This window comes from Cupressus sempervirens, chromosome 9, assembly GCF_028749045.1.
Source record: "Cupressus sempervirens isolate cs-2001-9-10 chromosome 9, ASM2874904v1, whole genome shotgun sequence".
NCBI classification, from domain to species: domain Eukaryota; kingdom Viridiplantae; phylum Streptophyta; class Pinopsida; order Cupressales; family Cupressaceae; genus Cupressus; species Cupressus sempervirens.
In genome coordinates this window covers 358,867,715-359,156,072 of record NC_143126.1, presented here as the reverse complement: position 1 = coordinate 359,156,072, position 288,358 = coordinate 358,867,715, and the positions used below count along the sequence as shown (strand labels likewise).

Here is a 288,358-nt window from a genome sequence, read left to right as displayed (position 1 = left end):
ACATAGTAGTTAGTGCCAATACAAAAAACTATGTTAAAACTGTATTACTCAGCATCTGAAGCCTCGATGCTCAACACTAACTGTAACTTCAATGTTGTCACTCAGCATCTAAGTGACTCAGCACTCACTATTTCTTCAGCATGCACTAACTTATATTTTATGCTCGACATATGTTATTTATTTGATATGAACTAAGTAGATGACTTAAGTTTATAAACACTCATTAGTCAAAACTAATCTGAGATCAATAGGGTACCAAAGGAATTACCTCCAATTAACACTAATTTTTGTGTTAACGAGTGGATATATCACATAGCCCCATCATCATTACATGGTTTGGGCCTATTTTTCATGGATGGCATAAAGCTCAGTTATAAAAAAGTCTTTGAATTGATGGAGTATGTAGGACCTTGTTATAACTATAATAATTGGATGCAGGTAGTTCAATAAATAAATAAATATGCATAGGTATGCATTGTCAAAAAATTATCTACAATGGAAAGAAAATGATCAAAGTAAAAGGCCTTCTACGTACATTGATGGAACATTGCAAGTTTTATAAATAGTACATGTCCTAGGTCAAATAATAAGTGACCCAATTGCATTTTTGAGGTGTGTGAGAGAAATCATGTTTTTGTATGTGTGATAAAATCAATAAGTGCAGGAGAAGAGCTATTAATAGATTATAATTTGAATTGCATAGATTTAAAGAAAGTTACTATCATGTAGCTTGTAAGTACTATATATATAATATTTAAACTAATTACTCCCAATTAATGACTCCAATTTTTAGTATACCATTTTATCAAGTTTTTTTGCTAAGTTAACTATTTCTTTCATTATTTTGATGTTTTTATATATATTCTTTGTCATAGGATGACATGGTTAATCCATTAGATGGCAAAGGTAGGGATGTTGCTCTCACCCCTTCTTCAGTGAAAGTAAACCTTTTGTATAAAAATTGGTGTGATTGTCATTTTACAAAATTTCATATTGTTATGTTCTTTTCCTTAAGGTTTTGGAGTTTTTTTGATTGTTTTACTGATGGTTTTGTCATAATTGTATGCTTAGGGACCAATTACACAAGGGAAATTACTCGTCGATATAGCTGCCATAGTATTATGAGATGATGACATCGCATATATTGCTAACATTGTAAGAATGTGTAAAAAGAGCCTAAAAACCATCAATCTATAAATTCTTGTACTTGTGATGGATCCAAATCCAACTCAAGGGAAAGATGCAACAAGAAATGAATTACATCAGAGAGCACATTGTCTGGAAGTAAGAAACAATGAATCTTTAGCTAGGACAATATTTCAATAAAGATTTATGTTTTATACTAATTTATAGATCATGAACCAAAATATGTATGTGTTCTTAAAGAATTTTTTGACATGTCACCAAGTTGTTGGAGTTGACAAGGGTACTAGTGTAGTTCCTATAGGTATGTGATTTCAATTTTCAACCATTAGAACGAAAATCATCAAAATCACTATATACCATGCTTATCTATTGTAGTTCATTAATAATCAAAACTCCACCACTATTTTCTAAATGATTATTATTGACAGTTTGATAAGAAAGGTGAAGTCTATTACTATTTTTCATGTTTTTGCAATCTATATTTAAAAAAGACAATAAATTCTATATATGATTTTTTTTAAGTTTCAAGGACTTCTATACACCTCCTTCAATAAGGCTAGCTAGCACTCTGAGATTGTTGACTATAGGATCAAAAACAAGGAACATGCAAACGTCCATGCCTACTACAACTAGAATTGGTAAATCCTTGTTTTGCAATATTTTGTTTTGTTTTACATATGATTTGACTTGTATTTTATTGTTCATTTGATCATAGTATTTCATTGATTAACTTTGTGCAATGATAGCTACACCTTCTCATAATGATACATAATGATACAATAGATGCTAGTACTAGTGATAATTTATCATCATTTCCTAGACCAACCTATGTTACTTCTACTAGATTGTTGGAGGCATCATTGTTGAGCTTCCAAGTACTTTAAAATTATAATTATTTAGAGTGTAATTGTAGTTTACTTATTCATAACCCATTTTTGACTAATGATCCCATGGTGATTTTGCAGGAAATAATGGTTTTTATGAAACTTTTTATGATTTAACATTGTAGATATTTGGGCCCACATTACATAAAAGGTACATATCTTCATATGATTGGTAGAATATTTTTTTGTTAATCCATTTGTTGTAATATATTCAAGGTACATAGCTTGAACTGATTTTTTTATGTAACCTTTTTTTTGTTAAAAGGTGTAGCTCATAAAATCTCTGAAGGATCTCTTTGGTCAAAACATTTTTAATAGACCTCAAATTCTTCAAAAAGTCAGGAAGCATCTAAAGACTGTGAGAGACCAATATAGAAGGGCTCTAAAGCTCAACCCAAAGTACAAGCATCCTCCTATGACTCTAGAGATGAAGTGGAATGAAATCATTAAAAGAATTAAACCACCACCTGAAAAAATAGGTATGTGGTAGTATTAATATAATTATGCACAAATTAGTGATCATTAAATTTATATAATATAACATATTTCTAACATATTTCAAAATTTACATATATAGGTTGTAGGACACATCAAAGGCTACACAAGCTAGAAATGATAAGGTTGGCCAACACCATCTTGGCTCTGGTGGATATATGAAACTTCATGCACAACTTGTAAGTAGCAGTAAATGAAATTTTGTCTCAATTTTTTAAATATAAAATTAAAAATAAGCAATACATTCAATATTGATGATATTATGTAAAAAATGTAGGGCTTTGAATTTAATATAGCACCCACAGAAGAGGATGAACAAATTGGCTTCAAGAAAGGCTATAAAGCAATGGTTTCCCACCACTGCATAGATTCTAGTGGCCAAGGAGGTGTAGAAGAGTCTGGTGCTTTGGTTCATACATAGGTAAATAGGCCTAATGAATAATAACTCAAATTGAGAACTTCATGAGAAATAATCTATTTGATGTTAATTTTGAACAATGATAACAATGCACATACTGTAGCCTTCTACTCTCAACACAGATCCTACACATTACAAAGGCCCTGATGTACATCACAGTGATAGAGGTATATATTAAATTTTTATCAATAATTAATTATTTAATTATTAATAAAATTTAACATATTAAATTGTAATTGGTGTAACCTTTATGTGAAATTTTTTTGATTATGTAGAACATCTTGGTGATTGAGTGGAGCATGATGTTAGTGTCAAGCATGTTGAGGTTGGGGCTAAACAAAATGTGATAGTAGATGATATGGCACTATCAGATAAAGAAAAACCCTTGTTATGTTCTTTAGATTAATGGAATACTTATAACATTTTAAATATATTTTGAATTAAACCCATTTATTGGTTATTGAAGGGGCGCATCAACTTTGTGCTCAAAAAAAGAAGAGGAAGCATCATGTCATAAGATCAGAACCACAAGAGTTAGAGGAGAATGTTGAAGATAGTCATGATATTCCTATTAGCATTTATCTTCAACAAAAATCAAATATAAAACAAAAGAAGAATTGATTGTTAAAAACCTTGTTTAATGATGAATGTGTTGATGATTTTTTTGTGAATTTTGCTTATTAATAAGTTTTATGTCATGTTATTGAAAATTTATATGTGAGTATAATGATCAATGTGTTCATGAATTATTGATGAATGTTATATTTACTAATGAATTTTATGTCATGTTAATGAATGTTATGTGATTATAATGATTCAATTTTATATTTCTTAAATGAATGAATGAAAGAATTACTTACTTAGATGTTAATAGGGAATTTAGAGTGATTATTGGGGGCGGAGGCCAAATGAGCTTCCAACTTCATGTAGTTGGCCTTATTAAGTAGAGAATATTAAAGGATTTTCAAAACTAAGTGAAGCTCAAACTAAACCTATCAAAACTAAATACCAATATATGGTCCCATCATCGAGCGACTGGAGAACTTCACCATAGTCACTAACGACTATCATTTATTCTATGTTGATGTAGATGTGTCTATTTTTCATAATTTTTTTGGATGGAGAAGAGGTGTAGAATTGTTATTAAAAAATGTAACCTTGATATATAAGTGATTTGTTTAGATATGTATTTGTGTGAAGGATTTGGGTTCCAATCAAAATATAAGTATAGATTTGGATGGTTCAACATGAAGCTTAGGCTTGTGCCAAAGGACTCTGTAGGTGTGTTCATTTCTTAATATGTAAGTTATTAGTATTTCACTTTGGAAAAAGTTTCAAAATAATTGCTTTCATTTTTCTATGTAATTTGTAGCATATTATTTTCCATGTTATCATGTTCTATGTAATTTGTAGCATAACTTTTTATCATGTTATATGTAGTCACCCAAAAATGGTCATCTAGACTATGAGCCTCCTTTCTATCATTTTTGTATTATTTATCTAATACTTATCCTTAATCAAATCTCCAAAAATCCATTTATTTGATTTTTTCCTATAGTTTGGCCACTTTACCCTAAGTTCATATTTAATTAAAAGAACATGTCCCCCTTTTAATTAAATAAAATTCCCCACTCATCTCTTATCCTAAGTTGTGCATACAAAAGCATTTCCTTTATTCAAAAATAAAATAAAATACATTTTTGTCCCACGTGGGGGACAAAAGTCAACTCTTCATCATGATTGGTGGAAATTCTTGTGCACATGGATTAGTCCCACTTTAAAACTCTACCCTTGATCACATGCATCTTGCCTCATGATCTCTATCATTCATTTCTCTTTAAAAGGGAGAGCTCTCTCCTCACTTCACAACTCCACTCTTTTACCAATGTTATGTTGCAGGATTGAAAATATCATACTTTTGGAGCTCCTCTTATTCTATCTTCTATTCTTCATGCTTCTCATTCATTCTAGTGTCTCTCCATGCTTATAGCTTAAATCATCTAGTCTAAATAGGGGGTGTAATACTTGTTTTCTAGTTTAGCTTGCATTCTACTTTATCTCATTTAGCCTTTATTTGCATTATATTAATTCTATATTCTTGGATTTTGGAAGTCTTGTCTCTACTCTTTGAATCTTCCATTCCATGGTGCACCTTGCAAGGGTTTTCATATCTAGGTTCACTTGAGAGCCACCATCTCAAAGATCTGCATGTCATAGATGAAGTTATAAGCCACCTCTTGAGATGCTCTCATTCATAGGTATTCTCAAGAATAATGGTTTATAGAAGTGTGTCCACATTTTTCACACATATTATCATGTTCTATGTAATTTGTAGCATAACTTTTTATCATGTTATCATGTTATCATGTTAGGCACTATTTTGAGTGGGAAAAATGATTTGACCCAAATAACTATGTCGTAACCAAATGTTATAGTATTTTTTCAATGCATATATAAGATATATTGAATGTTTGATTTTATATTCTCATGTATCTATAACTTTTATGTGTGTTTCTCCATTGTTTATACATTTGTAAATCTATTGGCTTCGTCTCGAGGCAGGCATAGGAGACATTCTATGATTGAGTATTTGATCTTTATATTCTATGGGATTTTGGATCTTTATGTGTCCAATGAATTGTGTTGTCAAGCTTTGGACTTTCTAACACTACTACAAAGGGATTGAAGGATGCATGTCTAAAGTTTTTACTATATCAACTTCACATATATACTTGATTGATATATTTTTCAGTAGTTATTTCTTGTGCATTCTCATCTTGGTCATGCACTTACCATAAATGATGGATTCTATGTGTTACTTTATTATGTGTTTTAAACCCAAATATGTGTTACTTACAATTTATTAATCTTCTGATTATGTGTTTTATATCCAATTATGTGACATGCAACATTTTACACTTATATTTTTTTGGTGTAGTAATGATAATATAGGTTAAATCTCTAACATTATTACCAAATTATTGTTCTAAGCACAAAGGGGGTTAAAGAATTTCATTAAAAAAAGATGTTAAGGGGTGTCAAATTTCTTCTAAGAGATAAAGTAAGCTAGGAAAGTATGAATGTAGTGTCCTTTTGTATTTTATCTTTGGTAAATTATATATATTTTAAAGTTTTATTGGTTTTCTATTTTAGGTAGAGTGTGATTCAGATTTGCACTCTTTGACATGTCAAAAAACTAAGAGGCAACACAAATGCATAGAAAGTACTATTCTTCATCTTTTGATGTCTTCAAACAAACAAAAGATAGGAAGCACATGAAGATAAGGTCAAAGAAAAAATCCAAATGGGATTCTTCATCATCATTTGAGAGTGATTTCTCAAAAGAAGACAAAAAAATATAGGAAGAAAAGGTTAGAAAAAAGGCCAAATCGGACACTACATCATCATCTAAGAATGATCTCTCTGAGGAGAAACAAAGACAAAGGAAACACAAAATAAACATTCTTCAAGGCAAAGGAGGCAACAAAATGAAGTAACCTTGCCAAGATTTGATTGCCTAACATTTCACTTCAATTTTTTCCTTTATAGCATCATATCCACTATTTATTTGTATAGTTTTTTGTAATCATAGCTTCACAACTTCTTTTTTGATACTGTGTTGAAGTTTTCTCTAACTTTTATTAGCTCGATTATATGTATTTTTTCAATTTTTTGTGATCATGTTGTAGAGAATAAAGAAAAAGAAGGGTCTATGTGGGAAGATATAGAATTAGCTAGAAAAGAGATGGGATTGGACTTGATGGTCAAACCTTTAGAAATATTTGCCACACATCAACCACCCAATGAACTGTCTCTAGAACTCCAGGAAGAAGAGGTTTCCCTTCTACTATTATATGCACTTCATTTCTATATAGAACTTAAAAAGGTTTAAGTTTTTTATCATTATGATATGAAATTTAGTTATGTAATTTTAGTTGGGTATGTAAATTGAGACATGATTTTCACAAGTTTAATCCAACACACACAATTTTTCTATCATAATATATTTATTTTCTATATGGATAATTATTATATTAATCAAAAAAAAATTAAAAAATTAGTGGCCTAGTAAAGGTAATAAGAAGTATCTAAGATTAGATTATCCCAATATCTACTAGTGCACACTCTATGAAGTCATTGTGTCTTGATTATTGGTGATCCATATATTCTTATTATCACCAATGGAGTTGCACATACCATCACAATTCACATTCAAAATTGGTCTAAAAGAATTTGAACAAAATGATTATATATTCTTGATGGTCACCTGAATCACAGTCCTTATGTAGTTGCATGCCACTACATATTCAAAATGTGCTTATTCCAAGACAAATATCCTCAACTTCAATGCCTCTAGTTGTTGTACACATGGTGTATCAATTTTTTTATTTCTTGAATGCTTGTTCCACCTGACATTAAAAAGTGGCTTGATATCATCTCTTGGTCCAGTATTTCTTCCTTCATGCATGAATCATTATTATGGATCATAGAGTGTGATTATAAATATTAATACAAATCACTTCATATAGTGGAATCCAAAAATCAAGGTCATTAATTATTATGGATTGGGGAAATCTTATGTCTATGATGACTTAGATTGTTGACATTTCAATGAACACAATACAAAATTCTGGCAAAGTAGAAACTTCCTTACCCATTTTGACTTGCAACCTTACCCTGGACATTACTCCACAAAACTTATTTACACTTTTAGATTTTGACATAGTTTCCTCTATGACCATTTTCTTGATATAATACTTTTTTGGATTTCTCTAATGAATACAATCTCTCTAGCAATAGTTTTTTGGGGGGATACAAATACTTAGGGTTAGGCTCCTTAGAATAGAATAAGTTGTTTTAACTAATAGAAAACAATTGTTATGAGGCCCTCAAAATATAAAGAACATACTATAATTCACCAAGGAAACCAGTTCGCTTAGTCTTCACCACCTTCTATCCCTTGAAAGTAGTTCTCATGATAGTTATTTTCCCATTGCTAATAAGATCTCACTGACAAGTGAAGAAGAATCCATTCCCTACTTTCTAATTTCATTCTTCTTCCTTTAGTTTAATAGTGTTACAACTCTTAGTGTGAGATAGTGATTCACTATCAAATTGATAAGTATTACAATATATCTGTGATTTTTAATAACAAATTCTACAATGAAATAATTTGCACAAGAGAAGAATAAAATATGAAGTGCATTATAAATACTTGTTAACACTTGATAAGGTGTCACTTTTAGGGTATAAACCAATAAATATCTCCAATATGAACGCAATTCACTATTTGATAACAACAAACTAACCTAAGGCTCGTATATAGTCTCTACATATGCTTTGGATGTCACTTGGGATGACATATTGTCTAATCAGTGTAGGTTTTTGTGGATGCATTACATGAAGATGATTCCTCTATAGCCAGTGCTTTATATCCATCTATTCCAAGGATACTTCTTACAAAATTAATAGAATTTAATGTGCAAGTTCATACTAACATGATGGTTCAATGCAAATATGGACAAACTAGATCACCATAGGAGTTTAACTTACATGACATATTGTGATCATGCAATTTGATTGAAGGTTGTGTGTGATGTAGAAACCAAGTTCATTTGTCAGATTACAATTTGTTTCATAGTTCATTAACATTGGTAGACATTGCTCAAATAAACCCTACAGTTTTTTTATTCCATGGCAATTGAATGTAATCTATTTTCTGCCATAATCTGGATAATAAAGCAAGCTTTTTCTATTGATTTAGATCTTTGTACTTGTTGGCTTTCTTGGTTTTCTTAAAATCTTGTGTCATACTTCCATTTGTTTAGTTTCTTTGTGACTATCATAGAGAAAGAAAAGGTTCATCCAATCTCAAAATGCCTCACATCTATTTGGCAAGAATTGAAATACATATTTTTGGGAAATTTAGTTGTTATTGTCATTACCCTATTTTTCAACCAAGTCATTAAAATCAATTCCTTCAAGTGAGATTACAAATCTAATCATCAAAATGTTGCAAGAACTGATCAAAAGGGTTTCTATTCTCACATGCATAATGTGGAAATGGAATTGTGGGGATGAAATGTTCAATCCAATTCATAATAGTTCTACAGACAAGAGTTATATATTTGTTGCTAAAACAATTTGTGTCTAGTTATGTCCTATCTTGAAGAGTCTCAAGGAACTTGAAAATAAAGTTCTTATATTTAATACAAAATTTGTTTTTGATGAAAATTTTGATGAGCTATTCATATGGGTGCAAGAAAGCCATGTTGCATTGTGGAAGTCAACTAGCAGCCTTGTTGTTGATAAATTTTGTAGCCTAAATATTGGATCATGTTCCAAATAAGGAATCAATTTCTCGAGTATTTACATTTTATTTATTACCTAAAAATTTAATGTTTTAAGCCTATTATTTGGTTCTTATTCTATTACCAGTTCCCATTAATACAGGCACAATCCAGCTATGATCCATTATCAATTTCTTTTTTAAATATAGGCATTTGTCAAAATATTGACGTTGCACAATAGATATTTTGATGAGGACTATCATTGATGGCTTGACATCCTTGTCGAAAAACCACCTCATTTCGTCAAATTTTGACATAATAGGCCAACTATTTTGATGAGGATAACCATCAATGTCTTGGCACCCACATCAAAACAAGATCCTAATTTCATCATACTTTCAATGAAATTTTGTAGGATCTTACTACTTTGAATGTAACCTTTAAGTTTTTTTTTGACAAATTTATTCATCAATAAATAGATGACACATAGGTTCATTGAAATTTTGATGATAAATTAGCAATGCTCACTTGTGTCAAAAGTTTGACAACTTCTTGTTAAAATTTTGATGAACTACTACCATCAAAAAATGGGTCTAGATATACTAGTGACTTTAAACCCTTAAAAGGAAATCAAAGTAAAACCAAAGCTTTCTTGAATGTATGTGCTCAAAATCAATCTTTTTAGATCTTGAAAGAAGGTGCATAAAAGGACCTTAAATGTATGAAGGGAGATCTTGAATGTGCAATATAAGATCTATCATAAACTCCTTCAATTTCTTGAACACATTAATCCTTGATCTTCAATGGAGGAAGCTTGAATGGATGCTTGAAGAACACTTGAGAACTTCAGTGCTTAAGAATTCAAATGCTAGAGTGCTTGGAGACATTAATAATGGATGAGAATTGGAGAAAATGGAAGGATTTATATCAATCTTATAATTAACTAACTCCCACAAGTGCACAAACCTAGATGTTAAAACCCAAACATCCTAGAACGTGGGACCCAAAGAGGGGAGCCAAAATAAGGCTTCATTAGGGTGAACTGTTCCCTTGATTGGCCTATTAGGAGTGAACTATGCTATTGATTGGTCAGGGAATTTTTTTTCCCTTGATGATCAGATACACAAACCCCTGGGGTTGTCTCAGGGCTCCAAAATAGGTCTTGGAATCCTAAAATCAAGTCTAAATTCTATGGAAATCTCATTTTGGTGTAAGGAGAAGATTTCAAGTGGATATATGAATGAAGGAAAGGACTTAGGAGAAATATATCCTACCTCAAGTTTAATGCTATGAAATAGGAGTTTTAAAGAGGATCTATTAGGTTTTACCCCAATTCCACTTAGGAGAAAGGATGGAAAAGGGAAAAGGAAATGAAAGAAAGAAGGTTATTGGAGATCTTGCATTAAATAGGTGTTAAAAATTCATTAAATTGGAGTGCTTCCAATTTAAGAAGTACATTCCATACAATGTAGTCACTAATTTTTGTAGTTGACTATCTATCCAAAAAATAAGGGATACTCCATCTTATTCATCAAACAAGAAAAGAGAAGGAAAATAAAATCATATGACTAATGGAATTGCAATGCATACTATCACACTTGAGAGGCATCGTCCAAAGACACATTCATGATGCAGAAGAACTAATTGCAAAAGCACCGATTAGTATACTAGACATAATTGAAGATCTCTTGGCTAATATAAGAAGTGAGACCATCACACTTGCTAATCTGAAGGCATCATGGGAAGCCCATCTTAATTTATAGTACCTAGAGTTAGTACAGGGATGTATTCAACAACCTATAGCACCCTTTTTTATTTATGACAAAAGGGGCAGATGAATGCAAGGAACGGGAGGAATAGAAGGGAGAGATGAAAGGACAAAGAATACAATGAACAAAAGAGAGATATGAAAGTACAAGGGGGAATATGAAGTGAAGAGGAGAAAGGGGAAGATAAAATGAAGAGATAAAAGAAAAAAGGAGAGAAAAATAATGTATTAACATAGGGACAAAGAACAAAAAAGGAAAAGAAGAAGGTTAAATAAAAGAAACACAACATGAGCAAGAAATACACCTTAAGGGGGAGATGAAAAAGAAGTGATTTGTGTGACTTTGACCAAGCCCATACATTGAAGAAATGCTCACTGTTGGTACAAAAAAATTAATATATACATATTGAGATATAAAGTAAGTGTCATGAGATGATGGTATAGAAAGGTTTTTTCATCAATGCGAAAGGGGGAGATTGTTGATCCCAAAAGTCTCATTAGGATAAAGATTGTGATATGTTGTTGTCATTGATTGGAAACCAGTCAAAGAAGAGAGTGAAATGTTACAAGGTAAAATTCCACAAATAGAAGAATGAACTAGTATGTATATGCACATTTGTGTTGATACAATCTATGCCACCACTGATAGAAAGACAATGAAGATAGTTGATGATTGATCATCTATGAGGTAAGTCACTATGGATGTGACACAAAAAGAGAATAATCAAGATGGATGTGATAAGAGAAAAGAGTGAAATAAAAAAAAAAGGATAAGGGCTACATATAGGCTCATAGATAGCTTGGGAAGGCTATTCATCTAGACCCTAGGAGTAGAGGTCACAAGGTTTCTTTGAAAAATTAGGATATGGAATTTAAATTTTGAAATTGACTTATGGGTATTTGTGCTCTAAAACTATAGAGTTCATATAGACACTCAAACATAATTATTAGATTGCTAGGGATTTGAAAAGAAGATTGCTTAAAGAGTAAGAGTGTACAATTGTTTGAAGGGAAAGCTAGCAAAAGAACACAATTTCAAAGAGAAGTAATACAATAGATAGGTTTACCAAAACAAAGAGGCATAAGGTGAGATTGAGAGAGCTCAATAAATATGAATAGGAAATAGGAACATCAGAAGCATCTTCAAGGATACACAATGAAGATGTATAAGGCAAGACAAGGTTATGCTTATATCACACATTTATATTTCTTTCTAATCATTTCATCTATTTGTATCTCTTAATAGGGAAAGCTTCATTAATAAGCTTTTGTAAATCCTCTGACAAGGTTTCTCTCATAAAAATACTTGTAAATCCTCTAACCAGGTAGCTTTCATAGGCTCTTGTAATCCTAATAGGTTATGCACATTCCTAACATGATGTGTTTCTGGAAGAAATAGTTGTAACTCTTAACTAGGAAACCTTTTACATGCATTATAAGGGATAGAATTGTTGGAAGTCTATTGGGAAAGAGAGATACTAAGAGGGTGGGTGAACCAAGATATATAAAACTTTTTTCTTCTTTAAAAAAATAAAATACATTCATGTTTAACCCATCTCATATCAGCATCATGAATCATATAACCATAAACTAAAATATATCTAGCTATTTATCACATCCATAAACATGAAATTAGATGTAAACACATCACACAAAAGATTAGCTCACCCATAAGCCCTCTAAGGTGAAGGTAAAACTAGGGTGGGGATGACACCCACAAATCTCTACTACTATAGCAATAAAGTGTGACTATTAAGGCTACAATATTTGATCACTTCTGGTGATCTACCCAATGAGGGGTCTACCCTACTAAGAGCTTACAAGACTTATTTAATCTAACTTGATTAAAGGATTTAAATTTATAACTAAGTGAGCACTTTGTTAGGAGATTTATGTAGGCCTATTAGGACCACTCTATTAAGATATTTACCCTAGTTCACTTGCTAGAATGTATCAGTATCTAATCCTTTGGTTAGTAATATTATGCTTGATTATGGATGTCCTCTCTTCAATTCTAATATGATCTCCTATCTAATAAACTCTATTATGTCCTTCATTACTAGGTTGCTCTACCTAATCTTTGCTTCTAACCATTAAAAATAGCCTCTTTTGCACATGCATTTATCTCTTCAATTCACTCCTCCATCTCTTGATTTAGGGTTTAAACCCTCAAATAACCAATTGGAGAAAGTTCTAGATCATGATCAATGATCTAGATTTCTCCCTTTTTTTCTTAATCCTTCTATTTGTTTAATTGGCTGAGAACCTTGCATAGGGATTAATGATCTCTGACAAAATGTGTAAATAACTCCTTGGCTATCTCAAAAATCATTAAATCATGAAGTTAGCCAAAATGGTTTACATAAGCGTTTGTGCCATTCCAAACACATATACCAAAACTAGTTTAATTGGCACATGAATACTCTAATGCTTGGTCATGACTAAGACTCATGTTGTCACACAACTTTTGAATGCTTGACACTAATAATGTAACTATTGTTTGCATCCATCATCTAAAAATAAACTATCTACTTGTAATCGAACATGATGTCCAAATATGAAAATGATGTTCACATCTAACTGAAAACTACCAAATGTTGTCAGTACTATGTCCAAAAATTGTTAGAATTCATCAGAATCTCTTTAAAGTAAGTCAAAACATGTCAAATATATCCTTTACTCACCTACACATTTGCAAAATTTTGCGTAACTACCAATAAGTCTATCAATTTGTACATCATTGTGTGGTAGGTACTTCCTCACATAGGAGGCTAGGAATCCTTGCACAAGAAACTACTAAAACACTACCAACTAGTTAAAAACTTGTCAAAACATTGTTTAAATTGTCAGTCTGTCACTTCCTCACATGGTTCACCATGAAACTTTGTGCGAATAAATAACAAGAAATTTTTTGATTTATATCCTTGCATGGATCCCTATACTTCCTCGCATGATTCTCCATGGATCCTTGCACGAGCTTCTCTTATTAAACTATCAAAATTAGTCTATCAGAGGTGTTTACTCACCTAGTTCACAATAGTTTCTTTCTTGAAAGTCATTTCCTTGCATGAGTCTACATAGAATTGTACAAAAATAGTGAGCTATTATGAGTTCCCTTGTCAAAACTTGATCCAAATCTGATCTGTGTCTAAAAACATTAAGTCATTCCTTTGTCTATAATAGTCTAAAACTCAAAAATTTGCTTAGTTGCTCACTTGATCCACACACAAACTAGTCTCCTTACTTGGTTGTCATATTTGCTTTCTTGTGTTTGTTTTATCTTGTGTCACGATAGTTGAAAACTCTTGGATGTTCTAGCCACTTCTCTAACTATTCATACTGAGATATACAACACACTTCTTAAATCTTACTTACTCTAAGACAATATTCTAGTGTGAGCCTTGTTTAAACTTTTTCATAAGTCATTGTCTATGACTATTGCAACTAGGAGTGGAAATGTGTTTCCTCCCCATAGACCAAGATGAGGTAGAGATAGAGGTAGAAATCATGGTAGAGGTCTTTCCCAATACATATAGTTTGAGTATAGTGAGGGGTCCTTGCGATCTCTTTCACATGTTGATCCACCTAGTGCTCGAAGAGTCTTTTCCATAAACTTGCAACAAGCTAGGGATCCATTATATCAAGAACATCCAGACATTGACAAGACACCTACATCTTTAAATAGAATAGCTTAAATTTTGTTCAAAACACCTATACAACTTAAACATACTAAAACCTTCTACACTCTTAGAATGGTTTCTAAAGATCAAGAAATAGGTGTGTAATGCCATGCCAAGGGATCCAAAGAATTAACCTAGAATTTCACTAAGTTTGGTAGCATTTTTTTTTTTTAAAATATGAAAATAAATACCACATATAACTTATGCACCATAACAGAAGCAATAGAAATGTTCATCTAAAAGTAATCATAACATACACAACTGGTTACATTCTTTAAAGATCCCTTAACATTGAATTACATCTAAATCAACTAACATTATTGAATTCCATCAAATATAACAACCGCATGAAATAATATTGATAAGTCCAATGTTCATATATTACATTTCCAAATGCTCAATCATCCACTATACATGTCATAGGGTATGAAAAGCCTAAAAGAATATACATATGTGAAATAAGATACATCATCCTATTCTAATCCATGATACGTCAAAGAAAAGATAATCACATGATACACATGATACATCATCATAGAAGACATATACATCCATCATAAAAATCAAACATAATAAACTAAGTGCACGGTTCCTCCCAACCGTTAATAGCATCATTAGACCATCGTGGGCCCCAGCCATCCCTCCATGCGTAACATTCCAAAATCATCAAAGAGATCATCAGTATTAACATAGTAGGAATGTCACTCCTAACATATACTATATCATATCCAAAAAGTAATCTAACATGCAAATAAAAGCATAAGATAACATCATCTAAGATATGCTTAATCATCAATGAAAGGATACATATCCACCATCATGAAGGATGCATCAGCCACGATGTCTCAATAAATCTCAAATGATAAGAGTGAAAAAACACTACCACCCGACCATGTGGTACCTAAGTGGTCCACTCCCACCGTCCTGAGGAGATAATCTCAAGTCCCAAATAGGCTATCCAAAATCACATAGCACAAAACTCTATAAATCTAGGAATCCTAAAAGTATACTAACTCAAAAGTTCCAAACACAAAATCGACATCTAATCCCAGAGGTACACAAAGACATGTAGGAACCTACTATGCAAGTGGGAAAGTGTCATTGCATTTATCACGTACAAGTTACCCTAGCAGTTAGCTAAACTCCACAGGTCCATACTGATCTCATGTGGCCACTAATATCCTCTCATACTGACGAGGCATACTATGGAATGCAAGGTTGCAACCATGCGTTCTCTCTACTCCCATCCTAGTCTATACAAGCACTCAAGGCATGGGCGAGAACCGAAACACTTATCTTTTTAGGTTCATTTAGTTAGTATTAGGTGTGAATGTTTTCACTTATTAATCCAACTTTCAATGAGTTACCCTAACATATACTATATCATATCAAAAAATTAATCTAACATGCAAATAAAAGCATAAGATAACATCATCTAACATATGCTTAATCATCAATGAAAGGATACATATCCACCATCATGAAGGACGCATCAGCCACGATGTCTCAATAAATTTCAAATGATAAGAGTGAAAAAACAATACCACCTGACCGCGTGGTACCTAAGTGGTCCACTCCCACTGTCCTGAGGAGATAATCTCAAGTCCCAAATAGGCTATCCATAATCACATAGCACAAAACTCTATAAATCTAGGAATCCTAAAAGTATACTAACTCAAAAGTTCCAAACACAAAATCAACATCTAATCCCAGAGGCACACAAAGACATGTAGGAACCTACTATGCAAGTGGGAAAGTGTCATTGCATTTATCACGTACAAGTTACCCTAGCAGTTAGCTAAACTCCACAGGTCCATACTGATCTCATGCGGCCACTAATATCCTCTCATATTGACGAGGCATACTATGGAATGCAAGGTTGCAACCATGCGTTCTCTCTACTCCCATCCTAGTCTATACAAGCACTCAAGGCATGGGCGAGAATCAAAATACTTATCTTTTTAGGTTCATTTAGTTAGTATTAGGTGTGAATGTTTTCACTTATTAATCCAACTTACAATGAGTTACCCTGGCAGCCTCTTAGGGCCCCGGCCCCCATTACAAGCCACTTCCTAACACTACATGCAGATAACCTACCCTAAGCTCATGGAATCATAAATCTCAAAATCACAAAGGATAATCCATAAAATCATCAAATATGCATAAAAGCATCAAATCTCCATAAGCAAGCATCCATAGAAAAACATGATCACAACAGCTCTCTATTGGCAACTGAAGTATCACTGATAATCAAAAGTATCCAATGGTTCTCAGTAACCAAAATATATCTCAATCATACTGATCAAAGACTCCAAAATGGTTGAGTCAAAACATGTCACAACATGACATCATCAAGAATAAATCCACATTTCAGTCCCATCTTGGTGACTAGAAAATAAATCAAGGATAATTGATCGATGAACCAAAAATGGTTAAGTCAAGTGTCTCATACATAAGAATCTCAACAATAACAATCATTAATTACAAACATTACATAGAGCATTCCATCACATAACCATGGTTGGGTTTATAAAGATCGAGATTAAAACATCATCATGACATCACAATCACATCACCCCCAAGCCTCTGGTAGACATCCTATAACTGGTCAACACTAGTCAACCCAAAACCCAAAACAATAGCATAAAGAATACACAATGCAAACACATGTTTTGGTTTTGCTAAATTTACATACTTGAATTTAAATGTAGAGGTCTCAATTTAGGTTTCCAAGTTTGGAGAATGAATGGAGGAACATTTTGTACGTTTTTCTAACACATGTATTATTTTGGATGAATAAAAGTTTTCCTTAAAATCCATCTTCCAATTATAATCTTTGTTTGAAAACGTCCCCCACCAAACTATCAATTAACTTTCATATACTTTATTTAATAATTTAAAATAATTAATTAAATTTTAATAGTTAATTTACAATATTATAAACTTATTCATCCTTATAAAAGATGAAACTTTAATACAAATCATTTATCAAATAATAATAATAATAATTCATTAATAACATTTTACATACTTACATGTGTACATATATATATATATACATATATAAATATTTAACTATTGTATTTTTAATAAAATGAAATATAAAATTGAATTATACAAATTCGATTGATGACATATAATATGGAAAGAAGCATTATATAAAACATGTGCTTCACATATAACAAATAGCGGCGACCATACTTAGTGTTTAAAACACCATCGCCACACATAAGCAGTGCGGCCTGCAGCGCAAACACACTGCCAAGCGCAGGTGACGTGCGCATGGGTCTGCGCATGAAGGACAGTCGGGTTGGTACGTCCACCCGACCCATGATCTAATATATATAACGTTTGTTTTTATAGCATTTTTTTTCAAAATGAAAATAAAAATTGCAATGCGATTTGACGAGTCTCCACTGCGGTAATTCACTCGATTTTTCCATTTAAATAAATATATATATATGCATACATATGTATATATATATATGTATACATATGTATATATATATATATATGTATACATATGTATGTATATATATGTATATATATGTATATATATGTGTGTATATATATATATATATATAAATTTACAAAATTTAAATATGAAAATGCAAATCTAGTATCATATATATATATATATATATATATTTTTTTTTTTTACAGAATATATATATATATATATACAATTTTATGAGTTTCCTATAAAATATTTTCTCTTTATTTTCTCAGTAACTTTCTAATGAATTTGACTACAATTCAACCCTAGCCCCGTGTTCTTTCAGATTTATGCAAATAAGATTCTCAAATATACTTTAACTACTCATATTGAGAATGCATATAATTTAAAATAGGAAAAATTCTCAGAAGACATATGGAAGACACGAAGAAGATAGGGAATGCAAGATGTGGAAATAGCATAAGTAAAATCACAAGAATCTACCCGAACTCTGATGCTAATTTGCTCTTCCTCAGAAAACCCGCAGAGCAAGCTCCTCCCTTCTTCAGAATTCCCAAGTCCTCCAATGCTCCAAATGCTCTCCAAATGCTATGTCTAAGCTTCTATGAATGCCTAAATATAAAGAACTCTCAGGAAACATCTAGAATGCTTCTAGAAACAACTAGAAGGTGTCACCAACTAAGCATGTGTCTTTTCCAACCTTCTAGATGAATCATAAGGTTGTAGACACCATGTGCTTAATTGATGCACTAACCTCCATGTTGTTGACATATGAGAAATGAAAAGGTGCATTAACTCCTAGGCAAGCTTATAACTCCAATTTACTTTTTATATAATTTCTATTTAAATTTTTATAACTTTCATTTTAATTTTTATAACTTTTATTATTATTATTTATTTATTATTTGTATTATTATTAATTATTATTATTAATTTTAATTTCTAATTTTTTATTTATTTAATCCTTTTTCCTCAATTAATTCACATTTAATTAATTATAAACAAAATATCAAATATCATGATATTTTATATTAATTTTCTCAATTAATTAATTTATTAATTAAATCTATTTATTAAGAATTAATTAATAGAACATTCACCATAGACTTCCAAGATAAAATATGAAAACCCATCATAGAGCAATTCACACAAAATTAGTCTAAAAGGTTAAAAGTCATGAAATATGTCATCTGACACATTCGGTGGGTAAAATATCCAGATACTTGTCCTACCTCACTAGGACAATTGGTTTAAGGGTTTGGGATTTGGACTTGAGAATTTATCTCCCTTCTCTTATCATTGAGACAGTATAATAGGGTATGCTCATCCTGGCAATTTAGGGAAGTCGATACCCGGTACCTGCAACCTACAGAAAAATCATGCATGTACATACAATATATATAATGCTAAGCTACACAAGCAATGGCAAGAAGTGGTGCATCATGTAGATCCCGACTAAGCAAGTGACTATGACTCCCTTCCTTAACCATATAAAAAATGCCATACAATATGAAAACACACACACCATACACATGCAAGTATGGGGTAAGTATCCATAATAAAGCACATGAGATAATAAACCATCTAACTAATCATCAACAATAACTGAAAGCAATGTAATGATCATCATGCATACATGAAATGTAAATTCTAAATGATCTCATCATATACCAACTGAATCCATAACATAATGTCTGATAGTCCCAAAATAATAGCACTAATCCATCAACATAAAACTAGTCTATCATAGTCTGATAATAACAAAAACAATGTCCAGAAAAGATGTGAACGAGGGCAGGCACTACATCCACCCCCCCTTGGATTAGGCTTACTCCAGGAAGCCTACGAATAGGTAGGGATATAACTCCCGTAGTCTAGCTGCATCCTCCCAAGTAGCTGAAGAATCATCAGTAGGGTCCCATTGGACCCTTACCTGCTCGATGGTTCAACCCTTGAGGGTCAACTCCCACTGCTCCAGAATATGAACCGGCTCCAAAGCCAGCTGCCCATCCTCTACCTGCAACGCATTTCAATCAAGAACATGTACAATATTAGGAATATACTGCTGAAGCACTGAAACATGGAAAACATCATGAATGCGAGCTAAGCTGGGTGGTAGAGAAAGATGATAAGCAACCGGGCCAATCCTCTCTAGAATCTTGAATGGTCCCACAAAGCGAGGTGCTAGCTTAGAACCCTTTCCATATCAGATTGAACTCTTTCATGGATGCATTCTCAAGAAAACCTTATCACCCAAAGCAAATTGCTTATCAGTCCTATGAGCATCAACATACTTCTTCTGCCTATCCTGTGTCATAGTCAAGTGCTCACGGATCCACACTACCTGTTGCTCCATATCATGAAGCATCTCAGGACCCAATAGGGTGCGATCCTCAAGGTTATCCCAACTCAATGGTGTACGAAAAGGATGTCCATATAATGCCTAAAATGGTGCCATGCCAATAGAACTATGATACTCGTTGTTGTAAGCAAACTCCACTAGGTAGAGATAGTCCTCCCAATGTGCCTGCCTATCCATCACATACATTTGTAACATATCCTCCAAAACTTGATTCACCCTCTCTGTCTGACCATCAGTCTCTGGATGATATGTCAAACTAAAGTTTAATTGTGCTCCAAGCTCATGCTGCTGCGATGTCCAGAATGCGGATGTGAATACAGGATCCCTATCAGAAATAATCTTTCTAGGAATACCATGTAATCTCACAATGTCACACATGAAGACATTAGCTACAGAAGCTGTTGTGTAGGAAGACCTGATCGGTGAGAAATGTGCCACCTTAGTCAATTGATCAACGGTGACCATGATAACATCATGATGTCGAACAGTCATAGGTAATCCTATTATGAAGTCTATGGAGATGATATGCCACTTCCAAGAAGGAATGAGATTTGGCTACAAAAGTCCAGCCAGGTGTTGGTGTTCTGCCTTAACTCTCTGACACTCAAGGAACCTAGCCACAAAATCAGAAATATCTCGCTTCATCCCTGACCAAAAGAACAAATGTCTCAAATCAGCATGTAGCTTCTTGACACCTGGATGTGCTAAGTAAGGTGTACGATGGGCTTCTGCTAGAATCAAAGTGAGAAGCTCATCCAGTAATGGCACATAAATCCTCCCTAAATGTCTCAAAAGACCATCTAATTCTCGAACGTAACCTACAAACTTATCTTCCAAAGGTCTTCCTGAATCCATCTCTCTGCACACTTCCTGATACCAAGAATCTGTAGGAAGTGCCTGAAGAATTTGACTCCTCAAATCCACACTAAGAGTCATAGATGATACCACATGTCTCCTGTGACTCAAAGCATCTGCCACCACATTCTCCTTACTCTAAATGTACTTAACCTCAAAATCATACTCACAAAAAAATTCCATCCATCATCTCTGGTGAGCATTCAAATTAGGCTGGGTGAAAATGTACTGAAGACTACGATGATCGCTATGTAGCTCGAATCTATCCCCCAAAAAGAAATGTCTCCACCTTGTCAAAGCATGAACTACTGCTGCTAACTCAAGATCATGTGTAGGATAATTTAGCTCATGATCCTTGAGCTTGCGTGATTCATACGCAATCACCCGTTCATTCTGCATCAACACTGCCCCAATCCCTTCAAGAGAAGCATTTGTACACACCATGAAATCACCCTCTAGATCAGGTACGACTAAAATTGATGCACTGGTCAAAAGCCCCTTGAGCTTCTAAAAAGCTTTCTCACATTTCTCTATCCATATGAACTTCTTTCCTTTCCTCTAAAGAGAAGTGATAGGATGTGCTATCCTAGAGAAGTTCTAGACAAATCTGCGATAATAAATAGCTAGGCCCATGAAACTACGAATCTCTGACACATTATTTGGTGTAGGCCAATCTATTATCACCTAAATCTTTGTAGGATCCACTAAAATACCATCACCTAAAATGACATGCCCTAAATACTGAATCTTCGATTTGAAGAATTCGCACTTAGTTGCATTGGCATAAAGCTGGTTGTCCCTCAAACACTACAATACCAACTGCAGGTGTTCCTCATGCTCCTTCTAAGTCTTAGAATATATCAATATGTCATCAAGAAACACAAGTACAAACTTGTCCAGATAAGATCGGAACACTCCATTCATCAAACTCATGAAAATATATTGAGCATTAGTCAAGCCAAAAGGTACCATTGTGAACTCATAATGCCCATAGCGCATTCGAAAAGCAGTCTTGTGAATATCAGCCTCCTTGATGTGAAGCTGGTGGTATCTTGACTTAAGGTCAATCTTGGAGAATACTGTAACTCCCTTGATTTGATCAAATAAGTCATCAATCCTAGGCAGAGGATACCTGTTCTTAATAGTCACCTTATTCAATTGTTTGTAGTCAATAGAAAGGTGCAAAGAACCGTCTTTCTTCTTCACAAAGAGCACTGGAGCTCCCCATGGTGATACACTAGGTTAAATGCTCCCTTTGGCTAGAAGTTCCTCAAGCTAAAGGCGTAGCTCACCCAATTCCTATGTAGTCATGTGGTAAGGAGATTTAGAGATAGGCTCCGCTCCAAGAATCAGATCAATACTAAAATTAATGTCCCTCTTTGGAGGCATGCCTGGAACCTCACTTGGAAAGACATCTGCGTACTCTATAAAATCGGATGATCTAAAGTCTTTCTCATAGGATCTTCCTCATCAAGATCATTTACCATAATAGAAAATATCTAACATCCCTTACGAAAACTCTACTTCATTTGCATAGCAGTAATCATTCGCAGAGATATAGGCCTTGGTATCCCAACTATCTTCACTTCATTCCCTTGGTCATCTTGGCACATAATAGTCTTCTTCCTGCAATCTATACTGGCTCTATGAGATCCAAGCTAGTCCATGCCTAAAACCACATCATAGGAACCAAGGGGTATGACTCGAAGATCCACTGTAGTATCAAAGCTTCCTAAGCTAAGCCCACACTTATGAACTATAGAGTCTATGGAGACCTTAATGCCTGAGGCTAGTTCCACTTGCCAACCATGATCTTGCTTCACCACATCTAGCTTACACTTAGAAACTATAGATGGTGAAATAAATGAATTTGTAGCTCCTGACTCAAACAATATTGAAAGAGATATACCTCAAATAGCACCTGTAGTCTCAACCACTATTCCTGGATGATCTGCCTGATGGTGATCTACTACTACAAATACTCTATGGGCTCTACATGCATCACCCACTATAGGCTCTGAAACTATAGGCCTAGGTCCTGAAAACTGAGGTGCTCGCTATGGACATTGAGCTGCATAATGTCCAATTTGACCACATGAAAAACATTCTGTATTTTTGCCAGATCCTCTACCCATAGGTGGTACATTTGATTGCTGATGACTGTTCATGCTAACAAAAGACTGGCTACTCTGAGCTGGCTGATTGGGCTGATTTTGTTTATTGCGTTGAGCATTGCAGTTGTTCTTGGAATTAGAGCCTTTGCCACCACTTTGAGCCTGAGAATTTGATCCCTTCTATTGCTGTGTCTGTTGAGACTGCTACTAATACTGTTTCCCCTTAGAGAAAGAAGACTTCTTTTTACTACCTTAATTATAGTTGCCTTTAGATCTTGATACTGTTGGCACTCCTACAAAACTCCTTGACCAAGGTTGACCCTTTACTCAACAAGGATAGCTCGATGTACTGCATCCTTGAGGGTTTTTGGCTCAAATACCTTGACACCCCCAATTATACAATTGTTCAAACCCCTAATAAAGTTTTGTGTCAACTGAGCTGAATTTTCACTGAATCTTGAAAAAGACATGAGCTCATAAAACTTACGCTCATACTCGGTTACTAACATAGTGTACAGTCTGAGATTATGAAACTCATCTACCCTTTGTTGTTTCCATTCCTCTGGTAGGAATCATTCATGGAAACTTTCCAAGAATAGTTCCCATGTAACACTACTTATATCGATTCCCAGCTTCTTCTCCTCAATTGTCCACCAAGTGGCCTCAAAATTCTCTAAATTAGTGATCAAAAATCTTGCCTTAACATTGCTGTCGAAATCTTGCATGGCAAAAATCCTATCGAGGGAAATAAGCCACTGCTTGGCCACATAACCAGAACCTTGCCCATTGAAAGGCTTGACCTTGGATCTTGAAAGATCCTTCATCTGAGTGGACACAATGGATCTCTGATGATCCTTCAGAGGACTTGTAGATCTGGGTCTATGCTCTTGTTCTATCTGGTGTGCTTTGGGTTGTTCTAGAATAGGAGGTAGATGTTCTAGAATAGTCTGCATCATCTGTCTCAAACCAACCTCTTCAGACTCAGCTTGATCCTCTCTATGGCTCTCTTCCTACTGCATACTAGTGTGCTCTTCCTTGCTCTCTTCATGAGCCGATCCCTCATGGGTAGACTCATGGACACTGATAGCTCTGCCATGACCATGGCCTCTAACAGAAGACCTAGTCCCAGATACCATCCTACAATAGTACAAGGTACTATTACAATCACATGTTGCAATAGACTAAGTTCAGTTCTATGTTTAGGTTTAAGTAAGATTTTCCAATTTTGAAACTAAGTGTTGAAGTATGAAAAATATACAAGTAACAGTTCAAGTTCTGTTTCGGTTCACCTAGTTTTAAGTTGAAGAGATACACTTTATAGTTCAAAGTTCCAGTTTGTTCCAAAATACCCAGAGCTCCCAATGTAGAAACTTGGGCTCTGATACCAAATGTAATGCCCCGCCAAGGGATCCAAAGAATTAACCTAGAATTTCACTAAGTTTGGTAGCATTTTTTTTTTTTTAATATGAAAATAAATACCACATATAACTTATGCACCATAACGGAAGCAATAGATGTACACTAGAAATGTGTCACACTCTAAATCATTCTATCCAAATGATTCCATGAGTTGGAATGTTTGGATGTCGGCTTAGAGCTCCCTATCCACAGAGTGCAAGATAGTGTATTTCAAGTTCAAGGGCTCTCAGCTGAGCCTTAGGAATACTCTTCTTGCTAGTAAACCATGCAATGGGAGGTTCCAAAGACAAGATGCAAGAATGCAAATGTCCCAAGGAGTTCCTCAAGGATGCAATGCAAAAAAAGATTAAGCTAGAATGAATATGAAAAGTGCAGCTATTCTAAGCATGGATGAGAGTGTTACAATCCAAATATTAAGCTATGTGAGATAGATTATTGCAAAATAGAAACTAAACTAACATGCAACATGAATCTAAGCTAAAATTCTATGGTATGAGAGAATGTAGACAAGAAATAGAAGTTCTCCACAAAGCTCCAAAGAAATCTGTTAGAAAACCTGCAGCATAACAATATTCAAAATGAGGATGGATTAAGGGGGAAAGCTCTCTCCCTTTTAAATTTGTACGGACGGTAGAGATCAAGATGAAGATGGTGGATGATCAATGGTGGAATTCAAAAAGAGGAGTGATCCATGTGCACACACAAGTCAACCAATAGAATATAAGTTGACTTGTCACATAAGACAAAAGTCACAAAGCCTTTTCTTTTAATTGCAAAATAGAAAAAAGACTTTATGTGTGCACTTTAAGTGGGTTAGAAGAATAGGGTCTTTTATTTAATTAAAAGAGGACATGTTCTTTTAATCAAATAATGAACTTAGGATAGAATAGTCAAACTATAGGTTATATCAAATAAATTGATTATTAGCAATTTGGTCTAGGTAAATGATTAAATTAATTTAGCCAAAATGCTGAGAAGCGGGCTAATAGTCTAGATGACCATTTTTAGGTGATTACATTTGCCCCTCTTTAACTAATGCGTGATCAATCTAGGAACACATTATGTCAAAGAAAATAGAAAGCCAAGTAGGTGGTGATAGATATAGATATCTGATTTTAAAGAACAAAATGTAGAAAAAGATAGCAAGTCCTAAATGTACAGCCTGATAGTGGTAGTACTGAACACTAGGAATAGAACAATGTTAGAATTCAAGAAGAATGTTAACACCCAAAAAAGCAGATAGAGTGAGAGCAAGTGAGAAGATCAAACAAATGCTCCTAAGAAGTGATAGGGTATTTTTGCCTCCTCGGGATCGAAATTGAAATGAGGTAAGGGGATGCAAAAATTGGCTAGACATGAGAAAATTAGAATATAGAAATGTCCAAGATGATAGATAGATGATTAGAACCAAAGAATGACTATAAAAAAATGATAAAATGCCCCAGTTTGACTAGAGTTGACGTTGAAGGATATAGCATAAAAATTAGGTCAAAACGAGTAGAAAGGTGATTTTAGACATGAAACAATGAATTGAAGTAGATATGAAGTATGAAAATGATGAAGACATGAAGAAATGAAGATGCCCCAGTGATGATTCAGAGATTAGACCTCAAAAGGTTAGCTAACTGCTCAGAAGAAAGTAGAATTTTAAAAGACAATTTTGACCATCAAGATGAACTCGAATTTGGATTTCGATCTCGAAAATGAATCTAGGACGTTGAAATTATTTAAGAGGTCAAAACTTTATATAATGTGATGATAAGATAGAAAAGATATGAAGCGATAGATTAAGAAGGTGAAAAGACATGAACAAGAAGAAAGTAAAGAAATATATGAAAGGAGTTAGCCGATATTTCTATGAAAAGATGAAGAGAGAGCTCTCCCCATATGCAAGAATGCAAGACTAAGCTAGAAAATGAACCTAAAATGCAAGCTAATAGCCAAAGTGGTTTACCAGCAAGAAGTGCATAACATTTAGACTCTTAATTTCATCATTGAGCATTTATTAGGGACATCATGAGATCATACAACCATCACTAGTATAACTATGAGGATATGAATATGATCGATATCAGATAGGTATGTCGAAATCCAATCTAAGCATCAGAGACATGTAAGTCAAGATAACTATGTGATTAGATTCCCTAAGTTTAATTTAGCAAGATTACACCTGTATCAAGGCATAAGCGCTAGGATAAACCCCAAGTACGGTCTTCCAAAATAGTCAAGGATGATACATTTATAAGTCAAAGTGTTGAATAGGACAAGCATGAATGCTTACAACACTATAGACAAACAAAGTATACCCACAAGTAGAAATCAAGAAAACATGCCCCATGCCCCCAGTCTTCTAGTCAATGACATCCTTGAAAGACTATTAGGGATGGAACATATAGTAAATAAATCGTCATAGACAGCACACAAAGTAGATAAAGATCAGCATAGCTTAGTTGTTTAAGTGTTAAAGTGTGTGTGTGTGTAAGTCACTTGGCCATTTCTTCAAGACTTGATTCTGATAGCGAGAAATATTGCGACATCGGAGACCGTAGGTAAACTATCTAAAAAGTGTTGAAAAACACTTGATGTCAAGGTGGGGGAAGTGTTGAGAAATACTATTTTGTGAGTTGTTAAAGAAACCCAAATGCACAAGAATACCTCAAAAAGGCTAAGTAGTTATGCCCCCGAGATGAGGACAAGAAACAATTCCAAGCAAGGAAATGTGTAGCAAAGTAGGTGATTGAGACTGATAGACATAGGTGCAAGGATTTCAAGTAGTACTTGTTTCCAGGTTTTCACCACTTGACAGATTTTTTATTTTTTTTCAGGGCTTTTTTCAATTTTTTTGTATTTTTGTATTTTTTTGGTGATACATCAAAGTGCCTATTGCCAGGTTTTCACTAAGATGATCTTTTTTCAGGACATTTTCTAATTTTTAAGATTTTTTGGATTTTTTTTCCAGATCATATATGATTTTTTTTGGAATTTTTCAAAAGGTTTTAGATATCACTAGTTCTCAAGGAAGATCACATCATTTTCTTCCAATGTCTAGCAAGCTATAGGATATGATGGAGCAACGAGCCAATGGATAAGCAAAGATGGATAAGAAAGGAGTATGAAGCAAGTAAAAGTGATCCTCAAGGACTAACTCCTTAGGAGTACCCAAGCTAGGGAAAGAGGTGAAATAGTCATATGAAGCATATTTTGGATAAGCAATGGAAGAAATGAGCAAGATAGCATGTAGGATAAGAAGTGAAGCCAACAAGTGAGATAGCATGAAGCATGTAGTCCAAAAGAGTAGACATGTCAACAAACCTATGAGAACCATGTTTCATTTATTATGACAAGACCAAGGGGTCAACTAGATAGGATAGCGATGGGGTAGAGTAATAAGAATGAAGCTAGATGGAGGCTACGAGGGAATGGAAGAGCACAATAGAAAATCTCATGGATAAGATAGCCAATATGCAAAGATAGCTCAACATTGTCAAGATCAAAGAGAGAAGAGGGGATAGATGGATGATGGAAGAATTATGCATGATGCCTATTTGCTAGGTTTTCATCATGGTACTTATCCAAGGTGCCACAAGAAGTACTTTTCACCATAGGATAAATTTATTTCTGTTTACTTTTGCTACCAAAGTGCCACAAGAAGTGGTTTTCACCAAGGCACATTTTCATTTTTTTTCATTTATTTTTTTTTAAATTTTTTTTTGAATTTTTAGAAAGAGCTCAAGTTGTTTGTAGATAGTGCTCCTATAGAAAAGATAAGTCATGATAAGCTGAGACAATAGACTGGTATGCTCAAAGATGTTGATAGGGTGATGAAAGGGAAATGGTAGTAGGAAGAATATATGGAGGATAAGAGTTCATGTATAGAAAGGAGGTATAAGCTTTAGAGGATTTCACGTGGGTAGCTAAAATATTTGACAAGATCAAAATTGACACACCTCTGGAAGGGTATTGGAATGATGGAGGAATCATGGATGAAATAGCTTGAGATTTAGATGTATGAGGTGGTAGAAAAGATTTGGAAAAAAGTGGAGTGGAAGGCTTTGGAATATTTTTAGGAAGATTTTTAGAAGAAGATGGAATGGAAACCTTTGGAAGATTGAATGTCAACTTTGAAGTATTTTCAATGTTCAAGTCTTTTAAAAGAGACTTGGGAATCCATATGGCTTTAGATTTTCCTTTGAATAATTCAAAACACATTTCTTCAATAATGGGTTTAGGAACCCATATTTTCTTTGATTTAGCTTTTTTAATAGTGGACCTTTGCGATCTCTTTTGTGCATTCTCCTTCTTAGCATTCACATGTCAATTAGATGGGACATAGTGATCTTTCTTTTTCAATGGATTCTTATGTTTATTCTCACTTCCAAAGGACTTGGGATTTGTGGATGAATAAGGCTGATATGACTGGTTTAGATGGATAGTGTAATCACCTAAAAATGGTCATCAAGACTATTAGCCCCCTTTTCAACATTTTGGCTAAATTAATTTAATCATTTACCTAGACCAAATTGCTAATAATCAATTTAATTGATTATAACCTATAGTTTAACTATGCTATCATAAGTTCATTGTTTGATTAAAAGAACATGTCTCTTTTTTATTAAATAAAAGACCCCATTCTTCTAACCCACTTAAAGTGCACACATAAAGTCCTTTTTCTATTTTGCAATTAAAAGAAAAGGCTTTGTGACTTTTTTCTTATATGACAAGTCAACTTATATTCTATTGGTTGACTTGTGTGTGCACATGGATCACTCCTCTTTTTGAATTCCACCGTTGATCATCCACCATCTTCATCTTGATCTCTACCATCCATACATCTTTAAAAGGGAGAGAGCTTTCCCCCTCAATCCACCTTTTGAATATTGTTATGCTGCAGGTTTTCTAATAGGTTTCTTTGGAGCTTTGTGGAGAACTTCTATTTCTTGTCTATATTCTCTCATAACATAGCATTTTAGCTTAGATTTATTTTGCATGTTAGTTTAGCTTCTATTTTGCAATAATCTATCTCACATAGCTTAATATTTGGATTGTAACACTCTCATACATGTTTTAGCATAGCTACACTTTGCATTATCATCTTAGCTTAGTTTCCATACCTGCATTGCATTCTTGAGGGATTCCTTGAAGATATTTGCACTCTTGCTCTTGTCTCAAAGAACTTCCCGTTGCACGATTTACTAGGAAGAAGTACATTTCTAAAGCTTGGTTGAGAGCCTTCATGTTTGAATACTAGCTTCTTTCACTCCGTGGATAGGGAGCTATAAGCTGGCATTCGAACATTCCAACTCATGGAATCGTTTGGATAGAATGGTTTAGAGTGTGACACAATTCGAGTATACATTTTTGGTACCCACCGTGGGACATGAATCAAGTTTCTAGCTCCATTTGCTTTCATTTCTTATCTTTTATTTTTTTATAGCAGCATATTGGATCTAATCAAGTGCTTTTGTAGAATTATCACTTTGGTTTTAAGGCCAACTCATAAGTAGATTGGTTTGAAGGTCAAAAATCTAGTTGGTTTAACGATTTGATCATATCTTTTAAACCACTTGGAGTTTGGTTCTGAAAATTTTTTTATAGGTTAAGTATGTTTTCAAGATGTCTCAGTCCAACTTTTAGAGCATTTTGACATGATTTTTTGGAGTTATGATTTTTTCTTTATTTTTCATAAAAAGCCATTTTTGATCGCAAATCAGTGCATTTTTTGAAAAAATTTATAGTTTTAGAAAGATTTGTGAATTCTAAGAGGTGTACTCTCTTTGTGTTTTGACTTTTGAGGTCGTATTAGGGATCAAAAACTTGATTTGATAAATCTAACTTATTTTGACAAAATCAATCTCTAGGGAGCAAATGAAGAGATTTTTTTTAATTTCTTACATTTTTGGAAAGCTCTCTGATTTTTAGTTGGGGTCTCTTCTTTTCATTTTTATTTTTGGATCCGAAATCATAGCAAACAAGTCCAATCTTGTTGACTAGGTCAAAATCAAAGAGTAAAAATGAGAGCATTTGTGATTAACTTGCACTTTCTTTGCATGCACTTGGTTGGAAGATAAATTGGATTTTTGAGGCAACTCACCACTTTATATTGCAAATTTTTATGTTATTTCACACTAAATTTTGGTGCTAACAAGTTGTGATTACAGGTTGCCATCCTTATGAAAAAAATCGAAACATTGCATAAAAAGAACGCATGTCAAAGCTTCAAATGCGCAAGGGCTACTAACATTGTTTGTAGGGCTGCCCAAAGCATAAAAACCCAAAAAAAATTGTTTTTTTGTTTTCATGTGTAGCATTGACTAATTGTTCATTTTCCATAAGCACATAAAACTTATGATTGGAGTCTTTTGGTAATAGGAGAGTATGCTCTTCACCCTTGTGGTGAATCAGAAATCTTGACTTGCCATTTGGTTTCAAAAGCAAGGGGTAACTAAATCTTCTTGGCGTATTTAGGAGAAAATGATTCAAATAGGAGAGTATGCTCTTCACCCTTATGGTGAACCAAAAATCTTGACTTCCAAAAGTTGATCCACTTTGTGTAGTTAGAATCCTTTAGAGGGCCTGCTCTCGGACAACCTGAGAGGAACAACCCAAGTGGGGACAAGCCGATTACTTGGCTCTTCCAACCCACTATAAACTCAAGGCTACCAAGGACACAAAACTTTGGTAGATGTAGTGTTTGTCTTCGCCTAGTGTGATCGCTTATGGGATTTCGACCATAGGGAGATCACTAGGCAAGAATGCTTAAGGTACTCTTGTGATCGCGAGATCGGTTACTCATCGCAAGGTGAGGTGTCCCATAATTGGGAGCAAGAGGAACACTATGAACGAAAGCCCGATCTAAACACCCTAAGTTAGTAACTACCTTTTTTAGCTGCTCAACTTCTTGGTGCAAGGATCAATCCTAGTGGACTACCCGAATCACCCCAAGATTTTACACTCACCATCTGTCTTCCCTTGGTTATGCTTATGGCATTTCCATGACAAAGCCAATATCTCTTGTGGGAAACCACTTGGTGTGAGGCAAAGGAGCATCAAGCGTGGGCCAAGTTGTTGAGTAATGAACCATGTCCTTTAGGTAGATATTGCTTGATGTGTTCTCGAATGTGGTATACCTGTGAAAATCTTTTGAACATACACATGACGATAATTCTAGGGAATTCTTTTTAAGACCTCACATATGCTTGTATCATGCAAGGTTGCTTTGTCCCTTGCTTGATTGTTTGAAGACTACTCCATGTGTCACTATCTTGCTTGGAAAGAAATTTCTTTTGAACATCAAACTTGCTATGCTATCAACTATTGTCAAACTTTGTCAACCAAGTCAAAACATCAAATGCAAACATTTTCTTGTGTTTCTTGCTAAGGGGAGTCTCATCATTTGATTTTTATTTTCTATGTCTCTAGTTCTTGAACATGCTTAAAGTGACTCTTTGGTCTTGGTGCTCTTGGTCTTTTTATCTTCATGGTCTATGTTCACTTGCTAGTTATCTTTTTGCTGAAATGGTTGCCTTGATTTCTTGACTACACTCTTGGGTTGGAGAGTTGTTCACTTGTCACCCCGCTTGCTCTATCTATTTGGCTATTTGAGCATCTTTCCTAGCTATTGACTTGAGTCATTCATGTCATAAGTTTCTTGGAAATATTGTTTGACAAGTCACTTTAATCTCTCTCTACTGTCTTGGCAAGTGAACACTCTACCACCTATAGTTTCAACATCAAGTTATCCTCTAGGCTCTTTTATGCTTGGTTTTGCATCTAAAACTATGATATCTAAAACCTTGTGCTACCAAACTTCAACAAAATCTAGATGATCATGATATCCTCCATGTCACTAAAGAGTTTCAAGATCCATATGCACAATACAAAGAACTAGAAGAGACAAATGATCTTTCTTACCTTCATCTCTCTAAGCGCATGACAGAAATGAAGTCTAAACTTGAGAAAAGGTTAGAAGAGAAGATTGCATCATTACATGAATCTTCATTAAGGTCTTTACATGCATGTGAGTCACCTTCTTTGAGGTCATCCTCTTCTTCTAGGTCTACATGCTCTACTTTAAGACATCAAATGTCTTCTTCTTCTAGATCTAAAGACCTCTTTAGAGAACAAGCAAGTGATACCTCCTTTGAGCCTATGCTAAAATTTTATGATGAACCTATCTTTGACCAAGATAATAATGAAGACATGGATGCATTCTATTCACTTGAGAAACAACCAAAGGACTGTAGACATACTTTTGAGAGAAATTTTACTCCCTTGGAAGATTCTTATGATGACACTTTGCAAAAACTTCTTGGCAATAAGATCATCATGTTACCTAAGTCTAGCTCATATGGAAACCCATTCTTGGATATCTATGGAAGGTTTGAAGACTTTAGCTTTGGTGGATGAGGACCAAGGATAGACTTAGGAGATGCAAATGGATAGTGAAAAGGAATATCAACATCTTTAAATTGAGCAACATAGTCAAAGCCATCAATAGACTCATGAGTAGCTTTGATAGGAACAACATTTTTAATAGGAGCACTTGAAGCTTGAGCACAATTTTGAAGTGGATATGGAGAAGTAGAACACGAGGGGATGCTTTGATCTTGACAAGTAGCCTTGGATAGCATATGAAGAGAACTTTTCTCATAATTTTCAGTAAGCTCAAGGGAGATAATGGAAGTGGTATCTTCATCAAACTTAGGAGGTGGAAAAGTTATAGGATATGGAGGGGAAAAATCTTGAAAGAGATGAAAGGGTGCTTGATCTTGATCTGTCTTGACATTTATAGCTTTTTCTTTTTGAGAGTCCTCTTGACATGGAGCCACTTCTAAGGACAAGGGAGAATGAAGAGTGAATGGAGTAGTGCTTGGATTAGGTATAGTAGTGCACGAAGGTTGAGGATGTTTAGGATTAGTAGCATGGAAAAGGTTTGCAGCCAAGTGAAGGTTAGCTTGAGTTTCTTTTAGAGATAGCCCTTGAGGATACATGTAGCCAATGTGGAAAGAATTAGGTTCTTTATTTGATGGAGGCATGTTGGAAAGATTTGAAGTGTTGGGAGATGCACGAGTGTTGGAAGAAGTGGAAGATGTAATAGAGCTGCTACTAGATATAGGTTCATTAATGTAATCTTGCTCATGAAAAGTATCCTCATCACATGAATCATTAGAGGTATCAATAATTCCATTATCAATAAGATCTTGGATTTTAAGTTTTAGCTCAATTCAATCTAAAGTAGCATGGTCATTAGATCGATGATAGGCACAATAGGTATCCAAGAATGGATTTCCATAGGAGCTAGACTTAGGCAACATGATGAGCTTGGTGCCAAGAAGTGTTCTCAAAATGGCATCATAAGAATTCCCCAAGGGAGTAAAATTTCTCTCAAAAGTATGTCTACAGTCTTTTGGTTGTTTCTCAAGTGAATAGAATGCATCCATGTCTTCATTATTATCTTGGTCAAAGATAGGTCCATCATAAAATTTTGGCATAGCCTCAAAGGAGGTATCACTTGCTTGTTCTCTAAAGAGGTCTTTAGATCTAGAAGATGAAGACATTTGATGTCTTGAAGTAGAGTATGTAGACCTAGAAGAAGAAGATGAACTCAAAGAAGGTCATTTATGTCATGCACTTAGAGAGATGAAGGCAAGAAAGATCATTTGTCTCTTCTAGTTCTTTGTATTGTGCATATAGATCTTGAAACTCTTTAGTGACATGGAGGATATCATGATCATCTAGATTCGATTGAAGTTTGGTAGCACAAGGTTTAGATCCCATAGTTTTAGATGCAAAGCCAAGCATAAAATAGTCTAGAAGATAACTTGATGTTGAAACTATAGGAGGTAGAGTGTTCACTTGCCAAGATAGTAGAGAGAGATTAAAGTGACTTGTCAAACAATATGTCCAAGAAACTTACGACATGAATGACTCAAGTCAATAGCTAGGCAAGATGCCCAAATAGCCAAATAGATAGAGCAAGCAAGGTGACAAGTGAACAACTCTCCAACCCAAGAGTGTAGTCAAGAAATCAAGGAAACCATTTCAGTAAAAGGATAACTAGAAAGCAAACATAAACCATGAAGACCAAAAGACCAAGAGCACTAAGACCAAAAATTCACTTTAAGCATGTCCAAGAACTAGAGACATAGCAAATCAAAGTCAAATGATGAGACTCCCCTTAGGAAGCAACACAAGAAAAATGTTAAGACTTGATGCTTTGACTTTGTTGACAAAGTTTGACAATAGTTGATAGCATAGCAAGTTTGATGTTCAAAAGCAATTTCTTTCCAAGCAAGATAGTGATACATGGAGTAGTCTTCAAAAAATCAAGCAAGGGACAAAGCAACCTTGCATGATACAAGCATATCTAAGGTCTCAAAAGAATTCTCTAGAATTATTGTCATGTGTATGTTCAAAATATTTTCATAGGTATACCACATTCGAGAACACATCAAGCAATATCTACCTAAAGGACATGGGGTGATTCGGGTAGTCCACTAGGATCGATCCTTGCACCAAGAAGTTGAGCGGCTAAAAAAGGTGGTTACTAACTTAGGGTGTTTAGATAAGGCTTCTATTCATAGTGTTCCTCTTGCTCTCAATTATAGGACACCTCACCTTGCGATGAGTAATCGATCTCACGACCACAAGAGTACCTTAAGCATTCTTGCCTAGTGATCTCCCTATGGTCGAAATCTCATAAGCGATCACACTAGGCAAAGACAAACACTATGTCAACCAAGGTTTTGTGTCCTTGATAGCCTTGAGTTTATAGTGGGTTGGAAGAGCCAGGTAATTTGCTTGTCCCCACTTGGGTCGTTCCTCTCAGGTTGTCCGAGCAGGCCCTCTAAAGGATTCTAAACTACACAAAGAGTGGATCAACTTTTGGAAGTCAAGATTTCTGATTCACCACAAGGGTGAAGAGCATACTCTCCTATTCCAATAATTTTCTCCAAAACATGCCAAGAAGATTTAGTTTCCTCTTACTCTTGAAACCAAATGGTAAGTCAAGATTTTTGATTCATCACAAGGGTGAAGAGCATACTCTCCTATCACCAAAATATCCCAATTATAAGTTTTAATGTGCCTAAAAATAAACAAATAGTATGTGTTGCGCATGTAAAAGTAAAGAACAAGAAAAATTGGTTTTTTATGCATTGGGCAACCCTACAAACAATCATTAGTAGCCCTTGTGCATTTGAAGCTTTGACATGCGTTCTTTTTATGCAATGTTTCAATTTTTTTCATAAGGATGGCAACCTGCAATCACAACTTGTTAGCACCACAAGTTAGTGTAAAATAACATAAAATACTACAATAAAAAGTGGTTAGTTGACTCAAAAATCCAATTTATCTTCCAACCAAGTGCATGCAAAGAAAGTGCAAGTTAATCACAAATGCTCTCATTTTTACTCTTTGATTTTGACCTAGTCAACAAGATTGGACTTGTTTGCTATTATTTTGAATCCAAAAAAAAAAATTCAAAGAATATACCCCTACTAAAAATCAGAGAGCTTTCCAAAAAGGCAAGAAATTCAAAAAAATCTCTTTATTTGTGCCCTACAGATCCATTTTGTCAAAACAGGCCAAATTTATCAAATCGAGTTTTTGATCCTTAATACAACCTCAAAAATCAAAACATAAAGAAATTACCCCCCTTAGAATTCAAAAACCTTTTTGAAAATATAATTTTTTCTGAAAATGCATTGATTTGCGATCAAAAATGTCTTTTTATGAAAAATAAAGAAAAAATCATAACTCACGCAAATCACATCAAAATTCTTTGACAATCAGTCTGCAACATACTGGACACATACTAAACTTGGAAAAAAAAATTCAGAACCAAATTCCAAGTGGTTTAAAAGATATGATCAAATCTTTAAACCAACTAAATTTTTGGCCTTCAAACCAATCTACTTATGGGTTGGCCTTAAAACCAAACTGATAATTCTAAAAAAGAACTTGATTAGATCCAATATGCTGCTATAAAAAATTAGAGATAAGACATGAAAGCAAATGGAGCTAAAAACTTGATTCATGCCCCACGGTGGGTGCCAAAAATGTACACTCAAAAGTGTCCCACTCTAAACCCTTCTATCCAAACGATTCCATGAGTTGGAATGTTTGGATGCCGGCTTAGAGCTCCCTATCCATGGAGTGCAAGAGAGTGTATTTCAAGTTCAAGGGCTCTCAGCTGAGCCTTAGGAATACTCTTCTTGCTAGTAAACCATGCAATGGGAGGTTCCAAAGACAAGATGCAAGAATGCAAATGTCCCAAGGAGTTCCTCAAGGATGTAATGCAACTAAAGATTAAGCTAGAATGAATATGAAAAGTGCAACTATTCTAAGCATGGATGAGAGTGTTACAATCCAAATATTAAGCTATGTGAGATAGATTATTGCAAAATAGAAACTAAACTAACATGCAACATGAATCTAAGCTAAAATGCTATGGTATGAGAGAATGTAGACAAGAAATAGAATTTCTCCACAAAGCTCTAAAGAAACCTGTTAGAAAATTTGCAGCATAACAATATTCAAAATGAGGATGGATTGAGGGGGAAGCTCTCTCCCTTTTAAAGTTGTACGGATGGTAGAGATCAAGATGAAGATGTTGGACGATCAATGGTGGAATTCAAAAAGAGGAGTGATCCATGTGCACACACAAGTCAACCAATAGAATATAAGTTGACTTGTCACATAAGAAAAAAGTCACAAAGCCTTTTCTTTTAATTGCAAAATAGAAAAAGGACTTTATATGTGCACTTTAAGTGGGTTAGAAGAATGGGATCTTTTATTTAATTAAAAGGGGACATGTTCTTTTAATCAAATAATGAACTTAGGATAGAATAGTAAAACTATAGGTTATATCAAATAAATTGATTATTAGCAATTTGGTCTAAGTAAATGATTAAATTATTTTAGCCAAAACGCTGAGAAGGGGGCTAATAGTCTAGATCATAAATCACATAGCAAAAAACTCTATAAGTCCAGGAATCCTAAAAGTATACTAGCTCAAAGGTTCCAAACACAAAATCGACATCTAATCCCAGAGGCACACAAAGACATGTAGGAACCTACTATGCAAGCGAGAAAGTGTCATCGCATTTATCACGTACAAGTTACCATAGCAGTTAGCTAAACTCCACGGGTCCATACTGATCTCATGTGGCCACTAGTATCCTATCATACTGACAAGGCATACTATGTGTAAGGAAACTTGGCAACAAAGAATATAACTATTTCCACATAACCCATAATAGATCTAAAATAAACACAGAATTAAAATCCACATGCAAGAGAATAGACAACATACCCACAAAATTGTGACACAAGATATACCCTGAGAAACCCTCATTGAGGGAAAAACCCAGCCTCCAAAAGCATCCATCATCATGTATTATTCAGCAAAAAATACCATTTCCATACAACCATGGAAGTCTTCATGGCCATAGCCACAACCGAGCAAACTATGTGAACAAGCATGAATCCACACATCCCATGCCATGCTTTCAACCTTCACAAATGCTCCCTTGGCTAACCTGTCAAGCCTTGTCCCACTCGACTCTTGCCTTTTGTTTTCTCCTTGTCACTCTCTTTCTTTCTCACCAACAACTACCCTTGTGGCTGCTTATATAGTAGCAAGTCCCACAAAACCACTAAGTGGTATTACATAAACCATGTGCTAAAACCATGTGCTACCTAACCCACTGACCCCACATTTAATATTGGGCATTTAATTCTTTTCCCCAATATTAAATAATTACATGAAATATTTTCACAATGTTACAATACAACTCATCAAGAATATTCCATGGGAATCTTTACATGTTGCACGTCCATCTAGGTACAACATTACATAATAAAATAATAAAATAAAATAACAATATTATGCAATGTGTGCAACACCTATTATCTCAACAATCTCCCACTTGTTGTATACATTGCATAGGGTCAATTCGTAGCCACATAAATGAACAAGGGAACAATCCCTCCTAGCACATCCACCATCATGGATCAAAATAAACCAAGTGCTCCATCCTGGTACCCGCAACAAAATCAAAGTATCCAGCATCTCGAACATGAATGATCTCACCTCCTATTATGCCACTCTCACTGGACATACATAGAAGCCATCCAAAGAGAAAACCACCCAACCTGTCACATTAGAAGATCATAAAATCCTGTACCAACTAAAATTTCAAGCACAAATAACCTGGTCCAAAGGTAATCACATGTATCCGTAGTTGTCAAAATATTCATAACTGAAATAGCACCCACAGCAAAGTGCCAAACCCATCCAACTATCCATACCTCAAAGGTATAACAAGTGAATCTTATATCACCGACATATCCAATCTATAACCTGCAATCACAAGCCTCAAGAGCAATACCTGCCACATATATACCAAGAAGCTCCCACTACAAAAGATAATGTCAAATCTATAACCAATCCACTCAACACATCTCAAAGAAGTGAATCCATGTAGTATCAAGGACATCCACAATACATAATCCAATATCCTACAAGAATAACTCTCATAACAAGTCTCCAATGCTCTCCCAAGTTCACCACAACCAACAGAGGAAAGAGATAAAGGAATAACCATGTCATCTCTCACATGACATACATGAGCACAAACTAGTAATCACAATCTCCAACCAATATCAAATCCAATGTAGGCAAAAATTGAACATCCAGGAAGATAACCAAGACCAGAGAAACCATGCAAATCATAACCTGTATCATGTCCTTCTACACACACCTCTAGATGTAAACTGTGCAAGTATGATCTCCTCCATAAAACCCCAACAAGAAGCCTCAACAACACCCAAACCATATAACTAATCATGGATGTAAGCCTCTCACAAGAAGATCAAACTCAATAAAACCATTCCTAAACCAAGGAATAACCATTCCTAATCCAAGGAATATGCCCAAATATAAAACCATCTCCCAAACTCAACCAGCATAACAACATATGCACATGGAGATAACCAATGCTAAATCATCTCTCAAATGAACCCTCCAGAACTAACTCATGTACCATAGCTCAAGATCCATATCCATGAAAGATAAGCATAAATATAATGCAACTGAGAGAGACAATGGGCTATACCTCTCAAGTAGCAAACTGCCGAGTAGACCAAGAGTGGGGAATGAGAATGCTCATCAAGATACCCAAGTCTCCAACCAAGACTCATCTAAGAACAATCTCCTCTCAAGTCCATATCAGGTGACTGCCCCTCGGACTTCCTGTTGAAACCATCAACCATCTCAACAAATACTTCTCTAATCCAAGAGAAATCAGTGTCACCACCGTCTCTAAGTATCCACGAGCACCTGTAACCAATCAATCCATGCCAACTCCAAATGCAACATAGCAATATCATGAAGTATCCAGCTTATGATTAGTGTACTCAATACCAAGAAACTAAACCAAGATCAATGTCAAAGTTCCAACCATGGCCTCAGGAACATAAACATGAAAACATGATCTAACCATCTCAACCAAAGAGATAACATGCTCCACATGAACATACCATAACATGTCACAACTCTAAACGCGTATCAAGAGTATACCATGACATAATAATGAAACCATCCTCATACCAAGGATAACATGCCAAATAAAAGCATAAACCACACCTTTGCCAAGAACCCTGTGAGTCCTCAAGATGAAACCATCTCCACACACCATGAAGAAAATCATCTCCACATACTAGGAAGAACCATCTCCACATACCATGAAGATAATCAAGAACTTCATGAGTCCTCAAGATCTAACCATCTTCAAACACCATGAAGATAACAAGTGCACCATGCAAATGTCAAAGACGCTTCTACAGCAACAGGATCTAAGACAAACCTCCAACATCTGCAAACACTCAATAAATATATCAATGCCAACAACTCCCACTCAACCGTGGTACCAAGTCACCTATGGCATCATAAAATTCATCCTCTCCAAACCAAGAAGATATAAACCAAACCAGGAACTAATCCTACACTGTCACCCCATCACTGTCACAAGCTCCCACTAAACCATGTATCCAAGCTATCCATGACATAATGATGAAAAACCATCCTCTAACCATGAGAATCAACCAAGGCATCAAACCATCAAAGAACTCAAAGTGCACATCATGAGCTCCTCAAAAGAAACTAAATAACCATGATCCTCAACCAAGAAGATATACCACCATAACTGAATCAGAAAATCCAAGCTAATGAACATCAAGGATATACCTATATAACCAATCATGTCATGCCAAAAATCCATGACACCATGGTCACATCCATGAACCGAGCATCTAGCTCTCAAAGTGTCCAACCTGTCAACATAAAATAGTCAACCACAATCCTCCACCATGACTGTACCTGGTAACAACATCTCATCCCTTCTATATGAAGATAAAATCATGTGACTTAGGGCATAGACAACCCAAATCCAAGCCACCAATCTGAATATGCATCAATAATGAAAGATCAATGAGCAAAGACAACCCATAACCAAGCTATAAATGCAACCTGTAAGTATAGACCGCTTACAACACTGCACAACTTGTAGACCCAACAAGTCATCATGCATATCCAAATCAAACACTGATAACTATATCATCATGAGACCAATCTGAAATATGAATTGAGTATACAATGACATCAAATCTTAAATCTCCAATGCCATAAACTCACAATGTTACCATAGTCAAAATATATCAATAAACTATTCAGATCAATATATCAACAAATAAATCATGCCAAACCTATACCAAATCTGAACCAATGTGTAGAGCTCTCCAAGAGCTTTTCGTTGACTACTCGAAGTCCAAAATCCGACTCCGTATGCCCAAGTTATGCCCTAATCCCTGCTCAAAATAAATAACATCTAACTTTAGGGCTCTTAAAACCTGAAAAAATCTCAAAATCATAGAACCAAACCTACATCATGTTGTAGTGCTCTGAATTAGCTTTCCAACGCTTATAAGAACTCTGAAATCCGATATTCTGAGAGAAAGTTATGGCCATTTTACTAAGACAGTCTTTTTACCATTTTCAGTACGATTTTTCATTTTTAATTTTTATTCAGTGACGAAAATTCCGACGGGATTAAATTTGACGGCCATCATGGGCTGAAACCAAAAAACTCTTTCATTTCCTCTGAACATGGCCAAACTAGGGCATATTATATATCAAATTTTATGGAAATGTCAACCCAGATCCAATGGTGAGGTTTGTTTTTACCCAAAAGGTCATTTTTGCATGCTACCCCCCAAAACCCTCATTTAAATGAAACATCCGAAAAAATCTTTTGTCCAACAATTTCACATGCCCAAATCTTTTAACATCCCATCATAACAGCAAATCCAAACCCTCAGATCTGCAATAAAACATTCATATATCTTGCCCTTTCTTTTATCCTCTCATGCATTCCCATGGATTCAATCTAGGGTTACAATGATAAAACCATAGCTCTGATACCACTTGTAAGGAAACTTGGCAACAAAGAATATAACTATTTCCACATAACCCATAATAGATCTTAAATAAACACAAAATTAAAATCCACATGCAAGAGAATAGACAACATACCCACAAAATTGTGACACAAGATATACCCTGGGAAACCCTCATTGAGGGAAAAACCCAGCCTCCAAAAGCATCCATCATCATGTATTATTCAGCAAAAAATACCATTGCCATACAACCATGGAAGCCTTCATGGCCATAGCCACAACCGAGCAAACTATGTGAACAAGCATGAATCCACACATCCCATGCCATGCTTTCAACCTTCACAAATGCTCCCTTGGCTAACCTGTCAAGCCTTGTCCCGCTCGACTCTTGCCTTTTGTTTTCTCCTTGTCACTCTCTTTCTTTCTCACCAACAACTACCCTTGTGGCTGCTTATATAGTAGCAAGTCTCACAAAACCACTAAGTGGTATTACATAAACCATGTGCTAAAACCATGTGCTACCTAACCCACTGACCCCACATTTAATATTGGGCATTTAATTCTTTTTCCCAATATTAAATAATTATATGAAATATTTTCACAATGTTACAATACAACTCATCAAGAATATTCCATGGAAATCTTTACATATTGCACGTCCATCTAGGTACAACATTACATAATAAAATAATAAAATAAAATAACAATATTATGCAATGTGTGCAACACCCATTATCTCAACACTATGGAATGCAAGGTCGCAACCATGTGTTCTCTCTACTCCCATCCTAGTCTATACAAGCACTCAAGGCATGGGCGAGAATCAAAACACTTATCTTTTTAGGTTCATTTAGTTAGTATTAGGTGTGAATGTTTTCACTTATTAATCCAACTTACAATGAGTTACCCTGGTAGCCTCTTAGGGCCCCAGCCCCCATTGCAAGCCATTTTTTGACACTACATGCAGATAACCTACCCTAAGCTCATGGAATCATAAATCTCAAAATCACAAAAGATAATCCATAAAATCATCAAATATGCATAAAAGCATCAAATCTCCATGAGCAAGCATCCATAGAAAATCATGATCACAACAGCTCTTTATTGGCAACTGAAGTATCATTGATAATCAAAAGTATCCAATGGTTCTCAGTAACCAAAATATATCTCAATCATACTGATCGAAGACTCCAAAATGTTTGAGTCAAAACATGTCACAACATGACATCATCAAGAATAAATCCACATTTCAGTCCCATCATGGCGACCAAAAAATAAACCAAGGATAACTGATCGATGAACCAAAAATGGTTAAGTCAAGTGTCTCATACATAAGAATCTCAACTATAACAATCAGTAATTACAAACACTACATAGAGCATTCCATCACATAACCATGGTTGGGTTTATAAAGATCGAGATTAAAACATCATCATGACATCACAATCACATCACCCCCAAGCCTCTGGTAGACGTCCTATAACTGGTCAACACTAGTCAACCCAAAACCCAAAACAATAGCATAAAGAATACACAATGCAAACACATGTTTTGGTTTTGCTAAATTTACATACTTGAATTTAAATGTAGAGGTCTTAGTTTATATTTCCAAGTTTGGAGAATGAATGGAGAAACATTTTGTACGTTTTCCTAACACATGTATTGTTTTGGATGAATAAAAATTTTCCTTAAAATCCATCTTCCAATTATAATCTTTGTTTGAAAACATCCCCCACCAAACTATCAATTAACTTTCATATACTTTATTTAATAATTTAAAACAATTAATTAAATTTTAATAGTTAATTTACAATATTATAAACTAATTCATCCTTATAAAGATGAAACTTTAATACAAATCATTTATCAAATAATAATAATAATTCATTAATAATATTTTACATACTTACATATGTACATATATATATATATATATATATATATATATATATATATATATTTAACTATTGTATTTTTAATAAAATGAAATATAAAATTGAATTATACAAATTTGATTAATGACATATAATATGGAAAGAAGCATTATATAAAACATGTGCTTCACATATAACAAACAGCGGTGACCATACTTAGTGTTTAAAACACCGTCGCCACACATAAGTCGTGCGGCCTGCAGTGCCGACACACTGCCAAGCGCAGGTGTCGTGCGCATGGGTCTGCACACGAAGGACAATCAGGTTGGTACATCTGCTCGACCCATGATCTAATACATATAACGTTTATTTTTATAGCATTTTTTTTCAAATCGCAATGCGATTTGATGAGTCTCCATTGCGGTAATTCACTCAATTTTTCCATTTAAATAGATATATATATATATATATATATATATATATATATATATATATATATGTGTGTGTGTGTGTGTGTGTGTGTGTGTGTGTATGTATACATATGTATATATATAAATTTATATATGTATATATATATATGTGTGTGTATATATATATGTGTATATATATATAAATTTGCAAAATTTAAATATGAAAATGCAGATCTGGTATCATATATATATATATATATATATATTTTCCACAAAATATATATATATATATATGATTTTATGAGTTTCCTATAAAATATTTTCTCTTTATTTTCTCAATAACTTTCTAATGAATTTGACTACAATTCAACCCTAGCCCCGTGTTCTTTTAGATTTATGCAAATAAGATTATCAAATATACTTTAACTACTCATATTGAGAATGCATATAATTTAAAATAGGAAAAATTTTCAGAAGACATATGGAAGACACGAAGAAGACAGGGAATGCAAGATGCGGAAATAGCATAAGTAAAATCACAAGAATCTACCCGAACTCTGATGCTAATTTGCTCTTCTTCAGAAAACCCGCAGAGCAAGCTCCTCCCTTCTTCAGAATTTTTGAGTCCTCCAATGCTCCAAATTCTCTCCAAAAACTATGTCTAAGCTTCTAAGAATGCCTGAATATAAAGAACTCTTAGGAAACATCTACAATGCTTCTAGAAACAGCTAGAAGGTGTCACCAACTAAGCATGTGTCTTTTCCAACCTTCTAGATGAATCATAAGGTTGTAGACACCATGTGCTTAATTGATGCACTAACCTCCATGTTGTTGACATATGAGAAATGAAAAGGTGCATTAACTCCTAGGCAAGCTTATAACTCCAATTTACTTTTTATATAATTTCTATTTAAGTTTTTATAATTTTCATTTTAATTTTTATAACTTTTATTATTATTATTTATTTGTTACTTTTATTATTAATAATTATTATTGTTAATTTTAATTTCTAATTTTTTTTAATTTAATCCTTTTTCCTCAGTTAATTCACATTTAATTAATTATAAACAAAATATCAAATATCATGATATTTTATATTAATTTTCTCAAGTAATTAATTTATTAATTAAATCTATTTATTAAGACTTAATTAATGGAACATTCACCATAGACCTCTAAGATAAAATATGAAAACCCATCATAGAGCAATTCGCACAAAATCAGTCTAAGGGGTTAAAAGTCACGAAATATGTCATCTGACACATTCAGTGGGTAAAATATCCAGATACTTGTCCTACCTCACTAGGACAATTTGTTTAAGGGTTTGGGATTTGGACTTGAGAATTTATCTCCCTTCTCTTATCATTGAGATAGTATAATAGAGTACGCTCATCTTGGAAATTTAGGGAAGTCGATACCTAGTACCTACAACCTGCAGAAAAACCATGCATGTACATACAATATATATAATGCTAAGCTAAACAGACAATGGTAGGAAGTGGTGCATCGTGTAGATTCTGACTAAGCAGGTGACTACGACTCCCTTCCTTAACCATGTCAAAAATGCCATACAATATGAAAACACGCACACCATACACATGCAAGTATGGGGTAAGTATCCATAATAAAGCACATGAGATAATAAACCATCTAACTAATCATCAACAATAACTGAAAGCAATGTAATGATCATCATGCATACATGAAATGTAAAGTCTAAATGATCTCATCATATACCAACTGAATCCATAACATAATGTCTGATAGTCCCAAAACAATACCACTAATCCATCAACATAAAACTAGTCTATCATAGTCTGATAATAACAACAACAATGTCCAGAAAAGATGTGAACGAGGGCATGCACTACAAGGTGAAAATAGTAGGATAACAAACAGAGAGGGATTCCAAAGAAATGAAAGGATGAAAGATCCTTACACCTATACCAATATGGGGAAATTAAAGAGATACCCATAGAAGGCATAGAGAAAAGATAAAAGCTTCGAGAAAATGATGGAAATCTTACTCCATGATGAGAAAGAGAAATATTTATTCAAACTCACTCAAGAAGGAACAAAACTACATCAATAGTTCAATGTTGAAACAATTTTCACACAAGAAGAGAAAACTTAAACCTCCAAGTTACAAAAATAACTTAAGGCCATACAAGAGAAATTGGCCCAAATGTTGCAAGACAAAGATAAACTAGCTAAACAATTCATGTTAGACTCTATCTGTCCATTTCCTTTTGACAAGGACTTGTACATGCTTTCTTTTCCTAGAGAAGTTGAGTTACCCAAATATGAAAAATATTTAGGAACATCCAATCCCCAAGATCACTTAAGGGAGTTCAGTGCTTTTTCTATAGAATTCATGCACAATCAAATGTATCTTATGCATTTGTTCCCATGAAGTTTGGGTGGTCAAGCCACGGAATGGTTTTAAAGATTACCTACTAGTATTAAAATATGTGATGTGATTGCTAATATATTTATTCAGTAGTGCTCGCATAATATACAACATCTAGTCAACATATGAGATTTGTGTAACCTTAAACAAAGAGTTGGAGAACATTTCTTAATGTTTCTCTAACAATGATGATAATTATATACCAAATGCTTGCATAAAATTCCTGAAACTAAAAAACATGATATCTTCATGGATAATCTTTTACCTAATTTTGGGTGCATAATACAACTTCAAGGTCCACATACCTTTGAAGAGATGATTACACAAGCCATCTAAATAGAGGAATTCATGGTAAAGAAAGGTGAATTAACCCTTCAAAAAAACATCAAGCAAGGGTCTACCTCTAGCAAAGATAAATCCAAGTATGTGAATAAAAACCGTGAGGTAGTACATGATGGAGTGGTAGAAAATATCACTCCCAAAACTTCTAAGGTAGCTTTTAATCTCATGGATAATATCAACGCATCTAAAACTACTGACAAATCTACTCTGAATAACAAAACCTTGTTTTACTCGACCCAAACGTGAATACACACCTCTGGGTGAACCTCTATATGTGATCTATAAAACCTTTCTTCAAAATCAGATTATTACTCCACTGAATAATTCTCGTCCTTATGATCCACAACCACAACCTACATGGTGGATTGAGAATACATATTGTGAATACCATCAAAACAAGGGTCACAAAACAAATAATTGTATTAATCTATATCATAAGGTTAAGGACGTAATTGATTATGGTGAAATAGTTGTGGGTGGAAATAACAAGAATTCATATCACAAATCTTTTAAGGAACCATTTCCATATTATGACAAGGGAGAAAACTCCAAATAGAAAGCCAATAATAAGGTCAACTATACATACACCAATGATGATAATGTGATCAATGTGGTTGAATCTTTGGACTTTGAACATTGTGATGTTATCACAATTAAAGGAAAACAGGACAATATTAAACATAAGGCTCCATTAGTTTTAAGAGGTGCTACATCTATTACATTTGATCATGAATAGTCACAATCTTATGCCAATGTTATTACATGTTCTCATGCTAAGATAGTACTTAAAGGCCATGCGCCTTCTGCTCCCAAGGTAGATCAACATAAAGATAAACCTATTGCTACTCCATCCAACAAAAATATGAAAAATGCAACATCTTCCACAGTTACCAACTATAGTATCCTTGACCAATTACAATGAATGAATGCTCAAATAACAATCTTCAAACTACTTAAAATCTTGCCCGCTTATAGGCATATTCTTGACAAATCCCTCAATGAGGCAAGTGTACCTCAAGATATTGATCTTGATGGGTTTCAATCTATGGTAGGTCACTTGACCTCACCTCATTATTTATCCTTTTATGAAGAGGATGATAACTCATTGATTCATCCTAATAATCAATTGTTGCATATTGAAGTCTTGATACATCAAAAATGTGTTCATCATGTACTTATAGACAACGGAGCTATTCTAAATTTTTTTTTTGCTACTTTGCTAAAAAAAATTGGTTATTCTAAAGAGTCTATTGGTCCTTGTTGCAAAATAACCATCAAGGCATATGATGAAGTAGAATCCCTAGGTCTTATTGTGTTGCCTCTTCTAGTTGGTCTAGTAGAAAGGGATGTTACTTGTCAATTCCTTGATATTCCATTAGCATACAACATATTGTTAGGCAAACCATAGATTCATGAAATGCAACTAGTGCCTTCAACATATATTCAATGCATCAAGTTTCCATTCCAAGGATCTGAAGTTACTATACTTGCTAATATTAGTTACACCTATAACATGCTCAAATATGTTGAGAGATTTGTCCCTACTAATAGAGAGTCTAGAGATCATCATGTCAACAAATTAAAAGAAATGGAAAAGACACTCAAGTTAATAGAAATTGAAATGGGCAAATATCACATTGAACCAATTTTGTCTTTGACATCTCTTCCTGAATCTCCCCATCATTATGGAAGACCATCTGAAGTGAAGAGACATTTTGTGATATAACCTCAAACTAAATTCAATGGTTCCTTTGTGAAGGATACTATACCTCTAGAGGATGAAGATGAAAATGGATCTATAGTTGCATGGTTATACAAAGAATAAGTCTCAGTTGATCCCATAGACCAGTCTTCTTAGATAACTCCAGAAAAGTATGGACTAGATCTTAAAATAAAAATGCCTTGGCTACAAAGGCAATGGTCCTATTAGATGTAACAACAACATCTTGATTGATCTAATCAAAGAAATATCTAGAAGGCCTCAAGATACAACAACCTTAGGATTCAAGAAAGTTTACTTTCATCTTGGGATCAATAAATTTGTACCAAAATCTTATAGTTCTTCTAAATATGAGTCACAAACTAAATTAGATAATCAGGTAGAAAGCTTTGATGATGAGGATACCTTTCCTTATCCCATTTTTTGAGACCTTTCCATATTCTTTATAGAACCAGATGACTTTATACCATTTGTCAATACTATAAAAGCTGACAATGATTCCTTTAACAATACTACTGATACTTCCCAAACTCAATAGGAGCAAGGTGAGTCTAGTCATACTATAGCTATTGAACAACTTCGTAAAAACCAAGATGACAAAGAAAGTGGAGAATGGGTCCCCGTAACTATTGGGGAATTCTATAATTTGACTCCATGTAGTATAGATTCTTGAGAGTATGAATTTGATTCTCCCTCAAAGGAAACTTTAGACAAGGATGTAGATCAAGTTAATACATATGAATATCAGCTTGAAATAGGGGAGCAATCTAGGGTTGGTTAGATGAGTCTCATCCTACTAGTGTCGATGAGTCTTCAATTAATGTCATTAGAACTCAAAGGAATTTGAACATACCTTTAGATGAAATCGCTTTAGGTCTCGAATTACTTATCCAAGCATTTGATGACTATATTATGAATACCATCAAATATGCCACTTCTCTCTCACTCACTTATCCTAAGCTAATAGACTGGAATTCTAATACTACATCTAGTGAAGTCCCTATATTCTAGAATGACTATGCTCTTGCATGCTATCTACACACTGTTTAACCAAAAACATCCTCCACCAGTAGATAAAGTATCAATATAACTAAAGCTAATATGAAATATCTCAGTCATAAAATTAAAAGAAAAATAAATAGATGTCCTGATGGTGAAAACCACATTGTGGTAGTATCAAAAACCAAAATAGTAAAAAAAAGACGTACCCAAAAGTGAAAACCTCTCTGAGGTACCTAAGGATGAGATATTTGATGCACTTCCAAGTCATTATTAGGGGAGATCATCAACATTGAATCCATCAACTTGAGAACTATGAAACATCCTCATATAATACACCTTGCACAATCTTTATCTACGGAAGAAAAAGAGGAAATTGTTGCATTCTTCCAAGAAAAGAATATTAATTTTGCATGGACCTACTCAAATATGCCAGGCTTACATCCTGATCTCATAATGCATCATTTATCTATTGCACCAGGCATGAAAATTATCAAACAAAAGCTCAAGAAGATGCATCCTCATGTGGCACTACTTGTTAAAGATGAACTAGAAAAGCTCTTAAAAGATGGTTTCGTATGATGAATGGATCTCAAACATAGTTCCAGTCTCCAAACATGACAAGTCTATTCAAGTTTGTATAGATTTTTGACATTTAAACAAAGCATGTCCAAAGGATGACTTTCCACTACCCAATATTGATATGATATTGGATATGACAACAGAATATGACATGTACTCACTAATGGATATTTTTTGGGTTACAATCAAATTCAAATTGCACCTAAAGATTAGGAGAAAATTACTTTCACTTGTGCATGGGGTACTTTTTGCTAGAATGTGATATCACCTGGTCTAAAAAATGTTGGTGCCACATATCAAAAGTTACAACAATCTTTCATGACATGATGCATAAAATAATGGAGGACTCTATGGATGACACCTTGGTCAAGAGTACACAACACACAACACTCATCTTCAAGATTTGGTACCAATCCTAGATCATATGGAGAAATTTAGTCACAGGTTAAACCCTAAGAAATGTGCATTTGGTGTCACATCAAAGAAGTTACTTGGCTATATTGTATTTGCAAAGGAATCAAGGTAGATCCAAAAAAGGTTCAAGCAATAATGGAAATGCCTCTGCCTTGTAACATTAGTTAAATGAGGGGGTTACAAGGAAGACTTCAATCCATCTGCAAATTTATCTCACAATTGGTAAACAAGTCACAAACTTTTACTAAGACTTTGCATAAAGGTGTGAAATATGATTGGAATAAAGATTTTGACCACAGCCTAACATAGATAAAATAGTATCTTTCCAATCCAGTGATCTTGATGCCTCATAATTATGGGAAGCCTCTCATTTTTTTATATCTCTGCAATAGAGTCATCTCTTGGCATCTTGCTAGCTCAAGAAGAAAATGACAATACGGAGCGAGCTATCTACTATCTCATTTATACATTGATCTCTTATGAGATGAAATATAGCATTATTGAAAAAGCTTGCTTGGCAGTAGTTTTATTATTCCCAAAATTTGAGACATTACATGCTTGCTCACACTACATGACTAGTTGCAATGATCCATTGAAGTATTTTCTTAGCAAGGAAACTCTAACAAGAAGGTTAGCTAAATAGGTCATGATACTGAGTGACTTTGATATTGAATATGTCAAAAGAAAGGCTATGAAAGGATAAGAAATTGTTGATCAATTAGCAAAAGAACCAATGCAAGGTCTTCTACCATTGAATAGTGAATTCCCTGATGAATCAATTTTATTGCTAAAATATCAAACATGGGTGATGTTCTTTGATGAGTCCTTCACACAACAAGGATCTAGTATTGGACTCTTATTTATAACACCACAAAAATATTATTTTCCTAAGGCATACAAGATTATATTTCCTTATATGAATAATATTGTAGAATATGAAGCCTTAATCAATGGCATGAAAACTGCAATTGAACAGAGGGTGGATGAATTAAATATCTTTGGTGATTCACAACAAGTAATAAATCAAGTCAATGATGTTTATCAAACAAAGGATGAGAATGTAACACCTTACCAAAGAATGGTTGATGATTTAAAAAATTACTTTTCACATGTCACTTTTCATAAAATTCCTTGGGCAAATAATAAGGTGATCGATGAAATAGCTACTCTTGTTGCAATGCTATAAATGCCTGAAAATGATTTTCATTAGTTCAAACTTTTAACCCATAAAATATTCACCACACATCCATCTCACATATTCAATAAGTAAATTGAAATATCATGTACAACTTGTATATCTAAAGCATGTAAAAAAGTAATCATTCACACATATATGACACCAAATATGATTACCCAGAAACCCTCCAATGAGAAGGTAAAACTGGGGTGGGGATGACACCCACAAATCTTCACTACTATAATAATAAAGTGTATCCAATGAAGGTGACAATGTTTGATCATGAAACATGATCTACCCTGTGAAAGGTCTACCCTGTTAAAGGCTTACAAAAACTGTTAGATCTTACCTTGTTAAGGGATTTTAACACCCTATTAAAAGTGTGCCTTGTTAAAGGACTTCTACTCACAATAAGGTAAGCACCTTGTTAGAGGATTTCAATATAGCCTATTAAGACTACTATGTTAAGATATTTAACTGATTCACCTATTAGAACATCTCAGCATTAATCCTACAATCAACACTTTGTTGCTTGATGGCAGATCACATCTAAACTTGTGTATTCTTGATGCTTCTTGATCATATGTCTTTCTAGTATTCATTATTTCCTTCATTTGTTCTCCTTTAACTGATTCTACAATGCAATTTTAGATCATAATACCTTGGTCACCATGAATATCCTAGTTTGTGTATGCAAAACTCTCCTTTGATCATTCATTCATTCACTTTCATGCTCATAGAAAGTTTAGGGTTTTTCCTCCTTAAGAAGACCTAGGTGACTTAGGGTTAGGTATGAATCAATGGCTATGATTCACCCATTTTGCCACTTAAACCTTCCCTTTATCTAATTGGATGCATGTAATTCATAGGGATTCCAACTTAAGATTTTTCCTTATCACCATAGTATTGTAATTCAATCTATAAGTTGGCTCAAAAATAGTTTACATAGTAGTTTGTGCCAATACAAACAACTGTAACAAAATGGTGTTACTCAGCATCTGAAGTCTGTAATGCTTGGCATATACTTATTTCAATACTGTGACTCGACATCTGAATGACTCATCATGCACTACTTGCTCAGCTCCTAAATCACTTAGCATATACTATTTGCTTAGCACATGAGTGACTCAGCACTCATTATTGACTCGACATGCTCTAACTTATACATGTTGTGCTTAACATATACTACTTGTTCTACATGAACTAAGTAAATGACTTAAGTATGTAGAAACTCACTTATCAAAACCAATCTGAGATCAACAATCTCCCCCTTTGACATGAGAGTCAAAAACACTTGGTCATGTATTAATACTTTTATTCTTACAAGCATAACATAACTCTTATTTGGCTTCTGTACAAAATTTCAAAATATCAAAATTTTACAACAACTTATACCTCAAAATCTTATAACTCACCTTGAGTTGTCTGATCTAATTCTGCACTCAAAATCTTACTCCTGCTGAGTAGATGTGCCTCAACTGATACTCTTTCACTTGCTTGTTGTTATGTGCTTTCTCCCCCTTTCTCTTGCTCCCCTTAGCTTAGCTCTTTCTCCCCTATACCTGAGCTCTTTCTCCCCCTTTTTGAAACTGATATTAATGGGTTATACACTAATAGTGTGTTTGTCTAAGAAAGATTTATGGACCTCAAGAATAATCATAAGAGTGGCATCCCAATTGTCACAAGCTACCTCCAAAGACTTAATTTGGATGGATAGCTTGGAAGAAAGGTGAACTAGGCCATCTAATGTATAAAGATTGGGGTCTTCTTTATAAGAGTTTTTGCATAGCCTAACTCCTTATGAAAAATCTCCATCTGAGGAGTCAATGTGGTTTGGATTCTTATTAGTTTGGCCCTTATGTTGGCTTCATCTACAAATAGTGTTGCTAACTGACTCGAGGTTTGCAATAGGTTCCTAAAATGGGTCTCACTTTGAGCTAGAGTCATGGGAAATTTTGGACCTCAAGAATTCACTTGACTTTCCAAGCTCAGGATGTGACTCCTTGTCTCTTGTGTGAAGAGTGTAGGATTACATAGTTTGGTGTATAGAGAGAAAATGTTCTCAAGTACCTTCTTCACACTACTATCTTAGCTACCAATGCAACTTTTTTACTTGCTATATCACTAGATATCTTCTTATTTACTTTATGTTGAAACTTTTTCTCAGACCATTCTAATAATTTTACATTAGTATCAAGGTCTGCATCACTTACCTTTTCCACTAAGTTAATTGTTTAATAAGTGTCTTTGTTTCATCTAGAGTAGGTAGATTTAATGCATCCAAGAAGATGTCTTTAATATCAATCAAAGCTTGCTTTTTCCTATGCTCCCTTATGAGAAGTTCTTGATGTTTTTTTCTAGCCAAGGCTTCTTGAAGTATACCGATCTACTCAATTGTTATTGTTGCAAGATTAAATTGAGGCAATACAATTTCTTCATCTAAGCTTACATCTCCATATGTTATTACCTCTTATGCCTTTGATGAACTTGGACTCAACACCAAGAATTGTAAAGGTGTTGCATCTGTGCTCAGCCTTTGAAGAGTGTGACTAGAAGGAGTGCCAGATGTTGGTAAAGTTACCAGTGCTTGAATTGTTGCTTGCTCCTTTGGCTTGGGTGTCAATTCAGTCTTTTTAGGCTTGTCCTTCTCTGCCTCATTGCTTTGACACCTTGAACTTGTTCTGGAGGTGCAAATGAATCTATCTGACCTGTTTGACTCTATGTCTCCACCTTATCTTCTCCAATTGTCTCAACTTTTTATGTTGCATCCTTGGTTATAGTTTCTGAGATTGGAGTGGCACTTGTGTGTGTATTAACACTAGTGACTTGAGGAGTGATGGTAGGTGGTTCTTATGTTTTCACCTCCTCCCTTGTAGTTTTAGTCACTGATTTTTGAAGTTCATCTACACTCACCAATACAAGGTTGTCACACAATTTAGCCTGTAGTGTAGATTGATCAAGTATCTTTTACTAAGGAGATTGATGTTTTGAGTAGTGAGATAAGAAGCATCCTTTAATATGATAGCTTCAATATTTACACTTTTTATTTATGGAGGGATGGTAGTTGGCATTTGTGTATCTTGTACACTTTGTTCCTATTGTTGCTCTTTCTTAGTTGTTTCCCAGTCAATTACATTCATTTCAGTACCTCCCTCAACTATGCCTTCATTATTATTATCATCTTCATCATCTTTAACCTCAATAGGCTCTTGCTCTCCTACTTTGACTGTAGCTAGCCCATATGTAATTTTCCACATCTATGTAATCTTCTTTACAACATCTTCAATGTTGTTCTATAGTATGTTGAATGCTCTATATTTAGGGACAAGTATAATAGCATATTTCTTTATGGCATTAGCTATCTATGCCTTGCTAAGTTTAGGCATAACTTGAGCAAGGGCAGTTTCTCTATAAAAAAATTCTAAGTTCAAACAATAATGCCATTTTTTCTCAACTCTTTCATTTAGGCTTTTAGGTATAGAGTTGGCAATCTCTAGAGGGGCTTTCTTAAAATTGGCCATCATGGCATATATTGCCTCCTCCGCTTGATTCTTTTCAACTTTTCTAAGATTTTCAAAATCAATGTGAGAAAATCCTAATAAATCTACATTATTTCTAACATTCTCACATAGGTTGTCTAGATCTAAAGATGGATTATGACTCACCAATTGGAATTGGCTATTGTCATCAAATTCAATTCATTCCTCATCAATTTCAACCTAAACAATATATTTTATTCTTGGTCTTTTTTGTGTTCCTCCTTCTTGCTCTATATGCTTGGCTTTCTCTTTAGCCTTTTGTGTAATGACACATGTGCTAGCCCTTGTGGTAGGTGTTGTAGGTTTTGGCTAGCTTGGTTTAACAACCTTCTTAGGTCTTGTCACTATTTGTGCCTTAGCCTTTTTTTTTTCTTTTGATCAGTAGGAATTGGTGCTTCCTTGGCTTCTTCTTCCTCGGCATGTTCTCTAATCTTTGTTTCTTCCTTTTGTTGATCTTCATCCTTTCCTTGTGTCAATGCAAGTGGTGCTTGAATCTAAGTGTCTTCTTCCTCTTCGTCCTCTTCATTTTCATCTTCCTGCTTGGCACCTTCACCTAATTTTGCTTTCAATTTATTTACCATTTTCTCCTCCTTTTTTATGACAAAGGCAATTTTTAACTCCATAGTAATCTTAGATTTGGCCATCTCATAGTTACCAAATTCTTTGGCATATTTTTCTACTTCTTCTACAAGTAATGTTGTTATTGTTGTAGAGGCCTCATCAACATTAATTTCATAGCCTAATGGCCTCAACCATCTTACTCTTGGAATTATTGCTTGGAAAAATGTGTAATCAACATCAACTAGGAAACAAACATCATCATAATGCTTCTCCACTAACGATATTGGAATCCTTAATCTCTTCTTCATGGATTTCTTGAAGTCCTCAAAATAAGTGGTTACTGACTCAAACTTTTCACTTAATTTTTCAATGAACTCTCCTATTTGAACTGTAACAAACCGATTAGTCTTCCATTCAACAGTACCAAATGTAGGAAATGTGTTATAAACATAAAAGAAGATACATATTAAAATAGATCCAAATTTACACAAAGCACTTTTTTTTTTCCTTATTGCTCCTAGGTTTGTAATCAATTGTTGTAATTGTAGCTAGGCAATATCATATGTATGATCTTTCTTCATAATCTTGTAACCCATATCTACTACAATGCAAGGTACACTATTTGATCTGCTTGATTGATAAAATTAATGTGCATTACCCTTACTACAAAATCTATTAGAGGATCTATGATGGTGTGTATGGTCATTCCTCTTTTGTTCCACAAAGCCCCAGTGTTCTTTTCAATGACTTCTTTTGACTCACTTCTCATAGTCTTTGGCCAATCTAGGGTTGCATACCCTATTACCCTATGGATTATTCTCTTTGAGATTTTGATTGGTCCATTATCTAAGCACACTAAACTATTATGAATTCTACTCAAAACAATCCTAATCCATTCAATTTTGAAAACATTAGGGAAATCTACGGCACGAGTTAACCCTTTATTTTCTACAATCTTGAATTCTTCTCTTAATATGTCATTTTCACATGGTTTTCCATATGCTTCTCTAATTTCCATGTCACCAATACTACCAATCTTATAATTATAAAATTTTCTAACATCCTATATCATTAAACTTTTAGTGGTATCATAGATAGCACACAGAGGGATCTTGTTTGTATGTTATGTCTGGAATGGCCTTGAAAATAGGTTGTTTTACCTTGTTGCTAACCAACTAAACATTTAAGACCTCTTTTCCCTATACACCTTTTTCTTTTGAAGAACTAGACACCATTTTACAAAACTAGGGTTTACAAAATTAAAAATAATGTAGCTCGGCACATGATAAATACCTTGCAAAATCTGATGAAAAGATGTCGAATAGTTGTTCAAATCTCTTACAAATGCTTTAAATGAAATTCTAGATCACCTTTAGCTCTTCTTGTTCTCTCTTTATTTCAAATGATGTTAAATGAGAAGAAATTGATCAAATACCCCTTTTGAAATGTTGCAAATTATTAATGTTAAGTGCTTACACAGCTGTAAGCTTAGCATCAACTAATTTCTAGCTCACTCAACATCCACTAGTCTTTTCATTTGTTTGGAAAACATTACTAACTCGGCAACAACTAGCCATGCATTAGCTTAGCATCCTCTAGCATTTCACTTGACAATCATTTGAAACTTTTCATGCTTGACAGTAACATGAAAAACTTAAAGATTTTTCTTTGATTCCTAATAACACCTTACATCTTTATTCATGCTTATGTAATATTTCTAAAAATAAATCCTTTAGAACCGATGTATGATATAACTTTTGAATATCAATCCCACATGCCTCTTGATTGCTTAGTTTGATGAGATGTGATCACCTAACCCATTGGGTAAAGTGATCCCTTCTCCACTTAATATGTTGCAATCCTCCTTTTTCTTCAATGTCTTGTTCATTCCATTTCTGACATTTTCAATATCTGCCTAGCCTTTGCCTTTATTGAACTCACAACTTGGTGCCTTTGACCTTGTTGGACAATATCGGCTGATGTGACCAGTCTTCAAATAGCTAAACCATGTGGTCTGACTCAACTACCTTTTGTAGTCACTCTTGAAGTGTGTTCTTATACAATTCTCAAGAATATGTCCATAATCTTGATAGTAGTGACAACTATACCTTGTATTATAGTCCCAATTATAAAAGTTCCCATTGTTCTTTTCCTTTGTTTTCCTATTTAATGACCACATGGGTTTGGATTTGCATTCAAAAGTTCTATGTCCATACTTTTGACAGCTATAACAATGTCCTTCAAATCTTTGAGTGTGCATGGTCTTGGTTCTACATTTATGTACCTAATGTCCTTATTTGTTTCACTTATGATAGTGACCCATGCTCTTTTTCTTAACATTTTGATTCATAGTATTGCTCCTGCACATATTGGTAGTATGTCCTTTCTTACCACAATTATGACAAGTAGGTTTGGAATTTTTACCTTTGTTGCTCCTTTCTTTAGCACTTTTGGATGATTCTCCTTCCTCAGTACTTATGTATCCCAGTCCAGATGTATCATTGTTGGATCTAGGGGATCTCATCAATTGTTCAAAGTACTTGATGGCTTCACTAGATTTATTAAAACTTTCAACAAACTCTTTTTCCCTTTTTAGGTCATTATTCAACAGTTCATTTTGTAACTTCAATATTGCTATCTCAATGTCCTTGACATTCAATTCATAATTGGCATTCATCATTTGACTCAAAGTATCCAATTGCATGTTAGCAATCCTAGTTATCTCTGATGATTTATCTTCTAGTCTGTTGGTCAAAAATCTTTTGTCATCTTCAATCATGGCTTTTTCTTCCATAGCTTTCTTTTTTTGTTTAGTCACCTCACAAAGTAGTATGGCTTGTGATTCTTGCTCTAACTTGAGATTTCTGATTTCTTTAGCTTGGGCTCTTTTATTTTCCATTAGATCTACAATTGTTGCATCAAATTCATTTGAGTCTCCATTCGTAAATAGCTTTCTCTATATTGTGTGTCATTCTCCTCAATAGTAATTTCCTTCCTTCTCTTCAGTGATTTCTTTAGATCTTCTCTTGTATCATTCAACTGATGTAAAATGAGTTGTATTTCAATTCCTTGATTCTCAATGATCTTTCCCAACTTGTAGACTTCCATTTCCAAGATCTTTCCTCAAAGCTACAAAGCTTCTCTTTTAGATAACTAGGCTCTGATACTAATTGTTGGAATTACAATAGGAAAGGTAAACTTCTGAGGGGGGGGTGAATCAGTAGTTCAAACTTTTAACAATAAAATATTCACCACACATCAATATATTCAATAAGTAAACTAAAATATCATGTAAAACATGTATATCTAAAGCATGTAAACAAGTAATTATTCACACATACATGACACCATATATGATTGCCCAGAAACCCTCCAATGAGAAGGTAAAACTGGGGTGGGGATGACACCCACAAATCTTCACTACTGCAATAATAAAGTGTATCAAATGAAGGTTACAATGTTTGATCATGAAACATGATCTACCCTATGAAAGGTTTGCCTTGTTAAAGGCTTACAAAGGCTGTTAGCTCTTACCTTGTTAAAGGATTTCAACACACTGTTAAAAGTGTGCCTTGTTAAATGACTTCTACTCACAATAAAGTAAGCACCTTGTTAGAGGATTTCAATATAGCCTGTTAGGACTACTCTGTTAAGAGATTTTATCTAATTCACCTGTTAGAATATCTCATCATTGGTCCTACAGTTAGCACTTTGTTGCTTGATGACATATCACCTCTAAACTGATGTATTATTGATCCTTCTTGATCAGATGACTCTTTGCTATTCATTATTTCCTTCCGTTGTTCTCCTTTAACTGATTTTGCAATGCAATTTTAGATCATAACATCTTGGTCACCATGAATGTCCTAGTTTGTGCATGCAAAAATCTCCTTTGATCATTCATTCATTCCCTTTCACGCTCATAGAAAGTTTAGGGTTTTTCCTCCTTAAGAAGACCTAGGTGACTTAGGGTTAGGTATGAATCAACGGTTGTGATTCACCCATTTTATCACTCAAACCTTCCATTTTCCTAATTGAATGCATGTAATTCATAGGAATTCCAGCTTAAGATTCATCCTTATCACCAAAATATTGTAATTCAAACTATAATTTGGCTCAAAAATGGTTTACATAGTAGTTTGTGCTAATACACACAACTATGACAAAACTATGTTACTCGACATCTGAAGTCTCTAATGCTCAGCATATACTAATTTCAATACTATGACTCAACATCTAAATGACTCAGTATGCACTGCTTGCTTGGCTTCTGAATCACTCAGCATACACTGTCTTCTCAACACATGAGTGACTTGGCACTCACTATTGACTCAGCATGCTCTAACTTATACATGTTGTGCTCGACATATACTATTTGTTCAACATAAACTAAGTAAATGACTTAAGTGTGTAGATACTCACTTGTAAAAACTAATCTGAGATCAACAATTCTTGGTAAAGATGTTACCCTATCCTACTTATGATTCACCTAAATCCTGGATGATCTATTCTGTAATAAGACATGATTCATCCTACTACCATCATATCTATTCTTACCTACATGACCAAATAGTTCTAAATAATCTAACTCAGAATGAAAAATGTCACCTAATCTGCAGTGCATCCCAGTATGTCACCATTGCCAATGACTTTTTTAAGAGAGGTCTTGATGGTACACTCCTTAGGTGTCTAGAACTTGATGAATCAAAATGTGCATTACTCAATGTACACAAATTCATTTGCAAATCTCACTCTTATGGCTTGACACTAGCTCGTAAACTTATTAGAGCTAGTTACTATTGGCTAGATATGGAAAAAGAAGCAATTAAATATTACAAGTCCTACAAACAGTGCCAACTCCATGGAAATCTTATTCATGCTCTAGCCATGGAGCTTATTCCTTTCATCATGCTTTGGCCATTTCAACAATGGGCCTTTGATCTAGTGGCTCAAATTCATCTGTCTTCTTGAAATGGACACAAGTTCATTATCACAACTACATACTACTTCACAAAATGGGTAGAAGAAGTTCCTCTTTCTAAGGCTAATGAAATTTTTTTTGGCTTTTTTCATTCTTAACTACATCATCTTTAGGTATGGTGTACCATCCTCCATTATTACTTATAATGGCAGCTAGTTTAAAAATCAAGATCACAAAGAGCTGTGTTCAAAATTTAAAATCATGAAACATTGGTCTTCCATCTATTATCCCTAAGGTAATGGACAAGTGGAAGCATCCAATAAGGCTATCCTTAAGATCTTACATCGCACAGTCAACAAATCTGAAAGGGATTGGCACATTCATACCAATCTAGCTCTATGGGCATATAGAACAAGTATCAGAACTCCTATAGGAATAATGGAACAGTTCCCTTTCCTTTAGTAGATGGAATAGATGTTGTGCTTCCTACTGAGGTTGAGATTCCTACTTTTTGAATCTCTCTAAAAGGCCTCATCACTGATGATGATTATAGAATATCTCAACTTCAAGAGTTAGAATTTCTAGAAGAACATCAACAAGTGGTATTTGATCATCTATGAGCTTATCAAAAGTGAATGTCTAAAACTTACAACAAGAAAGTCAAACCATGTGACTTCCAAATGGGTGACCTCGTCATGAGGGAAAACCCTAAGAATCAACAACATCGATATAGAAAGGGAAGTTTGAACCTAACTAGCTTGACCTAACTAACTTGGTCAACTCTCAACAACTAAAGGAGACTCACTCAAAGAGCCAATCGATACCCTTCATCTGAAATGGTTCTACAACTGACATGCTTTTGAAGCTCTGTATACATACTTAAAAGTCCTAAAAAAATCTATTATCTTGGTGAAAACCTAGCAATAGGTGCCTTGGTAATAGCAAAAAATTTAAGAATTTTAAAAATTTTAAAAATAAATAAAAATTGAAAAAACAAGAAATATTCCATTGATGAAAACCTAGCAAATAGGCATTGTGGTAGCAAAAATAGAATCTCTACCAAGAAGGTGAAAACCTAGTAAACAGATGCCTCTTGTTTCCAATACTACATCTTGCAATGCATCTTCTAGCTTTTGTACATTTCTTTCCTACTTTAGTTTACTACTTTTGCTCATTCATACATGGATTTAATCTAGTCATAGACTCCAGGGCAACACCCTATGGTTTTGAAAATGATCTCATTCACGTTAGTCACCAGTTATTCTAGTTGTGTTTGTCTATTGTTGCTTACTTTACCATTGAGATTCCTCTCGACAAAGATCTCTTTCACATCAGTTACCAATTTTTCTAGTTTTGTTTGGCTACTATCACTTTGTTTATTATTGATATTCCTCTCAAAGAAGATCTCTCTCACATCAGTCACCAGTTGTTCTAGTTGTGCCTATCTATTCTTGCTTAGTTTCCAACTAAGATTCTTCTCAATGAAGATTTCCTTTTGATGTCAGTCACTAGTTGTCCTAACTCAGTCTATCTATTTTTGTCCTCCTCCTGAAGATATTTATTACACATATGTTTTGAACATCAACCAATGACACTAACACTAAAATGGAAACATTGACACTATTTGAGCTATGTTGAGCTTTTCTTTGTTTGTTTTTCTTTCACTTTATCATCTTTATGCTTGTTGGTTTAGTTCTAATGATTTGAAGCATGCATGTAAAAGGGGTGTCCACTATAAGAGCCTCTATCTAATGTTGGATGGTCATGTGTACCTCGTCTCATTTTATATGGACACTTTAATGAGGCTAATTCTACTCCTTGACTATTTGAGTGAATTCTCTATGATATAGTATAATACTAATACTTGTCCTATTAAGTGAATGCATGGGTCACTGCAGGTATACTTATCATACTTTTGTCTTAGGTTACAAACACAAGGGTCATTGCATACATAATACTTACTGATTACTTAGCATGAGAAGGATCTCTTGTGTGTCTGGTGTTTTTTCACACAAGAAATTTTTTGGTCATCCTAGTGTTCATGCTCTGGTGCTTATGTTCACTTGCTACATTAAAAGGGACAAATTTTATGGTCATTCTAGCTTATGGTTCCTTGATGCTTATATTTAATCTTGAAAAAACTAAGATAATGTCATATTCATATTCTCATGATTACAATGTCAGTGTGAATTGTATGACATTCGTGGGTCTAACTATATGCTCTGTGATGATACATTATCTTATGGGTTCAGTAACCAGTCTTAGGGATTGCATCTAGCATAGGGTTGCATTTCAAACTCAAATTGCGTTAAGGACATAGATTTGGTTACTTCTTTCCTTGTCTCTTTTGACTTGAGAGGCCGTTGGTTTCTTCCAAGTATCATATTTCTTCTACACTACACAAGCGTTTAGATCCTTGATTGCTTCTTCTGACTTTCACAAAGCACTTGTCATGAGTAACAAATATGAAACATGCATGAGATGTTGGTTCATATACATTTTCATTATCATATCATTCATCTACATATTATCATGTCATGTTATTACCTTACATTATATTTCATTCATCATATTTGCATACTAAACATCTATCTCATCTACACTACATATTCATATATCAAATCATTTTCCATTTATCACAATCATATAGCTATATATCTCATGTTTGAACAACTATAAGAGAAAAAGAGTGACACATGCAATGATACTAAAACAAAAAGAGCTCATAAATATATATATATATATATATATATATATATATATATATATATATATATATATATATATATATATATATATATCCAATGGAGTCAAAATGTACATCAATACAAAAATATGTGCTACTTGGGCACTATAGATCTAAAAAATGATACAAGACCGATGTTGAACATCATACAATACATGATTAAAACTAAGATGAGAGTAAGCTAACTATATCCCTCTCCTTCATCCCTAGGTGGAAGAGGAGGAGGAGGTACATCTACTCTCACTGGGAGGCGTGCACCCTCTGATGCTCTCACATACTCTAAAAATTGAGGCATCTACTCTGCAACCTCAACAACTACTCCGACATAAGCCACATAGTAGTATGCTACTCTATCTGTCTATGTCTGGGCCTTATCCTGCTACTGCTCTAGTTGCCCTCATAGATCTCTTGATCCTTCTCTGATAAGTGTGTATCTCAAACTACAAGTTGGATATATAGCTCTCCAAGATGTCATTGTGATGTTAGAACTTTGTCCTGAGATCTCCTAAGGGTGTCCTAGGTCTATGCAAGGATATCTCTGCCACGTGGCTCAAGAGCAGGTCAATCTTGCATCTCCTCATTGTTAGAAATACTTTAGAATAACTAAGAGGGGGGGGGGGGGGGGGTGGGTGAATCAGTTATTCAAGGTCCAAATGTCCCATTCAAACTTTTCAACAAGTAAAGTGTGCCCATCAAACTATTCATTCATCCAAGCTTAAACATTCTTATTCAGCAAGTTACTATAAATCAACATGCAAGCATAACACATAAAAAGTTCAACACATAACACAATAATTTACGTGGAAACCCAATTTGGGAAAAACCACCAGTAATAGGCTACTCAATTATCATTCTTCTAAAGTGATGCCCTGTTAATGGCTACAACATACTGTTAAATGTGACCTAGTTAAAGGATTTAACAACCCTGTTAGAAGTGGGCTTGGTTAGAGGACTTTAGAACATTCACTTGGAACGCCACCCTATTAAAGGATTTACAAATGGCTATTAAACCAACCTAAGTCCATAGGATTTTCTTTTACCCTAATTGATAGAATTGCTAGAGAGTAACAATAAGGGGTTTTGATCTGATTACAGAATACAACTTAACTTGCAAATTTTAGATCACTTTTCAACTCATAACATTGCCTGGCTTTCAGTCTCTACAATTCTGATAGCCCACCCTCCTTTCAAGCTTAGTCTCCTTGAGTCTCCATGCTCAATGTACCAGTCCAATCATCTCTTTTTGACCACTTGTTGAAGCAAAGTCTCTGTTCTCTGTTCTTCATTCTCCTAGATGTCTTTTCCTTGGCACCCTTCAACCACTTCATAATTTTGCACTCCAACAACTCTTGCTTCTTGGTCTGTGACACCTTAAATAGAAGTTTTGAATTTCCTTTCTCACTTGATTCTTCCCTCCTTTAATTTTAATTCGTATGGACTAGGTAGGATTCATTGAATCTAACTCATATTTTGTTTCTTCTAGAAACATCATGAAGAATCCTCTAGAATTCACTCAAAAATGGTTTACATAGAATTAAATACCACTAGCTCATCGTCCTTATCCTCCAACTGGTTCACAAAATTCAAGGTAACAACTTTGTCAGCTCAGATCTAGCGAATCTTTGACATTTCTAATAATGCAGCAGCTTGGCACATATTATGTTACTCGGCATCAATTACGTTTTACTGATGCTTGGCACCTGAAGTTTACTCGGCACCTGCTAAGATTTTTCTAACACTCGACTGCTTCTATATCAGTTGGCACTTGAACTTCACTTGGCACACACTAGATTTTGCATTTGCTCGGCTCCAATGAAAAATTTGCTTGGCTTAAACTAGCTTACTCGGCACCCACTAATGAACTTAGTTTAAGTTTTGTAGTCAACCTTATTACAACTTTTTCCTCTGATGTTTCTAAGTGTGGCCAACTTCTATATCTTCAAGTATGTTATCAATACATCATTTAACCATTGTCTTAACCGATCCTTGCATTTCATTACAAAACCATAACTCAACTTTTCCCTTAGGTACTCTAATTACATCTTGTTGATCAAATCCTCTTCATCAATCAACTAAGTGCCAGTACTTGGATCCTATAAGCAAATGACATTCCTAGAAATAGCAGGTTTGACATCAAAGACAAAATAATGATTGAAAACATTCTTTTAACAACAATCTCTTCAATCAATCTTCTTCATCAATGATCTTTTCAATCAGATTTCCAACAATCTTCCTCTTTGGCATTGATGGTAAACCAAACTGATCAACCATCAAACTAAACTTTTCAACCATGTTATCAAAGTGCTAACTAGGTTAGAACAATAAGTCAAATGCCAAAAGGAATTGTGCTACCATCAGTTATCTCATCTCCTTCTCTTGATCTGCTATCCTAATTGCTTTACTTCTACTTCTCCCTCTTAGCTGTTGTATCCTTTCTTACATTCTCTCCCTTTGTATTTATTGCTCATCTTCTACTATTTCTTTCTCTGTCCATATTTTTTGATCAGTTACTTCATCTTCTCCTTCAACTTTTGATCAGTTGATCAGTTTTTGATATTTCTCCCTCAATCTTCATTCTTTATATGCTCCCTTTATGTTGTTGATCAGTTTATTTATCTTCTCCCTCTTTGACAAAAATGCCAAAGACATATTAACATCTTAGCATCTTATCATACAAGTGTAGCATTTACAGGTTCATTCAATTTCCCCCTCTATCACCTTGCTTGTGACTAATTTGAAACTTTAGCACTTTAATTAATTCAAGAATAATCCTAAAGTAGGTATCCTCTACATCAATGTGTAATATTTCACCAGTCAATTCCTCTAATGCAAGCTAGTCTTTGCTTATTTAAGTTGCCTTGGTTAGGGGTATCACCCCTGACTTACCTCTAAGATACTTAAAAGCATCTTTAGGTAGTGCTTTTGTGAACATGTTAGCAATTTGTTCCTTTGAGCTAACATACTCCATCTTCACTTGTTTGTCTTCCACCAATTCTCTTACATAGTAATACTTGATTGCAATGTGCTTGGTTTTGGCATGCATTACAGGTCTCTTTAATATGTTGATGGCACTTGTATTATCACAATAAAGTATCACAGGCTCATTTACCTCTTCTTTCATAACTTGCAACAGATGTTTTATCCATACAATATTGGTGCAATTGATAGCAACTACAACATATTCAGCTTTTGTTGTTGACTATGAGGTACAACTTTGTTTTTTACTGGTCCATGTAATCAATCTTCTTCCCAAGAAAAGTGCTCCTCTACTGATTCTTTTTTTGTCATCAATATTACCTCCCCAATCAGCATTAGTGTAGGCTCTTAGTTCAAACTTTTCAATCATCTTGTAGTACAGACCAAAGTCATCAATTTCTTTTAGGTACCTCATTATTCTCTTTATTACCATTAGATGATTTTCCCTTGGATTTGTAGAAAATCTTGCCACTATTCCAACTACTAATGCAATGTTTGGTCTACTATATACAACATATTGCAACTTTCCAATCATTGATCTATACATTGTCTGGTTCACTGAAGCTAACTCATCATTCTTGGATAACTTATGTCCTATTACCATTGGTGTGCTGGCTAGTTTTGAGTCTTCTAATCCAAATGTCTTGAGTATTTCCTTGATATATTTTGATTGGGTCACAAATATGCCATGCTTCAATTGATGTACTTGCAATCCAACAAAGAACTTGATTTCTCCAAACATTGACATTTCAAACTCATGTTTCATCTGATCAGCAAAATCTTTGCATAGAGCATCTTTTCCTCCAAATATTATACCAACAACAAAGATTTTAGATATCAAAATGTCTTTACCTTTTTCTGCTTTGATATATAGGCTATTGTTGTCATCTGTTCTCTCAAATCCTATCTTCACAAGATATTTGTGCAGTCTCTCATACCATGCTCTAGGTGCTTGCTTCAAACCATAAAGTGCCTTATGCAGTTTGCAAACCATATCATTGTTGTTTTTATCAACAAATCCCTCTAGTTGTTCTATTTAGATTTCCTCTTCTAGTATACCATTCAAAAAGGTAGACTTCGCATCCATTTGGTAGACTTTGAAACTTTTGTAAGCAGCATATGCAAGCAGTGTTCTTACTCATTCCATTCTTACAACAAGGGCAAATGTTTTCCCATAATCCAATCCTTCTTCTTGTACATAGCCTTTGCAAACTAATCTGGCTTTGTTTCTAGATATTTCACCATTCTCATCAAGTTTGTTCCTAAACACCCATTTGGTACCAATTACATTCTTATCAGTTGGTCTAGGAACTAGGGTCTAGGTTTTGTTCTTCTCAATCTGGTCTATCTCCTCTTACATAGCTTTATACCAATCATCATCTTGTAGTGCATCTTTTACTATCTTAAGCTCAACCTTGCTCAGCAGACATGATTCATTCCTTAGTCTATTCCTTGTCACTAGTCTAGCATCCTTGTCACCAATGATTTGATTTACAGGGTGATGTCTTCTTGCATACTTGGATAATCTTGGTTATGTCCTTCTTTCCATGTTTGATCCTTCAACTTCAGAGTTATTTTGCTCTTCTTCATCTGGTACTTCATCATTTCTTTCATGTATAATATTTTCAGAGTCAGAATGTGCATTTTTTTCATTCTACAACTCAACTTCTAAATGTAGCTCAACATTCACTGGTTGTGACTTGGCTGATACTAAGATTTGTTGTTGATTCCCAACTTGATTGGCAACATTGTTTTTAACAGTCATTCCTTCATAGAAGTATACAAAATATCTATAATCTTCTAGTTTCCTAGATTCATCAACTTGGACTTCTCCATGCTCATCAAAATATGCATTTGCATTCTCCACTATCTTGTTAGTGATAGTATTCAAACACTTATATGCCTTGCTTCTAGTGGAGTATCCAAGGAATATGCCTTCATCACTTTTTGCAACAAACTTTTCATTTCTAGTATCTTTAAGAATATAGCATTTACAACCAAAGACTTTGAAATGTTTTACATTAGGTGAGTGACCATACCATAGTTCAAAAGGTGTCGCACTTGTTCCTTTCTTTACTTGGACTCAATTTAGGGTGTAAACAACAGTACTTATAGCTTTCTCCAGTACTTTGGAGCAACATTTTTCTCCATCATCAAGGTTCTAGCAAAGTCTATTACTAACCTATTCCTTCTTTTAGCAATGTCATTCTGAGGTGGAGTTCTTGGTGCTAATGTTTTCCTTTTGATACCTTTGTCATTGTAGAATATCTCAAATTCCTTTGATGTAAACTCTCCTCCTCTATATGATCTTAGGCATTTCAGACTCTTCCTATTTCCTTCTCAACTTTGGCCAAATACCACTTGAATATTTCAAATGCATCAAATTTTTGCTTTAAGAACATAGCAGTCATCATCCTTGAATAGTCATCTACAAATAGCATTATGTATTTGTCTCCTAGGTAGCTTTGCACTTCTATTGGACCACATAAGTCTGTATGGACTAACTCTGGTACTTCTTTGGAAGTGTAGGTTTTTCTCTTGAAACTAGACTTAGTCATCTTTCCTAGTTGACATTGTTTGCACATTGTTTTTTCTAGTTTCTTCAGTTTAGGCAAACCTCTGACTTTCTTCTTTTTGCTGATGCTAATCAGATTGTCAAAGTTAACATGACACAATCTTTTATGCCATAACCACACATCATCAAGTCTAAACAAGACAAGTTGCATCTTCCATATCTAGGTAAAATAGATTACTTCTTTTTTGTTCACCTTTTCCTATTAGATTTCCATCAGTGTCATAGATCTTGGTAGTTTTGTTTCCAAATTCTACTTTGCAACCTACATTGCCTAACTGTGATACACTCAACAAATTATAGTTCAGTCCTTCAACATAGTATGCATTATCACATGAAATTATCTCAATAATTTTAATTGAACCTTTTCCTTTGATTTGACACGGAGGATCATTTCCAAATCTAACACTACTTCCATCATATTGAGTAAAGGTAATATACTTACTTTTGTCTCATGTCATGTGATGTGAGCAACCACTATCTATGATCTGCTTGTCATTTTTGTTCACGCAAGTCACTAGTGCTATTGTTTCATCTTCATCTGATTCATCCTTCATGGCCACATAGACTACTTCATCATCATTCTCATCAGAATCTTCTTCAACAATGTAGTATCTTTTGCCTTTGTCCTTGTAATCACTGCTATCATCTTCTCTTTTATTCTTGTACTTGTTTCCTTCTTTGTAGTTTTTCTTCTATGTACACCTTGCAGCAATATGACCTACTTCATTGTAATTGAAACAAATGATAGAGAGCTTACCTTTGAATTTACCTTTGCCTCTGTGGAATCTTCTAGCCAGTAGTGCTTCCAACTATTCCACATCTTCCTCATCTGTGTTGTTGTCACTAGATGTATGTTTTCATTTTCTTCTCTTCTTCTTTGATGTCACTTCCTCAATGTCTTTTAATGTTAGCTTAGCCTTGAAAGTAGATTCAATGTTCTCAAGTCTATAGTTGTCAAAGTTGGATAAGTCAAATGCAGTAAGTCTTCTCATTATTCCTTCAAAGGTTAATGTGTTTCCTTGTACACACCTTAGTTCTTGGATGGTTGAAACTCTAATAGCATAGATAGGAAGCAGGGTCCTTAAGTATTTGCTATTAATAGTCTCTTCTTCCAATTGACCACCTAGACTTCTTATTGCACTTACCACTTCTTTCATTCTAGCAGCATATTGAGTAGCATTTTCATCTTCTTCCATTTTCATGTCATCAAACTTTCCTCTGAAGCTTTCTCTCTTTACTCTCTGGACATTCTAATCTCCTCCATAGATATCTGACAAGGCTTTCCACATCTTTTATGTAGTGTCACAACCTTTGATGTCATCAAATTCAACATAACTGAGTGCAGAGGCAATCTCCAACATTGCCTGATTGTGCTTCTTCCTTTTGTTCAAATCATTTGTAGAGAGGGGTCTAATTGGGTCTACATGTTATGTTCAAATTAAGGTTTTTGCATAATCACCTATTGATCCAAGGTGCAATTTCATTAGGCGCTGCCATGCAACAAATTTATCTTTGTTGAGCTTGGGAACTTCTCTCTTGGACATCTTGATTTTCTTGCTTCTAGTACCTTGAAACTAAATCAAAAAATGGCTCTAATACCAATTGTTAGAAATGCTTAAGAGTAACTAAGAGGGGGGGTGAATCAGTTATTCAAGGTCCAAATGTCCTATTCAAACTTTTCAACAAGTATAGTGTGCCCATCAAACTATTCATTCATCCAAGCTTGAACATTCCTATTCAGCAAGTTACTATAAATCAACATGCAAGCATAACACATAAAAAGTTCAACTCATAGCATAGTGATTTACATGGAAACCTAATTTGGGAAAAACTACCAGTAACATGCTACTCAATTCTCACTCTTCTAAATTGATGCCCTATGAAAGGCTTGCCTTGTTAAAGGCTACAACACACTGTTAAATGTGACCTAGCTAAAGGATTTAACCACCCTGTTAAAAGTGGGCCTAGTTAAAGGATTTAGAACATTCACTTGGAATGCCACCCTATTAAAGGATCTACAAATGGAAATTAAACCAACTTAAGTCCATAGGATTTTCTTTTACCCTAACTAATATAATTTCTAGAGAGTAACAATAAGGGGTTTTGACTTGATTATAGAATACAACTTAACTTGCAGATTTCAGATCACTTCTCAACTCATAACATTGCTTGGTTTTCAGTCTCTACCATTCTAATAGCTTGCCCTCCTTTCAAGCTTAGTCTCCTTGAGTCTCCATATTCAATGTACTAGTGCAATCATCTCTTTCTGACTACTTTTCGAAGTAGAGTCTCTGTGCTCTGTTCATCCTTCACCTAGATGTCTTTTCCTTAACACCCTTCAACCACTTCACAATTTGGCACTCCACCAGCTCTTGCTTCTTGGTCTATGACTCCTTAAATAGAAGTTTGGAATTTCCTTTCCCACTCAATTCTTCCTTGCTTTAATTTCAATTTGTCTGGATTAGGTAGGATTTATTGAATCTAACTCATATTTTGTTTCTTCTAGAAACATCATGAAGAATCCTTTGGAATTCACTCAAAAATGGTTTACATAGAATTATGTGCCACTAGCTCATTGTCCTTATCCTCCAACTGGTTCACAAAATTCAAGGTAACAACTTTGTCAGCTTAGATATGGAAAATCTTTGACATTTCTAATAATGTAGCAACTCGGTAGTATTGAAATTCTGGTGCTCAACACATACTGTGTTACTCGACATCAACTACATTTTACTAATGCTTGGCACCTAAAGCTTACTCAGCACCTACTAAGATTTTTCTAACACTCAACTTCTTCTATATCACTTGGCACTTGAACTTCACTCGGCACACACTAGATTTTGCATTTTCTCGGCTCCAACTAAAAATTTGCTCAGCTTAAACTAGCTTGCTCGGCACCCACTGATGAACTTAATCTAAGCTTTGCAGTCAACCTTATTACAACTTATTCCTCCAATGTTTATAAGTGTGGCCAGCATCTATATCTTCAAGTATGTTATCAATACATCATTTAACCATTGTCTTAACTAATCATTGCATTTCATTACAAAACCATAACTCAACCTTTCCCTTAGGTACTCTTGTTACATCTTGTTGATCAAATCCTTTTCATCAATCAACTAAGTGATAGTACTTGGATCTTATAAGCAAATGACATTCCTACAAATAGCAAATTTGACCTCCATGACAAAATAATTATTGAAAACATTCTTTTAACAACAATCTCCCTCTTTCAATCAATCTTCGTCATCAATGATCTTTTCAATTAGATTTCCAACACTCATCACCCACATTGTGCTCTGCCTATTGACAAGGTTGATCCTCCACCTGTTGCCTATGTGCATCACCACCAATAGCATCCAAGGTACCCATCTTGCCTTGAGCTCGTCTTTGCCCTTATCCACTACCACTGACACCTAGATCCACTCTGATCTAACATGGAGGAATTATGACTTGTGTTGTCTATTGTGTTGGAACCTATTCATGTGGTTGTTGTGGTGCTTACATTGACTACACCGACATTGCCATCCCTATCAAATTTGTAAACCAAGGGAAGGGATAAATCACACAATGCTCTCGATACTTTGGAGTCATCCCTCAATCTGTGACTACTGTCATGTAATCCACATGAGTGATCATGATGGTGCATGCATCAATCATAGACCTCCAAGGGTATAATCTCATTGACCACCCCTTCTTCACCTCCTTTGTGAAGTAGGTGTAGGTGTAGTACTCCTATGAGAAATCTTGTGGTTGGCTATACTACTAGCACACATGCATCAAAGGAAATCTCTCAATCACTTGGATTGAGTGACCAATTAGTGGCCAAGAAGAAAACATATAACTGAGTTGTACTTAGGCATCATCCCATGCCTCTGTCTCTCTCCAAGGTCACCATACTACTGCTATCATATCATCCAGTTGAGTTCTCCACTACTCGGTCTTACCTAGAGCAATCTGGGTCATCTGCCTTTGGTATCTACAAATATAAGGCTCATGTGGCTACCTCATATCCTCAAAAATTGGTGTTGTCATAGGTAAGTTCTCCCATGCCCATACTTAAAGAACATAGATGCCTATCACCATGCTCTTCACCTCTCTATAGGCAATCTCGTGCATCTAATGAAACAATTGAGCTAGCATGCATTGCCCCCACCCAAAATGTGTTGGCTGCTCCAACATCCACTATAGCATCTGACCCCATTCACACTCTAGACCATTTTGACCTCTATCAAGCATCAAGTAACAACCAAGGAATGTACCAAGTACCATTGCCAACCTCTGTGTAGGCCCATAAACCTATACCAACTCCTCCCATGGGATAGCTTTGCCCATAATGATATCATCTTGGAAGATGGCCCTCGGTGCTAATGTCCTAGGTCGCAGTTGTCTATCATACTCAATACATGGCCCATGGAAGGGAATCTGCAAAATCTCAAGTAGATGTCCTTAGGACTGATCATCATCTCTCTAAGGGGAAAATGAAACATGTTCATCTCCTAATGGAAATTCTCTACTAACGCACTCAGCAATCCATGACTCACCCACAAATCATGGATATTACAAAGATGTGAGAGACCCAGGGTATCCATGTGTGTAAGCTCTATAGCATCTAGCTACCTAATCAACACCCCAATGGCTAGATAATGTGATTTGAACCCAAAATCTAGGAAGCCAACTTGCAAACAAGAAACCATCATACCACAATTAGTATCCGACCTCTGTATAAACATGTTACTACTATTGCAATCAAAACATCATGAATGCATGCTACAATGACTAATAATGACACAAAATGGATGAAAAAATGACATTTTGAACACAAATTGATATAAAACTACTCACAATCTTGTGCGAGACCTTACAATCTCGCGAACGAGACCCACATCCTTGCACAAAGAAACTCTATAGCCCACATAAGGAAACAACCTTATGTGAGTAAAAAACATGTTACCCATGCACACGAGACCAAATTTAGGGTTCCTCGCATGAGAGATAAGTATCTTCCATGCAGGGAAACCCCACATCTTGCATGAGAAAGTGCCCTAATGGTACTCTTTGAGTGAGAAATTCTAGAGGCTCACACAAGATATCAAATTCTCACATGAGGAACTTGACAACAACAACTTGAATTTCATTTTTTTTAAAAGAAAAAATTCAATCAACACATGTCAAAGTTGAAAGGTACTAGAGGTTTCTTGACTACTCACTGGAGGTTTGTAATCCACTAGCTAGTTATATTGCCTAGATTGATCAAATTGGTGTGAGTGCATGGGGACCACAATTTTTTGCCTCAAAGCTCCTTCTCCACAAAACACAAAATACACAAATGATTTGAAAATGACCCTTTGGGCCCTTATATAGGTTTTGACCTAATTTTTCAAATAGTTCCCATGGCCATGAAAATCACCCCGTTGGCTAATTTGATTGTTCTAAACTCATTTTCGAGATCAAATTCAAAATATGACATAATTAAATAGCTCAAAATCACAATTTAAAATTTTGGGACCAACATGATTGAACACTTGTGCAATTCATCTTACTGATACTTTGTGAATCTTGGAATATCATCTATTCACCATTGGTTTGACTTATCCACATTTACATAAAAAGTCAACTCTAGTCAACTCTAGTCAACTTTGGTCAACCAAACCTTCAAATCACTATGATTTACCTTTAATTTTGGGGTGTCATATTTCAACTTTTCTCCTGAGGGGAAGATGATGGTTACATCATTGAACATCATTGAATCTTTCAAATATGGCTTCAAATTTGAACATAATGTCCTATTCGCTAGGGGCATCTAATCACTCAAGGCATCTTTGTTCCCCCTATCTGCAATCATATGATATCCAACTGATCAATCTTATAATAGTCCTTGTCATAGTTTAATGGATAGGTATCTAGGTGTTCTACTTAGACCCTTGAGGATTAAGCCTCGTTCTAGGGATAATTCTATGACTCATGATTAGATCTTTTTATCTTTTTTATGGACCAGTATTTCTAAAATTTTCTTTCAATCACTATTTAATGGATAGGTATCAGGGCATTCTAACCCTGACTCCTGAGGATCAAGCCTCGTTCTGGGGATAATCCTATGAATTGTGATTAATCTTGTCATGTCTAATGGACAAGTATCGGGGCATTCTAACCCTAACTATTGAGAATTGAATCTCATTCTAGGAACAATTCTATGAATTTTGACATCTTTGTTCTATAAAACCAATATCTAGGTGTTTCATCTAGACTCCAGAGGGTTAAACTTCATTCTGGAGATAACCCTAAAAATATCATCAATTGGCTTGTGCGTTATCAATCTTGGAATCAATCTCAACTCATGGTCTATGCTTTAGACTTCTAATTTCTTTGAATCAACATGTTGCTCACACATTTATTCAAAGAGGGGCAAATGTAATACCCCTGAATTGGTACATTGGTATTCTAAACCAATTTTGGTGCATCAATATTTCAACATTTATTTGTTGATTAAATGAAGTCCTATTGTACTAGGCATTTCTAATTATGATCATCTCTACTTGACCTAAGTATCAAATATAAAAAATCACTAATCTATATTAATCACATACTTTATTTTATTCCTAAATATTGATTGAGATTAGCTAAATTGATCTCTTGTTTAATTAATTTGATTATAAGTCATAAGTACTTTAATTAAATTAAATCCACCCTCTTTAGCTAATACAAATAAACAAGGAATTAAAATACATTATATATATATATATATATATATATATATATATATATATATATATATATATATATATATATATATATATATCATAAGTATTGAAACTAATTATTTATTTAATTAGAATATTCTATTATGATGTCATGTTTGAATGGATCAATATTCTTTCCTAATTTATCTCATATGAAAAAGGAATTAAATGTATTGATTAAATCAAATATGCTCATCATAATTGTTGAAACTAATTATTTAATTAACTAAGAGAATAATTATGAGCACATATTTGAATGGATCAAGGTTAGCTCCTATTTCCTCTCATTCAAATCCATAAAAAAATGGGGGACTCAAACTCACATCTAATCTGGACTGTACACTCAGTTTAATCTTGATCGTTGATTGGGTCCAAGATTTTATAAAAAGAGATCCCTAACCTCTCATTTAAGGGGATGCACATGAAGAGTATTGAATTGGTGTTGGATTGATCACTCGAGTTCTTTGTATTCGAATTTCCTTTGCTTATATACTCATCATTTAGACTAAAATGCATTCATTTATTTTAACTTACTATTTATTTCTCTTAGATTAATTTGAAATTCATTTAGATTAATCCATATCTTTGCATTTGAAAACATACAAAAATATAGATTAGATTTCATTTGCATACATAAATCCTTCGTACTAGTTTGGTCTAGTTACTAAGCTCTCAATTATGAGAGTGAATAGTAAAACTCCATCCAGTTAGAAGGCAACAAATTACCTTGTGCAAACATACCGAATGGACAATCCCATGTTCATTTCAAGATGTTTCTGACAAATAATGATCATGTTGAGGTGTGTGTGGATTTAGAGGCCCGTAATTAGCACTCACACATAGCTGAATCCATCAAACCAAGAAAGAAATAGAACCAACATAATTCCCTATAATGTTGAGAGGTAAGACATGAACACTAAAACTAAATACAATATCTCCTACAAAAAGAAGAACTAGGAACATCGAGAGCGCAAAAGAAGTACAAACACCTATAATGGCACGTGTCATCAATACATCATGAGGCTAATACCATGGAAGGAACACTCACTTGACAAAGGAAGATGAAAAATATGGCCAACATGAAACCCCCCAAGGAACTTTATAATGTAGTGCAATACAACAAAACACAAAGATGTGCAAGATCTTGAAATGCAAGAGTGACACATTATCTTAGTGTATTTGCAAAATACTAAAAAATGATGTCAACAAAGATTAAAAGAGACATGAGGATGATACAAAAGATAATATAACCCATGATAAATCATCTGAAGCAACAAAATCAATCCCCAAACCTAAAACAACCAAGATATCCACCAAAATGCAAATAAATTTAAAAAGTTAATGGGATGTGTTGATGGGGAGTTTCTTTACTCTAGAGCTTTCCTACTCTACCAAGGCTACTCCTATCCTACTTAGGGTTCCTATTACAACCCAACCTAGAGGACTCTCTCCTAATCCCCTCTCTCCAAGAAACTCACCAATCAACTTAGGTTTCACTCCTCACTCCACAACCCTAACAATGCATCTTTTGTCCTAGTGATCCAAAACTCCACCAAATGAATTCAAAGGGTAAAAATAAATTTTATACCATCTTTCTATGGTTCTTGATGCTTTTCACTTCATTATGTATCCTTTTGTTGGATCTAGCATACCCACAACACCAATTTGCCCAATTTGTTCGTGTAGCCCTAAAAGTCCCTATTAGCCCTCCTCAAAACAAGAAATTTGAAATAACTTCCAAAATCCCTTAACAAGGCCTGTTTATTCCTTCTAAAACTTTGATTTCTAATTACCTAAGCTTGAATATTTCCCAAGCCTTAGGCCTCAACGATGTTTATACAGTATAGCTACAAAAAAATCCTTGTTTTAAGGGTTTCAAGGGCAATGATGGTGAAACTCCAAAATATTCATCCAAACTTCTCTAGATTTTGGACTCCTAACATCCTAATCCATTTCCTATGCAAGATCTACACATGCCAATCCTCTGTTCTCACCAAAACTCAATTACAAGCCTCCATTGTGCTTGGCCAAGCCTTTCTTGCTTGCCTAGGGATCACTTGTAAAAATATCTACTTGACTTCCACACACCCCAAAATTACTATTTACATAATATATAGGGGCCATTACTTTATTTCCAAAGGCCATAGTGTTTTCATCATGGAAACTCGAGCTATAGCCATTTGAATGTTGGTTACTCAAAACTAGACAACAGGATCACAAGAATTAGCTAATTTTGTAAACCTTATAAAATGAATTCTCAAGATCAAAACAAGCATACATAGAGTTAATACATGAATCCAAGACACTAATCCATTCAAAAAAATAAGTCATTTAGTCATATTTCTCTCTCCAATCCTCTAAACTCCATTTTTTGTCAAACAAAACTCTCCTTCACACATGTGTTGTCCATAAAAATGTATTTCCAACCCCTAGAAATGAGTTGGAAGGTGTTTTTATAGGCTCTCCTAACTAGCTTTTCCTTTGGTTTGAGCCATAACTACCCATGTTGCCTCTTTTCCCAAACTATGCAAAAATTGATATTGCAATTTGTGAAAATTGTAAAGTTGTCAATAAGCAATTTTTACAACTTTTGCAATTTTGCAATCTAAGCATCCAAAATTGACTAGTTTGATTTTCACTTTCCTAAAATGAACCTAGGACATATAGGGACCTCCTTCAAACACTTCTTGCCCCATTTTAGGTATTTTTCAAGTTTTGCCTCATAAAGCCACTTTGAGCAATTTTTAGGCTTATCAACACCTAATTGCTTACAACTTGACTCAACCTAGAATCTCACCTAACCACTCATCTAAACCTATCTTGGGAATTTAAATTTAGTCCTTATTTAATAAATGGTTGATTAGACCATTTAGAAACCAAAATTTTAGTTAGGGTTTTACCTTACCCCTAGATGCTCCTGCACCATGTGTTTGGAACAAAATCTAGAAAATAGAATGTCTCAACATATGTCTCCCGAAGTGAAAAATAGAACCTTTGAATTTGACTTCATAAAATAGAAAACAAACAACATCAAAAGTACAAATAAACTACACCATCGCGATGGGCTCAAAATCTATTTTTTGACAATATCTTGTTTGCGAAAAATGGAGTCCAAATGAAAACTTACAATGAAAATACCATAGGTAGGTCAAAAAAGAGCTAGAAGGGTGAAATAAAAAATCACCACCTCGAGATCCATGTCAAAATTCCTCAGGAATTGTGCCCATTAGCACCAGAAATTACCTTAGGAAGCATGTCAGTTTATACCAAAAATTATCTTTGGAAGCGTGTAGGTTCCATACCATAAGTGCCTCATGAAGCATGTCAATTTCATACCAAAATTACCTTGGGAAGAGTCTCAATTATGTATCAAAAGCCATATTGATTTATGTGGCAAAAAATATCAATTTTTTTTTAGAAAACCCCAATTTCTGTGCAAAAAAATCTTGATTTTCATGGCAAAAAACCTCAATTTCTATACCAAAACTCTCAATTTTTGTGTCAAAAAATCTCAGTATTCAAGCCAAAAAATATTGATATTCATGTTGAAAAATCATAAAAGTGTGCCTTGGGAAATGTGCCCAATCTAGGAGCAATATTTTTTGCCTAAGATTCCAATTGTGTCTAAATAGGATAAATTTCATATGAAAATAGGGGTTTTTGGGTGCTCTAAGCTCAACGATGATGTCTGCTTGGGCTCAAAGTGACTTGAAAAATAGTGACCCTCTAGATCAAAAAATAATTCTAAAAAACCAAAACCCTCTCAAAAAATATTGATCTAAAAGCCAAGCCAAAACTCTCATAAATAGAATAGTGGCATGAAGATTTAGAGCTCTGATACCATGTTGTAGTTGATGAAAGATCAACCCCACAACTACCAATAATCACCTACATGCAAACACTTGTCATAGAAAGAGAGAAGCAAAAGCTATGGAGGGTGGAATTCCCAGATCCATAGATGAGACATTCTTAATGAGAAAATAAAGAGATTTCTATTATCAAAAGTGAATGAATGTTTAATTACAAAGAGAGATCGTCCTTATAAAGGTAATCAAAACCCTAACAAGTAACTAACCTAGGTTGCATGATAATAATTAATAAAATAATTAATTATTATATGCCCAAAGTTTAGCTTAAGTAAAATTGAGATAATAAGTGACCTAATAACTAAATCAATAAGAATTTTTGTTATTTCTCTAACAAATAATGCCACCTATTAATACCCTTTTCCCTCTTTTCTCCATTTTTTAATTTATTTATTATTTTTCTTCTAATTTTTCTCACTTTCTCTCTCCTCCACAATTTTTATTTTTAATTTTAATTCTCTAATTCTTTTTTTCTTAATTGTTTTCTCTTAATTTTTTTTATGTCCCCTTTATTTTCTGATGAAAGATGCTCCTGCATCACACTTTCACTAGAATTTATGTAATCAAGTAGTCCTTCAGTGTCTTCTTCTTGATATTAAGTGTCATTCTATTGGATAGCCAATTCCTTTCTTCTCTTTAAGGATTCCTTCAACTCCTCTCTTGCTGCTTCAAACTATTGCAGTATGATCTGTACATCAAGCTTTTGATTATCAATGATCTTTCTCAACTTGTAAGCCTCCATCTCCAAGATCTTAACTCTCAAGTGGTTAGACTTATTCTAAAACAACAAAGATTTAATACCAATTGTTGTAACTCTATTGAGAAAGCGAGATGTTGAGAGGGGTGTGAATTGGGATCTATAAAACTTTTGTCTTCTTTAAAAAAATCAAATGCATTCACCTTTAACTTATCTCATCATCATGAATCATATAACCATAAATTAAAATAGATCTAACTATTCATCACATCCATAAACATGAAAATAAATGTAAACACATAACAAAAAAGGTTTGGTTACCTAGAAACCCTCCAAGGTGAAGGTAAAATTGAGGTGGGGGTGACACCCACAAATCTTCACTACTGCAACAATAAAGTGTGCATGTTAAGGCTACAATGTTTGATCACTTTTGGTGATCTAGCAAGTGAAGGGTTTGCCCTACTAAGAGCTTACAAGACTTATTTAGTCTACCTTGATTAAAGGATTTAAACTTACAACTAAGTGAGCACTCTGTTAGGAGATATACATAGGCCTATTAGAACCACTCTGTTAAGAGATTTACCCTATTTCACTTACAAGAATGTATCATTACTTGATCCTTTAGTTAGAACTCTAATGTTTGGTTACATATATCCTCTCTTCAATTTTGATTTGATAAACTTTTTTATTTCCTTCACTGCTAGGTTTCACTATCTGATCTTTGCTTCTAACTATCAAACATAGCTTTCTGCACATACACTTCTTTCTTCAATTCTCTAACTTTGTTTAGCTCCTACATTCATTTACTTCTTTGGCATAAACTATCACTTGGTACATATTGGTGTGCTCAGCAACCTAAGACTTCCTCAGCTTAGAATGCAATGTGAACAAGTCTAAATACATCATTTGACCTTTATTGGGTGGCTTGGTAGTAGTGATGATCGACCAAATCTGGCTATGAAATTCCTAAGTGTTTGACACTGATAGTCAACATGACTTGGAGATCAACAAGCAGGTATATTATCATCACTATAGTTTTCATCCTCTCATCGAGGGTTTCCATGTATAAATATTTATGTTATTTGATGAATTCTTTTATATTACTACATTTATCATAAGTGGTTGTTATTTAGTTTGGTGAGAATGACAAACAAAAAAATAGATTTGATTATTCATATTGATTCACCCTCCCCCACTCTCAGTATCGGTTGGCACCAACACATATCACCCATCAATGTACTACTCTATTTGTCCACACACAAACTTATTAGTTTGATTAGTCATTTTTTTGTTTGAATTTTCATGTATTTTCTTATATGCAAATGGAATGAAAGTAGCCTAATATTGATTAGAACATGTCACATGATGAGTTAATTTTATAATGAATTATTTGGAGAAATTGCCATGATCTCTACACAATATTTTGTTTTTTTTTTTTTAAATCATATTTTGCATTTCCTTTTATGGTAATGGATGTACACTCGAAAGTGTGTCACACTCTAAACCATTCTATCCAAACGATTCCATGAGTTGGAATGCTTGGATGCCAGCTTAGAGCTCCCTATCCATGGAGTGCAAGAGAGTATATTTCAAGAATAAGAAAGCTCTCAGATGAGCCTTAGAGATACTCTTCTTGCTAGTAAACCATGCAATGGGAGGTTCCAAAGACAAGATGCAAGAATGCAAATGTCCCAAGGAGTTCCTCAAGAATGCAATGCAACTAAAGATTAAACTATAATGAATATGAAAAGTGCAGCTATTCTAAGCATGGATGAGAGTGTTATAATACCATTATTAAGCTATGTGAGATTAAGCTACATGTAAAAATGAAAGCTAAGCTAAGCTAGAATGCCATGGATGAGAGAATGTAGACAAGAAAGAGAAGTTCTCCACAAAGCTCCAAAGAAACCTGTTAGAAAATCTGCAGCATAACAATATTCAAAAATGAGGATGGATTGAGGGGGAAAGCTCTCTCCCTTTTAAAGATGTATGGATGGTAGAGATCAAGATGAAGATGGTGGATGATCAACGATGGAATTCAAAAAGAGGAGTGATCCATGTGCACACACAAGTCAACCAATAGAATATAAGTTGACTTGTCATATAAGACAAAAGTCACAAAGCCTTTTATTTTAATTGCAAAATAGAAAAAGGACTTTATGTGTGCACTTTAAGTGGGTTAGAAGAATGGGGTCTTTTATTTAATTAAAAGGGGACATGTTCTTTTAATCAAATAATGAACTTAGGATAGCATAGTCAAACTATAGGTTATAATCAAATAAATTGATTATTAGCAATTTGGCTTAGGTAAGTGATTAAATTAATTTAGCCAAAATGTTGAAAAGGGGGCTAATAGTCTAGATGACCATTTTTAGGTGATTACATTTGCCCCTCTTTGACTAATGCATGATCGATCTGGGAACACATTATGTCAAAGAAAATAGAAAGCCAAGTAGGCGGTGATAGATATAGATATCTGATTTCAAAGAATGAAATGCAGAAAAAGATAGCAAATCCTAAATGTACAGCCTGATAATGGTAGTACTGAACACTAGGAAAAGATGATGTCAGAATTCAAGAAGAATGCTAACACTTAGCAAAGTAGATAGATTGAGAACAAGTGATAAGGTCAAACAAATGCTCCTAAGAAATAGATAGTTGTAGCAATCAGTGATAGAGTATTTCTGCTCCCTCGGGATCGAAATTGAAATGAGGTAAGGGGATGCAAAAATTGGCTAGACATGAGAAAATTAGAATATAGCAATGTCCAAGATGACAAATAGATGATTAGAACCCAAGAATGACTATAAAGAAACTGATAAAATGCCCCAGTTTGACTAGAGTTGACCTTGAAGGATATAGCATAAAAATTAGGTCAAAACGAGTAGAAAAGTAATTTTAGACATGAAATAGTGAATTGAAGTAGATATGAAGTATGGAAATGATGAAGACATGAAGAAATGAAGATGCCTCAATGATGATTCAGAGATTAGACCTCAAAAGGTTAGCTAATTGCTCAGAAGAAAGTAGAATTTTAAAAGACAATTTTGACCATCAAGATGAACTCGAATTTGGATTTCGATCCCGAAAATGAATCTAGGACATCAAAATTATTTAAGAGTTCAAAACTTTATATAATGTGATGACAAGATAGAAAAGAGATGAAGCGAAAGATTAAGAAGGTGACAAGACATGAACAAGAAGAAAGTAAAGAAATATATGAAAGGAGTTAGCTGATATGTCCACAAAAAGATGAAGAGAGAGCTCTCCCCATATGCAAGAATATAAGATTAAGCAAGAAAATGAACCTAAAATGCAAGCTAATATGCAAAGTGGTTTACCAGCAAGAAGCGCATAACATTTAGACTCTTAATTTCATCATTGAGCATTTATTAGGGACATCGTCAGATCATACAACCATCACTAGTATAACTATGAGGATATGAATATGATCGATATTAGATAGGTATGTGGAAATCCAATCTAAGCATCAGAGACATGTAAGTCAAGATAACTACATGATTAGATTCCCTAAGTTTAATTTAGCAAGATTACACCTGTATCGAGGCATAAGCGCTAGGATAAACCCCAAGTGCGGTCTTCCAAAACAATCAAGGATGATACATTTGTAAGTCAAAATGTTGAATAGGTCAAGCATAAATGCTTCAAACACTATAGACAAACAAAGTATACCCACAAGCAAAAATCAAGAAAACATGCCCCGTGCCCCCAGTCTTCTAGTCAATGACATCCTTGAAAGACTATTAGAGATGGAACATATAGTAAAGAAATCATCATAGACATCACACAAAGTAGATAAAGATTAGCATAGCTCAGTCGTTTAAGTGTTAAAGTGCGTGTGTGTAAGTCACTTGGCCATTTCTTCAAGACTTGATTCTGATAGTGAGAAATATCGCAACATCGGAGACCGTAGGTAAACTATCTAAAAAGTGTTGAAAAACACTTGATGTCAAGGTGGGGGAAGTGTTGAGAAACACTATTTTGTGAGTTGTCAAAGAAACCCTAATGCACAAGAATACCTCAATAGGCTAAGCAGTTGTGCCCCCAAGACGAGGACAAGAAACAATTCCAAGCTAGGAAATGTGTAGCAAAAATAGGTGATTGAGACTGATAGATAGAGGTGCAAGGGTTTCAAGTAGTGCCTGTTTCTAGGTTTTCACCACTTGACAGATTTTTTTTTAGGACTTTTTTCAATTTTTTTGTATTTTTCAATTTTTGATTTTTTTGGTGATACATCAAAGTGCCTATTGCTAGGTTTTCACTAAGAAGATATTTTTTTCAGGACATTTTCTAATTTTTAGTATTTTTTCAGCATCATATATGATTTTTTTTGGAATTTTTTAGAAGGTTTTAGATATCACTAGTTCTCAAGCAAGATCACATCATTTTCTCCCAATGTCTAGCAAGGTATAGGATATGATGGAGCAAAAAGTTGGTCGATAGACAAAGATGGATAAAAAAGGAGTATGAAGCAAGTGAAAGTGATCCTCAAGGACGCACTCCTCAAGAGTACCCAAGCTAGGGAAAGAGGTGAAATAGTCATATGAAACATATTTTGGATAAGAAATGGAAGTAATGAGAAAGATAGCATGTAAGATAAGCAATGAAGCCAACAAGTGAGATAGCATGAAGTGTGTAGTCCAAAAGAGTAGCCATGTCAAGAGACCTATGAGAACCATATTTCATTTATTATGATCAAGACCAAGGGGTCAACTAGATAGTATAGAAAAGGGATAGAGCAATAAGAATAAAGCTCAAGATAGAGGCTATGAGTGAATGGGAGAGCACAATAGAAAATCTGGTGGATAAGATAGCCAATATGCAAAGATAGCTCAACATTGTCAAGATCAAAGAGAGAAGAGGGGATAGATGGATGATGGAAGAATTACGCATGATGCCTGTTTGCCAGGTTTTCATCATGGTACTTATCTAAGGTGCCACAAGAAGTAGTTTTCACCATAGGATGGATTTATTTCTCTTTACTTTTGCTACCAAGGTGCCACAAGAAGTGGTTTTCACCAAGGCACATTTTCTTTTTCTTTTTCATATTTTTTTTTAAAAAAAAAAAATTGAATTTTTAGAAAGAGCTCAAGCTATTTGAATGTAGATAATGCTCCTATAGAAAAGATAAGTCACGATAAGCCAAGACCATAGAAAGGTATGCTCAAAGATGTTGATAGGGTGATGAAAGAGAAATGGTAGTAGGAAGAGTATATGGAGGATAAGAGTTCATGTATAGAAAGTAAGTGTAAGCTTTAGAGGATTCCATGAGGGTAGTTGAAATATTGTACAAGATCAATCATTGACACACACCTTGAAGGGTATTGGAATGATGGAGGAATCATGGATGAAGTAGCTTGAGGTTTAGATGTATGAGGTGGTAGAAGAGATTTGGAAAAAAAATGGAGTGGAAGGCTTTGGAATATTTTTAGGAAGATTTTTGGAAGAAGGTGGAATGGAAGCCTTTGGAAGCTTGAATGTCAACTTTGAAGTATTTTCAATATTCAAGTCTTTTAAAAGAGACTTGGGAATCCACATAGCTTTAGATTTTCCTTTGGATACTTCAAAACACATTTCTTCAATAATGGGTTTAGGAACCCATATTTTCTTTGATTTAGCTTTTTTAATAGTAGACCTTTGTAGTCTCTTTTGTGCATTTTCCTTCTTAGCATTCACATGTCGATTAGATGGGACATAGTGATCTTCATTTTTCAATGGATTCTTATGTTTGTTCTCACTTCCAAAGGAATTGGGATTTGTGGATGAATAAGGATGATATGACTGGTTTAGATGGATAGATGGGTGAAAAGTCATCAAGGATGAGTGTCTTTGTTGATCTTGAGGTATTATAGGAGAGCTAGGGAATGAGCTAGGAGTGAATGTAGGAGATGAAGGAACATAAGGTCCCAATATGGATGGAAGGTTTGAATGCTTTAGCTTAGATGGATAAGGACCAAGGATAGATTTAGAAGATGCAAATGGATAGTGGGAAGGGATATCAACATCTTTAGAATGAGCAACATGGTCAAAGCCATCAATAGACTCATGAGTACCTTTGATAAGAACAACATTTTTAATAGTAGCACTTGAAGCTTGAGCACAATTTTGAAGTGGATGTGGAGAAGTAGAACATGAGGGGATGCTTTGATCTTGACAAGTAGCTTTGGATAGCATATGAAGAGAACTTTTCTCATAATTTTTAGTAAGGTCAAGGGAGATAATGGAAGTGGTATCTTCATCATACTTAGGAGGTGGAAAAGATATAGGATATGGAGGGGGAAAATCTTGAAAGAGATGAAAGGGTGCTTGATCTTGATCTTTCTTGACATTTATAGCTTTTTCATTTTGAGAGCCCTCTTGACATGAAGCCACTTCTAAGGACAAGGGAGAATGAAGAGTGAATGGAGTAGTGCTTGGATTAGGCATAGTAGTGTATGAAGGTTGAGGATGTTTATGATTAGTAGCACGGAAAAGGTTTGTAGCCAAGTGAAGGTTAGCTTGAGTTTCTTTTAGAGGTAGCCCTTGACAATACATGTAGTCAATGTGGAAAGCATTAGGTTCTTGATTTGATGGAGGCATATTGGAAAGCTTTGATGTGTTGGGAGATGCATGAGTGTTGGAAGAAGTTGAAGATGTAATGGAGCCACTACAAGACATAGGTTCATCAACATAATCTTGCTCAAGAGAAGTATCCTCAACACATGAGTCACTAGAGGTTCCAATAATTCCATTATCAATAAGATCTTGGATTTTATGTTTTAGCTCAATGCAATCTAAAGTACTATGCTCATTATGTTGATGATAAGCACAATAGATATCCAAGAATGGGTTTCCATATGAGCTAGACTTAGGTAACATGATGATCTTATTGCCAAGAAGTTTTTGCAAAGTGTCATCATAAGAATCTTCCAAGGGAGCAAAAGTTCTATCAAAAATATGTCTAGGATCTTCTTGTTGTTTCTCAAGTGAATAGCATGCATTCATGTCTTCATCATTATCTTCATCAAAGATATGTCCATCATGAAATTTTGGCATAGCCTCAAGTGCTTGTTCTCTACAAAGGTCTTTAGATCTAGAAGATGAAGACATTTGATGTCTTGAAGTAGAGCATGTAGACCTAAAAGAAGAGGATGACCTCAAAGAAGGTGACTCACATGCATGTAAAGACCTTAAGGAAGATTCATTTAATGATGCAATCTTCTCCTCTAACCTTTTCTCAAGTTTAGACTTCATTTCCATCATGCGCTTAGAGAGACGAAGGTAAGAAAGATCATTTGTCTCTTCTAGTTCTTTGTATTGTGCATATAGATCTTGAAACTCTTTAGTGACATGGAGGATATCATGATCATCTAGATTTGGCCAAGGTTTGATAGCACAAGGTTTAGATCCCATAGTTTTAGATGCAAAGCCAAGCATAAAAGAGCCTAGAAGATAACTTGATGTTGAAACTATAGGAGGTAGAGTGTTCACTTGCCAAGATAGTAGAGAGAGATTAAAGTGACTTGTCAAACAATATGTCCAAGAAACTTACGACATGAATGACTCAAGTCAATAGCTAGGCAAGATGCCCAAGTAGCCAAATAGATAGAGCAAGCAGGGTGACAAGTGAATAACTCTCCAACCCAAGAGTGTAGTCAAGAAATCAAGGAAACCATTTTAGCAAAAAGATAACTAGCAAGCATGCATAGACCATGAAGACAAAAAGACCAAGAGCACCAAGACCAAAGAGTCAATTTAAGCATGTTCAAGAACTAGAGACATAGAAAATAAAAATCAAATGATGAGACTCCCCTTAGCAAGCAACACAAGAAAAATGTTAAGACTTGATGCTTTGACTTGGTTGACAAAGTTTGACAATAATTGATAGCATAGCAAGTTTGATGTTCAAAAGCAATTTCTTTCCAAGCAAGATAGTGACACATGGAGTAGTCTTCAAACAATCAAGCAAGGGACAAAGCAACCTTGCATGATACAAGCATATGTGAGGTCTTAAAAGAAATCCTTAGAATTATCATCATGTGTATGTTCAAAAGATTTTCACAAGTATACCACATTTGAGAACACATCAAGCAATATCTACCTAAAGGACATGGTTCATTACTCAACAACTTGGCCCACGCTTGATGCTCTTTTGCCTCACACCAAGTGGTTTCCCACAAGAGATATTGGCTTTTTCATAGAAATGCCATAAGCATAACCAAGGGAACACAGATGGTGAGTGTAAAATCTTGGGGTGATCCGGGTAGTCCACTAGGATCGATCCTTGCACCAAGAAGTTGAGCAGCTAAAAAGGGTAGTTACTAACTTAGGGTGTTTAGATAGGGCTTCCGTTCATAGTGTTCCTCTTGCTCCCAATTACGGGACACCTCACCTTGCGATGAGTAACCAATCTCGCAACCACAAGAGTACCTTAAGCATTCTTGCCTAGTGATCTCCCTATGGTCGAAATCCCATAAGCGATCACACTAGGTGAAGACAAACACTATGTCTACCAAAGTTTTGTGTCCTTGGTAGTCTTGAGTTTATAGTGGGTTGGAAGAGCCGGGTAATCTGCTTGTCCCCACTTGGGTCGTTCCTCTCAGGTTGTCCGAGAGCAGGCCCTCTAAAAGATTCTAAACTACACAAAGAGTGGATCAACTTTTGAAAGTCAAGATTTTTGATTCACCACAAGGGTGAAGAGCATACTCTCCTATTCCAATTATTTTCTCCAAAACACACCAAGAAGATTTAGTTGCCTCTTACTCTTGAAACCAAATGGTAAGTCAAGATTTCTGATTCACCACAAGGGTGAAGAGCATACTCTCCTATCACCAAAAGATCCCAATTGTAAGTTTTAATGTGCCTAAAAATAAACAACTAGTATGTGTCACACATGTAAAAGTAAAGAACATGCAAAATTGGGTTTTTATGCATTGGGCAGCCCTGCAAACAATCGTTAGTAGCCCTTGTGCATTTGAAGCTTTGACATGCGTTCTTTTTATGCAATGTTTTAATTTTTTTCATAAGGATGGCAACCTGTAATCACAACTTGTTAGCACCAAAAATTAGTGTGAAATAACATAAAAATCTACAATAAAAATTGGTTATTTGCCTCAAAATTCCAATTTATCTTCCAACCAAGTGCATGCAAAGAAAGTGCAAGTTAATCACAAATGCTCTCATTTTTACTCTTTGATTTTGACCTAGTCAACAAGATTGGACTTGTTTGCTATGATTTTGGATCCAAAAATAGAAATGAAAAGAAGAGACCCATACTAAAAATCAAAGATCTTTCCAAAAATGCAAGAAATTCAAAAAAATATCTTCATTTGCTCTCTAGAGATTGATTTTGTCAAAATAGGCTAGATTTATCAAATCAAATTTTTGATCCTTAATACGACCTCAAAATTCAAAACACAAAGAAAGAACCCCCATTAGAATTAAAAACCCTTTCTGAAAATGTAAGTTTTTTAAAAAAATTCACTGATTTGTGATCAAAAATGAATTTTTATGAAAAACAAAGAAAAACTCATAACTCCCGAAAATCATGTCAAAATGCTCTAAAAATCGGACTGAGACATTTTGAGCATATACCCAACTTGAAAAAAAAATTTCAAAACCAAATTCCAAGCGGTTTAAAAGATATGATCAAATCTTTAAACCAACTAAATTTTTGGCCTTCAAACCAATCTACTTATAGGTTGGTCTTAAAACCAAAGTGATAATTCTACAAAAGCACTTGATTAGATCTAATATGCTGCTGTAAAAAATCAAAGATGAAAAATAAAAGCAAATGGAGCTAAAAAAATTGATTCAAGCCCCACGGTGGGTGCCAAAAATGTACACTCGAAAGTGTGTCACACTCTAAACCATTCTATCCAAACGATTTCATGAGTTGGAATGCTTGGATGCCGGCTTAGAGCTCCCTATCCATGGAGTGCAAGAGAGTATATTTCAAGAATAAGAAAGCTCTCAGATGAGCCTTAGAGATACTCTTCTTGCTAGTAAACCATGCAATGGGAGGTTCCAAAGACAAGATGCAAGAATGCAAATGTCCCAAGGAGTTCCTCAAGAATGCAATGCAACTAAAGATTAAACTATAATGAATATGAAAAGTGCAGCTATTCTAAGCATGGATGAGAGTGTTACAATACCATTATTAAGTTATGTGAGATTAAGCTACATGTAAAAATGAAAGCTAAGCTAAGCTAGAATGCCATGGATGAGAGAATGTAGACAAGAAAGAGAAGTTCTCCACAAAGCTCCAAAGAAACCTGTTAGAAAATCTACAGCATAACAATATTCAAAAATGAGGATGGATTGAGGGGGAAAGCTCTCTCCCTTTTAAAGATGTATGGACGGTAGAGATCAAGATGAAGATGGTGGATGATCAACGGTGGAATTCAAAAAGAGGAGTGATCCATGTGCACACACAAGTCAACCAATAGAATATAAGTTGACTTGTCATATAAGACAAAAGTCACAAAGCCTTTTCTTTTAATTGCAAAATAGAAAAAGGACTTTATGTGTGCACTTTAAGTGGGTTAGAAGAATGGGGTCTTTTATTTAATTAAAAGGGGACATGTTCTTTTAATCAAATAATGAACTTAGGATAGCATAGTCAAACTATAGGTTATAATCAAATAAATTGATTATTAGCAATTTGGCTTAGGTAAGTGATTAAATTAATTTAGCCAAAATGTTGAAAAGGGGGCTAATAGTCTAGATGACCATTTTTAGGTGATTACAATGGATAGATAACGATCCTTAAGTGTGAAACTTGATTGAATGAGGTGTGGAATGACAAGGATTTTCCTTATGCTCAAATCTACACTGATATTCATTGTCCCTCACCTATATCTGCAATAAAAAGGGTTTAGTTATTTGGATAAGGGGTTTGCCTTGGTCAAACTCCATTTTGGAATCAACCTCAATAATGGAATTGAAATAGATAATGCTAGCAAGTAGTAGAAATAAATCTAACAACGAAGCTATGATATTTAATAGATATGTAATTTTATTTGAAATGTAAACAAGTATATTGATATGAAAGTTTGGATTCAATAATGTAAATCAAAACCTCCATGATTGTATGCTTGAAATCCACCTTGAGTGAAGAATGAATAGATCTTGAAGATGAACAAAGGATCTTGAAGGAAGATCACACCACCATGATGGATAGATCTAGGATTTGAATTATGAATATTGAATGCTTGAACCAAATCCCTTTAAAGGCTTGAAATCTTGAATCCTTGGTCTTAAATGGAGAACTTGAATGGTTTATTGCTTTCTCACTTGATTTGCTTGCTTAAATCTGCTTGGGAGAAAACTTGATACTGGATCATGAAAAGTGGATCACCTAATTGCTTGATTGAGAAAATGAGAGAGGAAAGCTTCCTTTTATACTAGTCTAGGGCACAAACTTCTAGAGAGGCTAACATAGGAGAATTAAAGTTCAATTAAGCCTTAACCCCTAGAAATGGACCTAGATTAAATACAATTTAAGAGTTTACCATTCTAAAACCTAAAATAGCCAACCCAAAAGTGGGAAAACAAACTTTTGAACTTCTCACTAAATCCAAAAAACTTTTCAATGAAAAGAGGAACTTGGGTCAAGGTCGAGGTCGACTTTGACCCAAGGGTTTAGGACCCCTGGAAAATGAGCCAGAAGGGAAAAATAGTGCTTGGGGAGACCTAAATAGATCCCTAAATAGGCACAAAAACATGGGAAGGGGGAAAAATAAGGGGCAACTTGATGAAGGCCCAAAACACCCCCTAAGGAGGGCTAAACATTCTTAACATGAAAGTGCTTCCATTTTAAGATGATACATCAAGACCTCACTTTAGCACGAGTATGGAAATCAAACATGCTCACGATAAAGGAGAAGAAAGATCTAAGTGGATTCACAATGAGATATAATAACACTTAGTTAAGGACATGAGCCCCCAAGCCAAGGATCCTAACTCAACATACACACACAAGGGTGTGAAAATAAAGAAAAACAAAAACAAAGCTAAAAGACACAAAAAGAGGGGTTCATACTAAAACAAACCCAAATCAACTAGTAAAGGAAACCTTGCTAAGAAATGCTTCCTATACTAATATCATATTTGGAAAGCTATCATAAAAGCACAAATGATTACATAAGAAAGACAAGAGAAACACTATAAATAACATAGCTTCATGATCCAGTCCTACTAGCATGAAAGGGGGCATAGAGAGAGAGAGAGAGAGAGAGAGAGAGAGAGAGATTACCTTGTCTAGTAAGATGCCCACCTTACCATGAATCACCAAGGAGGGAGAGCCCAACAGGTAGCAAAATCTGATAGTTCACCCAAAAACTATGTTTTGAAACTATAATGCATCTTCTAACAACTTATGAAATACCCATAGATCCACCTTCTTATATCACCATGGAATATAAAATATGTGTCCCTTTAGGATTTAGCAATTTATGTGTGTTACCTTTCATGGATTTATCATATTGAAAAATTAAAAAATGTGTGTCTCTTGAGGATTTAGCAACTTATGTGTATTACCTTCAGAGGATTTAGCATATTAAAATTTGAAAAATCTGCATCTCTTCAAGATTTACCAACTTATGTGTGTTACCTTCAGAGGATTTACCATATAAATTTTAAAACTATAGTACAAGGGAGACCCTATATATGCCCCCCTCCTTATCATGGTTGTCTACTAGACGTGATAAGGAAGACAAAGAGGATACCTACTTCACAATGTAAGGAGATATCTTGTTAATAACAATGTACATTGTGTTCTTAGCAAAGGGTATTGACCCCTACATCCAAGAGCATAGATAATCATGAAAAGGATATGTCAATTATGGAAAAAGGATTCTCAAAGGGAAAGAGATCTTATCAACAAGACCCCCAGCATAAAGGAGTGCTTTAGATAAAATATCATCTTTCAAAGATAAGCAAAGCAGGAACAAAGATTCAATTATCAAGCCCCCTGCAAACAAGAGGAAGAGGAATATTTGATTAAGGGAAACAACTCTAACATCAAAGCAAGGGTAAGAGTTTTTAATGAACATAATTTGCAAAATAAAGAAGAGGTGATGATCTAGGACAACAACCTCTCATAAAAAAAGGATATCCACAGTCAAGACATTAGTCATTATAATAAAATAATGTTGCAAGATAAACAGATGCCACTAATCTAAGGAAAGCAGACCTCTAGACAAAGAGAAAGAAGAAAGAACCTTGCCCCTCAAGGATGAAGACAAGGCATACCTTTGCAAAAAAATGTTTTTAGAAAAGATAATTGAAATAATAAAATAAAACTATGGATGATTATTAACATAATACAAAACCATAGGTATAAAATACATAAAGGATAATCAATTAAGCTCAAAACAAAACATAATGGATCTTTAGAGAACTGAAAGAAATACCTCTTGCCCCCCAATGAAGAGACAAGAGGAGAAAAGATCTATATTATAGAAGAATGAGGAATAAAATTATGAATAAATCTCAAAGGGGAAGTTTATTTTCTCTGCCCTTTAATATCATTATGGATCGGATAAGAAGGCGATAGTAATTTAAAGAATTCTTGCACATCTATGTCATAAACCATAGTTTGAGCCTCATCATAAGTGTGGGAAGAACTAGGAATAGCAGATGGAGAATTTGGAATATGAATATTAGGAATTAGATTAGGAAGGATAGGATTAGGAAGAGTGTAGGAAGCGACGAGAATCGAAGGCACAACTGGAGGAACACTTGAAACCACAGTTGGAAGATGGTTGGAATAGGTATAAGGAATACTATGGTAAGAAGGTTGTGAGGTAGGTAAAGATAATGGTGGAACACTCACATGAAGAGATCAAAGAGATGTAATAACTATAGGAGGAGTGTAGGTAGGAATTATAGGTAAAGGAATGGAAGAAGGTTCCACACTAGTGATAGGGGGAGTGAATCCCAAATCTTGAACTTCTTGAATTAAAGGTTTGATACCACACAGGAGATTAACACCTCGATCACTATCACAAAGGACTTTCTTAAAGACCTCTATAGCTTGAATATAATTTTTAGGATATAACATTCTAGGTGCATCAATGTTGTAAATCATGGAACATGAAGGTAACTATACACACACCCTATGGCAAAGATCAATTGAAGAGGTTGTAGAGGAAGATGAAATAGGAATAGAATAAATGGAGATCTCATTTGAACAATTTTCATCCTCACTACCATGTATCTCATTAAGGGATCTATCCTTGTTTGTAATAAAAGCCTCATCAAAGTATTCAAAACAAAAATCATACATGTTGAACACAAAGTAACACTAAAAGCATGAAATATGTAAATATTTTTGTATTTTTAAAGGAAATTTACAAATTTTTGTATTCTTAAAATATAAATGCAAGAGTATAAAATAAATCTATTTTTTTATAATTATTCAATATCTAACACAAGATGCAAATCTAACACCAAAAAGAAAGAGTTTTCATAAACGAGTTGACCAAAATGTAAGATATAAAAATATAGATATATAGGGCATAGAATAGTGCACGTGAAAGAGACCCTAAACCCATATTTTTATACATACATATGAATTGTAAGGAGATGAAATTTTAATCTAGAAATGCTAATATTGAAATGAAGAAATAAAAGTACTTACCTTCGAAAAAGAATTTGTTGAAAACCCTATCAAACAGTCTCACAAATTGTTGATTTCTACATACTTAAACCGAAATTGTGAGATCTACAAAACCCAGAAATATTTTTCTTTTCTGAGCCAGATCAACCTTGACCCAAAGATGGGGTAAGAACTTACCCCTTTATTTTTTACCTTGACCTGCACTGCTCCGATGAAAATTCTATTTGTGAATCTTGAAAGTTTGTCAAAAAGGGTACTCAAATCTGCACTAATATTCACTATCCCTCACCTGTCTCTACAAGAAAAGGGGCTTTTTTGTTTGGATGAGGGGTTTGCCTTGGTCAAACCCTAGTTTGGAATCAACCTTAATAATAGAATTGAAATAGAGAATGCTAGCAAGTAGTAGAAATATTTCTAACAACGAAGCTATGATATTCAATAAATATGAAATTGTATTTGAAATGTAAACAAGTATATTCATATGAAAGCTTGGACTCAATAATGTAAATCAAAACCATAAATGTAAATCAAAACCTCCATAATTGTATGCTTGAAATCCACTTTGAGGGAAGAATGGATAGATCTTGAAGATGAGCAAAGGATCTTGAAGTAAGACCATACCACCATGATGGATAGATCTAGGGTTTGAATGGTGAATCTTGAATGCTTGAACCAAATCCCTTCAAAGAATTAAAATATTGAATCCTTAATGTTTAATGGAGAACTTGAATTCTTGAATGGGTGATTGCTTGCTCACTTGATTTGCTTGCTTAAATTTTCTCGGGAGAAAACTTGATTACTTGATCATGAAAAGTTGATCACCTAATTGCTTGAGTGAGAATGAGAGAGGAAGGCTTCCTTTTATACTAGTCTAGGGCACAAACTTATAGAGAGGTTGACATAGAGGAATTAAATTCCAATTAATGCTTAACCACTAGAAATGGACCTATATTAAATACAATTTAAGATTTTACCATTTTGAAACCTGAAATAGCCAACCTAAAAGTGTGAAAATAAACTTTTGAACTTCTCTTTGCATCCAAAAAAAACTTTATGATGAAAAGGGGAACCTGGGTCAAGTTTGACCTTGGAAAATGAGCTAGGAGGGGAAAATAGTGCCTAGGGAGGCCCAAATAGAGTCCTAAACAAGCATAGAAGATGGGAAGGGGGTAGAAAACAAGGGATGACTTGATGAAGGCCCAAAACACCCCCTAAGAAGGGCTAAACATTCTTAACATGGAAGTGCTTCCATTTTAAGATAATACACAAACCTCAAGAGATAGTATGCACCCCATCAACCATTAGATAGATAAGATATAAATGTAATTCCTAGTCTAAATACAGTTAACCCCAATCAAAGGAGACCAATTAGATAGATACCATAACTCAGTATGAAAATATCTGATAATCACGTTCACACATTTCTCTAATACATCATAAAAATAGCATGATCTAAAGGGGAAATGAATAACATGAGCAATTAGAAAACCATACACCATAATGGATGTAAAACAAGCATCATTTTATTAACTTCACTTATAAGGAAATACAACAGAGTAGTTTAGTTGCATATCCAAACAAGAAATTGCATATAAATGAAAATTACTTCATAATGTTTTTTCTATAAGGCAACATCTTATATTCTATTCAAAAATCTATCGTCATCCCCCTATATATATTAAAACCTTTGATTCTTAAATAGGGGTCTTGGTACCTTTTCTCATAAAAAATGAAAAGGTGCAACATAGCTTTAGACGCTTTCGTAAATACAACTAACTAATAACTAAAAGCGTAACTAAATAGTAATTGAAAATATAAAAATTATTTCAAATTCTTCAACAGTCATGACCTCTTCAAGAGCATCTTCAGGGACCTTTAGATTAACCTTGATCTATTTGGAAAATTGAGCATGTCTAGGCCATACAAAATTTGAAACAATTGGAGAAAAGGCTTGTAAATCAACCACTTTCTTCCCTCGAGCAATTTAACATATTTTATAAACCTTGTAAATTTTGTTTCCATAGTAATCACTTTGTTTAATAGCATATGAAATGAATCCATTTGGACTTTTTTTCCCCCCCTAAACTTAGTTATCAATGCATGGGGCAAAACTGCAAATTCATGCCTCTAGTCCTCTAGTTGTTTGATTTTACCCTCTTCATTTCTAATGGCAAGAAAACATGGAAGATTAACAAAGGCAATAATTTTCAAATTTTCTTCCATCTTTTGATGCTCTTGACTTATATAACTTAGGTTTCCTGTAACAGTATGAATGAAATCAATGGTAGCTTTATCTATGCAGGGGCATCTGGATCTATTTTTATGACCTGAAGAGTTTCTTTAATTCATACAAGGGCTACATTTCTTCTCTATCTCAAAAAGTGTGCCTTTCCCTTTAGAAAATAAATCTAACATGTTGAAAATATTATTAAATCCTTCAAACACCTCATCACATTTGGCCAAAATAAGATTTTCTATGTAGACAAGAATCTCCTCTAGTGTCTTGAAAATACAATGTTTATGATCAACATTGGGGGGTGTTTCTTTCTTTTGGCTTTCTTCAATATCAACCACTAGAATTTTATGAACCACAATGGCCTAAATATTTTCAACAAGTTTTAACTCATTTAACTCCTCCAATCTTTTGGTCTTTACATACATTTTATTTATTATTGAATTCATTTCAGTTTCTCTTCTTTGCAATTCTCTAATCAATTCCTGCATATGTCTAATATGAGCTTGGTTAAACATGGATTCATGTGCCAACTATGTTGTAACAAGCATAGGGTTTGTGCTATCTACAGTTTGCACCAAGGCCATCCCATCTTCTCTATTAGATATATCAATCATCCTAGGTTTATTTCCTTTGATTGTAACTCAAGTGGCAAGGGTTTTTCTCTTGGGATCATACCTTGTCCCTTCAACTTCATCAAGTGATTCAAACTGTGGCATAAAGGTTGAGTCTCCTTGCTCCCTAAATTGATCTAATAGAAAAAAATCTTTTAATGTTAAACCAAAAAGTATCAATGTGTCACTCTTTCTCACCATTTCCCTTGCCTTTTCTTCAGTACATGAAATTTCATCCAAATACAATTCATCTATCATTTTCTGAGCAATTGAGGTGTGTTGAGACTCATCAACACCTTTAAGTATTCTTTTTTTCTCTCCTCAAAGTCCCTCATCTTATATCTTATCCAAAAGTCTTTGAATTCTTGTGTTTGAGTAAAGTTTTCATGTTTAATAAACCTAAGAGAAATGACCTCCCTCTTATCTTCTCTATCAATTAGGTCATCATTTACCATAGTTTGAGCATAATAATCATGCTTTTCCTCAAAAAAATTGGGAGGTGGCTCTAAGGATTAAACATTTTTTTTTTTTCATACTTTTCAGAATACTAACAATTTTGTATGCCCCTTCATGATATAAATCTTCATAGGACACTAGAGGGGTACTAGTCCCTTCTTCCTACTGAGGTATGGAAGCAGAGGGGCTAGAACTTGAGTCTATTAAGCTTAACTTTCTCTTTTTGGATTGAGGGGGAGGAGGGGGTGCTTGTTCAACCTTGTTACCCTTTTCTTGATCAACATTTTCTTGATACAAATTTTCAAAATCTTTGATACATTTTTCAATCCTAAGAGTTTCAATGTTTTCCTCGTAATGAAAATGAGGCAAACCCTTACTTAATCTCTGACCCTTTGTGGTCAATACATTCCACTTTTTAAACCTCTAGTATGCCTCTTGTAAATCATCATAGTTCCTAATAATGTCATCTTCAATATTCAGCTAATGTACATACCTAGCTTTTATGGTCTTGATGTGCCCTTCTGGATCATAATCTCTACCCTTATCACTAACTATCCAAAACTTAATGATGATGTAATCCTAAACATCCTAAATTCTAAGAAACCTAATCTCTTAGAGACTAAAAAAGAGAACCTATGAGGTGGTTTTTTGCACCCATACAACCTTATTAATGAGTATTTTGGTTTGAAAATTAAATCACCCAAGTTGAACTCATAACCTCTATCAGCTAGATGCGCTTTGGGTCTTAGTATATCCTTGATTGACTATGGTAGTCCTGTGATAGTCCCCTAAAGAATCCTTACTATCCATTTTACAAATGCATCCTTGAATACTATGAAATCACCATCCCTTGCATGTGTATCCCAAAGTGGACACCAGAGTTGGATGGATTGCTTGTTACCTTCCTCATCAATTGTAGCCAACTTCATAGAATTCCCAAATGAATGATGTTATGATGGAGAATTAAGTAGTAGAGTAAAGAATTATTCTTGAAAGACTTAGTAGTCTTCCATTTGACCAATTGATTGTGAAGGGTTTTCTCAATCTCACTAGCAAAGTCAAACTCTAAATAGGTATGAGGATTTTAAATCTTCATACACGTGTACATGCAATCAAGTGAAATTTTTTGTTTCTCATCTTCTCAAAATAGTTCCAGCCAAGGATAAAAAGTATACTTGAAAAAATGCATAAAAGATTCAACATAATGAGGACCCATATGAGCAACATACATCATTTTGTTATTATGGCCTCTATACATAAAATTTACAGTTTCTTTGTATTTTCCAAACTTCATTGTTTTCTAATATTCATTCTTAAAATGCTCCCTATCAATTTTTGTAAGGGCTTGGATGCCAAGTCCAAAATACTCTTCAACACAAGACTTTGTGATGACCAGAAGCATCATACCATCCATTTTCCTCATGATCTTGGTGGTTGGTTCATAATGTGTTATGCCTAATTTTTCTTGAACAAGACACACACATGCAATAATAATATTCAATTTTATTTCTCGAAAAAAATTTAAGAAATAATTAAACTAAAATATATATTCACAGAATTGAAAATTTCTTGCAAATATTACAATCATAATTGGATCCTTACATCAATTTACAAATTTACATGAAGATCTACTTTTGATATTTTTCAAACATAACTTTTACAAATGTTCATAATAAAACATCTTCAAATCTCCAAAAGTAAGTGAAAATTTTCCAAGCTTTGTTTCAACACAAATTCATTTAGAAAACCTGTACAAGAAAACCCTATAAACCATGGAGAGCTCACCTCCCAGCCTAGGTCTCTAAGAGATCACCCACTGAGCTTGGAGAACCAAGACCAACTGGTTAATAATCAAGCACACACATAAAACAATAAAATATGATACAACATTTAACACCCTTTTTGAGCTTACATAGTAAGTTACCAGAGAACCAATAGAATGGGTGAAGGTGTGCCGAAAATCTCAAGGAGAAGCCAAATACAGAAAACCAAATTTTCCTTCACAAGGCATACAAAATAAATACCAACTCTCACAAAATTTCTCCCCTTATCACTCCCAAAGTGCATAACAAAGTACTAGCACATGTAGCCCATACTACATGCTTATCCCTCTTCTTTCCAGGGAAGAGACTCTACACTCAGGGGATAGGCCCAACTAACCCCTTCACATTGAAGGCCACTTCTTCCCTCCCAAGGGTGAGTGATGTCCTTCCACACTCATAACATCACACTCTCAAAATAAAATGAAAATAAGGCAATAGAAATTCATCCACACCCAGCAATACCACAGGACAATGAACAACACACATATGCATCTATAGCAAAATTTACACATCTTTAAAAAATTAATAAAACACATAATTTCCAAAACATGGCAAAAGCTCCAATCTTTCTCCAAGCTATGGTAAATGACCTGATTTGAGAAGAGCCCTCTATCCTTCCTTGATCCAATCTCCAAAACCTAAAATCTCTAAAACTAGAGAGTGGGTGAATGACAACTCTATTTTCCAATTTCCCTATAAAAGATAAACATTCCTAATTTTCCTCCATCATGAAAGAGAACAAACACTTTAACTCCACCTAAGTTTGCCTATTTGGTTAGATTTATCAGCTCACTAAAGATAAGGTGGGAATTTTGGGTCAGACTTCTTCCATTTTCGCATACGTAAGAAATGAGATATTGCAAGTATTAGAAAAGAGATTTTAACTCCAATAAAGCCAAAATTAAAGCCCTAACATATAGGACTAACATGTAGGTAACTTAATTTCACTAAAAGAACACTCTAAGACTCAAACAAAGCCCTCTAAAGTCACCAAACTTGGAATCTAAAATTTAATTTAATTAAAACCTTCATAAGATATTTTATGCAAGGGGATGAAAACTTATACATTTCTAACTAATTAGGAATAAGGTTAGGGGTCTTTTGCCAATGACTCAACCTGACTTACCACTAAACACATAACAACACAAGTGTCAAGTGACACTATAAATATACATTTAACATTACGAGTGGCAAATCAATTTTCACAAAAAGGAATCTAATCTAAAACATCCATTCACATTATGTTCACAAAGTGAAATACTTAACAACAAGGTTAAGATCTCTTCATTGGATCTAACCTTGGCAATCTCAATTAATACAAGGGTATAGTCTTGGTTCTCTGTTTTACCATGGATATTTCCTGCACACTCAAACCACATATCAGTAGTCCAAGGTAAATAAAACATATGCATATATAAATCCTCAATCAATTCTATATTCATAATTGAATCAAAACTTAAGGCATTTCTCAATTGAATAATAGTTTTCCATTTCTAACCATTATGCATATATAATACAATCATTATCGAACTAAACACAACATGACTCTTTTGCACATTTCATGATTTTCATACATATATACAATCCATCCAAAATTTATATTCAAACATAATTTCCTACTCATCAATAAAATAACCAACCAAGTACATGAATGTAACTAATCACCAAGCATCATAAATAAGTTCTAACATCATAAATGATTACCATAAAATAAAGTGTCCCATAGTATCAAATAGTCTAAGTAACAGTCCAAAATAGTCCAACATATAACAAGGTCTCAAATATAAAGTATCTACAATGCAAAATGTAAAGTATCTAAAATGCAAATAAACTATTATGATATGCTACAATGGGCCAGGGTGAGGCCTCACATAATGATTGGCTATAATTTCCATAAGCTTTGTGTCTACAAACACATTTGGACCACAATTTTTCTTAGTTCTAGTTTATGTGGGTTGTTCCTAGATTTCTTTCTATCTTTTTTTGCATAAAAATACCAAAATAAAGATTTATCATGCAATGGAAGATTAACATCTCTACAGTCTTTAAATTCATCAAAAAAAATAGTCATTTGACCACTAGAAGAGGAACTAGGAGATATTTCTAATATCTTTTGAATTAATTTCTTAGTGTGTTCTTCTCTTAATTCTTTAGCACTAGTGTCCTTCTTTACATGCATTTTTCTTTGTAAAATATAGCTAGGATAAGAGAACCTTGAACTTATTGTTTTCTAGAATTTGTCAAGGACATCTTTACATTTTCACCTCCAGCTTCTATCTCATCTCCACTCAAATGCTTAATATGGAAAGACTCATTTTTACCAAAGTAATTAATTTATTTTATTCCTCATTTATGATCTATAAATTTTTTCACATATATCCACCTCACAAATTGTCCAATTTGTCACATCTCCCAAGTACGCGACTTGTACTTTAAGTTATTAAATTAATAATTTATCCTTTAAAACTTTGAGAGGTCCTTTTCACCTTTTCATACGCCTGGCTTCCAGTCATCTCTGAAATTGTGACTTTTTGGAATCTCGTAAGGCTTCTTCAAATGCTTTTCCAAAATCACGATTTCGAAGCTCACCTTTCTAGTCATTAGCAAAATAGCGATAAATTGCTATCTCATAGACATCCAAAAAGCTAGCACTCGTAATAGAGAAATCATCACTTTTTCACTAGCCATGCATTTTGTCTTCTTCAAAGTGTTCATAGTTTTCTATTTCATAGGTTCATTAGTTTCTTTTCTCTAAAATGGTGAAAATGTATCAAAATCACTATTTTTTAGCAAAGATTTTATAGGGTCTATCAAGGTGTATGAGATGTGAGCTCGTAACCAAAGGAATATAGTAATTCACATAAGAGCCTCATACAACATTGAAGAATAATACACAAACCTATTTGGAGAAAGAAAAAGTGAACCCTTAATCATCAAGGGTATATTCAAGGAAGTAAAACTAGAGCTTCAAAGGAAAACACAAAGAGCATATAGTGAACTTTCAATACAAATTCATGATTTGTTTTCTTTGTCTCTACCAAATATCTAATAAAGCCTTAGAAAATCAAAAGAGATAAAGCATCTCTATAAAGAGTTGGCTCAATCAAGATTACTTTGAAGGGGAGATGTTAAACCTTCAAGAATCTCTAGAATCGCGTCTACAAAAGCCTTCTAGATGCACAATAATAAAAACCTCCAAACTCCATCTTTGAAAGGTTGCTCGTGTAGACATATAAAAAAACTAATGCAAAATGGAAGTATTTCAGGGTTCCATACACCCTAAGAGGGTTAACAAGTATGAAAGGCATTTTTCTTAGGTGATTTTAATGGGATATATTGAGAAAAAGAGCCCGTGGGTAATATAAACATAAGCCCGAATGATATTTTTGCTGAATTTGTATTTATGAAATAGTCTTCCATAAAATATTTAATAAATATAAGTTAACCAATAAAATATATATCATTTTATTTAATGTATTATTATTGTGATTATTACGATTCAAATTTAACTATGTAGATTTTTTGAGTCAAAATCATTGGCCCATGTTTCATGAGTACTGATTCACATGAACCCATCTCTCATGATAAGAAATGGAACAATTAGTACTTACTGTTGTTGGAAAATACAATTAGAACAGTTGTTATGTCATCATTGATGTCAAATATTGGTGAGACAGTTTGTTGTCTAATTTTTTGTTGATATCATATTTGGAGGCAAGGAAGAATTATGCAAATAATTTGTTGATGAGATGAAGAAGGAGTTTGAAATGTCAATGTTTGGTGAGATCAAATCCTTTGTTGGATTATAAGTATATCAAATGAAGTAAGGCATTTTCATTACTCAATCCAACTACATTAAAGAGATACTAAAGACTTTTGGAATGGAATATTCAAGATTAGTTAGTACACCTATGGTCATGGGACACAATTTATCTAGGAATGATGATTCTACTAATGTTAACCAAACATTGTATAGAACAATAATTGGAAAACTATAATATATTGTTCACAGCAAACCTAATGTTGCATTAGCAGTTAGGATAGTTAAAAGATTTTCTACAAATCCTAAGGAGAATCGATGGTAGTGAAAAGGATACTGAGATATCTGAAAGGAATGGAAGACTATGGATTGTATTACAAGAAGAATGATAAGTTTGAACTGGAGGTATTTACTAACTCAAATTGGGAAAGAAATGTTGATGACGAAAAAAGCACAATTAGAGGTGCATTCTTTCTAGGAAAGAAATTAAATTATTGGACAAGCAAGAAGCAGAACTGCATTTCTCAATCAACAATAGAACCTGAATATGTGGCAGTAGTAGTAAATTGTTCAAAGATCATTTGGATTGAGCACTTGTTAAAAAGAATGAAAGAAGAGATCACTGACCCAATTGTTCTCTATTGTGATAACGCTAGTGTTATTAACATATCAAAGAATCTCTTGATATACACAAAGACCAAGCATGTTGCTATCAAGTATCATTACTTGAGAGAGCCAATTGAAGACAAAGAAGTGAAATTGGAGTATGTGAACACTAAGGAGCAAATAGCTAATATATTCACTAAATCTTTACCTAAAGATGCTCATGAATATCTACGAGGTAAACTAGGGGTGATTCCCATAAAAAAGGCTAATTAAGCTAAAATGGTGCTTTGTATCAAATGTGTTGATAAGAATATCTTACAAATTGATGCAGATAGTCCTAAGTTAGGAGTTGCCTAAGGTAGTAATAAGGAAGAAGGGCATGGTGTTTTATTAGTCATACATAGATGACAGATGAAGAATTTAATACTGACGTGAAGATATCTACTTGGAAATGATGCATGAGTTAAAATGTCTTTGGCATTGTTGTGAAAGTGGGAGAAAATGAGATGAGATATAGTTACGCATGCAGTAAAAGGAGAGATTATCATGAAGAAAGATGTTGAGAGAAGATGTAATGGTTTGAAATAAGAAAAGGGAGAGTATGTGAGTTATTGAGAAACCATACATGATAGAGTCAACAAAAGAATTTGAGATGTTGTTACAAAGAACTCTGGAGATAGAGGATATATATCAAAGAGGGAGTTCATATCTTATGTAGGTTACATTGATAAGAATTAGATTGAAACTAAGGATATTAATGAAGATTTGAACCTGAACATAGAAAATTTGCTCAAGATAGTACTTTTTTGGATTGCATGGTAACTAGAGATGTTGTCATCAATGCCAAAGAGGGATTTTGTTGGAAACTACAATTAAAATAATTGTTATGTTGTCATTGATGTCAAATCTTACTGGTGAGACAATTTTTTATCTAATTTGAGTGTCATATACATTTGATTGATGAAGAAGATTTGAGAAGATGGTCATAACAAAAGCACTTAGAGGAAAGGTTGAGTTATGAAGAAGATAACCACAATGGAGACTTGATTAGTTAGAATTTGACAAGATAAAGTGAGTGTTTATCATATTACAAAGTAGGAAAGATAGTTGTACTAAAGCCTTGAAGAAGTGATCAAAGATAGATCAAATGCATAGGCTTGACTGAGCAATAGAGAAGAAGATTCATGTTGAGTAATGATAGTGTTGATCGAGCACAAGTAAATGCCAAACAAAAATAGTGTTGACTAAGCATCAGTATTGACTGAGTGTTAGTATATGTGTCAAGTAGAAAGTTTAGTAGCGACCGAGTAACCCAGTGATGACGACTGAGTGTAAAAATACAGTGTTGCCCAAGGGACAACATTTTGACAATTTATGAGAAATTATAATTTCCATCCTGACATAGTTAATTTCTTAGAATATAGAAAGCATATTGAAGAAAAGGATGGATGACCTAGAATATTTAAATCAAGGGAAATTGTGTTTGTGCATTCCTATTCAAGGATTCTAGGAGAAGTTTGTAGAAGTTTCTTAAAAAGAAGAAGATGAACAAGAAGGTGGACAGATTCATTGTATGTGTTGAATATGATCGTAAACCATAAGATCTATGGTGATGTTTAAGCATCAAAAGATTATAATTACCTATTTAAGGAGGTACAAGGGCTAACCTAAAAAAGGTTGGAGCAGTTGTTGATGCTATTGATTGGTGAACTTGAGGAGAAGGCTAAGAAGTGTTGAGAAGAGGATAAGTATAAGTACTTGAAGGGTTTCCAAGTGAATCGGAGATTGAGATGACAATGAAGGCTAGTCAATGGATCAACATTTGAGTCAAACCAAGATCTGTAATTGCAAAGTGAGTTATGCTTAACAAATCAAGACCGATTGTTACTTTATAACCATTGTATCAGTTTGAAATCCTTTAATCAAGGTTGACCTAATAGTCATATGTAAATCCTTTAATCAAGGTGTCATTCTAATGGAATATTTTAAATTATATAACAAGGCCACTCCTAATAGGGTGATTCAATCATTTAACAAGGTCACATTTAACAATGTGTTTTGTAACCTTTAACAAGGTTGGCTTGTAACAAAGCTCACTTCAGAAGAGTGAAAAGATTGGTGATATGTTACTGGTGGTTTTTCCTAAATTGGGTTTCCATGTTAAATGCTAATTAAAAACTTGTGTGGATGTTATTTGTGGTGACTTACTATTAATGTTTACATTCTGCAAGTTTGTTATATTTAGGACAATGGACTGCTAATTGATGTTACTAAAAGTTGACTATAGAGACTGAGCTATGGAGTGTTAAGATCTAAAATATTTTAAGTGTTTGTTTATTTAATTAGTACATTTGGACCTTTGATAACTAATTGACCCCCCCCCCCCCCCCTCCCCCCCATCCGCTCAGTTATTCTAATCATTCTAACAATTGCATCTAGGTTATCCTCACATAGGTGAAGCACCAAGACTTCCTAGGAGACTGCCCTTGCTAGCACTAATCCATCTCAAGTGTACTTAACTACTAAGTTTCCTCCATGATCAAACTAAATTGCTTATTAAAACCCCCATTTACAATACTTATTTAAATATGGTCCCATAATAGTGTCTCCCCATTTTCTAACCATCATGTTTTTTTTGTCAAAATTACACATTTTTTTAGAAAATATGATAATGTAATCCTTGAGAGGTTTTTTTTTTAAAGGAGTGAAATGAAAATGGTTAGATAAAGGCCTCTCAAATCAAGCTCTCTTTGGTACAATCTCTCTACTCCTCACTCACATATGTAATCGAGTCTCCTTTGAACCCATAAAAAATCTACAAAAAATGGCCTTTCAAGGCTTAAAACAAAGATTAAACAAGATGATTTTCTAGAATGAAAAATGTTAGATGATGGTACTCAAAAGAAGCTTTATAATGATTAATTTTAAGACACATTGAGTTCATTATCACTTTCAATTTTTACTTTAATTTAAAATGGGTTGTTTGGCCATCACCAACTAGTCTCTTTAACACTTTAGAAAAAATAAATTATTTAGAAAATTAATGAAAATAGTTAAGAAGAGAGTATTTGTGTTACCTTTCCATTAAAAAGGGAAAAATTAATTTTGATATATACCTATCAAGTTAGAATAATCCAAAGGAACTTGTACCTAAATTATAGTTATTATCACCTTAGAACTTAATAAACTATGATATATTAAAGAAAAATGAAGAAAATTAATTCTATCCTCTAGATATTAATGTTTTTTTTAATTAGTAAAAGGTAAAAGACCTATATACTATATCTCAAAATAAATTTATAATTTGATTAAACCTTGTTCAAAGTGGGGGCGCTAAGGGAAAATGAATGGGGAAGAAAACCCCCAATATAGCCCAAGACCAAAGTCCTAATCTATAATGTAAATAAGCCCCTTTAAATTCATGGGGACATTAGAAGGCATACCTTCTATTTACATAACATTCATTTATACATTTGATAATTGCCCTCGTATGGGCTTGCAAAAGAATTTTGCTTGCCCTTGAAGTTATTTTGATTACATCTTTGTTATAATATCACTAGTTCTTGGAGTTAAGCCTCTTCAATTTGTTACTTCGTATCCTTGGTCTTTGTTTGTGGGTTTCCTTTGGTATTAAATTGCTTGAATTCTTTCAATTTATAAGTTCTTTTATCTTCAAACAACACTTTAAATTTTGTGTTATGTGTTAGTATAAAACATGATTTAAAACAAAAATAGGATATCATTGGGGATTTGAGCTCAATAACTTCTTGATATTTCTCAAAAATTCAGAGTTAATTTACTTGGCATTTTAAAAAGTACTACATTTAAATAGGGGGGTTCACATGATCTTTGTTGGAAATATAGATGGAGTAACTGAGAGGGGGGGAGGGGTGAATTAGTTACTACAAAAACAAATCCATAGATCCCTTAAATGTCTTAAAAACTAGTCACTGTTGTCACTTTGTAGCCACACAGAAAAATGTTGTAACTCGGTAGATGTACTATAAGTTAATACTAATTTTTAAGCATTCACAAAAATTTAACATGCATGCATAAAACAAATAACATGAACACAAGAGACACCAGATTTAACATGGAAACCTAATATGGAAAAAACCACCAAGTAACTAGCTACCAATTTTCACTCTTCTGAAGTGAGCCCTATTAGGAGCCAACCCTGTTAAAGGTTACAAAACACACTGTTAGGTGTGACCCTATTAGAGGATTTAATCACCCTACTAGGAGTGGCCTTGCTAGAGGACTTCATAACAATTCAATAGAACTGTCCACCTTTTTAGAGGATTTACAAAATTGCTATTAAACCAACTCTATTAAGAGATTTAGAAATCACTACTACAATTGTGAGGAAGTAACAATGAAGTGACTTGAATGAGATGCAATTGAACTTTGCTGATACAAATCTATGTTCTACTTTACTAGATCCTCTCTGATCAAATAAATCTTTGCTACTCCACAAGGATACCTGATCCTTCTTCAAAATTCACTCACACCTTCTTCTTCACAATAAATACACTTGCATGCTCGCTCATTCATCCATTCATACTTTTGAATTCACCAACTTGTCCTTTTATTTATACCTTACAAATTATTCAGTCGGCTCATTTACAAGTTACAATTACCAATAATCATTACATCAGTCGGCTACATTCATTACATGAAATAATTAAACTTTAATTCCCAAAATAATGAAATACTTCATTGGCTGACCTTGCTTAGTAAACATTGTTCCGGAAATGATTTCCAGTGTTAACCAACTGAAGCTCGGTAAACATTGTGAACTCTGCAAAATCCTTTGGAGACTGAGTAAACTCGATAAACACTGAATTTCCTTTGCTGACCTTATGAGCTCGATAGAAACTGACTTCTGCCACAAAAATCTTCGACTCCCGAGTGAGCTTGGTAGAAACTATTTCCATAAAGTATTTTCAGGAACGCTCAGCAGACTGTAATTTACTTTTTTGACCAATTGAGTTCGATAGACTCTGAGAATTGCCTTGCTGACCAACTGAGCTCGATAGACCCTATCTGATGATTGATATGACATTTGTGTAACATCAAAGACAACACATAATTGAACAATTGTATCCAACAATCTCCCTCTTTGGCATTGAAGGCAAAACAACATGTCATAGGAAATGAAATTTGAAAATAAGTCTTTTTCATGATAGAATATTTCTCTCTCTTAGACTTTATGCCACAAACTTCTCAAATACAGTAATCTCCCTTTGTGAAGGAATTGCATAGCTTCTCATCAAATAGTAAACTCTCCACAAGCAAATTCAAATTTTAGAAAGATATGACAGTATACTCTCCCTCTTTGACAACACATGCCAAAGATAGCACAACACAAACCAAATGAGTAACATTGTACCTTGAGCGTTGATTCATATGCAATGTTTCCATGACTATGTTGCATCAACTGAATGATCTTCACCTTGGTTCTTGTTGATGCATCACTAAAATTTTATTTTAGTGAGCTTCAAATAGGGGAATGACCCCTAACTTACCTCTTAGATACAAGAATGCATCCTTAGGTAATGGCTTGGTGAATATGTCAGCAATTTGTTCCTTTGTATGGACATATTTCAATCTAATCTCATTATCTTACACCAATTCTCTAACAAAGTGATACTTTATTGCAATGTGCTTGGTTTTTGAATGCATTACAAGATTTTTGGATGTATTGATTGCACTTGTATTGTCACAGAACATAACAACTGGTTCTTTGATTTCCACCTTCATGCCTTCCAATAATTGTTTGAACCAAACAATATTAGAACAATTTACTACTGCAGCAACATACTTTTCTTTTGTTGTAGATTGGGGTGTACAATTTTGCTTTTTACTTGTCCAAGAAACCAACCTCTTTCCAAGAAAGAATGCTCCCCCACTTGTACTCTTTATGTCATCGATGTTTCCTACCCAATATGCATCAGTAAACACTTTCAAATTTAGATTGCCTCCAAATTTATACCATAGTCAATAGTGCCTTTCAAGTATCTCAAGATACTCTTGATTGCCATCATGTGATTTTCTCTTAGTTTTGCTGAAAATATTGCTACAATACCAACTGTAAGAGCAATACTTGGTCTTGTATGAACTACATATTGCAACTTTCCAATCATTGATCTATATAAGGTTTGATCTACCTCTTCTGATTCATCATCCTTGGTAAGCTTTAATCCAGTACACATGGGAGTCCCAACGGGTTAACAATCTTCCATACCAAATTTCTTGAGTATCTCCTTGATGTATTTTGAATAAGTAATGTAGACACCGTTCTTGCTTTACTGAATTTGAAGACCAACAAAGAATTTAATCTCACCAAACATTGACATATCAAATTCATTGTTCATTTACTCTGGAAATTCTTTGCATAAATCATCATTCCCTATAAACAAGGTATCATTCACAAATATTTCTGCCAAAACAATCTTATTATCTGGTCCTTCCTTGATATACAAGCTATTGTTATCATTATTTCTCTGAAAACCAATTTGAATAAGATAGTTAAGCAATCTTTCATACCATGCTCTAGGGGCTTGTTTCAAACCATACAATGCTTTGTGTAACCTACAGACCATGTCTTTCTTATCTGGATCAACAAAACCTTTAGGCTGCTCAATGTAGACTTCTTCATCAAGAATACCATTGAGAAATGCAAATTTGACATCCATTTGATATACCTTAAATCCTTTGTATGCATCATATGCAATTAATGTCCTGACACCTTCCAATCTTGCAGCACGAGCAAAAGCCTCTCCATAGTCTATTCCTTCTTCTTGAGAGTAGCCTTTACATACCAGTCTAGCCTTGTTCCTTAATACCTTACCATCTTCATTCAACTTATTTTTGAATACCCACTTAGTTCCAATCACATTTTTATCTTTAGGCCTAGGTACAAGAGTCCAAGTTTTCTTCTTCTCTATTTGCTCTATCTCTTCATTCATAGCCTCAATCCAACTTTCATTTTCTAATGCATCTTTGACATTTTTAGGTTTAAAATCAGCAGGTAAACAAGTACCTTTTAACTTACTTCGTGTCATAGTGCCTTCAAATTTGTCTCCAATAATTTGATCTGGAGCATGATGTTTCCTTACATACTTTGCTAATACAGGTTCCTTGTCTTTTGATTTAGTTCCATTGTCTTCATTTTGAATTTCAATTTCAAGTTTTGGCTGTTCTAACTGTTACTCGGGTCCTTCGGACCCAGTAGGCATTGGCTCGATAGCATCTAAATGTGATTTGGGTTTCTGCAGCTCAGTTTGAACTTCTTGCAACTCGGTGACTGAAGACTCAGGAGTAGAAGTTTTCTGATTGATAGATGTATTTGGCACTGTATTAGGTTCAATGAAAACAAATCTCTTGTCATCTTCTGGTTCCTTTTTACTTTCTTATTCAATCCTTTCAGCAAATTCATCAACTTTCACATGTGCACTTTCTATGACTTTGTGAGTAGACAAATTCAAACATCTATATGCCTTACTCTTACAAGAATATCTCAAAAATATGCCTTCATCACCCTTCACATCAAATTTTCCTTTTCTAGATTCTTTCAAAATGTAACATTTACTTCCAAATACTTTTAGCTAACTTACATTGGGTTTATAGCCATACCATAACTCATAGGGAGTTTTGAATGAGTCCTTCAGTTGTACTCAGTTCAAGGTATGAATTGTAGTGTTGATAGCTTCCTTCCAATATTTGATAGCAATGTTCTTTTCAATCATTAAAGTTCTTGCACAGTCCATGATAGATCTGTTCCTCCTTTCAACTATTCCATTCTACTTGGGAGTTTCAGGTGTTGATACCTATCTTTTGATTCCCCTTTCAATGAAAAAATTATTGAATTCATGGGAGATGAATTCACTTCCTCTGTCTGACCTCAAGCATTTCAATTTTTTCTCTATCTCCTTCTCTACTCTAGTCATATACCATTTGAACTTCTCAAGTGCTTCTGATTTCTTTTTCAGATACATGACACTCATCATTCTAGAGTAATCATCAACAAAAAGAATGAAGAACTTTTCTCCAGTATAACTCTTAATTCCAATAGGTCCACACAAATTAGTATGCACAGTTTCCAAAATTTATTCATACTAATAATTTTTACTTTTAAAGCTAGTCTTTCCCATCTTACCAATCTGACAATTCTTGCATAGACCAACCTCAGGTTTCTTTATACTAGGAATGCCTCTTACTTTCTTGAATTTTCTTATTTTCACCAAGTTATCAAAATTTACATGACATAACCTTCTATTCCATAACCAACTTTCTTCAACTTGAGCAATAAAACATGAACATTCACCAAGTTCAAGATAGAACAAGTTACCTTTAGTTTGTATGCCTAATCCAATCAGCTTTCCTTTGTCATCCAACAGTCTTGTTTTTCCATGCATGAATTCCACTTTGAATCCATTATTAAGTAGCTATGCCACACTCAACAGATTGTGTTTTAGAACTTCAACCCAATAGGCATTATGACATACAAGCTCTTTGGTTAGTGAGATTCTTCCTCTTCCTTTTATGCAGCAAGGTTCAGTATTACCAAATCTCACATTGTCACCATCATAATCTTCAAATTGTTCAAACTTAGTTTTGTCACCAGTCATATGATTTAAGCAACCATTGTCTATGATCCATGTATCATTTTTGCTCACATGAGAGATAAGTGCCATTTATCTTCCTCATCATTATCAGATTCATCCTTCACAGCAATGTAAACAATCTCATCTTCACTATTGTCAGAATTCTTAGAATCTTTAGCCATGAAACATGTTTTCTTACCTTTGTCCTTGAATGATTTGAAGTCTTTCTTGCCATTGCACTTGTGACCTTTCTTCTCATCCTTGTTTTGCTTGTTTGGGCACCTAGCAGCAGTATGACCAATTTGCTCACATGAAAAATAGATCAGAGGAACCTTACTTTTGTATTTTCCTTTGCCTCTAGAATATTTCCTTCCTAGTAGAGCTTCAACCACGTCAAGATCACTGTCAGAAATCTGTTCTAATTCTTCTTCACTTTATGACTGAGAATCCTTTTTCTTCTTACCTTTTTCTTTGAGTGAAAGCTTGGCTTCAAATGTTGATTCAATGTTCTTAGAAACTAGAACATAGTTATCATAGTTATCTAGCTCAAATGCAGTCAATCTTCCTACTACAGCCACTAAATTTATCTTATGATTTGCTTCACATCTTCTTTCCTGAATTGTAGAAACTCTAATTGCATAAATGGGAAGCAATGTTCTAAGAACTTTACTTACAACTGTTTCCTCTTTGATATCTCCTCTAGAAGCCTTGATTGCATTAACGCTTGCTTTAACTCTTTCAACATATTTAGCAATGTTCACATTCTCTCTCATCCTCATCTGATCAAATTGTCCTCTTAGATTTTTTTCTTTGGCTCTTCTCACATTATCATCACCTCCATAGATATCTTTCAGCCAATTCCACATAGAAAAGACAGTTTTGTAGTCCTTGATATCATCAAATTCTTCATAGCTTAGGGTAGATGCAATGTCTATCGTCATGGTGTTACGAGTCTTCTTTTTAGCAATGTCATTGACAGATAAAGTACTAGAAGGAGTAAGATATTCTTCATCAAGATATTTCAATCATGTATCTCCAATGGAAGCTAGATGGAGTCTCATGAGACCTTGCCATGCTGAAAAGTTATCCCTGTTAGGCCTTGGAATTTCCCTCTTGTAAGATATCCTGATATTTGGCTTAGATCCTTGAAATCCTTCCTATAAGCACCAAAAGCTCTGATACCAATTGTTGGAAATATAGATGGAGTAACTGAGGGGGGGGGCGGATCAGTTACTACAAAAACAAATCCACAGATCCCTTAGATGTCTTAAAAACTAGTTACTACTGTCACTTGATAGCCACACAGAAAAATGTTGTAACTCGGTAGATGTACTGTAAGTTATTATTGATCTTTAAGCATTCACAAAGATTTAACATGCATGCATAAAACAAATAACATGAACACAAGAGACACCAGATTTAATGTGGAAACCCAATATGGAAAAAACCACTAAGTAACTAGCTGCCAATTTTCACTCTTTTGAAGTGAGCTCCATTAGGAGCCAACCCTGTTAAAGGTTACAAAACACACTATTAGGTGTGACCCTATTATAGGGTTTAATCATCCCGCTAGGAGTGGCCTTGCTAGAGGACTTCAGAACAATTCAATAGAACTATCCACCTTGTTAGAGGATTTACAAAATGGCTATTAAACCAACTCTGTTAAGAGATTTAGAAATCACTGCTATAATTGTGAGAAAGTAATAATGAAGTCACCTAAATGAGATGCAACTAAAATTTACTAATATAGATCTCTATTCTACTTTACTAGATCCTCTCTGATCGAATAAATCTTTGCTACTCCACAAGGATACCTAATCCTTCTTCAAAATTTTCTCACACCTTCTTCTTCACAATCAATACACTTGCATGCTTGCTCATCCATCCATTCATACTTTTGAATTCACAACCTGCCCTTTTATTTATACCTTACAAATTATTCAGTCAGCTCATTTAAAAGTTACAATTACCAATAATCATTACATTAGTCAACTACATTCATTACATGAAACAATTAAACTTTAATTCCCAAAACAATGAAATCCTTCATTGGCTGACCCTGCTTAGTAAACACTATTCCAGAAATGATTTCTATTGTTAACCAATTGAAGCTCGGTAAACATTGCAAACTCTGCAAAATCCTTTGGAGACTAAGTGAACTTGGTAAACACTGAATTTTCTTTGATGACCTTGTGAGCTCAGTAGAAACTGACTTCTACCACAAAAACCTTTGACGCCCGAGTGAGCTCGGTAGAAACTGTTTCCACAGAGTATTTTTAGGAATGCTCGGTAGACTATGTAATTTGCTTTGTTGACCAACTGAGCTCGGTAAACTCTGAGAATTGTCTTGCTAACCAACTAAGCTCGGTAGACTTTGTCTGATGACTGATATAACATTTGTGTAACATCAAAGACAACACACAATTGAACAATTGTATCCAACGGATCTTAACATAAGGTAGGAAAATGGAAGCAATCCAACCATACATTAATGAAGGGGGAAGACCAAGATCCACCCCTAGGATTAGGTTTGATTGATACAAAAGGAGTTATCAATGCAAAACTCACATTTATTTCCCTCTCACCTCCACCTTAAGAGAGTTTAAGCAAGAAGATGTGCATTACAAAGCCAAGATATAAACGTGTGACAAAATGATAAATTATATGAAATGAAAGAGAGGAAGATGATATACAAGTTGTGAAATACAAACCTAAAAATGGGCTATCAAACCACCTTTAAAAGGGTTGAGTCACTTGAATCAAATTGAAAACTACATTATGGACAAAACCCATAAATCATTCAACGATCTATTAGAGGCAAGTTGCATAATTGTGGGAGAAATGGAGCATAATGGTTGCACTACAACCCTAAAATCAGGGGTGCATTACGACCTTGATGAAATGTGTGTCATGTTGATTTTGATTTCATAATTCTAAAGAAAGACAAAAAGAGTATCCATATCTACAACTTTTTCATCAATTCAAGATTAAAAACCTAAAAACTAAAGGATTTGTTTTTTGTTTTTGTTTTGGGGGGTTACCTCAATCAAACCCCAGTCTAGGAATTAACCTTGAATTGAAATAAATAGAGAATGCTAGAAAGTAGTAGAGATATATCTAACGTTAATGTAATGCAAATCTATAAATATGACTTTGAAATTGGAATGTAATCAATTATGTAGATGTAATAGCTTTAACTCAACTTGAAACCCCTAGAAAGGACATCAAAGTAACACCAAAACCTTCATGAATGAACAAGCTTGAAATCTATATTAGGAATACATGTAGATGAATGTAGATCGTGAGAGGATGAATGTAGAAGATGAAACAAAGGATCTTGAATGTATGAAGGGAGATCTTGAATGTTGGAATGATAGATCTTGCATAAACTCCCTCAATAGATTGAATACAAGAATACTTGATCTTCAATAGAGAGATAGCTTGAATGCCTTGAATGCTTGAATAATTGTTGAGAGAACTTAAGAACTTGAGTGCTTATGCTTGAACTTGTGAGTGCATGATGTGAAAATGAGGAAGTGGAAGGGTTTATAAAGGGCTTATAGTTGACTAACTCTTGCAAGACAACGTACCTAGGATTTAACACCCCAAATGTAGCTAGACATAGGACCCAAAGAGGAGACCTAATATAGGTCCCAATTAAGGGTGCACTAAAGCCCTAATTGGCCCATCAAGGGTAGATTGTGAACCTAAAATCAAGGGTACACTACAACCCTAAAATCGGGGGTGCACTACACCTTTGATGACTAGGGCCTAGAACCTTTGGGATCCCAAAATAGGTCTTGAAACCCCAAAATCAGGCACAAAGTTTGAGATATCATTGATTCGGTGTGAAGAGTAGATTCCAAGTGGATATATGAAAGGAAGAGAGGACCTAGGGGTATATATCCTACCTTGAGCTTAACACCATGAAAATATGAGATTTAAAGAGTATCTATTAGGTTTTACCCCAATTCCACCTACAATAAGGGATAAAAAAAAGGTAAGAAAGAAGGAAATGTGCAAGGAGATTGATGTTCTCACATTAAATAGGTGCTAAACCTTCATTAAATTGGGGTGCATCCAAATTAAGGTGACACACCTAGTTATGCCTTTTCTAGCCTCTATATTACAACTTATTTATTTGCATAAGCTGTTATGTTTTAATTTTCCATTGTATTTTCTTTAAATTATAGCTTCATCTTTTAATTTTAAAATTATTTATATAGATTGAATCAAATGATTTAATGAGGATTAAAATCCTAAAAATATTGTGCTAGAGATTCTTTAAGAGGATACTCTCGCCATTTACTCCTAAATTAGCTAAAGTATTTGCTTCTTTATTACCTTCCCAAAAAATATGATTAATTTCGATTTCTCTTATTTTGTTTGCTAATTTTAATTAATATCCCAATTTGGAATTTAACAACTAATTTGGAGTACTTCTTTTAGATAAGGCATTGAGTAATTTGAGTCTCTTTCTATGACTAACTTTTTGATACCCAACTCTAGGCTTAAACTTAATCTTCAATCAAAGCTTCTAGTTCTGCTAGATTATTTTAAGTCTTTCTAAGATATTTGGCTCATTTGAATTACCATTTTCCTTTGTTCTAACTAATGTTGCATCCCAATTGTGCAGAACTTGGATTGCATCTAGATGCCTTGTCTAAATTCAACTTTGTCCACCCTACAAGTGGGGTTCCCATTTACAATTTGTCCTAGCTTGTTTATTTTCTTTAGTATAGATCATAGGTTAGTTAATTAGATTAAACCAATTTTATGCATATCTACATCCCAATCTAAGAAGAAACTTTATTCTTTATATGAGTTCCTAAGAGAGTTGTTTTGTATCTTTATAATTCTTGTTTCCGCTTTACTAAGGAAGAAAGTCATTTCCAACCTTGTATTAAAGAAGATTCTTCTATGGAGTACTTCTTTTACGTAAGGCATTGAGTATAATTTGAGTCTCTTTCTATGACTAACTTGTTAATAACCACTCCAGGCTTAAACTTAATCTTCAACCAAAGCTTCTGGCTCTGCTAGATTATTTTAAGTTTCTCCAAGGTATTTGGCTTGTTTGATTAACCATTTGCATTTGTTCTAATGTATGATGCATTCCAATTCTATAAAATTTGGATTGCCTTTAGATGCCTCGCCAAAATTTAACTTTGTCCACCCTACAAGTGGGGGTTCCCATTTATAATTTGTCTTAGCTTGTTTATATTCTTTATTATAGATCATAGGTGGGTTAATTAGATTAAACCAATTTTATGCATATTTGCATCCCAATATGAGAAGAAACCTTCTTCTTTATATGAGTTCCTAAGAGAGTTATTTTGTATCTATATAATGCTCATTTCCACTTTACTAAGGAAGAAAGTCATGTCCAACCTTATATTAAAGAATATTATTCTATTTCTTTCCTTCAATATTTCCTAGAGGAGCATGGATGGTGATACTTTCCAAAGATTACCATAGACCCTAGAGATCTCATGCATAGGCCATCTTCTTAGGAGTTTCCATAAATTATCAGGGAAAGTTGTGTGCCAATTGAGCTTCTAGCATAACCATTGCCAACATTTGTTAACAAAGGGGCATTGATACAACAAGTTTTCAATCATCTTAGATTCATTCTCACATAAAGCACATCTAGATGGCCTCTCAAATCCCATCTTTGTAAACCTATCAGTTGTAAGAATTCTCTTTTGCAAAGATGCCCAAAAAAAGATATCAGCTTTAGGGAGACATGCACAATCCTAGTACAAAATGAGGGGAATGTCAGTCTTATACCAAATTTTTGAGTTTATTATCATTTTGTGACTCTTTTGACACTATATATTCCATTCTTTGAGGCACCCCAAATTAGTCTATCTCTCCTATCTTTATGGTTAGTTGATCTTTGACTCGGAATTAAAAAAAGGTTTTTCCTGACTTGAAAGGTTTGTATTTTCTAAGGATTTCCATTTCCATCCTCTATATGGAGTCTTCATTAGGTGTTATTTTTTAATCACTAACATGCTTCCCCTACATATTGGTTAAGGCATTCTTGATATTAATTGGAAAGTTTAGGTTGTCTGGTGGTGGAAGCCCATCTTAAGAATGCTCCCAGAATAGAGCATCCTGACCTTGACCAATGTTTGACATAAGATTTTTAGATATCAATAGTTGAAAATGTATCATAAAATTCCAAATATTGGAGCCTTTAGGTGGGTTTCTAGTTCAAAAAAAAGATAGAGGATCTAAAATGCTCAAATATTTGCGATATAATATTTTAGCCCATTTGCTCTCATGCTCTTGATACATTTGCCATATGAATTTTGCTCCCAGGGATTCATTTTTCCAACTCCAATTCTTTATTCCTAAACTGCCATAGTCCTTAGGTCTATATATTTTATCCCATTTGATCATATCTTGTTTAATCTTTTTTGATGTGCCTTGCAAAAAAAAATCTTAACTTATTGTCTAGGTTTCTCTTAACTCCTTTAGGGAGAGGGAGGCATGGACATTTGATATGTGTGGATAGAAGATAAAACTTCTTTTATCATTGTAGTTCTTTCAAATTTGGTTAACCATTCCTCTTTTCGACTTTCCATTTGTTTATCTAATTTGTTTAGATATTTGATTCCATATTTTGTTATCTCAAGCTCTTTTTTCTAACTGTATGCTAAGATATTTGCATGGAAAAGTTTCTTTTATGTACCCCATGAGATTTCAATTATTTCTTTCTATATCGGGATATGTATAGAGGAAAAAAAATATTTGATTTATTAGCATTTACTTTTTGTCCAAATGCTTCCAGATAAATTTTAATTAATTGCTTAAAGTTTTTGGCCTTTTTGAGTGTGCTTTATTCTATAAGGATTGTGTCATCTACAAAATGTTGATGTGTTACTTTGGATACTTCCTCTATCATTGTGATTCCTCTAATTCTTCCTTCCAATTGGGCCTTTTTTATACTCTACCAAATGCTCTGCCATGATGATGAAGAGGAAGAGGGAAATCGAGTCTCCTTGCCTGATTCCTCTAGAAATACTGAAGAAGCCTTCTAGTGTACCATTGATGAGAAGTGAGATTTTTGGAGTAGATATAAAATTACAAATAAGGTTTATCCACTTATGAAAGAAACCAAAAATTTCCATGGTTTTACAATGAAATCTCTAGTAAACTTTTATCGCAAACCTTGTGAATGTCTAGCTTCATAAACATGCAAGGTTCCTTATTTATTCAAGTTGAATGTATGAGTTCTTGGAAAATAATTATTCTGTCAAATGTTGATTTTCTAGGTACAAATCCAATTTGCTCTTCTAAAATTAGTTTAGTTTTAAAAAAATGATCCTATTTGCTAAAGCTTCAAACAAAATTTTGTAGATAGTGTTGCATAGAGATATGGGTCTAAAGTCCCCAGGTTCCTCGTGGTTGTTTTTCTTGGGAATTAATGCTAGAAATGTATTATTAATTTCTCATAATAGTGATCTTAAGTTTCTTGTGGCTTTGATAGCTTCCCATAAGTCATAACCAAGGATATCTCAACATTTTTGGAAGAAGAAGGCCTGGAAACCATTTGGGCCCACAGATTTATCAGGGTTTATTTGAAAAGGGGCTTCCTTAATTTATACTAGGGTAAATTTCTTATTTAGGTATTTGTTGTCTTCTCTTGTAATAAGTTTGGGAATTGAGCTTAATAAATTGTTTGGGCTATTAGGTTAGAATGCTCAAAATTATTAAGGATATTGGTGAAGTATTCAATGAATATGAGTGTTATAAATCTAGGATTTTTTGATCCATTCCCCTCACTATCCTTTATCTTCCTTACTATATTTATGTTTTTGTTATTGATCATGCTATTGTGAAAGAATTTAGTGTTTCTATCTCCTTCATCTAGCCAAGTTTCTCATCATTTTTGTTTCCAATATATTTCTTCTTTGCTAGTATATTTTCTTGCTTAGCAAGTAATTCTTTCTCTCTAATATACATGTCACTATCCATTTCATCCTTTATAATTTCTTCATTAATATTTTTCAATTATTCTTCATTGTCTAGTTTTTCCTTAGTTCTTTATTCCATTTTATTATTATTTTCTTTTATCATTTTTATCTTAGCTACAAAACATAACATTTTTGACCCTTTGAAGTTGCCCTCTTCCCACCATTTCTTTATGATGTTTAGAAAGTTGTTGTCTAAGAACCACATTTTCTTGCATTTAAAAGGGTTCTTGGATGGTTTTTGTTGTTAAACTATTTCTAACCTTATAGAAAGTGGTTGGATCTTGCATTCACTTAAATGTGCTTAAATCTCCCTTGAATATGAATCTATTAGGTTTTTGCTTGCAAACCCTTCTTTGAAATTACTCATTACTTGTCTTTCTATTTAATATCCTCCATGTTTTTCATCTAAATTCACTAGAACATTGAAGTCTCTTCCTAGGAAGAAGACTTCTTTAAAATTAGCCTCAATAAAATTACTGACTTTGTTCTATATTGTTTTATTTTTATTTATCAAGATCGGTCCATATACATTAATTAGTATAAATTGTATATCACTTTTGAAAACACTTGATTCCTCCCCCCCCCCCCTCCATCTAGTTGTTATTGATTGCAAGAGATTTGAAGTCTAGCTTCATTGAATCCTAAATTAACCCTATGCAACTTGATTCTACCATTTCAATTTTCTAGAATCCCAATTTTCTACTTATTTTTTCTCCCTCCTCTTTGTTTAATTTAGTCAAATAAGGATAAATTGTGCTTAAGAAAACTTTTTTTTTAGGGGAATTTAGGCCCCTAACATTCCACATTATGAGTTTAATGGTTCTATGGGAAGGATCTTTCCCGTCCTTGCATGAAGAACATCTATAATCATTTTTTGATTACCATCCCTACATGTGGCAGTTTTGCTAGTGACTTCCTCCCTTACTTCTTTTTTGTTTCCCATTTTTTGGTTGTTTTATCCCTTCTATGGTTATTGCAATACCTAGATTGTCTAGGTTTTTATTTGCATTTTGAATACTATTAGCTATTATTTCATCTTCTATTTCTTCCATGTCTTCTTTTAGTTCTTGCATAATTCTTTCGTTGATCCTAGAATCAAAGATTCTATCTATCCTTTTTTTGGCTATATGGTCTACCTATTTTTCATGATATTGATTCCTATTGCCTTAATGTTCTCATATATGTTTTCTGGTGATGTATGAACTCCAAATTCCACCCACATGTGTACTGACTTATTTTTATAGGGGTATCTAACTCCATGATGTTAGGAATATAATCTTGGCTTGTTGAAATTTCATTGCTTAAAATACATTTTATCTCTATTAGGATGAGCACATGATTTTGCTCTAATCGCCTCTCTGTCTCTTGGTGATTAGTTAGCATATTATCATCTTAAAAGACATTTCTTCCCCATACTAGGGTTTGCCAAGTTTTGTAGAGTTTATGTATGTTATCATTAGCTCTTTTCCTTTTTCTATTGGTGCTTTTGTTTTCATTTGCCTTTCTATATCTGATAATTATATGTCATTTTTGTTTACTTATGTTATCTCAATCGAGTGCTTTTCTTTAATGTGTTTGTTGATGATCATTTTATCTTTTTCACTTTTGTCTTCTTCTTGTGTTTTGTTTTCCTTATGACCATTGTTATATTCTGATTGTTTCCTTAGTTGAATGTTGATGTCATCATCCTTATTTTATGGAGGTGTCAATTATGCACCCTTCCAACTTATTTGATATTTCTTTAACTATATTATTTTCCTTTTTAGTTATGTCCTATGAACTGAGTGATACACTTTTCTCTATTACTACTTGGTTTTGATTTGAAAATGTATCTAGAGAATTATGACCCTCCCATTTATTCATATTTATTTAATCTCTCCTAAACTTTGATGATTCAGTTTAGTTTTTATCTCTGTGGTGCTCTTTATGTGTTTCTTCCTATAGTATGATCTCCTAAGTCAACTATCTATATTGATTCAAGTTTTCTTTTATATCTTCAATTTATAGTTGTTGATCTCTGCAATGTTCACATTATTAAAATTCGTTGAGTTTGTCTTCAAAACTATCAATTTCATGAGTATCATATCCAATATCATTATGAGTTTATGTTGCTTCTATCACTTTGTTATTTTCTTAGTCTCCTTCTTGAGTGATAATCTTATTATCGTTGAGGTAAGGGCTATTGTTATGAATCTTGTCTTTTATTTCTTCCATTGCTTCCCCTTCCTCGATATCTTCTTCTGAAATGCATGTATTACTAGCCACATGTGGTCTTATCATACAAGTATTATTTGATAGTACTAAGTTTTCTTTGGGTTGGTGATCCAAATTTCCCTTTTTTTTTACTGTCATATTCTTGGTCTTATTAACAATCATTGGGAGGTACTTTTTCAGGTTTGAAGTTTGCCCATATATTTGAAACTTTCATTTTCAACACCCTTTTTGTTTCAGATTCTAGAAGAATGATTTCTTGTACATGACCTTTATATTTAGAAATTTGTATGTTATTTATTGATTTGTTAGTTATAACTTTAGTGGGTTCGTAATCATGTAAATTTGGTTTGATATATACTCATATCTTGATATCGTTTGATTCCTTATAATCAACATCAATGCCTAAGAACTCACTGATTGTAATACCTATGTGTTTTAAGGTTTGGAAATTTAATAATTTTGTTGCTAATACTTTTAAACCAACCTAGTCAGGACACTAAGATTTTTAAGAGAACTGAGTGATACAATTTTCTCTATTACTACTTATTTTTTATTTGAAAATGTATTTGGAGAATTATGACCCTCCCATTTATTCATATTTATTTAATCTCTCCTAAAATTTGATGATTCAATTTCATTTTTATCTCCATGGTGCTCTTTATGTGTTTCTTCCTATAGTATTAGTTGATAGCTTATGTGAGTATGATCTCCTGAGTCAACTATCTATATTGATTCAAGTTTTCTTTGATATCTTCAATTTATAGTTGTTGATCTCTGCAATGTTCACATTATTAAAATTTGTTGAATTTGTCTTCAAAACTATCAATTTCATGAGTATCATATCCAATATCATTATGAGTTTATGTTGCTTCTGTCACTTTGTTATTTTCTTGGTCTCCTTCTTGAGTGATAATCTTATTATTATTGAGGCAAGGGCTATTGTTATGAATCTTGTCTTTTATTTCTTCCATTGCTTCCCCTTCCTCGATATCTCCTTCTAAAATGTATGTATTACTAGCCACACATGGTCTTATCATACAAGTATTATTTGATAGTACTAAGGTTTCTTTGGGCTGGTGATCCAAATTTCCTTTTCTTTTTTATTTTCATATTCTTGGTCTTATTAACAATCATTGGGAGGTACTTTTTTACGTTTGAAGTTTGCCCATATATTTGAAACTTTCATTTTCAACACCCTTTTTGTTTTAGATTCTAGAAGAATGATTTCTTGTACATGACCTTTATATTTAGAAATTTTTATGTTATTTATTAATTTGTTAGTTATAACTTTAGTGGGTTTGTAATCATGTAAATTTGGTTTGATATATACTCATATCTTGATATCATTTGATTCCTTATAATCAACATCAATGCCTAAGAACTCACCAATTGTAATACCTATGTGTTTTAAGGTTTGGAAATTTAATAATTTTGTTGCTAATAATTTTAATACAACCTAGTCAGGAAACTAAGATTTTTAAGAGAGCCCTTACTAAAATTAGGATAACAATTTATAAAATTTACACTAAATCCTTTATAGAAGCAAAGAGGTCCTGAAAGAAAGTAATCTCTAATAACCTTGTTACTAAAATGTAAATATGCCAGATGATTAGAAAGGGAGGAAATACTTACCTGGATTCCACAAAAATATCTCATCCATTTATATAGGTTTGGATCCTTTGATTTGGGTCTATTCCAATATGCAAAAATGCCCATATCTTTGCACTTGAATGAGCAGTCCTCACTGTGCATGTTGCTAATAATTAGAACATTTCGGCTAGCATTCTGATTTCCACTAGATTCCCTAGAAGAGTTTATTCCTAAATCTAGTTCTTTTTCATTTCTTGGATACCTTTCTCACTTCCCATTAATCTGGTACTCCATTGTTGCTTCCTTTTTTGGATTTGTTGATCTTCAACCTTGAGTTGGGGTTCCTAACGATGTTGGGAAAGTTACTATCTGAGCATTTAGGGGGGAGATTAAAAGATTGATTAGATGGTGGGTTAAATTGGATGCCTAGTTTTTTATCCAAAAGAATTAGTGATTTGCCCTAGTTTTTGTGGAGTCCTATCTTTGAAAGTTTGATTACTTCTAATATTCAAAACCTAATCATTTGAAACCTAGATGTATTTTGTTAGCCTCAAAGATCTAGATCAATGGGGGTTAATGGGAGATTGGATGGTTGGGAAAATAGGGAATATTCCTTTTGTGTTCTTTTCTATTTGTAACTAAGGTCGACTCTCCTTCCATTTGCTTGATGTTGTAGTTGATGCATTCAAACTTTTGGTTTTGGAAGTTCTCCTACTTTCTGTGGTGTTTATCCAGTTGTTTATGCCTCAATGGTTGGTTCTTTGGATCTAATTCATGATGGTGCTTTACATACTTGGTTTTTGCAAAGTATATTTTTTGTTTTATCATGTTATCAAGCTCCATTTTTTCTAGGGCGTTAGATTTGTAGAACGTGGGCGGGTGGTATTCGCTTGGTGCCTTTTTAATGGATGATGAATATTTTGTTGAAGATTATAATATCTCAAACTTGTTTGTAGTGGAAATTAGATTGGCAATTGTATTTTTTGTTTTATTGAAATATTCAACAAACTTCACATTGGAGTTAATTACTTATATTGCAGATACTCCATATTCCCCTTTGAGTTATCATTTTCATATTTAGTTTTGGGAAAAATGAATGCTTGATCTTTGAAATTTAGAGTTGTTGGAACCTTTTAACTATTGCTAATCTTTGTGCTTCCATTGTTTGGATTTGCTAGAAGCGCTATAGTAACCAATGTTTTCCATGCTTGGATTTCTACTCTATTTCTGTTACATGTAATCTTAGGGAGCAATCTCAATGCCTCAAATTTGTTTCCTATGGTTAACAACTTTTTAGCAAAGTATTTTGTATTGACAAAAAAAGGTTATTTGTTTTCCAATGTTCATAGGAGGATTTGTAGTTTCATGTGTAGAGCTATCATTTTTTCACTCATTTAGATATTGATGTTAAAAGTCTAACCTTGAAATAATAACATTGTTATCATTTTTGAAAAACAATTGTCGATCCAAGTGACAATCATCATTACTTAAATTTTTTTTTATTTTTTTTTTAAAAAATATTTAGGAACTAGAAAGTAAAGGCTAAAGGACACCAGTTTACATCATCTTCAAATTCCTATTAATTTTGTAGTAATGGGTGTTTGAAAGTGATGTTTGTTTTTTCTAGGATGTTGATATGAGTGTCAAAATTTTCCAAAAAGTAGAACACACCGTTGTAGGACATTTTAGGTGTTGTGTCTTATAAACCATACATTATAAAGCCCCTAAAGCTAATAAGTTGATATGCAAGAGTTATTTTTCCACAACAGGTAAAATTGTGACATTATTATGAAGATTAAACTATGTTTATTTTTAGTCAAACTTATTGACCCATGTTTCAAGAGTAGTGGTTCACATGAACCCATATCTCATGAGAATGAATGGAACAAATAACACCCATTAAATATAGGTAATTCTCACAAAATAAGGAGGAAGAGAAGGAGAAGGAGGAGGATGAGAAGAAGAAGTAGAAGAATAAGGAAAAGGACAAGGACAAGGAGCAGGAAAAAGAGAATAATGAGGAAGAGGAGGAGGAGAAAGAGAAGAAAGAGGATAACAAGGAGGAGGAAGAGGAGGAGGAGGAGGAGTAGAATTAGAAGGAGAAAGAAAAGGAATAGGAGGACAAAGAAAAGGAGGAGGAGGAGGAGGAAGAGAGGAGGAGAAGAAGGAGAAGGAGGAGGAGGAGGAGGAGGAGAGGGATAGGGAGGAGAAGAAGAAGGAGAAGAAAGATAAGGATAATAATAAGAGGGAGAAGGGGGAGGAGAATGCAAAGGAAGAAAAGGAGGAGGAGAAGGAGAAGAAGTAGTAGAAGAATAAGGAGAAGGAGAAGGATGGCGAGAAGAAGAAGAAGAAGGAGAAAAGGAATAGGAGGACAAAGAAAAGGAGGAGGAGGAGGAGGAGGAGAGGGATAGGGAGGAGAAGAAGAAGGAGAAGAAAGATAAGGATAATAATAAGAGGGAGAAGGGGGAGGAGAATGCAAAGGAAGAAAAGGAGGAGGAGAAGGAGAAGAAGTAGTAGAAGAATAAGGAGAAGGAGAAGGATGGCGAGAAGAAGAAGAAGAAGGAGATGAGGAGGAGAAGGAGAAAGAGGAGGAGAGAGTTCTAAGCATGAAAAGGAGAAGGAGAAGGAAGAGGAGGAGGAGGAGGTGGAGGGGAAGAAAGAGGAGGAGGAGGAGGAGGAGAGGCAAGATAAGAAGAAGGAGTTGGAGGAGGAAAAGAAAGAGGACAAGGAGGATAAAGAGGAGGCAACAAAGAAGGATAATGAGGGGAAGGGGGAGGGGGAGGAGGGGGAGAGGACATAGAAGGAGGAGAAGGAGGATGAGAAAGAGGAGAAAGAGGATAGGGAGAAGAGGGAGAAGGGGGAGAATAGGAGGAAGAAAGAGGATAAGGAGGAGGAGGAGCAAAAGAAGAAGGAGAAGGAGGAGGAGGAGGATAATAAGAATATAGAGGAGGAGGAGAAGAGGAGAAGGAGAAGAATAATAAGAAGGAGAATAAGAAGGAGGAGAAGAAGAATACAAAAGATGATGAGAAAAAGAAGGATTAGGATGAAGGAGGAGGAGGAGGAGGATGTGATAAAAGAAGAAATCCAATTTCATCTAGATCAGGGATAAAAAAAGGTTATTAAGCCATAACTAAAGTAAAAACTAGACCCAATTTTGACTCTCCAAATTATATTCAAATAAATTGCTATAATAGATATTTGAAAAGGAAAAATACTTTGATTTTATAAAAATGTGAAACGTGCATATGCAAAGTTGAAAGGCTATGCATCCCTATCATGTGATAATTTGTAAACTAATAAACAAAAAATAGGCAAAGATAAGATAAAGTCATAGAATATAACATTTTTGTAACAAGGTTGAAGGAATTTTTTTACTAGTAGATGATCATATAAGTTTGTTTCCAAAATTGCAAAATTTTAAACATGGAGAAACAATTATCAAGGAGTACATTGAAATAATTTGCATTGATGATTCATATGAGTTGACCACACTAAGGATAGCATAGTGAAAGTTTCTAGATATTTGAATGGTCTTTGTATGTCAATACAAGATGAAATTATCTTAATAAGGTTGAATATTATTGAAGAGGTGTGTCAATATGCTTTGCAAGATGAATACAAAACAACCAAATACTAAGAAGGGAAGAGGCAAAAATACACATGGTAGAGGTCAAAATTGTGGGGGAAGAGGCAATTATACCAAATAGATGAAATTAGGACCTCTTAGATGAGGTCATAAGCTTAGAAAATGTTAGGTGTAGGAAATTTTAAAGGAAGAGGAGATTTCTTTAGAGGATGTGTAAATTTTGGAAGAGGAAGAGGTGGAGAATTAACTGGTACACATTGCCAGTGTGGACAATTTGAGCATGGAACTTTTGACAATCCAAAGATACAACAAGGTGTGAGTAAAGGAAAAGAGGGTAGAGTTTATGTGGCCTGAGAAAAGGATGAAGTTGCAAAAAATTCAAGCCAAGGATAAGATCCAAATGATAGAGAATTCTTACTATTGAGAGGGATTTTGTTAAATCCATTGAACATAGAACCTAAAGCAATGCAAAGGACAATTTTTATGTGGAATCAAATACAAGTTTGATGAAAAATATGGTAGAGAGATTATGGATATTGGTATAATGAATAATTTTGGTACAAAGTTTCATGTTTGTATTGAACATCAATTATTGGTAAAATAACAATATTTGGCCAATTTCAAAATTATAACTTTAAGGATGAAATATCATGTGATATAATATCAATACTTGTATGTCACTTCTTATTGGGGAGAATGTGATAGTATGATAAGCATATTGTTCATGATGAAAAAAATGATACAACTACCATTAAGAAAGATGGATAGGAGTTTGTTTAGAATCCAATGAAGGATAAGGAAAAAGAATTTGAAGACAATTCAAGCATATATTTGGTTTAAAAAAGTAATCATTGAAAGACTTGAAGAAAGAGAGTGGTTACTTTCTTTTTGTTTCCAAGCAAAATAAAAAAGTAACAATAAACAAAAAGGAAAATATAACCATAGAAATTCAAGACCTAGATGATGAATATGTAAAAATGATGATGAAGGAATTGCTAGATGAAGTATAACTAGTAACAGAAATTTGATGGATTTGATTCATAGTTCAAGTATACCAAATAAGGAACCATATAGAATGACATGTATGGAAAATGAGGAAATAAATAGAGAGGTCCAAGAGTTGTTGGAAAAAGAAATGACTAGGGAATATATTAATCCATGAACTATATTGGTATTATTAGAGCCAAATATAGGAGGTGAATGGAGGATGAGGAATGATTCTAAATCAATCAACAAGGGCACCATTAAAATAGAGATTTCTAATACCCATGGTTGATGATTCAATGGACTACTTGAGTGCAGCAAGGTATCTCACAAAAGATGATTTAAAAATGGATACAATCAAATCAAAATCATGAAGGGGGTGAATGGAAAATAATGTTCAAGATAAAGAATAAACTATATGAGCAGTTGGCTAAGTCATTTGGATTGACAAGTCCATCGACACATTTACAAGATTGATGAATCAAATGTTGAAGCCTTATATTGGTAGGTTTGTTATTGTATATCTTGATAATATTTCATTTTTTAGTAAAATCAAGGAAGAACATTTGGTGTGTGCTAGGGTTGTATTGAAAACATTGAGAGGAAAAACTAATGAAAAACTAAAAGAGTGTACTTTCATGAGAAAGTAATCAGTTACTTTGGGATTTATGGTTTTAGAAGAAGGATTGAAAATGGACCCTAAAAAAGTGAAGGTCGTCATTAATTGCCCATTTCCAAACTGTATGTTTAAAGAGTAGAGTTTTCATGGGCTGACAATATTTTATAAGAAGTACATAAGAAATTTTAGTGTGACACGTGCTCCTATAACAATAATAATGAAGGGATTTAGGAAAGAATTTGAGTGGACAACAACAATAACACGTAGTCTACATTTTCTAAAAAAATTAGTGATAGAGAAATAAGTGTTAACATTGTCAAACTTTAGAAAAGTGTTCCAAGTTGAATATGATGTGAGTGAAAGAACAATATAAGGAGTTCCTTGTCAAGAGGACATATTGATAACATATTTTAGTGAGAAGTTGAATGAAGCAAAAAGAAATATTTTGTAGCGACCATAAAATTTAAAGCAATTGTGCAACCACTTAAGAATTGGGGGCATTATTTGTTACCAAAAGAGTTTGTATCATATTCAAATTATCATGCCTTGAAATGCATTAATAGTGAAGGTAATTGAACCAAAAGCATATGACCTAGGTTGAATTTTTTAAAATATGTTCTTTAGTTGTAAAATATGCAAGTGGTAAATCCAATAGCATAGGTAATGCACTAAGTAGAAGAAGTCTGTTATTATATGAGATAAAAGTGAATGTTGTTTTGATTAAGTAAAAGCAGGTTTTAAAGGACCTGAAACCTATACAAAAACAAAGTTATGGAAACAAGCAAGAGAAAAGAACTAAAGAGAAAAGAAACTAAGACCAAGCATGAAATAGACCTTAGACAACAAAAAGAGGTCATAGAGGACAGTGTTGGAAAAAAATAGCAAAAGTCTAGCAAAGGAATAACAACCAACCAGCTAAGGAGTATTGATCAGATTCACAGCTTGGTCCACCAAAGAATGCATGGTTTTAGTAGCAGCTTTGACCTCGTCTTTCCTATTGGTTTTCTCAATCTTCTTTGAATGGGCCCAGGTACGCATACTTGGTCCTTGAGAACTAGCCCCCAAGAGAGAATCCTGGTCTTTACCTGCCTCATTCTTCTTCAGGAAGGTAGGAACATTTTCCACCATTTGCTTAAGCTATTTGTCCATGTTGCCCAGTCTGGATTCAAGTTTTTACACCTTCCCCTGGACACTACTAATATCCTTGTCCATAACCCTATGTTTAGCTTCCAACACAAGAATCTTATGCATCAAATTTTTAACTTCTTCAGCATTTCCTATGACCTTCGAGAGCTTGTCAATATGTTGTCCTAGGGTTCTTTCCCCTTTGGCCATTTTGGAAAATTGTTCCATTTCCTTGTTTAGCAAAAACATTTTATGCTTTAAGATGCCAATGTCCTTCTGAATAGAGCCCGTGTTACCAAACATACCTTTAGAAAACTCTAACTCACTATCACCTGCTTTAGATTTAGATCCTTGCTCATCAATATCAGCATCAGAATCATCTTTAACTTTCTTAGCATTTTTATTGACCTGATATCGCATAGGCTTCCTTTTCCTCTCCAGGCGTTGAGCCAAAGGCTCATCATCAGAATGCATAGACACTCTCTCATCTAGACAACCCTTACCTTTACCTTTACTACCTCCCCTATTTTTGATATGCTCATGAACAATTTCTTCAACAAAATCACTTTCCCTCTCCCGGTCAAAATCCTCGTTCTCAATATTCTTCTTCTTTTTCTTATTGCTGCCACCCAAACTAATTTTAGGGCTAGCCAAACCTCCTTCAGCCTCATCTTGTGTATCAGAGTCATAACCTTTTTCTTGAATACTCCCTTTAGTATCTTGATCTTCCACTTTAAAATTCCTTGGTTTCTGGATTTTTTTTATAGATTTGATCACATTCATTATCGAAACCATGAGCCCTTCATGGCATACATGTTCCCCAGTTGGGTCACACTGAGTGGCTTGAGTAGAAATGGCAAGAGATTGCAATAGGTAGGAAGGAAAATTCACCCTAATATTATGTCGAAAATGGTTTGCAAGCACAAAGTGATAACCATACAATTTGGTATATCTACCATCCAGAGTTAAATATTCCATAATGACAAAGAAAATAAATCATCACAGATGAGACACAGAAGCTGGGTTAAAGTAAGAAGTACCTATCTTAACCAGATGGTTTCTTTCTTGTTCGGTCTCAACAAAATCATTAATTGCCTTGTCTGATATCTTCCTTTCCCTATAGAAATTCATCCCATCCAAATCCAACCCAGTAGCCTTCGCAATGGTCTCAACTGTAACCTCCACCCTCTAATTCCTGACCAAAATCAAGCCATCCTTCCAAGATTTTACAAACGATGCGTGATAGCAAGATTATTTCCTTTAAGTCTCTCCATGTAGCTGGTAAAATTGCCACACCTGAGGATATCCCAAACCTCTAGTTTATTCTTCCATTTTGCACAACTAGGTAGTTCGACTCATTTATGCTTTCCCCCTATAATCTCTACAATAAACACCCTAAATTGCTCTGATTGAGAAACCCCAAACACTCTGCAAGATGAACCTCTAGTTTCCTCACACTGAAGAACCCCAATCACCCTACAATCACCACAACCTAAACATTGATAGAAAGAAGTAACCCATAATTCGTGTGAGCTACCCCCATTTCCAAAAATAATTGCCCACTTCACTACAAAGAGGTAAAAATCATAATTCCCTGACATCGTCATTATTAAAAGATGTTTTTTGGGATTTCCATTTGTCATGCTTGACAAACTCGCGACCATCAACAGGTAAAGTGGCATATGAATCCCATATGATTTTTTGATCATTATAACACGCCACATTGGAAGCCCAATTAGCTAAACCATTTTCTTCCCTATAATTATGCGAAATAATACAATTTTGAAAAGAATTAAAAATATCCCTAGCCTTGGATATAATGTTACTAATGTTCCATGATGGTGGATATATCTTCTTTAAGCAATTTATAATGTTGAGGGAATCACCTTTAATCCAAATATTAACCAGATTTAATTCTTTGCCATACATAAGACCATAAAGAGCAACTGAGGCTTCTGCAACATGATTGGTTTGACACCCCAAAGGTATAGCCATACCACCAACAAAATCACCATTAGAATTCCTAATCAACACTCCACAGCCAGTAGTGCTCGGGTTCCCTTTCGAGGCCCCATCGAAGTTCAACTTAAACCAATTAGTTGGAGGACAATCCCATCTAGCACTTTCCCTTGGGTTAGGATCCTTTGTATCCAGAATCAAGCTCCTTATATTCCAATTATTCATCACCCCCACATCCCAATCATTAGAAGGTTTTTGTCCCTTACAACAAATTTTGATATTTCATGCAAAAGGACCTTGATTTTATGGAAAACTTGAATAGAGTTGGATTCCACTCCTCTAAAGATCCTATCATTATGTCCTTTCTAGACCTCCTAGCAAAGATAAGGAAGTATAAAATCTCATAATTTAATAATCAGAGGGTTCTTAGAAGGAGGTTTCCAAGACAAAAAGAACAACTAGATAGTAGCATGAGGGACCCAGTCCATATTCATTAAGTCCCAAATTTTATCCCAAACCTAGGTAGTAAAGGGGCAATAGAGCATTAAATGATCCACCAATTCCTCATCATTCTTACAAAGAACACACTGATTAGCAATGAAGAATCCTCTCTTCTTGAGATTATCAAGGGTTAACATTTTGTTTTGCAAAAGGATCCAAAAAAAGATATTAATTTTAAGAGTCATACCTTTTACCCAAGCCATTGCCCAACAGGAAACCTTGTAATCTTCAAAAGAATTAGCAAAAGCTGATGAAGTAGAATACACACCACTAGGATCCTTTTTCCAAATCAGAACATCATCTTCATGGTTCAGACAATAAGCATTCAAGCATTTAGTGAGCTCAACAAGATTCAAATCCACACTAAGAAGATTCACCCATGAGTCATTCTTCCAGTAATCACTAACTAGAGTACCAAGTTGAGTCTTGCACTGCTCCATAAACCCATTCCATCTTGGATCCTCACAGAGGGGGTAATCCAAAATCCAAATATCTTCCCAAAAAAAATCTTCAAACCATTTCCAGCCTTCCATTTGACTCCTTTCCTTAAAATGTGTTTAAATTTATGAGCATTCTTCCAAATCTGAGATCCCCCTTGATCATAATCAGAAAGAAGGAAATTCTGAAAATAAAAGTTATTCCAATTATATTTATAATCCCAAATATTCCTTCATTCCCCCTCTTCCTTATGCCATCTCCAAAGAAGTTTAGCCAATAAAAGTTCATTCATAAAAGAAATTCTCTAAAGCCCAAGCCCTCCCTTCCCCTTGGGAATGCAAACATTCTCTCAGGCAATAAGAGGAAGTCTCTTTTTAGTCTCCATACCTATCCACAAGAAAGTTTTCTATATTTTCTCAATAGCAAGTGCAAACTTTCTTGGGATTTTAAAGACAGTCAAGGCATAGAGCGGCACACTTTGGAGAATAGATTTCAAAACAATGACCTTCCTAGCTTGACTAAGGAGGGATCCCTTCCAGCCAATAAGTTTCAAGTGAATCTTGTCAATCAGAGAGTTCCAAAAATGATTAGGGGGAGATAAACCCAAAGGTAGCCCCAAAGAAGTTCCAGGCAAGGATCCACTTTCACACCTAATAATCCTTTTAATTTTTAATTGTCTAGCCTCACTAACATTAAAAAAATAAATCACACTTTTATTCCAGTTAATGGTTTGGCTAGAAGCATCCCCATAGTTAGTCAAAGCCTTCTTACTATTCCTAGCATTTCTCACCAAGGCCTCCCCCATGACAATAGAATCTTCCACAAATTGCTGATGCGAGCACACTAGAGTAGAGGAGGAAGGGCTAAGACCAAAAAAGTCTCCTTTAACAACCATATTATTAATAAATCTTCCCAAGCATTCAGCCAGAATAATAAAAAGAATAGGAGAGATTGGGTCTCCTTGTTTAAGGCCCCTAGAAGCCTTAAAAAAGGAGGAAGGGGAACCATTAACCAGAACAGAAAAGGAAGCTGAAGAGATAAGCATAAAGATAATATCCTTGAATCTCTTATTAAAGCCAAATGCTTCCAAACACCTAAGGAGGAAGTTCCAGTCAACTCTGTCATACACTTTAAAGAGATCAAGCTTAAGCAAAAACCCTTCCTTCTTAGATGCCACAAGAGAATGGATGTTTTCATGAACCATAATTATGGAATCAAAGATCTGGCTGCCAGGAACAAAGCCATTTTGTTGACCAGAAATAATAGCTGGAAGAATGGAGAGAATTCTGAGAGTCAAAACTTTGGAAACATAAACTGATAGGCCTAAACTGATCCAAACTATCAGCACCTGGCTTCTTAGGAATAAGGGCAATGAAGGTCCCATTTAACTCTCTAAGGATGTTTCTTGAACCAAAAAATTACTTAACACCCATTACAAACATTAGGACCAATGATATGCCAAAATTTATGAAAGAACAAGAAGGGAAAACCATCAGGACTAGGGGCCTTATCACCCTCAAAAGAAAAAACAACCTTAGAAATCTCATCCGAAGAGGGAATGGAAGTCAAGACTAAGTTCTAAGCTTCAGAAATGTAGGAAGGAATATTGTCCAAGAACATTTGTTGCTTCTCCATATTTAGGTTTGGGTCACACTGCAGCAAGCTACCAAAGAACACCATGGCCTCCCTTTTAATGACATCTTCATTATCAGTCATACCATCAGCCATCATGAGTTTGGATATTCTATTAGCCATTCTATACTTCAAGGTAATCATATGAAAGAACTTGGTGTTCCTGTCACCTTCTTTAAGAAAAACTTTTCAGGAATGCTGTCTCCAAAAGGTCTCCTCCTTAGAAACGAGATCATGAAGTTCAACCAGTTTATTGCTCTCCTCTTCCCTAAAGAGCATCTCATAACCATCAACTTGAATCTTATTTTGAATGTCTTTAAACTCCTCCAATATCTTGGTTTTGTTCTCAAAAAATTACCAAAAGTAGTTTTATTCCAGAATTTAAAGTGTTTCTTGACATTTTTCAATTTGGTTGCCACTCTAAACATAGCTTTACCCTCGACATCAATATTCCACCACTCCTGAATGAGGTTCTCCAAATTAGGATGAAGGGTCCACATTTTTTCAAATCTGAAAGGGAAATTCTTTTTAAAACTAAAAGGGTCAACATAAAAGAAAATTGGAAAGTGATCACAGCCCACCCGAACCTGAGCATTAAGAGAGCATTTAAACTTCAAAATCCATTCATTATTGATAAGGGCCCGGTCCAGTCTAACCTGAATAAGATCCTTACCAGCTCTTCTATTCGTCCATGTGTACTCAACCCCATGTAAATGAAGATCATGAAACATATGGGAGTCAATAAAGTGCATAAGATCTAATCTATTGTCCAAAATGGAATGATTACCTCCCCTTTTTTTAGATTCCTTTAGGGGGTATTAAAATCCCCTATCACCAACCACTTATCCTTAGCAAAAAGCTTTCTTTGATTAGAAATTTCTTCCCACAGAGCTTTCCTCCCCCATTTAGTATTAGGGGCGTAAACATTAGTGAGAACCCAACTAAAATTATCCTTATAATTAACAAAATGCACATTCATCATATTTCTACTTTGATAAATGAGTTCCCCTTGAATCCATTTGTTAATCTAGAACACCGCTAAGCCACCTGAAGCACCATCAGAGTCACTTCCAAAAATATATCCTCCCTTAAAGATAGAAAAGCGTTCCACCTTATCTTTGAGCATCTTAGTTTCTTGGATAACAAAAATATCAGGTTTATTATCCCTAATCATATTTTTTAAAATATCATGTTTGTGAGGATTATTTAACCCTCGAATATTCCATGATACGATCTTCATAGTTTAACAAAATGTTTTGAATTGAGGATAGTTCTCTGACAACCATCAACTATGCTCTTAATAGCCTCAACTATTCTTTTTATGCTGATTAGAAGGTCTACCAATAGAAGATGGCGAAGACCCAACATCAGCATTCTTGATGGTGACACTACCATTCTTAGATAGACCAAACTTACCCTTAGAAGGCTTGGAATCAACTTTGGCTCCCTTCTTATTGTTATTCACTGGGGTAAAGTTCTCTCTATCTTTAATCCTTCTGCTTGTAGATTTCTTCCCTCCTATTGTCCCACAGGTCCCAGAACTATCCTTTTTCATAACTACTTCCTCAACATGGGATATAGTGAGAATGTCCTCAACCACTCCACTAATAAAGGAATTATCCTTCACAACAGGGGCCTAGGGTAAAGTCTCCTTGTGGGAACCATCAGAAACCTTAATCCTATCCTCTATAAAAGGAATCTCCAAATCTAGAACCTCTAGAGGATCCAGAGAAGGGGTCAAAGGCGAGGTAGAACTAAGATCCTTTAAGGGACCTGACAAAACAATATCCTCCCCATCTTGATTTCTCAAGTCAGATATCTCCCCATTCTCCTTTGAAATATCATGTAATACTGGGGTATCTTGGTGGGAAACAACATCCACACCAGCTGCATCCACTACAACCTCTGGATTGCTAGAAATTTCCTTATGAGCTTGGTTCTTAGTAGGAGAAGGCACTTCAGCAATCAACACAACAACTTCTATAGATAGAACATTCTTTTCCCCTACTAAAGCACTTCTTCTATCTAAATGAGCAAGGTCCTTTGAAGGTCCTTTGATAAAAGTGAATGTTGTTTGATTGTATTCTTTGAGTGAGTTTTATGGACATGTAATCTAGATTTTAAAGAAGCATGGAAAATATGCAAGCATCTAATTGAAGTAGATTGAATTCCATGACCAAATTATTTAATTCAAGAGAATTTCTATTCAAAGGCAACAATTATGTGTTCCTCAAGGTTTCATAAGAGAAAAGTTGATAAGAGAGAATCATGGTGGTAGATTGTGTGGACATTTTAGTATTTATAAATTGTGAAAGTAATTATTGGCCCAGGATAAGAGTTGATGTAAAGAAGTTGATTCAAGGATGTAGAACATGCCAACATGCAAAAAGGGTGAAGCAGAATATAAGATTGTATTAACAAATACAAATAAATATTAAGTACATAATATTTTATAGGAAGTACATATAAAATTTTAGTGCAACACGTCCTCCCATGACAAGAAGAATGAAGGGATTTAGGAAAAAAATCAAGTGGACAACAAAAACAACAAGTAGTCTATATTTGTTAAATTATTTAGTGGCATAGAAATAAGTTTTAACAATGTCAAACTTCAGAAAAATGTTCCAAGTTGATTATGATGTGAGTGGAACAAAAATATAAGGAGTTCCTAATCAAGAGGACATACTGATAACATATTTTAGTGAGAAGCTGAATGAAGCAAAAAGGAAATATTTTGTAGTGACCATAAAATTTAATGCAATTGTGTAACCACTCAAGAAGTGGAGACATTATTTGTTACCAAAAGAGTTTGTGTCATATACAAATTATCATGCCTTGAAATGCATTAGTAGTGAATGTAAATTGAACCAAAAATATATGACCTGGGTTGACATTTTTAAAATATGTTCTTGAGTTGTAAAATATACAAGTGGCAAATCAAATAGAATAGGGAATGCACTAAGTAGAAGAAGTTTGTTATTATATGAGATACAAGTGAATGTTGTTGGATTAGATTTTTTGAGTGAGTTGTACATACACAATCTAGATTTTAAAGAAGCACAAACAATATGCAAGAATCCAATTGAAGCGGATTGAATTCTATGACTAGATTATTTAATTCAAGAGAATTTTCTATTCAAAGACAATGGTTGTGTGTGCCTAAAGGTTTCACGAGGGGGAAGTTGATAAGAGAGAATCATGGTGGTGGATTGTGTGGACATTTTAGCATTTATATATTGAAATTTATGATAAGTGAAAGTTATTATTGGCCAAGTATGGGAGTTGATATAAAGAAGTTGATTTGAGGATGTAGAACATGCCAATATGCGAAAAGGGTGAATTTAGTAGAATATAAGATTGTATTAACAACTACAAATATTAGAGAAACTATGTGACTGCCTCAAATGTAGAGAAGCAATGACTCAAATTTTGTTGTAGTTGAAATATTTTTTGAATTAACTCACTTTTCTCCTTTCTAAAAGACTATTGACATTTCTCATGTTATTGATTTGTTTTTCATAGAGGTAGTTGGTTGCATGTTTTCCCTAAATTTATTATTTCAGATCACATTACAAAGTTTTTTGGCTTATTTGACGTACATTATGGGAGAAATTAGGCACATACTGGGGTTTTAGTTTGACATACCATTGACAAAATAATGGTTAGATTGAAATTGCAAGAACATAATTTGAGTAATTAGATGTGGTGTTTGGTTGATTACAAACCAAAATAGTGGGATTTAACATTGTCATTATAGAGCTTTCCTATAATAATTTAGTCAATACAAATGCAGAAAATAGTCCATTTAGTGTTGTTCATGGATATGTTCCAAGGGATGTGGATGAACTTAGTAAAAATAGATAAGTAGTGTTGTAGCTAAGGATTTTTGTAGAATATATGAAGTATTGGCACAAAGAGAGCAATATTTTTTGGTTAGTGAATTGGTATGTGTTCATTTGAGAAAATAAAGGTTTCCATAAGGAACCTAAAATAAATAAAATGGAAAAAAATAGGTTCATTTAAGATCCTGAGGAAGTTTTCAACTAATGCCTACAAAGTTGATATTCTTGTGGACAATAATATCTCACCTATATTTAATATCTATGATTTGTATAAATATATGAGAGAGACCAATACAACAAGACATCTACTAATAGAAATAGATCATAAACTAGATGGATTTAAGAATTGCCTTAAAAGGAAAACCAAAAAGGTGGATGCTATTGTTGATTGTAGTGTTGTGAAGAAAATATGAGGAAAATAATACATGGAGTATTTGGTTCAATAGGAGGATAAATTAGTTGAGGAGGCATCATGTTTGAAGACAAATGAATTAGCTAAGTTTGGAATGACGATTCCAAATTTGTAAAAATGATCATGAGTTCATTCTCATGAAATATTTCTCTAGTTGGAATATCTAATGTAGGGGCATCCGGGTGTACGCACAATCTTCATCACAAAATATATATTTCAAGAGTTAATTTTAGTTATGGTTTTAGTTATAAATTTTGATTGGATTTAGTTATTGGAATCAACTAGGAGCAATTCAAATCAATGGGGAGGTTGCATGGAGCCATTAGGAGTCATCGAGAGCAATTAAGAGTGGTTTAGATGCAATTAGGATATATTTTTGAGTTATCAAAACTCATTAGGAGTGATTAGAAGGTTGTTTGAACTTACTAGGAGGTATCCATCACAATGAAGACATTAAATTGAGAAAAATAAGATATACACATACACACACACATACTTATATCTCTGTATATGTATGTTACATGTCCATATGCACAATTTGAATTATTTGTTCATGTTGGATTTCTTTCCACCTCTTCAATTCAAAATTGAAATGATTGTTCACTTTCCTCCTCATGTATATATGATTTTGAATTCAATTGGAAGTTAGCTCTTTTTGGAGGCAAAACACTTTTTCATGTTTCATAGGTTCTAATTCAAATTTCCAAATGTTACAATATTCAAATAATTGTTGCAATTTGTTTGTAAGTTGTCATGTGCGATTTTCAGTTGTGTGTTTGAACATATCCTAAGGCACAAGTGCTCCATAACTCAATCCCCTCATTAGATTAATTTTATGAACTTGGTTAAATGTTAAAAGACAAGTATAAGCATAAAAAGTTTGTTGGAGTGGATTGTTTTTAGTGCAACTAGATTTAAATGTTCATACAAGATTTTTCTTGTAGTATTTTAGTCCATAATAAATTATACAGTTTAGATACAATATATAATATATAATACAATTTATATCAAATTAGCTCTCAAGAACTATATGAAAAGATGAGAAAATACAAATTTAATTAAATTTTGAAAATTAAAATATTTTAAAAATAAATTAAAATTGATTTCAAATATCATCAAATCAACTTAAATTAAGAATTATATACCTTAAAAAAACGTAAAATAAATATAAATATAAATAGAAATGAAATAAATATAAAAAAATTATACAAGACTCCAAGATAATTTTAAAAAATTACCCAACTTTACTTACAAGAACAACAACATTAATGAAGATTTTCTGTCAAGATGGGCCCAAAAAACTAAATGGTAATTATTTGCAAATTTCACCATCACCATTTATTAAATAAATAAATAAATAAATAAATAATAAATTAAGCCGACTAATGGCAGGGATAACAGAACGGGCAGCAGGCTGTTATGCCCTCCAATTTAACAGAGGAAGCGTTCTTGCTCTATTGACGGACACATTACATATGTAAACCATAATTCACGTGTCTCCAATAGAAAATTATAAAGGTAACGTATGCACACGAAATGTAAAAATGGTCGCATGATAGGAAGGGAAACCCAACTAAAGAAATGGATAATCAGTACGCGTGACGGTGACGTTGAGAAGGATAACTGGGTAAGTAATGGTTTCTGCTCCTGCATTTGTTGTCGTTCTAGTATCAACTATGTTCATGCTGAATGAAATGGAATACGCTGCTTAAATTTTGAAGGCGGGTATTTTTTAATTTTTATTTTTTCATTCAGGGTTTTTTGCCTGGGTGCGGAAACCGTTTATGTAAAATTTGAACCCAATTTTCCACCGATCTGTGACTACAGCGAATATTAGCTGTATCAAAAGGAGAAATACAATTTTTTGGTTAGAAGTCAGTGAGCAGCACGTTGTACGGGGTCATGAGCAATCGGACTTTAAACGTTCGAACTTAACTTCCTCTCTCGTTCCCCTCTCAGCAGCGTTCAAAAAAGTCTGGGATCTTATTCTGATTGTAGGTTTTGAGAGGGGAAGCTATAATACCTTGAAGCATATTATCGATTGAATGATATCTTAGATATTGGAACCCTCTTGTTTGTGCATTGCTGTAAGGACTCTCTGCCTGGGGATCAACGAGGCTAAACTTTCCAATCAAGCTACATTTTATAATTACTACTAGGGTAGGGCAGGGCCCAATTATCGTCGCTCACAAGCACCAGCATTTGGAATTCTTTCACTTCCCACATGTCGATTATATCGATAAAACATTTAACTTGATTGATTTGCTCTTCGTATAGCTTCTCATTTGTTATGACTTGACCTTTCTCTGAGCTGGGCATATTTTTACTTGCCCTAGTTCTTTCATTCTTTGCTTATCCTATTTTTTTTTCATTATCATAGATTTGTTTGTAGCAAGATTGATTTGGCATTTAAATATTCCAAACAGAAATCCATATTAGAGTTTAGAAGGTTGGTAAAGTAAAAGCCCACGTACTTATCCATGCCGATGAATAATGTATACCATCTGTTATGTTGTAAAGTTCCTGACTTTCATTTTGTTATCTGTCTTTGTGTCAATTTTCTGTTGTACGTTCTTTTGGATGATATTATCTATTTGATGGCTTTTGGATGCCTCAGGTAGAACTGTTATGATGTGAATGCCACATACTAAATGCGTCATTTTTCTTTATGAGATAGTGTTAAGTGAATCCCAGGCCTATTCTAATGACTTTCATTATGCAATATGGCCAAATATCTGTGGTCTTCTTGTTGGCCTTCTTTTTAGAGTGGAGTTTTTAGCCCGCATTATTTTATGTAAAACCTAACAATAAAGGACAGAATTTGGACAAGGATGTGGAAATTGCTAATTACTTTTATTAATTTTCGGTTATTTGATTTTTTTGCCCTACTTTTTAGATTTAAGTTATAACTTTTCTTATGATTAAACTTTAATTAATACAAGAGATGCTATTTTGTTTATTATTTTAGTTGTTTGAAGATATTATCGTTATTAATTTTAATCTATGTATTTTTAAATTAATTTATGTATTTTCAATGTTTATTTTTGTTTAAATTAGAAGATTTTTTTACAAAATTATATTTTATATGTATTTCAAACTTTCAAGTATAAGCTAATGAAGTTGGTTGGCAAAAAAAAAATAGTAAAGTTTTTAAATTTAATATATTCAGTTATTGTATAAAATAATTGATATATTAAATTTGGTGTTCCCATTATCAATAAAGACTGATACACATTGCCCACCCTCGCTGTCAATTCTGCCTACCTTCCCAAAATTTTCTTGGTGTAATGAAATTGGGGGTTTCATTTTCATTTCCGTATCAGCACAATACTTCGTTTGTGGATGCCAAATTTAATATGCTACCAACAATTTCCTGTGCTGAAACAAGTGATTCATTAACACCGTCTATATTATTAACTTTCTGTGAATTAGCATAACTACCTCTTTTTGTGGCAAAAGGCTAAAAGCCTGTATATATATATATATAGTAAATTTACAGAATACCAAAAGTATTTGGCTCTGAAAGCCATGATAAAGATTTTGCAGACCCAAATTTCTGATTAGACCTAGCTAAACCATCTAAATTGACATAGACAAGGATGGAAAATCCCCCAATGGAGATGTCCAACCAAGCAGCAAGAGTAAACATAGGGAAGCAACAGCAACAGCAACGAGAATGAGAAAAACACCAGGATCAATTGATAATATGCAGATCCAATGGCAATTTGCCTTCAAACATGTTGGGCAGCAGGCCTACCCAGTTGCAGCCTTTAATTACACACTTGATCTAATGTGGGATAAAAAATGCACAAGAGCTTAACCTCTAGATCTTCCTGTTGTATACCCTGTGACTATTGCATATGTTGCCATCGTGACATGCAGGTCAACTAAGAAGAATCACAATTTCCAATAACTAGGAAACATGTTACACAAATAGGTCTGACCCTCAACGATAAGATGAGCGATCAAACAACTTAGCATATATAGATTCACAAGCCAAGATACAGGTCCAAACATGATCTATGAATCACCTTGGAGAACCACAGATCATTGCGCACAAAAACAATCATCTCACAGTCAAAATTCTGCACATTGCTCACACACTACTTGAGGATAAATGAATTGGAACTTGAAGGATCCAAAACTATAAGATGCACGATCAAAAAACAATGATCCAGGATGGGTCCTCATTAAGAAGTCAAGATCGCACACACTGAAATGCATGATTGAAGAGTCACACGCATGAACATACAAATTGTTAAATAGGTTAAGAAACAAAATATAATAGAATTATACAAGATTGCCAAGAACCCAAGTTGCCCACATCAGAATATTGGTGAAATATCCATATCATTAGGTAATTAAACTTCAAAAGCTTTACCACTGTCAAATTTCCTCAAGATACTACAAGGTCCAAATTTCGTCATCTTTAGCTTGCTATACATTCCAACAGGAAATCTGTTCAAATGAATCATAACCTTATTACTTGCTGCAAAATCCTCCTGTCTTCTAGTCCTCTTGTACTTCTGATTATTATGCTCCAAGTTATCATGCAAAGTCTTCATGAAATCTGCATAACCCTCTGCTTCAACACTTCTTTTCTCTTCTTGATCAAGATTCCTTAACTCTTTAATTCCTCTAGGATGCATGCCAATAACAATTTCAAAAGGTGTTTTTCCGATACTCCTATTCATAGAATTGTTGAATGCAAACGTTGCTTGTGCCAACACTAAATCCCAATCACTTAGTTTGTCTCCAGTTAAGCATTTCAACAAGTTACCCAAACTTCTATTCACAACCTCCATTTGCTCATCACCTTGTGGATGAAATGTAGAACTAAATTTCAAATAGTATTCATTCTCTTCCAAAGTATTTTCTAGAAGTAACCAATAAACTTACTATCTCTTTGTGAAACAATACCCTTTGGTAACTCATGCAATCTCACAATTTCCTTGAAAAATAGGTTAGTTACATGTATTGCATCTAATATCTTTCTACAAGGTATGACATGAGCTGTCTTGGAGAATCTATCTACAACAACAAAAATAGAATCCTTACCCCTTTGTGTCTTAGGCAAACCCAAAAACAAAATCCATGCTAATGTCTTCTCAAGGTTTACAAGGAATAGGTAATGGAGCATACAAACTCACATTCAGACTAACCCCTTTAGTAACTTGAGATATTCTACAATTCTTGACAAATTTCTGAACATTCTTATGTATCTGAGGCTAAAAGTACTTTTTTATTGATCAAACTCATTGTCTTATCAACACCAAAGTGTCCTGCAAGCCCTCCACTATGCTTCTCCTTGATTATATCTTCCCTCTTTGAACCTCTAGGCATACACAACTGAATACCCTTTAATAATATGTCCTCTTGAATGAAATAATCAACCCACTTACGTTGATTATCTTTTATCGGTGTTTTACAAACTTTCCAAGGTTTTGCAAAATCAAGATCAGTCTCATACAAGGTTTTCAAATCATCAAACCCAAGTACGTCAACTCTTAACTCAGTTAACAAAGTCCTACTCAATGCATTGGCAACTCTATTTGATTAACCACTCCTATGCTTCAACACAAATGTAAAATTCTGCAAGTATTCAACCTACTACATATGTCTCTAATTCAACTTGTTCTGACTACCCAAATATTGCAAAGCTTTATGATCAATATTTAACACAATTTTTTTTGCCATCAATTAATGTCTTCACTTCTTCAAAGCTTGAACAATAACATAAAATTCTTGATCATAACTAAGTATCTTCTCTTAGCATCATTTAACTTCTCACCATAGAAAACAATATGTTTACCTTCTTGACTCAATACAAATCCAATGGTACTCACACTCACATTACAATCAACTTAAAATACATGAATGAAATTAGGCAAAGCTAATACAGGTAATTCAACTACCTCTTGTTTCAGTGTCTCAAATTTTTGTAAGCTCCACATGTCCACTTGAATTGCTTCTTATCACCTCTCACCGTTTTTGTCATAGCATTACAAACTAAATTGAAATTCCTAATGAACTTCTATTAGAAACTTGCCAATCCATGAAAAGATCTAACTTCACCAACACTCTCAGTACACTCCAAGATCACTTTAACCTTGTCAGGATCCATCTTCAATCCATTAGCTGAAATGACAAAACTCAAATATACTATCTCTTCTTTCATGAAGGAACCATTATTAAGGTTAATCAACAAGTTTTCTTCTTTCAACCTTTGCAACACCTACCATCGATGCAATAAATGATCTTTCTTACTCTTATCGAATATCAAAATATCATCTAAATAAATGCTCACAAACATACCCAAGAAATTTTTCAAAACTTCATTCATTAATCTCATAAAAGTACTAGGTGCATTAGTCAAACCAAAAGGCATAACCAACCACTTATATAAACCTTCCATCTTGAAAGCAGTCTTCCACTCATCACCTTCTCAAATTTCAATTTGATGATATCCACTTTTAAAATCAATCTTGGTAAAATACCTTGCTTCACTCAAATGATCCATAGTATCATCCATTCTTGATAAAGGAAACCACTATTTCACTGTAATCCTATTTACAGCTTTGGAATCAATACACATATGCCATCCCCATTCTTCTTAGTTGTTAACACAACTGTTACTGCACAAGGACTCAAACTTATTTTAATCAAACATTTTTGCAACAATTCTTGAACTTGTGTATTTAATTATTCACTCTTTGCAAGTGTTAACCGTTGTCGTGCTTTATCAGGCAAGCTAGCTCCTAGTATCAAATCTATGCAATGAGCGATACTTCTAATTGGAGGTAATACATTAGGTACATTATCTGAAATGATATGTTGAAAATTTGACAACAATTCTTTAATTTTTTGTGGTAGTTTATCTTCAATTTTCCTAGTAATCAAAGAAAAACACATACTGTCCTTCAAATTGTTTATGAATTGATTCCCTTCAACCAAACAAACTTTGACAGTAGTGGGATTCTCACCCTTAGACTCTTCAATCAAAGGCAACAATTATGTCTTTCTCTATTAGCCACGATAGTATACCGGTTCAATCTATCATTATACAAAGCTTGTCTGTCATATTGCCAAGGTCTACTGGATAAAAGGTGACACAAGACTTCATCACAGTAAGACCCAATTTTGACTTTCACAAGGCATTGTTCACATTGTTAGGAATTTAACCCAAAAATCTATGATAAACAACAATAAGAAAGAGCCAAAATTGAAACGATAAACACCAGAAATTACCCTGGGAAAACCCTTCCAAAATGAAGGGAAAATCCCATCCACACAACAAAAGATCACTTTATTGATGATAAAATATTCAAGAGTACAATGTCTTCGCTTGATGCAATATATATAACAAGAGGAGAGACTCTTCACATGACAACCGAAGGTCTCTTGAGTTTTCCAAAATATGACTCTTTATTATCAAATACAACTCTTCGTATTTCCATGCCTCAACGCATGTTGTATGACACGTCTTAATATTTAATATTACAATATATCATAAATGTCCTTATCAGCTGAAGGTGACCATAACGGTATTAACGCATAGAGATAAAGATCTCTATTGCAGCTACAATCTCTAACACTCCCTCGTAGTGAGAGAGATCTTTAGCTGAACAATCACACAAGGCTGCAACAAAAAAATGTCAATTATAAAATCTATCTAATCACGTAGATCCTATAAAATTCACAGAATCACTCAACATGAAACCTCTGCGAGAAGCACAACCAACTTTCATCATAGACTCTCTCAACGAGATGTTGTCATGAAACCTCTCAACATGACACTAAGAGAGCAATTTTACTTATTGTTAATAATCATGGAATCACTCAACATGATAGACTTGTAACAGCTACTCATAATCATGGAATCACTCAACATAATAGATGGAAATATTTATTCATAAGTAATAATCATGGAATCACTCAACTTAAAAAACTTTGCAAAAATCACTTTCAATTTTCATCACAGACTCACTCAAAGTGATGCTGTCATGGAATCTCTCAACATGCCAAACTTGCAAAAATCACAATCACCTTTCATCACAGACTCACTCAATGTGATGAGGTCATAGAATCTCTCAACATGACAAGTTAATAAGGTTTACAACTAGGATTTTATCATGGACTCTCTCAACGTGACACAGTCATGGACTCTCAACATAACTTCCAACTCCCATCATGTAATCTCTCAACATGATGACATCATGGACTCTCTCTACATGATGCTCACTACGAATCTCTCATAAGTGAGAGTTATCAGGTTGACCTTGATGAAAGTCTAAATTTTGGCAAAATTTAGATTCCAAATACCATGCTAAAGTGAGAATCTTCAGATCTTATGCACTACTTATGTTCAAACAATTTGCTACACAACACTGAGAGTCATGATCAAGAGAATGTAGAAAAGAAAATGGTTCATATATGTATGCATTTCAGCACTTTACAAAAGTATTTGATATCAAACATATCATGGAAATGTTCTAAATCACTATCCAAGATGCAAATGAATATTTTAGAACGGAGGGATTTACATTTATGCATCAAGTTGTTTGAACAATTCAAATCTTATGAAGCTCTTTATTTCTTTTTGGACAAAAATGGAGTCAAAGTTCTAAGAGACTGTAGACTAGTCCATATGTTGAAATGTTGTTATTAATGTCAAAGTTGAGTTCGAAGGAGAGATTGATCCACTAAAGAATGCATTGAGAAGATTACAATAAAGATGTGAAATTCTAAAAAAAGAAAACATCATCTCCAAGAAACATATTATTATGAATACATCTATTGAACCGACTACATGAGTAATAGGGATGAGTGACTATAAAGAGATGGAAGTGACAGTCACATAATTATGTCGGCCACTATAATATGCAAACTATTATTGGCAGAAGGCTATGTGGTGATCTAGAGAGAACAAGTATGATATTGACGAGTATTGATCATATATGTACAGAAATGTATGAAAACATTGTGAAGCATATATGATTGGACAGGAAATAATGAACTGGAGCATAAATTGACCAGTAGCAAACTCAGGAATATGTATATCACGAAGATGTGAAGATTGGGCAAAAATCATTATCATTGAATCACGATGAGTCTATATCAAGAAGAAACGATGCCAAGAGCAAGCGTAGGAGTTTGTAGAAATTGAAAACGCTCTTGCAAGATGAATACTAGTGTGGCACAATTCATGTTAAATGCAAATGAGGGATTTCGTTTGTGAGATGAATTTCAATCATTGCCCAGAGAATGATTATATGCTTTAAGCAAACTTTAAACATCGCCAAATATAAGGATGGATACGAAGATATGGTCACAAGAGTGTGTGTTTGATAAACAATGATATCGAGGCAACATAGACATCATTCGAAGAAAGCACCTCAAATAATTTAAGTGATGGCCATAGTCCCATTGTCATGGGTACTGGAAAGAACATATATGATATTCATTTAAATGATTACATATACACGACAAACAATCACAATCGAATACGCAATTAGAGTGCCTTTGATAATTAAAAATGCAAACTCAACACTGATCATTATAGGAGAACATACTATCCCAGTGAAGACAATATGATGTGTTGGTGCCATGTTTTGCTGAGCCAGCTAGTCGAATGATTTCAAGGCGTCTAATGTTTATCATACTTGGATAGAGTTAATTATTTGCTCAGGTGTGTTATCGTACAATAGGTAAATAAATCGACAATTACTATTGATTGGGAGAAAGGATTATATGTTTGCACCTTATAATATGCCCAATATAATTAATAATAAGGAAGGTGCAATCACAATTAAGAGTTTATGAAGAGAGACATCTATTCACATTGCTCCCTTTCAAATATATATATATATATATATATATATATATATATAAAGGCAGAGCATATACCAAAAAAAAATAGAACATATTTCTCTTTTTATAAGAGCAAAAACATTTATTGTATGGAGGAATAAGGAGCTCATTATGACTTTGTAATATAAATTCTATTAGTTTATTTTATAATAAAATAAAATGTTCTTTGTTTATTTTAAAGGCATAGAGATTCAAACTACAAATGAATCATCCTTTGTAATTATTTTTTGGAATTCTGTATACAATTTAAACATCGGATAAGTGGACATGAACATTTAGCATTTTAAATTTTATCATTGTAGGTATTGTGAAATATTAAATCTTTTCTGTATCTGTGTCCAGTTTGTCTCCCTACCAGAGGAGTTAAAGCTCAATTTGGAGTAATTTAAAATTGCATATATCTTTGATCTGTCGCATCTTGATTATTTAATTGTTGGTAGTAAACTGTGTAAAACATTATAAAGTTGTATGTGAAAATTCACTAAAGTCGACTCTATTGCTCGGATGAGCAAAGGCATTGGTCTTTCTATTATTGAAGTCAGAAAATCTATATATTTCTTCCTACAAGCATCAAATTAATTTCGCAAAACATTCAACCATTATCCAACATCCAGTTTTCATTTTCATTGAGTTTGAGGACTTTGCTAGCCGGAGAACTCCAGAACTTTAAATTCGCTATAGAAAAGCCTTGAACCAAATAGTTAGCATTGGAGCTTGCCTGGGTGTAGTGGAGCCTGAAGTGCAAGGGAATCAAAAAGTATTCCTATTCGTTGGCCATAACTGATTGAGAAGTGGTAGGATCTTGGATTTCCAATCTACGGTCTTGGGAACCAACAGATTGGCGACTCTACTGGGGAACTATCCATCAAATATTTTGGAAGGTTACTTAGTTTGATTTACAAGAGATTTTGAGAAATTTTATTCTCCCCATTCGAGTCACTCAATACGAACAGATTGGCAACTCTACTGGGGAGAGTTGCTCACAATAGATCATTGTGAAGTTACCCAGAATTTCAAATTTTGCAGACCAGAATCAGTTAGTAGTTATATTTGTTTCTTTAGAAGCGTACTCTGTTGGAAGTGAGAACCTAGGAAGATCAATGCATTCCTCGAAAGAGGTGGCGATTCTATTTAATAAAGGCTTTCAGTTGGTAGCTCTACTAAGGGAGAGGACTCAGAAGGAAGTGATTTGATTCTCTAACATAGACAATATGTACTACGATCAATAGGTGGATCTCTGTTACACCATGGAGGAAGAATACATACACCTTTTAGATGCATTTTTCAATCTGGAAAGATATGAAGGCGAGACATTGGCACACTTATTTATAAGGATGGTGGATATTTTTCGGGAAGTACCTTCAGACATCATGCCTTCACACAAGGAATTGATAAAAAAATTTTGTCAGTTGGGAATCTCACTTAAAGATCTTGATTTGATGCTTCTCTTCCAAATATTGGATGAAAGTCCCAGTTATATATCTCCTTTGGATGCATTTTTGAATTTAGAAAAGCAAGAAGATGAATCTGCAACACAATTCTTTATGAGGATGTTTAATGCTTATCAAGAAATACCTTCAGAATATAGACCTCCATCATCTGCTCTTCTCAATAGGATGCGAGAACTAGGGCTCTTGTAAGATCATCAGTTTATTAATTTTTTCAAACTTATGGATAATGAGCTGGTTGCAGAGGAAAATGAATGCAAGATTGAAGTAACATATGAGTCAAATGAAGTTTCAGATTCAAATGGAGATGAAAATTTTGAACATTCTGAAGGAGAATCAGCCCATGATGATACTTATATGCCTACAGATGACAATGAATGTGAAAATGTGGAAGAGGATTCTCTAAGTGTAGAGGAAATTTCAGCCTTGTTAGATTGGGAATATCAGAAACATATTGAAAGAAATGGTCCAAATTTTTTCCCAAATCACCATGGTGAGCAAGGTGATGGATCAGTGCATTCTCAAGAGGTATTGGATGAAGGAGATGGTAATTCACGGGAATCATATAGCGAGGATGAAGTAGAACTGCATACAATGTATGAACATGGGGAAATTTTAGAAGATAATATTGATGAAGACATTAGTCTTGTTGATAACATATTTGTTGATCTGGATGAAAGCTCTCATGATAGTATGCCTCAATTTTCTATATTCTTGAACCCATTATTTGAAGAAGTGATAGAAGATACATCTGAATTCACTATATTTTCAAATCCATTGTTTGAAGAAGACTTCCAATGCAGCCAAATCCATCAGCACCATGATGAAGATAGAAGGCCTGATGACAGCTTTGAAGATGATGAGACTCAAGATATGAATGAGGAGGTGTATTTAGCAAATGAGCCATGTACTAGTTTGTCCAATGAGCAGCAATTGTTTCAAACATGTGAAGAAGACACAAAATCAGATGTGTGATAAGGAGAGCATATTGGAGCTAAGTTCTGAAAACTTTCCTAATGTACTATCTAATCAGGTTCTTGATGAGAGAGAGGTAACATTTCTTGAATGCAAGTTATCTTCAAACTCTTTTTGTGAAGATGGGTCAGATTGTGTACATAAAGATCTTCCATTCAGCAGAAACTGCAGTACATCAAATGATCTCTCAAAGCCTAAACATAAGACAGATACCAAAGATTGCATTGATCAAACAGATCCATTAAGTGTTGTCCATAAAAATGATGCATCAGATTCGGTAAGGGTTCAGATGTTGGGGTTGAACGATGCAGAAATTTATCTATTTTTAAATACTCTTGTTGATGAAGAAAGGGCAAATTCTGATCCAAAACAAATGATGAAAGGAAAGATACCATGATCAGAAGAAACAAAGTGTTACACAAACAGAATCAAGTGTTTCATAAAGGGAAGAATCAAGTTTCATTTTTTTGGGGGGCTTGGGGCCACCCAATCTCACCCTTGCATCATGTTAAGCATGGATGCTTGGTCTGCTCCTCCAGAGATAGCTGGAATCTCGCTATGCCCACAAGGAGCATACGTCCCTAGAAAGAGCCATTGATTCCAAATACCATGGCAAAGGGAGAATCTTTAGATCTTACGCACTACTTATGTTCAAGCAATATGCTACAAAGCATTGAGAGTCATGATCAGGAGAATGTAGAAAAAAAAATGGTTCATATATGTATGTCAGCACTTTACAAAAGTATCTGATATCAAACATATAATGGAAATGTTCTAAAGCACTGTCCAAGATGCAAATGAATATTTCAGAACGGAAGGATTACATTTATGCATCGAGTTGTTTGAACAGTTCAAATCTTATGAAGCTCATTATTTCTTTTTGGACGAAAATGGAGTCAAACTTCTAAGAGATTGTAGACTAGTCCATATGTTGAAATATTGCTATCAATGTCAAAGTTGAGTTCAAAGGAGAGATTGATGCACTGAAGAATGCATTGAAGAGATGACAATAAAGATGTGAAATTCTAAAAAAAGAAAACATCATCTCCAAGAAACATATTAATATGAATACATCTATTGAATCAGCTACATGAGTAATTTAGATGAGTGACTATAAAGAGATGGAAGTGACAGTCACATAATTATATCAACCACTATAAATATGCAAATTGTTATTGGCAAAAGGCTATGTGGTGATCTAGAGAGAACAAGTGTGATATTGTCGAGTATTGATCATATATGTACAGAAATGTATGAAAACATTGGGAAGCATATATGATTGTATAGGAAATAATGAACTGGAGCATAAATTGACTAGTAGCAAACTCAAGAATATGCATATCACGAAGATGTAAAGATTGGGTAAAAATCATTATCATTGAATCAGGATGAGTCTATATCAAGAAGAAACGATGCCAAGAGCAAGTGTAGGAGTTTGTAGAAACTGAAAATGCTCTTGCAAGATGAATACTAGTGCGGTACAATTCATGTTAAATGCAAATGAGGGATTTCGTTTGTGAGATGAATTTCAATCATTGCCCAAATAATGATTATATGCTTTAAGCAAACTTTAAGGATGGATACGAAGATATGGTGACAAGAGTGTGTGTTTGATAAACAATGATATTGAGGCAACATAGCCATCATTCGAAGGAAGCACCTCAAATAATTTATGTGATCGCCATAGTTCCATTGTCACGGGTATTGGAAAGAACGGATATGGTATTCATTTAAATGATTACATATACACGACAAACAATCACCATCAAATATGCAATTAGAGTGTCTTTGATAATTAAAAATGCAATCTCAACACCGATCATTATAGGAGAACATATGATCCCAATGAAGACAATATAATGTGTTGGTGCCATGTTTTGCTGAGCCAGCGAGTTGAATGATTTCAAGGTGTCTAATGTTTATCATACTTGGATAGAGTTAATTATTTGCTCAGGTGTGTTACCAGACAATAGGTGAATAAATCGACAATTACTATTAATTGGGAGGAAGGATTATATGTTTGCACCTTATAATATGTCTAATATAATTAATAATAAGGAAGGTGTGATCACAATTAAGAGTTTATGAAGAGAGGCGTCTATTCACACTGCTCCTTTTCAGATATATATATAATGGCAGAGCATATACGCAAAAAAAATATAGAACATATTCGACATCTTTTATAATAACAAAAATATTTATTGTATGTAGGAATAAGGAGCTCATTATGACTTTGTAATATAAATTCTATTATTTTATTTTTGTAATAAAATAAAATGTTCTTTATTTATTTTAAAGGCACAGAGATTTAAACTACAGATGAATCATCCTTTGTAATTATTTTTTGGAATTCTGTATACAATTTAAGTGTCGGATAAGTGGACATGGTCATTTAGCATTTTAAATTTGATCATTACAGGTATTGTGAAATATTAAATCATTTCCATATCTGTGTCCAGTTTTTCTTCCTACCAGAGGAGTTAAAGCTCAATTTGGACTAATTTAAAATTGCATATATCTTTGATCTGTCGCATCTTGATTATTTAATTGTTGGCAGTAAACTGCGTAAAAGATTATAAAGTTGTACGTGAAAATTCACTAAAGTTGACTCTATTGCCTAGATGAGCAGAGGCACTAGTCTTTCTATTATTGAAGTCAAAAAATCTATATATTTCTTCCTACAAGCATCAAATTAATTATACAAAACATTCAACCATTATTCAACATCCAGTGTTCATTTTAATTGAGTTCGAGGACCTTGCCAGCCGGAGAACTCCAGAAGTTTAAATTCACTATAGAAAAGCCTTGAACCAGATAGTCAGCGTTGGAGGTGAAGGTTTACCCGCCTAGGTGTAGCGGAGCCTGAAGTGTAGGGGAATCGAAAAGGATTCCCGTTCGTTGGCCATAACTGATTGAGAAGTCCTATCAGAGAAGTGGCAGGCTCTTGGATTTCCAATCTGCGGTTTTGGGAACCAACAAACCTCACAACTATCATGAATTTCATATGAATAAGAACTCAAAAAATCACAGCTGAAAACTTTTTTCCATTAAGAGTCTCAAAATCTAACAAGAAAGGAAACAATAATTGAAAACTCTTTTCCAACAAGAGTCTCAACTGTTACAATATTGAAGGCTTTAACATCATATATAAGAGATGGGGATTTCCATAGTCACTCCCTCTCAACCAAGAACAACTCCTTGTGAAGCTGAACATCTCCTAAAGATCATCGTTGTTGCATCTTGCAACCAATAGAGATTAAATTTACATCAACTTATCATAAAGATAATCAAGGACTACTTTGATCAATGCAACAATATCGTGATAGTATCCTCCCTTTGAGGTTGGCCATCTCCCTCTGAATATGTAACATCACAGCAACATTCCCATCTCATTACTTCTTGTTGCACCTTGATTTTGCAACCAAGAGAGATACACCTTTCATTAATATCAAAGGCATACTATTTTTAGTTATATGAGCTATACAAAACTAGAAAACTTATCTCCTTGATGTTGTACTTATCTCCAAACCGAAAAAAAATGCTGCAAAAGTCTTAGAGTCTAACATATATTAACAAAAATCAATCATTCATTGATCAAGCATATGCTTATTGCTGCAAATACATAGATTAAGGATAAATTTGCACATCTATTACTGCAAATAGAGTCGATCGAACCGTATCACGTACAATTGAGAATATGACAACACTTTGAGAAGGTTGATATCACTGCTCAGGGAGAGAAATATTCTTAGAAAATTATTCTACCCAAATAAATTAAAAGAATTCCAACTAAATAAAATATGTAGGCTTCTTAAGATTAGACTACGAATAAATAAATACTTAGCCTTCTAAAGAATGCTCCAATCTCAACATTTAGATCCCTTATCCTTCGCCATGCAACCCACAATGAAGAACAAAGAATTTCGTTATAATTTCAAGCACTTGAATAATCATATGGATATAAAAAACGATGGGAAAAAAGTAATAACTACTGAAGAAAGGATACAACTAAACATAACGCCCACTATGGCCCTTCTTTGTTTGTTAATACAGATTGCTTTACAACGTTGATGATATTCTTGATGCCTTTAAACAAAATTTAGGTCCACAAGCATAGGTTCCATCTCAAAGGCGGAGATATGCATTGGTGCATCTCCCATTTACTCTATTGCTCAGACGATATAGGAGACAATGTTAGTGTGACCAAAACTGATTGCTCGACGTCCATATTAGCCAGTTTGTCTTGCTCGCCTTTGTTATCATGGTATATCTCTAGGAGGTATTTCTCGAAGCAAACAACGAGGAGCCTAAAGAGTTGATCGATTTCAGCAACATCCTCTTGAGGCGACCAACTCTCGGGGTACTCATGGCGGTTGAAAGCCTACACATATCTCACAGCTAGGGGCTCCAAATGCATCACATGCTGTAAAGGTCATGATTTGCTTTACTGTTGTGTCTATTGACCATACTATTGAACCTTCTGATGATAAAGAATCTTCCTGCCGTGACAAACACGACTCTCCTCTCTTATTAGTTGTAGAAATAACAAGCTTATTTGCAAAAAATATGCTATCACACGGATCCTCAAAGCATTAGAGCCTTCTTGCTTCCCACGAATGACAAAGAATGTTGAAGGGTTATTAAGGAAACCATGAAATCGAACATGAAGACAAAAACAATGATTTTTTCTTTCAAAAACTTTTTGCTAGATGAAGCTACCCGTGCATGCGGTCTAACAAAGCAGCTTCTAGCAGAATCATTTGACTTGAGTGACGACAATGGCACTGTAGGAGGGGCAATAAAAATAGTACAATTGAAGCATGCCAACGACCCGTCACTCCAATCACGGGGCCAACCTTCCAAATGTAGAAAGCAATGAGAGGAACTAATGAATGAGAAAGCGATTGAAGGGTTAGACACTTATGAATTGATCACTGCATCATGAATAATGTCTTTCATTGAATGAGCACTTTATCAGCTCACTACAGTTCCATTTGAGACAGATAACAATGAGCATAATCTCAAAAACACAACTAGTACTTACAACCGTCCATATGCAACGCACTGCATCACAGGAAAGCCTCAACCTATACATATCACTTAATGAATACTTAAGCAAATTGTAATAGATATACAACTTAGAAAATAAGAGAAGCCTTTTTTATTTTCTGTCATCAAACTAGGCTCTAATACCATGTTAGGAATTTAACCCAAAAATCAATGATAAACAACAATAAGAAAGAGCCAAAACTGAAACAATAAACACTAGAATTTACCCTAGGAAAACCCTTCCAAAATGAAGAGAAAAACTCAGCCACACAACAAAAGATCAGTTTATCAATGATAAAATATTCAAGAGTACAATGTCTTTGCTTGATATATATATATATATATATATATATATATATATATATATATATAAAGAGGAGAGACTCTTCACATGACAACTAAAGGTCTCTTGAGTTTTCCAAAATATGATTCTTTATTATCAAATACAACTCTTCATATTTCCATGCTTCAACGCATGCTGTATGACACATGTCTTAATATTTAACATTACAATTTATCATAAATGTCCTTTTCAGTTGAAGGTGACCATAACAATATTAATGCCTAGAGATAAAGATCTCTATCGCAACTACAATCTCCAACACATACCAATAACTTATTCTCATCCTCCATCCAAACAATCTAATAAGGCTTAGGGTGCTTCATCCTTGGTAATTGCAACTTTGTAACCAATTCTTTTGATGCCACTTTATCAAAGCTACCACTATCAATGATCACTTCACAACTTTCACCTGTAACCTTACATTTGGTCTTGAATGGGCTTTTCCTCAACACAAGGTCTTCAATAACTTCTTCATTTTGCAAGGTTCTTTTAACCATCAGGTTCTCTTGTTCTTGTCCATTCAATGAATTAGGTGAATCTTTTTGTACCAATGCAGTTTGCTACTGCTACCAACTTTCTTGTTTGAATTAAGACATTCAAATGCCCATTGATCTCCTTCTCTACACTTGAAACAAGTGCATTTAAACCAAATCCTATCTTCTCTCTTATGATTGTTACCCCATTGAATGGCCCCATAACTTCCTCTACCCCTATATGAACTTTTTTCTTTTCATTCTGATTTGCCCTTGTCTTGGTTAGACTTATCTCGATCTGAATGAGATCTGCTACTCTAACCATAGGATCTACCTCTTCCTCTAGGAAATCTACCAACTCTACCTCTTTGCCTTTGGTCATGCCTCTTGTTCAACTTTTCTTCTGCTCTCAATGCCAAATCGATATGCTTCCTCAATAATATCTATCTTGACCAAACTGATTTCATCTTGTATAGAAGTCATCAATCCATTCAGGTACCTAGAAACCTTTTCTACTTTATCATCGATGTGTTCAGATCTGATATGCAACTTGTAGAATTCCTGAATGTAATCCTTTACAGTCATATCCTTTTGCTTCACGTTTTGTAATTTCTTCAACAAACTAACTTGATAATCACTTGGAAGGAATTTACCCTTCAACTTACCATCCATCTTAACCCAAGTCTTAATCTTTTCTTTCCCTCTTCTTTGTCTATCGGTCTACAAATTTTCTCACCATAAAGATGCATGTCCTTTCAATTTTGTACTTGCAATCTTCACCTTCTTATCAATTCATGTATTTTCATAAAGTACTTTTCCATCTCACAGATACAATCTAACAATTCATCAGCATCAAGCTTACCATCATAATCAAGAGGATTAAAATGTGGCTCGACGTTCACTCTTGTCAAGGCTTTCAAGAATCTTTCATCACCTTGCTCAAGATTAGGATTTCGTGCTTCCACTTCCTCAACTTCATCTTCATTAACATCCTCAATAGGTCTTCCTCTTCTTTGGGCTGTTTTAATAGATTCAATCCTTGGTGCAATTTGTCTCAAAATATCCATGATAGCAGGATCTGCATTTCCTCTTCCATGGACCACTACAAGCTATAGGTCAAACACAAGTTTGCAACCCTATAACCAATCCAATTAGGCTCTACAAGATCACTACCCTTTGCAAGTTATAGTTCAGATTTGATATCTGCCACTCTACAACCAAATTATAGGGTTTACAATACGATCCAAACTTTAGTTAACTTCCACAATGAACAAAACCTTGCTTTGATACCACCTAACGCATACAAGGATGGAAAAACTCCCAATGGAGATGTCCAACCAAGCAACATGAGTAAACACAGGGAAGCAACAACAACAAGAATGAGAAAAAGAACAGGTTCACTTGATTATATGCTGATCCAATGACAATTTGCCTTCAAACATGCTGGGCAACAAGTCTACCCGTTTGCAGCCTATAATTATTGACTTGATCAAATGTGCGATCACAAATGCACGAGAGCTCAACCTCTAGATCTTTCTATATTGTCACAATAGCTTGATACATCGTGAATATTCCATATATAGCCATTGTGACATGCAGGTCGGTTCAAAAGAATCACAATTTCCAATAATTACAAAACGTGTTACACAAATAGGTCTGACCCTCAAATATAAGGTGAGTGACTGAACGACTTAGCATATAAGGATGTGCGAGCCAAGATATAGGTCCACACATGATCAAAGAATCACCTCGAAGAGCCACAAATCATTATGCGCAAAAGCAGTCATTGCACAATTGAAATACCACACCTTGCTCAAGTTGCCAATGAAGAACATGCTGCTTGAGGATAAATGAATTGAAACTCGAAGTATACGAAACCATAAGATGCACAATTATATGAAAATGATCTAGGATAAGTCCTTATCAAGAAGCCAAGACTGCATGCTGAAACACAGGACTTGAAGAATTGCGCACACAAACAAATAGATTGGAAAACTGGAAAAGAAACAAGATATAACAAAACGATGTATGATTGCCAAGAATCCATGATGCTCCTGCATCATAAACTCTCCTTAATACTAAGCTGGAATATAAACTATATGAACCAAAAATAAAATTGCTCATGAGATGCATTTTTGCAAATTTTAAAACTACCTAAAACATTATGAAATTTGACCAAAATAGCCCACATTGATAGATGGTTTCCTTTGCTATTGCATATACAATCCAAAACATTCCACTACGGTCCTTGATAGTGTAATATCCCCATCATAAAATAGATTATTAATCAAACTATTATTAATGGGCCGATTGATTTAATTTATCTCGGACCCATTTTTGTTTTGTTTCCGTAGTTTGTGTTGTTGGCGGCTATCGTTGCACACCCTCGGAAAGTTTTCCCTGACAGGTATTTAAGCACTGCTTGCAGGTAGTCTTTAGATATGCAATTTGGATTATTTTCTCTGTATTGTGAATTCCTGTTGGAGTTCTTTGTTATTCACCATTTGAGAAGTGGAAGACCTTCCCTTTTTGGTTTATCTGATTTCGGTGGGATTCAACTCTCACCCTATTCCGTTGCCTGTAATACTTCATTCAGATCTGAAATCGGAGCATCATCTTTTGGCATATATTAATGGAAGAATACTTGTGTTCAAATATCTATTCTTGTTTGGCTTGTCTGATAAAATTGGGATTAGTAGTTTACAACTATCTTCCATCCATACCCCATCCCTTTTTGGCAATCTTCATTGCACTCCGTACTGCACTCTACCATCCGTACAGCCTCCAAGTCCACCGTACTGTTTGCAAGCTTCCCGTATGCCCTACATACATATACCGTACAACCCTTCATATCTCTACCGTACAACCTTCATTGCTATTCCTCCGTACTTGGTTGCTCTACCTCCACCATACGACCATTGTGGCCTATCGTACGATCCTCCAACACCACGACATTTGGTTTCCCTTACCGTACATCTAACCTCATCAATTCCATACGGTCCCTCCTAATTGCTTCCTGTAGGCATTGTACAGTAGTTCCATTGCTATCAGACACAAGCGTATAATCATTCTTGGTGAATAATTGATAGTTCTGTGTAGGGTTGTGACAGAAGGGAATTAGAATATTGCAGTGGTATCAGATCTTCGATTCTACTAGCCTGTGGACAGTGAATGAGAGTTTATAGCTGGAAGAGAAGGAGAACCCATTCCGTTGATATAATGGCTGCCAAACTAGAACCCATAGCTGACAAACTCATGGCACTACTGAGAGAACTTGCGAGGAATTAGGCACAGATTAGTTATACTCAGCGACTCATGGAAGAGATTCTCAATAAGTTGGCAGACAATAAAATATCCGTAGAATAAAATGGTCACAGCGCGGACTTCGTGTAGGGTAAGGCAAACCCTCATCCAACATGCTCTCAACCTTCCATGCCATCTTTTCCCCCACGGATGGAGACATCACCCGGAGGGAAGCAACCGACCTTTGAAGAAATGCAAGAACAACTGAGAGAAGACTAGAAGAATGCGAATTTTGTGGAAGATATATCCTACAAAGATTATGCAAATCTGAGAATGAGATATTCGGGAGGCGGAAATAGAGGATATTTTAATGACGATCTTAGGAGGAAGTTAAGTAAATCTGTCACCATTTGATGGATTTGGCTCCATAACTGCGCAAGCATGGGTAATGAAGGCAGATACTTCCAGTTTAATCCCATGCTAGAAGAAGAAACAATTAAATTTGTGGCCTTACACTTGGAGGGAGTTACGCATGAATGATGGCATCATGACACCATCACATCGGGGCATGATCAAATAAATATCTATGCGGAATTCACTCAGAGATTGATAGGTCGATTTGACAGTAAAGATTTGGAACTCAATTTCAAAGATTTGGCGCAACTAAGGCAAACTGGATCGGTTGACCAGCACATTGAAGAATTTTAGAAACTCTCTGTTTTGGTCACGGACATTTTTGAAAGAAGACAAATAGTACTCTTCATCGACGAACTAACAAAACCACTGAAGGGTTGGGTGAAAGGAAAGGACAATGTGGTTGCAGATGCTTTGTCTAGGAAACTTGCCATTTGCTTACTAACCCAGATTTCAGCTGATTGGAAAACACATTTGTTGGTAGAATATTCCAAAAACACATTTGCCTGTGAACTAATGGATGGCAACACCCAGGATGATCGGTACAAAGTGGTGGATGACATCATTTACTATAAGAATCGGATATTTTTAGTATCAGAATCCTAATTGAAGTAGAAAATCTTGAAGGAGGTACACGGCTCACCCTTGGCAGGACCCCTGATCTTTCTCAAAACGTACAGACATATCAGGGAGAGGTTTTCATGGAAAGGACTTAAAGAAGACGTATTGTAGTATGTAAGAGAGTGTGCGGTTTGCCAATAGAACAAATCCAAACGTACTTTACGTGCTGAGTTACTGCAACCTCTGCCAATTCCAGAACATAAATGGGAATGTATCTTGATGGATTTCATAGCTGGACTTCCCAAGGTGAATGGAAAGGATTGTATCTTTGTGGTGGTTGACAAATTGACAATGTACACACATTTCTTCACCATCCCCTTAGATTTTCAGGCCACACAAGTTGCTGATCTATTTTTTAGAGAAGTCTTTCGTCTGCATGGGTTACCCTGGAACGTTGTCAGTGATCAGGATGGGCGATTCATTAGTATCTTCTGGACAAAATTGTTTCGGTTGGTAGGGACAAAATTGTCACCAAGTACTAATTACCACCCTCAGACAGATGGACAAATGAAGATTGTGAACAAGTGGCTCAAAGGTTACCTTTAGAACTACATTTCGGCACAACAAGAAGCGTGGGTCAAATGGATACACCTAGGGGAATATTGTTACAATACCACATACCACATGTCCATCGGAATGACACCATTCAAAGATCTATACCAGTACGAACCCCTCTCCTTCATCAACATAGTTCTGGGAGACAGTGGCGCACCAAGGGCAAGGAACTGGCTTCAAGAGGGACAGGACATCCTAAGATACCTGAAAGAAAACTTACAACAGGCACAAAATCAATAAAAGATGTATGTCGACAGACACCGAATAGAGAGGAGTTTCGAAGTAGGAGTCTTGGTCTACCTTAGGCTCCAGCCATATCGACAATCCTCATTGAAGAAAAGGGAAAAGAAAAATTGAAGCCATGATTTTATGGTCTTTATCGTGTAGTGGGCCGCATCGGTGAAGTCACTTACGAGTTGGAACTTCTAGAGGGGAGTCGTATTTATAATGTTTTTCACGTTTCCTACCTAAGGAAAGCTGTGGGATAGAACGTCACGGTAGCTACAGACCTTCCGCCGCTCAATGAAGAAGGAAAGATCATATTGGAACCAATAGAGATTATTAAAGTATGTGAGAAGACCTTGCAGAACTGAACGGTGAAGGAATATTTGGTACGTTGGAAACACTTGCCGCTGGACGACGCAACCTGGGAAGTTGAGCACATTCTATAGCATCCAACATTGCGTTTGCTTGAGGACAAGCAAATTTTGGGATGGGAGGATTATAATATCCCTGTCATAAAATAGATTATTAATCAAACTACTGTTAATGGGTTGATTGATTTAATTTATATCAGACCCATTTTTGTTTTGTTTCCGTAGTTTGTGTTGCCATCGATTATTGTTGTACACCCTTGGAAAGTTTTCCTTGACGGGTATTTAAGCACGACTTGTAGGTAGTCTTTAGATATGCAATTTGGATTATTTTCTTTGTACTGCAAATTCTTGTTGGAGTTCTCGGTTGTTTGCTATTTCGGAAGTGAAAGATCTTCCCTATTTGGTTTATCCGGTTTCGGTGGGATTCAACCCTCACCCTATTTCATCGCTTGTATTACTTCGCTCAGATTTGGCAAATCGGAGCATCATCTTTCGGCATATATTAATTGAAGGATACTCATGTTCAAATATCTATTCTTCTTTGGCTTGTTTGATAAAATCAGGATTAGTAGTTTATAACTAGCTTCCATTCATACCCCATTCCCATCTGGCAATCTTCATTGCACTCCGTACTGCACTCTACCATCCGTACGACCTCCAAATCCACAATACTGTTTGCAATCTTACTGTACGGCCTTCATAACTTACCGTACAACCTGCATGCATATATTGTATGACCCTTCATATCTCTATCGTACAACCTTCATTGCTATTGCTCTGTACTTGGTTGTTTTACCTCCACCGTACGACCCTCCAACACCATGGCATTTTGGTTTCCCTTACCCCACATCTAACCTAATCAATTCCGTACGGCCCCTCCTAATTGCTTCCTGTAGCCATCGTACAGTAGTTCCATTGCTATCAGACACAAGCATATGATCATTCTTTGCGAATAATTGATAGTTCTGTGTAGGGTTGTGACAGAAGGGAATCAAAATATTACAGATAGCTGCAACTTAAAGACCCCCATTATTCTACCAAGCCCCCTGGAACAACATTGGTTTGATCTTGACTTTCCTGTGGTAGGTTTACCCCATGCTCAATTACTTGATTTGGCGAATTTGTTGCTCTTGCATTGTCCTGTGTTGCATCCCCTCCAGTATTTGACCCCATTGCAATATTCAGATCTGGAATAGGAGGGTGAACGTGTATCTGATTTTCAGTTGGGTCGTGTTCTATCAAGATCAATAGAGCATTTACTTTCTGATGGATTGATGAGACCAAATTATCACCTAGTATCCTCCCATTTGGTGAATTTGTTGCTCTTGCATTGCCCTGTGTCGCATACTCCCTAGTATTTTTCCCCACTGCAATTATTAGATCTGGAATAGGAGGGTGAACATGTATCTCATTTTCATCTGGGTCATGTTCTAGCAACACCAACAGAGCATTTACTTTTTGATGGATTGACAAGATCAAATTATCACCTAGAATCCTCCCATTGGCTTGCAGAGCATGCTTGAGTTACCTGAAATTCTGTCTTTCTAAGGTTTTCTTAATATTGTCATATGCAATCATGTAGGTGTGACCATTTAGTAAGAGGTGTGAGGGAAAATGTCCACCATTGTGGGCTTGACCCTTCCAGAAGTCATAACATTGCACAACCCTTAAAATCTTACTGTCATCCATAATATCAAGTAAAATGTATGACTGGAGCAAATCCATTGAATTGGAAAGGAACACAGACAATATTTGTGATGGAAAAATGAGTTTGGGAGAGTGTGGAGAAAGAGCATCCTGACCAATTAACCACCAAACTGCTTTGTGAAGGTGAAGCCTGTTAATGTTGAAAATTTGCCCCTAAAAATCATCTATGACATGGCCTCTGATTGGCATTTCCCATTCTTCAACTTGAATCTTTGCTCTGTAGTTACACAACATATGCTTCATGTGTATGTTCTTGCAAACCCTGCACACAACAAACTTTTATATCTCATTCCTCTGTGGACGGCAATTCCTGATTCATGTCAGTTTATATCTCTGCAACCCAATTACCATGTAAGCAGTAAATTCGGAATGGGGAAAAAACTAATGCAAAGCAGATAAAATATCATTAGAACACTACTTCCGATGATTCCGGACACGAAATGAAAGTCTGCATTCAATTAACATAAAAATTAGCATAAAAACTGCCCCTTATACTGGGCTGAAAGCCTTCGCTTGTGCCACGTGTGCTTCCATACATGCAATTAGTTGGGATCAATCTTTCTCAAATCCTCCGTAGAAGCAATTTTATCTTATTTTTCACCGTGCACGTCTGGAAAATCCTGCATTGATGTCATCAACCCCCATCATATCAACTCCCATCATATTACACTATCAATACCACATTTTATTGTGATTGTAATGTGACCACTTAATTGATGTGTATTTCACTTTGAATTAGATTTGCTAGTGCTGGATAGTTTAGGAGATCAAAAGTCTCATCTAAAGTGTCAATGTCCATACCACCCCCATATTTGCCCAATAGTCAGCAAGCTTATTCCCCTCCTGATAAGTGGGAGTCAACACGTGACAGTCAATTGAATCAAGAATTTGCCATGCTTGTCGAAGGATGTTTTTAATGTGCCAATGATAACTTTCCCCGTTTTTGCCTGCATTAAATTATAATTAATGAATCCACTTCTATATGTATCATCCTTAATCCCATCCTTTTAACCACTTGTTTGTAGTGTAGTAATGCATGAGACTCAGCTGCATTATTTGTTCCATGCAGAAGAGATATTGCTTTTCCTGCTAACAGCACACCAGATTGTTTCCTAATGCATATCCCTTCCCTGGAAGCCGTTGGATTTCCCCTTGACAGTCCATAAAAGTTCATTTTGACAGATTGAGCTGATGGAGGATGCCATTTTATAAGACTCCATCAAAGTTCATTACTACCTCTTATATCATCCTCCATTTCCATTTTCTATCCAGTCAAAACTAAATTATTTGTGATATTGAAAAATGAATTTATAGTATATATTGTAAGTTTTCCTCGTACACCTTTCCTCATCACAATTTTCTCTTTATGATGTGGCTTTGGAGGTTTAATGTAAGCATCAAAATATAATCTATTTTTATATCAAATTACTATAATAGCTTTAGGGCTCAGCAGTTTCTGATTTCGTTGAACACTTCATATTAGTAGGGAAGGAAAGTTTTGAAAAGAGGTGTGTTAAATGGGAAAAAAATGTGCGAGGTGATGGGACTCTAAATTTTGGCAAATTTTAGAGCTCCGAACACCATGACAAAGGGAAAATCTCTAGATCTTACCCACTACCAATATGCTTCAAATCAAGAAAAGTTATTATGAGAATGGTGGGAGACATTAATTATTGAAATTGATGACTAGACTATCAGACTGTGATTTGTTTTTCATGGAATATATGCTGGTGAACTAGTATGCCATACTGGCCCAATCATTTGTGTTGAATACTTGAGTGCTGACAAAGCGTGAGAAATGTTGAGTGAGTTGTCTGCTGAAGCTTTCAAACAAAAGTACTTACATGCTTTGAGATTTTGGTTATGCATAATTTCTTGATGGGACTCTTCAGATTGAAGAAAGTCATGCATGACTTCTGATTCTGAAAAAGCGTTAGACAGGAACAAATTTTTGACAAGCTTTTAAGATTGAAGGAAATGCAACTCCAGAATAAGGGATAAATTTTCAAGCTGCAGGAATGCCCAGAAAACCAAACACGTTCCAGAGTAGCACTGGTTTTAAAGCCATGAGAAAGACAATGTCATCATGTGTTCCTCCACCAGAGATCAATGTGTTTTAGACAATATGCCTATCAAAGATAGAATGATCGAACCTTAGATCCCCAACTCTGAAAATCATTGCAAACTGCAACTACTGCAGTATTGAGGAAATATGAATTGAGAAAGCTGGTTTTACAATCATAAAGTATTTTCTGAATCAACAAAGATTCCAGTATATTGTGCAGCCCATTTTCGAAACGCAAATAACCTAAGTTGCCGATTCGGGTTCGGGTTCGGGGTTCGGTTCGTGGGTTCGGGCAATTTTTTTTTTCCCATTTGGGTTCGTGGTTGGGTTCGTTAGTATATATATATGCAAAAAAAATATAAACTCATATAGTTGTAAAAGTAAAACTAAGTCATTCCATAGTATGAATATATCAATGTTACTTGATTATTGATCAATGCCAAATGTCAAAGATAAACATTAAATACTCACTCATTAATCTATGCTAATGTTGTAAATAAAATCATACATTGAATTACTAAAATGCAAAATGGAATTTCAAAACATAGACTACTTCATCAGATTGATAGATAATAAATTATGACTTAATAAAGTTTGAAACTGTGAAACATAGTGATAAATCATAAATGACTCAATGAGTCAGTCACAAATGTTTAAACATAGTTTATCAAAGATGCAAATGCTCTTCAAGGGTCAAATGGGTCATCAAAATATGAGGGATCAATGGCTTCATCCTCATCTATATCATCGACATTTTCCACATCATTGGAACCCAAACCGGTTCCACTAGCCCCAGATGCAGCCACATCCTCCTCCTCGTTCTCCTCTTCATCTAGCAAGGCAATTCTAGATATATCTTGGACAGTCATATCCAAGTTAGAAGTCTCAGGTAGTACATCCCCCAACTTCTTTGGTCCCTTCTTATATCTTGGATCCTTGCGTGATAAGAGGCGCCAGTTGTTGTGAATAAATACTAAGTCCTCTGCTTTCTTCGAACCCAACTGGTTACGCTTCACTGAGTGGATAAAGGAGTATGTACTCCAATTTCGCTCAGCAACAGAAGAGCTTGCAACCTAGAGAGACAACCAACAAATTTTTAAAAATTAGCTAAGTAATTTTACAATACAATAGGAATTTAAGAGTGCTAATTCAACAAGCTAAGTGGCCATAAGAAAAGGAGAAAAAACTTAAATACATACTTGTGACAAGATCTTAATGGCAAGAGGTTGGAGGTACATGTAACTTTCCCCATGTAAGTACCACCATCCAATGGCATCCAATTTACTTTGGTCATTGATTGCATCAGGCTCTGCATTTTTGCTTGAGACAAAATCAACAAACTCTCTCCTAACATTTGATGCCACATCAGGATCACTAAAGAGCCTATTAAGTGCCCTCTTATACCCAGCAGCAACTTCGGGATCTCTATATGGTGCCACTCTACCAGGAATAGCAAGTATCTCACTGCTATAATATCTAGGAGAAAGTGCATATGCCAAGAGGTGTAAAGGTGTAGTCATCTTGTTCCAACGATGTAGAACAATTTTCTCCACCTTAGTGTACAAGGTATCAGGATCCTACTCTCTCCTCTGAATGACCTGGGATGTCAAATGATGTACATGTAAGTTATCTTGATGTAGTATTAATAACTTAATTAAAATCAAAAATCAAAATCTCTCAATAAACAAGGATGAAGTATTGTATAAAAATTTAAACTTACTGATTTCATTCTTTCTAGCATAGAGTCCATGGCATCATATATGTTCCCCAAACAAGGCTCATCTGTGTTGGCATATACCGAAGCATAGACATGATGGGCTCGGTGAGTTCTAATGCATATTCCACCCTATTCCAAAAATTATCACTCAAGATCAAATCCTTTACAGTTTTGGCCTTTTCTGTATCAGCTTGCTTCCATCCACCCCATTTGTTGCTAATAACCATTTGACCCAATGCCTCTTTCACCCTCACAAGTCGTCTAAGGACGATTGTGTGTGAGGCAAATCTTGTTTCTGCAACCTATTACCATGTTAATTCAAATTGTAAGTTAATATGATAAGTTGATAACACACAAATTTAAGAATATGTATTAAATTTTGTAAAGTATGACACAAAAATTAATATGATAAATGAAGCTAAATAAAGTTTAAAATTTACCTTCAATAATTCCAAGCGGGAGAAAGTTCTGAAAATTGCTTGTGACATATGGTGGTTTGTCACAAACATTTGGATCTGCTCACCCTCCTCATACACATTTTTCATCCATTCAGTTTGGCTGCCCATTGTTTTCATCACCAAGTTCAAGGTGTGGACAGTGCATGGTGTCCAAAAGATATGCTTATATCGTGCTTCTACCAAAGCACCTGCAGCCTTACAAACTTTAGCATTGTCCATTATTACTTGGACAACATTGTCAACTCCCACGGACTCTATGGATTCAATGAGAAGTTGGGCAATAAAATTTGCATCCTTTACTTGCCCTTCACAATCAACCGCCTTCAAAAACATTGCCCCCTTGGGGCAAACAGCAATCACATTTATTAATGGACGGTTTTTGCAATCTTTCCATCCATCAGAGACAATGCTCACCCTCGTTTGGATCCAAGAATCTCTTATTGGTTTGAGGAGGTTTTCTACATTCTTTCTCTCCTTATGCAATATGGTGGTTCTCAACTTTTCATATCCAGGGGATTGGTAACCATGAGGTGCATCATTTATTGCTTTCACCATCTCTCTCCAATAAGGGGATCTCACTAGATTGAATGAAACACCATTTGTAATGAGGCAACGCCCAACCTTTATGTCAGCAATTTCTCTCTTGTCATTTTCAAATGCCATATCTAATGGCCCTCTCTTGCGGGATGCGGGTGTTTCTATTTCATCTTCATCCATAGATGGGGTAGGTAGGAAGGGATGTGGTTTACTAATTGTTTGAGAGGGTGGTGTTGGTGGTATTTGTTTTGACTTATCTTTTTTTGCCTTTAACACTAACCTATCAGCCTCTTCTTGTTCTTTAAACATGCTTGCTATTTGAGGAGCCGGCAACCCTTTTTTACCTCCCTCTGGGAGCCCCTCACACATGGAAATCCCTTGACCTGGTGGACCTATCAAATGATGTTTAACCCGAAAATAGGAACTTCTATATTGGTTTTGGTAAAAATTGCATTTCCATATATACCCTCCCCCACCAGCACATTGCTCAATTCTTGTTGTATACTTCCACAAAGGAGAGCCTTTATCAATTTTAAATCTTTGGGATCCCACCCCACCCACTGAACCCTGACTACTCATTCTTGAATTCTTGCAATCTATAAAAACAAATATAAAAAAATATTTCAAAACTTATACAAAACTTGATAAAAATTTAGAACAATAAATATAAAAAATTTAAAAAACTAAAAACAAACTACGAAAGAAGCAAAAGGAAGTATCAAATGCATACCTGGAACACTCAACACTGATTATTTGAAGGATTTGAGACTCCACAAACAATCTCTACAACCTTCTCTTCAAACTTGCAAAATGGCCACACCAAAATGAGAGAGCAAAATGACAAAGCAAATGAGAGATTAGATGAATGAAATGCATCTAATAGGCCTTACTTTAGGGTTTGGCAAAAAAAATAATGAAAAAACATAATTTTAATGCTTTTTTGGGCCACTTTTTGGCCCCACTTGCTGCGGGTCCGCCTGGATTCACCCGGGTCCGCGACGGGTCCGGGCAGGGTCTGCATTTTGGCCTGTGGGTCCTCCTGGGTCCGCATTTTGCAAGCACGGACCTGGGAGGACCCGCAGGCCAAAATGCGGACCCTGCCTGGACCCGTCGCGGACCCAAGCTTGAATCCGGACCCGGACCCGAGCTCCAGGGTGTGAATCCGGTAACATAGCAAATAACCATTGTTCGGAAAATTGCAAATACAAGTCAATGAGTGTGTGAAAATATGTATACATGATTCATCCACAGATATTATGGCAAATAAATCGTGTCTTTAGAATATCTTAAGAAGTTATAGATGTGACTTACTGGTTTAATGGAACGTTTGGCTCAGTAATCTCATCGGGATCTTGTTCTCACGCATATGTATGAAACAACACACTGATGGATAGATATCCTAACCATATAAACTATATATTCTATGCAGAACTAAACCACACAGGCAGACGCAAAAGTCATGACTATGGCAGAGACAGACAAAAGTAATGTACAATAGTATTAGAGAAGCCAATCCAAATGTGATACAGGAAGCAACAAATAGGGATAAGACAATTAATGGCCCTTGTCAAACTGCGACCTCCATATGTATTTCCAAGCTGTGCACAGGCATTAGCAATATTAAATGGCACTCAAAAAATTACAAGAGGGTCTGATAAAATGAAAGTGCATAGTCAGTAATGTTATGCACAAATTATAATCCACGTTAGACAACCAATAGAGTCATGCACATTTACGGTAGAAATAATACTACAACACCCAGTTTGTATTTCTTCATCTACGATAAGGTTGCCAGACAGATCACGTGAATCGCAAGAACAAAGGAATTAAAAAGGACGTTTGATGTGGGTCAAGCAAACAAAGTTTTCCAATTGTTTATTTGAAAGTCGAACAAAAGAAGTCTCTGTCATCATGGAAATAGCGATGGAGATTAGCGGCAGGAAGGAAGGTCCAAATCGAAGTCATCCATTCACGGCAAGAGAAATAATTATTGATTTCGGCAAGCAATTCAGTCTATGGCAAAAATCAATGCCTGTTTCCTAAAGTTATAACTATGATACCATCAATAATTAAAAGGGCTCAAGAGATATATTAAAGTGCTTATAATAATAAGATATTAAAAAAAAGGATTGGTTATCAGGAGTCATTTGTTTTATTTTAAAGGGGCATGAATTATTGAATAGATGTGATTTTTTAAGTTTGAAAAGTCACATCTTTCATATTATTTAGATATATAAAGGAGATATAGAAACAAGCAAAAGGGACATCATGGTAATATCGGAACATTTTTATTCAATATAAGGGCAATAATATGATTTTATAATAAAATTCCATTATTTTATTATTTTAAAATTATTTTATTTTAATAATAAAATAAAATGTCTTTTGTTTACTTTTAATGGCATGGAGATTTAAATTGTAGGCGAATCGTCTTTCATAATTATATTTTAAAATTCTGTATACGATTTTGTTATCAGATAAGTGGACATGGTCAATTAGCATTCTGAATTTGATCATCATAGGTGTTGTGGAATATTTAATTGTTTATTCTATGGAGAGATAAGGGCAATAATATGATTTTATAATAAAATTCCATTATTTTATTATTTTAAAATTATTTTATTTTAATAATAAAATAAAATGTCTTTTGTTTACTTTTAATGGCATGGAGATTTAAATTGTAGGCGAATCGTCTTTCATAATTATATTTTAAAATTCTGTATACGATTTTGTTATCAGATAAGTGGACATGGTCAATTAGCATTCTGAATTTGATCATCATAGGTGTTGTGGAATATTTAATTGTTTCCGCAGCTGTGTCCAGTTTGTCTCAGTGGAGTTAAAATTCAATCTGGACTAATTTAAGATTGCATTATAATTGGTCCGTCGCATCTAGATTATCAAAATTATTGGCAGTATAAGTGCATTGAACATTATGAAGTTGTATGTAAAAATTCACCGAAGTTGATTTTATCGCCCGGATGAGCGAAGGCATTGGTCTTTTTATTGAAGTCAGAAAATCTATACATTCCTCTTGCAATCAAATTAATTATTATTCAATTGTTCAAAACATTTAACCATTATTCAGCATCCAGTTTCAATTTTATTGAGTTCCAGGACCTTGCCAGCTGGAGAACTCCAGAAGTTTAAATTCGCTATAGAAAAGCTTTGAACCAGGTTGTCAGTGTTAAGGTAAAGGTTTACCCGCCTGGGTGTAGCGGAGCCCGAAGTGCAGGGGAATCTAAGCGATTTCCGTTCGTTGGCCAGAACTGATTGAGAAATCCTATCGGAGAAGTGGCAGGCTCTTGGATTTCCAATCTGCGGTTTTGGGAACCAACACGAGGAAAATGGCTTTTCTCGTGCTCTAGAAATTCTCAGCTGTGCTATAGAGGAAAATCAAATCTCATCTCGGTGCACGGTTGCAAGCACAGAAGCACACGAGTGCTAATATATTTAGTAGACAATATATTTTTTATTAAAATTGGCCATGATCAGATTTTTTTTTTTGGAATGTATTCTTTGTAGACATATCTAGTAAAAAAGCACAATGATCTAGGAGGATTTAGCTCCTTGACTAAAGTAATGCATCAACATTACTTCATGCAACACGTAATCTTCAATTCTAGCTTTAGGACCTTGCTCATGCCATGAAGCTCTTATTCTTAGTTAATGCCACAAGATCTTATAGGTTCAGCTCCATTCTGCATAGTTGTACAATAGTGTCGCTAAAAATGAAAAGAGGATTTGAAGACAAAAAGGTGAGTACTAGCATTTGCTGTGATTGGGATGTCGTCATCCTGTATTATAGACTTAGTATGATAATGGGATATTAATTTGAGAGAATGAAAGACTAGTATTGATATAGACATCTTGTGGCATACCTTTAACCTCTTGGATTTTATAAAGAATTGTGCATGCTACATCTTTCAATTCCCAAGTTCTAGCATGATGTCCTTTTGCTTAAAATTCTCTCTTTTTACAACACTGATTGAGATTGACACACACTACTACTTGCTACATTCACTTTTGGGTTCAAGACTTGAATTGTCACTTAGGTGCACTTGTCCACCGATTAGTGATATCATAGCTTTCTCCCATTTCTGTATTGGGTCCAAGTTGAACATACAAGAAGTCAAAGAAAATCTTATTGTGAAAAATTAGGCATTGATTGTCAAATAAGTTTTTCAAGCCATAGGAACAAGGATTCCAAATTTAGAGCGAAATAGAATTCAAAGTAGGAGAAAGGCCCTTCATGTCATTTTCAGAAGAATACACCATTTTGGAGATAAAGAAGCCATCAAATGGCAATGTCGAACGATACATAAGTCTAATGGACACTCCGTTGAAAAATGTTTTGATCATAAAGCTTTCCTGGCATAGATGGAAGCAACTAGTTCTATCACATTAGCATTAGATGAATAGATCATGGATGGTAGTGATTGCCAATATTGCCTTAGCTTTTAATGAGAAGCATGAAGATTGTTCCTTACTCAGAGTGGACAATATTACAACTTTTTTGGTGATAATCCTAGCAGTTTAAAGACTGAATGTTTTTTTTTAATTTTCTAATTGTTGACAAATACTTTGCTTATATGAGATCAATGCAATCTCTTGTAAGCACACAAATGAGACTATCTATAACTATTTTCAGCAACCACACTAGAAGTAGAAATCACTTGTCAGAGACTAGGAGACAACTTAGAAATCCATCTATTTAGAAACCATCTTCACATTAGAAGCCAACTATGGAAGACCGAAACTCACAACATAGAATTCCATATTGAGATATATTAGAATATTATAATGTTTTTTAATGGTCATCTTACTTGACTGTTAGTTATTAGGTAGTTTCGATTTCTGTCTTTAGTTCACAATTGTTTCTTTTAGAAACATTGCCTTTGTAAATCTATATAAGGAGCTTTGTCTTTGTAAATCTATATAAGGAGCTTTTATCTTCTCTATTTAATACGATTGCAACAATATCACTTTACCATAATATGGTATTAGAGCAAAGGTAGATTTTTGTTTGAAAAATTCCTAATTTCATAGGAAATTATTAGTTCTAATTTTTTTGAATTTTGTTTTGAGAACTTGCTCTTAGTTCTTAGAACCCAATTAGGATTTTGTTGTGGCCATTTCTTAGCAATTCTCATGATATTTTTGCAATACAAGATCATGGGACGTTTTTGTTGGGTTAAATTCTTTTGCAAACCACGTTTTTGGGATCTCATTTCTTTGCAGTGTTTTCTGTAAATAACGTTTTTGTCTTAACTTGTGATCTCTGCAAAATGTGTGATTGTTATTGCCACATTGTTTTGGGCATTTTTATGCAATCTTCGTAGTATTTATGGGCCCCAAACATTCAAAGAGGCAACCGGTTATATTGCAATTTGCACAACCTAAGGTAGACTCTTTTTGCAAAATTGTGGGTTCTTGCACATCTTGCGTTTTTAAGAAAATGTGTCTTAGCTATTTTTGCTCTTCACGACACCATCTGGGATTTCTTCCTTTGCAAATGCAACCATTATGTGATGTTTCTTTGGATCAAACTTTTGCTTCCACCATTTTTTTACATCTCTGCAATTTTTTTGGTTTTTTTCCTAGGCCTCTAGGGTTTCTTTTGAAATTCCTTTATCCTTTGTTGTTTTGAAGAACTAATTGCATATTCTTGCTAGGTTTTTCACGATCTCATTTGGGTCACCGTCAAATTTTTCGAGTTTTTTAACATCTCTTTTAGGTCTTTGTCAGATTTTTCCGGGTCAATAGAAATATTTTATCAAAACTCGTTCCATCCATGCTTGATCATTTTTTTGAAGTCGATTCCTATATTTACCTATGTTTCTGCACTAGGATTCATGTTTTCAAATCCGTGCTATTGTCTTTTCTTTATTTCTCATTTTTGTGTGTTGGGAAACATGCAAGGTGGTATTATTGACCAAATTAATGTTGGAGGGCAATCAAAGATTTAACGACAAAAATTATAACACTTGGAAGCAACACATGTTGACAATCTTTGAATATCATTGCTTTATACTATTATTTTGGATACAAAGGTTCATCCTACCTAAATCCAAACAGATCAGGACAAGTTTGATGATTGGACTAGAAAGGTTGTCATGCTTCCCAAGTTCTTTGTCATAGATGATTAATTGCCTCAAATTCCTTCTGGCAAGTTTGCAACAACCATCTAGAGGCATTAGAAGGAATGGCATGAGAAATCTGACAGGAGTCAAGCGTTCTTTATAAAGAACCAACTATTCTCCATCATGATGGATGGACATGTCCTAGCAAGAGCATCTCACAAAGATTAAGGTCATTCGATATCAGTTCAAATGTATTGGTTGTAAATTGGAGGAAGAAGATATGGTAGTCATCACCTTGAAGAGTCTACCAAAATCTTATGAGCACTTTATCTAGACTCTCAACATTACTTCTACTAATGTTGATCTAAATTTTTTGAAGTTATGCACCAAACTTTTGCATCAGCAATACTGTCACTTGAACATTCACTGTGTTGTTTAGCTTGTTCGAGATAATTTAGTGCTTGGCCTACTTGAAATTCAAACTTAGAATCAATGAGCTTGTGGAGCTTGTTAGGCTGGAAAATAACATAGGATGCCGTTTAAGGATGGTGACTCATGGCCAACCTCTAAGTTACTATAGTTGGTCCATGTTGATTAATGTGGTCCAATGAACACTACTGCTTTGGAGATTTTCTATGATACACATGGCATAAAATGTCAGTTAACCACACCATACACACCTTAACAATATGGTGTTGTATAATATTGCTACCGTACCATTACAAAAATGACCAAGTTTATGATGGAGCACAAGGATTTTCTTAAGAAACATTGGGTAGAAGCAATGTTTATTGTTGTCAATCTCTTAATTGGTCTCCCAAACATTTTGTTAAGGGGAAGATTCTTGAGGAAGACTGGACCTAGGATCAACCACATGGAAGTTTTTGTCTCTGTAGCATATGCATGGATTCCAGATGCTCAACACATGAACTTGGATTCCAAGAGTTTAGAAGTTCATATTTACAACATATAGTGAGAACCATAAGGCTTACCGGCTGATTGATGGAGATATTGATCATCTTATCTTTAGTTGAGATGTCTTTGATGAAGAACGAGGACCCTTTCTCTCTTCCTCATCTGAGAAGAATTTTGAGGATCAACCTTTGAAGGCCTCTGATTTTGGTGTCCGTCTTTCATTAGGACCACATGATGGGAGGGATGATGCATAATCTGAATTTAATGATGCACTACCTAATTTTCCTTTGGATGATCACAGTCTTCTAGCTGTTACAAATCATCTTCCCCCTCTAGCTCCAGTTATTCCTCCTCTTGATGTTGGCTTATCTACTCTTTCACCTAAATAGTGGGCTAAGGCCAGGGTCCCATGGAGGGGGGCTTTGTTAAAAACAGAGCAGGTGGCTGCTGAGAGTTTTTAGGAATATTTAAACTTGAAAAGTCCCATGAATTTTAAATTTTTTTTCAGCTTTAAAATTTTAGCTCCTAAATTTAAGGAAGCTAGTGGCTCCATGAATATCACTTGGAGAATTTAAATTTATGATATCATTATTTTATTTCTATCATAATTTAATATTTAAAATAATTAATAAATTGTTGACATGTGGATAAAAATCTCCTAAGTTGGTTGGGCTAAATCCAACCCCACCCCATTTTCACCCCCTCAAATCAAGAGGGCTAAAAAGTCGGGGCTCCTATTTTGAAGGAAAAGATTCCAATTAAACCGTTAACCCCCCAAATTTTTTTTATCATGGAGCCATCCGCTCCACAAAAATAGAGCCCAAGCAGCTCCCATGGGACCCTTGTCGAAGACTATTGGTGTTCTTCAACCTGATGAGCTCATTGAGGGTAGATCTTCTAGAAATAAGGGCAAGCAACGATATACGATTAACTTTGCTCTCATGGCCAACCTTCATAGTATTTATGTGCCTCAGACATTTAAAGATTGAAAAGGGATTCCAAAGTATTACGTAGTAATTGGTAAAATACTTGCTTGTTATTAATAGAGACCGAGAGGTCATTATATACAAAAGAATGGAATGATGTTTCCTTAGGAAATGATTGTAAAGAATAGAAACATTCTATTTCTAGCTGAAAGAAAGCGTAAAAAGCTACAACTAACTAAAACTAACTAAATATATACAATAGATTACCATTAACTAATAATAGACGATTATCTATTATCGTAATACCTTCCCTTAATGGTTAATCTAACTACAACACCAAGTTGTCCTCTGAATTTAACAAACTTATTAGGACGAAGAGGCTTGGTGAGAATGTCTGCAGTCTAATCTGTGGTAGGAACATATTGCAAATCTATTGTCCCGTCTTCAACCAGCTGTCGTATGTAGTCACAGTGAACAATCACATGCCTGTTTCATTCATGGAAGGCTGGATTTCGTGCTAACTTGATAACGCCTTCGTCATCAACAAACAGAGTAGTTCTTGCTGGTGACATTTGCATATCCCCAAGCATCCAACGAAGCCAAACAACTTCACATCCTGCCTTAACAGTCCCTTTGTATTCGTCCTCTACAGAGGACAGAGAAACTGCCTGCTGCTTCTTACTGGTCTATACGATTGCATCGGATCCCAAATTGAACACATATCCAGAGGTTGACTTTTTTATCATCAACAGAACTTGCCCAATCTAAATCTGTGAACCCACTGAGTCTAGGATTAGAACTTCGAGAGTACAGATGTCCATAATTTGAAGTGCCCTTCACATAACGAAGCACACACTTTGCTGCCATCCAATGGTCAGCCTTAAGAGCTGTCATAAATCTTGAGATATAGCTGATTGTGAAGCTGATATCAGGCCTATTAGCAGAGAGGTAGATGAGGCTGCCTACTAGTTGCTTGTATGTAGTATCATCAACGGAAGGAGAATCAGAGTTTGCTGATAACTTAAGACCTTTCTCCATAGGGGTAGATGCAGGCTTGCAATCTTGCATACAAAATTTGTCCAACAGAGCTCTGGCATATTTGGACTGAGAAATGAATATACTAGAAGACTATTGCCAAACCTCAACACCTAGGCAATAATGCATGAGCCCAAGGTCAGTCATATCAAAAGACTGTCATAAATTCTGTTTGATTCCTTGAATCAAAGATGCCGAATTGCCAGTGATGATCAAATCATCCACATAAATGACCAGAAGGATGATGTCATTGTCAGTAGTCTTGATGTACAAATTTGAGTCTGAAGAACTCCTCTGGAAGCTTTGATCACTGAGGTACTTATCAATTTTTATATACCATGCTCGAGGGGCCTGCTTCAAGCCATAGAGAGCTTTTACCAATTTGAGAACCTGATGGTCTTTACCAACAACCTTGAAACCATGAGGCTACGTCATGTAGACCTCTTCATGGAGATCACCATTCAAGAAAGCACGCTTGACGTCCATCTGATGGACCTTCCAGCCAAACTATGCTGGCATGGCTAGGACTAATCTGATGGTGTTTATCTTTGCAGTAGGAGCAATGGTTTCCTCATAATCAATGCCCTGACATTGAGAAAAGCCCTTAGCAACTAAACGAGCTTTGTACTTATCCAAAGTACCATCTGATTTGTATTTGATTTGTTAAACCCATTTGCAACCAATGGGTTTCTTCCCTGGTGGAAAATCTAGAAGGACCCAGGTGATATTCTTCAGTAGGCTCAGATGTCATGGCCTGTTCCCACTCTGGAATTCCTTTAGCCTCGGAATATGTTTGAGGTTTAAAACACACTATGAGTGTTGGCTATGAGAGCAAAGTTAACATACTCTGTAGGTTTTCTCTTTTTCTGAGTAGTTCTCCCATCAATGAGCTCATCATCATGAAGATCAACAAGTGTCTTAGCCCACCACTTAGGCCGGAGAGGAGAATGACCAAAATTAGTATTAGGAGATTCTTGGTGATCAGGTTCCTTATCAGAAGAATCAAGATCAAACTCAGGTGAAGCATCTACAAATTTAGGTAATCCTATAGGAGAAGCTGGAGGTGTCTTTATAGGGATCACTGGTATAACTAGAGCTATACAAGCTACGGGAGCCCTCCTATCAGGTTGACCTAATGGAAGCCTAACTCCCAAATCATGAGCCTTCATAGACTGGTTTGCTGCATCAGGAATGGGAGAAACAGGTATGAATGGTTCTCGCCGCTCATCAAAGACTACATCACGACTGTAGATGAGACGAGATATCTCAACATCGATTAGGCGATAGGCTTTGTGAAGACTACTGTATCCAGTAAGCATGAGTTTCTAACTCTTGGCATCCAACTTTTGTGCGTGACGCATTAGGGATCCAAACAAAAGCAAGGGAGCCAAAAACGTTCAGGCGACTAATTCTGGGCTTGCGACCTGGCCAGGCCTCTTCTGGAGTTTTACCTTTGACTGCCACTATGGGCGACCGGTTCAATAGATAAACTGTAGTGTTAATTGTTTTTGCCCAAAACTTCTTCAGAACATGTCTATGTTCGAGCATGGATTGAGCCATCTCGGTGATTGTCCAGTTCCAACGTTCAACTACACTGTTTCTAGTTGTGGTGTATGGGGTGTTGTTAACTGGTGTTTGATGCTATGAGTATCGAAGAAGCTAGAGAAAACATTAGAACAAAATATCCCCCCATTGTTTGGTCTAAGAGTAATAATAGACTTCCTAGACTCTTGTTCAACTAAAGGTTTAAACTCATGAAATACGGGTAATGCATTTGATTACTTTTTAAAGAAATATACCCACATTTTTCTAGTGAAATCATCAACAAACAACATAAAATACCTGGACCCAACAACAGGAGTGGTCATAGGGCTACAAATATTGACAATGAAGAAGTTGAAGTACTTGAGAAGCTCGTCATGAATCGCCACTTGTGAAAGGTGTACGATGTTGCTTCCCAGCTTGGCATGCATCACAAACTCCAAGCTGTTGAGTCTGAATCTCTAGCAATCCAAGAACAAGCTCTTTTTGAGCAAGCTGTGAGAGATAATGCACACTTAAGTGCCCATATTGTTGATGCCAAAGTGTGCTATTAGAAGACCGTCGAGCAGCCATAGGTAAGTCTCGAGAATCACCAGAATTAGTAAGGTTGGAAAGACCATGATCCTCAAGACCCACTGCAACAATAGACTGAGTTGCCCTATTAGTGATGGTGCACTGATGTGAACTAAAGGTGACATCCAAGTGTGGAGAATGTCGCAGTAACTGACTGACTGAAAGCAGATTGAGTTGCATCCTTAGAACATAGTACAAATCGAGGAAAATGAGATTCGTCCCAGCAGATTGAGTCAGAATGTTGCCTTTGCCGATAATAGTGTACTCTTCTCTACCACAAAAAATAACAGAGTTTGTGTAAGGTTGGTAGTCAGTGAACCAATCTCTACGGTGGGTGAAGTGACGAGAGGCACCTACATCAATGTACTTGGCAGACGACTTCACATGATCTTCAAGTCTTTTAGTCATGAAGGCATAAACGACAGATTTCGTCTGCTTAGTGTGCTCTACACTGTTCGCTTTGGGCTGCGAACTTGATTACTTAGATTGTGGAGCTAAGCATTTTCGGCATTCAACCTTCATGTGTCCAAACTTGTGGCAATAGTTGCATTGGATGTTCTTCTTCTGGGAACCATCTAATGCTGGAGCAGAAGACTTCTGTTGAGACAACTGCTAAAACTTGCCTTTATCCTTCTGAAAAGATTTAGCAGCAAAGGCCTGCTCTGTGGAGGTGCAGCTGGAATTGCTACCAAACTGTTATTTCCACCGATCTTACTGAAGCAAAAGTGTGCAGACATTAGTGAACTTCAAATCAACACCAGAAGACGTGATGTTGAGAGTCTCGATAAAATACTCATAGGACTTTGGTAAACTCCGAAGAGTGATAACCACAATGTCCTCTTCCTCCATCTTGCGACCGATGGCAAGCAATTGATCACAGATTTCTTGAATCCTATTCGGGTTTGCCTAGAGCGAGGTTTGCTCAAACATGACAATAGAAAACAGAGTGTTCTTCAAAAAGAAAGCTCTGCTTTTGTCAGAAGTCTCATGAAGACCTTTGAGATGTGTCCAGATTTTGACAGTTGTCTTACCAGATGGAATTTGAGAAAGCTGATCGTTAGCCACGGATAATTTGAGAAGCATCAAACGCCTCGCGATTATTAAGATTTCTGATCAAGACCAGGAGCAGTTGGATGCTTTGCAACACCCAAAACAAGTTGATCAGTGTTCCGATATTAAAAAATTGCGATGATATGCTGCTTCCAAGTGCCATAATTTTGACCATTGAATTTTGAGTTGTGCTTGAGTAGAATGTTTGTCAGAGATGCCATGGCTTGTATTTCACTAGAAAAAGGGGAAAATCTATGAAGGCACGTTCTTTGAGGCAAAAAACGGAAGACTCAAAATTTGGAGAGTGACCTTTAGAAGAGAGCTTGAAAAACCCAAAAAGAATATGTTGTCGGTTTCTGGATCTGCTGGCTCAAAAATCGAGGCACCTAGAAAAAACGGACGACAACCCAGTTGAGCTCTTGGAAAACCCACCAAGAATCTATAACCAAAAAAAATTTCCAAGGTCAAAAATTAGTGTTTTGAAAAAAACTCAGTTGGCAGCTATGAAACCTCGGATTTGTAGAAAAATGGAGTTTTGGAGGCTAAAAAATGAAAAATGTTGATTTGTGGTAGGAAGCAGCAGATCTGAGGTCGTTTCTTTGCATAGACGTCAAGAACAACCCTTTTTCAAGTGGTGGTTTTTGGTTGCGAACAATGGAGAAACAACATTGGAGGTTGTTTATAGACTTGAGTTGCAGAAAAAATGTCCAAGGAAATCGTGAGTTGATCCTAGATTTAATTAATGACATGATTTCTCAGGAGAAATAGAGCCTGAAGTCCATGTATGGGACGAAATTGCAGGCAAGAAAAAGTGATATTTCAGAGTTGGAAATCATGATTTTTTAGACGCGATTTGGAGAGCATAACTTTGTGTTGCAGCCGCGATTTGTAGATACAGAAGTCACAATCACAATTTTGCCCAAGATTTTGAAAAAGCCAGTCAGAATTGTTGATGAAACCCTAACCGGATGTGATTTGAAGCAAATAAAAATATAGAAAAAAATAATATTGAAAATATTGTTTAGATAATTTGAACAAGAAATTATTATTTTCAAAGAAAAAAAATTCAACTAGGCTCTGATACCATATTACAGAGTAATTGGTAAAATACTTGCATGTTATTAAGAAAGACGGAGAGGTCATTATATACAAAAGAATCGAATGATGTTTCCTTAGGAAACGATCGTAAAACATAGAAACATTCTATTCTAGTTGAAAGAAAGTTAAAAGAGCTACAACTAACTAAAGCTAACTAAATATATATAATAGATTACCATTAACTAGTCATAGACGATTATCTATTATCATAATACAATGTGGGAATAGGCTATGGATGCGGAGTACCAGAGTCATGAAAAATCAAACTTGTGTTCTCTATGATCTTCGTGTATGGATGAAACCCATTAGTTGCAAATGGGTCTATAAGGTCAAGTATTGCGCAGATGGTACCTTAGATAACTACAAGGCCATATTAGGTGCTCGAGGGCTCATATAACAGGAGGGCATTGATTATGAGGAGACTTATGCTCTAATTGCCAATCTGAGAACAATTCGTCTTTTTCTTGCCATTGCAACTTAGTTTGGAAGCAAATTCCGTCAGATGGATTAAGAGTTCTTTCCTCAACAAAGAGTTGTACAAAGAAGTCTACATGACGCAACCTTCTGGTTTCAAGGTTGTGACAAAGAACACCAAGATTGTAGACTTAAGAAAGCACTCTCTATGCTCAAACAGGCCCCTCGAGTGTGGTATATCAAGATTGACGAGGACTTGGTTGCTCATGGTTTTCAACGTTGCCCTTCTGACAATAATTTGTATATTGAATGCTTTGGTGATGATATTCTCTTTCTTGTTTTCTATGTGGATGACTTGATCATTACCTGACAGTTCAACACATTTGATTGCAAAAATCAAACAAGATATGTGCAAGGATTTTGATATGACAGATTTGGGGCTTCTCCATTATTGTTTAGGTATTGAGTTTTGGCAGACTAATGGTAGCATTTTATTTCTCAGTTTAAGTCTGCTAGGAACTTGCTTGACAGGTTTAGTATGTAGTATTGTAAACTTGCTTCCACACCTATGGAGAAAGGACTAAAGTTGTTAGCTACCTATTGATGAAACCATTTACAGGCAATTAGTGGGTAGTCTTATCTATCTCACTGCCACTAGACTTGATCTCAATTTCATTGTGAGCTACATTTCATGCTTAATGAAAACCGCCAAGGTTGATCATTGGGTAACAGTGAAGTGTGTGTTGTGCTTATCTTAAGGGCAGCTCAGATTATGGACTTATTAACACTAGGAGTCATGATTCCAAACTAAATGGGTTTACAGATTCAGATTGAGCAAGTTCAGTTGATGATAAGACATCAACTTTTGGATGTGTCCAGTTTGGGATCTAGTGCAGCTACCTAGACTTCTAAGAACAATCATGCAGTCTCATTCTCCTCCATAGAAGTAGAGTATTGAGGAGCTATTAAGGCAACTTGTGACGCAGTTTGGCTTTGTTGAATGCTTGCGAATATGTATTTATCTTGAGTTGGCCGACTCCCTTGCTTGGCTTCAGGGAGTGCTTAAACTTGCAAAGAGCTTGGTCTTCCATGAAAGAATCAAATATGTGGACCTCTATTTTCATTACATTCGACAGTTGGTTGAGATAGGAGCAGTACGTTCCAACAATGAATTAGACAACATACATTCTCGCCGAGCCTCTTGGTCTAGATAAGTTTGTTAAATTTAGGGGAAAACATGGTATTGTGGATTATTTGACCATTAAGGGAGCTTATTAGGTTATTATTGTTTTATTACTTTAATGGTTATCTTGTTTTATATAATGTAATTTATCTAGATAAGATCAATTACTCAATCTTCTTAAGTATCTTATTAGAAACTTTCTATTTTGTATATTTGTAAATTCTTTATAATGATTGTATTGATCATTAGTTAATACATCAAATGTTACCAATTACTTTGCATAATATATTAGAATATTATTATTTTATTACTTTAATGGTCATCTTTTTGTATGTAATATTATATAGTTAGATAAGATCCATTACTTGATCCTCTTAAGTTTCTTATTAGAAACTTTTTATATTGTACATTTTTAAATACTTTATAATGATCGTCTTGATCATTTGTAAATAGATCAAATATTTTACAAAGTACTTTGTGTAATAGGGTATCAAAGCAGGTCAATGGGATTTCATAAAATTTGGCGAATTTTTAAAGAAAAAATCGACCCTCTTTTGATCTCGATTTGTTTATAAAAATAGTTAAGATGTATTTTATGAAATTTGTGGTTTGTCTTCGAACTTTTTTGCTGAAAATCACAATTTTGGTTGAGGGTTTTGATTGCGCGATTTCTTGGTTTCGGCAAATTTTTTTTGATTTCCAAAGGTTGTATTTTCATGTTGCTTGCATGTGCATTTTGTTACTTGCATGTACTTTTTGTGAGTTGCATGTTCTTGCATGTGCTGTTTTACCACATGAATTATCATCTTTTGTCGCATACAAGTTTCTGATATGTTTTCATAAAATTTTCACTTAAAAATCTCCTGATGGGTTCACATAATTTTTTCCCTAAAAATATATCTGATGGGTTTTCATAAACTTTTCCCTCAAAAAATTTATGATTCTTTAATTTGCTAAGCTGCATGGGATCTTTTGTTGTTTTAATATTTTTTCCTTAAAAATTATCTGGTAGGTTAATAATTTTTTCTTGAAAATTATCAGTTGGGTTTTACTATTTTTCCTCAAAAACAATGCTTTGTATGTTGATCCATGTCTCGGATTTTGTTGTCTGGTTTTCATTAATTTTTCACTTAAAAAATTGTGTCTAGATTATCCAATTTGTTTCCTAAAAAATCATTGCTTTTTGAAGTTTGTTTTGTGGCATCATGCTCATCGGCCAAGTTTGGAAGGTTTGTGATTTTTTCTCAAAATCGTGCTATAGCTATTCTCACTGTTTGTCTTTGTTTTCAAGGAAAAGCAACTTTGTTATCCAACATCAAGTTGGATGTTTTGTGATGATTTCTGGTCAGATGCTTTGCTGATTTTGGGAGGGTTAGTGGCATACTCATATCTGTGGCAGAGTCAGTGGTAGGGGGCACCCTTCTTTATTCTTTTCTGGATGGATTCTGGCTTTTTGCAGATCCATGGTGGATCTTAGCAGTAGCAGAATGTTTCACATGATGACCGCAAGGGAGTGTTTAAAAAATTTATAATATTTCTTTAGTGGTTATTAGAGTTTTGTAGGTAGTTTCAACTTCTGTCTTTAGTTCACGGTTGTTTCTTTTAGAAACATTGTCTTTGTAAATCTATATAAGAAGATTTCATCTCTTCTGCTTAATGTAAGTACAATTACATTGATTTACCATATCAAGATATCTCTTTGGGACTTGAATGTGGGTTCTCATAGTGTAAACTCAATACTTTAACCAATTAAGCTCAACCTCATGGACAGGCTGAATGTTTTGATGATGCCTCATCTTCAATTATACATGACTGGTTTAACCTGGATCTTTGTTGATAGATTTACTCACCATTGTTACTTTGGGATATTAGTGCCATGAGAGGCACGTGATATTTTAATTAGCCACAATATCTTTTCCAAGGTCATGCAATCTGTGAGATAGGTACAACATAATAGATAGATAGAGCATTATAGAAGTGTTTTCTAAGCTTTCACTCATCAATATTAGATAGTGTAAGAAGCTGATTAGTTTAAGAAATCTGTGCTTTTATGGTGAGGCCCAAACACAGGAAAATATGTCTATGCAGTGCAAGCTATTAGTACCCTCTTCAACAAATCAACACTTGAACTAAATATTATAGGATTACAAGGACATTTCAGTCTCCTATTGTAATACCTAAGAGTACACAATGAATGATGCTGTTGATTTAACTTTATGACTATCTGTTTCTAATGCTAGCCTTCCTGCTTGTACCTAGATAATGAAGAGATGAAATGGAAGATTCCTGAATGTGTGGAAAAGAGACATGAGGCATAGCATTTTTCTGAACAGACCTATTTTTTTCGTCACCAAAGAAAGATGGCACTTCGGAGGTTGCTCATTGATTATAGACCTCCCAAGAAGATCATTGTGATGATGATCATCATCTTCCAAGTGTTGAACATCTATTGGACCCATTTGTGTTGCCAAATCTTCACTAAGGTAGAATTTAAAACATGATGTCACTATACTTTTGTTGAACTTGATTTTTGAAAAAGTTGTAAAGCAAGGAAGGGTTGTTTTAATGGTTGGCTATGCCTTTTTACTTGACCAATGCACCCTTGACATTCATGCTGACGAGGAATGATTTTTCTTGGCTATTCACAATTTCATTTTTGCTGTCTGTCTTGATTTTTCCATTTTTCAGCAGAACTTGAATAAAATCTGGGTGCTATATTCTGCAAGTGCTTAACACTTTGTTGAAACACAAGTATTATGCGTACGTGGAGAAGGTCCTTTGGCCATGTAAGAAGTAAAACACATTGTTTATATCATTAACTCACTAGGTCTAGCTAAGAGCCGCCTCATTCAAGAATGACCTGTACTAATAAACATTCAAATTATTTTCTCTGTTATAGGTTATGTTTTATTAATTAAGCTGGGAGAGAACCTGGCCTGAACTAGGGATGGCTACATCCAGGGGAGCCATCTTCATGAACAAAAGGCAAACCCCAAGTGACCTATTAACAGGTCCAACCCAGCAAGCAACAAAAGATTCTGGTAGAAAACGCCTTCAAGATTTGTTCGTCCCCTCCCTCTTGAAAGTGGAGAATCATATCAAATGAGTTTTTTCATTTTTTTCCCTTTTTTTCCCTTTCACAGTTTTCCAACATCTTCCACCTTGGCTGCTTCATCATGCCATTAAATTGAGTCATTATAGGCGCACCAAAGGTTTAAGGAACTTTTGTTTTGTTAGTTGCAGAATAGAAAGCATCCGAGGAATCAAAATATCAACTGTATTCTGTGTTGGTTCTCACATTAGTTGTACTTTTAATGACCATTTGAGATTGGATAAATGCATCTGAGCATAGTTGGAAAACTCTCACTCAGCAACAACTCACTAAGCCCCTAAAAGTTTATTCAGGAAAAAATTGGCCAATTTTTTTAAAAAACTCGGGAACCTAAAAAAACCACTAAAATATAATAAAAAATACATTTTCTTTTGCAAATTTCAATGAGAAGATGCATTGAATGAGTTAATTAAAGAGAACACAAAAGAAACAAGAAGAGTTTAGATATATATAAATGCATAGTGGGTACAAAATCGCATTCTCATGCAGAATACTGATGGCAGGAAGCAAAGTAGTAAAACAGTTTCAGTCAAAAAAGTAATGTTTTCGGCCATGTCGTTTTGTAAAACTTTTTTGAAAAAATTGGCGATTTTTTTTTCTGCGAGTAAAACTGCCAAAAACTCACCACCGAGAAAAACTCGGCGGTTAGTGGCAAATCGTCGAGTATTCGGCGATTATGCCAACTAGGCTTTGAGTATGCAGATGGAGCAGTACACTCAATCTGTTCAGGCAATCATGTGCCATCATAGTGAGACATCCATTGCTCTACTAAAGAAATGTCCAACATTAGACCAAGTGGCTTCTTTCATTGTCTAGGCATTAAGCATTGGGAGCACCATAACTTGGGAAAGGAAACCAATATCTATTGTGAACTTCATCCATAAGAAGGGAGTTGCCAATTTAGTTGTAGATTGCTTGAATTTTCCTTGGCCCAAGTCCTTCTGGCCCTGGTTGGTGCACATGGACAAGAGACCAAAACTTGGGTTAAATAGTACAAAAATGACTTAGTTATTGCAGATGTATCACATACTATGCCTTGAATGGTGGCATGACTATTGAGTGTAAGAATTGAATGACAATCATGCTATTCAGGCCACTTGTGTGTACAGTGTTAGGCAAAGTACCATATTAACATGGGAGGATCACTATAGTAGTGTTGTAGGCCGTTTCCGAGTCAAAAAGATCAATATCAACTAACTGTTCATTTTGCACTTTGTTGAACTGATTTCATGACATTCATCAAATTCTGTACTGTTTGTGCCTTAGCCAAGCCTACAAAATAAGAAGCAAAGAGTATATACTTGTTTGGCAGTACCAAATAACCCTTGGCAATTGGTTTTCATATATATCTTTTCGTGTTTATTTACTAGCAAACATTGGCATGGTTTTACTTGTGTCTATGTACTAGTTGATAGATTCTTGAAGATGGCAGTTCTTGAGTCAGCTAAAAAGAGGATCTTAATCCTAAAAAGAAACTGACCTGCATTGAATTCCATTCTCAAATTGATGGATAGATCATAGATGGATGTAAATCAGATGGCTATGCATCTTCTTCAAATTTATAGATCTAGTCAGCATAATGCATGGGATAAAAGTCTGCATAGCTACAAAAGAGCTCAAGACAACTTTACTCAACTCAACACGACCTTTTCAAAGTTTTTGTTGGCTTCTGACCATTGCCACCCATTGATTAGGTTTACTGTATGCTGTCATCTATAGCAGCAACTTCCTCCGCTGAAATGGGAGTTGATAAGTTTGAGTTTTCTGAGGGCATTTGGCTGCAAGTTCAAGCTATTATGTGGAAGTCTAATAGCAAATATAAGTAGCACCATGGTCAATATTGAGAGCTGCACATGCAGAAGAAAATATATTCAAGTTTGATTTTCTAGCTTATCTTGTTCAATAACACCTTTTTAATGATTAATTCTTAATACATTATTCTCCCTTTTTGTTTGACAGACAAGCTGATACAAAATAACTAAAATCCTAATAGAAGTGAAACAAATTATTGATTTTTGGGTTAATTGCACTAGAAACTCAGAGATTTTTGTTTATAAGATTGTTAAAGTAGGTGAAGTTCTTTCCCAAGGAAAGTGGTTCTTTCCACAACTTGCCACAATGGGGAAAATTGCTACCCGAGGGGCAATTGATATAGGAGGATGTGGCACTTTGATTTCTTGAAGGTCCAAGTAATTTTCCCCATTGGATCCTGCATGAATTTATCACAAATCCACACAGACCCAAGTTTGTGTGGATTTGTGATTTGTGCTGGATTCTCTTGGGTCTGTGTGGATTCGTGATGGATTCATACAGGGTCCAGATTTGACCCCGTGTGTTTGTCACGAATCCTGATGAGTTCATAGGGTCAAATCCGGACCCTGTATGAATCTGGTACATACCGGTTCGCGAATCCAGACCTGGTACAGACACGGATCTGGTCCATGGGCTGGACACTCAAATTTGGTAACGTAGAAAATTACTTAAGGGTAAACAAAAGTAAGGAGTACTAATATTCTGCAACTCAATGTAAAGATCATAATACCAAATATGTTAAAGTAGCATTTAGAAAGAGAAATCAGAAGAAGAGAACTAGCAATGAAAGCCTCTAGGTAGAAATCCACATTATGAACCAGGATCAGACTCAGAATTGGGCTTGAATGTAACCTCGAGCTCCAAAAGTGAGTAACTTTTAGTTCTTATAACACCACTAAAGGACAGAGATGGAAGGCTGGAGGCACTCAAAATTTTGGCTCCCACACCTTAAAATAGTCCCCAGTTAACATATAAAGGCAATTTTAGGAAAAATCTAAATGCTTCTACATGATAACCCGAAAATCTGGCCAAGTTCAGAAATCCCTTCTGCACATTGCCAGAAAATTGGACTGTAATATGCATCATGAGAGTGACTTAAAGTTGGACCTGATAATGACCATTTCCTTCATTGGGGATGATCCTACTCAGAATCGTCTGGAAGGTGACAATGTCCAACAATAGCAAGGCTTAGCAAGTCTGCAGTTATGGAATCCGTAGTGTGTGGAGCTCCAATGCTAGCAAGGCTTTCCTTGGACAAACTGTCCTAACAAACTTTTGTGTCATCTTATCTGGGATGCAGAAGGTTTGGTAAGGCAGTGGTTGAAATAATCCTGCCATAAGAGCTCGCCCTTTCGGAAGCACAGTCTGAATCAAGAACCTTTGAAATCCATTACCCTATACTATCCACATGATACAAAGAAAATCAAGACTAGTGATGGCGAAGAATGAGAGAGTCCCTAATAGAGACACAACAATAAAACAAGAACTTTTTGGAATTCATTGATTGTCACAACCTGCAAGAAAGAAAGGAAAACCCTGAACAGCAACAGCCAGAAATGAGCTGCCAGATAGGGACCATTAAGCTTAAAACAAGTCCCTCATAATCCTAAGAGGGTGCCATAAAGCTGAATGATGTGTGCCAAGTTCTGACATGGTGGTGGCAGTTGTCACCCTACTTTTAGAGTCATTATCAAACTGCAAATTTATAAAAATGTTGGTTCGTTCCACAATGGGAGGGTGTAAAATCCTCCAAAAACAAATTAGATATTGTTCAATTAATGAGGGGAATCACTAACCTTTTCTGCAAACGGGAGCTGTTCAATGCTTTCATCAGCAAGGAATTCTGCAATCTTATTCTCCATCTTGTAACAATGTTTGAAAGTCTATTGAATAATGAGTGATGAAACACTCCTCCTGTAGGATATTATGCAGATTCTACTACACTACATTGCTATTCATCCCATGGATGATCAACGAGTTCTAGATTGTTAGATGCTTCATTGACCACCACTTCAGTCCCTGTGCAGTATTGGTTACCCTGTGATGTACCATCAAAATTAAGCTTTTGGAGACCTTCCTTTGTTGGAATACGTAAAGTAGCCTTTATATATTTTGTTTTTGCTTTCCCTATTAAGAGTATCTCAAATTTCAGTGCGTGAATTGTTCTTTCCAAAGAGGCAAATATTTGAAGATCTGAGTTCCATTAGACTCTTTTTTTTTCAAGTGACAAATGTTTGGCAATAGGTTTGTTACAAGGTTGCATGGGTTCTCGTACCCACACCCCTGATACTCATACCCATGTACCCAAGTACCGGGTACACGTATCCTAAGTACCAGGTACTCGTTGGAGAGCATCATAGCTAAGGACCTTGATTAAAATTTCTGATTTTTTTCTTCGATTTCTTGTTTGTGTATCAGCTGGTTGTTTATCAAGCTTAATTCAACACCTAATCAATTTGAAACTTTGATACAATATTGATTAATAATAAACTTTATCACTGTTAAAGTCAGAAGTTTATCATTTGCAATATGTCATGGTCATATGGTTTATGATCTTCCTGTTCATGTTTAAAGTCTGCCTTCTCTGTTATGCATCTAAACATTTATCATATATTATTATTACAAACATATAGCAAATCTGAAACTGAAAGCAATACATTACATTTGCAAACTTTGTCACTGTTCTTGTTTTGAAAAACCATTGTCATGACTCATAATTTCAAATTTTCTATAAATATAAGAGTATAATTAAAAATAAAGTTTGACACACCCAAGTAGCCCCATCCCCTGTTATAAAAAATAGCCGTACCCATACCCGTACCCTAAGTACCCCAAGTAACCCCGTTCCCATGCAACCTTGGTTTGTTATAGGGCATGCAAACACAGTTATCAACTTGAATAATATTCTATGAAACTGTCTTGTACTTGGCACTAGGAATAATATATCTCAATATGAGTTTATTTTCTTTCAATTTACTCATATTGTCATTGGCTTTCAGTAGGTCAGGAAAGCTCTTAAAGACATTTTTTACATGCTCTCGTCTGGGAGTGTTTATCATCTTATGCATTCAGAGGAATTTAGCAGTGCAAGTGATAGTTTGATTTCCTTTTGTGTATTATATGATTATGCTAATTAGATGAATGCAGATGACTCATTTTCTTAGAAATTGATTGTGCAGATTAATGCTTATGTATCTGTGAATGAGTTATTATGGTTATTGGTGTTACTTAATTATACTGCATTCTTCTGTTTGTATGCGCATGTGTTTGTCTTGCTTTTTTAAGTGAGCACCTTGATCTGCACTACTAATGTTTCTGTTTATGCCCTCCTTTTATTGATCATGCAGTGATTCACTTATTTCTATGTTACTTTCTTCAAAGCTTTAAAAGTTTTGGCCTTTATTTGAATTGAGATGAAGAGTGATAGGGGTGAAGGTCCGGATGCAGCTCCAGAAGATTCAGCTTCTGTCTTCCCCACTTCAAATCCTCCTACTGGTAACCCTTCTACATCTAGATTTTCAGCTTCTGGGTTCTCAACATGGGCGAAGGGCTTCAAATTTTCAGAGTCTTTGACTGAAGACAACACACAGCCTTTGGATGGTGCAAAATCTACATTTGGCCGCATAGCTAGTGGATTTGGGATACGCCAGTCATCCAAGATTCCCGTTGTTGATGACTTCACAGGAGAGACATCACAAGTTGGAGGTACTCAAGAAGGTGCGCTTGGAACAATAACAAAGGGGTTCTTGGACACCTCAAAGAATGCAATGAAGGCTGTTCAAACAAAAGCTCGACATATGGTGTCACAAAACAAAAGGAGATACCAGGCATTATTCTTTTTTACTTGTTTCTTTCACTAATCTTTTTTCTGTCTTGATATTGTAAATGACTTTTTTATCCTAATCTGATCATGTTGATTTTGTGTTCAAGAATTTTAAATATGGTTAGAGGCATGGGTTTCTACAATTATTTGTATGTCTTATGCTTATAAAGTAAGTGTATCATCTTCTTTTCCCTTCCGTTTCTCCCTATATGTGTGTGAGGTGTGTACGTGTATATATATATATATATATATATATATATATATATATCAAAACATATATATCTAGCTACCTACCTGCCTATTAGGGACTTGAATAGGAAAATTCCAAACACATGATGCTCACTGTTTCTACCTTCTACAACCTTAATAGCTTATCTCCTTTAAACATGGTCACCATCTGCTGACGTCATCTTGTCGCTGGCATAGACACTATATTTGGGAAAACAATTCTCCCTTTTGGCTTTTAATGCCATACAATATTAATGCTTTTTCTATATGAGTGTTTTGTATAAGTGCTGCCTTCACTGTGACTTTCCATGTGTTTTGACTTCTCTCTTGGTGAATGGAGTTTCTGATCTGTAGCATTTGCAACAAAAAAATTGTGATACATTGAACAAGTGAATGCTTGCATGATGATACATTGGCTAGTAAGAGGAACATGAATCAAATAATTTTGAAGCTTATTTGGCATTTGCATCTGATTGGTCTGAACCAGAATTACTCTTGAGATGTTCACGACAAATTCTCCGATTGCTTGAGGTGATTATGCCTGTTTTATACCTGCGTTGATGCATGTTTTATGTGTCATTTCTTAGTTTCATATGTATATGTTTTCTAATATGACATTAATTGTACACTCTGTTAGATACGTTTACTGTGGAGTTTCTAGATATGCAAAATCTGTTGGTTATTTTTACTTGCCTATTGGAAAAGCAGTTCATTCATTCCTGACACTCATATGGGTGATAGGTTTTCAAAGGGGAAACTAGGTAAATGCATAGGTCTTCTGAAGTCTTTTTGTGGTTTGCTCATAAAATTTTCACTGCAACTGAGAGAATGCAATTCTCTCACCAAGTTCAACAGTTTTTGAATTCTTCCCCAGCTACATACATGTGCTTTTAGGGATTTAAATGTAGCTTATGCGAGATTTAGGTACTGTAGAGTTGCCAACTATGCAAAATTTGATGCTTATTTCCACATGCATGTTTCTAAATTGGTTCATTATTTTCTGATGCTCATACCTGCACATACTTTTTAAATATTGAATAGAGAGGACTGGTTAAATAAATTCTCTATTGATGTTTTTGGCTAGTTTAGAAATGGAAATGTCCCAAACCTCATTGAGTTCATAGTGGAGCTGCCAAATAGCTGTTGTGCCTCTTGAGGCCGACATTGTTTGAGTTCTTCCCCACCTCCAGAGAGCCTATCTGACTTACTAAATATGTATTCATCTTTAGCATGCAAAGAAATTATGGCCTTGCTGCATTTTGCCTACTCTTGTATCCATTTGTCTTTGCAGGTGATTGATCAGAGAATACTCTGAATAGTTTGGACTCCATCAGGACAAAATAACATGAATTGACTTTGTTTAGGTAGCCATTCCTAGCCACCTGCGGCCCTTGTTTGCTTTTTCAACCCTCCAATGAGCCTAACAGAAGAAGACGAAACGTTTTGCATTCCTTTATTTAGAACCCCATTAACTGTTTAATATCCATCAATGTTTATTTTCAAACAGAGAGCAAAGATTCAACTTTTGATTGTATAGCTCAGCACTGAACCCAGGAGACAATCGGTCTCATATTAGAATTTTCCTATGTTGGGTATCTTCTCCGTAAATCATGGAACTGTGAGTATTGTTTATATGTTTGTGTGGATTTTGAATTTTAAGTTATTTTCTTCATGTTATTGTGGCGATTGAACAGAATGAGTGGATTCTTAGTATGGAAAGGTACTTCATGTAGTTAATGGCAGGGGGTGTGACATACTTGTTGAACATTCACATATTCTAATTCCTAAATAAGGATGCATGCCATTTAGTTGCATATAACATTTCAAATAAGCTTTGTATAATGAATTTTGGTATCAAGTTCATTGAATCAGCAAAGAGTATATCTTGTGAATTTACGGATCGCTGATGCAAATGTTTCACTCTTTATACTATCTACTGACTGTAGATAAATGTGGTATCTATTCAGATTTTGATAATCTGATATTTGAACTATATTTAGACTTTGATCAAGACCTCATTGCATGGGGAAGGCCATGGAAATTATTTATTCCAGAGGCTATGACTGTAGTGGTGATTGTCATTCTGAGATCATCTTTGGTTTGGAATTTTAACCTATTTTTATGTCATTCGGACTTTTTGTTAATATGAACTTCAAAAAGTTTAATTATGTTACATTCATGGTGCTGAAGACAATTGGAGACGTTATTGGAATAAAGAAGATTGTCACTAACAGCAATGTCACTATAAAAAAATCTGTTTTATACTACATTTAAATTTTTACTGTTCAGGAAGGCGGTTTTGATTTGGATATGACCTACATTACTGAAAACATAATTGCTATGGGATTTCCTGCTGGTGACTTCAGTTCTGGTTTACTTGGATATGTAGAGGTATGTAGACTTCTAAACTCTCTTGTATTTGCCATGTTCAGTAGTCTTATGCAATGACTATTCCAATCACTTTTATGCTTCAGACCAAAACTTTTAATGTTGAATGGTACCGTTTTCTTCTCTAAGACCAATAAATGGAATCCCTTCTGCAGGGATTTTATCGGAATCATATGGAAGAAGTTATCAAGTTTTTTGAGACACGTCACAAGGTAATCAGACTCTCTGTAAGGCTATTTAGGACTCATGCATTTCTTTATGGTAAGAATATACATAAATATAGGGAAGATGTTATTTTCTTGAGATCTCTAACAAGGTAATCAAAACAATTCCTTTAAAGCTCTGCAGGACTTGCATATTGTGGTGCTCTAATTGTACAAACACACACAAACATATTGCCAAAGCTAACTTCAGCTAGAATTGGTGCCTTGAAAAAATAGTGACAATACTGATCCTCAATCAATTTTGCACTCTTGATTGGGGCCTCAAATTTAATGAAAAAGGATTGTCAATGCTTTTCACTCGTAGTTATGGAAGCCTTTATCCATTACGAATTCTCTGTTGACCTCAGTCATGAATTACTTGTTCAGCAACATCTTCATAGTCTTGCCTTTGTGTCCGAGAATGAAGATTCAATTATGTATCAGTCAAGCGATTTCCATTATGGCCAAGCATCTAGGAGTATTATAGTACCATCACATACATATTTCATTGGTAAAACTACAACACAAGTGCATATGTAGGTGATCTCATGGAAAAGTGTATCATCTTAGATTCCAGTGTCTGCATTAACAGAAACTCACAGAAGCAATTATTCGGAACCATGGACAGTTGCTTTATCTAGCTCATCTCCTTCCACTCTTTCTTCTCATTCATGCAGATCACTAATTGAGTGGAGATAGGTACATCCACCAGTCATCAATGCCTAGAGTGTCCAAACAGTTTCATTTTCTCAGAGCCACTATTGTAGGATAACTTACTACTGTTTTTCATACAAATTGAATAATGGGTCATTATCAATTTTTTCAAATGCATTCATGTCGAATCTTATTATAAAGGAAAAAGATATAAGTGTTCCCTCTTTCTTTCAAGTGAGTTTTGGAAGGGAATTGATGCCTTGTCAAAGAGAAAACTTTTGATATGGCTCTAATCTTATTGTAGTCTTAAAAAACAGCCTTTCCTCTGCTATAAACAATCATTTTATGAATGCCATGCCAACAAATGATTATTTTCGACTTGGTACTGAGGATTGAAGGAAATTATACCCATCATTCATCTTGCATCCACATTCTTTCTACTCTCATTCACCCAAACAAAATTTGAAAAAGAACATAGAATAATAAGGGGAGAAAGGAAGAGACTCTTAATCGTCTTCCTCAGTAGATATTCATAGTAGATCACCCTTTTATTTGATAGCTTTTGTGAAGAACAACTACTTGATAGCTTTTGTGAGCAACACCAACTTGTGGCGGTGATTTTCAATATTTCTAAACGTCTACATTTTAGATTCTTGTGTTAGAAAGGACAGGGTTGCCGTTGGACCAAAAGATCAACTTGTTAATGCCCAATACAATCAATAGTCTTATAGAACCACAGGAGGCGGTTAAACCATGTTGCAAATCTTGCGAGGGATCCTGGCCCACTGCCAACAATCCCGTTCCCATTGTCACTTGCCATGGCCTGCAAGATTCGAACCTGTGACCAAGCTTTGATACAAATTGTTAGACAGGACAGGGTCGCCGTTGCACCAAAAGATCAACTTTTTAATGCCTGACACAACCAATAGTCTTATAGAACCACAGGCGGTGGTTTAAGCCATGTAGCGAATCTTGCGAGGGACGCTGGCCCACTGCCAACATCTTGTTCTTTTAGAAGGCACCAACCTTGGAAATTACATGTACTTGCACATACTTGGGGGTCCAATTTTTTGGTCCCTCCTTTGATATGAGGCTTGCATCACATTTATGGCTTTGCAAGGGATATGCCTTTCTCAAATATTGGAATGTTAGTGCTTCGATATCCACTTCTAGGACATCCCTTAAAAGATGCACTTTTTTGATACCACAATCAAATCTACAGTTTTGCGTGGCTTTGAGGTTTAGGGGGATAGCTTAGGATTAGTTGAGAGGCCCCAAACTTTCATGTTTTGATACTTTATTAGGTGCAAGTGAACTATTCTTCCAAGCGTTGCCTAGGTTGAGTTTGGTGCCTAGCCATTGTGTCTCAAGCCGATATTTTGGCTCACTTTCTACATTAATAAACTTAGATCTGTGAAAGATCTCTTCTTTTTTCAGGGTTATCCATACTTAGGTCTTCATTTTGCTTAAAGGATTGCTTCCTTGGGCCCAATACAATTCTGTTGTTGCCGACACCTGAGATTAGTTCTTTTCTTCATTCTATAGACATCTCTATTGATAAATTACCTACGTTCATGTAATCCTTGGAAGCTCCTAGTCATCTGCTTTCTTTGGAAGTGACTATCACTAGAGTTGAGGTCACCTAGATCACTCCTCTGTCACTTAGTTCAAAACTTTTTTTTAATGCAAATAATCTCTTGTAGTTGGAGGATGGTAAATTATGTAGTTCTCATAGTAGGGTTTTAGGCAACAATTTCTACTTTCTTTAGAAAGTCTAATGATGTTTGGCTGTTTACCTTGGGAGGTGATCACCCCTTAGCATAGATCGAGGAGCTCAAAAAGTCTCTAAATGTCATTGGATATTGTTAGTTCTTTTATTGATCTATTAGACTTGTGAGGCTGTGTCTACCATACATTTTACATTAGTGACTTCCCTCTCAATATTATGATCCTAATTCCTTTCTAATTCCTTTCAGTAGTGTGTTTCAACTTCTTATTGGCATGGATCTACTCCTCCTTGACCCCCTCAAGGCCATAGCGGCAAATGCATATTAAATGCTTTTCTCTATTACATGAGTTACTGCTGTCATAGATGTTAGATGTGATCCTAGGGAGGGTATCTTGTTTAACCCTAGTGGGCCTCGACACTTGCCAGTGAGCATTATCATATCTTATCGGCCCCTTCATAGTGATCAATGATGGCACCAGTGAACACCATTAATGTTCAATGGTCCTTGTTGAGCTGCATTTTTCTACAGAATTTTCTTAACCACTCGTGTTGTTGGTCCCTTGTTTTTTTCCTTTGCTTTTGTTCTCGCCCTTTGTGGGGCCTTCCTAGGCTTCTTTTTCTAGAATGTTCCGTTGTAAATTGCTGTGGACATGAATATAATTTCTTTCTTCTGTTTTCCTCCCCGCCCTCCCCCCATCTCTCTCCCACAGCAACATTTACACACCTACACGCACCTTTGTACATCCAAATGCAACATTGACACCCACATATATCTACTCGTGCATATATGTTGAATTGGTTGAGCTTACTTTGCTAAATGTTGGGTTCTCATTGTGGATACTTAACCCTAGATGGACATCCACTGTGGATTTGTATTCTATGTTTCAAGTCTTGGTGTTCTATTGTCTTCTAGTGTTGATGGATTATCTAAGCTTGAATTCTATATTGCAACTCTTGGTCTTCTATTGTTGGTTGCTATTGTGGATATTTGAAATGTTTTCTATGCTTAAATGGAGGTATTATTGATCTTATGTTATTCTCATTGGTTGCTCATATGAACCAGCATATTTGTCAACAATCTGCAATTTAATTTTTTTGATGCATATTTAATATATACATATACATATCATAAACTGTATAAATGCTCTTATATTCTTGCACTACATATTGTATAAATACTCTTGTATACTTGCACTACATTTATAATGCTCTTAGTAATATGTATCATTGCATATATTTGTGTTCATGATATCTATGACATGTAATATGAAGTATGCAGTGTGCACATATGTTATCTTTACATTTGAGATATGTTAACATGGAATAACATAATGATATCTTCCAGTGATTCGTACATGTATGTCTTTCCAAATTTCTAAATTCTCAATGTAAATTTGCCAAATCACTAACAAACATTTCTCCTCTGTAACCAATTCATTTTATTTTCAAACTAGAATGTGAATGTATAAAAGTATTACGAAGTCTGCTCTAATTATATTATAAATGTAAGAAAAGGAATACTTAAAAGTCAAATATATTTGCGTTCAAACTTGAAAGTCACTGTATGTCAAGACTCAAAGTCCTAATCTTTTGGTATTTACAAAGTGGTCTTACAGGCAGAAAGTAGTCCTGATACTCTAGGCTGAAACAGACCAAAAGCATTTTAGTATTTTACTCACAACTTTTGGTATAATAAGATCAGGAATGAGTAACATACTTGTTTAGGGTATGTTTGATTTAGTCTGGTTCTGTTCTTGGAGATTCTTATGAGTATTCTCATAAAGTTGAATTAAAAGAAAATAGCAAGCTTCAATCTACGTATGTGAAGGTATATGTACTCCAGTGATCCTTCTGGATACATCATGCCTGTGTGCATAATATAATCGCTGCTTTGGCACAAATCCTCCGGGTTCAGCCTAGAGACTTCTGGCACAAATCCCATTTTTTAGGGGAATGCCTGAATTTCAGAATAAGACTGTCAATTAGCTCATAGTGGTTAGACACCATTAGTGGATAGGTGCCTTTAGACAGAATTTAGATTGGGGTCCAGATGAGAAGACTGTCAATTAGCAAGCTATGATTATTTCAGAAACAATTTTTTATTTCCTAAGTTAGATGTAAATTGATTATTATAATCACATATAGTAAGTTATAATAATGGGGTCATGTCATAACTAGGAGATGAATTAGAATAAATTATAATTTAAAATTGGGTCATTTGTTAATGACAAATTAGATCCTCATATGGACGAACTCCTAGGTGAGGAGAATAAAGAATTAAACTTAGCAAACTCAATAAATTAAAATAAGAGGCAAACCCTATTTGATTCGAATGAGTGTAATACCCCCCTAGGATATTAATTCCAAGTTTTTTCATATATGAACCACTAAAAAAATTAAAATAACATTATACATGCAACTGATTTAATTTTTTTGATCGTTAATGGGCCGAAACCTAGATTTATTATTATTATTTGTTAAGATTAATTATTAATATGTTTTCAGCTTAAGTTGACTTGAATTTGAGACCTCCCAGATTAGAGGTTGACAAATTACCATTGCCTGTGCAACAGATTTCTTTTAAACCGATAGATTACACTGAGAAATCATGTAATATACGACTAAAATAGAAATATGAATTAAATATGAAGATAGATCATTACAATCTTATTTTCCATATAGAAATGAAATACCTCTATCACAAATCCACCAAGAAGTGAATTGGGTTTTTGTCCAATCCACCTAGAAATACTGAAGGTTTCTGTCCTCGGGTTTCAGAACTGAAATCCAAAGCTTCCCAGATTTCTCCTAGAGAAACAATAAACAACCATAAACCAAGCTTTGCCAAAATGAGTCCCGCAATGTTTTTTAATATCAAATTCTGTAAATACTTGTCCTCAAGAGATTGCTTGTTCACATGCAATCATGAATATGTTTACCAATTCCAAGATGCCATAGAAATCTACAAACAGCTCCATTGCACATTCTGGGACAATTGAAACCAAAACCTGCCACACTAAGAAACAATTTTCTCATATGCAACTCATTTATCAATAAGATCGCCAATTTGGAGGACTGTCACTCCCGTTGCTTGAAGACTGGCTTCTTAGTTTTACATCTCTATAACCCATCATGACTGTCATCTGATTGCAAACTGAAAATCCTGCAAGCTGTAAATTCTCTTTCTAAAGGAGAGTACATTCCATACCATGATGAAGTATAACCTTCTATATACCAATGATTCAATCTCCTTTTATTTGTCATCGTAAACCTAGTCAACTCCTGAACTTGTGTGCTGAGAGAGAAATGATATGCACTCCTCAAAATGCAATCAAATTGATAAGTACCTCCTTTTTGTAAATACCGATGCTCACATATATTGGACTCATACCCATCATGCTTTTGCTGCTCTACTTTGTCAACACTACAGTCTGGAAGCTGCTTAGCACATAAAAACAAGTTTGCAACCTTGCCACAACAAATGGCATCCGCAAAATCTGATTTTTTATTTTCAGGAATGCATTTATTGTCAACCTCTGGTAAGAACTTGTCAATGTACGCTCCCCAAATTCAAGAATGGCTATATGTAGCACTCACCATCATGCCATCAACTCCTAGCTAAACTGAAAAAAAAAAGGATTCATACTCACAACTTCATATATATCAACGCATTCTTAAAACAAGGTGTGCTTCCTACCATGATTACTTTCATAGAGCATATCAATGTCCTTGTGTCATCAAAACCGATCAGCATATTATTGTTTGAACCATAGTTGAAAAATTCGGTTTTGGCAATATCTCAACTGACCCAAAAGTTTTAAAAATCTCGGAGTCGGCAAAAACTCAGCGAAACATTCAGCATTAAATTGGCACTCTTATCGAACATGAAAATATACAATTTCTTAATATATTCTAATAAACACATACAATAAATTTGTAGAACATATTGATTTGAGATATCCACCATATATTAATCAAAGTTTTGAGTTAAATAGTAATTCATAGCAATTAAAACTTAGTAGATTAACATAGTATAGAATCATATAACAAAAACAAGTACAACATCTGAATTAAAATAAGTTCAATACATATAGAAGTCAAACTTCATGAAACTACAATTTTTGAATACATATTAAGTTCAAGTATTAGTATCAATGAAAACTAGAAGTAGAAATCATAATTTGTGTCTATGAATAAAGGTCAAAAGTGATCAATGTTGTTGCGTAGGTGGCATTAAAATACTTGCAATCGCAACATACTCAATAGGTGCCTCAGGCTTAACAAAAGCCTCTGATAGATGACCAAGCTCATGTTTCTCCTCACATGCTGAGACTTCCACATCCCAATCATCTTCCTCTATCTCAATCTTAGCTAGCTTGATCAGTCAATAAAGGATCACCCACATGCATATTTGCATCCTTACCATCAAGAGGAACAATCCAATCTGCTGAATATGGATCAATGTCATCCAAAGTGCTTAATATGAAGCTAGCCCTTGCACCTTTTTGTAATGTCCCTACTTTAGCAGTTGTCTAGTTGTGTGACCGTTAGCCTATTTCTACGTGGTCTTGGAGGCTAACGAAGAGGTCAGTGGGATCTTGAGATGTTTTGGCCTAGTCATTTCCAGTTCGGGCCAGAACGGAGTTGATTTACATGGTGTTGGGCAAACTTACTATTTTTAATAAGTTAGTAGGACATGGGCAATGCCAGAATTAGTGATTGGGTTTGATGCTCCTCGATGAGAGCTTTCTGACGAGCTATCACTCATATTATTCCGAGCCCAATTACTATTTTATTTCCAAAGTTTATTAAAGTAACATTTTAATTAAATGTGGAAATAATAGTGTTACTTTAATATTATTCATGTTGGGTTGTGTGTTGGAAAAGGGAAGCCCAAGGGTGATATAAGGTGTTATTTTATTTTAGAACACTTTATCCCACATTGCTTGTGAAAAGTGGGTCGACCCTATGAAGTAGAAATAAAAAGGCGAGCTTGTGGCCCTTGTTTGGCGGATTGAATATGAGAAGAAAATGGATGTGTGAGTTGCAGATCTGTTCTTAGCATTAGAGGACGTCTATCCTCTCATGTGACATTCTAGACTCCATTCCCTTGGGATTTGGCTTTTGGAATTCACTGCTATTAGCTTTATATCTGGCAGATTGGGTGCATTTCCAGCTACAACCAAGTTCCTGTAGCTGCCGAGTCACTGTAGCAGCCGAGTTACTGTAGCAGTTTCACTCTAGCAACCGAGTTACTATAGCAAGTTACTGTAGCAGTTGTATATTGTTGCAGTAGGTCAATGCAAGGGCCATGCCCTCGACTATTTGATGTAAACAATGCTTGTTCTGATTTATTGTTAGAGTATTTAGTGAGTCAGCTTTGCACTTGTTATTAAATTTTGGAAATCAATATAAATATAGTGTGCTGGTTATTTCTGCAATATATGTTATGCTTTTTCAATTCCTATATTTATGTTATGTGCCAAACACAACACGATACATACAACCTTTTAGAGCCATAAGGGTTTTAGCATATAACGAAGACTGCAAGCTAAGTGTTTGATAAAATTACCATATAGTTGTGAATATTTGTAAGCAGATTTTGGGGGTATCCATTACACTTATTTTCGTGCAAATGAAGGTTGTACCACACATAAACCAAGTCGTTCAAACACTTCTAAGTCAACCTATTGCACTTCTTTGTGTGTATGTTCTCAAAAGTACTCGAGTTTCTCTCGCAACCAGAAGCACTACAAGACAACGATAAAATTTGGATGGCAAGCTTTTGAAGATTACGCTTTGTGGCAGCATAATCTTCCCACCACAGATTTGCATGGATTAAGAAAAGCCATTTATGTGGTGAAGATAATTTACTCGTAGAATAATAGTAAATTGATTATTATAATCACATATAATAAGTTATAATAATGGGGTCATGTCAGAACTAGAAGATGAATTAGAATAAATTATAACTTAAAATTGGGTCACTTGTTAATGACAAATTAGATCCTCATATGGACAAACTCCTAGGTGAGGAGAATAAAGAATTAAACTTAGCAAATTCAATAAATTAAAATAAGAGGCAAACCCTATTTGATTCGAATGAGTGTAATACCCCCCTAGGATGTTAATTTCAAGTTTTTTCTTATATGAACCACAAAAAATTGAAATAACGTTATACATGCAAGTAATAATTTTTCTTTGATTGTTAGTGAGCCGAAACCTAGATTTATTATTATTATTTGTTAAGATTAATTATTAATATGTGTTCAGCTGAAGTAGACTTGAATTTGAGACCTCCCAGATGAGAGGTTGACAAATTACCGTTGTGTTGTAGGCTCTTGACTGTGCAACTGATTTCTTTTAAACCAATAGATTACATTGAGAAATCATGTAATAGACGACTAAAATATAAATATGAAGATGGATCATTACAATCTTATTTTCCATATAGAAATGAAATACCTCTATCACAAATGTGCCAAGAAGTGAATTGGGTTTTTGTTCAATCCACCTAGAAATACTGAAGGTTTCTGTCCTTGGGTTTCAGAACTGAAATACAAAGCTTCCCAAATTTCTCCTAGAGAAACAATAATCAAGCATAAACCAAGCATTGCCAAAATGAGTCCCTCAATGTTTTTTAATATCAAATCCTGTGAATACTTGTCCTCGAGAGATTGCTTGTTCTCATGCAATCCTGAATATGTTTACCAATACCAAGAAGCACTACAGTACTACGATAAAATACAGATGGCAAGTTTTTTAAGTTTATGCATTGTGGTACCATAATCTTCCCACCACAGATTTGCATGGATTAAGAAAAGCCATTTATAATGTGCTGAAGGTTCCAATAAATTTAATGAGTGAAATAAATGGCATAATAAAACTAAACAATGTTCTTTTTTACTTGGCTGCAGGGTCTATCTCCTACGTTTGCAATTAGGAGAAGAAAACAATGACCCCTCTTCCCTCTTGTAGCTTTACAACTCATCATGTATGAGGTGTCGAAGGTCCAAAATCAGCAACCAATCTTTGAAAATGATGTGTCCAAGCCAATTTGAACCTTTACATCTGCTCTAAAACTGTCTGAGACACAGAACTTGGGGTTCAATTAGTAGGTAGCTACATGGCTATGTTCCATATGGGTCTATATTTGATCTCATTTGACCTATACAAGTGCTAAATTGCCTCTTTGGCCATATTCATGGCTTCATATAGAAACCCCATTGGTTTTTTATTCCCATCCACAATTTGTAGAACCTTCACCAACGATACTAACATGTGGACAAACAATTATACAAAAATAAACAAATTACAATATTTCAAAAATTAATAAATTAATCATCAATCAAAACTTGGAAACTTTTCCAGATGATCTCCTCCATTAGCTTGCCAAATCTAGCATCAAATACAACCTTCACAACTGCTAGTGTGCTCTTAAATGATTGTAGATGTACTTTGCAATATTCCTTCCGTCTTCAACCAGCTTTTCCACCCAACTCAATTTTCCTAGGTCCTCAAGGAGCAACTCAAGACAATGGGCAACACAAGGGCTCCAAAGTAATGAACAATACCTTTACATTAGAAGTCTATCGATTGCTACATATGTAACTACATTATCAGTCACAATTTGGATGACATTAGCCATTCCTACTTCCAATACCACCTCATCCAACATGTTGCACAAATTTTCTGCATTTTTCACTTGATTAGAGGCATTAATTGATTTTAAAAATATCGTCCTCCTAGAACAAATACAAAATGGATAAGCATCCTATTCTTGCCATCCGTCCATCCATTGTATTTAATAGTGCAACCTCTCTGTTCCCGAACTTTTCTTTGCTCTTCCACAAGCTGGTGAATGGTTTTTACCTCATTGTCTAACAAAAACCCACTCACCTTGTAATGAGTTGGGGGCTTGAATCCCTTACCAGACACAAAAATCGAAGTGAAATTGATCCCAATATGGACTATGTCAAGCATTGAATGACATATTATTAAAAAACCAAAATCTTGCAACTACCATCTTTGTTTTCTCATGCATCTCTTTGTTCCATGCAATGCCTAAGAAGTTGGGTTGAGCACTAGGATTGTTTCGTGGAACCCAAAAGTCTGATGAAAACCCGCCCACATTTCCTGATCCTTGTATTTGTGGTTCAATGGAAGAAAAAGTGTCTCTATCTGTTTGTGATCCTGTAGAACTAGAACCTTCCATTAGAGCTGCCATGGCCTCAGATGTCCTCTCTTTTGCTGCCTTGTTTTGTGCATACACTTCAAGATTTGTCAAAGCCTCTCTTGTAGCCTTTTCAAGACTTTTATCACCCAATGTAATATAATTGCTTGAAATCTTTGCAAGACGATATTTCAATTGGCTTATACTCGAAGTCATATGCTTAAAGCAATAGATACATTGGATATCTCCTTGCTTTGCTCTTGGGATCCCAAGGGTCTCTCCTTCTGCCACTAGCCATCTTGTAAAGAAATAGGTAGACTTTGAGAACCTAGGAAGAATACATGAATTATAATTAGCAAGCTTATAATAAGTAACAATTTAGTACAATTATAATCTATAAAAATTAAAGAATTAAATCTAGATTTATTGATAATAGATATCTAGATTCATGGATCGTAAATAATAAGCAAAAAATTTCAAACTCTAAATTCTAAATATAATTTTATGAATTTATACAATTGTCAATGATTATTATAAATTAATATTAATAATTTAATACAATAACATAATATAAATTTATAAGTATACATTTACAAATATATATATTTGTGATTTTGTAGACTGTATTTATAAATACGATATCTAAAATCTAAATAACAAGATACTGCTACCTGCAATTTTTTTTTATTGTAAATAAGTAATTACTAAATATAAAAAATAGTATTATATACTTATAGTATATACTATATTTATAAATTATTAAATAAAGTCTATATATAATATAAATTTTAGACTATATAATAATACAGAATAGTATACAGATATTATATACAATTATATTATTTTGTTTGTATTACCATATTATGATACCTACAAACTAAAAAATATCTACAAATACTCTTAACATATTATATATAATACAATTATATTAAAAATACTCTTACAAATATAGTCCAGACTCCAAATTAATAAGATAGTACCTACGTGTTTCATGTGAAAATAATGTTCCGACCCCAAACAAAATCTAGATATGACTTGCAATATCAATCCTGGCAACTGGCAACCTGCGACCTGCAACCGATATTTCTCTGTGGGACCTGCGATGGGTATCCAAATTTCCCATTGTGCAACTTGTGTGTGCTTTAGTAGACGACAAGTCTTCAAAAATTATGTTGAAAATGAAAACCTAAAACGGTTTGTTGTGACGATTTTTTTTTGGAAAAGGGTTTGGGTTCATTTGGGTTCGTTCATACAAAAAGATGTAAAAATTATAAAAAAATATACGTATACATATTCATGAAGTCTAGAAGCATACTAAAATTAGAATGTCACATAGTATCATACAATCATATGATTTAAACAAGAAAAACACCATAAACTTTAAACTCGTAATCATAGCATCATGAATCGTGATCATACTATCATAGATTTCAAGTTCAACCTCAAAGATTCAAAAAATTAAAAATTAAATCATGATTCATAACAACAAGTTCAAGTATCATTGTTTCAAGTTCAACTAATGGAATAAAAAGTTATTAATATTCATCTTCTTCTTCTTCTTCATCATCATCATCATCCACATCTTTTTCTCCTTTTCCTTTTAGTTCTTTGGCATTAGTTGATTCAGCAACAGAGCTAAGGCCAATGTAATCAGTAGCAACAACAATATTATTGGCGTCAAAATCTTTAACTTCATTTGAAAGCCGAGAATTAGAAGTATCCATGTCTGCTAGCTTTGCATTTACATCCCACCTCTTCGTCTTCCCTTCTTTGTATTCTTTAGTCGTGTGTGGGAGTAGACACAAGTTGTAATGCACAAATACCAAGTTCTTTGCTCCTTTTGATTGTAACCTATTGTGCTTCACTAAGTGGATGAACGAATATGTGCTCCAATTTTGTTCCAGTGCAAATGAACTAGCAACCTATGAAGACATGACAAAGTAACCAATTAAAATAAACTTTAAATTATTAATCTTGAATTTTATAATTTCTACCAATTTATGAAGACAAAGTAAACTAATAGTAATTTTAAAAAAATTAAACAAACTTGTGATATAACTTTGATTGCAAGGGGCTGCAATGTTTGGAATCATTGGCCATGGAGGTACCACCAACTATGAACATCCTTCCTAAATTAACAATGAAGAGCATTATTACTGAAAGATAGTGTCCACAAATTGTGTGAACTCATCCGTAATCAAATCTTGCATATTATCATCAAGAAAGAGTCTTTCAAATACTGCCTTGTATTCATTGGGCACTTCTAAATCTATATATGGTGGTAGCCTTCTTGGTATAGATTGCTATATTGGGTGTTATAGTATTTGGGCATTGATGCATAGGCAAGCAAATCTAGAGGAGTGGTCATTTTGTTCCATTGTTCTACAACAATTGCTTTGAGGACCTCTTGATGATTTTGCTCTTTTTCATTTACAATTTGCTTGATCTTCTCAAGCATTGAGCCTATGCCATCGTAGATCTCTCCAAGGCAAGGTTTATCCATGTCAGCATACCTAAGCATGATCATAATTGGCTCAGTGATCTTAATGAGATATTTCACATGTTACAATATCCTAAGCTTTATTTTGGATGCCCTCTCATTGTTGCTTTGCCTCCATATAGCCCAATTGTTGCTGACTATCATATTGGAAACTACCTCTTTCACTGGGATAAGTCATCTCAAGAGGATTAAATTTGATGCAAAATGTGTCTCAACAACCTATAACATAAAATAGAGCCAAAAACAACAACTATTAGATACATACTTTAGAGAAGAATACACATTACACAATCAAAAAATCAGAAATTGTAAGATACTGTTTAAAAAGAAATTAAATTACTAACTTGAGTTCAAGTTCACTTACCTTTAGTAACTTCAAATATGAGAACATGTTGAATATTCCTTGTGTCATGTGGTATTTTGTGAAGAACATTTGGATGTCCTCAGCTTCTACATGCACTTCTTTGATCCACTCAGAACTCTTCCCAATCTTTTGTAGCATAAGATCGAGTGAATGACTTGCACAAGCTGTCCAAAAATGTGCTGATATCTCTCTTCAACCAACAAACCAGCAACTCTACAATTCTTTGTGTTGTTTGTTACAACTTGGACAACATTTTAAGTACCTACTTCTTGAATGGTAGAGATGAGAATATTAGCAATAAATGGCCCATCTTTTACTTGCCCCTCACAATCTATTGCTTCAAAAAACATTTCTCCTTTAGGGGACACCACTAAAATATTGATCAATGGACGATTGCTGGCGTCTTTCCACCCCTCTGAAATAATTGTTACCCCTATCTCAATCCTTGAATCCTTTATGGGCTTCACTTGCTCATCAATCAACTTGACCTCTTGATCTAACAAGGTGGTTTGGAACTCTCAAAATCGGGGCCTGAATACCTTGCAGGAGCATCATTTGCGCTTCTCATCACCCTCTTCAAATATGGAGAGTGAACAAGATTAAAATACAGCCCATTTGCATACAAGCATCTTGCTGCATCAAGTTTGGTAATTTCCCTACTCTGATTTTGAATGCAGATTCTAGTGGTCAATTTATTTTGTGTGTAAGTGCTTGATTTTGAGAATCAGGGGTGGTTGGGGTAGGTGATGTTCTATCACAACATTTGTGGTGGATTTTATTCCCTTTGCTTTTTATATAGTTTTATTGCTACAACCATCAATGGTATTTTGCCTACGTTCTTCTCTCTTGTTTGCTCTTATTCTTTTCACTATATTTTAATAATGATGAATTTGGCACATGTGTATTTTTATTTCTAGGACATTTATTGACTCCTCTTCTAGGGTATCCACACATATGGCCCATCATACGAAAATATGAGCTATTCCTTTCTACATCACAACTCTGACATCCAACAGGAAGCACCACCTTTTAGAGTAGGATGTACAAAATATCCGAAAAGTAAAGCAAAAAAGCAGTCCGAAAAAGCAGATCCGAAAAAGTAGTCCAAAAAAGCAAATCCGAAAAAAGCAAAGCCAAAAAGCATGTCATCTTAGCTACTTATTCCAGGTTCTTTTGGTATTTACATTTGGCAATTGTAGATGGATACATTTGACAAGTAATATATGTCTTTTTGTTACCAAAGTATTCAATCATTGTAAACATTGAAGTATTGAAGGGAAATCAACTTAATTCAGCTGTTCAGTTTGTATGCCAAATGTTTGTAAAAACGTCTCATTGCATAGTCATTCATAGGATGCATGCCAAGTGTTTGTGAAAATACCTCTTGGCTGTAGGTGTGCCACTAAGGAGAACCAGAATGGGGTTCTATTCTTTGTTGGGTATTGCCTATTGAGGAAGAGGTATATCCCATTGTAGTTCCTTTTCCTAGACAAGAAATTGTGTACTTATTGAGACAAAGATTTTAGGGAAAAGAATGGCTAGATCTTATTAGCAATGAATGCTAAATAAATAAAAAAGTTCAAACAAAAGAAAAAGAAAATGGAACAAGGACTTCCTCTTCCACTCATTGTAAGCTTGCAAAGGTGGAGGAATGTGGCACAAGCACTTCAAGATAGCTCACAAGCCAATTTTTCAACTTCTCCTTGCACAATCAAACTCTTTCTCAACCACCTATTTTCTCTTGCTCAAGACAAAATAACTTTCTTGCACACCACAAATGAGAGTTAGAAGCCAACATAAGCTTTTCACTTACGCTTTTTAGGATTAAGGATGTGAAAACAATATGGAATTTGCAAAGAAAACACACTTTTTGGTCATTCGCAGGGCTCAATTTGACCTTGGTTTGATCTAGGCAAGCCAAGTTTGCATAGGTCTATCTAGTAAAGCCACAAGTTCAAACTTGGTCCAAAATTTTGAACCTTGACCAGGTAGTGAATTGTACTTGGACCATGTACCAGTAAACCAGGGGGTTTGGGTCTATAGGGTAAGTAACCTTATTTCCAATATCTAGACTCTGTTTACCGCATAGGGTAAGAAGTTCAACACATGTATAACACGATTCAATTCAGAACAGGTACTTTATTCATGCATGCACTTGCCGATTACAATCTGATTACAATGACTACAATGATCTATCGATGATTCCAAAGTCCATCTCGGACGTGTACATATACCTTTCTGAAGGGGTGACTCAAGCGTCAAGCGCCCATTCGGATACTACTCTACCCGTCGGCTACATGATACATTTACCAACAACATCATCCCCCCCCCAAAAGAAAGGTCGTCTCCGAATGACAATACAAAAAAATTCATTACACAATTCCATTAACAACAAAATACATTCACTGACTAACTACAACAAGATAAATCTGCTTCTGCCACATCACTTTCACGTTTGTCTCATGCCTGCACCAAATTGGTCTCCAAACCACATTGCATTTGTAGCCTCTGCTAACACAATACTGTCTCCTTAGCTTACCTCGATAGCCACCCGTGCCGCTTTCTCTGTTTCCAACTCCTGGGTACACTGAGCCAAGTGTCGCCGTACTGCCTTTAACTGGATGATCAGCTCCTCCTGAGCTCTCTATGCATCCACCAGGCCAGCCTCATGCCCAAACACCTACTCTGAGTGCCACCTTTGACACATAGACACTCATGCCTACCGTCGCAGCTCCAGGTCTCATCAATTGGTCATACTTCCTAGACTGATAATCTGCAACGACTGGGGGTCCAGGGGGTAGCGCCCCAGGTGTGCTCCCTGTCGCAATATAGGGTGGGGTCGCCGCCAAGACCAAATTAGCACTCCGAAACCCACACAAAACTGCACGGAACACACTATTTTTGTCATTTTCTTCCAATTCCACACTCTTTCTGGCAACTACTTATGTCTACCCTTCCCTTTGGCATCATGCAGTACTCATTCCGAATTGTTTCAATCTGTCGTCGTTTTTTTTTTCTTTTTTGTTAGCTCTTCCACTTCCTCTTTCCTGTAGACTTGCTTAACTGTTACACTTTTGTCGTTTTGTGAATAAATGTCACACTGTTATGGCAATTATTGTTCACAAATTTTGCCGGCTTCCTTACTGTACATCTTCAATTTCTATGGTACGGCTTTATTGGATTCAGCCTCCCAGGTGATGGTACTGCTTTAGCTGTAACTTTCCCTACTTAGTATGGCTTCCTATTTAGCTCTTATGTACGGCTTGCTCCTGCTTCCTGGCCACAATTCGTATGGTGAAATCTGCTTCTACTTGTTTGAGACCGTACAGTCATGTAAACTTCTTCTCAACTCTTCTTAAGGCCATACGGCTTGTTTCCACTGCTCTCCAAGTCTGTACGGGATAGGGCCGTACGGTCCTTTCTTCTACTTCATTATATTTTTTTCCATCACATAAGTCTTGGGTCCGTACGGGCATCTAGGACCATACGGTCATGTCAAATTTTAAGCTTGTTTTATTATTATTTCCAATATAACTCCATTTGAGGCCGTACGATTGTTCAATGAGGCCGTACAATCGTTCAATAAGGCCATACAGTCATCTAGTGGGGTTGTACGGTCATCAAAACTCTTACTTTGTTCTTATTTCCTCACTTTGCTTGCTTAGCTTTTTATCATGTTTATTATTTCATTATTTTTTATTTTTAAAATCTTTTCCAATAAGGTTCTTTTGAGGCCATACGGTTCTACCTCATAATTTATTTTCATCCTTCTCACTTGTTCTCTAACTATCACCTCTGACTTCTTATTTATTGCCACATACTTTTTTTTTTTTAAATTTAATAAATTAAACTATCCTAACTTCGCTTCAAAATATACACTTCCTACATATATACATTATTTACAGACATCTTTTCTTCGTTCAGTTGTTTGTTGGCGGAGGATCCTTTCGTTCTCTATATATTTTCAACTTGGATCCATTTACGGCATCTGGTATTTCTTTTCTGTCCAGTGTCCACAATTTAAGTGCTCCGTTATACCCAACTTCCCATATCTTGTAGAGTCCAACCCATTTAATTTTAAATTGTAATGTCCCCATTTTAGTAGTTGACCAAGTGTGTGTGTGTTAGCCTTGTTCTACATGGTCCCAAGGGCTAACGAAGGGTTTAATGGGATCCTGGAGTGTTTTGGCCTAGTCATTTCCAGTTTGGGCCAAAACGAAGTTGATTTACTTAGTTTCAAGCATACTTACCATTTTTAGTAAGTCGGCAGGACACAGTGCAGATCAATTTTGGTGATTGGATTCGATACTCCTCGGTGAGAGCTTTTCAATGAGCTATCACTCGCATTATTCGGAGTCCGATTGCTAATACATTTTAATGTCTGAAGTTTTATTAAAGTAACGTCTAATTTAATTGTAAAATATTAAAGTGTTACTTTAATATTTATTTTATGGTGATGTGTACCCAAGGGAGACATAAGGGGTATTTTAATATATGTTTTATATATTACACATCTTTTATCCCACATTGCCCATATGAGTTGAGCGGACCCTTGGAAATAGAATAAAAGGAAGCATTTGTGGCTTCATTAGGCAGGTTGAATATGAGAAGAAATTGGTGTGTGAGTTGCAGCTCCGTTCTTGGCATTTGAGGACGTCTATCCTCCTCTCTTGTAACATTCTAGACGTCATTCCCTTGGGGTTTGGCCTTTGGAATTCTTTGTTATTGGCTTCATTATCAGGCAGTTTAGTTGCATTTCCGGCTACAGGTAGATTTGGTATTCTGTTCATATCTTCTTCACTACTTGTCTGACGCTTATGCCGCTTTGAGGGAATGGTATTATGAAGGTAGTGGACTGATTGAAGGACAAAGTATTGTAGCAGCAAGTTCGAAAGCATGGGCTGGAGTATTATGTCAATACTGCTGAAGTAATTAGTGAGTTGATAAATCTGCCATGTATTTGGTTTTATGAATTTTGAAAATAACATTTTATTAGCAACAGTTCATTTCCACTTTGCATATCATTGTAGTTTCTTTCTTGTTTATGTTGTATGATACCAATTCCATGCACGAAACACAACAAACAAATAAACGTTTGATTTCCAGAGTTATAAGGGGTTTAAAACATTAAACGGAGAAATAAGAAGTTAAATGCAAACTGTTTGACGTAATTCCTTTCAGCAATTTGGTTTAGTTTTTTTGGGACTTCCAGGGGTGCCCACTACAATGGTATCAGAGCTATAAGTCCTGCCATCCTGTGGAGGTCTTATAGGGAATTTGGAACAGCCGGATAGAGGGAAAAAGTGTTTGACGAAATGTCAAAACACTAAAATCAGAAATAAATAAAAAACACAGACTAAGCATTTATGTTTGAGCATGCGACAGGGGTCTTATAATTTCCGCGATACCAGAGCAAGACAAAATAGGATTTCAGACTTGCAAAGCAAACAGTCTAGTACATCCGTGTAGGTGGACATTGAATCCAACCATACAGACACAGAGGAGATATTCTTTGATCAGGACAATAATATGGGTGATCGAGATGATAGGAATACAGGATTAGGCGGAGGCGGAAATGCTGGTCCAGATCGGGGGGAGGTACTATTCAGACAGTTACTGGATACATTAGAGCAGGGGCAGCGTATGCAGCAGGAGCAAAATAGGCGAATGGACATGATGTTGCAGCTCATGGCTAGACAGATGGGTGTCAATATTAATCCAGGTGATGCCAACAACGGAAACAATAACAACGAGGGAAACAATAACAACGGGGGAAACAATAACCATGGAGGCCAAGGCAACAACAATGGTCCTGAGAATAACATTAATGGTAATAATGGACACGACAACAATGGGAATGAGGCTGATAACTTTAGACACGTTGCACGCCCAGCGCGGACTGCGAGCTCGAGACCTCTTCTACCCACTTTCCCACCCAGAGATCCGGTTCAACCAGTAAACGAACTGCAGATTACCGAGTTACAGGATCAGTTCAGGAGGGACTGGGAGGCTAGTGGACCGGAGTTTCAGGCGGATATTTCCCTCAGAGATTATATGGACTTGAGGATGAGACACATGCCTAGAGCAGGAGGGAGGAATCAAAACTTTGAGCTGAGGAAGAAAGTTGGAAAACTTTCTTTACCTTATTATGATGCTTCAGGGAAGATGACTGCACGAGCTTGGGTGCAGAAGGTAGATACATACTTGCAGCTAAATCCTATGCCTGAGGAGGAGGCTATCAAGTATGCGGCTATGCACTTGGATGGCATTGCACATGAATGGTGGCATCATGGCATGGTGACTTTGGGGCATAATCAAATTACATCCTATGAGGAATTCACCGAAACATTGATTGAGAGATTTGACACTAAGGATCCCGAGTTACATTTCAAGGAGCTAGCACAGTTAAAACAGTCAGGTTCTATGGATGCTTACATTGCCGAGTTTCAGTGCTTGTCTGTACTTGTTACTGACATCTCTCCTAGGAGATTGGTGGTGTTATTTTGTGATGGTCTTGCTGATCCATTACGAGGTTGGGTGAAGGAACATGATCCACTCACCTTAGCTGAAGCAACTAAAAAGGCACGAGATTTAGCCCCTTCGGTATACAAAGGAAAAAACCATTCAACAATTTCTTCCTACCACAAGGACAAAGACAAAAAACCGTTTCAGAAAGAGTATAGCAAACCCAAAGAAGGATCAAAAGGACTAGACAATGAAACCTTGAATGAACTTCGAAAGAAGAAGCTGTGCTTCCATTGTAGAGAGCTTTGGGACTTATCTCATAAATGTTCTCTCAAGGCTAAGGCAAATCAAATAGAGTATTTTTCAGCAGAAGAGTCAGAGTCAGAAGGGGAGGATCAGCACTCCGATTTAGATGAGGGTAACACTAAAGAGGAGAGCAACATTCCTAAGGATGATAGATCGTTGGCACGCTTGATAGGGGCCCAAAAGGCAATCACATTTAAGGTCAGGGTACTATACAGGGGCAGAAAGTGATATCTCTTATTGACACTGGGGCTACACATAACTTCATAGATGCACAGTTGGTAGCCAGGAGAGGGTTACAGACAGAGGAGCATGATGGGTTTAGAGTCATGGTGGCTAACGGTGATAAGTTATTATGCACTCGGAAGATATCTAATCTTCGCATCAGGTTTGGAGATGGCTACGAGTTGGAGGATGAGTTCTATGTTGTGGACATGGGAGATTATGATGTCATCCTCGGCATGACATGGATGGCTTCACTAGTTGAGTTCACACTCAATCTAGCGAAATTGGAGATGAGATTCCAGCATGAGGGTAGAACTGTGGTACTTAGAGGACTTTCAGATGGAGGTTGCAGAGTAGTATCCTTGAGGAGAATGCAGAGACTTTTTCGTCATGATGACATAGAGTGGGCGGCAGAGTGCTACATTATGCCAACTTCACCAGAGCCACAAGAAAAGAGTCATCCACCAGATATCCAGAAGATACTTGACAGACATGCTAAAGTATTTAGCGATATTCCTCATGGGGTTCCTCCTGACAGAGGGATGGAACATGTTATTGAGCTCAAGGAGGGAGCCAAACCAGTTATGATTACTCCCTATCGTCATCCTAAGAAACACAAGGATGAGATAGAGAAGGCGATTAAGGATTTGTTGGAGATGGGGCATGTCAGCCCCAGTAAGAGCCCCTTTGCTTCAGCAGTAGTATTGGTAAAGAAGAAGGATAGGACGATGCGCATGTGCATTGATTACAGGGCACTGAATAAGAAAACAATTAAAAATAGGTATCCCATTCTTAGGATTGATGAGCTGATTGATGAGTTGCATGGGGCATGCTTCTTCACCAGAATTGATTTGCGATCCGGATACCATCAAATCAGGATGAGAGCAAAGGACATTGAGAAAACAGCCTTCCGATGTCACTATGGCCACTTTGAGTTCATGGTTATGCCATTTGGTCTAACTAATGCACCCGCTACATTTCAGAGTTGTATGAACCAGGTATTCAGGAAGCAACTGAGGAGATTTGTCTTGATCTTCTTTGATGACATCTTGGTCTTCAGTAAGACCTGGGAGGAGCACTTACATCATCTGGAGGAGGTGTTATCTATTCTGGAGAGAGAGTCATTGTATGCCAAGGAATCTAAATATCTTATCAGGAAATGAGCCTTCGTGTGGACAAGGGCAGCACAGAGGTGTATTGAGCATTTCAAGCAGGTAATGTCTTCATGTCTAGTTCTAGCTCTACCGGATTTCACGAAGCCTTTTGAGCTTCATTGTGATGCATCAGGTGATGGGATTGGAGCAGTATTGATGCAGGAGAAGCATCCCATTGCATTCGAGAGTAGGAAGCTCCGGGGAGTTGAGAAAAGTTATTCTATCTATGACCGGGAGATGTTGGCCATAATGCATGCATTGGCCAAATTTCGATCATATTTGGTAGGTGGACGTTTTGTGATCAAGACTGATCACAATAGTATTAAATACTTCATGAGCCAGCGTGATCTTAATGACTGGAAACAAAAATGGGTGACTAAATTGCAGGCTTATGACTTTGACATAGAGTTTGTCAAAGGTAAGAAAAATGTGGTGGCTGATGCCTTATCTTGAAGACCTCACTTATGTGCTCTGGCAGAGATTTCAAGAGATTGGAGAGATCGGATTATAGCAGAGTATGTCGGAGATGCTTGGGCTTCTGGATTGATTTCAGGTACCATACAGGATGATCGCTATGAGGTGATAGATGGATTGATCAGAGTTCAGGACAGGGTTTATTTGATTCCGTCATCACATTTGAGAGAGGCGATACTGAAGGCATTTCATGATGCACCCATAGCTGGACATCCGGGGGTCTTCAAGACCTATAGGCAGATCCGAGAGCGGTTTTCATGGAAAGGGCTCAAGGATGATGTTCAGAGGTATGTCAGGGAGTGTGTGGTTTGTCAACAGAATAAGGGAGAGCACACATTTCCTGCAGGTTTATTATAGCCCTTGCCCATTCCTGATAGGAAATGGGAAAGTATTTCGATGGACTTCATCACTGGTTTACCACGAGTGCAGGGAAGGGATTGCATCTATGTGGTGGTGGACCGCTTGACGAAGTTTGCTCACTTCTTTGCTATTCCGTCCACTTACACAGCAGCACAGGTGGCAGATCTTTTCTTTAGAGAGATATTCAGGTTACATGGGCTGCCCAGATTCATTGTCAGCGATCGGGATAGTAAGTTTATGAGTGTTTTTTGGCAAGAGTTGTTTAGGTTGTGTGGTACAGATCTTACACCTAGCATTAGTTATCATCCGCAAATAGATGGGCAAACAGAGATTGTGAATAAATGGGCGGAAGGATATTTGAGGAACTATGTAACTACACAACAAAAGGCTTGGATCAGATGGTTGCATATGGGAGAGTATTGTTATAACACCACTTATCATATGTTCATCAAGATGATTCCTTTCATGGCACTCTATGGTTATGAAGCACCTAGCTTCATGGATTTAGTTTTGGGGGACAGTAGAGTGCCCAAAGCCAAAAACTTATTGTAGGATAGTCAGGACATCCTGAAAGTGCTCAAAGAGAATATACAACAGGCCCAGAATCAACATAAATTGTATGCTGATCAGCATCGAATAGAGCGTAGCTTCGAGGTAGGGGATATGGTTTACTTGAGGCTACAGCCATATAGACAGTCATCGCTCAAGAAGAGCGGAGCTGAAAAGTTGAAACCTAGATTTTATGGTCCCTTTAGGGTGATTCGCAAAGTGGGCAAAGTCGCCTATGAGCTTGAGCTTTAAGAGGGCAATCGAGTGCACAATGTGTTTCATGTGTCCAGGCTTAAGAAAGCCATTGGTCAGAGTGTAGTGCCTTCTGCAGATTTACCCCCTTTGAATGAGGAGGGGAAGCTTGTGTTAGTACCCAAGGCTATTTTGGACACCAGAGAGAGGAAGCTTAGAAACAGGATAGTGAAGGAGTATTTGGTCAGATGGAAAGACCTGCCGGAGGAAGATTCTACATGGGGGAGTGAGCAGGTTATTCAGCAGGTTGGACTGAGATTGCTTGAGGACAAGCAATTTCAAGGGGGGCGGACTGTAATGTCCCCATTTTAGCAGTCGACCAAGTGTGTGTGCGTTAGCCTTGTTCTACATGGTCCCGAGGGCTAACGAAGGGTTTAATGGGATCCTGGTGTGTTTTGGCCTAATCATTTCCAGTTTGGGCCAAAACGAAGTTGATTTACTCAGTTTCAGGCATACTTACTATTTTTAGTAAGTTGGTAGGACACAGTGCAAGTCAATTTTGGTGATTGGATTCGATACTCCTCGGTGAGAGCTTTCCGATGAGCTATCACTCGCATTATTCAGAGTCCGATTGCTAATACATTTTAATGCCTGAAGTTTTATTAAAGTAACGTCTAATTTAATTGTAAAATATTAAAGTGTTACTTTAATATTTATTTTATGGTGATGTGTACCCAAGGGAGACATAAGGGGTATTTTAATATATGTTTTATATATTACACATCTTTTATCCCACATTGCCCATATGAGTTGAGCGGACCCTTGGAAATAGAATAAAAGGAAGCATTTGTGGCTTCATTAGGCAGATTGAATATGAGAAGAAATTGGTGTGTGAGTTGCAGCTCCGTTCTTGGCATTTGAGGACGTCTATCCTCTCTTGTAACATTCTAGACGTCATTCCCTTGGGGTTTGGCCTTTGGAATTCTTTGTTATTGGCTTCATTATCAGGCAGTTTAGTTGCATTTCCGGCTACAGGCAGATTTGGTATTTTGCTCATATCTTCTTCACTACTTGTCCGACGCTTATGCCGCTTTGAGGGAATGGTATTATGAAGGTAGTGGACTGATTGAAGGAAAAAGTATTGTAGCAGCAAGTTCGAAAGCATGGGCTGGAGTATTATGTCAATACTGCTGAAGTAATTAGTGAGTTGATAAATCTGCCATGTATTTGGTTTTATGAATTTTGAAAATAACATTTTATTAGCAACAGTTCATTTCCACTTTGCATATCATTGTAGTTTCTTTCTTGTTTATGTTGTATGATACCAATTCCATGCACGAAACACAACAAACAAATAAACGTTTGATTTCCGGAGTTATAAGGGGTTTAAAACATTAAACGGAGAAATAAGAAGTTGAATGCAAACTGTTTGACATAATTCCTTTCAGCAATTTGGTTTAGTTTTTTTGGGACATCCAGGGGTGCCCACTACATAAATTTTCCAGGCCTTATTTCATTTCGTCCATTATACTTTAGTACTAACTGACCAGGTTGAAATCTGTTTAATTTTAAACGCTTCTAACGCCATACATTCCACCTGTTTTGTGCAACTTCCGTGGCCCATGCTGCATAGTTCTTATTGCTTCGGTACGACTGCTTCTGTACAGGTACCGCACCTTCGATTAATAGTATCCGGTGGACACATAGCTCTAGTGGTACTCCTTTTAAGTCTTTATACGTCCAAGCTACTACCTTCAATACTTGGTTCCAATCATCTCCTACAAAAATGTTCTTCGGATTTTCCTCATCACCTAAGTTCATTGTTTTCACTGTCGGCTCTTCATACTTGATTGGTTTATCTTTACTGAACGTATGGGCTAGTGTTTCATCCACCTGCGCTTCTCCTTACTTCAGTTTACTGTACTCCTTCGGGAACTCATGGCCTTCTTTTCCCTCCTCGACACTCAAAATATTGCAGCTCGGAAAGACCTCATAATCTTCCATTTGCTAGTGTAGCAGTCCATTCACGGAATCTAAGTCGTCATCAGTTGACCCTCCTTCCAATCTTAGCACCCCTTCATCATCTGGTTCCATCCTTTTTTTCCCTTTGTCATCATTCTTGCCTTCGCCTTCTGAGTCCGACGAGGCTGCTTCTTCTCCTACCATCTGTGTATGCAAATTGATTATAAATCTCTTACCTCCTTTCTCCATTGACAGAGTATTCCTTTTCCAATCATGCTTTACCTTAGCTTGCACCAACCACCCCCGTCCCAGGATGGCGTCGTACCCTCTTCGCTTTAATGGAATAACTACAAAATCTAGTAAAAATGGTTGTGTCCCAATTGTTATTGTCTGCGCCATTAGAGTGCCCAAGGGTTTTATCCCATGTTGATCTGCTGTAAGTAACTGAAAGGTGGGTGGCCACAGTGTTGGTTGTCCAAGTTTTTTCCAGATATCTTCCGGCATCACATTCACTCCCGATCCTCCATCTACTATTGTATCCATTAGCACCGTGCCCTGAATGCCCATCTCCACCATTGCTGGATGTCTACCTGTCGTCAGTGCTAGTAACATCGGATCTATTGTTGCTACCGTGGCTGTTTCCTATCCTTTGATTCCTCCGTCATTCTTGGGGATGGTGTCATATTTATAATAGTCGTACGTAGTTGTGGCACGGTGAGAAGAAGATCATTTAATTTAATTGGCACTTCTGTTTGCATTATCTGTTTCACCATGTCTTGTTCCGCCAAGTTTCTTTTCGGAGTTTTAGCAGTGTCTTTTACTTGTGACTTCTTCGCTATCATCTGCTTCTCTATCTCTACTCGGGCTTTCTGTAACCTCTCCTTTTCTTCTTCCGCATTCGGATATTTTGCCTTCCTCGCCTGCTCCCGCGTGATCGCCAACACGTTCTCATTACTTGTTTCAATACTTAATAAATTTACGCTTTTTTTGGACATTTTGAATCTTCATGGTCCCTTGGACCACACCATCTACACAATAGCTGTGACATCTCCTTCGTAGTACAGTCCCTCGCGAAGTGACCCCAAAGATTACATGCCTGGCACTGTATCATCGGCCGTCCACTCGCATCAGATTGTATTCTACTCCGGCCTCCATTGTTATTGTTATTGTTTCCACCCATTCCGCGTCTATTATTATTTCGATAGCCACCTGAAGTTGCATCATTGCCCGCGTTATTGCTATTGTTTGACGCTTCCTGCGTTAGTAACACCTGCTAGTGTCCTTTTGCTTTCAAGTTAAATGGGCACTCTTTCAGAGAATGCCCCGCCACTTGGCAAATGTCACAAAACTGCTTCTTCAAGCATGAACCCTTCGTATGGCCGTCCTCCTTGCAATCTGTGCACCACAGTTCTCCTTTTACTATATTTGGATTCTTTTTCAAATTTTTGAATTCTTTCATCACTCGCAGCATGTCTTTCTGTAGCGCTTTCACCTTCTTGTTTGATTCCTCATCACTACTACTACTCTCCGAGGATGAATCATCCGAATCAGAGGACTTATGTTTCTTCTTCTTACTCGTCTTCTGTTCGCTTTCCAAATCTATGGCACGAGTATATGCATCAGTGTATGATGCCGGTGGTACAATCTTCATTTTCTTTTTAAGAGCCGGTCGTAGCCCCTCCACGAACCACCGTTTTTTCAACCCATTCGCTGGTTGACTCTCCATCTTTTCGATCAATTCTTTTAGTCGCCTAGCATAGGTTCGGATTGTCTCATTCTTTCTTTGTTTGGTGTTGTAGATTTCTGCCACTATTTCATTATCATCTCAGAGCAATCTGAATTCTGTTATAAATTCTTTTTTAACATTCTCCCATGTATTAAGTTTCTGAGGACTGGTGTCAGAAAACCAATCTATCGCCACACCCCGTAGGGCCGTTGGAAATTGTCTTACCCAATCATCCTCATCCGTCACACCATTTGCTGTCCATATGGTTTCACACGTTTTACAATGTCTGATAGGGTCTGCTGAACCATCACCGTGAAACCTGGGTAACTTTTCTTTAGGGCCAACCATCGTTACTTGCCTTTGATTCTGAGGTATTTGTGTACCCATGCTGTTTTGAACTCTTGCGCTGTTCTGTGTTTTCGCGCTGTTCTGGACTCTCGCGCTGTTATGTGTTCCCGTGCTGTTCTGGACTCCCGCGTTGTTCTGTGCTCCCGTGCTGTTCTGGACTTCCGCACTATTCTGGACTCCCGCGCTGTTCTGGATAACAGTCTTGTTTCCAACAACTGCGTTGTCTGGTGAGAAGTCTTCAAGTGATGTTCTATTCTCCGCTTGTATCTGTTCGTCTGGTGTATCGGGAACTAAGAGATCACTCCACGCTCATGCTCTCTCGGCACTTTGAGCCGTGTGAGTTGTTTCCCTTCCGTTCAGACAATCTCCCCTCGGTGTATACAGGTTAAGGAATTCTTCCCTTGTTTCCTCCACCAAATTCAAGCATTGTCGAGTTTCTTCCAGCAATTCCTCGGCACTCCTCAGCCTACTAGGTGAGTGCATTCCCTTCGTCTGTGCCTCTTCACCCCTTTGGTGCCCCTCGACAATCTGCTGAAGTCTCTGTCTGCGCTCTGCTTGCTGTGTTAAAATTAAAATTTCTTTTGTTGTACTTAGTTCATATTTTTCTTTTACCTTGTTCATATCCTTGTTTGGCAAATTCGGCATCAATCTTCATATCATTCCTTCGTTTCAGGTTCGTCTGGCAACGGCGCCAAATGTTTACCACATAGGGTAAGAAGTTCAACACATGTATAACGCGATTTAATTCAGAACAGGTACTTTATTCATGTATGGACTTGCCAATTACAATCCGATTACAATGAGTACAATGATCTATCGATGATTCCAAAGTCCATCTCGGACGTGTACATATACATTTTCGAAGGGGTGACTCAAGCGTCACGTGCCCGTTCGGATACTACTCTACCTGTCGGCTACATGATACATTTACCGACAACAGACTCTTTCTATCCGCGACAATATTAAATGTATTAGAATCTTCATGATACTATAAAATACTGGTTTTGCGAAGACACCAATAATTTTTTGTTTTAGACATAAGTCGACCTTTATCCATGATGGGATCTTCCAAATAAAAGTCCATTAATTTTGTAGAAAAAACCTACAAACTGTCCTGGAAACCTGAAAGTAGGTTTTCTTCAGCGCATTGAATTTTTTTTTCAAAAATGATTTCTTCAATGTTAATCTTATAGGCTGGCAGGATACATTGCTTTGATACAGTAATATCCCCCTAGGATATTTGTTCCAGTTACTTTCCAAATGTACCAAAGAAATTTAAACAAACATTTTGCATGCAATTGATAACTTTTAAACAAATAGATAATACTGAGAAATCATGTAATGTCTGACTGAATAGGGATCTAAATTAAATACGAAGTTAGATCATTACAATCTTATTTTCCATATAGAAATGAGGTAACTCCATCACACATCTGCCCAGCTATGAACTCCGTTGCAAATCCACCAAGAAGTGAATTGTGTTTTCATTTAAGGGTAAAAGCACAGACCTATGTCATCCTTTTATAAAGGAAAATGCTAATAAAAGTATAATTGTTTATCTTCAATGACCTAAAATTGGTAGTATTATTTAGAATTTGATAATGAAGTAAACTAATGAAATGTGTAGAAATGGATGAAGTTTAGGATTATAATTTTTAATAATTATCTGGAATAAGAATTGGTATATTTTCCTAATTTTTAAAGACAATTTTTTACTTGCAGAAAAATGCTGAAAATTAGGGGTCTAGTTCCCACCACAAAACTATATGGAAAAAACTTATTTCCCTTCGATCTTAGATTATGTTATAGATAACATATGTAGCTAGAACAATAAAAAATAAAAATTGGCTTTAGACCTATATTTTAATTTTTATAACGATTCAAATTTCAACTCACTTGAAATTGATAGTTTTCATCTCCCACCACATTTTAAAGAAAAAAACCTATTCTAACCAAAAGAAAAATTATACATTCTTCAAGAGGATTCTCTCCTCTAAAACGTCATGTGATTTTTAAATTTTTTTGATGTGAATTAATCTTTTTTCCTTTCTCAAAATTGACATCTTCTCGAGTGTTAAAATACTTACTTGTAGAATTTCTAATTACAATATACTTTGTCTAATTAAAACACTATAAACTCTATATGAGAATATTCTTGACTCGCAGCTCTATAAAACAGTGTTTAAATGTTATTTAAAAAAATCATAAAAAATAGTAATACTTATTGAATCATCAGTTTTCTGAAATAATTTTATTTCTTTCGTAAGTGGATACAAACTAGTATAAAATATGCATTTTGATTTAATAGGCATTTCCGATTCGAAAAGTGCGAGACCATATATATCTTAGCTAGAATGAATTTTTCTAGATCATATGTTTGAATAAAATTGATTTTTAGATAGAAATACTCAAATTTGGTCGTTCTGATAAGTCAGCCTGAAAGGTGACACAATTTTGTACTTTTACCTGTAATCCACCGAGAAATCCTTAGAGTTTCCGTCCTCAAGTTTCAGAACTGAAAGCCAAAACTTTCCAGAATTCTCCAAGAGAAAACAAAAATCAAGTATAAATTAAGCTTGCCAAAATGATTCTCTCAATGCTCTTTAATAGCAAATCGTGCGACTCTTTGTTTTCCCTCTGTTTTCTTGGTTTTCTTTTCCTTCGTCTCTCTTTTATCCCCTTCTTTAAAATAAAATGAGTTCATTAATTTTTACTAAATTGTATTAAAGTCATTTTAATATTTAGTATTTATTAAATTAAGTTGTTATTTAATTTGATATGATTTGACAACTTAAAAAAATTATTTATTTGATTGACTTCTAATGTCTAAAAAAGGGGACATTACAATTAGCTTGGATGGGAAGCCAATTGAATAAAAAGGCCTTTTGGGAGGCAGTTTAAGTTATACAGAGCTATCATTTTCAGAGCAGCTTTGGGTTTTGAGCCTCCATGACCGTTTGAACCAGACTTTAATTTTTCAGGACTGAAACCTCCTGAGTTGAATTGGAGTTGGGTGTAACCCTAGCTCCTGGTGACAGGAAAGTTGTTTAGCAGATCACTTTGGATAGAGGGTTAAATAATTCATTACAGTTATAGATCTGTAGTTTTGGAGGGGGATCTAGTCATTTGAGCAGAAGAATGCCTATCGCACAGTAGCGGCACTCATAAAAACATTTCCTAGTTTGGATGTTGGGCATCATAGAGCATACTTGATCAGTAAACATCAGATTTGGTGGACGTTTGCGAAAGGGAACTGTTCTGCAGCATACTAAGTATGTCCTTTAGGCTTTGGCAAGCAAATCATTTTCTAGTGACAGAAGTACAGCTACATACAACTGCACCACCCAGATCTCAGGGAGAATTCAGTGAAAATCAGTTACTGTGGCATTTAGAGAAGAGATCCATGCCATATTTGTTCAGTGGACTTCAAGAGAAGGATTAAGAGAGATTATACTGCTGTTCCCGTAGTTGCTGTACATTGTTTCAATCCAATTGTCTGGTGGCTAGTGTATTGCTTGATAATTTGAATAAGATCAGTATTTATTTGCATTATCAGCATTAGCATCAGTTAGGAGATGAAATGTAATAGCCAGTAGCTGTCCAGCTTTGTGTTATTTAATCATTGCATTTAATATATTTCCAAAAACCAAAAAACCAAAAACTAACAAAAACAAATTTTTCTTAGAAAAGCATAAAACTCAATAATTCAGAAATTCTTCATACACTGGTCAAAGTCAGATTTTGAAAAACATAGGAATCAGAATTGGGAAAGAACCATCCAGCGGTTGCTCATTACACACCTGGTTGTTTCTGATTTTTCCCAATTATTTGTCTTTAAATATATGGTATTACAGTTTATGACTTTAACTTTTAAAAACTTGTGTCCTGTGATTTTGTCAAAAAAGGTGATTTCACTCTCTAAATGTTCAGCCGTATACTCCAAAATTTTAAATGGTCAGGAGGAAGTGGGTGTGACTTCTAATACTATTAAAATAATGGATGAATCATTCTTCTCTTAGCGCTTAATCTATTAGGAATCAAGGCATGGGCACCAATTGACTCTTCCATACTCATGATTGCATGTTCACTTCTACGATCATTTTCAGTATTGAATATTGGAATATACATATTTGTGAGGAGTTTAGACTTCTGGGGGAGTGTTGGCCATTTTAAATTTTTTTCTTAATTTAATTGTATTTTGTATATAATATTATGGCTTTGTGTCTTTATGTTTCTTCTTGGTTAAAAATTAAAACTGAGGTCACTGCTGCTGTAAGAAGGCAACTTTGTATTTATTTACTGCTAATGATGTGTAGGAAGTGGGGTAATTTATGATGGCATGAAATGGGATTTCTGTTGAGAGTGTTGTGGATAACACAAATGTGCTAAATGGTTTGGTCTTAGGAATTATCTAACAAAATTCAGTTTTCTGTTGATACATTCTACAAGACAAGCAGCATTTAGTCTGCGAATCTTTTTCCAGTCCATTCTGTTTGTCAGTAATATCTGTTGTATTGGTATTCTTTTATTCTTTGCAGTGCAATAAAGTTGATTTCTTTATGCGTCTTCTAATGAAATAATTTTGAACTTGATGCAGGGAAAATACAAAGTTTACAATCTTTGCTCTGAAAGGCTATATGATGCTTCATTGTTTGAGGGAAAGGTGTAGTATTTGAGTCTTATGTTTATTCATTTTATTAGCTGCCTATTTCTTAGTCAATATTATAGGAAGTCTCTTTTTTCTTATTAATCTTCAAGTGATTATTCATTTTTGATTTGTGATTAATGATATCATGGATTTCTGACATCCGTAACCCTTGATTTGAAAAACATTAAGATGCATTCCAAGCATAATAAGAGACTTATGATTTAAAGGGCTTCACATTACAAAATTTCCAAAACTTCTGAGCAACTAGTTTTATGGGTATCGTAAGACTTATACAACGCTGCTAAGATGAAGTGCAAACAAAGTAGATGAACTTGTTACAAGAAATTTGAATTTGAATTCAAAAACTTCCTAGCTACGTTCTCTTGTCTACCCTCATTAAATGAACTCTGGCTTTGGGGGAAATGCACACTGAAAATTGTTTTTGTTTGTTGCTTGGCTTTTTTTAAGCGTAAAAGTCTATTCTCTGTCTTGCTCAATTGGAAGCATGTGCTTGACTAATAATGTGCCCCTCTAGGGAACACTTCTAATTGCTTTGTCTAAAATAATAATGGCTTTGTCTAAAATAATGAATTTATTATATTAGTCGGATTTATAATTTATGACATAATTCTGAAAATAAATCTTATTGTGATTTACTGCTAAATCTTCCTTCAAACTCTGATGATTTCTTTTTGTACGTCTAGAGTTCGATAATGAAGGTACCCATAAATATTTTGGAATAAATATACGAAACAGTTCTGATCTGCAAAAGACAATCAATTTATCAATCAATTTTGAAACAAATAATATGACAGTTTACCCTTGGAGGGTTTTTGTTTTTGTTCAATGGTAGAAGTCAGTATTTGTTCCAAAATTGATTGCTTTTTGCAGATCAGAACTGTTTTATATTCCAGATCAGAAATTTTAACCCTTTTCTACCTTGCCTTCACCAAAGAGGCTTCCTTCTTTTATACTTTTCAAAGTGGGAAGGGTTATATAACCTTTAGCCTTGAAAAGATGCCAGTTTTGTAATTGCTTCCCTTTCACTTTTTAACTGCTCCTCTTTCATGATCGCAGATATTAAGGATAACAAGAGCCACTTCTTTGCATTTTCTGTAAATACTGCTAAGAGTAAAAGATAATTAATATTGCATAAGGGAAATAGCCGATCATTGAGCCTAAAAATTATTTAGGCACTGCTTGAAACATGCGTTAACCAATTACTAAAGATTCATTTACTAGCAAAGCTTATATGCTGCCCTGCATTCTGCTATTGTTGGCTAACTTTCATTTGGACAATTCATTGGCTAAACTCTCCATTTTAGACAATTGTTAGGCTGAACTCTATATTATTTTCCCGCCACATCTCTATGCTATGGAAATACCTTTAAATTCAAGAAACAAAGTTTTTTCTGTTTTTCAATGAGTTTAGCCTAACAATTGTCTAAAATGGAGAGTTTAGCCAATGAATTGTCCAATTGAAAGTTAGCCAAAAATAGCAGCATGCAGGGCAGCATATAAGCTTTGCTAGTTTATATCAATTATATAAGTTAATTTCAATTGTTTTAATTTTGTCGTAAGGCCAGGTACAAGATAGGGATGGGAACTCATAACTATGTACGGAATGGTGGCCATTTGTGGCCTCATCAATTTTTCAGTTTTGGAAAGTTGTTAAAAATTCTCAGCTCCTGGGAAGTACGAGTAGAAGTTGTAGTTTTTGCTCTGTGCTACTCTACTAAAAATTATAACTTTATATGCAAGGTGACATGATTTTTTTGTTATATTTATAGGCATAAATCTGTCAATATGTGTTGCTACAAGATATGATGGGGCTTTATTACTGGAAAATTAGATTTGCTGATTGGCATCTTTATCTTGTTACTTGTCTGTATTCACTTATGTTTTTACCCATTTGTACAACAGGTTGCTTGTTTCCCTTTTGATGATCATAATTGTCCTCCAATCCAACTGATAGTATCATTTTGTCAAAGTGCATACTCATGGCTGAAGGAAGATATTGAGAATGTAGTTGTTGTTCACTGTAAAGCTGGCATGGCAAGAACAGGGCTTATGATATCAAGTCTTCTGCTTTTCCTCAAGGTAGAGTTTGCATTTGTGTGAAATGTTAATTCTGTAGATTAGTTGAGATATCTTTTCTTCTAAGCTTTGGTAATGATAGTATTGGTTCAATCCAGATTTTACTTGTTTACATGTAACTTTATCGGTGTTTGAGAAACTAGAGATAACTATTTTACTTACACAGTTCTACCCGACCGCGGAAGAGTCAATATCTTATTATAATCAGAAACGCTGTACAGATGGGAAGGGTCTTGTTCTGCCAAGTCAAATTGTAAGTTCTGTTTGTAATTGATCATACCTTATAAATGACTAAAGAATTGGCTAGAACATCTGGAGTTATTATTAATGTTTCAGAGTTTGTATTGCTTGATGGTTTATATCAATCATTTCACAGCGCTATGTGAAATATTTTGAACGAGTTCTTACATATTTCAATGGTGAAGTTCAACCTGGAAGGAGGTAATGGCAATTTTATTAAGTGTTAATGTTAATTTGGCAAGTTAGGATTGCAATTCAGATTTTATTAAGTATATAATATTTTTCATGTGATTGTCTCCGTCATTCCATTTAGGTGCATACTACGGGGATTTCGTCTTCATAAATGCCCATACTGGGTTCGGCCTTCTATTACAGTATCTGATCATGAAGGTATGGTTCATTTTTTCTATGCAGTCTCACACATAGTTTTGTCTTACAGATAAAACTTTGTTTTAGGTGTTCCAGTAAGAGACTGATTGCTTTTATTGAACACTGCATGCAATCATTATAGATGTATTCAAAGCTGAAACCTTTTGTTTTGACAGAGGCAAAAGACCATTTCTGTTTAAAAAAAAAATTAATGGATTTAGATGAAAAGATAAAATCAGAAACTACTTACTCAGCCAGCACAGTGATCTGACATTTTCTCCATGTGTTTTTCTTGTTTTGTTTTCATTTGGATATCTCGGAAGAAATTTTGAACAAACATGCAAGCCTTATTAAATAACCTTTTAAATCTCTGAAGTTCATAGAGCTCTTCAGTAACGTCTATGATTGACAAATTTGAGGCCAAACTGCTGGAAATAGAGGGAAATTTGAATGTTTGACAACATCGATTTGAGTTTCACTCTTGAAATTCCCTTGAAACACCTGGTGGTTCTCAAATACACCACTGACTTGCATTCAATGTTTCTGGACTATTTCCTGGAACTAGCGTTTGGAGTTTTCCCACCAGGTTACTGGTTTTTAGATACAGCTACAATTGCGGGTATGGAGAAAAAATCCTTGGGTACAGTATTAGAATATTTATTCATGTTGAAAATTAAAAATATAAGAATAATAATATTAAATGCCACCTTTATTGGGATTCTATAAGTGGCATTTATGCCATATTAAATGATACTGTATTTCTAAATAAGGCAGTGCACTTAGTGTACACAGGGCTTACTCAATAATATTAAGACATAGGGTAATATTTACACTGCTGCAGTGTTCGCTTGTATTGTTACTTACAGGATCCCAATAAAGGTGGTATTTACTTTTTAACAATTCCTGAAGGATGCATCGATGTAATAACCTTGCAACAACACCTTTGGAAAGCCTTTGCAAGTTTTTCAGCCTATTAAACTTATCTTCTATAAGTGTGTCAGTGAACATGCCCAACTCTTTGTTCATAGTCTCACAACTCATAAATCTGGCATCCCCATCATCAATGCAATGGTGGATATAATGCATGTGCTACTTAATTGTAATGTTCCGTACTAGGAAGCTGACAACTCACAACTATCAACATACATCACCATGCATTTAGATTGAAACAATGAATGATTCATGATACATTTGACAGTTAAAATACTTAAGCTCGAATTTATTAATTGTAATGTTCCCTATTAGGTAGCTGCCAATTCACAACTATCAACATACATCATTATGCATTTAGATTGAATTGATGATGGAAACAAATAAATCATTTATGATACCTCTGACTGTTGACATACTTAAGCCAAATTCCTTCTTTCCTCGTCATCAACCCTAAGGAGGATGAGGATTTAGTTGTTATAGGGAGCTTGGAAACCAATCTCCAAGTAGGCTCCCTCAAAGCTTCAGGGCTCCCTTGATATCCCATCTTGGGACTCACCTACCTTGTGAGGATTTATTCGCCTCTCCTTAACAAAACTAACCTATTCTCTTGAGTAATTAAGGATTAGGCTATTGAGTATACTAATATTCTCTCTCTCCCCCCTGCCCTGCAACAACATTGGAGCACTTTCCGAACCCTAGTGGAGTACAGTGGAATTACTGCAACAGGGTGCTTGGATACCATCTACAAGCATGCTCCCTCAAGGTTTCAGGAACACAATTAATACCCATCTCGGGACTTCTCTCGCAAGACTTGAAGAATACATGTCCTTACCCCATCTTGGGACTTACCCGTCTTGTGAGGAATCACTTTGGCTTTCCCTATGCAAGCCTCCTACCCTTACAAAGGCATTAGTGGACATTACTTGTTTTGATGTTTCATGTATTACTAATGTATATGCTTACAAGTGAAATTAAGTATGGCTTTCATATAAATCTTGATTCCAGTATAATACATATATTGCAAGACCACCATATATTGATCGTTGTAAGGGTGTACAGTATTTCATGAAGACTTATCTAACGTAAAGTTATCATAAGGCGTGTAGGGATTTCACTGATTGCTGGAAAACTGCTATCAATGATGTTTTTTGACCTCATCAGGGAAAACCCATCCGTGTGTATTTAAATGATTTTCTTGTGTCTACTAGGAGTTTGGAGGATGATATTTAACATGTTCTCACTAGCTTAGATCTTTGACAGCACAAGCTTAAAGCTAAGATGAAGTCTCTCATTGGTCAACATTCTTTAAAGTAGTAGTGTCTTGTCATCAATCAAGATATGGTACGTGCAGACCTTGATGAAGTGAAAGGTATGAAAAGTTGCCCGTTCCTACTCTTCTGCAAAACAGAAATGTTTATCTGTGGCATGAACTAATACGTATATTTATCCGGACAGATTCATATATTGCTTGATCATTTCACTAGCTGTTCACTCAAAAGCATTTCAGTCCTTCCAACAACTAAAAGCTCCACTTTTCACAGATGCAATACTAGTCCTTTCAGATCTTGAGCAACCTTTTGAGATCAAGATTGACGCCTCTCTATGCGATGGGAGCTGCTCTAAAACAAAGACACATTGAAGCCTAACATTTTTAAAGGAAATCAACAACCACAAATATTACAGCACCTATAATAAAGAGTTCTACACCATGGTGGAAGCCTTGAAGAAATGGAGGTACTACATTCATTGCTAAGGAAATGCTTTACATGGCCATTAATTATGAGAGACGAACTACCAATAAAGTTGCTGATTGGTTGAGCTGACCTCCAGCCAAGGTTTTGCGTCTCCTATATATCAGATTTGCTACATATTAGGGTTTCAAGGTTTTTAATTATTCTGATTTTTATTGGACTACTCCTGTGTTGGTGCCTGCTTTACTATCATTAAAGAAACACCATTCTTAGATTACACCATTCAAGATGTTTGGTTATATAGGTAGAATCAGTTATGCATTCCTACCAATTATACAAGATTAACGCTTATTAACTTTAAGAAGGCACAGTCTTCATCTTTTAGGGAAACTCTGGCACCATCAAACCTCTACAACATTTATACCATATTTCTGTTATCCTCTAATATTGCTAATAAAATACTTGATTTTATTTCTTGTCACAATATCAATTTGTGCTTCCTTCCCTATGTTTGGTTCATGCTCATGTTCTTTCTATAAGTTTTGTGAGCATGATTCTTCCGCTTCCTACTTTTCATTCATTCAATGTGATGAATTCGTCCTCTCAAAACATGGGCTACAGTTTAAGTGTACACCAAATACATGTGATGATTCATCCCTAATGTTATCCGTCCGACTCTCTAATACTTACATACCACATTCACTATATTTTGCCTATCAACTTTGAAAGTGTTGAGAGGTGCCTATAGGAGACATCACTGTTGGGTTATTCTGAGAGATGCCACCTCCAATCTTCACAACTCACAGAACTTGCAAACAGAATTAATACAAAAATATTAAAAACCATACCTAAAAGAGTTCAAATGAAGCTGAATGAGGGATGTGAGGATAATGATGATAATGGAGGGCAATATTGGGATGACATGCTAGGTCGTTACACATTGATTGTGTTGAAGTGTAAGCATGTCAACTAAATGCCTGAAATAATCAACATTGTTATATAGTAAGATATCCTTTGAAATATGACTTTCGAAAAAGCTGTCATAAATTCATTTTAGAATATTCATCCAATCTTGATTCAAAAAGGCCTTGATTGATGATTTATGCTTGTATGTTGATTTAGTGTTTTTAATCGCTGCAAGCCTGCACATGCTTAGGATGGTCATGATAAGATCATTTTATTGAATGCTTGATTCTTGCATTGTAAGGTAGATCCGCCTAACAATGCTAATAATATTCTTTTCTCCGCTCTTTAATTCATTCCTTCCACCAATTGTGTTTCATGATCTTCTTAAAGGAAACCAATTCTTGCTAGACTTAGGTTACCTGTAGAACCACCATCAAACTTCATTTTGTAATGCCCATGTAGGTGACAATTTCATTTGGCATTGGCTCTTTTTGTTTTGTTATCAGTCACTCCATTAATGAGGGCAATATGATCTTTATGACAATAATGGTGATATTTTACTCTCAAGGCTGTTGTGACTCTTATTGCTTGAAGACTTTGAATTATGATAATGGTTATTATTGTGTTTTTTCTTCTTAATTCTAAGTTATCTGGTACGTCCTTTGGGCCTTCAGCATCCATATTGGGATGTCTGGCTTTGGTTTGCTTGAGGGTATGCTTGGGTGTGCCCATGATATGTGATGGAACTCTAAATTTTGGCAAATTTAGAATCCCAAACACCATGTCAAGGGGCTAGTTTTCAGATCTTACGCACTACTTATATTCAAACAATATGCTACAAAGCACTGAGAGTCATGATCAGGAGAATGTAAAAGAAAATGGTTCGTATATGTATGCATTTCAGCACTTTACAAAAGTATCTGATATTAAACATATGATGGAAATGTTTGATATCACTATCCAAGTAATGTTATTTGAACAGTTCAAATCTTATGAAGCTCTTTATTTCTTTTTGGACGAAAATGGAGTCAAACTTCTAAGAGACTGCAGACTAGTCCATATGTTGAAATATTGTTATCAGTGTCAAAGTTGAGTTCGAAGGAGAGATTAATCCACTAAAGAATGCGTTGAAAAGATTACAATAAATATGTGAAATTAAAAAAAAGAAAAAAGAAAACATCATCTCCAAGAAACATGCTAATATGAATACATCTATTGAACCGGCTACATGAGTAATAGGGATGAGTGGCTATAAAGAGATGGAAGTGACAATCACATAATTATATCAGCCACTATAAATATGAAAACTGTTATTGGCAGAAGGATATCTAGAGAGAACAAGTATGATATTGATGAGTATTGATCATATGTATACAGAAATGTACAAAAACATTGTGAAGCATATATGATTGTACAGGAAATAATGAATTGGAGCATAAATTGACTAGTAGCAAACTCAGGAATATGTACATCATGAAAATCTGAAGATTGGGAAAAAATCATTATCATTGAATCATGATGAGTCCATGTCAGCAGTGCCATTGGGAGTAGTCAAAATCTGAATACATTCAAACATGCAAGTCAACAAATGATATGAAAGACATGAACATTTTTCCAAACATTGATAATGATTTCTACAGCAGCTAACAAACATATAGAGGATGCAATATAGCAATGCATTTGGAAGGTCCATATGCGGTTCAGAATGCATGATACATGGCTCTCAAGCATAAAAATGATGACCCAGTGTCATTCAAAGGATAAAGGGTCTGTGTGTTGGAGATTGCTGAACAATATTCACCATGAAATGGCATCACCACCGGCAGAAATCAGGTTCGAAACTCAATTTATGTGTTAATGGAATGAAGGCAAAGGTACACAACATTGTTCCAGGCATCGGGAATTGTTAGGCAATCTTCAGCGAAAATATAACAGCGATGGACGCAACACACAAAAAACGCAAATATATTCAAAATTCCATGTAGATATGCAAAGGCAGAAATACCTTCATGACTTCGATAGGGATTGAAAACTGAAAATGTGCAGTTATTTATAAGACATGGTGTCCAAATCAGAGCATTTTGTACTTGAGGAATAAGACGCGTGGATGATTATTGAGGGAAAACATCTGTTCATTTCTTAAACGAGAGTAAAGCGATATTTGGTGAAGTTGAGAACTAGTGAAACGTGGAAGAGGAGGAACTTCATTGGTTGATTATTAAACAAAAAACATTACTCGTGATATTAAACTCTACTGCCTCAGATATTGTGAAGGTAGGGAAGGAAGATATTGTCGGGTGTATATATATATCATAAAATAATGTGCGCGTGGACCAAGTAAGATTAAGGAATATTTCAAAGACAACCTCGATAGGTTTTGCGGAGGAATACAACTTCATAGATGTTGAAACAAAAGACAGGGATGATTTCCTATGTGGAACGATTTTTGAAGTAGTTTACAAATTGTAATTACAAAGCCTATGGTCCCAATATGATTAAAGAATAATGATCATTAAACCATACGATTATTAACCATCTAAAAGATGCAACCATTCATATTCATGTTTTTTCACCCATGTATAAGTATATGATGTAAATCACAACAATCAATATATTCAGATATATTCGAACATTCATTCAGATTCAAAAGAAGCATTTTTATATTTATATTTTTTTGTAAGGAGAAATAAGGGCTCAGTATGGCTTTGTAATATAAATTCCATTATTTTATTTTTAAAATAAAATAAAATGTCTTTTGATTATTTTTAAATGGTGTGGAGATTTAAACTGCAGGTGAATCGTCCTTTGTAATTATCTTCTGGAATTTTACATACAATTTAAATATTGGATAAGTGGACATGGTCATCTAGCATTTAAATTCGATCATCACAGATAGTGTGAAATATTTAATTGTTTCTGTATCTGTGTCTAGTTTGTCTTCTTGCCAGAGGAGTTAAAATTCAATTTGGACTAATTTAAGATTGCGTAATATTTGGTCTGTTGCATCTTGATGATGTAATTGTTAGCAGTATAAGTACATATGAACTTTATGAAGTTGTACGTGAAAATTCACTGATGTTCACTCTATTGCTCAGATGAGTAGAGGCACTGGTCTTTTTATTATTGAAGTCAAAAGATCTATATATTCGTTCTGCAAGCATCAAATTCATTATTAACAAACTTTATATAAAACATTCAATTATCAAGTATTTAGCATCCAATTTTATTTTGATCGAGTTAGAGGACCTTGCCAGTCGAAGAACTCCAAAGTTTAAATTCGCTTTAGAAAAGCCTTGAACCAGACAGTTAGTGTTAAGGTGAAGGTTTACCCGCTTGGGTGTAGCGTAGCCCGAAGTGCAGGGGAATCAAAAAGTATTCCCTTTCGTTGGCCAGAACTGATTGAGAAGTCCTATCGGAGAAGTGGCGGGCTCTTGGATTTCCAATCTGTAGTTTTGGGAACCAACAATATGTACCTGGGAGTTTCGCTATGTACCAGATATAGCAAAAGGTGCTTAGTTTCACCTTTTTCATTGCATCCAAAAACCCTAAAATGCCCCTAATAGCATCACTTCACCTGTTAGAAATTGTAGATGCAGGAGGCATTTTACTAACCTTCGATGACTTCATCAACATACAGGTGGTACGATAATGATGCCTATAGTCAAGGATGCTATTTCTTTTTCATGTTCAGGCATTCTGATACTGGAGAGTCTTCAATACTGAACGGTATTCCTTATGCCTCTTGAAGTTTGTGAAGAGACTTCAGCGTTTGGAAAATGAAATGTCATGTGCGTGTGTGGCTGTTGGGCCCCAAATAGACCTTTCTTGCATGGCTGTTTGGAAATCAAGAGTTTCATCTTTGTGTAACTGATGGGGATCAGAGAGTCATCGCATTGTATTTGGAAGTACATTGCGTGACTATTTGAGTTGTTCATTCGATGTAATGTCACTGTTTTTGTATCTCGAGAGTGCTTGCTGTAACATTTGTTTCTCTGTTGGATGTGTGTCTAATGTTATGATTTGTGAAAGAACCTGTTACTATCAAAAAGGCAGGAGTTTATGTTTTGTGAATTCTATTAGCAGAGTGTTCTTGTGGGCATGATTATTGCAAGCGTTCTCTAGTCATTATCGGGTGTTGCTATTGCAGTTTGTGATGATTGTTCTGTAGGATATTATTATTCCTTACAGTGCCCATTGTTTCACAGTCATATTTATTTTCCTTTCCATATTCATGACTATTAAGAGTAAAGTTTCTTTGTTGTTCATTAGTCAGTGATGTGTTGAGTGAACATTGTGTCTTGTTCGTCAAATGTGTGGGGCTGCAGAAGTTAGAGAGTGTTGTGCTTAGACATTCATTGTTATAAAATCAGTATTTATGGTGTGGTTGGGTTTTACCTCAAGGAGGTTTTCCCATGGTATCTCTGGTGTCCTTGTGTATTTTAAGATATCTGCTATTTGTTTTATAATATTTTGGTTCCAAATTTATTATCACCCAGTCCAAAGATCACTTTGCTTGTTTTTTCCTCACATCTAACACCTTGTGCAGCTTATTATTGCTTCCCATCAAACCCATTAGGATCACCACTCCCAAACCCCCATTAAATGGTGTGATCTCTTGTCATATGAGAAATTTGATTACAATGAGGGGGTCTAGGAGTGGAGACCAAAATCAAGAACATAGACAACTACAATTATCATTATTAGATGCCAATTGTTAAAGATAAATATTGAACTATTAATTGGCACTTATATTTATTTTTTGTCACTACCATTTTGGCTTTGTTGTCGATAAAAGTAGTAGTTAAACATTTTTTTAGTGTGTCCGAAGGGATAGGTAATAGTTTGATGATCATGACGGTTGATAGTCTCACTCCTTTGGCACTATATATGCTATGTACTTGTATCCTATCAGCATCATAATTGTGAATGAAGAAGTCGCGTTGTCATTCTTTGTCCCTATATATGAATGTAAGTGATTCCTAAGATTAATAATGAAGCTGGGTGAGTTCTCTAATGATTGTGTTGCATTAAAGTAGTTTATGTTACTATCTATTTGTAGATGTTAAACCTGTTCCTCAACGCAGTAAACATTTACGTTGTTGCCTTTAAAGGATTTGGGAGTGACAACATGGTATATGGCGAAGGATGCATAGTGGGACAACCCATAAACAAACATAGTAACCACGTCAACACCAGTTGACAGTGGCACGGTTTTCTTTTCTCCACCACTCCTTTCAGAGGCACACTTGCCTCCTTCCTCGACGACCACCACTATAGGATTGATGACCACGATGCCCATGCCAATTTTTTGTCAAGTGAGGACACCGATTAGCATGAGCACACAAGTCCCAGTCCCAACATGTGAGCCACTACTAGTGGTGGCAAAAGCAGTTGGAGGTGCAGAGTTAATTGGAGGTGCCAATAGCGAGCAGATAGGAGAGTTGACACAGGTTGGTGAGGCAGTAGAGATGGAGGTATTTAGTATGCTAGAGCATGTAGGTGAGGACATGTCTGGGGATTTGGTGGTGGATATATTGGTTAGTGTGGGGACTAAGTCACATATGAACATGGATAGATGGCTCAATAAAGTTCTAGCTTTCTCTCATCGCACTCGTGAGGCCTACAGTATGTTCACCACTATGATCGTTACCCCCACCTACTGACATTGTAGATTTAGAGGCTAGATCCTTGCATGTGAGAGAGGTTGCGCGAGAGAAGCTAGATCCTTTTGTGGATAGAGAGGCAAAAGTTGTGGACATAGGAGACACCCTTCCCTTAGATATCTTTTCATGAGGAGGCTTAGGGAGAGTTTGGTGATTCGGACCTGGACCGTTATCTTGAATTCATGGTTAGAGCTACTTAGAGGGTGGTGGCTTCAATATGACTACAGGCCCGAGAGGGGATAAACCAACAAGTAGAGCATTTCCTTGCATTTATTAGTAGAGGTTATGCGGACTAGTTTACTAGGTGTTTTATATCTCAAGGTTGGCCTACTATCGAGACCCTCTAGATGGTGGAAGATTGGGGCTTGCGCGAGCCTATGGAAGAGAGTCACACCCAGACCTCCTTGTGGAGAGTTGGGTAGATTTTTCATGAGGGATATTACCAATGAAGGCAAACTCGGTATGTAGTCGGGGGTTGAAGCCTAACGGTTGGCTATAGTCATAGCTTAAGAGGGGCTAGCCAAATGGTTGTAGGAGGTAGAGGATGAGTTGGTGCAGTGCAAATATCAACATCAAAGAGGGAGGCCAAGTTGTTAGAGTGGGAGGCCTAGTTGGCAACGAGAGAGGCTTAGTTGGCGGAGAAGAGAGTTGAATGAGAATCGTTGGAGGCTTGTCTAGCCATGACTATGGAGTCAGCAGATAAGAAGGATAAGGAGATTTTGGAGGCTATGTATATGGTGAAGTCGGCTAGGGAGCACCAGATGGTAGTTGAGAGTAATCTTAAATACAAGATCAAACAAGTGTATAAGTTCAGAGAGCAGTTGATAGCGTCTACACCACCAACTCCTTTAGGGATGCTTCCTTGACCCTTTTTGATGTCTTTCTTGTATAGATGGTTGTATTAAAATTTTATTTTGTGTTGTCCAGAGACAACTTTCTTTTTGTGGGGAACGATGTTGTTGGTAAAACTAGTTGTTAAACATTTAATTAGTGTGTTCGAAGGGATAGTAGTAGTTTGATGGCTGCGATGGTTGATAGTTGCACCCCTTCGACACTATATGCTATGTAGTTGTATCCGATCAGCATCATACTTGTGAATGAAGAATTGTTGTCATTGTGAGTCTGAATATATGAATGTAAGTGATTCTTGAGATTAATAAAGAAGCTTGGCGTGTTCTCTGATAACTGTGTTGTGTTGCATTATGTAAGACATTAAGAATTATAAAGTCAAACTCATGAAATATTTAATTTGGCTTTTGAGAGCTTAATGCATAATTATTTAAAGGGCCAATTTGCTATTAAAGGGGCACAATAGAGACGATATGACAAGATGACAAGGAGAGAGGGTAGAGGAAGCTGAAGAGTCACAACTTGATGCATCAAAGGAAGGAAGGGGGACTCATTTTGGGCTTGCTTGGATTTGAGATTGATTTTCTGGTTTCTCTACTTTGGGAAGCTACTATCTTTCTCTTGTTGAAGCTCGAGGACAGAAACCTTCAGGATTCTCAAGGTGGATTAGACAACCCCGATTCATCCATTGTAATGGATTCACATTAGAGACTACCGGTGCATCTTATTGTTTCTTTCCAATTTGACCGTGTGACTATATTTAAAATTGGGTTTTGATATCTAGTTATTGTATTGCTGATGTATAATGCAATAACGCATTTTGAGGTCTTTTAATGAGCATTTGTTGTCTTATTGCTAGTTTATTTTGTTGGGTCTATTTGCAAAGGATATCAATTGTTTTCTGATAATTATTTGAAACTAAACTTGGGAAAAAATATCCGGCTGGGATATTTCAGTGGTATCAGAGCATCGAACCTGCCATCCTGTTGGGTACAGTCAGAGGTTCAGTCAAAGCTTGCAGATATACAGATGGAGTAATGGTAATAACATTTCTGAAATTTCTATTAGATTCAAGTAAACAAAGAAATAAAGATATTTAGGATTCTTAATTTGACTGTCTTACTCCAACTATATATTGGGCTTCCATATTATATTCTAGAAATTTTGAGTGCATATTTGATAAAAGTTTGACCCTTTGGTGGTATTATAAAGTTTGAGAAAGTGTGCCTAAGTTGGTTGTGAGCTTTGAGTAGATTTGGGAGCAGGGACTTTTCAAACTATCAATATTGTTTGTTGATCTCAAGAGGCGTTAAACATTTGAAGAAGTCAATAGTTGTGAAAAGATTAATTCTCCGAGTTTTATTATTAATAGAACTAGAAGTAATTCAACGGAGATTTCATATTTACAAAAGAAGTTTTAATCACTAGAGGCAACGTGCATTGATTTTATTTTTGATCGTGTAGTAGTTAAAACTATTGAGGTTTCAGTACCGCTCCTTGTTATGTTGTTGTAGTGGAAGAAAGACTATTGCATAGGAATTAGAGATTCAATTGGAGGACAACTCGAGTACAGAGGGATACATATTCTACATGGGAGTTATTTATGAAAACATGAATTGTCAAGCGAGAGTTGACTATGTTTAGATATATTCAAGCCCTCTGTGCGTAGGTGACTCTATACGCTTGGTAATGGAACTTCAAAGTCCCATAACAAATAATATCCACAACGATTGGAATCTGGACAAGTGCTCCTCACTTTGGTGTACCGACAAATACTATTGGACTCACTTGCTACTGAAATGACAATCATCAGGAATTACATCCTTCATATTTCACATTTTATGGGAAATTGGTGAAGTATTAAACTCCTGCGGCAAAGGAAAATGCTATTAATATTTAGGTGAAGAAAATCATTTAAGTTGCATGAACATGCAGAGGCTGGATTATTTCAGACCGAGCCCAACTCAGTATGGAGGAATAATTCATCGAGCCATTGACAAGCATGACTTGGGCATTTGTATTGTTCTGTAGGTGACAATCCTTCAACGATAGGAAGCCCAATGGGAAGTCCAAGCATGGGGGAGTGATGGGATTTTCTAATAATTTGAAGCTCATGTTCTTAGCCTGCAAAGAACTTAACTGTCATGATCATTAGCGGAAATAATAGTTTCTAAAAATTTGGAAATTTTATTAATTGTCGCGGAGGAATATCAATTTGCAGCGCTCACTCTAATGTTTGAAATGACAGAGTGAATAAAATTTTTATGTAAAAAATAATGGAATTGTTAACGGTGTTTATTAAAACCAAGATATTGAATGTCAAACAATTTATTAGGGGCTTTTTGGAAATTCCACGGGACTCATAGAGTGGGTGAATGAGCATTGCCGAGGATAAATCTAGTTTGCAACCAAAAACTTAAAGCAAAATTTTCCTTGATGTTACAGGATTAATTGCAAATGATGGTCCTTAGTTTAACTAAGGTGTTAACAGGCCCAATCTAATAATTAGTAGTCTGTTCTAGAGATTGTCTGCTGTGAAGCACAATTCGAGCTGGAGGATTACAGTGATTTACAATTACACACAGGTCAGGAATCAAATCATTTTTTGGGACTGCATCTCTTCATTTTCCCATAATTGGGAGCTATCATCATCACAATCAACACACTCGCATAAGCTATCAATGCAAGTGTAGCAGTTGGGAGGAGAGTCGACACTATACGAGTCCGTTTTGGAAGTTAGCAGACTAAATACTGCCACATTTATTATTCAAACCATTTCAAAGATTATGATGGGGGTGATTATTGGCCCACAAGCTGTATGACAGAATTGCTATAAGAAAGCATTATTGAAAAACATTATACCCAGACATTTTAGAACTGACTTCCTTGGTATACCAATTGTGGGTACTACTAGTGTTGTAAATATTCAAATTGCAGGAAAGGTCTGAGAAGCAACTTGACATTTCTTGGTATCTTGTTGCAAATGAACGTAGAAGTGCATCAGAGTCTGTCAACCATAAAGGAAGTCCCCCCATCATCAAGTTAGAGCTGTTGAAACGTTACCAAGGATAGAGGAGGGAGGTACTAGCCTAGTGTTAAATCCGAAACTTTTAGAATTTCATTCCCATACCTAGTTGTGCTATGAGATAGAACTGGTAAACGTTGTGTTTGCAGATAAAATAACACACCAGTGTGAAATAAGGAGTGTGGCTAGAGTTGTCTTGGGTGCATCTATTGTTGGGCATAACTATTGTGTCTACCAAAGAGTGTTGCATATTTGAACTGCCATTTCCCAATACAATTGCAAATAAGCTAAAGAATGGTTACAACTTACAAGAGAAGTAAACTGCTCAATAGAGATCTTTAAAGCAAACAAAACTTGCAAATCCCTGGAAGGAAAAGAGTGAAACTGCACGGGTAGAGAGCTACAGGGACTGAACAGATCATAATTCATTGCCTGTTAATCCGTGTTTGGAAATCAGTTGAAAGGTGGAAAGATATAGTTGTGATTGGCCAACACTTGCAAAATCAGGACAAAAGCAACAGGGGAAGTCAAAAGTGCAGAACCTTAGTTGTATCATATTCACAATTTCCAACTATGGCATAAAATAGAGGGATGGTCAAAATACTTGACAAAATGGGTAACAAGTTGGAGTAGGAATCACAAACAGGAGAACATACAGTCAATACGTTGATCAAATTGGAAGGATGTTTAAGCATCGTTGGACAAACACCCTTTGATTTATTGCAGATTGCTCTTGTTCCCATAGTGACCACATTGAATCCCCACAAGTGGCTGAAGCTCTCAAATAGTGAGATAAGTTTGTTGGCCACTTCTTGTTTGATGGAGGTTATGAGAATATTGACACCTCAAGAACCTTACAAGGAAGACACGATGAAGGAGGTACTTGAGTTAATCATTGATAGTTTTCAAAATCTTGGAGACCTCAACAATTGTCATTTCTCTAGAAGGGCTGCTTTACTGAAGTCATTTGCAGAAACCAGATTACATAATCTTATGCTTGACATGGGATTGTATGATTTAATACACGTCATATTTCAAAATCTATTAGGCACAATTAGGGAAGAACACGATACAGATGTTATTGCAGCCATAGAAAACATTATGCATATGACAATTAATAAGAGTGATGCTAATTTCCAACCACTTCTATAGATATTGTTAGCAGTTTCAAACGGAGAGGAAAAGGCTTCAAAAGTTGCTTGTAACTTGGTCAACGAGGTCCTTAAACAATGTGAGCCAAAAGTTCAGAAATACAAACAACAATGGGCTAAAGCAGAACTAAAAATGAGGGAATTACGGGTTGTAGAATCTCAAAAAATGAGCAAGAACCAAATGAGGAAAGAGTAGATTCGTTTGACTTGCAAACAACTTTGGTCACTTGATCACATTTGTGGGGGTAACAAGCAGGAAGAGTCAGCTCAAGAAGTGCAGGTGAGTGTTGAGGTAGTTGAGGACTTGTTAGTCCAAGATCAACGTGATGAAGATCATGAGAGATGTCCCACTATGGATGACGGTAAGAATTGTATTGGCATCTTATTTGGTGATTTGGAGGTTATTATTGATAAACATTACGATGATCATAAGGCTGAACGGAATCTTTCCATGGGGATGAACTATGTGAAAATGATAATGTCATAGTTGATGAAGCAGTACATTTGGAGATGGAGGTAAACCATGAAAAGGGCACAGCTGAAAATGATGCTGATAATATAGGGGCCTGATTTGAAGGACCAATTAGAGATCCCATTTCTATTTGATGATTTTAGAGCATATAATTTGGAGGATTAGCTGAAAGTAACAAATGAAACGGCATTGCAGCATTAGTGCATTTTGACCAAATCCATAAAAACATTGAAGAAGCCATATGGGAGGTTAATAATGTTGAAAAGGAAAAGAGAATAACAGATGGAATCAATAGTCAATACCTTCACACTCTTAAGAGGGCATTGAAAAGAATTAAATCATACTACTTAAAGTTGCTCAAAGACATGGATATGGCTATCAAACATGCCAAAGATGAAGATGAGATAGATGAGTTATGTCTCCAACTAAGTATGACACATTGGTCCTTATATCAAGCTCAAAATCAGAATTCTATTGCAGCCATTCACAAGGAGGGTGAAAAAAAAAATAGAAATATGGAGATTGTACAAATTGTTGAAGGAATCGATACCATTTGTGGGCATGAAAACCAAAACAATGTTTCCACCATCCCCCATCCTAGCGAGACATTTTGCTAATGAAGACCATAAGGACCAGCAAGAAATCAAATACATAAGTTCTGATTTTTACAACAGCAGTGACATAATCTCAACATATCATGAGGTAGAAGATGCATCATGTAAAGCTACTTCAAAAACTATGTGTGGAGGTAATCATTTCATTCATGGAGACGTTGATTATAGTTATGGTGAAGCAGATAATTCAGAGTTGTCCTTAGTGTGCCCTGAGGGTTTTTACAACTTACCTAGAGATTTATCACCAAGTTCTTATTATATGGCAAGTGCGAGTTTTATGATCGGTGATTTTATCTTTCTACATACTCCAGTTATCAGTGGCTGCCCTACGTGGACTATTAGTACATTTTCAGATTTGGCTTGGCCTACAAGGGTTAGCTAGTTGCATGCTGATGACTTGGAACAACACATGTTGCGATATATTCCATATGAGGTGTTTGCCTTTCCAGTTTAACAACATATTGGTGACAACATTGTCATTTTTGATGCGGATCTGAGTTATGACAGTGGCGTCTTGAGTCATGATTTGGTTTCCTTGCATATGAGCAGTGTGTTTGGCATCTATTTATTTAGCTGGCTGATTTAGGAGGTTGGAGATTCATCAATCATCTATTTCTACACCCAGGATCGTGCTGATAGGTTGGTTTGGGATCGAGGTGCTAACAGGATGTATGTTTTATACTTTGTAGATTATGTTGTGATGTTACAGAACTGGAGATTCATGATCAGAGGTGTGCAGCCTACAAATGCAACAATACTTTATAGATTTATTTTGGATCTAGAGATCATAGTGATAGATAGATTGCATTCCCACTTTGGGTACTTCAACATCATGACTTTAGAGTTACTGGATGGATTTGGGACCCTGATAATAGTTTGTGGACTCATGATTTTTTGAGGGCAAGTAATCTCGAGGAGGGAGGACTTGTAATGTCCCCTTTTTGGGGCACTAAGAATTCAAAAGTCAAACTTATGAAAATTTTAATTTGGCTTATGAGAGCTTAATGCAAAATTATTAAAAGGGTCAATTTAATATCAAAGGGGCATTAATGGAGATGAAATGACTAGATGAGAAGGAGACAGGGTAGAGGAAGCTGAAGAGTAATAATTTAATGCATTAAAAGAAGGAAGGAAGGCTGATTTTGGGCATGCTTGTATTGGCGATTAATTTTTTGGTTTCTCTTTGGAGAACTTTGAGAAGTTGCTAGCTTTCTCTTGTTGAAGCATGGAGATGTAAACCTTCAGGATTCTCTGGGTGGATTGGACGTAACCTAGATTCATCCACTACGGTGGATTCACATCATAATTCACATCTAAGACTACAGGTGTATCTTATTGTTTCTTTCCAATCTAATTGTGTGACTGTATTTAAGATTGGGTGTTGATATCTGGTTATTGTATAGCTAATTTATAATGCAATAATGTATTTGAGGTCTATTGGTTCCCAAAACTACAGATTGGAATCCTACGAGCTTTGCCTGCTCGATGTTGGGATATCCAACCGGTTAAGGCCAACAGATTGGCGACTCTACTGTGGATAGTTACAAAACAAACCCTAAGAGTTTTTGATTTCAAGATCAGTAAGAGTTAGGTTCTATTTAATTTGTTGAAACATTTGGATACATTTAAAATTCTAAATTGATAAGTTTTTTATAGTGCATTTAATTTCCTTGAAAATTTCAATCTCTCATAATTTTTTTATAAATTTTAAATCTCTTTATGAAGATTTGATCTTGTAGAAGCATCGTATGCTTTTCTTTAAGCTTTTTCTACAGATTTAATTTTTGGCGACGTATACTCTACTGGAAGGAAGAACTTAGATTCTTGATGATTATTCATTTCCTCCATTTGGAGGTGGCGACTATTGTATTTTGATTGGTACTTTAACAAAAGGAGTGCTCGGATCATCAGTGACTTTACTGAGGGAGTAGACTTAGAAGGAAATGGTGGATGGTCTTTTAAATGTATCAATCATTTGAAAGAAAGCCTTTGGTTCCAGATGGCATCAGGCCATTGGATTTCAGCAATTTTTATTATGAACATAGCAGATTTTCCCCAAAGCTTTCACAACTGGTACCAAAGTTCCATGGAGAATGGGATGAATCGGCAATTCGACATTTGGATGCATTCTATACATTTATAGAAGATTATGAGATTTGTGCAGAGGATCAGGTAATGAAATTGTTTGCTAGGACTTTGAAGGACAATGCAAGACAGGCATATGAATCATTACCCACATAATGCATCTCATCCTGGAAAAAATTTGAACAATGGTTCCTATATGAATTTTAGTATACAAGCGAGGAAGAGGATCTTGAAATGTCTCCACTTGATTCCTTATGCAATTTGGAAAGGTATGAGGGTGACACTTCAGCACATTTGTTTTCAAGGATGCAAAATGCTTACCATGAGATTCCATCAAACCTCAAACCTCCTTACAAGGAATTTATGAATAGAATCGTTAAGTTGAGAATCTTGCCAAAGGACCCTGACGTGAAGCTTCTCCTTCAAATACGAGATCAAGCTATTAAAGATGAAGCAAAAGATACTAAAGTAAAGCTAGAACATTATGATGTTTCAGAATCAAATGTAGAAGAAATTGAAGAAGAATCCGATCATGATGAGACCGATAAGGAATTAGATTGTGAAGAAAATGAAAATTATGAAGAGGATTCTCTCAGTGTGGATAAGATTTTGACCTTGTTAGATATGGAATATCAAAAGTATGTTGAAAAGGGTGGTCAAATTTTTCTTCCCATACATAGGGAGAAACAAATTGATGTGTCCTATGAAACATTTATTGAACAAGAAAACCCGTTCATCTCTACAAATCCATATTACTTTCATGAGAAGGAAACCAATGAACTCGAAGGATCATACATTTCTTAGAAGGACGACATGTTGGTTGAAGATTTGCATTATGCTTTAAGTGCAGAAAGAAATCTATTTGGATACAATTTCCAAGAATTTTTAGATCCCATATATGATGAATTAGCACAAGGGAATGAAGAATTTAGCTCTTATACAACTCTAGATCTTGAGGAAAATGTGAACATTCAGGGAGAGGAAGAAAGAACATATGAGACAACATATGAATGTGAAAAGGTTTCAAATGAAAGTTCTCATAAAGATATTCCCGAGGTTTCTTTCTTGAATTCATTGTTTGAAGAAGATCTTTTATATCAGCACTATCACGTACCTAATGATTTTGAAGTTAACAAAATTCATGGTATGAATTTAGAAGATGAGACATCTCCTAGTTTATCATATGAACAAGAAATGCAATCATATGATCATGGTTCCGAATATCTTCCAAATTTTATATCCGACCAAATTCTTGGTAAAAGAAAAGTTGCATCCCTTGAAGTAGACCCATTTTCAAATCCATTTTATGATCAATATTTGCATTTAAAATGTGAAGATGAGATGGAATCGAATATACATAATAAGGAGGAAGTGTTGGAAGTTAGTCCTGAAAATTTTTCAAATATCTCAATCGATCAGATTCTTGACAAAACGGAAGTAATAATGCTCGAATGTGGGTCACATTGAAAATCTTCTTGTGAAGAGAATTGTTCGGAATGTGGGGCAGATTGTGTGCAAAAGGAACATCAAACAAAGGTGACACATTTTGATGCAAGTATGACTGATTACATGCATACAAACCTTTTATTCAGCAAAGATCACAACACACTTAATGACTTCTTAACAGAAAAACAAAAGTTATATGCCAAGGATTGCATTGAGGAAGCACAATCAATAAGTATTGTTCACAAAAATTATGCGTTTGATACAGGTATAAAATATGAGCAGCATACCGAGGTAAGTATCCCTGCAGACTCTATGATAACATTTGTTAATAATATGCTTAAGGAATTGATTTCAAGTTTCCATCATCCTTCTTTTGAGGATTTTTCTTTTATGTATACTAATCAAATCAATGAAGTAAGAAATCATGTGCTTGAATTAAATAATCAAATTTATTTCTTTTTAAATGATCCTATTGGTAAGGCAAATGTAAATTCTAATATTGAACAAGAGATGCATATGTCATGTGATGATTATTTTTTATTTTCTAACGGATCGGATTTTATTAAGGAACAACATGGTGCATCTAATTCGGCAAGGTTCAAAGTGTTACACAATCAGAATCGGGCGTTCGATAGAGGAAAGAAGTATAGTTCATTTTTTTGGGGGGCTGGGGGCCACCCAATTTCACCTTGCATCATGCTAAGCATGGATGCTTGGTTTGCCCTTCCAGAGATAACTGGAATCTTATTATGTCCACAAGGGACATATGTCCTTAGCAAGAGCCACTGATGGAGCCCAAAAATTTAGGTCTCCATTTGTGGAATGATGTTGAAAATTGATGATATCAAAGGATTTATAAGCATGAACAAGATTGCTAAGGTAACCATTACCAATATTAAAAGTATGAGGAGCCAAACTCATTGTTTGAATGAAGTGGAAATTACCTTCGATTTGCCCAAGTTGTTGAAATACTATGAATATAAATTGAAATAATACTATTGGCAATGGTGAGTGAAGCATCTGTAGCTTGCATAATGTTCACATATAAATAGCGATGCATGGATACACTCAGCAAATGGAAAAATATTCTATAGCATATAGAGGTCAGCATATTGGAGATATGATTTACTCAGTGAGTGAAATATATGTTCTCTTCAAGGAAGTATCTTGTCCTAAGGACTTCAGACCAAGTCCTAATCTAATGCCTGTTAGGACTTGATAAACCCATTTGCATTTTTATGATTGATAAGAAACTTGAACCTTTTACAGAAAAATTGATGGTTAGAAGTGGTGTTGATCATTTGAATAATGCATTACAGTTGAGCTACAACTGACCTTGAATCCAATACGTTGTGAAGATAGTGATCCAGAGGTTTTATTAAGACAATCATTCAATTAGTTCCAATCTGATCATGCACTTCCTAATCTCCAGATATGTATAAAAGATTTGGAGGAAGAAAGAAACTCTATTGTGATTGAGGAAAGAGATAGATTAAAAGATTATTACTCTCTTTTGGAGCAGTTCAGGAAGAAACATCATATCTTCATCAATTTATTGAGAGGTTTGTACAGTTTGAGACTGGAGTAAGAGACAGAAATCATTGTTGCTAAAGATCATTGTCCTAAGGACTGCAGACTAAGTATAATCAGAAATTTCATTGTCTCTAGTTTTACCAATCCTAGGAGGCCAGCTAGGAAAGGGAACAGCTCTAGAAACATTTTTTGGACAGGCAATTCCATATGCTTGGCATTTACATACAGCAATCTATTGTGATAATTTCAGCAACTGCAGTTCTCTTGTTTATACCAAGCATTTTTTCAGAGCTTATATTCAAATTGTTGGGAGACTCCTCCATCAATAAAGCCATGACATTACATACCTAGCCCAACACCTTGATAAATGCGATCAATTTAGTGTCTATACATGCACAAAAAAAACATGGGAGAATCAGCATGTGCTTTGCAAAATGCCCGATAACGTTGAAGGATTGGAGACATAGAATCCAAGTCGTCTTGGAGAAGGATGTGTTAGCAAGGAAAAACTGATGGATGCAGAGGCTTAGTAAATGCAAAACCAAAAATTTAGAGTTAATGGCAAAAAACTGAGATGCCATCATACCCTTTCAATTTTCGATACCATGAAGCAGTGGAATTATAGTGTTTATTATCAATCATTTTTTTTTCACCTGACAATGGCTTGTGTTTTATACAGGTCTGTAACGCGTCAGAGAGGAGTGGCTTGAGCATTATTTAGGTGGTTGACCACCATGCTTGACAACGCAAGCATGGGCATCTAGAAGTACAACTTACAGAACCCTTCTGAATGTCAGAAGAAATATATCAGGGAATGTGGCAGATTGTTCTGCAACGATTTAAGTCACCTGATACCTTGAATGCAGATCTTGATCGATGTCTGCATTCCAAAATTGGAGAGATTTGAAGGTCACGTAAATCATTGCTCGTGATTTTATTGCTGTTCGGAGTATATGAGGATAGAAGCTCATGCTATGTAAACAAGTATTTATTTATTTGTTTTGAAGCGGTGTGTCATTTGGAAATAACCATATGACCCATCGGTCTCTATAAATAGGAGATTAAAAGTAAATGGACAATACAATTCATATTTATTCCAAAAAATTTACATATTATGATGCACCTATGATGTATTATATTCTCCGATTAGTGAAGAAATGAATTATTTAACAAAGCTTGTGGATTGAATTACCAAGCAAATTTATATGCGATCCAGATAAATTCGCAATAGATTGATCATATGTAAGGAGTGTCTTTATTGTGATTTTATTTCTAGCATTATTATTTATTTTAAATTTTGGACTTTTATATTATTATTAAGTTGTGTCCTTTATAAATATTTTTATTTATTTTCTATAAATATTTTAAAATTCCGATAAGTGGACTGGGTCATTATTGCATTTTAAACTTGATAAACATAGATATTGTGAAATATTTAATTGTTTCTATATTTATGTCTAGTTTGTCTCCATATCACAGTAGTTAAAGCACATTCTAGACTAGTTTAAAATTGCGTTTGTATAATTGACCCGTCGCGTCTGAATTGTTAAAATTATTTATAGTTTGATACATTGAATTTTATAAAGTTGTATGTTTCAACTAATAATATTGACTTTGATTGCTCATTTAATTAAGCACTGGTCTTTATATTGCTCTTGATTCATCATTCATATGTTGGCAATAGTTTCAATTTTTTTTGCTTTGAGGAATTTATATATTCATTTGTTGCATTAATCTATAATTATTCTTTATTTAAAACATTATCACATTTATACAATCATTCACTTTTATTCTTAACTTGTAATTTGCAAATTTGAAGTTTTCTATAATTCTTGGCCGTTAGGAAAACTTTCAATATATTTGCGTTCTAATCAATCTGCTATAAGCGTCTTGGATTTAAGGTTATTGTCCAGGGTCAGGTATACTCGCCTTGGTTTTGCAGAGCCAGAAGTGCAGGGAACTCAGACCACATTGTTCAATTCCATCAAGTTGGCCTTAACCGGTTGGATATCCCAGCATCGAGCAGGCAAAGCTCGTAGGATTCCAATCTGCGGTTTTGGGAACCAACAAGGTCTTTTAATGAGTATTTACTGATTCATTGCTGGTTTATTTTGTTGGGTTAATTTGCAAAGGCTATCTGTTGTTTTCTGAAAATTATTTGAAACTAAATTTGGGAAAAAATACCTAACTGGGATATCTCACATTATATTACTTTCTGTTACTATCTATTCTGTATGTGTTAAATGTGGTACCCGAAGTGGTAAACATGCATTTGGCATTGATCAATGATAAAGTATCACAATATAAATTAGTTTTACAATTTTGTATGTATCTTTACGCTTTTTTCTTGTGTGTGTGTGTGTGTGTATAATACCCAAATGAACTGTACTTAAAGGAAAAAAAATGTTGGCAGATGCATTCCTAGCTCCCGTACCCGTACCCATTGATGGAGCCCAAATTTCCAAGGTTTCGGGCCTCCATTTAAGTGATTTTTCTAAGCTTTCTATCCTATATTTTATCTCATAATAGTGCTAAGAATATTTGATGATAGAGCATCTGTTCTAATCATTGGTGCTGGGCTCAGTCAATTCAGGTTTTCCATCAACAAATGCACATTAGTTTCAGGAGTGTTACATAGATCTCTCTAGAGAGTTGGAAATGATCAACCTTCAATGCGAGCCAAGTGGAAAAGCCTTTTTATATGGAGATGCAAATCTGGAGTTACCAGGACAACATTTACATCAGTCAATTGTGAAAGTTCTTGCAGCCATAAATGTTGATTTATACATCTGCTGAAAGGTAAGAAGTGAGAGAGAGGGGATAAGAGTTGCTTGTTCATTTCTAATACAAATCATCAAGTTTGCAATGGAAAGCCTCTAGATTGCCTTTATATATCACTTGCAAATCTCCTTTTGTATCGTTGGCTCCAGATTGCCTAGTATTAAGCAGAGGTCAATATACTTGTTCAATTGCTAAAAGAATGCAGTGAGATTACATATTACAGTCATCATAATATAAACATGACTACATCTATAAGCAGTGTTGGAATAGAGAATTTCCTACGGATATGATTACATTCTCTAAGCCAAATTGTACTGTCTGCCATGGCTAACCCACACGCAAACTCTGCACCCAACAAAAGACATTTGAAGCACCCAGAACAAAGGAGACATCAAGTATGAAGACAATCTTCATTACTTAGTAGCGATTCATTGAACTAAATGTGAATGCGGGAAGAGCATCTTTGACGGTTTCAGACATTGAAGAAGGTGAATCTCAATTCTATGTTTACAGTTACATGGCAATTAGCCTCCACTCATCTGCAAAATGCGAAATCCCGTCTCCAATGATATTAATAGACAAATGAAAGTGCGATCTCATGAAGCCCGTGCAAGATAACGTTAAGCAATAAGAGGAACATATGGTGGTCATGCTGAAAGAAGCACTAATCTACAATAGGGATGCCATCCGGCAGAATTTATTTTCATTCTCTTTGATTGCCAACAGGTAAATATGGAACCAGTCACCCATGGTGCCGTCAAAAGTTTTTATAAGAATCACATGCCATGGATAAAAAAATAGATCATGGAGAAGTCAGGAGCCAAAGAATTACAAAGAATTATAAAATGATTGCCCGTAAATGAATTAATTAATAATTATTATCTTGCCACAATGTGTAAATTAAGGTAATGGAAAGGTGCGATGAAAGTTAATAAAGTGTAATTATTTTTAAAAGAGATATATGACTTTTCATTTGAAAAGTCACATCTTACTTCGAATGGGATATAAATAAGAAGTATTTCATTTGTAAAAAAAAAGACATTGTAACATCCGAACATTTTATATTCAACAAGAAGTATTTAATATCTACTTGTGCGGAGGAATAAGAGCTTAATATGACTTTATAATGTAAATTCAATTATTTTATTTTAATGATAAAATAAAGTCTTTTGTTTATTTTTAAATGGCATGGAGATTTAAACTGCAGATGAATCATCCTTTGTAATTATTTTTTGGAATTCTGTATACAATTTAAATGTTGGATAAGTGGACATGGTCATCTAGCATTTTAAATACGATCATCACAGATAGTGCGAAATATCAAATTGTTTTCATTTTTGTGTCTAGTTTGTCTCCCTACCAGAGGAGTTAAAGTTCAATCTGAACAAATTTAAGAGTGCATAAATATTTGATCTGTTGCATCTTGATTATTTAATTGTTAGTATAAGTGTGTAAAACATTATAAAGTTGTATGTGAAAATCTTCACTGAAGTTGACTCTATTGCCTCAATGAGTAGAGGCACTGGACTTTTTATTATTGAAGTCAGAAAATCTATAACTTCCTACAAATTTACAAATATTATACAATTCAAGCATTCAACATTCAATCCTTTTTTGATCGAGTTCAAGAACTGTGCTAGCCAAATAACTCTAAAGCTTAAATTGCTTTAGAAAAACTTTGAACCAAGTGATCAGGTTCGAGAAGATGGTCTACCTGCCTAGGTGTAGCAGAGCCTGAAGTGCAGGGGAATCAAAGTGATTCTTGTTTATTGGCCAGAACTGATTGCGGAATTCTATCGGAGAAGTGGCAGGCTCTTGGATTTCCAATCTGCGGTTTTGGGAACCAACACTTGTAGCGACAACTTAGCAATTTAACTTATGGATTGAAGTAAACAAATTACTCATGTTATAAAAAAAATTCAGAAAGTAAGTCCTTAGCTAAAGGTTGTGATAGTTGTGAAAGAATATTAGTGATAAACTATTAACGTGTTTGATGAAACAGATTGAGTAGATTTCCGCAATCATTTCTTCGACATGTTTGATGAAAGTATTTCTTTTAATTGTGGATGAAACTATAGAATTTATTTGCAATTCTAATTCCTCTAATTATTGTTTGTAGGAGCAAATATTTTGTTAAAAATTGAGTATTGATTTTTGTACTCTATATTTCCATGATTTAGAAGTTTAAGTTCAATAACCTATTCAAAGACCAAGCTTAGAGGATTTGGCTGTTCCAATAAACTGAAGACTTAATTGATTTTCATGTTTTACTCAACTAGATTCAATAGGCATTAGGAATAGCAACTGCTAACAACAAAGCTTTCCATGTTTGTATGACTGAGTTGTTTTACTTAGTTGTAGGGTACACTGTATACACCAAAGAACTGTCACATTTGGGCCAGGTTAGCCCAAGTTTAGGTACACCTTGATGGAGCCATATTTTTATTCAAAAATTAGGGCCTCCATTTGAGCATTCTTTTGCATCTTTTGTTCTATAATCTATCCTATACTTTTGTTCACATGTGTATTAAGGGCAGAAACTAATGACCTTGTCGTGTAACACTGAAACAATGATACAAGTCAGTGTCTTTGCAGACCCGTTTTCTTCAGCATGATATAAATTGTAATATGGATAATACAGAAATACAATTATGAGCGAATATGTCAATGGAATAATAATTGATGAAGATCTTACATTAAAGTCTATAGGAGGGCATTGGCAATTGCAATAACAACAAACAGTATAAGGAAACCACAGAAGTTCCAAGAACTGAAGATGATCATGAAGCCTCCATGTACTCCTTATAAAATATGGTGAATGGTCATAACAGGAGAACTAGTTGGTTGTAAAGTTCAATTCAAACGTATTTTGAGTAAACACAGATTCAAAGCAAGAGACAAGAACTATACAAAAGAAATATTCAAACGATAAGAATGAAAAGATCCAGTGCTTATTACCAGTAAATTGAGCAATTTCAGTTGTAGTGAAGATTTAAATATCTAAGACTCTGAGGAACAAACGAATTATGGTATGCTATAATATATTAAGAGAATTAATTTTCTTGAATATACAGTGATGAAACTACAGTTATGATGAAGCACGATGTAGTTGGAAAAGAACAAACATGGCAGAGATTATGATATTGACTTTCTCCCGCGACAATATATGAAGCCAGGCATCACGGCGAATGCTTGGATATGAACAGGCAGATTTAATAAACAGACCAGTTTATGTTGCAGTCAACGATATATCTTCCCATGTCACACAATATGCAGAACAAAACAGAGTGCTGGAGATGTACAGGTGCTGAGAGTTTTCAGGTACGATTCAGAATGAAGGAATTAGCGACAAATAAGGGTTGATAAAATTGTGATGAGTCAAGGAGCGGTCTGTTGAAGAGGAGCCATGTAAAGTCAGTGAATACCAAACTGTATGAAGGGAACAATGGTCAAAACTTGCCATGTCATCACATAACAAAAGTATGTGTTTAATAAAAAGCAGGCAAGGTAGACATCATTTGAAGAAGACAAAACACTCCAAATAATATTAGCAATGGCTGCAGCAATTAAAATATATAAATATTGACAATACCCAGATGGGTTTTCAAAACCCACATCAAAGCGATATGTTAATGGTGTGAATGGAAGCAAGGGCTACATTGTTTATTGCTTATAATCTGTGCTACCATATACCATCAGAAGTGTTGAAATAGGGAATGTGTGTGGAAACATGAGGAGGGCGTTGATGTCGCACAAGACAGATTTTTTATTAAGACTGCACTACATATGCAGCATTTTCAGCTCAAAATATCAACTCCAGCTTGGTCGTGAAAGATGAACAAATAAAATTCATGCCATTGTAATAATGGCAAACTCATACACAGCCCGTGGTGGATTCTTAATTTCGAGCAAAGACACGGTGATAATACCACGATGAAATTATAAGAACTGTTAATAATCAAAGGCCCGATGATTTTATTAATAGGTTGCGATTATGGTGATAAGAGAATACAAATGAAAAGGCGTTAAATATTTTAAAGGAGAGGACTTCTTATTTTTAAAAGTCACGCCATCCATTAGACATAATATAAATGGAGATATTTTGATTTGAAGAGAAGATATATATTCAACAAGAAATAACAAGACATTCCAAAGAAGATATAAGGAGATAAAATTAAACCAAATTTGTAAGGAGGAACATGGCACATCAAAGAGTCATGACTTCTAATTTAAACTATATATTATTTTAATAATAAATAAAAGCCTTTTGCTTTTTGTTTATTTAAATGCAAAGAGATTACAATTATAATTTGGATTCGTCCTTTGTGATTACTAAGACAATTATTTAATTATTCCGATAAAGCCTATGCATTGGATTTTTCCTGCATTCTTTGTTCGAAATATAAATATGTTTCTTTATCTCTGTCTAATCGGACTTAAAGTCAGAGAATTTAAATTCCTTTTGGACTAACAGAGAATTGCATATAAGATTTGTCTTTTTCAGAGCACAGGGTAATTTATGATATTTAAATAAATATTGTCTCATAAAGTTGTACTTAATAATCCTTGTTGTAGTTGACTCTGTTAACAAGATAAGCAGAGGCACTAGTCTTTTAAAAATCATTGAAATATAGTTATTGGATTTATAGTTGAAGTCAGAAATCTTTATACTTCCTTCTTGCAAACATTGAATTGATTATTGACAAATATTATACAAAAACATTTAATTACTTCGATCATTCAACATTCAATTTTAACTTGGTCAAGTTCAAGGATTTTGCCAACCAGAGAACTCACCGGGTTAAATTCGCTATAGAAGAGCTTTGAACCAGGTGATCAGGCTTGAAGTAAAGGTTCACCCGCCTAGGTGTAGTGAAGCCTGAAGTGCAGGGGAATTTGAATTATTCTTGTTCATTGGCCATAACTGATTTGGAATCCTATTGGAGAATTGGCAAGCTCTTGGATTTCTAAACAGTGGTTTTGGGAACCAACATGCCCTAGGCCCATTGGGCAAGTTGTGGGTGCACACCTGCATACCCATAGTGTACTTGGGGTGCTTAGGGCATACTCAGGGCAAAACAACAGTCAAACACTTGAAAAAATGCAAAATGAATTTTAGAAAACAATTTTTTAAACTTTTCTTTTTGGCAAAAAACTCTTAAAGGCCTTTTAAACATCGATTGGCTGCAAAAAATGCAGAAGGCTTGGTTTATGTTCATTCCAATTTCCCTCTTCTATCATTTAAGGAACACTAGCACAAGGATGGGTCAAGAAAGCATTGGGTTGTAACCTTTGAGTGTACCAACTTGAATGCAACTAGAAAAGATCTTGTGTAATGTCCCTTAATGTGACCATCAGGGCCAATAGATTAGCCTATGATAGGAGCTTCCATAGGCTAATGGATGGTTAGGGAGCTCATTTGGCAATATTTTCAAGAGTTAGTAACTTTAGTAAGTCAATTGGAGTCAAATGATATGGAAATTCTAGGTGTTCGACTTGGTAGATTTGGTTGAGCTCTTTCCGACAAGCTATCATACATGGTATTTAGAGTTCGACTTGTATGATTTCAATGCCGAAGTTAATTTACTTTATTATAAAGTGATAATTAAATAAAAGACTTATCAATTAAGTCACTTTATTATAAAGTTGTTTTAAAAAGGTATTTCCCATTATCCCACATTGCTTATGCAAATGAAGTCGATTTCTTGGGGGACTTTATATTCTCTTGGTTGGAATGAGTTGGGGCATGCTAGGATGATATTATTATTATGCTATTGGAATTCTAGGAAATCTAATTGTTGAGCTTGGAGGGCGAAATCCCTCTTTGCTAACATTCTCTTCGCTGTTGAAAGACACAGTCAGGAGGATTATCGGGTGTTTTCATTCAGGAAACACAGTGGGATTTATTGGTGATTTTACACATGATTTAAGAGCTCTGAAGTGCAGGGTATGTAGCTGTGAATAGTGATTTTGCTACAGTGCACGTGAATAGTGTTTTTGCTACAATGCGCATGGATAGTGTTTTTGCTATAGTGGCGGTGAATAGTGATTTTGCTGTAGTGCTCATGAATATTGTTTTTGCTATAGTGCGCATGAATAGTGTTTTTGCTACAGTGCGCGTGAATAGTGTTATGCTACAGTGCGTGTGAATTGTGAGAGTGTTACAATGCCGTGAATAGTGTTGCTACAATGCATGAATTGTGTTGCATTGAGTTTTCTTGCCCATTCTTGCCAGTTAAAAAGTTGGGACACTGTCATTCCATCTGCAGATCACTACTTCCAGGTTCCTTCCATCATACTATTCATTTTAGGCATTGTAATTGTTAAATATAAGTCTGAATACTTGTTGCATCGTATAAGGCAATTGTATGTAAACATTTCTATTGCAAAATCAATATTTTATCAACAAATAAGGAGGTTCTAGACTTTGCATATTTATCGCTATATGTTTGCTTAGTGTTTGTCAAAATCCCATGTTGAAAATAACACTCTAATTGATAATACTTAGTAATCTGCAAGTCTCCTGAAAAAAAAGGGGGGGTAGGCATTACAGTGGTATCAGAGCTTTAAGTCCTGCCATCCTGTGGAAGCCTTACAAGGAATTTGGAACAACTGGATAAAGAGAAAAAGTGTTTGACGAAATGTCAAAACACTAAAGTCAGAAATAAAACAGGTTTAGAATGTATGTTTGAGCATGCAACAGAGACCATTAACTTTCGCCATACTAGAGCAAGACAACAAAGATCCAGACTCATAGAGCGAGCAGTCTAGTTCATCCGTGCAGGTGGACATAGAATCTAGTCATACAGACACAGAGGAGATATTCTTTGAACAAGACAGCAGTATGGGTGATCGAGATGACGAGGCAACAACAATGGTCCTAAGAATAACATTAATGGTAATAATAACGTACATGGCAACAATGGGAATGAGGCTGATAACTTTAGACATGTTGTACATCCAACTCGGACAACGAGCTCGAGATCTCTTCTACCCACCTTTCCACCTAGAGATCTGGTTCAACTAGTAAACGAATTGTAGATTACCGAGTTACAGGATTAGTTCAAGAGGGATTGGGAGGCTTAGTGGACTAGAGTTTCAGGCAAATATTTCCCTCAGAGATTACATGGACGTAAGGATGAGACACATGCCTAGAGCAGGAGGGAGGAATCAAAACTTTGAGCTGAGAAAGAAAGTTGGAAAACTTTCTTTATCGTATTATGATGCTTCAGGGAAGATGACTGCACGAGCTTGGGTGCAAAAGGTAGATACATACTTCTATTTGAATCTGATGCCTGAGGAGAAGGCTATCAAGTATGTAGCTATTCATTTGGATGGTCTAGTGCATGACCGACAGCACCATGGCATGGTAACCATGGGGCATAATTAGATCACATCTTACAAGTTCACCGAGAGACTCATAGAAAGATTTGATACCAAAGATCCTGAGCTATAGTTTAAAGAGTTGGCACAACTCAAGCAGTGGGGATCAATTGAGACATACATCAGTGAATTTCAGAGGTTGACTATGTTAGTTATAAATATTTCAGAGAGGAGATTAGTAATGCTATTTATGGATGGACTTTTAGATCCCTTGAGGGGTTGGGTCAAGGGGCATGACCCGACTACATTATAGGAGGCCACCAAGAAGGCTCGTGACTTAGCACCTTCTTTTTTTAGGAGCAGATTTCAGCATAGGGATTCACATTTGAAGGATAAGGAAAAGTACAAAAAATCTTTTCACAAGGATGCTCGGTCAGAAAGGGATAATAAGTTGGACAATGACACCCTGAATGAGTTAAGGAGGAAGACGCTATGTTTTCATTGTAGAGAGCCTTGGGATTTATCTCATAAGTGCCCTCTCAAGGCTAAGGAAAATCAAATAGAGTATTTCTCAGTGGAGGAGTCACAGTCAAAGGGGAAGGAATAACACTCTAATTCGGAGGAGAGTAGCACTGCAGAGGAGAACAACATTCCTAGGGATGATAGGTCGTTGGCACGATTGATAGGGGCTCAAAAGGCGATCACATTTAAGGTCAGGGGTACAATCCAGTGGTAGAAAGTGATTTCTCTCATTGACACTGGGGCTACACATAACTTCATCGATGCACGGTTGGTAGCTACGAGAGGTTTACAGAATGAGGAGCATGCTTGGTTTAGAGTCGTGGTAGCTAATGGTAACAAATTATTATGCACTCAGAAGATATCTAATCTTCACATCAAGTTTGGAGATGGCTGTGAGTTGGAGGATGAGTTCTATGTAGTAGACATGGCAGACTATGATGTCATCCTCAGAATGACATGGATGGCATTGCTAGTTGAGTTCACACTCAACCTAGCAAAATTGGAGATGAGATTCCAGCATGAGGGCAAAATTATTGTGCTCAAAGGACTTTCAGATGGTAGTTGCAAGGTAGTCTCCTTGAGGAGAATGCAAAGACTTTTTCGGCATAATGACATAGAGTGGGTAGCGATATGTTTCACTATGCCAGCTTTACGGGAGCCACAGGGGAAGAGTCATCCACCAAATATCCAGGAGATACTTGAGAGGCACACTAAAGTATTTGGCGAGATTCCGTATGGGGTTCCTCTTGACAGAGGGATAGAGAGCATGTTATTGAGCTCAAGGAAGGAGCCAAACCAGTTATGATTACTCCCTATTGTCATCCTAAGAAACACAAGGATGAGATAGAAAAGACAATTAAGGAGTTGTTGGAGATGGGGCACATTAGGCCTAGCAAAAGCCCTTTTGCTTTAGCAATAGTTTTGGTAAAGAAGGATGGGATGATGTGCATGTGCCTCAATTACAAGGCACTGAATAAGAAAACAATTAAAAACAAGTATCCCATTCCTAAGATTGATGAGCTGCATGGGGCATGCTTCTTCACCAAAATTGATTTATGATCCGGATACCATTAGATTTGGATGAGAACAGAGGACATCAAGAAGACAGCCTTCTGATGTCACTATGGCCACTTTAAGTTTATGGTTATGCCATTTGGGCTAACCAATGCACCCACTACATTTCAGAGTTGTATGAACCAGGTATTCAGGAGGCAGTTGAGGAGATTCGTTTTGATCTTCTTTGATGACATCTTTGTCTTCAGTAAGACTTGGGAGGAGCACTTACAACATTTAAAGGAGGTGTTATCTATTTTGGAAAGAGAGTCGTTGTATGCCAAGGAATCTAAATGCGAGTTTGGCATGACCGAGCTCCTTTACCTTGGGCATATTATTAGTGCAGATGGTGTTCAGGTTGATCTTGAAAAGATTCAAGCTATTGTGGATTTTCTTACTCCCACAAACCTCACACAACTCAAGGGTTCTTTGGTTTATGTGGTTTTTACAGGAGGTTTGTTAGGGGATTCTCATAGATTGTTGGACCTTTGACGAATCTCACCAAGAAGGGGGCCTTCACATGGATAGAGGCAGTGCAAAGATGTTTTGACCACTTCAAACATGTAATGTCATCTTGTTCAATTCTAGCTCTACCTGATTTTACAAAACCATTTGAGCTTCAATGTGATGCTTCAGGAGATGGGATATGGGCAATATTGATGTAGGAGAGACACCCCTTTGCTTTCGAGAGTATGAAGCTCGGAGGAGTTGAGAGGAGCTATTCTATCTACATCAGGGAGATGCTGGCCAAATTTCGATCTTATTTGGTAGGTGGGCGTTTTATGATCAAGATTGATCTCAATAGTGTTAAATACTTCATGGGCCAACGTGATCTTAATAACCGGTAGCAAAAATGGCTTACCAAATTGCAAGCTTATGACTTTGACATAGAGTTTGTCAAAGGTAAGAAAAATGTGGTGGCTGATGCTCTAACTCGGAGACCCCACTTATGTGCTCTGGCAGAGGTTTCAGGAGATTGGAGAGATTGGATTACAGCAGAGTATGCAGGAGATGATTGGGCTTCTGGGATAGTTGTGGGCACCATTCAGGATGACAAGTATGTGGTGTTGGATGGGTTGATCAGATTTCAGGACAAGCTTTATTTGATCCCTACATCACAGTTTAGAGAGGAGATTTTGAGGGCATTTCATGATGGACCTACAACTAGGCATCCAGGGGTCTTCAAGACCTATAGGCAGATTCAAGAGCGGTTCTCATGGAGAGGGCTCAAGGATGATGTTCAGAGGTATGTCAGGGAGTGTGTTATCTATCAACAGAATAAGGGAGAGCACATGTTTCTTGCAGCTTTACTACAACCCTTGCCCATTCTGGATGGGAAATGGGAAAGCCTTTCTATGGACTTCATCACTGGTTTACCACGAGTGTAGGGGAGAGATTGAATCTATGTGGTGGTAGACTGCTTGAAGAAATTCACTCACTTCTTTGCTATTCCATCCACTTACACAACAACACAGGTGGCAGATCTTTTCTTCAGAGAGATATTCAAGTTACATGGGTTGCCTAGATTCATAGTCAGTGACCACGATAGTAAATTTATGAGTGTTTTTTGGCAAGAATTGTTTAGGTTTTGTGGTACAAATCTTACACCTAGCACTAGTTACCATCCGCAGACAAATGGGTAGACAAAGATTGTGAATAAATGGGTGGAGGGATATTTGAGAAACTATGTGAGTGCTCAATAGAGAAGTTGGGTTAGATGGTTGCATATGGGAGAGTACTGTTATAATACCATGTATCAAATGTCCATCAAGATGACTCCTTTCATGGCAACGTATGGTTATAAAGCACCTAGCTTTATCGATTTAGTTTTGGGGGATAGTCAGGATATCTTGAGAGTGCTTAGGGAGAACATACAACAGGCTGAGAATCAACAAAAGTTGTATGCTGATTAGCATAGGTAGAGCGCAGTTTTGAGGTAGGGGATATGGTTTACTTGAGGCTACAGCCATACAAATAGTCAACGTTCAAGAAGAGCGGAGTCGAGAAGCTGAAGCCTAGAATTAATGGCCCTTATAGAGTGATTCACAGAGTGGGTGAGGTCGCCTATGAGATTGAGCTTCTGGAGGGTAGTCAAGTACATAATGTGTTTCATGTGTCGAGATTTCAAAAAGCCATTGGTCAACGAATAGTGCCTTCTGCACATTTGCTGCCATTGGATGAGGAGGGAAACTTGTGTTGGTTCCTGAAGCTATTCTATATACTCGAGAGGACTCTTAGGAACAGGGTAGTTAAGGAATACTAGGTTAAGTGGAGAAACCTACCAGAGGAGGATGCTACTTGGGAAAAAGAGCAGGTATTGTAGCATCTAGAATTGAGATTGCTTGAGGGCAAACAATTTCAACGGCGGCAGATTGTAATGTCCCCTACTTAATGTGACCATCAGGGTCAATAGATTAGCCTATGACAGGAGCTTCCATAGGCTAATGGAGTGGTTAGGGAGTTCATTTGGCAATATTTTCAGGAGGTAGTAACTTTAGTAAGTGAATGGGAGTCAAGTGATATGAAAATTTCAGGTGTTCGGCTTGGTAGATTTGGTTGAGCTCTTTCCGATGAGCTATCATACATGGTATTCTAAGTTCGACTCTTATATGATTTTAAAGCCGAAGTTAATTTACTTTATTATAAAGTGATAATTAAATAAAAGACTTATCAATTAAGTCACTTTATTATAAAGTTGTTTTAAAAAGGCATTTCCCATTTATCCCACATTGCTTATGCAAATGAAGTCGACTTCTTGGGGGACTATATTCTCTTGGTTGGAATGAGTTGGGGCATGCTTGGATGATATTATTATTATGCTATTGGAATTCTGGGAAATCTAATTGTTGAGCTTGGAGGACGAAACCCCTCTTTGCTAACATTCTCTTCGTTGTTGAAAGACACAGTCAGGAGGATTATCGGGTGTTTTCATTTAGGAAACACAATGGGATTTATTGGTGATTTTACACATGATTTAAGAGCTTTGAAGTGCAGGGTATGCAGCTATGAATAGTGATTTTACTACAGTGCGTGTGAATAGTGTTTTTGCTACAATGCGTGTGGATAGTGTTTTTGCTACAATGCCTATGAATAGTGTTTTTGCTACAGTGTGCGTGAATAGTGTTTTTGCTACAGTGTGCATGAATAGTGTTTTGCTACAGTGCGTGTGAATAGTGAAATTGCTACAGTGTCGTGAATAGTTTTGCTACAGTGCATGAACAGTGTTGCATTGAGTTTTCTTGCCCATTCTTGCCGGTTAAAAATTTGGGACGTCATTCCATCTGCAGATCACTACTTCCAGGTTCCTTCCATCATACTGTTCATTTTAGGCATTGTAATTGTTAAAAATAAACATAAGTTTGAATATTTGCTGCAGCCTATAAGGCAATTGTATGTAAACATTTCTATTGCAAAATTGATATTTTATCAGTAAATAAGGAGGTTCTAGACTTTGCATATTTATCGTTGTATGTTTGCTTAGTGTTTGTCAAAATGCCATGTTGAAAATGACATCTTGTTAGAGTCACTACGGGTGATGATGATGAGATACTTACACATGATGCACCTAGTGGGAGTACCTCTCTGTTGGGTTCAAATGAAGTTGAACTTGCATATAGACAGTTTAGAATCTCAACAATGTCTATATGCATTTGGCTCTGATCATTTATAAGTTTCATAACAATCGAATGTATTTAGTTTTAAATTTATGTGCATTTCTTTAATTTGTTGTGTACATGTTGGTACTAATCGTTGTATTAGATATTTATCTACCTACATATCGGTTTCTCGTACCTACACCTGTACCAACAATTGTCATTTTATGAAGGTAGTAGAAATACCATTAAAAACCAAACTAATCAAATTAAAGCAACATGAAGCGAATAATTGAAACTTACCATATGAAATTGAGACAAGGAGTTTTGTCAAGAGGGAAAGCCTCAACAGGAAGAAAATTCTCAAGCATTAAGATGTTGGCAGTGGTATGATGAGAGCTCTCTTTCAATACTAGAGGGGTTTCATTTATAGAATGAATTTGAATAAGGAAAGAAAGCTTAGTAAGGAGAGAGATTCCTAAAAGTGAGGAGATAGAATAAAGCTATGTTGCATGGGGATGCGTACCCACATATCCAAGTACCAATTACTCTGGAGAGAGCATCTTAGCTAAGGAGCTTGATTAAGATTTCTGATTTTTGTTTCAATGTTTTAGTTTGCGGATCAACTTCTTTATCAACCTTAATACAATATCTAATCGGTTTGTAACTTTGGTACATACTGATTAGCAGTACACTTTATAGGGTCGGAAGTTTATCATTTGCAATATGTCATTGTTATATGATTTATGATCTTCTTGTGCATGTTTAAAGTCTGTGTTCTTTGTTATGCATCTAACCATTTAGCATATATAATATTATTCTAAGTTACCGGTTCGGGTTCGGTTCCAAGTTCGAAGTTCAAGAACTAGTTCGCAAGTTCGACAAAATTTTGGAAAGAGGTTTTGGTTCGTTTGGGTTCGTTATTACAAAAACATGTATATATATATATGAAGCATGAGTTAAAATTAGAATGTAGCATAGTAGCATAAACACATTTAAACAACAAAACCTTTAAAACACCATAAACAGTAACATATCATAGTGATCATACCATCATATAGTAACATAGTTCAATCAACTTCAACATCAAAGATTCAAAACATTTAAAATAACAAGTTCAAGTATCATTGGTTTCATGTTCATGGTTTAAGTAATGGAATGAAAATCTATTAAAATTCAGAATTTTTAGTTCTAAGTTCTTCAATCTTCAACTTCTTCATATTCATCTCCTTCTTCTCTGCCTCCTGTATTATTTGCACTAAGGCCAATGGGATTAGTAGTAGAATCAACAATGGTATTGACATCAACATCGAAGTCATCAAAATCATCAGTTGTAAGCCCAGTAGTGGAAGCATCCAAGTCCGCAATCTCTACACCTACATCTTACTTCTTTGTCTCCCCTTCTTTGTATTCTTGACTCTTGTGCAAAAGAAGGCGCAAGTTGTTATGCACAAATACCAGGTTCTCTATTTTTTTTTTATTGCAACCTATTGCACTTCACCGAGTGGATGAAAGAATAGGTGCTCCAATTTCTTTCTGATGTAGAAGAACTGGCAACCTATAAAGACAACATAGGGTAAGCAATTAAAAAGAATCAATTCAAACTTATAAAAAATTTAAAATCACTATCTAGTCTTGATTCTTTTGAAGATAAAGTGAGCTAATTTTTAAAAAATAGAACTTACTTGTGATGTAACTTTGATTGCATGGGGCTGCAATGTTTGGAATTTTTGACCATGGAGGTACCACCAACCATGAGCATCCTTCTTAAACCGATGACGAAGAGCATCATTACTTAGACCTCTAGCATTGACAAACTCTATGAACTCATCCATGATTACATCTCTTATATCATCATTAGGAAATATTCTTCTAAATGCTGCTTGGTGGTACCCCTCAGACACTTTCATAGCTCTATATGGTGGCAACCTTCCTGGTAGATCACAGTATTGTGAGCTATAGTATTTGGGGGTCAAGGCATAGGAAAGCAAATGTAATGGAGTGGTTATTTTGTTCCATCTTTCATTAATAATTTTTTGCACTTGTTTGAAAATGGTGTCTTGTGGATCTTGCTCCTCATTTATAACTTGCCTGATCTTCTCAATCATTGAGTCTATGCCATCATAGATCTCTCCAAGGCAAGGCCTATCCATGTCAGTGTACCTAAGCATGCTCATAATGGGCTCGGTGATCTTAAGGAGATATTCCACACGTTCCCACCATGACTTAGCCAATAGTCTATCCTTTATTTTGTTTTCCCTTTCAGTGTTCTTTTGCTTCCATACACCCGAATTGTGGCTGATTACTATACCTTGAAGTGCATCTTTCACTTGCACAAGTCATCTTAAGATGATTATATGTGATGCAAAACGGGTCTCAGCAACCTGTGACATAAATTAGAGCAAAAAGCAACAAATATTAGATACATATTTTAGAAAACTAAGAAAAGTATACACATTGGCAATTGCACAAGTAAAATATGAAAAATCAGAAATTGTCAAACATTAAAAATTAAATTACTAACTTGAGTTCAAGTTCATTTACCTTCAATAGCTCCAATTTTGAGTAGTTCCCGGAAAGAGATTGAGTCATGTGGTGGTTTGTGACAAATATTTGTATGTCCTCAGCCTCTTCATACACTGTTTTGATCCACTCAATTTGGTTCCCAATCTTTTGTAGCATAAGATTGAGTGAATGGACTACGCAAGGTGTCCAAAAGATTTGTTGATATCGTGATTCAACCAACAAACCTGCTGCTCTACAATTCTTTGCGTTGTTCGTTATGACTTGGACGGCATATCTTGCACCCACTTGTTCAATGGCCTCAATTAGGATATCAACAATAAATGACCCATCTTTTACTTTGCCCTCACAATCCATCGCTTTCAGAAACATTGCCTCTTTAGGGGACAATGCAAGGACATTGATCAAGGGACGGTTCCTGGAATCCTTCCAGCCATCTAAAACAATTGTCACCCCTGTCTCAACCCATGAGTCCCTTATGGGCTTCAATTGATTTTCAATCCGTTGGACTTCATCATCCAACAAGGTGGTGCGCATTTTCTCATACTCGGGGCCACAATACCCTTTTGGAGCTTCATTAGCACCTCTCAACATGTCCTTCTAAAATGGAGAGTGGACAACATTAAAAGACAACCCATTTGCATACAAGCATCTTCCCACTTTAATGTCAGTAATTTCTCGACCCTTATTTTGAAAAGAAGTTTCTACTGGCCCCTTTCTTTTGTGTACAATAGGGACAGATTCAGTGCCAGTGTCCGTTGCAATACTGAAGAAGGGGTGGTCTTGTACTATAACATCTGAGGGGGGCTGCATTCCCTTTGCTCTTTTACTTTTATTGCTATTGAGTTTTGTTGCCCTGCGTCCTTCTCTCTTCTGCTGCCTCATGCTCTTCAATATATTTTAACACAGTCTGATTTGGTATAGGGGCACCTTTTTTAGTCCTCTTCCAATATAACCACATAAATGACCTACCACATGATAATAAGAATATTTCTTTCTACACCACATCCCTGACATCTCCAATAGAATGCACCACCTCCTGGAAGAGGTTTTATAATGTCTACATTCTTCCATAGAGGAGAATCAGATTTGGGTTCCATTCTTTGTTCGGTGTTGCCTATTGATGAAGAGGTAGATGGCATTCCTTTCCCTATGGCAAGAAATTAGATACATGTTCATAATTTATATGGAAGAAAATGACAAATTTTGGAATAATGGAAAAGATTCAAGAACATATGAAGATTGAAAGAGATGAAAAAATGAAAAAAATAGAACAAAAACAATAGCAAATGGAATAAGATCTTATCTTTTCCAGCTATTGCAAGTTTGCAAATGTGTATGAATGATGCACAAACACTTGAAGAACGCCAAAAAATCAATCTTCAAACTCCTCCTTGCACAAGCGGATGCTTGCCCAAAAACTTATGTGCTCTCCTTTAAGACAAAATAACCTATTTAGAAACATCAAATGACAATGAGAGGGCACAAAACCAATTAATAAAACCTTTTTAGGTTACATGGATGCCAAACAATTGTACAAAATGGCAAATAAAACACTTAAAATGTCGTCAGTAGCAATGGGTTCGATTTTTTGGAGGTGGTTCGCCCAGGTTTGAACCCCAGTTCGAACCAGATTGAAGTAGCTCTGAGAAAAGAGGACCTTGGTCGAACCTAGTTTGAACCAGACCCAAACTTGGCACTAGTTCGAACTTTTCGTGGTCCGGAGGGGGGTGGGGGGGTAGGTACCCATGCAACCTAGATATTATTATTACAAACATATTGCCAATTTGGAACTGAAAACAATATTACATGTGCAAAATTTTATCACTGCTCTTGTTTTGAACAACCAATGTCATGACTCATATTTTCAGATTTTTTTAAAATATTAAATTATATTAGAAAAAAATTGACGTCCCCAAATATGCCAGTACCTTATTTTGAAAATAGCCATACTCATACCCGTACCCATACCCTAAGTACCCAAGTACCGCCATCTCCATGCAACCTTAGATTAAAGCTTTGAATAATAAGTTAGAAGATGATTTTGAAACTTTTCTTCTTTCATCTCTCTAAAACAAGCATACTTTCCTGATCTATGGTCCATTATGTGAGAAACTTTCTTAGAAAATTTGCTATCTCTGGTCTTTAATTCCAGCTGTCTTTTCATCCACCATTCTCACCCCACACCCTCTTACCAGCTTTTACCTTGGTTAAAGAAATTTCTATGATTAGTATTTTGGCTTTTGTTTAAGCTTTAAGGACAGTATTTCTTCATTTGACCTTGCATATGAATATTTTCTATCTGCTTTATTGCTTGCAAATTTTGAAATGCTGTTATCTGAAACATAGTTTTTGATGTCATTCTTTATGAACAGGTGTTCTTTTTTCAACAAAGAAGCATCCAAGAACGAAGGATATGATGGTAAGTTTATGAATGAGAACTACTAGATGGAATGGACACTAGCTAGAAAAATATGTTTATTTACCATTAAGGGGTGACATTCTATTTTGTTGAGTTCACATCACAATGTTCCAAATAGAATCAGGTATCTGATGGATGCAAAAGAATATTCATTTATGAATAAGCAATATCACATCAATCGTGACAAATCATTATATTAGGTATTTGTCAATTATTTCAAATAATAGATGATGTGAGGTCTGTAAGTGTTATCCTTCTGTGCATTTGTTAAAAAAGCTCTCAAGTACCTTTTGTTTTATGCACCCAAATAAATGGACATTTGTTATTAATCTGAGGGGTATTTCTTATTTATCTAAAAGAGGATGTGAGGTCTGTGAGTGTTATGTTTCTGTGTATAGGTAAATGAAAGTTCTCAAGTGCCTTGCATTTGATGCACCTGAATTAATGAGTATTTAGCTTTGTGGTTTGAGATACTCCTTGCTTAAAATGGATTGAAATAATGACAATGAATTGTGGTGGTTGCAAATGAACATGTCAAACTTTTTAGCAACTTGATTTTCTTGTTGTACTCGAATGCATCATTCAAGGCACGCACACAATTGGTTTGATAGACTGCCATAAGTGGACTTAACTGATCTACTTGCTGCACTACATGCATACTGCATCAATAACTACATGTGCAGGACCGACCTTCTCAATGACATCTCTTTGGACCTGAAACTAAATTTGATATCCTTGCATTATCTGGAGAAGGAGAACTCTTTCCCGCATGTGACTACAATGTTTATGAGTGGATTGTGTGTAAAGTTTTGTAGCAATGCAATATCTGTGTAGCCTTCATATTCTTCATTGGTAGACTAACCTTGAAATAATGATTCATCAAAACTGTGGTCCTCAATTTGGTCTCACCAAGAGGTGGATAAGTTAACACCTATTAATATCAATTTTTGACCAATATGGAAAGAAATGAAATAACCATTGGACGAAAGAATTTGCCTATGACTCATCTACCTTATCTCTAGTGTGCTCATTCAACATATGCAATTGGATTAGTTGGTGCCAATTCTGTTTCTCCCTCGATTCCACCCTATTTATCTCAAATATTGGAACTATTAAGTTCTTGCCTTCTGTGTAGAAACCCTAAAGAAAGTAGTGGATGGTATAGTCATTTTAGTCCACTCAAGTGAAAGCTTATCACATGGATCAACTTATTCACTAGTGACGTGTTAAAAGTGGGCATCGACCTCATAATGCCATCCTTCTAGTTTTCTGAGAAAGTGTCGCATTTCAAATGCCAGTTTCTTCCTGAAGTAGTTGCTTAAAATTATAAAAGCAAAAAATGCCTTTGGAGGTCCTAACAAAATTGTTTAATTTCCGTGAAACTGCCCCATGCAGTTGGCAAAATTTGAAAAATTTGAATTCCATGTCCAAATTAAGTAGAATGAAAAAAAGAAGTCATTTGTGCAAGATGTGCTGATTAGCATATAAACAATTGTAGGAAGATTCTAACCTCATTCAAATCACTTAAAACAAAACGTGTGAATCAACACACTTAGACATATGATAATGGAGGAAAGGACAAACAGAAAATAGGGCAATGGACAAACAAAGGCAGTAGCACTTTAATACATCTAGCAGTGAAGAAACATACCATGTTGAGTGCCACATTTTTTTTTAACTACACCAGGGATTAACAAAGGTAAAAAAATTTAAAATGACAATATACACTAATTGACACAAAAAATGAAAATTCCAGGCAAAGTAAGAGAACAAAGTGCCAATTGGAGCAGATATGGAGCCCAAGAATAAGAAGTAACATAAAGGTGGTTGTTCAAAGGCAATGCTTAGTTACTGGCAGATTAAGGAATTGTTAGCAATTTTATAATGAATATAGTGAGCAATGTATTCAATACTTCCCAAATCAATATTTTGGTTTGAGGAAATTGGTTTTGCATCTGAAGTTATCAATACTTGTTCTATTTTGGTCAGCTATGATGCCATAATGATTGGTTCCAGGCCATAGTACATGAGTGATGAACTTTGCCAAGTGAGACAGCCACTAGGGGGTAGTGCAAGGAGCCACAAAACACAAAAGAACAATTACAAGCAGGAGAAAATTATGGTAATCTTTGGCACGAGTAAATAAAAATTTAAAAATGAAAGCTTCAATCTAGTTAAGAATGCGATATGACAATAAGAATCTCACTTGAAAAACAGAATGTTTGCTTTTTGCATAGATGTGTTTGTATTTTGTAATAAAGTCAATGGTTAAGCTGATAAAGTATATGCTAATTTTTCTGTTTGATTTGTATGATTCCTGCCTGAATCTGAAAATATTTCAGAATGGGATGTAAGTTAAATAATTTTTTAAATGGAAGAATTTAACAGGATATTTACATTGCCCTTGACTGGCACAACTGTGGTCATGGAAAATTCCATGATGGATGTTAAGAATAAACTTTATGAGAATGATCGATATGAATACTGCAAGTCAAATAATCAAAAGAATACCTGCTAGTGGTTCACTGAACTACTAAATACAATGGCAGAATGTTTTTGGTAGATTATTTTATAAAGAGGAATTGATTTCTGATCTGATACACGAGAAATTTGTATGGTAGAATTTACGAGTGGTCTATAGTTATGCTGCTTATTGTTTTTAGAATTTGAAAACAATCAGAAAACTGGAAAATTAAAGATCCATTTTGGCAAATGGCCTAAGAGTGGTCGCACTGTGCCAAGTAACTATATATGATGAGGAATTTGAGTTGAGCAGTGATAATGCTAGCTTTTGAAAATGGTATGATATGATATTCAAGATGATGTGAAAGTTCCATATAGCAAATTTTCTAATGATGGCAGTAGTCATGGCATGGCTAGAATTTTAGTGAATTGGGAATTGCTAATTCATCATGTGAGGTGAAATTGTACCTACAAATACCAGATCCCCTACATGTTGAGTCTTAGGAGTTCTTACAATGTTTCGAATTGGGTGTTAAAATAAACAAGTTGTACTGGCAGAGCATAGGTCCAATTAGAGCTTTACTGACGGGCTGAAAAACTGAGAAACATCAAGATTTGGCTGAGCGAACTTAGACCTTAGAACAGAATTGCAGAGGTTGGTTGGTTGTGAAAACTTAGACCTCGGAGCAGGATTGTAGAGAGTGAAGAATGTTCAAGCCAGAGGGTCCATTCCTTTCTGAATTGATAAAAGATCATATTATATTAAATATATTTTCATTGTAGACTTTGAAGATGAATGGTTAGTAAATTTGTTATATCCTGAATAGGAAGAGTTATGATGAAGAGCTGGATATGATATGATGGCAGTGATGACCCTGATTTAATTCATTTGTAATATTTTTGTCTAGCATGTCTTTTCTCTGCAGTTTTTTTAGCTGTTGCTGTAATTGTGTTTATTCGATATTTCTTCTGTTGAATATATCAGTTATGTCTGAAGAATGTTCTACCAACCTAAAATCATAGGGAAGATTGGTGGGCGGGGGCACAATTGAAGATGCACATTGCAACATATATTGTCAATAACAAATGATCTGAAAGTAGGAGGATGATTATCATGTATTAATAGCATATAGTAAAAAATATACTACAATTGGAACATACTGATTAGTTGAACCGTTAAAAGGCACAATCAATTTGAGTGTCAGCTCCATCATCATAAACATCAGGACTGGAGATAGTGGATCAATTGTTAGTGGCTAATCTGAAAGGTCCCCATTTCATTAAGCAATTGCTCCATTTCTAATAAGATGCCTACGTCATCAATGACTAGAATTTATGATCTCTTAGTATGATCGAAAGATATAGTGTAAAGACTTAGAAAATTAACAAACTTATTGTCTCCATATTAACTCAAGTTAGCAACACAACAAAGTATACAATGGTAATGCACCACTGTTGTTGCTTTCTTAATTACTTATAGCTTTTATGCCTTTTTTGTCATCTTCCTGGGTTATGCATTTAGCAATGTATAAATATAATTTTGTCTATTGGAAGGAAAAAATCTATATTCAGTTGGACATTTATTTGAATATGTTAGGCAGCATTTGAGAAGCTAAATGAATCGTTTCTAGTGGCAAGATTTTTCTTTAAAATTTGCATATTTACCATGTTTCCACAGCCAGATGATTTTTGGTTTAGTGCACCACGGAAAGGAGTCATGGTGTTTGCTTTGCCAGGAGAAAGGGGTCTTGCAGAGTTGAGGGGTGACTTCAAGGTCTATTTTCATGATCGACATGGAGATTTTTACTGGTTGGTTACTTGTATTTGATAATTATGTTTTGTTTGAAGCATTTTGTGGGTTTCTCTTCTGTAATCATAAATTTCCTTCCTAGCTGGTTAATATCCTCTTAAGTAAATTATGTAAATATTCCTCACATAGCCAGTTTTATGTTATGTGGGGAAAGTCTTGAGCATGCGTCGAGAATTCAACTCTCTTAATTGTTACCACTGACCTGTTGAATAATAATGCTATAGAAAATTGTGCCACCAGTGTGTGAGTAATGGCTTAGGTTGTTTTTATTGTCTGATCAACTGCCTCCCTTCATAATGAATTAGCAGGATAGTTCGGCTCTGTATAATTTTGCTAATTGATTAAGTTCCTTGTATATAGATTATGTTTTGGTGAAATCTGTACTGACTGATCTGCAATCTTGAATTTTTTTCAGTTGGCTGAACACAACAATGATGGAAAACAGGCAGATTCTGAACTTCTCTGATCTTGATGGTTTTGACAAGGTAGAATGCTACTTGTTTTTATAAATTTTGAATTTTACAGTAGTTTGTTTCTTAGTTCTCGATTTTGGGTATCTTTGCTGTTTATGCTGAAACCACATCATCAGGAAATTTCTCTAATAAATGTTTCTGATTTTATTTTTCTTTATGTCCAGTGTGCCTGATGAAGGTTAAGATATAGATTCACTATTAATATTTTATAATTAACAAGAATTTTCCCGGAAAAGGCTGTGCTTTATTTGTAGAAAGAAATTGTAAAACTAGCAATGCCCATATTTTCAATATCAAAGTAGAGTAATGTTAAGCTATTGGTTTGGATCTGTCATAACTGCGGAATATCCTCATCACTTGCCTTGTTTATGAGCATTCTCAATATACAAATCAATGTGGAATGCATGCTTTCACATGAAGGTTTGTGAGCATAAGAAGTTTTGCCAAAAATAATTTGTGAATTCCAGAATTGAATCGTGGCTGGAGCATGCCTATTTTCTTGTTGATGAGTACTGTCAGCATGTAACATTTGCCATTTTCTTTCACTGATGTTTGAAGATGGATATAATTTTCATAGTTTGATGTTCACAAATGTAATTGATTTTGTTTTTTCCTGTCACTCTTTACAGAGGAAACTGCCTTGTCCAGGGTTTCAGATTGAGGTTGTGGTGATGGATTATAATGCTACAGTGCCTTCTCAATCTAAAGATGGCACAACTACTGATATCATTGGTGTGGCAAAATCAGAAAGCAGACCTTCGCAGACAGGAGAAAGTCATAATGAAGGCAACGAATCTGTCAAATCAAAAAAAGAACATGCAGGCCATGAAAAGGATGACATATTTTCAGACAGTGAAACCGAAGAAAATGGATATTTGAAGACAAGAGGGGAAAACTTCACTATTAGTGAAGAACTTAGCAATAATGTTCATGAAAACTCTAATGCATCAGCAACAGAGAAGAATAGTATGGTAAATATTACTCACAGTATGGAAGCAGTGTGTAGTGTATCTGGAAAAAGTGAAACAGGTACAGATGAAAATAGTGCAACTAAAGAGAACAGTTCAAGTATAAATGATTTGAATCATAAAGATGCTCAAATTGATTCAAAAAGAGGCAGCAATCAGACTAATACCTTAGGCAGTTCTGAGCCGCCATTGTATGCACAGGAGGTTGGGAAGTCTGGAACAGTAGTTGCAAGTGATTTCAAAGCTATTGCTGCAGATGCATCTGTATTTACATTTGGCGATGAAGAAGACTACGAAAGCGACTGATAGGAAAATGCATAAAGCAGATTCTGGCGAAATTCATTGTTTGTGTTATGTAAATCTATGACTGTGCTGTATGTCCCGTGTATGTGAAGGACTCTGAATTCTTGAAACATGTTGCTTTATACTTTCCTGGTTTGTATTTGTTGATTATAGAAAATGATTGTTTATTTAGTCATGAATAAAATGTACGTAGTGCAACCTTTTGATTATTTTTACAAAGATTGAATCATATGCTTTGAAATACTCTAGCATAGTTTTGCCCTCAAATGCTGTGATATTGGCTTCTTGGTTGGGGGTACCAAGGCTGTACCCATATAGGATTCGCCTAGGGTAGTCTACAAGTCTTTGGATCTATCATATATAACAACAATAATAAAACTAACTCCCTGATCGAAGAAATAAATGAAAAGATTTCTATCATATCAACTCTAATATTTGAATAATGGTACAATTTTAATTATTATTTTTATTTACTAAGTTTTTTTAAAGGATAGCTAAGAATGAGCAAAATTTTGACTGTAGGAAAGAACACAATTGAAATATAGAATTGAAGTACAAAATTGAAACTAAGACTGATGCATGAAATTAAACAATTTTAACTGAATTACAAGATAGGGTTAGGGTTTCCTTACTGTATTCAATTACTAGAGTTTTCATTTTATCTTTCTTATAGTTCCATGCATCTTAGGAGGGAAAATGTCACCAGGGCATTTTTATCGCCCATTAACAAATCTATTGATTCCCCTTGCCCACTTATTCGAAGCGCACTCGACCATTCGCAGGGTGTTATACCTATTGTGAGATAAGGCCGGGTGACTTTTGGTGGTTGGTCCTACACAATTAGCTGGTCACACTTTATAGGCCCTCATAACTAGAATGATCTCTGACTTGATTGTACATTCGGTAAACATATTTACTATCACTAATATGTTAGTGTACCTTGGCCAAGGTTTATACTAATGCAACAGGAATATTCGTGCAATCAACTCTACACCCTAGTCAAGTTATTTGTCAGAGACTCTAGGTGAAATAAATATGATTCCATTCTATAGGCCCAAAATTATATCGATTTCTTACCTTAATGAGGTGAACATTGTTAAGGCTTCTCCTTGTAGGTTTATTCTATTTTTTCGGTTTATCTTAATACTGTTAAATTTTATTAGGCCTCGAATAATTACATGTTTTAATTGCCAATGTCTGAAATAAATAACCTGATTCTATTTCCAATGGTCTGACATAAGCGACACAAATCTATTTCCAAAAATCTGAATAACATCATGGTTCTAATTCCAAAGATTTGAAGTATGCAAATTCATTCCCCAAGTTCTGAAATAAAACGGCATGGTGTTAAATTCTGAGGGTTGAAAGATTCATAATAAACTCTCTCAAGATCTGATTAAAGACAACATGAAGCTAAATCCCAAGGGTTGAAATATCCACATTGAATTCATTCTCAAGGTTTGATTTAGGAGAACAAGATGGCAGATCCAAAGGGTTGAATTATCCATTAAAAGTTTATTAAGATTTGATTCAAGGTGGCATGGTGCTAAATACTTAACGACGTAATGACTTTATGTCAAGCTGTGATATAAAACATAAGAAAGCTATTTTCACATGTTAGAATTCAACATGAAGACTATAATTTAGGAAGCCCTACTTCCTGAAAAGAGTCAAATATATTTTAATGCAATCACAATAATTGGGAATTTAAATAGGTTTTTCTTTCAAAATTCTTAAGAGACCCTTTCTTAATTAATGTATAATGTAAGAATAATATAGCTAGCAGTAGGGTTTGAATTCTAGATTTGTCCTTTTTTGTTTCCAAGATAATTCTTCTCACTTGAAAGATGCAATTCTAGACTTAACTCAACCTAGAGATAATAACTAGAAACTTGGAATTATCCATCGAAAAAATGATATGGCTCGCTCACCTTGCTTTGCTATGTGCCTATCCTTTGACCTTCGCGACCATGAATGATAAATTTGCTACTTGGAAGGCTTCTAGGAGATTTTCTAGGGTTCGAATTGATAACAATCTTGGAGGCATCCCTACTGGCAATCCCTTTGTCCCCTTGATCATTTCAACTTTGGAAAGGTTTCAAATGAATCTTGACAGCCTAACCCTAATGATCATCTTGCTTCGAAAGGTGGTTTTTTTGGTTCCAAATGGGGAACACTAAATAACTCTCCTAATTTGTTGAGTCAGGAATGTACATTTGAGGCTTCTAGAGGGCATATATTGGATGGTTGTAGAAGGAAAGTCTTTTGATTGGATAATTTTATGGGTTCTTCATGTCAATATCTCCCCTCTTGCCATAGGAGCCAACAAGATTCCATTGGGGAACCCCTACCCTATGATCCACCAATTTGACCCTTTGGACCTTTCCCTCCCCGGGCTATGCAGGCATTCAAGGAACCTCCTCGGTTAGAGTTCGTTGAATTGCTAAGCTCAACTTTCAGGATTCTACCTACTATGATTGTTGAAGAAACTTCCTTTCGCATTGGTGGGATTGCAAACCCTATTAATGAGCTTTTTCATTTCAAAGGACCTTTAGGATTATTGTAAATCAAACCAACTTTGTGTTAAATGATGTGGGAAGGCTTCTTCAAGTGCCAAAGTTAGGGAGTGGCTTGAGGTTTCCTTTGGTGACTAGGTATGCATCTCCCCTTGATCATGATGTTTTAATTTTAGATTGTAAATTGAAGGACCTTCGTAAGAAATTGCTTCATGAAAACCCTACATTTCTGGAGAGCCATCATCTTAAATTTATCCGTTGGACTTCAATTTTTGACCCTAAATTCTTTAATGATGTTAAAGTGTTGAAATGGGTCATGATTAAAAACCTTTTGGTTGAAGTTCTCTAGAGTGATATCTTGGAAAGAGTAGGTGATCTTTTAGGAAAATATAGAGGTCTTGAGGAAAATTTTATTGCCTACACTAATGTTGAAGTTTTGGTTGAAATGGATATGTCCAAAACTTTGTTTGATCCCATTAGACTTATTTTTTCTCAATCTATCTATTATTTATAACCTGAGATTTACTCAAGCAAGTTGCTTGACAATCTCATTTGGGAACCCCCCTGTTGTAATTGTCATAAACCTAAGGACCAAGTGAAAATTGATGTCTAAAGCATTCAAAGTACAAAAGATAATTTAACTGTCACTTTTAATGATCAAGGGGGAGGCTTCGTGATCTTAGAGATTATCCCTTCTCCCCCTTTTAGAAGAGCAACCCAAGACCTCCAATCCTTCCCTTAATCTAGTAGTGAAGGAAGGAAAAATACTAGAGAATACAAAAGTTGAAATTTCTACCCCCTACTATTTTCTCCTCCTATTCTGAATAACGGAGGAAATCTTTCTCTAGTTGCAATTAATGTCATTGAGGATTCTCATCTTATGGTCCCTCAACCTCTTCTTGTAGAGCCCTCCCTTCCCCCTATTGTTTAGGGAGTGACTAATTTAAAGAGGTTGGTCCATCACCCCCTCCAAGAAGCCACTCAATAGAGGTGGAATCCTTCTATGATGAAATAACTAATGATCTTATTAATGCATTACTGATGAAATTGTGGAAGATGAAGAAGTTAATCTCTAGAAAAATTGTTGGTTGAACAACTCCTTCAATTAGGAGGTGAAAATTACCTTATGGAGGATCTGGTTCACTTAGCAAGTCTTGAGAATAGTAGAGGAGTAGAACAAATTGAGGAAGAACTAACACCCCTTAATTGTATTAAAATCACGAGAAAACATGACAAAAAATCAATGATCAGACATAAATCAATTGATGCAAAGGTTGAGGGTTACAAGAAGCTTAGTGATATTTTCTATGCAAGGAAATGATGGTCTTTTGCAAGTCAAAATGGAGATCCTTACTTGGAATGTTATGGGATTAAGTGCCCCTAACAAACAACGCTTATTAAAGTGTTGTGTCAGCAATTACAAACTAGATATACTATTAATCCAAGAAAATAAAATCAATTTGCAAGAATTAAAAGCATTCAAGAAGAAATTAGGTTGTTGTAACTACCCATACTCGGGTATATGAGAAGGTTAGATGATATTTTGAGGGTTGGAAGAATTACCAATAAGATTTGGCATGTGAGACAATTATGTATGAACTTCTCTGTAGGTTTTCTTGTGTTCTCATGCAGGTGTATGGCATTGTACAGATTGACACAACATATCCATCCTATGTTTTTGATATCTTAGATTTTATTGGTTCTATTTCATATTCATTTAGTTGTTGGAGTGTTAAGGTTTGAAATATTCTAGTTTTGTTTGCTGACTAGCTTAAGCACCAGTTTACATGCTTGTTTGCACAAAATACCCCTAACCTGATCATCCCGCAGTGGGAAATGCATGAAACCAAGGGGGTGATAGATTGGAAGATTTATATATTGTTTCCTTTTTCTTGCATTTGTTTGAAGGAATTCCAAGCCAAATGGTAAAGCCCTAGGCTGACTGTTGTGAATCAGTAAGCCTGGACAGTGTGAGCAAGGCAACACCCATAATCATGTTGAGGAAAACCAGTGCCTTCCTAGAAGCCCTAGGATGTCAGAGTGAATATTCAAAAGGAATGAAAACTTTTTGATAATTTTGAAGTTTTGGGGAGATTTTAGTTTGCTGACTGGACTAGAGGCCTAATGTTGAGGCAGAAAACTAGTTTCTAATTAGGGTTGTGGGTGTCATAGAACCTTGCAAGTTTGGATTATTGGTGTGCTAGGAGATAGCTACAAAATTCCTAAGTTGGTTTTGGGGATTGTTTGGAGAAAATAGAAGGAAGGAAAAATAGGGTCACTAGATCTAGAAGACAATAGGCCTATCTAGCCTAGGTAGAGTGTTCTAACATTCTTAGTGTTTTGTTGGGACTAGAAGTGCCAAGTGAGATTAAGAAGACTAAGGGGAGTATCTACATGGTCAGTAAACTCCAAGGGAGGTTAAGATCCTAAGAAGGGGTTAGGGTTCTAGTAGTTGGACTAGTTGGACTAATGCCTAAGGAGGGAGTTGAGTCCTCATCAAATCAACTATACCTAGGAGGCAAGTTGGTAGAGTAGCCTTGGAGGCTAGCAATGGTGAAGGGACAAGTACATGAATCTTGGAGAATTCAAGATTGAACCTTAAGTGAAGTTTGTTTGATTGGAACCTTAAGCCTCTCTACATCAGAAACCCTTCAAGCAATCAATCCACTCTTCTCAGCAACACTTAAAACCTTCTTCTTAGATTCACTTATCAATATCAACATCATCTCTGCAAGCTTTCTCCTTAAGCCTCACATTCACTCATACACTTGTGTGTTTCTAATCCACCTTTGTCTGTATGTGCCTTTTGCATATACTTGCACTACCTCGATCATTTTTTTTTGGCTCTGTACCTCTTTAAATAGGTCATTCTTGCTTTACTATTTTTCATCACCAGTATAGATCTTAGGGTTTATGATCAATTTCAATTCAATTCATTGTATTTGTCCATCTTCTTGATCTTTCATCTGCAAACTTCTCTAGAATCTGTCTATTAGGTCTTTACCTAATCCTCTCCTTGAATTTAATAATCCAACTCACCAATCTTATCTTCAACATGGTTTAAATCTCCCAAGAAATCAACTGAGTTAATTAGGAATCATACTTTCCTTGAATTAATTATCATACTGTCACTCGACAGTCTCTAAATTCTGACACTCAGTCATCACTAAATTACTTGGTCCTTACTTAACACTCGGTCACTATAAATCTTCTTGGCTAGGCATTAACTCTCTTACTTGGTCGATACTAATGCTCAGTCAACATTAGATTTTCTTGGCACTAACTATAGCTCGGTTGACACTAGCATCACTTGACTTTCCTTAGCCTTTTACTGTATTGCTTGGCTTGGCTTAGCTTTCTTGACATAAATAATCACTTTTCTTTATCAAAGTCTATCTAATCAAATGTCCATTGTAACTCTATTTTCATAACTCAATCCTTCCTCTAGGTGCTATTGTTATGAGTAATTTCTCAAATCCTTTTCATCAATCAAATAGATATGACATAGAGATTAGGTAGCAAAATGTCTTATCAATATATTTGACATCGATGAAAAAACAATAATGGTTCCAATTGTAAGTTTCCAAAAGGAAACACCATTCACTAATTTGTCATGGTTACTACATTCTCCCTTTTTGCATCATCTCTTACTATTTTAATCTTAACTCTTCATGAATATCTCCCTCTTCATATGGTAACTATATCTTATCTCCCTCTTTGACAATAATTCCAAAGACACTTCATCTTTCTCTTGCATCTTTACCATGCAGATGTCTTCATGTCAATACTTTTGAATTTTATTCACCATCTGTCATTTGTTCTTATGACTGATACAACATTTTTTTTTCTCACTTCACTACTTTAGAAAGCTCCTAAAATATGACTTTCTAATCAACTTGTAAGAGATTTTGATAAAAAAATTGATGCAGAGCTCCATCTTAGCTTAAGTAGCCTTAGTTAGGGAAATCGCCCCTAACTTACCTCTTAGATACTCATGTGCATCCTTAGGTAAAGCCTTAGTGAAAATATCATCTATTTGATCCTTGGTGTTCACATATTCCAATCTCACTTCATTATCTTGAACCAACTCTCCCAAGTAATTATACTTGATAACAATATGCTTGGTCTTTGTGTGCATTACAAGGTTCTTTGATATATTTGTAGAGCTTTTGTTATCACAATAGATAATAACACGATCAATGATCTCTTCCTTCATCCCTTTCAACAATTTCTTTATCCACACAATATTAGAGCAATTCACTACAACTTCTACATATTCATCTTCTATTGTTGATTGTGAAATGTAGTTATGCTTCTTTCTTGTCCAAGAAACTAATCTCTTTCCTAGAAAGAAAGCTCCACCATTAGTACTTTTTTTCCCATCAACATTACCTGCCCAATCCTCATCTGTATACACTTTCAGTTCAAACTTGTCATTCTTCTTATAATATAAGCCATAATTCCCTATTCCTTTCAAATATCTCATTATCCTTTTCATTGCCATCATATAGTTCTCTTTAGGATTTGTAGAAAATCTTGCAATAATTCCCATTGTTAATGCAATATCAAGTTTGTTATGAAGAACATATTGTAGTTTCCCAATAACTATACAATGTTTAGTTCACATTAGTAGAATCATCATTCTTAGATAGCTTATGTTGAGTTGCCATAGGTGTGTTGAATGGTCTTGAGTCTTCCATCTCAAAAGTTTTTAGTATCTCCTTGATGTATTTTGATTGAGTAATGTAGATACCTTGCTTCATTTGATATACTTGTAAACCAACAAAGAATTTAATTTCCCCAAACATAGACATTTCAAGTTTCTTCTACATCTCATCTGCAAATGATTTTCATAGTGTATCTTGTCCTCCAAATATGATATCATAAAAAAATATTTTAGCCAATAGTACCCCTTTACCACCTTCAGTTTTCAATTATAGATTATTGTTATCATTAGTTCTTACAAAACCAGTCTTTACCAAATAGTTGTGCAACCTTTCATACCATGCTCTAAGAGCTTGTTTCAATCCATATAGTTCTTTGTGTAGTTTACATATCATATTCTTTTTGGTGGGATCAACAAATCTTTCTAGTTGTTCAATGTACACATCTTCTTCTAGTATTCTTTTCAGAAATATAAATTTGACATCCATTTGATATACTTTAAATCCTTTATAAGCAGAATATGCAAGTAATGTTTCGACTCCTTCCAATCTTGCAATTGGGGAATTTTTTTTCCCATAGTCAATATCTTATTCTTGTGCATATCCTTTGTATACTAATCTAGCTTTGTTCCTTATGACTTATACTTTTTCATTCAATTTGTTCATAAACACCCACTTGGTTCCAATAACATTCTTGTCCTTTGGTCTAGGTACCAATGACTAGGTTTTGTTCTCTATTTGTTCAATTTCTTCATCAATTTCTTGAATCCAATCTTTACTATCCAAAGTATCTTTTACTAATTAAGGATCAAAAGCACAAAGTAAACATGTATCACTTTTAAGTATTTTTCTTTTCATAAGTCCAGTTTTTGTTTCTAATGATTTTTTAGGTGCATGATGTGTTCTCACATACTTCATTAGTGTTATAGGTACTTTTCTTCTTTCTTCTTGTTTAAGTTCATCTTGAAAATTAATTTTGAGTTTACATTGCATTTCTTCTTCTACTTCCACTTCTAGTTGCTTGACATTGTCTTCCTAGTGTTCGATGACTTCTTGTATCTTGACATCATTTTGTTGACACTCAACACCTATAGTATGTTGCTCGCCAACCTGCTGCTATAGCTTGTCATTCACAGTTTATTGTTGCTTGGTAGCCTTGTTCTCTGGCTTAGGTAAGGTACAAGGAACACCTTCATTAACATATATGAATGTGTTGTAGTCTTTAGGTTTTGTCTTGCATTCAACTTCATTCCTCTCTACATATTCACCAACTTTCACATTTGCACTTTCCACAACTTTAATGTTTGCTCTACCTCTTGGGTGAAAACTATTGGAGTTAATTTCATTTAATGGTTGTGAAGAGTACAATTTTTATACTTTTGAGGTAGAACATTGTTTCTATATTAGTTTTTTAAATTTAAGACCTTTATAATTCATGGAAGAAGATTTTTTGTCACTAGATTCATTCCCATAGTCATCTATATTAGGCTCCAATGTGTCCTCTAGATCTATGAATGGGTACATAAAGGGTTTGTCTCAGACATAGACTGAATTGTCCATGCTAAAAGAAAAACCATTTTGCATAATCAAGACCTTTTTAGGAAAATGAGCTTTCTAAATTTTCCTTTTATAATTTTAAACCTAGCACTAAAAAATTATAAAAATTTCTTATTTCAAGTTTAAGTTAAGTCCTTTAATGAAAATTTGAAATACACCACACAAATCTACAAATGATGTAGTCAATTCAATATGTTTTCTCTTATTTAGAGTGTATTTATTTTATCAAAGTAGGAAAACATGGCCATCTATAGGATTTCTTAGCTCATGGTCATGACTTTAGATAGAATGGTAAAAATAAGCCCATAGCGATGATAAAAAAATGGATATGCATGGAGTGTCTTGATGAAGAGCATTCATCCTTCAAGAATGCACAGAAAATAAAACTGGTCAACCTTGAGATTTTCCTTTTTTTTGTGTTGCTCATCTTCCCTTAAGGAAATCACCTACCAATATGTTTGGAAGTTGACACCCTTACATCAATTTTTGGAAAAAGCACTAGTCAAGATCACTATTTGAAATGTGCAACACCTAACATATGAAGAGCAAATGGGTGTCATATTGTAGCATCAAAATAGAGGATTGGATCAAATAACTCTATATTTGTACTTCTCAAACAAGGTACATAGGACATGGCAATCATTTTGAAGTTCTCAAGATTATTTGGAGATCAACCCAACAAAAATTTCAAGCTCATTATATAACCATTGGCATCTTGAGTCTTGTCACTAGGCAAATACTTGAGAACTTTTGCTAAAGTCCTAACAATATTTTTAGTACATTCACTGTTGACTTATTCTTTCTCTTGAACATTTGAAAGAAAGGGATTTTTTATTGTCCTAATTGGTACATACTAAAAGTGCCCAGTTTGTTCAATATAATCACCTTTAGTATTGAAGGGAAAACCAAAACTACATGCATTCATTCCCTCTCAACCTCTATTGCAACTTTGACTTTTTGAGAAAGCTCCTCAATAAATATGAGAGATACAATGAATGTATTAGCATCCAAGAGATCATTACAAAATGTTAATTTTCTACACGCTCTTTGTCTCAGCCAAAATGAGAATGTGGGAAGAGTATATCAACATCTTTCAAAGCATTAAATGTCAGAGATATGTGGTCTCATGACTTCCATTATTAAATGGCAATAGAAGGCATTAAGCCATTGCCATTATCCTTTACAAGCATTATCCTAGTATACATGAGTGCAAATAGGTTTAGATCATTATACAGACATCCATAAAAATTGCTAGATATAAATTTTAGCAAATAAATGTTGGAGTCTCCATTACAAATGATCTCAATATATGCAAAAGACAAGCTATGCAACCAATGTGAAGGGGGCAATGATTAACATGGCATGAGTTGTGAGTTAAATGTGAAATGCCTTACAAGATTAATTTCAATGCGTGATATATGCCCGTGGGATATGTCTGTTGATATAGTATTTTTTCCCAATTTGAAAGTATTTAAAAGAGTTAAGTTGTTGGAGATTTTGAGGGGGTAATATTTTTATGTGAAATAAAT

At 35.2% G+C, this 288,358-nt stretch overlaps 1 protein-coding gene across 2 annotated transcripts; it reads left to right on the top strand.

Moving 5' to 3' along the window:
- The first annotated feature begins 142,046 nt into the window (after positions 1–142,046).
- PEN2 (PTEN 2) lies at positions 142,047–278,311 on the top strand. 2 transcript variants are annotated; one of them, XM_089800105.1, is made up of 14 exons: positions 142,047–142,129; positions 187,652–187,875; positions 193,664–194,143; positions 196,657–196,758; positions 196,911–196,967; positions 228,734–228,799; positions 230,708–230,884; positions 231,048–231,134; positions 231,258–231,322; positions 231,435–231,511; positions 272,029–272,075; positions 276,217–276,347; positions 276,764–276,833; positions 277,451–278,311. In XM_089800105.1, the coding sequence occupies exons 3-14, from the start codon at positions 193,730–193,732 to the stop codon at positions 278,093–278,095; spliced, it is 1,938 nt and encodes a 645-aa protein (XP_089656231.1). In that variant the 5' UTR covers positions 142,047–142,129; positions 187,652–187,875; positions 193,664–193,729; the 3' UTR covers positions 278,096–278,311. The 2 variants fall into 2 exon arrangements, with proteins under 2 accessions (XP_089656231.1, XP_089656230.1); XM_089800104.1 differs by lacking the exon at positions 187,652–187,875.
- The last annotated feature ends 10,047 nt before the right edge of the window (positions 278,312–288,358 follow it).

Excerpts from the sequence above, each read along its gene's own strand:
- PEN2 (XM_089800104.1), top strand. The coding sequence starts at position 193,730 with ATGAAGAGTGATAGGGGTGAAGGTCCGGATGCAGCTCCAGAAGATTCA. Across the intron at positions 231,323-231,434 it reads GAAGTTCAACCTGGAAGGAG|GTGCATACTACGGGGATTTC; the intron begins GTAATGGCAATT and ends CATTCCATTTAG. Across the intron at positions 272,076-276,216 it reads CAAGAACGAAGGATATGATG|CCAGATGATTTTTGGTTTAG; the intron begins GTAAGTTTATGA and ends ATGTTTCCACAG.